The following is a 288,358-nucleotide window of genomic DNA, read 5'->3' on the forward strand; positions in this document are numbered from 1 at the left end:
CCCACAGGAGATTAGCTGAGCTCACAGCTAGGAAGGGACTTTGGACAAAAGAATTTAAGGTATTGCTTCAACAGGAAGAGATGTGGCTAATATCAGCAAGCCAGGTACATCTGCTTTCTGCTTTAAGATTCAAACATGACTCAGATGAAAAGGCGGGAAGGCTGAGTTCCTAGAATTATAGACAATTAGAGCCAGCAGGTATCTTGGAAACCATTCTAGTCCAACCCCCTCATATTATTTGAGTACACTGAAGCGCAGATAAATGATTTCCCCCAAGTTCTCACTGAACAGAGCCTGGATTCCAGGTTCCTTTTTCATAGTGTACTGTAAAGCTTATTTGCTCTTGTTATGTTTGGAGACAAGAAGCCACTGGCCTGTGTCCCAGCAAGAGAATGATCAGGACATTTGTGTGAAGCTTTTTGAGTTTCTAAAATCTGATACCCTTTTTTTCAGTTCAATTATTGCTTGAACTGAACTATAGGGCTACAATAATCTCCTAGTGTTTGTCTAGTGCTTACTATCTTTGCTACTATGCTAGGTGCTGTGAGGGGTTTAGAAAAGATTAAGATCCATCCCCTGCTGTCAAAGATCTGAGTGTGGGAGACAGGACTAACAATAAGAGAACAATGGAAGGCAGTATGTGATTCAGAATAAAATGAGTAGTGCGGGCAAAAACTACTGTAGAGGTTCAGAGGAGGGAGAGAGCTCTTGGAGCTAGGGGTGGGGGTGGGGAGGAGTGCAGTCTCACTTGGACTCTGAAGGATAGGTAGGAATGTTTATGCAGATGTAAGGGATGGCACTGAATTTCAATGTGTATACACATGAGTGTGTACATGCATGCACAGATGCAGAACTGGATAAAAATAATGGGTAGCATTTACTGAGCTCTTTCTATGCACCAGATACTACATAATGTTGCACATAATTCAGCTCACTTAGTTGTGCATAATCCTAAGAATTGGATAATAGATCATTAATAACTCTTCCATTAAAAGATGGAAATTTAGGCATAGAGAGGTTGAGTAAATTACTCAATGTGGCACAACAAGTAAAAGGCATAAACGGAATTAGAAACCAGGTCCTAAAAACACTTGGCTATTCTACCTATGAAAAAGGGGAATTTGCGGCTCAGGTGAGGAAATGGGCCTGGCTACAGTCATTAAAGATGATCATTTTGCAAGCACAAGGGATCTCTAGGCCAAATTCCCAACTGAAGTTCAGCATGGACATTGGAGGGATTCATAAAGCCATTTATTGAGATGTTATAACCTCTGTTACCTTAAAATAAAAGGCCAAAGTAAGAAGCAACAAACATTAGAGATTCAAGAGAATAGCTATTTGAGATGCACCGACTCAGGCAGAAATCCAAATAGTGTTCCAATTAGGAGGCGAAGGCGAGGGGCATAGTGGTGCTAATTCTAAAGAACTTATTTAATTTTCGGTCCCATAGTTATAATGTCTGCTTTCTTGTTATCTTTGCAAACAGTTGTTTGGACTAAAATGCTGCTTTAGGCCCAGTCCAAAGGCTATTTTGCCAGTTTTAACATTCTAAAGGTTTGAGGAGTTAAGATGTGCAAGGCAGTTCCTTAGGGATAGACGCTCTGACTCCATTTTGAAATGGCTCCATTTATATTCTTTTAACACCTCATTCTTACTTCTTTGAAGATAGGAATTTCAGGTCTTCAAATGTTGCATGTCATTGCCAGGAGTGCCACAGCTTTATCCTTGATGTTCCTGATTATATTGCATAGGATTTAACAAAACACCTAAGGAGAATGAATGAGTGAGCCTCTGAATCAATTCTTGTTTGTGGTCATTCTTTATTAATTAGCACTCGACGAGCATCAGGCCTATGGTAGATGCTGTACAATAGCTTGAAATTAGACAAGGCTACTTGGCTCTGAGGCTATAATTTGTCAGGAAAATCAGACTTGGAAAAGATGGGAGGACAATGGCCTGATAATATAGTAGATTGTATTTTATATTTTGAGTCTGGGTTGCAGCTAACACCCGAAAGTGTTTCTTAGGCAAGGCACCTGCGTTTTTCTGGATATTCTCCTAACTTGTCGTGAGTATTCAATAAATATTAAAGCCAACATGAGGTAGATTTTAAGAAGGTCCTTTTCCTGTTTCCTCATCCCCCCAAAAGTGAACCACATTCCATGGGTAGAAAGCAGCAGGGAAGAGGGGCCCCTGTTTCAATCGGCTGCCCTTATCCAATTCTTGGGCCCTTCCACACCCACATTGTCCTGGCTGGCTTTTCAGTGGCTGGACTCTTGGCCAAGCATAGGTTGGGAAGCAGCTCTTCCCTTACAGGGAGGATGGAGGGAAAGAGGTCAGGGGAAGCTTCTTTTCCTGCAGCTCGACCCCAATTGAAGGCATGGTAGGAGAAAGGGGAGGATGGTCTGGAGAGGGAGTGGCAGGGGTGGGCTGTGGGGCCTGGGTAAGGAAAAAAATATCAGACCAGAGGAGGGGGGGAAGAGCAGGGCAAAGGACTAGAAGCTTCTGTCCTAGGCACTGAAGTGAGCAGTGGGGCTGTGGCTAAAAAGGTGAGAGAAGCTGCCGGTCTGGGTCTTCTACAAGTCTACTGTTCCAGGGCAGAAAGGAGGAGACACGAGAAGGCCAGACCTAGCCAACACCCCAAAGCGGTGCAAAACTTGCCCAGATGCTCAGCAGTAGACTTCAGCCCCCAAGAACTTAGCGAGGGCTGGCCAAATGTCCACTAGGTGCCCAGTGTACAAAGAAGTGCCCTGGAGAAACGAGTCGCAGGAGATGGAGTCCGTGGAAGGCTTCACTGAGGAGGCAGCTTCAGTACACCGTAGGGTAGGTAGGTGGTTGTGCCCCCATGCAGGCTTCAGGAGTTCAGAATACTAGGCAGGCCCGGGAGGAGGGGAAGGAGGCGGAGATTGAGCCCGGAGGAAGAAGAGGGGAGGGAGAGCCGAAAAGAGGCAGGGTGGAGGTGTTACAGGGGGCGCCGGCGGAGGGGGGAGTGTGGAGGCCTGAAAAGGGAAGGAGACGAGGCAGGGTAGTCGTGGTCTGCAGGCTAGGGAGGTCGCGAGGCTGAGCCGGACGGAAGGCGGCGGCGGCGAGGGGGAGGAGAGAGGGAGGGGAAGAAGGAGGAAGCGAGCGCGGCGGCTGCAGGGGGAGGAAGACCGGGAGGAGGAGCTGTGCGCGGTGGCGGAGGCTGCGGCCGCCGGGGGAGCCGATCGCCCGGGCGCTGCGAGCGCGGGAGCCGAGCGGACGCCTGAGTCGGGGCCGCGGGCCGCGCTGCGGGTGAGTGGAGCCCTGAGGGGCGCGGCGGCCCGTCCCCAGGGCCAGGCGGGAGGCGCGGGAAGAAGCGGTGCCGGGGCGGAGGGAGGGAGCCGGCTGCAACCCAACCCAGCCCAGCCCCTGGCTTGTCCGGCCTCCCACCCTCTCTCCCTCCTTCCTTCCCTCCCTCTCTCCCTGCCGGCTTCCTCCCACCGCTGCCCGCTCGAGGGGGGCCGGTCCCGGCCGGGCCGCGGGTTGGGGGAGGTGCTGCCTGGAGCCGGGGGTGGAGCTGGGGGCTCGGGGATGTTCCCGGGGACCGGCGGCTGGACCCGGACAGCCCTAAATTGGCCGGAGGGACCCTTCGGCGGCGAAGTTCCTAGCTGGGGGCAGAGACGGCCCTCGCGGTTGCAGGAGTAAGCGATCCCCTGTAGCGAGTGCGTGCGACGAGGCGTCCGGCGTCCCTGCCATCCCCGTCGCCCTCCCTGCCTGCCCAGCCGCACTAGCTCCTCTCCTGGCCTCCGCATGTCCCCTCGCTATCACCCCCATTGCGCCCCGTTTCGCTACTGCGGCAGTGCTGGGTCCCCTGGCCCTGCACCTGACCCTCCTGGCCTCTGGCTTCCCCTGACCCCTGCTTGCTTCGCCACTTCCCCGGTTCCCCTTTTCTTTCCTCACTAGTTACCCCTCCCCGGTTCATAATTCCCGATGCAATTGCCTCTTTGAGACCTTTTTTTTTTTTTCCTCTCCTTCCTTTTAGATTGGCCAACGGCTCGTTTCAACCCTGCCTCGTTGGTGGCCACTGGAGAAGCGCGGGGGGCTCCCCAGACAGCCGTGGGGACAAGTTAGAGCCAGCACTTTACCCCGGGCTTCGCGTGTAGCTTCCCCACCCCTGCTCTCGGTGTCCTGGTGTCTGGAGTGGGGGAGCCCCCTGTACATGCTCCACCACTCGGGCAACCCTCTGGGCTTGTGTTCCATCTCGCTCTTGCTTCCTGCGCGGTGGTTGAGGGGAACCACTTTGCATCATGTCCCGGTATAGCTACCAAAGTCTGCTGGACTGGCTCTATGGGGGCGTGGACCCCAGCTTTGCAGGCAATGGGGGCCCCGACTGTGCTGCCTTCCTCTCTTGGCAGCAACGGCTGCTGGAAAGTGTGGTGGTCCTGACCCTGGCCCTGTTGGAGATCCTGGTGGCCCTGCGGCACATCCTGAGGCAGACGAAGGAGGACGGTAGGGGTGGCCATGGCTGCCAGCCAGAGCAGGTGACCCAGCGGCCAGAGGAAGGCAAGGAGAGCCTGAGCAAGAATCTGCTCTTAGTAGCCCTGTGCCTGACCTTCGGGGTGGAGGTGGGCTTTAAGTTCGCCACCAAGACCGTCATCTACCTGCTCAACCCCTGTCACCTGGTCACCATGATGCATGTGAGTCTGTTGACATTTTCCTGGGCCACCTCAGTGATAAGAGTCGTTTGTGTGCTCAGGACATTTGGCAGAGTAGAGCACCTCATCTCTGCGGGAAGTGGGACCCTTAAAAATGATTTTCCAGTTAGTAGCTCTTTCTGTGCAAATCTCAGATTTGGCTTGCTTTCACTTTTGCACAGTGCATCTGCCTCACAGTGGAGGGGAGGAACACAGTGCCTGAGCCTAGGAGAGACTGGCGCTCAGGCTGGCAACCCTTCCCCTCTCAGCCCTGCTCTAGCCTTTCACCAGCAGGAAGTCCAACCCCATCCAGGTGCCCTATCTGAATCACATATGGGGACTGTAGTTTAGCCCCCATGCCCTCCGCCACGGTTCATTTCCCGGAGGCCTGGTGACATTCTTTCCTGGAGGTGGTCACAGAAGATTCCTTGTCTCCACCGTGGTACTTTGGGGAAGTACTTTCACGGGTTTCTCTTAATTATTCTTTGATTTGGGAGTTTATGCTATTACGGTGAGGTCTGCCTTTGAATTCTGAGGGTTGGAGCAGCACCAAGCTCCTACTAAGTGCACTGGTTAACTTTGGGCTGGTGCTATCTGTCCTTGGTGAGAGGGTATTTTTATGCAAATCTCTCTAACTTATACTCTTATTCGATCTTCTGTGGTCATTGTCCAGAGGCGCCCAGAAAGCTGATTTCTTTACTTCCATTAGTGGTGCTAAGAAAAAAAAAATGAATTGAAAAGGAAAGTTGCTAGATACATGAAAAATAATCTGGGTGAGGACTAGGAGTGTGACTGTCTTTCTGTGTACTCAGCCTGTGTGGACAGATGGTCTAAAACTACCAAATCATGGAGGTGGAGGAGGAAGAGGAGACAAAGAGAAAAACCTTTTAAAATTTTCAGGTTGTGGACAACCTGGTGTGTTTTACTCAGGGACACTTTTGAAACCTGTCATTAGATTAGCATTTTTATTGCTTTTGTATTTGTAGGTTATTCTCAGGAGACTTGTGGCAGCCTTGTGTGGGACAGGAGGTTAAGATTATTATCTACATTTTACAGGCCTGGTTGGGGCCCAGGGATGGGGAGGTCACTTGCCTGCAGCCAAAAGGCGAATTATCATCTGGGTTGGAAAGCTAACCCATCTTCTTTGGGGTTGCAAGCTGTCAGTGGAATGGCAGGGCAGTCTCTGTGGGGAGGGTGCTGATCAGCATGGTGCTTCCTACTTGTGGCTCCAATGCTTGCTAGCTCTGTGTTCTAGGAACTCCTTTGATTGCAGGTTTTTGGCCTCATTTTCCCAGTCCATAAAATGTGAATAGCCTCAAGCCCTTCCCATTTTGCAGATGTAGCAAGGAGATGTGGGTAGCTTTGGAATAGAGGCTGTTATTGATTGGGTGGCTGGCTCTCAGCTTGGAGCAGGGCTGGAGGGGGCAGCATTTTTTTTAAAGGAAGGGCTTCTTGGGAAGTGATGCCATTCACAGGAAGCCCAGGGCTCTCCCATCTAGACTTTCAGTGTAAATTTGAGCCAGTCCTCTTTCTTTTTTATGAATAGGCTTTTTGTAATGAGAGGAAACACCACATCTCATCCACTGCTGTGTGAGGCTCTGGGGACAGGAGTGCTTTTTTTGGATGGCAGGTGGTAAGGGTCAGAGGGTGCCTTTTCCACAAAGGGGTCTTGAGACCTCTGACAATCATTTATCTAGAAGGTCGACAAAGGTCTAAATTCAGCCTTACTGGGGCTGCTGCTGGTGTGATTATGTCAAACCTGGCAGCACCATGGTTTTTTAGCGGAAAGGTTTTTAGAGGCTTTTAGAAGAATCTGGAGACTTAGTTCTGGCATTAATTAGTTGTGTGACTTTGGGGAAAGTATTCTTTCTGGGCCTCAGTTTGCTCATCTGCAAAATGAGGCAGAGTTGAACTCCTAGCTCTTGATGGTCTTACGTTCTGTGATTATTTTCTCCATGAGCAGTGGCTGGGATGCAACAGAGAGCTATTCTAGAAATGCTTTTGGCCTCCTAAGTCAGAAGAAGGAAACTAGTTTCTTCTCTGCCAAGGTCAGGTGGCTTCGTTCATTTTTTCATCCTTGTTCATCTTTTACTCCGTTTCCCCAGTAAAGTCAACCTGACCAGGTCACCCTTGGGCACATGTGTAGATGATGATGACACTTAGGACTCGCTGCTGCAGAGAGGGGGATGTTTTGGGCACTATGGACTGATTCCTTTCACCTGTGCATTTTCCATTGTCCTGTGCTTAGCTCAAACTCTGAACAGAGTCATGCTGAGGAATTCTGGAGCCCACCCAGTATTAGACTCCCTTACACTTAACTCCTAAGTCACATTGCTCTGTATCATTTAAATAGTAACTTCTGGTCTACAGGGGGACCTAGCCTGTGATGAGTCCAATATTTCCAGACCCTACCTATGGCTCCTCTAGGGATGCAGTAATGTATGGATTTTAAAAAGGTGTGAGTCTTTAAAAAAATTACAACAGATGGTTGGAGACAGTTTTCTGACTTGGTTGCAGCAATGACTAATGATAGTAAGTATGGTTAATAATACCTTAACATTTATCTAGTACTATGCTGTTTATTATAAGATACTTTCACATACATTATGTTATTTAGGGTTATGAAAAATTAGCTTGGGGCTGGAGAAGCCGATGTTAAAATGTTTCCTGTGACTGTGTATATTCCAAAGGGGAGAGGTCGAGTACAAAGGAGTGCCTCAGCAAGTGAATTAGCTGAATTAGGCTGCATTATGGCAGTAAATTGTATGGAGTTCAGAGGTCCTAATAAGGGAAGGGAGACTTTTGCTGAAATGAAAGGGATAGCTTAGAAACATTTCTGATGTATGTCTCGCAACAGGATGACTTAATTTTGGCTTTATAGAAAGGCCTTGTTCCTCAGAGTCAATGTACATTTGTCTGTAACAAGGACAGTATTGCTTAGGCCAGAAAATAGAAGAGTTGGAGGGGGAAATTGGTTAGTCTTCTCATCTTCCCATTTTCAGTCCTTAAAATATTTATTCCCAGGATCTTCCTTGTTAACACAGACCCTCATCACAGCCATGCTGCCAGCTTTAGAAGCATAAGGAAGGGCAGCTCTTGTGTCTGAGTTCTGTTCTTGATTAATATTCCTGCTTTCAGGTTTCTTTTTGGTCTTATTTCTCAAAGGCCTTGGGACTGTGGACTGATAGAGGTTTTTTTTTTTATGATTGAAGCAGCACCATCTCACACCTAATTTCAAGCCGGAGGTGCTGAGAAGGAGGTGTTGAGGGTTCTCGGGATCAGTAAACAGCAAGATTAGCATACCATCATTAAACTCCTTGCAGAATATCAATGGTGTTTACCATTTATATCAATAAGTATTTCTTCAAGCATGGCTAGTCTCCTCATGCATATTATTTTGGCAGGTGTGGGTGACAGGAAATGAATTTACTGATTGATTATGCTGTTTACCCGAAATCGCCCAGCCAAGTTAGTAGCAGGCGTGGCTTAAGAACTTCACTGCCACAGTGGGAATTGGGGCTTAAGCAGGAAGAGATTCTCATAGCTATTGAGGTCCTAAAATCTATATTTCTCAGCAAAAGAGTTAAATTGACAGATAATTTGACTGATTTTATCTGTAAAACTGGTGGTCTTAAAATAGAGGCCCTTTACCTCCCTTGTATACAGTTAATATACTGTCTCTGTCTTAGAAAATTAACAAAAAGATCCCATTTTAAATATCTTGTCAAATTGTCTAGTTCTTGAAGTTTTTGTATGTGTCTGTGTCAGCAACTCCTCATTGGGTACTGAACTCAGTGAGGCATAATATATACCATTTAACTCTTCATGTCATATGCACATAAGGCCGGCTGGAATTAGGCTGACATTTGGCAAATAATAATTGATGTTATCCCGAGAGCCCCAAGCCACTGGTGTTTAGTCAGTAATACTGAGTGAGTCCCATTGTTTTTTTAGGGTTGCCATTTGCTATTTGATTTTCTGCCTTCTTTACAATATATCAGAAGTCTGATTTTTTCACCAGATATGGTTTACCTGCTTTGGGTCACTGTTTGATTTTCTTATTTCCTCCCTCCTTGCTGAAAGTGTAGAATGGCACATATTCAAAACAGTCCTGAACTTTTTTTGACACCTTTTGAAACTAACTGAACATATACCAACCAGTATGTTCCATTCGCTCTGTGATGGATTTGTTGTAGAAAAAGCCTGATGAGTTTAAGAAGTAGGCTTTTTGTGTCTCTCCACCCTCCTTGACTTCAGACCAGCCATACCTCCTCATCCCCATCTGTTGTCTGGAACACTAGTAATGACTCCTGCTTGGAATTGATGTCAGTGGTAATGGGTACAATAAGAGATCCAGCCATCTGCTAACAGCTTATCAGATGGACTGTGTTCCTGTGTCATCAGTCTAGGGAGACACAAGGGGACGATGTTTATATGGGCCTCAGCAGTGATTCATGACATTCCTTTTTTGTTTGTTTTATTTTTCCTCTCAAGGAAATTTGCAGAGGATTTTCCCATCTTTCATCGTTAGTCTTTTTGGGGCATCCATTGTAAAGAGAAGTGGCATGGATTGGTAGATTAAACAACCCACAGACAGCCTTGGGATTTAATATTTATGGTGCTAGTTTAACTCATGGCTTGCTAGGGAACAGGGCAAATTATTTAACTTTTTCCTATCTCCATCTTCTCAATGAAACAGGACACATGGAAACAAAACATTTTAATCCTCTGAATAAATATATGGTCACTTAAACACACTTAAACACTAGTGAAGCTGGACAAAGCTGATCATACCTGGCAGATGACCAATATATTTTTACCTCAGACTCAGAAACTGACAAACCTTAACTCCTTTTCACCTTTCTTGATAGCCATTACAATCCATTCTTCTAATCATTTCTGTTGCTTTTCTCTGGATCCTCGCCCATGCCTGTATAGCCTTCTAATGCACAGCCTATGAAATTAGATGCTATGACTATTACCAGAGGGCCTGTCCATACCCAGCAGATAGGAAAGATGTATGTGCCAGTTTTTTCTCGCCGTGCACCTATGAGTACGACCCAGGATGGGGCTTGCTTTTAAGTAACAGTATGTTGCTAACTCCTACTCACTGGAGGATTCAGAGGGTCTCTAGATTTTTGTCCCTTTGCCATCAGTGTGCCACCTTCACCATTGTCTTTGTGGGATTTGTCATGTGTCCTTCCCCTCTGTAGGTACTCCTCTGAAGATTCTTCTCTGAAACTTTCCAGGTGACCTTGTCCCAACTCCAGTTATTCCGGTCATTCTAGTGACACCTTTTGTCCTCCTTTCCCAATCCTCCGAACATTCCTCAGACTATTTGGCTCTTTAAAGTATACCTTTGTATCCATGTAGGTAATTCGTAAGAGTTTGGCTGGGTTGCTTACTTTTGCGTTTGTTTAGTCTCCCCCATTAGCAGGAGTACTTTTTTTATGGCAAGGAGTAGTTCTTTTTTCTTTGTAATTCTCAGCGGAGCTTAATACAATGGCGTACATGCACATTAATTGTTTAATATGTGCCTGGATAATGCTGATGGACTCACTGACAGCTGACTTTTTACCCCTTTTTTCTTTTCCCTTTGGTAGCCCTGTCTATGTTCCCTTGAGGTCTCGTGAACACAGTTCCTATGTCTCTTGTGCCCATTAGGAGAATCCTCTGTCTGTTTTTTGAAATAATCAGAGGAGAGAGACAGTTTTAGCTCCAGCTCACACATCTTTTTTGTTGAATTTCCACCACAAAGAGCTGGTTATTAGAACTGCAGCCTGTTCTCTGCCCAAAGTACCTGCTCCCTTTCATCCCAGGGAGGAAATTATGTTCTTGGATCTTGGTCTTAATCTCCTGGTAGACATCTGGACAGGCCTACTTTTTTTCCTTTTTAAATAGCATATAAACAATTTCTTACAGTGTTATTAGCTAGTGACTCACTTTCCATTTTTCTCCCTGTAAGTATTTTTCAATGGGTAGCTCGTTGCCATCATGCCTCATTGAAATACCCTCTATAAGGAAAGCCAAGTTTTTCAACTTCTCCTGGTCTTTCTTATCTTTTTTATTTTTATTTTTTTCAGCTTTACTGAAGTATGATTGACAAAGGAAATTGTGAGATATAAAGGGTACACATGATGGTTTGATATATGTACACATTGTGTGACAGGATCCCCCACATCATGTTAGTTAACACATCTGTGGTCTTTCATATCTTTTGTTAAATTGAGGATATCTTGTCTCAGGTACTCCTCTTCTGCCAATAACTGGCTGAGTGGACATAAAGAGAGTATGGGTGCAGAGTAGTAGTCCCCAAACTTTTTTTGTGAAAGATTCCCTTGGAAGCTTGTTATAATGCAGATAACCTCGCTCTCTACACAAGGTCTGAGTAGGTATAGGGCAAGGATGGGGATTTGCATTTATTATAAGCTCCCAAGTAATTCTGATGCCAGTGAGCCTTGGATCCTACTTTGAGAGGCATTATCTATTGGCTAAAGTTTTAGGGGGGAGGTTGTTTCAAATGTTCATCCTGTCTGGCATGAATACCCCGTGGGCAGGGAATTTAGTCTTCTGGTAGCACCTCAGTGTTTATGTAGCTGTAAAATAATGTGGCTGGAATTAGAGGTTGAAGGCCCCACGTTATTGTGAATTGGCTTTAAAGATCTGGTGACTTGTTTGGTGACTGGGAGTTGTGTAAATGTTGTGTTCAAGCTTGGCTTTATTTTTTTAATCACCTTCCAAGTCCTTCTACATCCCACTCCCTTCCTTCTAGCCTCTAAGATCTTCAGGAACTAATAAAAGGAAATATTGACACATAGTTATTGAATGCTAACTTAACTCTGTTTGCAGGACCTTGCTTTAAATGCTCTCGGGAATTTATTCATTCTTAAATCCACTCAGCAGGCGGTTATCCAATGCTATTATGTGTCAAACACTGTGACAGGCACTGGAAAGTCAAAGATAAATAAGAAACATTTTTTGCCTTCAGTTGCTCACAGTTTAGATGAGAGAGGCAAGAAAAGAGGTTAACTAAATTGCAACATGACAAGTATAGTAACATTTGAAACAAGCATAGAGGACAGAGGGTTTTTTATTTCCAGTGCAATTAAGAAAAGCTTCCTAGAGGAGGTGACATTTCAGCTGGGTCATGAAGGAGATACCTTAGTTCCCTGAGAGCAGGGACCCTTGCTTGTCTTGTTTTCTATTCTAGTGCCTCAAAAAGAGCCTGGCTTATAGTAGATGTTCAATGAACATGTGTGAATGAATGAGTAGGAGTTCATTATATGTTACAGGAAGGAAGGAAAGTTAAGGCATAGGAAATGATATGTGCAAAATCACAGAGTTACTTCCTCTTTCACAGGAAAGCATCTCAACTGTAACTTGGAGCATTTGCATAATATTATCAGGGGCAGATTTCATCTTGTTGCTTTTCCTTGGCAAGCCAAGTAAAACTGTAGGAATACCCTGTCATTTCTGGGCTATTGTTAAGAAAACTGCAGTTGCCCACAAATCCTTGATATGGGGCTTGTGAGATGCTGTTCTCTGTGTTGTCCCAAGGAGGGCCCACATTGTCAAGGACAGACGCAAAGAACATTGATGAGAGTGATCAGACATTAAATATCGAAAATGAGATAGCAGACTTCCTACCTGCAACCAGAAGATGATTTTTAGTGGTTCATAGGATGGTTGCTACCCCACTAAGGTCCACAGCAGAACTGATGAAATGTGATGCTATCCTATCTTTTTCCTTTTCTTCCCTGCTTCCAAGTGTCTCCTCTCACCAACCCCACCCACGCTTGCCTCCTTCTTGAGTACTCCAGGTTCTATAATTTAAAATGCCTATTGCATCAGAGGAGGTGATATCCACGAGGGAACAAGGAATAAATCAGTTCCATGCAAGAGGTTCATACTGAAGTGTGTTTGGCTCATAGACTCAACTGGGCGTGAGGGAAGAGGATGGGTTGTAAAAAAGGACTTTGTCCCTAACTTGGTCTCCATTTGATGGGGTTTCCCAGTGTTTTTAAGCAGTGACCTTTCACATATTCCTTGCCCAGTTTTTGGCCTCTTCCCCACCCTGCCCCACCCAGAGAACTGGGGTTATCAGTGTCTTGCTACCCTACTTGCTAACCACCCAGGATAAGTCTGCCTCTAAGGTGCTTAGGTGCAGCGGTTAAATCCAAAGGCTTGGAGAAGACTCCTCCTCTTCTAGGCACCAGCAATCCTCTTTGTTTACTCAGATCTCTCCTTGCTAAACAGGGCATGGCTTACACATCTGGCAGTTCGTGGTGTGTCAGGGGACTTTGCCTTGTTGCCAGCCTGAGATCCTGAAGGGGAGAGTTTTGAAAATCTCTAGGTTGGCTGTGGTTCCTTTCCAGTAGCTGTTGGAGGAAATGAGAGAGGGAAGAATATTGGAATGAGTCTTGTCTTGGGCCGGGTGATTCTGAGGGAAGGGAATGGATGGCAGTAGCCAGGAGGTTAAGAGTGGGCTGGCCTGTTTGGCAGAAACAGTTCAAGCTATGCCCTGGGGGTAGGTGTTTCGGTGGGTAGAAGAGGGAGAATCAAGATTATCTGGAGGAGAAAAGAAGCATGAGCCCATTCTAATTCCGTCCCGATGCCTTCAGTTTCACTGTTTCCATCATACGTTAGCGGTGGCATAAACTCAGAGTGTATTTTGCTTGTAAATTGAATCACCTTTGCCAGTCGACCAGCTGTGTTTGCAGAAAGACTCTGGCTGACTGTGCTCTGGCTGTTGCTAGCAAATAGACATTTCATTCAGGTGCTGATTAAATAAGGCACAGAGCTGGATTGCACATTAAGGCCCTTAACTATGGCTCTGGGAGCCCTGGGTAAACACTTATTAGATGTTCTAGGCAGAGCATTAGAAGAGGCTGCTGGGTATGAGGGGCTTTCTTCAGAAATCAGGTTGAGGGAAAATGGAAGTGATGAGAGACTTTTAGAGTCTTGATCCTCTTTCTAGATTAATCAGATCTAAGTTCCTGGCATGTACACAGAAGGGCTAGACAGGCTTCTTCATTGGCGTTCATTTGCCAAATTCTCGCTGTGACCCTTTAGAGTTGGATTAGGACACAGCAGGAAGCCTAAATGGGGCAGTAGAAATGCCTCTTTTCCTAATGCAAGTTCAGCTTAGTGAATTGAGCTTTTGGACTATATTTCCTGAGTTCGTATTTGAGCTTCATCAATGTGTGACCTTAGGCATGTTACTTAACAGCCTTGAACTTCAGGTTCACTCATCTTTAAAATGGGAATAATAATAGTACCTACCTAATAGGGCTGTTGTGAGGATTAAATGAAATAATTTAAATAAAGCATGTAACAGAAGGTCTGGCTCACTGTGAGCATGCAACAAGCATTAGCAGTTTTCCATAGTAGTAGTATTGCTGCTATGTATTTCAAGGTGGCAGTGGCACACTGGCTAAGAGCACAGACCTGAGGGTGGTAAAGGCCTGGGTTCAAATCCTGCCACTAGCTGTGTAACCCTCCCTGCACAACTTACTTAACCTTTCTGAGCCTAGGTTTCCACATTTGTGAAATGGAATAATAATCATATGTACCCTGCAGGGCTGTTGTGAGGGTTAGATAATACTAATAAAGCACCAAAGATAGTATGTGGCACGTACTCAACATGTAATAAGTTTTAGCTCTGATAATGATGATGAGCATCATCATTATGATGGTAGTGGCTGCTGTTTCAAGTTTGGGTTTCTGATGTTGGGATAAGATAACAGAGATTAGATATAGGAAGGCAGCTTTAAGAAGTTCACCCAAGAAGAGCTCCCCTGGCATCTTTGTTTCATGCAGCAGGCAAAAAATATTGGTTTCATGAAGCTGGTACTCACATAAATCTCTGTGGGGAAGAAGTGCTTGGCTGTTTGAGGTCTAAGGAAAGTTTTGTGGTTAATTGGAAAGTTACCTTAAATTACCTATCCTTTCTGAAGAATTTGGAGGATGGCTCTCATTGGTGGGAAGCTTGGCTTTCCAGAGACCTCTGGGCTTAATTATTGCTGCTCTTCATCAATGGGCTGGCTCGATGGTACAAGCTGTCTTGAGATGGTAGCCTAGGAAACCAGTGAATACATGACAGAAGTATGAAAGGAGTGGTTTGGGGTGGGCGGGCAAATGAAAAATTTTCACTTTTTCATTATTTTTCTTTTGATTTAAGGGAGTGCATAATTCTCAAGTGCCTCCTGTTTACCAGGGTTAGGTAATTATTGGAAGAGGGAGAGCTGTTCCCAGAGCTCCTAGGAGAAAGGCGGGTTTAAAGAACACTAGTATCTTCACTGAAGGAGAAGCACAGTTTGGTGGAAAATGTGCTGCTTCGGGGAGTAGATTTTCATTGTTCCTTGCCTTATACATCTACAAATGGACAGAAAAAAGAAACTACGACAATTCTTCCTATATCTTTAGGATGTGGTAAACCTCTCTCATTTTCAAGACCAGCTATTCGTTTTCAGAACTGACTTTGCTCTGGGGCCTAAGCCACCAGTCAGTAGAGGAAGGCCCCTTTATGTACAGCCTTATAGGGCTGATGCCTTGGTCACGTGACTTTACTACCTCACCCCACCAACGCCACTGGAAGGCTTCCATGCATATTCTCAAGCACTGTGGGTAAATAGACAGTTTCTCAGTCATAGAGTTGAGAGAAATGAGAAGGCTAAGGTCATGTTTTCTATAATTATCCTGGTTCCCCAGGAGAGCTGGCTTAGAGGGCATTTCTACAACAAATAGTAACCCAAAGAAACAACGTTTAGAAATTATCTGTGGAAGGTCATTTGTTCCAAGACCTAGGGGAGGTTGTAACCAAGGGTCCTCTTCATATCACCACTGTTGCTTGTCAGTTGGTTTGCATTTGTTAAGAGTTTCCTTTTTTAAGTCCCAGGCACTTGAGCATGTACAGGCCTGTCGCTGTACTTTGTTCTTTGCACCCTACAGGAATGTGGCTGAGGGTCATGTGCATATGTACCTTATTATCTTCAGCAGTTTTATATCCAGCCCCTCAAACTCCTGCCACTGCAGGCTGCTGCTTCACGTAGGCCTTTCTCCCTGTTTCCCAGGGCTCCCAATCCCAAAAGGAATATTAGGGCACCCTGAGGAAAGGGAATGCATTTACCTTTAGATTTCCATTCGGCTGCACGGCAGCTCACTGGACTATATCCAGTTCAGCTCTCCTCAGAATAGCCGTGCAAGCTAGCACCAAGCCAAGGTCAAGTTTGTCTGTGGGGTTTCTGGCCAGTGAGTGAAGAGAATGGATTGACCCCTAGTCCTGTGGCTGTCCTCCCTGGGCAGGTTTCTCGGGGGCATGGCGGGGGGACTGCTGTCTTGGGCACAGGAAATCAGGGGTGACCTTTAGGCTAAGGCTGCATTAGATTTGTGGTGAAAAATGCGAAGCCTGCTGAGACACAGGGGCTCCTCACTAGCTATGTGATATTTGACCACACCTCCCAGCTAGTACTGTGTTTGCTCAGATGGACACATGTGGAAACCAGGCTAGGATCATCTTCCTAAATTTCTTACTCCCTGCTTGGGTCTGTCCTGAAAAACAATTTGCAAAGTACACCATGGTCCACACCTATTGTTTTTTTTATCACCCTTTTTCCATGGTCAATTGCAGCAAACTGAGGATTAATTTTGGCTCCTCACACTTATTTGGTCATTACTTTACCTTGGGTTTGAGTTCTCACTTTCCAGTCATAACTGTCCATTGACGTTAAGGACAATTGGTGCCACTGTGCATTTAGGGTCCCCCTCAGATCTTTTTAACACTGTTAAACCAGAACAGGTTCAGATGGACAGAGAAGAGTGAAATTTAGGAGGAAAAGTTCACTATACTTTTTGTTTATATCTGTACACTCTCTGAAAAGTTAGGAGTAGGAGTGATAAAAATACTTGTAATATTTTTGAGCATATATTATGCTACAGGCACTGCACTTTGTATACTGCCTGTATATTACCTCATTTGCAGCCTTCCATGAAGGACATTTTTGTTTTATATAATTCTTTCCCTTGGTTCTAGCCTACTCTAGCTTTGGTTAACTATAGATATCGGATAAAGTATTCTAGCAATACTGTCTTAGATTGTTGAAATAGCAGAGTGATGCCAGGTCAGAGCTGAAAGAAACCTCAGAGACTATCTAGTTTGACTTCTCCCTCATCTTTTCAGATGAACAAACTGAGACCCAGAGAGGTGAAAAGACTTGCCCAAAGTCACACAGCTAAATCAAACCAGAGCTGGGTCTCCTGACTACCTGTTCACTGTCTTTCTATAATACCACACATGGCCTCTTTCTACCCCATTTCTAACCATTCCAGCATAAAAATGAATGGACTTTCATTCTTGCCCACTGGTAAAGAAACAGAAATCTTGTGTTTTTTGAACATCATTGTCTGTTGTAATCTTGGGAAGTGCTCTTATGACTGCAGGCTACTTCTCTACCTGATTGTTATAGCAACTGCTTTCTCAATGTGTTTTTCTGCCCTTTCTTCCTCTTTTCCACAGAGGAGCCTAGCCCTAATACCCCGGTTGCTGGCTGTTTGCCTTGGGCAGGTAGTCCAGAGAGATGTGTGCTCAATGACCCTATGTGTAGAACCCAGTGTGTTCTGCCATGAGATAACAGTTGTTTGGAAATGGGACCATTTAATTTGGGATGTAACTGAAGTCATCACTTCCTTCCTCCAAGTAGAGGTCTGTATCTGATCCTAGTGAAAAGTATTGTATGAGGCTTCTGGGCAAGGGACCGATATCAGAACCCAGAAACTTTATCTAGCAGAAGTGACAAAGGCCAAAGGGAAAAAAATCAAAATAATCTGCCATCCCAGTGAGGGAGAGGTCAGTTCATCTTGGTAAACAATGAAGAGTAATGGAAAGAGCACTGGATTAAGTGTCAGCTAGACCTGAGCCTTGGTTATAGGATTCATCACTGACTGGTTGGGAGAACCTAGTAGTTTTAGCTAGTCAGGAGCCTCAATTTTTTAATACGACAAGACATATAATGTAGTAGCTAGGAATGCAGGCTCTGTAGCCAGACTGACCAGGTTCAAATCCCAGCTCTGTTGCTTTCTAGCTATATGGCCTTGGGCAAGTTAATTGATGTCTCTAGGCCTGTTTTCTTCTCTATAAATTGGGGCCAATAGTATCTGCTTTGTGGAGTTCTTGTGAGAATTAAATGCATGGCTACAAGTAAAGTATTTAGAACAGTGTCTGGTGCATAGCAAGTGCTTAGTAAATATGAGTGATGGCTGTTATCATCTGCAAGATAGGGGTGACCTTTGTCCTTCCTGACTTATAGGGTAAGCGTGAGCATCAAGAGAAATAAGGCATGTGGAGAGCGAGTGCTATCTAAATGGGAAGAGTCATCTTTTGAGAGCATGAACATTCAAATGTTTATTACCCCATTGTTTCAGGGATCAGATATTCATGGATATTTCTTTAGATGTACAGCAAAAGGGAAGAATGGCAGGTTTATGTTATATAAGTGCTGAGGCCATCAAGCAATGCATATCACGCTTTTCCCCTTCAAGTGTACTCAAGGGTGCTTGAAAGCCATGTATCTCAAGTAAAGTGATTGGAGGATTTGAAATGAAAAAAAATGATACTCTTCTCTCAGTGCTGCTGTCTTAGTTAATGACACTGCAGTCCATCTAGCGACTCAGGTTAAATCCTTTGAAACCTTCACACATTTCTGTTCCATCCTTTTCCTCCCGTCATCACAGTCTGAGTCATCTTTATTCTGTGATTCATTATGTTTTCCATCTGTTTCTTCCTTTTCTTCTTTGATTCTTGTCCCCTAATTCATTGGTTGTTTATCGTCGTTGTTGTCGTCATCGGTGTTGTTGTTGTTGTTGTTGTCATCATCATCATCATCATCTGGCTTATTACAGCAGCTTCCCTTCACGCTCTCTCCACCCTTTATACAGCTGTCAGAATGATACAAATAAAACATATGTTGGGTTATGCTATTCCTTTGCTCAAACACCTGTGATAGTTACCTATTGCCTTAAAACTTATGCATATACAGCAGGTCCTTGCATAATATCATTTTGTTCAGTGCCGTTTGTTTTAACAGTAATGAGATGTCATAGGAACTTAACTCTTGTTTATATCAATTAGGCTAGGGTAACATTGGTTTCCTTATATGTTGTTTAGCTGCAGTTCCAAGAATCTATCCATAACATTGAGGACTTGCTGTACCTCATGCTGTCCTGGGACAACTTTGCTAATCAGTCATAGGCATGCTTTCCCAATGAGTCTCCATGTAGGTTCAGATATTTCTTAGCATAGCATTTTAGGCAGCTACTATCAATCACTTAGAGTTGGTGCATAGGTTAGGTCTGGCAAGTAGATAAACCCTTTAGAGAAAGTCTGAACTCCTTATAGTAGAATTCAGGATCTTCTATGATTTTGGCCTTAACCTTTCTTTCCAGCCTTGTCCTCTAGTACATAATTCCATATATGTGCCATGCACTTCTATGCTTCTCTGAGTTTATATTTTCGTTCATGCTGTTCCCTCATCTAGAAATGTCCTTACGTTTCTCTTCCTGTTTAAATGCTAGTCATCATTCAAGGCTTAGCCCGGACTCCCTCTCTTGTGAAGCTTTCTTCAAGTCTCCATGCCAAATTTAGGCACTATTATCTATTTTAGCATTTTATTCTGCCTTGTGTTGCATAATTGTTTATGTACCTTTCCCACTGCTTATATCGCGTGTTCCTTGAATGCAAGATCTGTGCTTTTATTAATTTTCTACAGTATCTAAGGCATACTAGAATCCTAATTTAAACATTTTTGAGTCTAGTCCAGTCCCTTTATTTTTTCAGATGAAGAAACTGAGGCTTAGAGGAAAAGGTCATGAGTTCATTTTGGGATTTGTTGAGTTTCAGATGTTTGAGACATTAGGCTGGAATGTCCAGCAGGCAGTTGAGATGTGGTTAGGGCTAGAAATGTTGATTCAGGAGGCATTTGTTTAGAAAAGATAGAGGATAAAATGAGAACATCATGCAGTCTAGGAAGGAGAACGGAAAAAAAAGTATTCTGTGGAATGTCTACTTTGTGGGGGCAGAAAAAAAAAGACTGAGTGATGCAGTCATTAAGGAAGTGGAAGGAGACCCGAGCAAAGAAGGAGTTTTGGGAAACGGGCTGGTCCTCTGTGTCATGTGATGCAGAGAGGTTGAGACCAAGGAAGACTACAGGAAAGGCAATTGGAATTGGCGAGTGCAGGCTGAGTCTGTGGCCAGCCACCTATCCACTTCTAAATAGTTACCCTGGAAATATTTGTGTGTGAAGAATTTAGTGCAAGGAAGTTTATGACATCAGTGTTGGTAAATAGAATGCTGGGAAACAGCCAACCAGTAGCAGAATGATAAATCTGGCCAGCAGAATATTGTGCAGCTTTTACAAAGGGGTCTAATCTCTGTATTCACTTTGTAAGATATTCATAATATATTGTCAAAATTAAAAAAAAAACCAATATGTATGATAGAAATCTATTTTAAGAAAAACTCTTTTATATGAGCCTGTTTATGAGCACATTATAAAAATCTAGAAGAATATACAGTAGACCCTTGCACAACACAGTGCGAACTGTGCATGTCTACTCATATGCAGATTTTTTTCCAGTAAATAAACAGTCAGTCCTCCATATCTTGGGGTTTTGCATCCATGGATTTAAACAACCATAGATCAAAAATACTGTTTTTGATCTGCAGCTGAGAATCAGTGAATATGAAGTGCCAACGGCGTACATTGTTCTATGCCATTTTATAAAATATTTAAAAAAATTTTTCAATTACAATTGACGTACATGCCATTTTATATAAGGGACTTAAACATCCACAGATTTTGGTATCTGCGTGGTGGTCCGAGAACCGATCCCCCTGTGGATACTGAGGGATGACTGAGTTTTGGGGGAATCAAAAGATATATGTTGATTTTCAACTGCGGGGGGTTGGTTCAAGGGTCAACTATATACCATATAGTGCTTACTCCTGAGTGTTTAGGGGAAGGGGACACTCTCAGTTTTTACTTAACACATTTCAGTATCATTTGAATTTGGTGTAGTACACATTTCTTCAGTAATTAAGAAAAAAGATTTTTAACAAAAGACAAAAGATGATTGGGAACCTGGGAGAAGTCTCCATAGAAGAGATTCAGGTGGATGAAGGACGCCAAATCATGGAAGAAGATTTGGCAACTGAGAAAACATGTGTTTGGTGGGCTGTGCTTACAGGAGCCCTGCTGCCTGTGTGGCTGTTCGAGGTAAGACAAGGCATGGGGAGAGGACTGCTGGAATGAGGCAGCCACTCCTGGCCAGGAGGTTCAGCTGAAAGTGGAGGGGATAAGTAGAAGAGGAGTGAATTGGCAAGAGGCAGAGTGCATGCAGGGGGGAGGACTGGCAGGATGCTGAACTACAGAAGGAGTGGAGAGCACTCACAGCTGTAAGGGAACATCAGTGTGAGACACAGAGTAGGGAAGTTAAGAAGGGAGAGATTACATATCAATTTAAGAGTAGAGAAGCTTCCTAAAATAGTTGAGATCTCAGGCCATTTGCGTCCAACAAATGGAATGGTTGGGGCATAGGCTGGACATCCTAATTGACTTCTCTAACTGAAGGTTAAGAAAGCCCCTTTTTGTTTGAATTTTAGTTGCCAAAAATATTTTGGCAGTGGTTGACTTACCTTAATGGCTCAGAGAATAGTCTGATGAGTTAGTTACCAAAAGGGAATTTGTGTGGCATTTGAAAGCCTCTGAGTTGTCTGCTGTACCTGTCACCAAGTTTGGGACTAGAAGTGGAGATGGAGAAGGTAGAGGCCAGGAGTCCTCAACACTGGCTGCACTTTAGAGTCACTAAAGAATCATTTTAAATACACCAATACTTGTTCTCTTCACCCTATTTTTATACAGTTGTTTGGGCTGGGGCCTGGACATCAGTATTTAAAAAAAAACTCTAAGTGATTCAAATGTGCAATGAGGATTAGGAAACACTAGTGTAGAAGACTGGATTAAATGTGTTCAGAGCCTAAATGAGTCCTTGCAAGCATGTGTGTGTGTGTGTGTGTGTGCGCGCGTGCGTTCACATATTCTCTCCTCTGTATTCCCAAAGCCTTTGGGTAGGTGATTACTAATAAGGTGTTCATCCCATTGCATGCTAGTTAGTCGCTAGTCTATTGGGAGAGATCTGAGATCTAAGATGTAAGATTCATGAATTCCTCAATAATAGTAACTTAGTGGGCTTCACACCAAAGCTAGGTTCCCACTCATCCTGACTCATACAGCTTATAGGACGGATGCCAGCAGTAGGCCTAGAGCGTTCCTTTTCTACTATAGAGCAAAACCTCTGGCACCTAGGTGTTTAATTATTGTCACTTGAAGTGACAAGGAGTTTTGTTTTTTTGTGCAATGCCTCTTTTTATTAAAAGCTCAGGATGTTAAATCTGACATATTTGAAAAGTCGTATAGGAGAGAGGTTTGAGGAGAACTGCCTAGCATGCAAAATGCTTATGATAAGGCATGCCCTGTGTGGTGAATCTATACCACTTAACATCTGCTATGCAATTACTCCAGGTCTAGCATCATACTAGGTAGGGATTGTGAGATATGTGAGAAATATCAGGTATGGTTTCTGCTCCCCAGGGAGCTTATTATCAAGGCTCATTTATAGTCTAATTGCTGCATTTTTAGGTATGCAGAACTTATGACAGAAAAATGCTAGAGATCAGAGGCCCTTTTGAGTTCCTGTAGTCCAAGCCCTTCATTCATTTTGCAGCTAAGGAAAGAAGCCGAGAATAGGAAGCTACTTGCCCAAGGTTACACACTGGGAATGACAGAGCCAGAATGGGCTGCCAGGTTGCCTCTATTTGAGGTCCGGTTACACTGTTCTGTCAGTCAGTTGAAGGACAAAGAAACCTAATGGCTTATATTAAAACTTTAACGAGAATTCCATTTTGTGCTTTATGCTTCCAGACTTCCTTCTGGTGAGGGAGTGGGGTTTGAATTTTAGTCTTTCTTAAAACATTGTCTGGAGAAAGCCAAGATTGGTTACCACTGGAATTATAGTTCAGACTCAAGAGGCCTGAAGATTACTAATTTCCCTTTGACTGAAATAGCCATTGATTCTAGCCCCCTGCTCTGTGTCTAATTATGTCACTTTTCTACTCTTTCTAAGGGAGTTTCCCAAGCTTAGAGTGTTTATGACTTTTCTGGCTCAGTTGCTCACTCATTCATTCATTTAAATTTATTTATTTTTTATGGTGACATTGGTTAACAAAATCCAATAAGTTTCAGCTATACACTTTAACAGTAAGGCATATACATGTTTACACTCTGTGTTCACCTCCCATAGTTAGATTTCTTTCTGTCACCACGTATTTGACCCCCGTTACCTCTCTACATTCCCCCTCCCTCCTCTCCCCTACCCTCTGGTAACCACTCATCTGTAGTCCATGTCCATGAGTCTCTGTTTGTTTGTCCAGTTCATTTGTTGCTTCTAGGTTTATATTGTTTATATCCTACATATGTGGAATATAAACTCAGTTGCTCCTTTAAAAAAACAAAAACAACAAAAAAAACTTTTGAGAAACTTACCTTGAAGGTAGGAGGTACCTGGTCTTATGAATGGGCCTGAGAATTAGTGCAGTGGGGCAGGTTCCTAGAGGTGCCAGCATTAGGCTGTTTTTTTTAGCCCGGTTCCCTGTCAGTCCCCAAGTCAGAAATTTAGCTTCAACTCTGGGTCTTTCTCTGAAGAGTCAGGTATAATTCAAGGTAGAGATACTAGATTACTTTTCCCAGAGTTTTCTTCCTACACAGACAGGTTTAGGGATCTGACAGCTCTGCCTTTTGGTTTGACAGGTTATATTAATAGTCACAGCTAATATTTAGAACACTTACCATATATCAGGAACTCTGTGGGATCAATGCTATTATTGGCAGTTCCATTTCATAGATGAGGATAATAAGATTCAGAAAGGTAACATGCCCAAGGTCACACAGCTGGAAAGTGACCAAGCTGGTATGGACCTCTAGGTCTCACTGATTCCAAAGCTAGTGTTGTTAACTACTAGGCTAATAGAGCTTAGAGGCCTACATGCAGTTCTTTTCCACAGTGGGGAGGACTGTGTTAGGACACCTGTCAGTCAGCAGCACCGCAGAGTCAGGTCAGTTCACTTTCATTCTCTGGGGTTCACCTTCTGCATCTGTAAATGAGAGGGTTGGGCCAGACGATATTAGAATCCCTTCCACCTCTGACATTCAGTGACTTTGGAAAAGTCAAAGAATTGGAGGAGAGACAAAATAGAAATACAAAAGTAGGGAGAATAATAGTGCTCCAGAAGCTTCCTGGATTGGTCAGTTAACCTGCTTAGGCAGCTACACATTGGTTCTCTTTTCTCTTGGGAATTTTTATATATATAGAATTTCTTTTTAGTTACCTCCTTGCCCACATCAGAAATACTAGCTTTCTTAAAATGGCTATTATTTATTTTCAGGCCTTATTGTCTCTGAAATTATTTCTAAAGACCAAATAAATTTAAATAAATTATTTCTAAAGGCCAAAGTTAACAGGGCATTTAGATATGCTCATATTTATTCCCTATGTTGGAATCACTAGAATTGGTGTTCTATTTTGCAAGAGGGCTTTGGGAGATAGCGATTTCTAGAAGAGAAACAATCCAAACAGCAAACTGTACATGGAACTTTTATTTCCCTTCAGAATTTAAGAGCAGGTAGATACATAACTCAGTTTAGTATAGTTTACCTTTCATTTATCTGTTTTGTCATAAAAAATCATCTGTATTCAAGAACACTTAAAGTTAATAATCTATAAAACCTGTGCGATGCTGCAGTTAGAATGGTGGTTTTGATGTTAAACATATTTTTATGTTATTGTTGGGGTTTGTGGGTGTATATTCTTGAACCTGGAGGCCCTTATTTTGGATTGCATGTGTATCAGCTTGTATCAGGCAGGGCTCTGAGGGCTGCCCACAAAGGCAGACTCTTGTCTCTTCTTCCCATTTAGATTAGTTACTTACCTTTAGTAGGAACAAAATCATTGACCTGGGGACAGGAAGGGGAAACCCCGATAGGTGGGCTATGATGGCAGTAATGCTTGGCACATAGTAAGTGCTACACAAATATTAGCCTTTTGCTTACCAGTCTCAGGTTAAAGCCCTTGGGATACTCATCACTTATGGGCCGTTAAGTCAGTTTTCCCAGCAGTGTTGCCATACTGCAAGAGTTAAAAACCTGGTGGCATCAAAACTCAAGAACATCCTGTTCTTTAGCTACCAATCCTGTACCACAAGCTAATTTTACCTTATTCTCATCTGGGCCTGGGTAAGCTCATGTGATTGTATATTGTGACCATGAATATGCTGCCTTTCAGAAAAAGTGAATGAAATGAGGCCACACAGTGGCAGTAGTCTTGTGGGATTTTTTGAAGTATTGCTCAGTCATTCCACAAAATGACACCAGCATTTTATTTGATTACATTGCAAACACTAACTTGGATACCTGCTGGTTTGCTGATTTTCAGTCTTCTCTTCCCATGATTATTTACGTTCCCATTCTCATTTTGACCTCTGGTCTCAGAAGGAGAATTGAAATCGATAGCTTTGTATGTGTAGTGCCCACTTTCCTCCTTCATTTCAGGAACTAGCCCCCTTTGTTTATTTCTCTTCTAGCTTGGTGTAGGGCTTTGGAGTCAGACAGATCTGGGTTTGAAGCTAGTTTCTGTCACTCAAGAGCTGTGTGCCTTTAAGCAGGTTACTTAATCATTGTCACCTTATTTCTCATTTGTAAAATTGGGCTAAGAATTCCATCTACCTCATCAGGTTATGGAGAGAATTAAATAAGTCAATATCTGTGAAGCGGTGAGAAAAGTGTACAGTACGTAGTAGGTGTTAAAAAATATATTAGTTACTATCTTCCCCCTTCCCCCAGGAAATGGAGTCAGTTACAAAAGCCTTTTCTTCTAACACTTTATGGAAGCTCTCCTGGCATTAGTCTACACTAAGGGGCTGAAATTTGCCGTTTGATGGTGACCAGTAGATGTCAGGAACTCTGAATTTTATCCTAACAGGAAGCTTGAATTGTTAACTTGCTGCTAGTTAAAAAGTTGATAAGATTGGGGTGAAAATCTCCAGAGAAAGGGTGTGTGCTTCTGGTAATTGGTCTGTAGACAGCAGGGTTTGTGATAACGAGCTATATGTTGGGTATAGGAGTTCTGTGCCCAGCCTTAGGGAAAACATGGGCGAGTATCATTGGCTCCTGTGACATGAAGCTCCCTGACTTTTTACCCTTGAGATAGCTTGGTGTTTAATAGTTAAAATCTTGGAGCTCTTGGTAATAGGCCTCTTAACTACTTCTTCACAATAATGACAGCTTGCACTTATTTAGCTCTTACTTTGTACCAGGCCCTGGTCCAAGTGTTTTACATTTACTAACTCATTTCATCCTCACAAGAATTCTAAAAGGCAGGGAACAGAACAACTAAATAGTTCTCCCAAAGTCACCTGGCTAGTGATGGAGTTAGGCTTAGAAACTAGACAGTCTAACACCAGAGCCCAGGTATTTAACCAGCTATCCTATACAATCTCTAGTTGTTGTTGTTTTTTTTTGTTTGTTTTTTTTAACTTACATGTTGTAATATTTAGTTGCTGGTGTCTAGAAGTGCAGTTGACTTTCGTTCATTAGTTTTGTATCCAGCAACCTTGCTAAATGCTTTGAAATTGATTATAATTAATTTATCCGAGGATTCTTTTGGGTTCTCTATGTCAGTAATGATAATCTGCAAATAATGAGACCTTCATCTCTTCCTTTGCAGCCATTGCAATTGTTTAATATCTTTTCCTTGACTTATTGTTCTGGTTAAAGTCTCTAATACGATATTTCATAGAAGTGGCAATAGCAGGTATCCTTATCTTGTTCCCTGTCGTAAAAGGCAAGATTTTAGTGTTTCACCTTTAAGTATCATGTTTGCTCTAGATTTTTTGGATGATATCCTTTATCAGACTATGAAGGTTCTATTCTGAGTTTGCTAAATTGTTTTTTTTTAAATCATGAATGTATGTTGCATTTTATCAAAGGCTTTTCCTTTGTCTATTGAGATGACCACATTGCTTTTTTTCTTTAATCTTTCAATGTGACAAATTATTTTGATTGACTTTTAATAGTAAACCTACCTTGCATTCCTGGAATCAATTGCTTAGGTCATGATCCATTATCTTTCTTATTCCTGGGTTGCTAGTATTTGATGTGCTGTTTTTATAGCTATGTTCATGAATGAATCTGGCTCTAGTTTTCCTTTTTCATATTCTCTCTGTCAGGATTTTATGTTAACTTTATGCTAGCTTCATTAAAATGGTTGGTTGGATAGGGTTTCCTCTTTTTCTAAACTACAATAGTTTGCATGATATTTGAGTTGTTTCTTTTTTATGTTTTCATATATTTTATTTTTAAAGCACTTATAGTGTTGCAAGTTAGCAGTAAAATATTGTCCTCAGTATTATTTCTTGAATGTTTGCTAGAACCTGCTGGTAAAACTGTCTGGGCTTTGGTATTTTTGTGGGAAGATTTTGGACTACTGATTCAATTTCTTTAATGATGATAGGAATTTTCAAGTATTCTGTTTATTTTTTAATCAATGTTGGTAGTTTATGTTTTTCCAGAAATGTGACTATTTTGTCTAAGTTTTCAAATTTAGTGGTTTAGAATTGGTAATGGCCTCCTAAGAGCAAAACTGCTTAAAACACTCTAAAACTACAAAAATGCTAATCTGAAAACAGTGAACACCACATGCTCACTGCAGCATTATTTATGATAACCAAGATATGGAAACAACCTAAGTGTCCATCCATGGATGAATTTAAAAGAATTCTTGCCATTTGAGACAACACGGATGAACCCCAAGGGCATTATGCTAAGTGAAATAAATAAGAGAAAGACAAATACTGTATGATCTCTCCTGTATGTGGAAACAACAACAACAAAAAAACACCTAAACAAACACCTACGCTCATAGATATTGAGAACAATTGGTGGTTGTCAGAGGTGGAGATTCAGGAAGGTGAAATGGGTGAACTGTTTTTGCTTTTGTTTATTTTTAGTTAAAAAAAAGACTTTTTAAATACAAAAAAGAGGCTGCAGATATTAAAAAGATTTTTCATCCATAATATTACTTTTTTTTAAACAGTCAGTCTCATCAGAAGTTTATGTTTTATTTATCTTTATAGCAAATTTGGGTTTTGTTAATCTTCTCCAAAGTATGTTAGTTTTCTAATTTCTGCTTATTTAAAACATTGTTTTATCCGTCATATTCTGAGTTTTCTTGTTCTTTTTCTAACTTAATTTGGATGCTTAGCTTATTTATTTTCAGACTTTCTTATTTGACTATAAGCATTAAAAGCTAATAATTTGTGCTTCCTATTCCTTTAGCTAGATCTCACAAATTTCTGTATGTAGTATTTTGTTATGTTGTTCAATTCCAAGTATTTTATAATTTCCATTTTGATTTCTTAAACCATGGGCTGTTTAGAATGATTTTTAAAAATTCTAAATATTTCTTTAGTTATCCTTTTGTTATCAGTTTCTAACTTAATGACATTGTGACCAAAGAATGTGGTCTGCACGGTCTGTTTCTTTGAAATTTGTTGAGACTTGCATTGTGGCCCAGCATGACTCCAATGTCTTCTGGATCAACCTTTTTAATTTTGCTGTTCTTTGAAAGCCTTACCCAATTTTTGTCTGCTTACTCTTATCAATTATTGGGAGAGTTGTTAAAATTTACAATCACAAAGGTGGATTTATCTTTTTTTAGTGCCGTCAACTTTTTACTTTATATATTTTGAAGCTATGTTATTAGGTGTAGTAAGTTACTTTTTACATTTCTTTGTTACATCCATTGATCAAATGTTCAATATAGGGGCTCCCATTGCAACTTAGCCTGTAATTAGATTAATAATGGTGACTTGGTGAAAACAAAAGCATCCCTCTAGGTGGCCTGGGTAAATTGGATTTTGAGCTCCGGGGAAGAAACTCATTTAAAATCAGAATTGCACCTTCCAGTTATAGAATTAAATTCTTAAAGCAATTTCACTTTGCCAAACAAAATTATCACCCTCATATCCTCAAATGCCAGAGGCTTTTGCCATTATTAAAGGAGTTTTGAAAGCTGTATTCCCTTTGGGTTGGGTGAACGTGGGGAAGAAGAGCTTTGTTTCTCATGGGCCTAACTTATAGACATTGCTATTGGTTGGTCAGACAGGATTCAGACCCTTAGGCATTCTTTCTGTTGCCTAGCATTTTCTGTGGAACCTGGCCCAAATCCTGTTAGCTCACTGCCTTTTAGATTCAATGGCTATAATTATGTGGATAGTCCTTATTCCCCTTTCACTTGACAGGTATGAGGTGTGCAGAAATTAAGATAATAGTTGCATAGGGGTTCTAAATAATTCATCAGCTCCTCTGCTCACTCTGCAGAAAGAAAATAAAGTCTGTAGGAGACAAGTGTTCATAATCACCAAGCAACAGAAACGATGGCGGTGACTACACCATTTATTAGATTTTCGAATAGAATCAGATTACATGAAGCTGGAAGTCATACAGAGAGACATATTACATTTGGTCACATTTGGGTGGGAATGAAACTTTTCAGCTCCGGAGCTTGAGCCTGCACAGTACTGTGAAATCTCATTTTCAGGCTCTATCAGGGCAGCCCCAGATTCTGATTGTATTTCCTAAATAAATGCTCTGAGCTGGTCCTCTTCACTAGCACCTCCATCCCTCCCAGAGAGTTTCAAAGAAGGGGTCCAGGTGAGTCATTTAGGCCTCCCTAATTCTGGCTGTCCTTTCCTTTAAAAACAGCGATACTCTTCTTTCTCCCTCTTCATTTTTTAAAATTAACTTTTTTTGGATTGTACAAACAACATATGACCATAATTTTAAAAAGTGTAAAATTACAGGAATGTATAAAGAAAAAGTGAAAGTTTCTGGGCATCCATTTCTCCACTCCCATTCTCTTTTTAAAAACCTGGGCTAATGTTAAAGAAGATTTCCTTCCCACCCTCTGATTCTGCCTTCAAATTTACTTTTCTCACAAAGCGTAGTACATAAGAAATTCCAACCTAATTGGGGGTAGGGTAGAGGCTCTAGAGTTTACAGAATATGGCTACATGAAATCAAGGTCAGGACTTGAACTCAATTTGGAGATACCAGTTATTCTTATTTTAAAATGGATAAATCTTATGCAGAGAATAAGATTTTAGATCCCCACAGCCTAATCCAGAGCTGTGTTTCTGTGTGTTGGGGGGATGGGTAGATAAGAGGCACAGCCCAAATTAGATCATTTTTGTGAAACTGCTTTTGTTGTGGTGCGATCAAATTTAAGACCCACGGAGCCAATTGAGATTAACTATGAGCCTTTATTAGCCGGCCGGCGACTGACTCTCCCCATTAGAGAATCAGCACCGAGCTTTCAGAGGAGGTAGCTTATAAAGCCTGCGATTACATTAAACAAGCAAGCAGGTTTACAGTAGCAGAAGTTAACATTAGCATATCTTTGCACAGAATATCTCCTAGAACTACACCCTGTTTAACATTAAACAATAGAAGCAGAAGTTGGCCATCTGAAAATTTTCCACCCTTAACACTTTGTAAACTGTAGTATACCCTACAAATACTACATTAGCATTGATGTTGGTGCTGACTCTGAAGTGTGGTCTCCTGTGTTTGTCTAAACAGTATCAGCTAATGGGCCTTTGCAGAAGGAACTGGAAAAGTGGTATCTCATGTCATTTATTACTTCTATTAACAATTCCAAAAGTTTATTTAATTGCTCTTATTAGTTTAATGCAGACCTCAACAAAAGGGTGGAAAAGCAGAACTCAGCCTTAGAGAAGAGTGAACAAGTGTAACTTATTACTGACATACATAGTTAAATAACCCACCTGATGTAGGCAGTTGACGAAGCTTATAAACATCACCTAGTACTGCCTTAAATACAGTGAAGTGGGTGACAGTTTTCTATATATTGTAAAGCTTGGTAATAATGAAAGGATTGTTGTCATCATGACTAGAGAGATTGGCTGTCACTCAACGGCTTAGTTGTGATATGCTTCCAGGCAGTTCCAAAGGAGTCCTATAAGCTCCTTTCCTGCACAGGTGCTAGAAAGTGCCACAGAAATACTGTCTCCTGATAACTGTAAAAGCTAGGTAGCTAAATGTGACAAGACATTTGTCAAAAAGATGGAAGATAATGACCAATTTTTGGTAGACAGATAGTTGCCTGCTGAAACAAAGCCTGTATTGAACTATCTTGGAGTGGGAAGAAGCATTGCTATGACAACAAATTACTTATATTTGATTTAGAAGAAGGAGAACAGCACAACTTAATGGTTCAGAAACCTCGTGAGAACAGTTGTTGGCACTGGGTATATGTTAAAATATAAAATGTTAAGTATGATCTGTTAAATAATTCAGTACCTCTGCATTCTGTGTCTTCTCTCTCTTGAACCAATATAATACAATATAAATACATGCAAATTGTTCCATTTTATATGGTGCCCCAAATGAAATTCATGGCTTTAATTTGCTGAGATCCCAAAAATGTCATGTGTTTAAAAGAAGAAAAAAAGAGAGACCTGTTTACTGTGTGTTTATTCTGTCCAGACCTGAATTTATGGTAGTTTTGAGTTTCTCATTCTGTGCATGATTAATCTTCTTTGTGATGGGTGGAGTTTTATTTGAAAGGAAACAACACTTCAGACCATTTCCATCTTTTCACTATGTTCATGCCTGAGAAAATGAGTAAACAGTAGTTTGTACAAACTGGTTATTTGCAGTGCATCTGGGAAAGCAGGCCTGAAGCAGGTGGTGAAGGCATAGTGAACCTGGAGAAAGCCTGCGAATAGAGAGGCTTTCTCTTAGAGAGACGGCTGTTTTCCTTTCTAAAGATAGAATGAAACAAACCTGGAGATAGGTTTTAGGGTCTTCTTGACCAGGTTCTAAGGGTGGGTAGATACATCTAGGGCTCCTTGAGTGCTCTTGAGATAGAAGCTTCAAATATTTTCCATTCTCTCCTTTTGTGCCTTTCCCTTTCCCTACTTCCTCTTTATCCAATGTAGAACAGGAAAGTGTCAGACAGGGAAAAGGTTGGAAAACAGAGGACTGACTTCAAGAACACAGGAATACTATTCTAAAATTTAAACTGCACTCCAGGCAGAAATTACCAATTTGCATATGGTCTCTCCATTTCTTTGCAAGGCAAACTTTGGTTGGTCCTTACTATAGGGAGGAAGTTATTTCTTGGGGTTTATTCAGAGGAGGAAGCTTGAAAACAATAACAAGCCAAATCTTAAGCTAACCTTCCCTTTTTAATGAGGAGTGGCCAAGAATTACAGCTGTTGATGAATCACAGATTTTGCCTGGCATATAGTTTAAATTCCATCTTTTTAAATGATCCAGTGTTCTGTGTTCTACTAGTGGGCATTATGCCAGATCATGTCCCACCCTCTTCTGAAACTTTCAGTGATCCCTGTTACTTACAAAATAACATCCGAAGTTGTTAACCTGTTCTTTGTGGCCTTTTAAAATATGGAAATAGACCTTGTAGAAAAAGATTGCAGAATAAACATATTCTCATTATAGCAAATTTGGTAAATACAATGGTTGCCAAACTTTTTCTGTAAAAGGCCAGATTAAATATTTTTGATTTTGCAGGCCATATTGTCTCTGTCACTACTCAACTCTGCTATTATAGCACCAGCCATGGACAATGACAATGCAGAAATGAATGTGTGTGTTGTATGTGTCCTATAGAACTTTATATACAAATCACATAATGGGCCAGATTTGGTTTATGGGCTATAGTTTGCTGAGTCCTGGTATAGAGAATAAAATGTACCCATAATTTTGCTACCAAAATGTTAACATTTTTACTTATTTTCCTCCTTCTATTCACATTGTTTTACATGGTTATGACTATATATTGTATACTGTCAACTTTCTACCCTGATTTTTTCACTTAACGTTCTTATAAACATTTTTCATGTCATTTAATACTTATCAGAAGCGTAATTCCTAATGGCTCTGTAACACCCCATCCTTTGACAGATCATTTACCTAGTAATTTCCTGTTTTCTTGGTTATAAATAACATTACAAAAAAACTTGTTTTGTGCATAAATCTTTGTATTTCAAATTATTCTGTAGGCCATTTACCTTGAAATGGAATTATCGTGTCAGGGGGTATGAATATTTTGAAGGAGCTTATTATTGCCTTTCCAGGAAGGTGATACCATTTACATGCTTACCAGAAGTTCCACCTGTCCTTACTAACAGATATTCTCATTAAAGAAAAATCTTTTTAAAAATAACATCTAATTTAATATGTAATTCTATGATTATTAGAGGGGTTGAAAACAGTTCAAATGGCTGTTGATTAGTTTTCCTATTTCTTCTTTAGCTCACTCTTCTCTAAAAGCACCCTGAGCCCAAATTCACTTTCCCTTTTTCTCATGCAGTTGTCCCCTTTCATCCTTTGAATTCCTTGCGTTAAAATTCTCTCACTCGCTAGGGCCTGGTCCAGATCTCATTTAACTTCCCTGTTTATCTAGTCTTCCCTTGTTCCTCCCACTCATCTGACCTCTCTGCCCTATAGTATCCCTCTTCTGGCCTTTATTTATTTATACCTTTTTTTTGTAGTTTTGTGTTTTGGGGGCTTTCTCCCAAGGTCAGTGACACTTGAGTCTTGTTAATCTGTACTGGCTGCCAAAACCTATAGAGATCTTAGTATCTAGTGGTCTGACTAGTCTACTAGTGCTCTGTTGAAAAGTTCCTGAAGTTTGCTCCATGTGACTTAAAATAATGGGTCATTGTAGTTACCTGTGATTTTTACAGAACTGGTTGGGATCACTGATAAGAATGCTTTGATGGCTACTTAACATGGGCAGTATCCCTATGTCCTCTGCACTCCTTTTTATGAAATCTGGAGCCTCAAGTTTTCCAAGTGATGATAAACAATAATTTTCACACACATTAGGCTACTCCTCACTTGCATTTATAGTACGGCCTGGCCCTGTCCAGCAGAAGTTTCTGTGGTGATGAAAATATTGTATATCTGCTCTCTCCAAGATAGTAACCACTAGCCACTTGTGGCTACTGTGTATTTGATAAGTGTTTATTGCAACTGAAGAACTGATTTTTTTCATTTTACTTAATTTTAAATACTTTAAATAGCTACATGTAGGAGTGGGTACCATATTGGACAGTGCAGGACCATATAAAATATTTAAAGGCACAGTCCCTTTTTTATGGCCCAGAGAAGCTCAGTATTTATAGTAATCTATGGTAACATTGACACTGTGGCTCCCTGGAATTTTGGAGAGGCAGTCCAGATTCTGGTAGAACCATGGAGAGAGAGGAAGCTGTGAGTTTTGTTCAAAATGGAAACTGCCTTCATTGGGAGGTCTGTGTTGGGAGAAAAGGGAGTAGTGCTGGATTGGTAGGGTGGAGGTGTTATGTCCCGACTGGTATCTCCACGAACCACCAAGAAGCCGACAGGGATGCAAAAGCAAGAGGGAGTTTATTTCAGACTCGAGTCCGGACCGCAGTCCACACACCGACGCAGCAGTGAGTAGGAGGCGGTCCTGAACATGGGGCTTCAGGGGTATTTGAAGGGAAAAATCGTAAGCATGGGGAACGATGTCTTGGCGTTACAGGATTGGTACAACGAGCTTGTCGCTTAGCAGGATTGGCTGGGTGATGGTGCCAAGGAACAAGGCGGGGAATTTGGAGAGTTACTTTCCATAGTTGCTCTGATTGGCTGAGTCTAGGGTGGGGTGATCGTCTCGCTATCTGTGGCTTTTCTGGAAACTGGCCTGTGCTTAAGATGGAGTCTTATACCTAAGATGGAGTCACTTTGGTTGTTCAGAGGCAGATCGTGACAAGCTGGAAGACCAAGAGGAAACATTTAGACTTGATACAGTTGGTAATAGGTAACCGTTAAAAATTCACGAGAAAAAAATGTGATGGATGAGAGCTTTGTGGCAAGGTCGCCTCTGCCAGGGGCAGGCAAGCTGCTAGGCAAGAATGTGTGTTATTGGCTCCTCCTTTATTGAATAGGGTTGGGCAGTAGTGGTTTACCAAATCCATCAAAATCTAGCCACATCAGAAAATACAAATGATTTATTTTTACATTGGCTTCCAGTTATTGTGTGCCTTCCTGTGGTTCAGATACACGCCAGCATGGAGCCCTTAGTTGAGAGGTGGGAGACAATGACTGCCAGTGTGAGGGGAGGCAGGCTGGTTCCTGTTGCTTAGCCACAGACAGAATTGCCCTCTGTGGCCCTCGTGCCTTGAAAGTTCATCTTGGATGGCTTTCTGATTCCTCCGAAACTACCTGGGAGCCCACCCACTCTGTTCTCACTTGCCTGCTTCCTTTAAGAGCCAGTCGAGAATTTCTAATTGTTTTATTAGAATACTTTGATCTCATTAACTCCCCTCCCATTTTCAATTAAGTTGAACATTTGTATTCTTTCTATCTACTCCTTACTGCCCCACCCTGCTCCTTATTACATAAGTTATATTTCTATAAGGCTCTTGTGACCTTAGCACATGGGCTTAATAATTAACTGTCATTGTTCTAAATATTTGCCTCTGGGCTCTTTTTGAGGAAAAAGAATAACACTATCAAAGGGACTCCCTCCTTTTCTTCACACTCCCAACTCTCTCCCTTTCTTCACACTCCCCAACATGCCCAGCTACCTGAACTCCCAACCCCTAGGCTCGAGGAGACAGCCTAGCTCAGACAACCTCCCTTTGAAGGAGACACATTCTAGTTAAGTTATACCTAGAAGTCTTCAGAAACAATTGACTCAGGCAGAGCCTTCGGAGAGAGCCGACAGTTAAATCTATTCTACATGTGTCAGTAGGACTTGAAATTGAGAACAGAATGTTCTTTCCACTTCACTCACAATTGACAGGGGCCAGTTTTTGAGAGAAAAGGTGGTCTTGTGTGGTCCTCACCTCACCTCTTACTCTTGAGATACAGCTAAAATAACTGTGAGTAGCGCTTTCTCTCTCTCTCTCTCTCTCTCTCTCTCTCTCTCTCTCTCTCTCTCTTTCTCTCGGCATAGTGAAGCAGCGGGGTTCCTCACTGTTGCCTGATTAAAGGAAAAAGTCATTGGGGGAAGGAAGAAATTTTAAAAAAACTACCTTGAGCTGTACACTTAGGATTTTTGCAAAAATCAATGATCTTTTATGGTTTTTATCCTTACAGAGTTGGTATAGTTTAAGAGTTAAGAGCATGGATTCTTGCAATACATATTTACTGCGCATGTACTATCTGCCAATAATTTTGCTTGCTACATACCAGACTCAGACACTAGTGGTTTAAAATTTTGGTTCTGCCTGTTGTTAGCTATTTGAGCTTGGGTGAGTTTTTTTGAACTTCAGTTGACCTGTCTGTAAAATGGAATAGTAATTCATAGTTGTGAAGATTACAGTGTCTGTACAGTAAGGACCTAGTAAGGACTCAATAAAAGATAGCCGTTGTTATTAAAGCAGTCCATTTATGTTTGTAATAACCTCAAGATTGAGCCTGTTGATCCAATGTCCTTTTTTACTCATCCCTTAGTATGCTTGCTTTTGCCTTCCTTGAAGCTACATATCCTCAGAATAAGAGACATTGGGTGTGACAGATTTAATAAGATTTAATAATTTGATGGAAAGAGGGTTCCTAGGTACTGGGCAACGGAGGAAAGCTCTAGAGCTGCCTTTGCTAAGGTAATTGTCGCGTGTTTGAGATGTTCCTGTTCTGTCTAAAAAGGGGGAGGATTGATGACAGTGCCGCCCCCTAGCTTTTTCAAGAATAATTTCCTGGGAAAATGGCACCTCTGCTTTCTGTAGTTGAGTGGATGAGTGAGTGGGTGGGTGGGTGGAGGATATTACTTTTGAGTCAGGAAAACCTTGTGTTCCATACTTGGGGGTCATGGTCTCTTTACCTTGTTTTGGATGCTCTATGGCCTGACTTTAAGAAAAGCTTTTTGGTTGGTCTCTTAATATTAAGAAATAACATTGGAAATAAGTTATTATATCACTTTCCATAGAAAACTAACTAGCTTTTGCTTAGTAGAGTTGTGTTCTAGGGATTCAGTGCATCTGAATTTTGACTTTCTGTACCACCCGGGTCAGAATTTCTGAGAATGATACATGTGGTGTTTGGATTGAGGGGTTAGGGGTGGCTCAGAGAGTGAGAGTTCTATAGCAGTGACATTGAAATCCCTGTAAGCAAGGCTGAGGGGGTTTCCATGTCTATTGCCCTAACAGGGGACCCTAGTAAACAAAAAGGGCTGGGTTAATGCAACCAGCTTGGAGAGATTATTCATAGATATCAAAATTCAATGTTAAGAGAACTTCCCTATAAGAGCCAGCAATGTTCTCTCCTTCAAATTTACTCATCTCTGTTGTTTTATCTTTTATAAGAATGAGAAGAAATATACTCTTTCAAAAGTTGCTTGTGATACAAACCTAGATGTTAAATCCTACTTTAAGTGCAGAGGGGCAGCTTCCCTCTTTATTCTAAGGAATTCCATGGAGAGCCTCTTGAAAAAAATCCTTTGGTGATGTGAATTATAGCCTTCAAATTTCTTGTTTGTTAAATCTTGCTTTTAATATATTGGATTTGCTTCAAGTAGTTTACCCATTTTTCAGGTTACATCCTCATTTTAGTGAAACAACTGGGTATGTTCCTTTTATAAAACACTCAGGGAAATGGAACTAGTTTCATGGTCTTCCTTGATATAGATCCCTAGGGACCTCAGGGCTGTAGCAGCAACTCTGTTCAGTTAGTATTCAGGCTCCCAAAAGCTTTTCCCTACATTATTTTAAGGAGTTGTATACAATCACTTTTCATGGTGAGAGAATACAGGGTAATATAACTTTAAAAAACTGAATAAGGAGAGAGAAAAAAATGGAGATGACAGAGGCTCTGTTCATCCCTCTGGCGACCAAATCAATGTTGCGACAGAAACAAGAAGTAAACAGCAAGGAAAATTGCCTTGGATCTAGATGAACAAGCCCTACAACTAGGGAGAGAAATAAGAAATCACCTTGCAACAGGAGGAGGTAGGACGGGGCGGGGACACAGGGCTGCCTGGTGGAGCAGCTAAGTGGGACAGAGGCCATGGCAGCAGTAGCCGCAGATGACTCTTAAAGGGGATGTGTCTGCAAGCAGACTTTGGCAGTGGCAGACATGCTCGTTCTGAGCACCGGCGCCAGGTCGGCTGCACAAGGGGCACCAGGGACTTAAAGGGATACACTGAGTTGTCAGAGTGAGGGCTAGAGGCGAGACTCGCTCTGTACAGAAGTGCCGGAGGTATCCATTGTTCTTCTATTGAACCCTCCCAGTGTGCAGACTCAGCGCTGCCATAGCTGAGATGTCATCAAAGTGGATGATAGAGATTGCTTTGCCCAGAGGATTCCCTAGCTCCGCCTCCCCCAACTTGGGCCCCACTCAAGCCACATCTAGGTGTGTCCTCTGTGCTCAGATGCTCGTTGCTGAGCAGCACCTAGACTCACACTGGAGGCAGCTGGCCTCAGTTTTTGGTGTGGCCTTTTGAGGCAACTATAAGCACAGTATTTGTGGATTGCTTGCTGAATCTGAACAGGTGGCTCCGGGGAGGCACAGTCTGGGGATAAATTTGGCCTGCAGTTGAACCCCTCTCAGGACTGTGCTGCTGGACACCTGCTAACCAAAGCACCATAAGACTGGGCAACTAGGAGCCTTGCTTAGTATATAGAAACAGACATAGAAAGGCAGCTTAAATGGAAATACAAAGAAGCAGAAACTATGTGAGAGAACAGAACAGAGACCCATTAAACCCAGAAATAATGGAGTCAAGCAATCTAATAGATGCAGAGTTCAAAACACTGGTTGTAAAGATGCTCAATGAACTCAGGAGAAGTGTAGATGAATTCAGAGAGAACTTCAACAGAGATAAAAAAAAAAGCATAAAAATGGAAATAGAAATTGTAAAAGAGAACCTGTCAAAAATGAAGAACAAATCTGAGATGAAAAGTATATTAAATGGAATAAACAGAGTGAATAAAGAAGAGGATCAAATGACCTATATAGAGGATGGGGAAGCCAAGGACACAATAAGGATGGCAAGAAGAAAGAAGCCAAGAATATAATAATAATTTAAGGAGCCTATGGAACACTATTAAATGTAAAGATATACATGTCTAGGGGTACCGGAAGGAAAACAAGACATTGAAGAGCTATTTGAAGAAATAATGGTGGAAAACTTCCCTCACCTGGTGAAGGAAATAGACATAAAACCTCAGGAGGCTCAGAGAGTCCCAAAAACCAAGAACTCAAAGAGGCCCACATCAAGACACATTATACTTAAAACACCAAAGGTTAAATACAAGGAAAGAATCTTAAAGCAGCAAGAGAAAAGCAGTTAGTTACCTACAAGGGAGCACCCATAAGACTGGCAGCTAAGTTTTCAAAAGAAACCACGCAGATCAGAAAGGTTTGGCACAAAATATTCGACGTGGTGAAAACCCAGGAGCTACAGCCAACAATATTTTATCCAGCAAAGCTATCATTTAGAGTTGAAGGACAGATAAAGAGCTTCTCAGGCAAGAATAGGCTAAAGGAATTTATCAACACCATAACAGTATTACAGGAAATGTTGGAGGGACTTCTTTAAGAAGAAGAACCATGTGTCAAAAACATGAATAAAGAATGGTAGTAACTACATTCCTATCAACAAGCATCACAAATGGAAAAGAATTAAGTGCTCCAACCAAAAGATTCAGTGGCTGAATGGATGAGAAAATAGACCCCTACTTATGCTGCCTACAGGAGACTCACTTCAGATTAAAAGACACACACAAAAGGAAGGGGATGGAAAAAGATATTGTCTTCATGGATGTAGAGAGCATTATACTGAACGAAGTAAGTCAGATAGAGAAAGACAAATATCATATGATTTCACTACATGCAAAATCTAAAGAACAAAATAAACGAAAACAACAAAAACAGAAACAAAGTCATATGTACAGAGAATATTTTGAGGGCTCCTAGATGGAAGCAGTGTTTGGGGAACAGTGAAAAAGGGCAAAGGGATTAAGAAGTACAAATGGATAGTTACAAAATAGTCATAGAGATATGAATTGTAGCATAAGTAAAATAGTCAATGTAATAAATATCTAAGGGGAAGAAGTGTACTACATTTAGTGGGATGATCACTTTGCGACTTATGTGGATCTCTGATTACTATGCTATAGAACTAAAACAGGTATATTACTGTATGCCAACTATAAATGAGAAAGACCTCATTGTCTTGTACAATATAAATACAAGCAACTAATTGTTATATTTCAATAAAACCAAAGAAAATTAAAAAAACAAAAACCGAATGAACTCTTCACTTCCTTCTGCTGGCCTTTGCCATCTCCCGTTTCGCTGAACCTCCTTTCCCCTATGCTCACCCACGCTCTGAGGTTACCTACTGCTTGGGCTCAAGTCCGGAGGCTTAGTGACAAATAACAACTTGGCCTCTGAGGCTAGAGGACACACCTGAAACTTGATATTTGGGTCCTAACGTTTAGCTCAATTTAAAGAGATACCACTGTTAAATGTTAATTATTTTTTTCCTGGATCCGTATTGTGAAGTTTGATGCTGACCCTTTGGATGAAATCCCTTGGTGAACAACATATTAAATGGGAAATATTTCTGTGAAACGAAATCCATTTAATAGTATTACAGTAGTCTTCCCTTATCTGCGGTTTTTCTTTCCATGGTTTCAGTTAGGTGTGGTTAACCTTGGTTTAAACATATTAAATGGAAAATTCTAGAAATAAATGATACGTTTTAAATTGCACACCGTTCTGAGTAGTGTGATGAAATCTCATGCCATCCCACTCTGTCCTGCTCAGGACTTGAATCATCCCTTTATCCAGCATATCTACACTGTATACACTACCTACCCATTAGTTACTTAGTACCTGTCTCGGTTATCAGATCGACTGTTGTGGTACCACAGTGCTTGTGTTTAGGTAACTCTTATAGTAGCCTAACACTACGTCGCAATGACTGTCATTCATCTCATTTCATCTCATCACATAGGAATATCTCACATTATAACAAGAAGAAGAGTGAGTACAGTACAATATATTCCAAGAGAGAGAGACCGTATTCACATAACGTTTATTACAGTTTATTGTTATAATTGTTATTATTATTGTTGTTAAATCTCTTACTGTGCCTACTTTATAAGTTAAACTTTATCATAGGTATGTCTGTATAGGAAAAAAAACTTAGTATATAAAGGGTTTGGTACTATCTGAGGTTTCAGACATTCACTGGGGGTTCTTGAAATGCATCCCTCATAAAAAAGGGAGGGACTACTGTACCTTGTATATAAGTCTTATATATGAGTAACAAACAAACAACTCCCATCTCCTCATCCCTGCTAGCTATACAGCCAGAATGGGAAAGTAGATCTTTTTTTTTTTTTTGGTTTCTTTGGTTTTGATTTTACTTAAAGTGTATTCTCAGATCAGACACACTTTTGTTTGTACAGAAGTCCCAAAAATATTTGTTGCAAATTGATCTAATAAGGCAATTTGGTTGTCCACAGTTATTAGATTCCACTTTGGTGGGTGTCATTGATCTTCAGTAGTTAGAGGTAGGTGAGGGCTCTAGGTTTCCTCCTCACAACCTGTATATTGCAGTGAAAACAGTTCAGATTAAGTTCTACCACACATTTAGTAATAATCAGGCACAAAATACAGCCTGATCTGTACACCCAGAGACAATCCATCTCTTATTCTTTCCATCCACTATCTTGTGTGAAAGGTTCACTGGAGGTAGATATGACAACATTCTAGTGGTATGATTCAGCTTACTTTCCAATCAAAGGGCACATCCGAATCTTCCATTAAGAGTCTGAACATAAGGTTTGTTTGATTCATGAGCCTAAGGTATCATTCCAAAAGGGTGAAGGACTTTGGGCCAACCAGTCTTATTCATGCAAGGATGGGAGTGCCTGAATAATATTGCTAACTGATTCATGTATCTTTAGGAGACATGAGTTTTGGCAAGTATATACACCATAATCAAAATAGTGCTTCAGTCACCCCACCCCCACAAAATAATTGTCCCACAACTTGCTTGTGGGCTTTTAAAAAGAGACCCAGACAGCTTTATTGAGATATAATTCATACCATACAATTCACTCATTTAATGTATGTAATTCATTGGTTTTTGGTATGTCACATTATTAATTTTTAAAATTGTCAAATATATATATAACAAAATTTGCCATTTTAACCATTTTTAAGTGTATGATTCAGTGGCACTAATTATATTCACAGTGTTCTGCAACCGTCACCACTACCTACTTCCAAAACTTTTTTATTACCCCAAACAAATTCCGTATCCATTAAGCATTAAGCAATAACTATTTCCCCCTCTCCTTGGCCCTGGTTACTGCTGTTCTACTTTCTGTTTCTATGAATCTGCATCTCTAAGTACCTCATATAAGTGGAACCATAACAATATTTGTCCTTTCGTGTCTGGCTTATTTCACTTAGCACAATGTTTTCAAGGTTCGTCCATGTAGTAGCATGTATCAGTACTTTATTTTTTTTTTATGACAGTATACCACATTTCATTTATCCAGTCATCTGTCAATGGACAGCTGGATTGTATCCCTTTGTCTGTTGTGAATAATACTGTGAAGAACATTGGCTTACAAGTAAAATATCTCTTTGAATCCCTGTTTTCAGTTCTTTGGGGGTATATACTTAGGAGTAGAATTGCCATGTCATATGATAGTTATATGTTTAAATATTGGAGAAACCAAACTTTTTTGACAGCAGCTGAGCCATTTTATATTCCCATCAGTAATGTAAGAGGGTTACAATTTCTCCACATCTTCTCCAGTACTTATTTTCCATTTTTGAAATTGTAGCCATCCTAGTAGGTGTGAAATGGTATTTCATGGTTTTGTTTTGCATTTCCCTGATGGCTAATAATGTTGAGCACCTTTTTATGTCTTCATTGGCCATTTTCATATCTCTTTAGAGAAATGTCTGTCCATGTTCTTTGCTCATTTTTGAAACACTAGATTGTTTTTTTGTTGTTGTTGTTGTTATTGAGTTCTTGATTGCGGGCTTTGATTAGAGATTTCGGTTGCTAATTAATCATCCCTGGTGTGTATATTCTCAATTAGGGTCCTTTAGACGTTGATAGTGGTACGCTGGTGAATGTTTAAAGCACTGATTTATAACATTTGTCATTTCCCATGGCACATTTCAATCTGTCAGTCTATCCTCACTAAAGTAACAAAAGAGTTGGGGAGGGATGAGCACAATCAACTCTTGCTAGCCAGTGCTTTAGGCTTCTTCCAGTACATACTGGATGTTAACTAACTGCCCTACAGTGGAGAATAAAACTAATGCACACACATGTATCAAAGTGTCTCTGATGAAAGTAAATTGGAGACATTATAACTAAAAGTAAATGAAAATGATTTTTAATTGCAGCACTTTGGCTTCCCCATTGAAAATAAGAATAGGTACCCTTCGTTGAATACATCATCTGCTAGACATGTTCCATGTATTTCATACGTATTAGTAAATAGAGGAGGAAGCAAACAAGTTAGTGGTAGTCTGAGACTTGAACCCAGACTCCAGAGCCCCTACGTTTGACCTCTACCACATTGCCTTCTGTCCTATTCATGGGATTTACTTCCTGAGTGCCAACTACAGAGTTAATGACTTTCTTCTAACCCCAGAGACCCTTCTTTGTTAATTTCTTCCCTCCTGCCTCTCTAAAACCTATACAAATTGGAAGTGAAAACCAAAGCTGTGATGGTACCACCTATTGATGAACTATAGGAGGTTAAAAATATAATTTTCTTGATTGCAAAGACAACATATTTTTTGGAAGAAAAATTTAAGCAAATCAGAAGTGGCAAAAATAGAAAGTGAAAATTCCCCATAATTCCACCTACCAGAGATAATCATTATTAACAGCATTTATTCTTTCAGATCTTTTTCTTTACATAATTTTTACAAAAATGGGATGAGTCCTTATAGCCTGAATTTTTTTTTGTTTGACAGTATAGTTGGATGCCAGTGCATATAGCACTACTTCATTCCTTTTAACAGCTACATAATATCCTTTCTGTGCAGGAATATTTCGAAGGGCTGTTTTGAAGAAGGGATGATAGGTGGCACCTGGGACAAAACGGGTGATAACCAACTGTTGGGTACCAAAACAGAGCACCATTCTGTCTTCTCCCATCTCCAGAGCTACCATATCTTCCTTACCTGGAATGATAAAATAAAAATCAATTAATGTTAAGAGTTACATGAAAAGCTTAAACTAAGCTACTTAGGGATAATTGTGAGATAATATCAAAATATTTTACATTTCTTTAGGGCTTTGCAGTTCTGGTCTTTGAAACCTGTTTGGACTCTCTTCAACTCCAGTAGGCCCTGCTCTGAGTTAGAGAAACATCCTTTTCAAGGCAGTAAAATCTTTTAATTTCTCTTCATCTGTTACTCACTTTGTGAGATGGCCACCACCAAGTTCTCAATGGTTGTCAGTGTTTTTTCTTTGTCTTCTCCTCTGTCCAGGCACTTGTCACTAGCAAACTTCCTATCGATTTTGTCAGGGGTAGCGTTTATTGTTGTTGCAACTGGGAATTGATAGGGAAAAATAGATTGTCTAGGGGAAGGTTTAGTTAGAAGAAGTACAGGTGTCTAATAGTCATTATGAAGAGGCTGTCAAAGTAGCATTCTTTACTCTCCTGCATGTATCACTCCACAGAATAAAATAATCCAAGAATGATAAGCTCTTAATTGCCATCTGTAGGTTTATGATGCTGCTTGTCTTATTTTAGTTAACATTGAACACTGACCTCATATGACACTTGGAGAAATTTTGAAGATAAGATGATCATATGTAAAGCAAACTGCCCACTCAGAGATGAGGTAAAGGCCAGTGCTGTCAGTTTATCAAGATTTGTCTATCTCCTGCTCTCCTCTCCTTTCTTGTTCATATCAGGGAGTTGGCACTATGTAATATAACATACTCGCATTCTTTTACCAGGTTAAAGAAGTTATTTTAGTAGGGGTGGAGGGCTCAGAGGTTTGTGTTGGGGTCAGATGCTATCTTTTTTCTTAATTAAGAAAATAAGAATACGGGTGTTTGAAGCTCATGAGTGGACATGTCATTATCTTTCAAATTACAAGCTAAGCATCAGGCCTATACATATATTCTGGTCCACATGTCCTTCAAAGGCAAGCCACTCCCTACCAGCTATGCTAGGAGGTAACAACAGCCATGAACTATGCCAGAGACCTTGCCTTCATGGCTTGGGTTGATTGGATGAAAGTGGCCACCTGTCCGCAAAACATAACCTCTGTTACCTGGCCAACACCGTGGGCGTAACAGGATGACCTGTGTCATTTGTATTCCTCTCCTAGGAAATTAGAATTGAGAAGATGAGAGATTAAATAAGGCTGTTAGTGACAGGGACAAAAGCCAAAAGATGATGTGGAGAGGAACATTCATGTCAGGCCATGTCTAAACTGCTGTTAGGAGACAGAAACCTTGAATCAAACAGAGGAAGCTAGTAAGAGAGGAACAGATGTGCCCTGAAAGAGAGATGAGCTATTCCTCTTACCTACCTTGAACTCAAAATGACCTTCCAATTCTCCCGAGGGCGAGCTTTATCCTGCACTAATATGCTCATGATATACCTGTTTTCTTACCACAGACCTCCTTTTTCTTGAGCCAGCTTGAGTAGGACTCTGTTTTCTTGCAATAAAAATTGTCATACTAACACTTGTCTTTTTTTTTGACAATAGCCAAAAAATATTTAAAAAACCCTGTTGGTGAGGATGTAAAGAAATTGGAACCCTGATGTACTTGATGGGAATGCAAAAGGGTATAGCTGCTGTGGAAAACAATTTGGAGACTCCTCAAAAAGTTAAAAACAGAACTACCATATTATCCAGCAATTCCACTTCTGGGTATTTATCCAAAAGAATTGAAATCAAGGTCTCAATGAGACATTGGCACTCCAGTATTCATTGCAGCACTTAACCATAGCCAAGATGTAGAAACAACCTAAGTGTTCATCGATGGATAAATGGATAAAGAAAATGTATATACATACGAGAGAATATTATTCAGCTTTAAAAAAAGGAAATCCTGCCATATGCTATGACATAGTTGAACCTTGACATATTATGCTAAGTGAAATAAGCCAGTTACAGAGGACAAATACTGCATGATTCTGCTGATAAGAGGTATTTATATAGTCAAACTCAGAGTGTAGAATGGCAGTTACTAGGGGCTGGGAGAGATGAGTTATCAGAGATTGGCAAACTGCTAATCAATGGGCATAAAAGTTTCACTTGTACAAGATAAACAAGTTCTAGAGATCTGCTGTACAGTATTGTGCTATAGTTTAACAGTACTGTATTGTATACTTAATCTTTTGCTAAGAGGGTAGATCTCATATTAAATTTTCTTATGACAATAAAATAAATTCTCAGACAAGATCTAGCCCCTACCTTTATAATTTTAGACTTTGGGGCTAACAAAAATTGGTTAACATATAGGGTTAACATTAAGTGCTGAAATAGGAACAGTGGAAAAACACAGCTACCTGATTATTTCTCTCAAGCTCAGTGCTGACGTTATGGACTTTAAATCTGTGTTCCTGGCAAACAGTGAGAATGAAAAGAGGCAGGGATCCTGACTGTTCATTTATCACCTCACATCTCTCAACCAACAGGGGGCTGTCTTTATCCTATTTAACCTCTCAGTAGAATATTTGCCTTTCATTTATTCCCCTTTCCAGTCAACTCTTGATTATTCACGCATAGAAGAAAGCATTAATGTGAATAATAGAAGACTACCCCACCTTGGCCTCTCTTCCCTGCCACAGCAGCACTGAGTTCCAGAAATGGAAACCAACTAGCAGGAAAGGTAAGGCGGCTGAAAAAAGTTGGGGCAGGGCTGAGCAAATTACAATGTTTCTTCTCCCACCTTTACACCTTCTTTCTAAATGGACCCACTTGAATTCCTTTTCTGGTGTCAGTAGGAAATTGCTGGAAAGGCAATGTCATCTGTCTGATTAAAGTAAAAATGTGGAATTTTTAAAAACTAAAATGTAGTTGGGGCAAGTTAACTAGGATGCTGTGTTTTTCTCTTTCATCTGTTTTACTGTCTGTCAGTGTCACATATCAGAGCCACCCAGCTTTCTGATTGGCAATTATTATTCTCAGGTCAGGATTTGGGACTCGGCTAGCTAAAATATGTACAGTGGTATTTCTCAAAGTTTGATTCTGTTTTTTTAAAGGCTAAAACAAAGGCTGTTTTATGTGGGTAACAGCTGTTTGACAGATTCTCTTTGGCTATTCCGCCATCTTGACTGGAACCTCCTTCAAGTTTGGTTCTTGAGCCACTCACATCAGAGTCGTCTTGGTTACTTATTTAAAATGCTGTTTCCCGGGCCCTAGCTCAGACCTAGGGAGTCTGATTATGGGGGAGTGGAATTGACCTGGGAATGTGCATTTTAATCCACCCCTCCCCGGGTAATATTTATACACACTCAACTTTGAGAATGACTGCTCCATAATGGGTACCTGATGGGATTCGAAGGGTGGTTCTGGGAAATTACCAACACTTCTTTTTCCCTCACTATTAGTAGACCAAGTGAGTGGGTGGGGAAGTTGGGGCTTTCCAGGTGTCAGATGGTGTTTTTCTTAGTGCAAATAGATAGGAATTCTCTATTGAAAGGAAAGTGAAGAAAAATGGAGATCCTACCATGCAAAATTGTATGGCACTTAACATTTAAATATTTGTTGAATTACTGAAATATTTGTAATTGAGAGTCGTTTGGGCAGGGACAGAGAAAGGTTGTGTGTTTGTTAGTTACAGACTTGGTTTGCATCCATGTTCTTTCTAAAGAGACCACCCTCTTCATTTCTGCATTGTTTTTATTTAGAGTGAAAATATTCAGTCATCTCCAATGTATTTGGAGTTTTATAATAATTTAAGTATGTAAATAGGCACTACATGATGCTGCTCAATGGTGGTATGTAAATATAACCCTACTAATCAAAATGAGAATATTGTGTTTAAGACAGTGGTTATAGTGTTCAGGCTATTTTTCAAACACTGGCTCTATGGAATAAAGCAAGGTCCTGTTGTATTTCATTGCTTGCCAGGAATTCCCCAACAACTGTTGAATGGGTTTTGTTCCAAATGTTTCTTTGGAAGTCTGTTTAGAATTCAAATTGAATTTTCCCATGGACACAATATTCTTGGGGATCAGGTTCCCAGACCAGCTGGCAAAAGTCTATTGAATCTGAAGTGGAATGAAACTAAAGTCTCTTAGCCCCTGACAGCATTCCTGATAGTGTATTTATGGGGGAGGGAGGGTTTCAGACCTGTGATCCTCGGCACACATCCCAGTTTTACTCCCTGAGTAGAATTATAGAGATTTATTGTTGGAGGAAACAATTCAAACTCTTTCATGTGACTTCCTAGGCCTTGCTTAGTGATCTTGCTTCTGTACAGCTCTTCAGCATAATTTTTTATCATGTTTCACTGGGAATTCCACATTATCCAGGCGAAAGGAGCTACTTTGAGTTTCCTAAACATGTCTTTATAACATCTGGGCCATTGAAGCCTTTACCCATGTTCTTCCCTTGTGAGGAACCTCTTGCCCCCTGGCTGCTGTCCACTTGCTGGCTCTGTTATAGGCTCTCAAAACTCTGATCATAGTTTTTATTATAGTGAGATTTGCATGTTTTATATAATTTTCCTTCCTGTCAGACTGAGTGCTCCACAAAAGCAAAGGCCATGTTTGTGTTACTCGCTGTGATATCCCCAGCAATTTGCATAGTATCTGGTGTGTAGTGGGTTCTTAATAACTGTATGGAAAGTGAATGAATGATTTAGTCCAGGGGTTTTCAACCTTGTTGTAGCTGCTATGCACACAACGGATGATCTTCGCATATTCAATAGACTAAGCTCAGGGTTGTATCAATAAAAAGATAATTTTGCTCTCTGACTCAAGAAAGCACAAAGGAATGCAAGTGAGGAAGTGGATTGTCAGTGAGATAATGTACAAATGAATATATATGCAGATAATTTGTAACTTCAGTACTTTGTTATTCATTATAAATCACTTGCCTCACCTCTCACTGATGAGGCATACCTCTGGGGTGCTAAACCATGCTGAAAAGCACCAATCTGGTTCAACCCTTTTTTACAGATGTGGACTCCAAGATTAGAGAGGGCAAGTTTTAAAAATTTTTTTTCATTTGTATTTTATTTATTTATTTATTTATTTTGCCTAAGTCCATATTTTAGTTATCAGATGTTCTGGGATTAGAACCTAGGCTTCTGACTCTCAGGCCATGTGTTTTATTCCAGAGATTTACATTAAATAAATAAAGTCTGCATGCATTGAAACAGCTTATCGTTCTGTGGATATTTGAAGAAGTCTCAAATCACTTGACGTGGGTCATTGCTGGTGATGAATTGGGGAAAACAGAAGGGCAAAGTTATGTTTAAAGTACATATTATAATTTAGGTTTGGTTCATTAACGCTGGGCCTGCAGGAGAGCTAAGGGAGTATAGCTTACCCAAGGCACTGTTTACAGAATTGAGATTTAACATAGCTTTTCATTTTTCTAAGATTCCACATCTGTAGAGAGTGTAGAACATGATTGAATGTTCAGTAGGTATTTCTTAATTATGTGATTTGCTGAAGTTACTCTGCTGGTGTGATTTTTTTTTATGCCATCAAACATTTAATTGGTAAGCATGTAGTTTGATAAGTGATGTTGTTATTGTTATTAGTTTTATGTAGTTCCTACAGAGCTGGGAGGAGCCTTTAGGCCATTTGGTTTGGGGCCCTGCCTTAGCTATTACCTTGCATATTCTTAAACACCTGTTTCTTAATGTCATTTGCACTTCTTGTTTTGGCTCCTGTGGGTTTTTTTTCTGCTCAGAATAGAGTCAACCATAAGACTGAATTAAAGAACACAGCATAATGAGTCACCTAATAAAGTTCAAAGGCATCTAGGTGAAAGGACGATTTGTAGGCCCCTGGAGAGGAAGGGGAAGCAGTGCTTTTGCAGGTGTAAGCCTGTGAACCAAAGTTGGATTCTTGTGGAAAATACGTGGCTGGCTGGAGAGGAAAGCGTAGCTCATTATTTCACCTGTCTTCCAGTAGAACACACTCCAGGAGTCCCATATCAGGCTGTTTTTTTTCTCCCTGTGGTGAAGGAAAAAGCAGGTGGCTAATTAAAAATATAAGCCCCAAAGCCAAACTCAAAGGCTTAGGAGAGCCAAGCATCCTTCTACCAGGCTACTCAAAATCCTTAGAGACTGGGGGGCCAAGGAAATCACCATTCATTGAGTTCCTTTAAGAAAAGATAATGTATGGCTTTGTATTCCCTCAAACTGCCAGTAGTTGGCTCCAACACAGTTTTACTTGTATGCCCCTTCTTTAATGTCACTCTGAATAAACTCTCAGCTGTCTGTTTGGATCTAGGGAAATAGAATGAGCCTAGAGGGCTATTCTTAAAGTCATGTATTTCCTTCCCACTCCCCCTTGTAACTACAAAACCACCAAATTGTGGGCCATTTGCATCTGCCTTAATTTCTCCTCATAAGGTATAGCAAAAGTATTTTACTTCTAGGTACAATGCAAAGCTTTCTGGAGTGAACCGAATGTGTAAAATGTAATTTGAAGCACTTTTCAGAAAAGAGCCCTTTTTGGTACAAAAAGGCCCATTTTTCTCTTTTCTTTCCTCTTTTTTTTCCATTAATGCCTCATCACCTTTTGTCCAATTTTAGCTCATCACAGGCTGAATTTTCCTTTTGATGTCTGCTTTCCAGAATAGCCCCTGCCTGAGAAAAAGGACAAAAGGCCATGTCCATGACCTTCAATTTTCAGTGTCCTCAGCCCTTTCATCCACCTCAGTGCTTCCCTGGTTGGGAACAGAATTTTAACTCCAGGGTCAGAGCACATATGGAAGAAGAGTACTTTTTAAAATCCAAGTATATCCAGATATAATGTTTCATTGTCATTCTTCTTTCTTATACAGTCAGGTAGAGGTGGGAAGCGAGAGGGCTTGGGGGGAAAATTGGTTTGTAACCTCTGCAACAGCAGGCATTCCCATTTTTTTTACCCCAGATGTTAAATTAGGAAAAAACGTGTTTTTAAGGATTTAATTTGCTAATTCAAGGTTGCTTTCCATCTTTAGGACATCTGTGTCAAGGTGCCCAGTTTGGAAGGTGGAGCTAGGAGTGTCATGTGCTGACATCCAGGTGCTCTTTCAAATACCATGCCTTCCTTCTCTTATTTTATGTCCATTTTTTCATGTCTGCTTTCAGACCTCTACTTTTTCTCTTCTGTTTCCATTGGTTTCACATTGCAGAGTCTTATCTCTCTATGCTCCCAGCTTGTTGTCTTGGTTACAGACTTCTTTGGCCTGCCTTATTTTGAAGGAAATATACTGATTAAAGAAGAGTCCCTAAAAATAGGGACTGAGGACTCTTTCTTTAAGGATACTGGGGGTATTCAGCGGTAGGTAGAAGTGTGGTTTTCGAACCTGACTGTACACTGAAATTGCCTGGGACACTCTGAAATATTGCCCAAGCCCCAGGCCCAACAAGTTGAAACAGGATCTTGAGGAATGGGCCCCAGGTATTAGGATTTTGTTTTGAATAAACTGCCTAGGTTGTTCTAATGTGCATTCAGCATTTAAAACCATTAACTTTTAGCAGCAAACAGCTGGATTCTGGGCTGATTGAGACAGGTGAAATAAATGTGATCAACTTTTCTGTACCTTAGTTTTTCCTGCCTGGAAGATGGGCCCAGTAAAGCTTGAGGAGTTAAAGAGGCCCACTGTCACCGCTCTGTCATTACTGTCACATACAAAAGACAGACACCTTCTCTTCAAAAATATCCAGTTATCTAGCTGGGTTGATGTCTGGGCTGTAATAGTGGCTTGAAGCAGTCTGAGGGATTAAAATAAATCCAGTTACTTGAAGAAAGAGCTTATCTGTAGGGAGGAACAGCAGTTTCGCTTTCCCTAGTACAGTCTGGACAGAGCTTTTTGGATTTTTGAACTAAGCTTCTAGTTGATTCCATTCTTATGCTCCAAGTGGTTAGTAGAGTTAGGGAACATATTTTAATTCTTTGTGAAATTCCCCTTTTATCATGCTTTTTTTTCTATCGTAAAAGCAACACACACTTATGACTCAAACTTGAAACATTATAGGTATATGACACATAATAAACAAAAGTCCCCTAGAAGTCTGTCTCCCAGAGATAACCACTGTAAACATGTTTTTCCTTCAGATTTTATGATTGATTGGTTGTTGTTTTAAAACTCAAACAATTTGAAAGGAATAGAATAGCATGTATGATTCCCTTCAACCCCTGACTCCTACTACACCATTTCTTCTCTTCAGAAACAAACCACCATTATCAGTTTCTTGGAAATCTTGAGAGACATTCTATGCATAAACTAGGCTTGACTATTTTAAAGTGCTTTTGATTGGGTAACCAAATCTGTCATATACCATAAAGACATATGTTTCTTTCATTAATTCATTAAATAAGTATCTGATGAGCATCTTGTATATTCTAGGCATTTTTGTTAGCTTCTGGGTCTTCAATAAGGGACTAGCATTAAGCCACTTCCCTCCAAGAGCTTACAGTCTAGTAAGGAAGATTGACGTTTAACAAAACACAGCTACTAGGAAATGAGAAATGTTAAGTGTTGTGAAGGGAAAAAACAGAGTTTATATACATCACTTCCAAAATAGCGATTGATAGAGTCCCCTTCCTCAGTTTTCAAATACGGAGGTGAGGATGGGTGATTAGAAGCAAAAATGTAATCTTCAACCTTAATTCTTTCCAGCAGTTTTCTCCTTTTCCACCAGAATTTTCATCTGACAAAATGGCCTGCTGAGAGTTAGAAACTCCCTTATTTAAAAATAACTCCTATCCCACGTACCACCCCCAATCCTTGACTATAGTCACATAGCTTCTCAGTGGCAGAGCTCTGCAGCAAACATTTGCTGGCCCACATGGCTATGACCTGACATAGTTGGTCCCCTCTCTGCAGAGAACTGGATACCATTTCTCCTATTGGTTGGCCTAGGTTCTGTTCTTTCAAAGCTGGCTGGATGAGTTTTAAGACAACCAGGTCATGCTATTCTAAATATTTTTCTAAATATTTTTTCTGGGGCTGAGGTCAAGGCAGCAGCTTGATCGTCTCATAAATGGGTCAGAGGAAGAAGGCTCATGTGGCTCCCTGAAAGATTAAGCCTCTCTGTACCCACTGCCCACTTCCTTTCCCTTCTAGCTTGTGTCCTGGGCTGGGCTCTGGTCAGGGAACAGAGAGAGTCATACTTGCACATGTTTCCTGGGAAACTCATGTTTCTGACACTGTTTTAGGCACTGTAGGGAGTAGAGGAAGAGGAGACTCCTCAAAAGGTAAATTTTCATATGAGGGTGAAGGCAAAAGGTTGTATTGGCTACAAACAAGATCTTTTGGATCAGTTCTGTGTTCAAGGACTGGCTTTCACTTAATTTAGAGCTTGTATGACCTTAGGCAAGTTATTCTATCTTTTCTGAGTTCGGTTTCCTCATATGCAAATGGGGGAGGGTATGGTGGAGAAATAGTACTTACCTCATAGGATTGCAGTAGAGAAATATATGAAGTAATACATGAAAGATGCTGAATATAGTGCCAGGTGCATAGTAAAGCACTCAATAAAGAATAGTTGCTGTCATTAGTATTATTATTACTACTACTGTTGTTGTTATTATTAACAACAGTAGGAGACTAATGGAACAATAAGGGTATATAATACCACTAAGTACTAATGGAGTTCAGAAAAGGACTGATCAGTTTGGGTGGGTTATCCAGAAAATTTCTGGAGGAGGCAGAAGAAGTGTAATGGAATATGCCAGAGAAAATATGAAAGTGGAAGGCTGAATTGAAATGTAGTGGAGACAAAAGAAGGAACAAATTTAATGCCCGGTGTACTCGGGCTCTACTACCAGCTCACCTGTCTTCGCAGTCCTTTATGACTCTGCATTTTGGAGAGTCCCACATTAATGCTTGCAGTTTAGAGGTGGTAGTCAGGGTGGGGGCTTGTTGGATGGCTGCTCTAACTGAGATTTTGAGGGTATCTGCCTTGGTGGTGTTGACATGGGTCTTAATTCTGCAACTTGGCCTATGGGTTCCAAGCCTAATTTTTATCATCTTACCCAAGGGTGTTAATTTCACACTCCCCAATCTACAAAAGACTTCTCGATGAACTACAAGGCAGTTCAATCATGGATCAATGATGAGAGAGAGACCTACGTAGAGACATAATCCTTGTTTCTTATCAGACAGGTCATTCCTTTCCTGATAGCAAGGTTCCTGAAGCCAAATTAAATGGGCTTTTTTTTGGTAACCTAAAATTAGATCCTAATGGAGTTGGAGGGTCTCATGGGAAATACCATGCAGATGTAGCACACCTTTGCATAGACCAGAATGTATGTCCTTTTTCCACTGTTAGAAAAATATCAGTGACAGTTTTTCTCTTGGATGTTCCTGATTTCTAATTCCATGCAAACACTGTGTGAGTGCTATGAGCATGTTATTCTCCTGAGATTTTTTTTCTTGATATGATTTGGAAAATATCCACTTCTCAACAGCAATATAGTTATAGTGATTCTTTCACTGAGTGCTCTCTTTGGCTTTGTTTCGAAATTCTACTGATGTTTACAAGCAGGGCTGCCATGAGCGGCTATGTACTGCACAACCCTAGGAATGTGTGCCATTCACATAGACTAAAATTGAATGGCGCCACTAGGGTTGTGCAGTGTACAACCTACACGACTATACTTGGCAGCCCTGGCATATTGTAATGTCAATGCTTTGTTTATCAAGGACAGGGTTTTGGGAAAGGTAGAGAGTAGCAGTTTAGAACCATTCTCAGGGACTGAGTAAGGGGGCTGAAGCAGTAAGCCGTTGCTGTGACTAGAAAAGAAAGAGAAGTGCAGTTGTGACTTTGGGAAGATTATCCTTTTGCAGTGGCAACCATTGTATGGGAGCACTACTTGCCTTTATTTCAGTAAATAATTTTTTGAGGGCATATGTTTTGATGGTTGAAAAACAGGGAAGGGTATGCATAGGAGGGAGCTTTTGAACTGGGCCTTGTGAAAACAGCAGGATATAAAAATATAAAGATGAGTTGTGTGGAGAGAGGTCCAGGGGAATGGAATAGCAAAAGGGGGAAAGAAAAAGAAGGGAAACTTCATGGGGTATATGAGTAATGGTGAATAATTCATTTTGGTTTGATAGAAAGGCAGGTGAAAAAGAGTAGTGAGCAATAATGCCAGCTGGTGGGGGTCAGTGATGATGGGCAGGAGTAGTAGGTCAGACACTTCATGGGAGAGGGAGCTGGGGGCACATAGATCCAAATTAAGGAATTTGAAATTCATTCAACAAACAATAAGGAGACATTTGAAGTTTTTAAAAAAGTTTATTGAGATATGATTTGCTTACTGTACAATTCACTTTTTTAAAGTATTCAGTATTTTTTTAGTATATTCACAGCTATGTGCAGCCATCAATCACCACAGTCAATTTAGAACATTTTGTCACCTCAAACAGAAGCTGCATACCATTTAGCTATTACTCCCCTACCTTTTATTCCCCTGCCTTCCTAGCTCTAAGCAGTAACTAATCTGCTTTCGGCCTCTAGATGTGCCTATTCTGGACATTTCATAAAGATGAAGTCATGTGGTCTATTTTGACTGGCTTCTTTCACTAAGTATAAAGTTTTTAAGGTTCATCCATGTTGTATCATGTACCAGTACTTCATCCCTTTTTATGGCCAAATAATATTCCATTATATGGATATAACACATCTTGTTTAACCATTTGTCTATTAATGAGTATTTGGGTTGTTTTCACCTTCTGCCTATTATACATCCATATATAAGTTTTTATGTGGACATTTCTCTTGGATATATAGACACACACACATACACACACATTTATATATACACACACACTATACACAAACATACACATACACACAAATACATATGTATGTGTACACACATGGAATTGCTAGGTCATATGATAAGTCTATGTAAACCTTTTCAGGAACTGTCATACTGTTTTCCAATGTTTTAGCATCATTTTACATTCCTACCAGCAGTCTGTGAGGTTTCTAATTTCTTGTGATTGTCTTTTTTATTTTCACCTCTCTTGTGGGTATAAAGTGGTACCTCTGTGGATTTGATTTTCATTTCCCTAATGACTAATGATATTGAGCATCTTTTCATGTGCATATGGGCCATTTATATGTCTTCTTTGGAGAAATTTCTATTCATATCCTTAGCCCACTTTTTAATTGGATTATTTGTCCTTTTATTGTTGAGTTTTAGGTACTATTTATGTATTAAACCCTTATCAGAGATAGGATGGGCAAATTTTTCTCTGATTCTTTGGGTGTTTACTTTCTTGATAGTATCCTTTGAAGCACAAAAGATTTTAATTTTCATAAAGTTCAATATACCTATTTTTTGTTGTGCTTTTGGTGTCACATCTAAAAATCCATTGTTATATCTGGGGTTAGGAAGATTTACCATTCTGTTTTCTTTTAAGAGTTTTATAGTTTTTGCTTTTACATTTAGATCTTTGATTTATTTTGAGTTAATTGTTGTATATAGTTGTGAGGTAGAGGTCCAACCATCGTTCTTATGCATATGGAAATCTAGTTGTCCCAGCACCTTTTGTTGAAGAGACTATTTCCCCCATCGAATGTTCTTGACACCCTTATTGAAAATCAGTTGCGACGGTTTGTTTTGGACTTTCAGACCGATTCCATTAGCCTATAAGTCTATTCTCATGCCAGTACCATATTGTCTTTATTGCTGTCACTTTGTAGTAAATTTTGAAATCAGGTAGTGTGGATTCTCCTATTTGTTCTTCTTTTCAAAATTGTTTTTGCTGTTTGGGGTGTCTTGCAGTTCCATATGAATTTTATAATTAGCTTGTCAGCTGAGCTTGTGATAGGGATTGTGTTGAATCTGTCATCTGAAAGGAGGAGTGTAACATGATCCGGACTCTCTTTTAAGAACAGGAACCTGACAATACTGAACTAGAGTGAAGAAGGGGAGACACTGGAGACATGGAGATCAGATAGAAAACTATTACAGTAGTTTAAGAAAATGATGGGGACTGAACTAGGAAAAGATAACGAGGATGGATTTGAGATATATTGGAAAAGGTTAAGATGACAGGGTTTAGGGGCTGACTGCACATGGGGGCTGAGAAAGAGGAGTCATCAAAAATAGCTCTGAGGTTTGAAGATAGGCTAATGATTGAATAACAATACTTTTTCAACTTATGGAAGAGTTGTAAAGATATTACAAAGAATTTCTGTATACCCTTCACTCAGCTTCCTCTAATATTAATATCTTGCATAACCATGGCAAAATTATTAAAACAGTAATTAGAATTGGTGCTATCAACAAATCTAAAGACTTTTTTTCTGATTTCACCAGTTTTCCCACAAGTGTCTTTTTTTTTCTGTTCCAGGATCCAATCCAGGATCCCACATTGCATTTACTTGTCATGTCTTCTTAGTCTCTTCCATTCATGACAATTCCTCAGTCTCTGTCTTTCATTACTTTGACAGTTTTGAAGAATTTTGGTTAGGGTTTTTGTAAATGTTTCTAATTTGGGCTTATCTGATGGTTTTTCATTAGATTTGGGGAATTTGGGCAAAAATACCACAAAAGTGATGTTATACTCTTGTTGGTGCAGCATATTGGGGGGTACATGACGATATGCTCTATTCCCAGTGATGCTAACCTTGGTCACTTGGTAAAGGTGATGTCTGCCAGATTTCTCCACTATAAAGTTGCTGTTTTCCCATTGTAATTACCAAGTATCTTGCATGCAAAAATTATAATACTTTCATTGCTAAGCAGAGCATCTATCAGTGGTTCTTATTTGCAACAGTTATTGCTATAGTGTTTGCCTAATGTTGATTTTCTGTTTCCCTTATTCATTCTACTTTCATCAGTTGAAATTCTATTGTTGGAAGAGCTGTCCCTTCTCATTTTCTGAGAGAACAGTTAGAGAAGAGGTTAGGGTGATAAGATGGCAAGTTCAGATTTAGGCATGTTTGGTCTGAGGTACCTGTGTGACAGCCAGATGTTAATATCCAGAAAGGATTTGGTATCTACATAAGAACAACAGTTGCAGTTAAGATATTGGAGGCAAGCATTATGATTTATGATTTTTTTCCATTTTAGAATGTATAAACCGAGGTTCAGGGTGAAAACCTGAGGCATAGTGGGCAATGTAAGGTAAACATGTGACATGCCGAGAGAAGTTTTAAAAGCAAGCCTTTATAGGGAGAGTGCTCCCGGGCAAGGTTCTCTGGTCCAGAGAGGAGAGGGGCCAGAGAAGTCACACCCTGGGATTGGAGGGCGTAGTTTTTATAGGGTTATGTGGAGGTGGGGAATAGAATGGGGAATGTCAGTTGAGCATCCGGATTAGGGTGGTGGCAGATTAGGGTTAGGGCGGTGGAGCCAAGGCTTTAGAGTGGGCCCTTGTCTGGATTCTGATGTCAAGCTGCGAAGCCTCCAGGCAGGCCTCCACAACCTAACAGTCAATACAACTGGTAAGGCAGCAGTGGGTTGGAGGGTACATTGTTGAAAGCCATGATTACTCTACAGATACCTTTGAAATTTCTTCAATGACTCACCAATGACAATTTAAGGTTTGTCAGATCAAGAAAATTGATAATCAAATCCTAGCTCTGAATTTACTGTAGCACTGTGTGCAACATTAGAGGGCCATGTAATATCCCAAATTAAATAAAAGCTGAGTACCTAATGCATTCTATAGGCCATTAGAAAAAGGAGAGAAGTGTTATTTGGAGTTATTTATGAAGGTTTGGTGGAGGAAGTAGAGCTTGCCATTGTTATGCCCCGACTCGTATCTCCACGAACCACCAAGAAGCCGACAGGGATGCAAGAGCAAGAGGGAGTTTATTTCAGACTCGAGTCCGGACCACAGTCTGCACACTGACGCAGCAGTGAGTAGGAGGCGGTCCTGAACATGGAGCTTCAGGGGTATTTGAAGGGAAAAATCTTAAGCATGGGGAGCGATGTCTTGGCGTTACAGGATTGGTACAACGAGCTTGTCGCTTAGCAGGATTGGCTGGGTGATGGTGCCAAGGAACAAGGCGGGGAATTTGGAGAGTTACTTTCCATAGTTGCTCTGATTGGCTGAGTCTAGGGTGGGGTGATCGTCTCGCTATCTGTGGCTTTTCTGGAAACTGGCCTGTGCTTAAGATGGAATCTTATACCTAAGATGGAGTCACTTTGGTTGTTCACCATGACCTTGGATGGAATTATCAGTGAGTGTACCTAAGAAAGGGCAGAGAAAGGATACCTAAGAGGGATGATGCTTTCAACAGCTCATGCTTATTCCTTCAATGTGCCAGGCACTGAACTAAGTGCTTCAGGCATTTAATCCTCACATCTACCCTATGAGATAGTACTATTTATTGTAGTCTCTATTCGACAGATGAGGAAACTGAGCCCAGGATAGTTAAGTATTCCCTCCATATACGCAGCTGGACAAGGGGAAGCCAAATAATATATCAGAACATTATTATGCAAGCATGGAATTAAAACAAGTGTACTTGATGAACTGGAAGTTTAATACGAGCTGTTGCTGATGTAGCTCACAGTGTTGTAGCCACCAGCCCCCAAAAGACACACGGACCATCAAAACTCAAGTGAGTTATAGAAAACACTCTTTATTCAGCCAGCTGGGTCTGCCAGGGGTCTGCAGACCCCAAATTAAACAGCTCTGAAATGTAGAGGTATGGGGTTTTTAAGCCAAAAATCCTATTCTTCATTCTGTCTGAACACAAAGGTCTATTTTTCTTCTATTCACTACCTGTCGACCCACAGGTTGGGTGTGCAAGCGAGGGTACATAAGCAGAAAGCTTATTGTTAGAATGTTATATTCCTATGGGTGACAGCCTATGTTCCCATGGGCATAGCCAAGCAGTAATTTTCCTGCAAGTAATAAATTTCTAGCAGTCATTTTTCAGCCATTACAACAGTACGGATGGATTTTCTGTTGATATCAGCATAATTAAAGCTACTATGTGTATTGAGTGCTAGTTATGTTCTAGGCATTGTGCTAAGTGCTTTGCATGCTTTATCTTATTTGATCCTCTCCAAAACCTTATCAGACATAGATACTATTTTTATCTCTATTTTAGGGTTGAAAATTACTCAAATCTCTTGCCCAAGGTTACAGTGCAGGCAAATAGCAGAGGCAACATGTGAAACCAAGTCTGTCTTGACTCTAAAGCCTATGATCTTAACCACTTAGCAATGCTAATTATCCTGTTTCCATCCTCTTGATAGGGATGAATGTGCCAATGAGAACAGAAAACTTAATGTTTATGAGCTAAGGTCCCCTGACTTGTCTAGGTAAGAATGTCAAAACCTAAAGAGAATTTTTATAAAACTTCATTTGAGCCAAACAGAAGGTAAACCTGGAATCAAGATTTCAGCAAACTGAGATAAATGCTTCTAAGAAATGACAGTTTGCATTTTCTTTTATCTTTTTGGAATTAAGGAGAGAATGTAAAGAAGATTACATGTAGGTGGGAGTAAGCAAGGCAGGGGTATGATTACAGAATAGTTAACTGAGATTATGTGCTCTCTTGAGGGTGGTCATGCTTTAGAATGAGGGGTCTGAAAAGAGGTGTTTCAAAGGTATGCTAACCTAGATGCTCAGAAAAAAAAATGGACAGGAATTGCTTAAGGCAAAGATAAACCTTTTACTAAAGAAGTAGTATGCCTGGGGCATGGCTTCCCACCATGACCTGCCCAGTTAGTAATTTATGATCAGATCACCCTGTGTGGTTATTTTCTATAGAATCCCTTTTTCCTCCACAGGCCCCTGGATAGTGCTTGGGTGTGGACACTGCTGCCAAATATGCTTTGTGACTCTCCATATTGTATACCTCAATGGTTTGACCAACTCCTTTCTTTAGGTATAAGTCAAGGAAGTTACAATCTGGTCTTTTAAGTCTGGGAACCATTGTGGCTTTAAGATGACCTTACAACCTTTTTAATCCCTTGTATGTTGATTTTAAAGCTCAGCTCTTAGTAGGTACTCTTATTTTCCCTTTTGTCTAAATTCTTGAGGAAAGGCTCTCTTTGTAAACTCCTTATGCTGACAAAAATGGTAATTTCTCAGCAAGAGATAAGCAGAATGGTAGGACAAAGGAGGGGCATTTAATCAAAGACTCCCTGGAGAAAATAACCCTAATTTTAGTATTTGAAGGATAAATAGGAGATAGAAAAGGTGAGAAGGCCATTCTGAAAGAGTAAGTAGGATTAATAATGGTACAAGTTCTTGATATTGGAGATTGAAATTTTAAAAATAAAATTATAAAAGTATTAGGTACACAATAGATGACTCTTTTTATAATCTTAAGGTTGTAAAAGACGTTCAAAGGATGATATCAAAAACAAGCCATATAGGAAATGACAGGCATCTGATTTCATAAAGATAATAAAGCTTCTATACATCAAAAATACCATAAGGAGAGCTATGACAATAACAACCTGGGGAAAATATTTGCAATAAATGTCAATTAGTCTGTATAAAATGTCATTAAAACATATATACCTCTTACAATTCAATAAGAAAAAGAACATACCCCTTGAAAAATAGGCAAAGACCACAGGTGGTCACATCCCAAAAGAAAAAATACAGCTGGCCAAAAAACATTTTGGAAAATAATTATACAAATTAAAAAGCAACTAGTGTGTGTGTGCGTGCGTGTGCATGTGCATATGTGTGTGTGTGTGTGTGTGTGTGTGTGTGTGTGTCTGTGGTAGGGGAGGGAAAGTAATTTTATCCTTACTCTTCTAGGTTTTAAGCTGAGACCCCCTTGTACTAAAGGACAGATTAAAAGGAGAAAAACAAACAGACATTCGATAATATGTATACCTCCTATATACATAGGAGTGACCCAGGGAAACTGAGTAACTTCCAATAATGGCCCAAGACCAGATTGTAACCACCTTAAATACCATCTCCAGGGAAAGACAAAAGGTGTTTGGTGCATGTGTGGTGGGAGGTGTGCAGAGGTTCAATTAGGGAGGGTTACCAGGAAAAGCAAGGTGAACAAGGGTAAGGCTGTTAATTTGAGCATTTTCCTTCTCTATCAATGATTTTTAGAGATTTAGTCATTCTCCTCTTCCTAGTACAGTGAGAGAAATACCCCCACAAATGGAAATTTACCTTATAAACATAAATGTCTTTTTTTCAAAGGGTAAATTTGAAAACTTCTACTCAGTTTTCAGAGCTTTCCCCTTGTCTGCTGTTTCTTGAAATTAATTAGCTTAAGATAATCAATATTCCGAAGAGACATATTTTGGGGTAGCAAATTCCACTCCTCTTCAGGTGTTGCAGGTTACACAGACAGAGATGGGACATGGAGGCAATAAGCAGGAAGTGGTATTTATTGGTGCCAGCACCCGCTCAGCAGATTCACATCCAAAGGCTGAGCTTCAATGGCAGTGGGCTTTCCATTTCATACACATCTTATACTTCCTTGTGTTCTTTCTATATAAGGAAAGTATATTTTAATTGGTTGGGGACTTTAAGGGGTGTGAACGACCAGGGTCGGTGGTCTGTGCCATATCAGTTGTGACATTGAAAAGTCCCTTACCTATTATGGGAAGGAAAGTGAACAACCTTCAACTGTTATAGGAAACAGCTCCGCCTCCCGCTACCATACAAGGGGCTTGAATTTTTTCCTGTAGATACTGGTAAGCCTTTAAGGATTTCAAATGGCAGATTAGAGCTGCATCTTAGATAGATCCCTTTTGTAGCAATGTGCCTGGAGGCTAGAGATCAGTGAAGATATTATTGCAGTGGTTCCAGGAAGAATATGAGGGCCAGAGAGTATGAACATAGTGAATACACAGAGGCTAGAACAGACTTTGAGAAACCTAAGGGATAGGTCTTTCCTATGGTGATGTAACCCAAAATTAATTTTAGAGTATAATAAGGTATAAAAAGTATTTATTTGAGCAAAAAGAGCTGAAACCTTGGAGACAGAGATTCAGGTAGCAACTTAAATTGTGTACCTTTGGGACAAAGGGGAGGCCACCTTTTATAGTGCAAGATCCTGCCCAGGTTCCCAGTTAGGTCTGTTTTATGTAAATGAAGTATCCGAATTTTGCAGTTCTGATAGCTTAAGCGTAAACAAGCAGGCAAAGTGTAGGTAGCCCAGAGTTTAGTTTGAGGTTCTTCCTTGTACACAGAGTACATGAGGAGCCTGTCAGCAAATGGCCACTAGGCTTTTATTATTTGTAAAATTTGGGCCCTTTGTTTACCATGGGGAGTCTATCAGTAGAGAAATCCATTCTTGGAATTCACATCAAATGAATCTTTCTTCTTGGGGTCCACACTGAGAAATGATTATAAACACTAATCCTTAGGAATCCCCAAATAGCTCTGTGCCTTCATAGGAGATCATAGGAGATGGAGCCAGGAGAACTGGAGCCAGAAGGGTGGACCTGGGAAGATGTGTGTCAGGACAAAAACCATTTGCCTGTCCTTTTCTCACTCTGTTTCCCTTTCATTTAGTTTTCCCATCCCCCTTCACTGCATAACCTGACTGGTCCTGCCCGGAGCCCGCCCGCCGGCAGAGATCAAACAGCACCTAAAAGAGGGGAGGTGAAACCTAAGAAAAAAGAAGAAGATAGGAAAGCGTTTAGGGAGGGCATACAGTTACTACTGCAGCCCTGAGTTTATTTAGCACAGCCTTTATATAAGTTTTCGGATACAGTAGCAGAGCAGGATAGCAAAGCACAGAGTACAACTAGCAAAGTACAGAGTACAATGGCAAAGCACAAAGTACATTGCAATAGGAATCCTGACATTTACATAAGTTCCTATATATCCTTCCCTCAGGGTACGAACATCCTTTTCTGGGCCGTAAAACATTCCACTATCTTAAAAAGATTTCTTTAGGAGGCAAACCTCCCCTCCAGGATCAATCAGTAACGTTTAACTCCACACCCTGCTTCCTAGAACCATTGTTTAAGCAGTCTCTGCAGCTGCTCCATGGCTATCAGCTACGTGACTTCTTCAGTGCCTCAAAATGGTTCCCACATGGTCCCTCATTTAGAATGGTCTGTGGTAACTGGCCCTCCTTTCCAATTACATTTCCTATAGTACCGACACTTCCTTCTCTGAACAAAAATGATCTTCATAGGCCTTATGAAATTGTGGTTTATTGAATCTCATGTTGGGAAGGGGGGAGTAGCAGTTAATGGATGGCTAGACTATGATGCCAGTGAACTTGGGGTCGATATGACTGTGGCACAGGAACAGTAACAGGGAGGAGATACAACGCGTGGCTTGGCTGAGAGGCTGCATAGGGAAGGTGGGAAACTGGAACCACAGTGGTTCAGAGGTAGAGGATTAACTGGTATAGCTGCTGGTGCCTGGATTGGGTGTGTTAAACAAAATTTTCTTGTCTGAAAGCTTTAATGAAACAAAGGGTTTATTGAGTCATATGCTAGCCAGAAAAAGGACCAGGCCCTGGACCATACAGTCTAAACTACCAGCAATGGGGCTAAATGGAAAAGATGAACATTCCAACATGTCTGCTTTCCTTTTTTCAGAGCTAAAAGGGGCTCTTTTATGCAGTGGGTTTGGGGAAGAAAGACATATAAGTTGTTTTGAAAGAATTTACATTGGCTATAAAGTTGGGTGGAGAAGGTGAACTGAGGGCAGTTTTAGGATAGATGGATGGTCTCTGTAAGGAAGAATATTTACTACTTCTTGATTCGTCGTGGCAATAATCTAGAAAGTTCTTGCATACACCATATTCAGTGGCGTCTGGTGTCATCTGGTGGTCAAGTATTTTCTTTTTAGATGGTCACCTGGAAGTTGATTCAAAGTTTAAGCCTGCATTGAGGAATATGAGCAGTCTTTTCTTAGTTTCAGCTCACAGCTGTTAACTGATTAACTACCTTTGTCTCTTTCTCCCATCTACCAGCCCGTTTTAATTTAATTTAGGACATCTCAGAATTCTTCTCTTACTAAGTGCTTAGGAAAGAGCTGAATGTAAATGTTTCTGGGCAGGAGAACCTTGGAGCTTTCTTGGGGAAGCTCAGAGAATATGATTTTGAATGGAATCTTTGTTTTTTTCCTGGAAAAACCAGCCAAGAAAGACCTCAGTTTTGTAAGGACGCAAGAATTGCAAGCACCCAACAGACCTCGGGATGAGGAAGGTGTGAGCTAAGAGGAGCCTGTTTTTAGGTAATGCTAAACTCTGAAACTCATTTGTAAATGTAATTTGCTGCCAGTTAGGTTTGTATTTTGAGATGTCTCACCTTGTAGAGAGTAGATCTTGTGGACTGTGTGGTGGCATAGGTGTGGGGTCTTTGGAGTGACTGTGCTGTGGGGTCAAAGGGTAGGGCTAAAGTCTAAAGAAGAGTAGCGCCCATGAGGCCTGGAATGGATTGGTTATGAGTTGGAAAGTATGTTGATCTTGAAGTTAGGGGACGTGTATTCTTGTCATAAAGCTTGTCAGAACCTGTTCCTCTGGATTTCTTAATATGTAAGATGAGATTTAATAACAATGCCCTGGTTACCTCCCAGGTGCTGAGAAAATAAAAGTGGTTTGTCACATTCCTCTCTATATTACTTGCCCATGTGCTTTTGTTCAGGTGCTGAGCTGGGCAGATTTCGATGTGAATATAAAGACTCAGGTGGATGCTGGTATATGCTCAGATGTATTTTTATTTTCCTACCACCCTTGTTTGCACTTCCAAGTGTCTTTCCACTTGTTTTGCAGATGAAGGGAAATTTAGCTTTCTGACTGCTAGTCTAAAACACATACTACCAAAGTTTTGAGGTGGTTGGCAAACAACCAAGAAAGAAGGCAGGGATATTAATGCCAAGGCTGGGGACCTTTGGACCTTTGAATTAAAATGTTATTTTTACATGGCTTCTTTGGTTAATCATAACTATGTATGTAGCTCCCACATGACAGAGCAGAGAGGTTCAGTGTTATAAAACTTATTGTTTTTTCCCCATCTTTACTGAAATATAATAGACAATTAGTTGCTTGTATTTACACTGTACAATTCAATGAGTTTTTCCACAATGAGGTACCATCTCACACCGGTTAGAACAGCTATTATCAACGGGACAAGTAATAACAAATGTTGGAGAGGATGCTGAGAAAAAGGAACCCTCATACACTGATGGTGAGACTACAAGTTGGTACAGCCGCTATTGAAAACAGTATGGATGTTCCTCAGAAAACTAAGAATTGATCTACCATGTGATCCAGCAGTCCTTCTACTGGGTATTTACACCAAAGATTTGAAAACCCATATCCAAAAGATATTTGCACACCGATGTTCATAGCAGTATTATTCACAGTGGCCAGGACATGGAAGCAACTGAAGTGTCCTGCGATAGATGATTGGCTAAAGCAGCTGTGGTACATGTATACGATGGAATATTACTTAACCATAAGAATAGATGGAATACTGCTGTTTGCAACAATATGGATGGACCTTGAAATAATCATACTAAGTGAAATAAGCCAGACAGAAAACGTTGAAACCCACATGATATCACTTATATGTGGGATATAAACCTAAAAGCAACAAATCAACAGGACAAACAAACAGAGACTCATGGACATGGACAATAGACTAGTGGTTAACAGAGAGGAGGGTGGAGGGGGAAGGGGGCGATAGACAGGGTAAAGGTGATCAAATATGTGATTACAAAAAGAAATCTAACTATGGGAGGTGAACACACAGCATAAGTATATATACGCCTTACTGTTAAAGTGTAGAGCTGAAACTTACTGGATTTTGTTAACCAATGTCACCATAAAAAATTAATTAATTTAAAAAATTCAATGAGTTTTTTTTTCAATTGGAGTCGGCATACAGTAATATACCAGTTTCAGTTGTATACCATAATGATCAGAGATCCACATAACTTGCAGAGTGATCACCGCACTAAATCTAGTACCCTTCTTCCCCCTTACATATTTATTACAACATTATTAACCATCTTCCCCATGGTACACTCTGCTTGTCCATGTCTATTCTATTCATATCTACCCATTTGTACCTCTTAATCCCTTTGCCTTTTTTTGTCCCCCCAACTTTCCTCTCATCTACTATCCCTTTAAATATTCTCTGTATCTAAGAGTTTATTTCTGCTGCTGCTGTTGTTGTTGTTTATATTCTTCTTTAGATTCCACATGTACGTGAAATCATGAAATATTTGCCTTTATCTATTTGACCCATTTCATTCAGCGCAATACCTCTAGGTCCATCAAGGGAATATCTTTTTCCATCCACTTCCTTTTAGTCTGTGTCTTTTAATCTGAAGTGAGTATCTTGTAGGCAGTATAGGGGTCTTGTTTCCTTATCCATTCAGCCACTCTATCTTATGGTTGGAACACTTAATTCTTTCCAATTTGAGGTACTTGTTGATCGAAATTCATGTTTATTCATCTTTATTCATGTTTTTGATACATGTTCATTCTTCTTAAAGAAGCCCCTCCAACATTTCCTGTAATACTGGCTTGGCATTGACAAATTCCTTTAGCTTAATTTTGTCTGGTAAGCTCTTTATCTATCCTTCAACCTTAAATGATAGCTTTGCTGGATAAAGTATTCTTGGTTGTAGCTCCTAGATTTTAACCACGTCGAATATTTTGTGCCAAGCTCTTCTGTCCTGCATAGTTTCTTTTGAGAAATCAGCTTCCAGTCTTATGGGTGCTCCCTTGTAGGTTATTGACTGCTTTTCTCTTGCTGCTTTTAAGATTCTCTCCTTATATTTAACCTTTGGCATTTTAATTATGATATGTCTTGGTGTGGGCCTCTTTGGATTCCTGGTTTTTGGGACTCTGAGCTTCCTGGGGTTTTATGTCTATTTCCCTCACCAGGTGAGGGAAGTTTTCCACCATTATTTCTTCAAATAGCTCTTCAACATCTTGTTTTTCATACACCTATGACACAGATATTTTCACATGTAATAATGTCCCATAGGCTCCTTAAATTATTATTATATTCTTGGTTTCTTTTTTCTTGCCATTCTGATTGAGTGTCCTTGACTGTCCCATCTTCTATAGAGGTCATTTGTTCCTCTTCTTTATTCACTTTGTTTATTCCATTTAATGTACTTCTCATCTCAGACGTGTTCTTCATTTTTTACTGGTTCCCTTTCCCTTTCCATTTTTATGTTTATTTCTTTGTTAAAGTTCTCACTGAATTCATCTGCACTTCCCCTATGTTCATTGAGCATCTGTATAACCAGTGTTTTGAACTCTGCATCTGTTAGATTGCTTGACTCCATTATTTCTGGATCTCTGTTCTGTTCTCTCCTATAGTTTTTGCTTCTTTGTCTTTCCATTTTGGCTGCCTTTCTATGTCCATTTATATGTACTAAGCAAAGCTCTTAAGTCTCCCGGTCTTATTAGTGTGACTTTCTGTAATAGGTGTCCAGCAGCACTGTTCTGAGAGGGGTTCAGCTGCAGGCCAAATTCAGCCCCAGACTGTGCCCCTCTGGGACCACCTGTTAGGATTCAGCAAGCAATCCACAGATGCTGTGCTCGTAATTACCTCAAGAAACCACACCAGAAACCAAGAGTAGGTGCCACCAGTGTGAGTCAGCGCTGCTCAGCAAGGAGCACCAATTCACTGAGGACACATCTGGGTGTGGCTTGGGTGGGGCTGCAAATTGATGAGGCAGAGTTTCAGGGAATCCTTTGGGTGGAGTGACCTCGTTATCGAGTTTGATGACTATCTCAGCTATGGTGGTGCTGAGTCAGCGCACTGGGATGAGGGAGGGCTCAACAGAGGAACAATGGATCCCGCAGGCACTTCTGTATAGAATAAGTCTTGCCTCTGCCCTCATTATGACAACTCACTGTTCTCCTGTAAGTCCCTGCTGCCCCCTGCTCAGCTGACCCATTGCTGGTGCTCAGAGAAAGCAGTTCCACCACTGCAAAAGTCTGTTCGGGTTGCAGCCCCTTTAAGAGGTGTCTGCAGCTGCTGCTGCCATGACCTTTCTCCCACTCAGCCACTCAGGACTGGGCAGCCTTATGTCCTTGCCCCGTCCTACATTCTGCCGTTGCAGGGTGATTTCTTAGTTCTCTCCCTATTTGTAAGGCATCTTCATCTAGACCACAGGCAATTTTCCTTGCTGTTTGCTCCTTGTTTCTGTTACAACTTTTATTTGGTTACCAGAGGGATGAATAGAGCCTCTATCATCTATGCCACCCCCCCCCAGAATATTATAAACCTTTGTAGTTGCTAAAGGAGGACATTTGTTAAACAAAAGCCTTCCAGGCCAAAAGTTTTTCTGAAAGAAAAGGTTTATTGAGCCATAAGCTAGCCAAAGAAAGGACCAAGTCCTGGGGCATGCAGTCTAAATAATCAGCATCAGGGATAGGTGGAAAAGACAAAAATGTCTGTCATCCTTGAGTTCACAGGTTCCTTTATACCTCAAATTTGTGAAAGAAAGATCTAAGTTGTTTTGAAAGAATTTACATTGGCTATAGATCAAGGATCAGGTCGAGTGTGGCTAGTTCTGGGATAGGTGTGTTAATTGCTAGGAAGAAGTGTGTGCTCTTTTCGATTGGTTGTGGGCAACAGTCCAGAAAGTTCATGTGTAAGGAAGATGTGGTGACCTGTGGTGGACAGCTATTTATATAGCTGTTCTCTCTAGATAATTGTAGAAAGTAGTTACCTAGAAGTTAATTCAAATTTTCAACCTACATTTAGGAATGAAAGCGGTCTTTTTCAGGTTTTGTAAACAGATTAACCTCTTTTGTTTCTTCCTTCCACCCTGCAGCCTACTGTAATTTAATTTAGGACATCTCAAAATTTTTCCTTGTCATGATTAGTTAACTGAAAATGGAATATGATGAATTTGGGGTTCTTTTCCAAATTTGCTGATTTGCTATGTCTCTCTATATACATGACTTAAAGATCGTTCTATCCTGGTTTGGGGAATAGATTGGCAAGGTGAGAAAGGCCAAATCACTGGTTGAAATGACAAGACCGCATGAAACTATCTGTTGGAAAACTCAGAGTTCAAAGTAGGTTGGCTGCCTCAAAAGAAGTTAGAGCCATGATTGAATTGAAGATAATATGACATCCTACTGGGTTGGAACTGGAGGCTCTCTTCCTTTAGTAGGTTTCTGGGCTTCCATCATAGGGCTGTAATAGATCAGAGCCAGCCAAATGGAGCAGTTATGGGGAAATCTGCCCACAAGAATCTGTTCATCTCCTCTTGACTGTGGGTATAAAAAAGAATTATCTGTAGGACCCGGTGGTGTACTTTTCTTCTCTGCTTAGCATGTTGGAAATATCTTAGGTATTCCAGAAGCTCAGAAAGGCTGCTGGGATGGCTCTTAGGAGACTACAAAAGTACTGAGGACCTTTCCAAGGTGGCTGGAGGCCCCTTTCTATTCTCCATATACTATAGCTTCTGAGTGTAGCCTGTGATGGGCCAGATGTCAGGTGGTAACTATGTGCAGCCTCTAACTTGATCCCTTGCTTCAGGTGAGTAACTCTACTGTTGAGTCACTGGTAAGGAATACCAGCTTTGTTTCCTTCTTTCTTGGACTGTTCTTCAAGGGTCGAGTGGGGAGTGGGGATAAGTTCATACTTGGATGATTGGAATTCCAAATGAACAATCCTTACCACAAACCATTAGGTTCATATGTATTTCAGAAATTTTTTTTTTGGATTTTAGGAAGGCGATACAGTGCATGTGGACTGTTTTACATGTACTGCCAGAGGGTTTTGGGGCAGTACATGTAAAATGATACATTATTTTATAATCGAAATAAATTATTTTTATGGAAAATGTATGAATTTTTACCATAAGTGTAATAGACAGAGTGTGTTACTTGCCTCAGCTCAGTTCAAATCATGTTTTGTTACCAAATCAGCTTTGAAAAAACATAGACTTTCAGTGCTTTTTAGATTTGGTGATTGCTGGTAAAGGATTGTGGACCTGTAATTGTCATTGGTTTTGCACTTTTAATCGAATTGATCCACAGGAGGAAAGGCGCATTCTCTCCATAGCTATTTCCTTGTAATGGTTCTCTGATGAGGTATTGTGTAGATGATGGGCTCCTGTCTATGTTCCTTTCAAGATCCTTCCTCTTTTCCATTCACCTTTCTCTTCTTCTTGGCAGGGATTCAAGTGGATATATTTTCTTATAGTGTTTTCCTGATAGTATCCTATCCTTCTAAATGTAGACTTTGAGAGAATCGAAGAACCAAATGCTAAAGAATATACACATGACATAGCCAAATGCATCTATAAAGTGTATAATATATACTAATAAATGCTCACAAGATAGAGACACATATTGATGATTTTATAAACCACATCATTAAATCACTGTAGGTGAAAGACCTCCACTAACATGAGTTTCATTTTTTTTATCAGTCCTTAGTTTTGCTGAGTGTCTCTGACTCTAAGCAAAGGTGAAACATTCAGCAGGAGTGGTCGAACACCCCAGATATTTGTTAAATGTGCAGATGAAGAAATCAACATCCTTAATGGAGGAGCCCAGGAATTTGTGTGTTTACTAAGTGATGAATAGGGGTTTCTTTATCCCTCTGGAAAACCAGTACTAGGGTGAAAGTCAAATTGCCACTGTTTTGAAGGCTATAACCCAGGCCTAGGTCAAATGAAGTAGCATGGAACTGATTTATCTCTTAGGACCAGGTTATTTTTGTTTGGTTTGACCTGAGAGGAGAATAGAAGAGTAAAACTACATAGTCATGCTTAGCAATGAACCAATCCAGTGTGGAGGAGGAAAAATTATTTTCCCTCTACCCTCCTAGGTTCTTGGCTGAGATATCCCTGTTATAAAAGACACATTAACAGGAGAAAAACAAAAGGAAGTTTAATAACATGTACACCTCTAGTTACTCCAAGAAAACTGAGTAACTCCCTGAAACTGTCCAGGCCATCACCTTAAACTCCATCTGGAGTTAAAGATAAGAGAAGATGTGGGTGTGGAGGAGGGAGTTATGGGAGGTGACCAGAAAAAGCACAGTAAACAAGAGTAAGTTTGTTATGCAGATTTAAGTCCTTATGTTCTCCTTGGAAGAGAGTTTGTAGAGACTTAGTTATCCTCTACCTGGTACACAGGGGGAGACACCCTTACAAATAGAAATTTCCCTTGCTATTGGAAATGTCTCTTATAAAAGGATTAACTGTCTACTCAGTTTTCAGAGCTTTTCCTGTGTCTGCTGTTTCTTAAAAATAATCAGCTTGATATAATCCTTATGCCAAAGAGATTTTGGGGGAGGCAAATTCTGTTTCCCTTCAAAATCAAAGGGAAGTATCAATCCCGAGGGTGGCAATATTGATAGGGCTGCCAGATAAAATACAGAATGTCCAATTAAATGTGAATTTCAAACATTGACTAATGTTTTAATATAAGTAGATCCTAAATATCGCCTGGAACATACTTATACTAAAACATCATTCAGTGTTTATCCGTAATTCACATTTAACTGGGCATTCTGTATTTGTATTTGCTAAATCTGATAGAGCTGGGTATTGATTAACCCACCTTCCCCATGGAAAGCAAACCAGATGGCATTTATGTACTTGTTCTATGCTCAGAATCTATTTGTAGTTGTCTTGGTTTGACAGTTTCTCAGACTGGCTAATTGTGTTATATGGAAGTTGAAGTGTTAAAAAATTGAGTCTTGTTCTAGAGGTTAAGAAGAAGCATTCCAGAGGCTGAAAGGGCCTAAGAAGAGATTTCTTTATTTCCTACTCCCCCAAAAAACTCTTGATCCCTCACTTTCCATCTATGTCTCTCTCCTCTCTATCACACACACACACACACACACACACACACACACACACACTCTCAGACATACACACACATAGATGCATGTGCAAGCACAAACAAGTTGGGAAAAACACCTCCTTGCCTTTATAATTTTTTATATTACATTTTCTGTGTTAAAGTTTGGTTGTTGTTGTTGTTGTTATTATTATTATTATTATTATTATTATCATCATCATCATTAAAGTAACATTGTCTCACTGCATTCAGAATTTCTATTGATAACCAAACTTAATTCTTTTTCCATTGCAGATCTTTCTCCTGGCCTGCCCTCCCTGTCCAGGAGCTATTGTCGTCTTCAAGTAAGGGAAAATTGTTTTTCATTGTTGCCATTGCTATTCAGACTGTTTTGCCTGTTTGATAACCTAGGATGGTGAATGTATTACTGTGAACACCTTGGGCCTGCACTGCTTTGTCTCTGGGCATCTCAAGGGAAAAAATGTCTATGAGAGACCAGTTAAACAGGGAAATGATCTATGTGGAAATTTGGCTTTTGTCAAGCTCTGATGAATCCTTTTTAGCTATTCCTTGTGGTGGTGGTCTATGGCCAAGGCATGCTCCTTAGAAGGTTGCTGCCTTCCAGAAGTTCCTTTTGAGAGTATGGTGGGGCTCAGATGCCATCCCCGATATGAAGAATCTTTGCACTGTAGTCCTGTTGCTCCACCAAAGATATGGCTCTTCCTTACAAAAACCTTTGTTCTTGTGATTTTATGTTTTTTCCCCTTAAAATTAAAGTGAGAAAACTATCACCTTTATTTTAAGTCCTGGCTTTCTTAAAAATAACAAGCAGCAAACCCATGAACGTATATTTCAGGTGAATTATGTTTATCTGAAGGTAAGTTTGCTTGAATGAAATTCTCAAGAGCCCTGGAACCCTCATTTTAGCTGTGAGTTGTGACCATCTCATTTATCAAGCCTTTTATTAGAGTTGCTAATGAGAAGCTAAATCGATCAAATTAATTTAATCTCTTTCCTCCTTCCCTGGACCCCATTTTGGAGCTGTTCCTCAGCAGTGAAATGGCCACAGGCCAGAAGGAAGGGACAGGAAGTGAAGAGCCCAGCAGATCTTTGGGTAATTGAGAGCAGCGTAAATGGCTTTCTTGATTTACTTAAGTCATTAAAATGTTAGGTAGGGGGAAATATACCCTACTTGCTGCTTCAAATAGCTTCTTGGAATAGCCACTTAGTCTCTTGCCTTAGATGAGTAACTTTCTGCTGGATGAAAGGTAATGGATCCTGATTTTATATCTTTTGTACTTGGACCGCTCCTAAGCAGAAGGGGTATTTAACCCCATTCCCCTCCCTTGATTTCCCCAAATGAGGCAGTTTTTCAGTATAATATTTTTAAAGTAATATTTATTAGTTTTATTTCATTATTATGAAAGTAACAATTCTCATTATAAAAAAATACAGAGACATATAAAGAAGAAAATAACACCATTGATTTTACCATCAAGAGATAATTTTTATTATTTCCTTATTTTCTTTAATAAGCAGAGATCATATTTAGTTTTTTTACTATATCTTTTCTACAGTAGATCTTAGCCAAAAGGTCAAGAATTGATTATTGTATCTTTTCTAAACTTAATTCATGTTATATGTACATTTTTACACATAAGAATACATAAATATGATTGCTGGATTTTTTATAGTGTCCTCCAACCTCTATTTTTTCATGCCAGCCCTGTATATTACTAAACCAGTATGTATCCTTCCATATTTTCCTCCATTCTCATAGATGTATACACACATACACGCACGCGTGCACACACACACAGGTTTTAGAATGTTTTGTTGTTCATTATTTTACAAAAATAGAAATTTATATATACTTTAATTTACCTCGCTTTTTTTACTCAATAGTATCTCATGGAAATCCTTCAAAGTCTACTGGTATAGCTCTTATTCTTTTAAAACAGGGCTACAAAATAGTTCATAGATGCATGAAAATTTACTTAGCCTTTCTCCTATTAATGAATATTTACATTTGTTCTTTCCAGATTTCTGCCTCTATAATCAGTGCTGAAATAAACATCATTGTGCATATTCCCTATGTACTGGTGCTTTCTATGTATACACACAAATGCACATGAATATTTGCATATCAGTGCATATATATTTGTTAACAGATATTTCCATATTGATTTACAAAAAACAGGCTGTTATAATTTACTTTTACCTTTTCTATGAAATATATGAGATTATTCTTTTCATATCCCTATTAGCATAAGGTGTTACAGTTCTTTTACAATTTTGACAGCTTAATGGATAAATTTCCTTAACTACTAATGAATTTCAGTATTATCACATTTTTTTGTCCAATTAAATTTGCTCTGAATTGTTCATAGTATCTGTCCATTTCCTATGGGTTGTTTATATTTTTCTTATTTTAAGACCTATTTGTATATTTTATATATTGATGCTTTGTCTAACATCGTTATAGAGAATCTTTCCCAAATTTGTATGTATTGAATTTGCTGATGGTATGTTTTCCAATTAATTTTTATTTACTTTTTAAATATCCAAATATGACTCTTTTATTATATAGCTTTCTTGTTTCCAGTCTTAGTTAAGACTATTTTCTTAAAGATGAATAAACAGTTAGAGTAGCATAATGTATTGAATAATCCCTACTTTTCCCTTTGAACTGAACTACAACCTTTATCATCTCATAAACTTTTTATATACTAGTATCCATTTACGAATTCTCTATTCTGTTTCATCCATTTGTCTATTTGTGTACCCAGATCATATTGGTTTGATTACATTAGCTTTAAAAATATTTCTGTTGTCTACTTTTTGGCATTATTTTCTTACATGTAAATTTTAAGATCACTTTTATCCGATCCTCCCCCTCACTAGGATTCTAATTAGAACTGCATTAAATTTATATTTCAGTTTTGTGAGAAATTATTTTTTAAGTTATATAGCTCTTTTATCTGAGAAATGGAAATTTCCATGTCTGTTTAGATCTTGTTGTATATCTTTCAATTAGATTTATTATTTTAAATATATGCTCAATATCTTTCTTGATATATTTATTATGCTTCCCACCTAAGCATGTTCTTCAGTGAGGCATGCTTAGTCACTGCAGGAAAGGGGCATGGTGTGCCCAGCTGGCTACATGCCCCATGCTGAACAGGGGCTGGCAATTCTCTTTGGGATGGGGAAGGAGCAGGATTCTCTATAGGGTTCCCATGGTGCTACTGACAAGAGGGAATAACCATTCCTTAGTGTTCTGGCTGGGTCCCAGAGTGCTTCATTTATATGCCCCTCAATTGACATGTGCAACTTGCTAAGTCTACTGCTAGAAAGGCTGTCTCAGTGGAAAGCATGCATCCAGAAAGTGGAGCTAAGTTTGGCCGGGGCTTCTACCTGGCCCACCACCACAGCAGCCTTGAGCATGCTGCTCTTTTGATCTTAATAACTTCAGCTCTTAGAATTTGAGCCTGGATCTATGGCCATGCTACCCTGAACAAGCCTGACCTCGTCTGATCTTGGAAGCGTAGCAAGGTTGGGCTTGGTTAGTACTTGGATGGGAGACCACCTAGGAAGACCAAGTGCTGTAGGCGTAAAAAGAAAAAAAAGAGATTTTGAACCTGGATGCCTTTGTCCTCTGAAGGCCCCTTACCCTTCCTGTTCTTGGCTCCTTGTCTCTGTGGATGCTCATTATAGCAGCACCAGAATTGCTTTTTTTGTTGTGTCTGTACATGTAGTCCTGTTCTGTGTTTCTTTGAATCTGAGCCATTTTCTTTTTACTCATTTGACTGTTTCAAGTGGTTCTTTCCTAAAGTGCTGTCTATCAGCACCTTCAATATCCAAGCCACAGAATTCTTTCCCTCACTTAGGTTTGGGTAAAACCAATGCATCCTTAGAGACAATTCTGTACTTACTAATTCTGCTGTTAGCTTTGAAAAAAGTTCCCTGTCTCAGTTACCTTTAGGAAACGTACACAGTCCCATCATGTAAACCAACCTGCCTCATAGGTGCTTAATAAATAAGATAGGTTTCCCTTTTTTGAACCTAAAGGCGAGGAAAAAGGGAGGTGTTGCAGTGTAGCCAGATACTCCTCAGTTCCCACTGCATTTCACTGGTGGCTTCTCTTTTCTTTTCTCCTTGCCTTTTCCCTCGGTTTTTATTTACCCCTCAAATTTCGTTATAGAAAATTTCAAACATATATTTATCATGCTTATTACTCATTATATAATTTAATCCATGAATTATCACTTCGTGTTCTCCGCTCAGTTTTTATGAATGAATGTTTCTCTTGTTGATCTTCATGAGTTGTCTATGTATAGAGTATGAATCCTTTATCACCTTTACAGTAAAATTTTTTTCCCAAAATGCCTTCTGATTTGTTGGCAGTGCTTTTAAAGTACATTTTATGTTTTATCGGTCAAATTGGTTAGTTTCCAAACTTCCTTTAGGCCATGGTACTTTCTTCCAGTGCTTTTATGCGTGAAGGCTTCCTATTCTAAGATCAGATAGACGATCTACTTGTTTAATCATTTAAAAAATATTTAGCTGTCAGTTCATCTAAAATTCATTTTGTGAATAACGTGAGGTAGGGATATAACCTGTCTTCCTCCAAAATTGTCATTTATGTTAGCACCGTTCATTGAATACCTTTTCCTATGATTATTGCTGTTACATTTTTATCATACATAAATTCTTATGTATGCTAACGTCTATTTGGGGGGCTTGTTGTACTTTTCCATTAATGTCTCTGTTGGGTTCTCCACCAGTTTCATGCTCTTGTATTTGCAACAACAAATGCCAGATTTCTCTTTGCCATTCTCCCTAGTCTTTTACTTTATTCACACTTTTTTCTTAGCTAGTCTGAAACATTTTTCCTTTCAAATGAACTTATAATGTTTGCCAGATTCTCCCAACTCTCCAAATTCTATTAGTTTTGATCAGAATTATTTAAACCTAAAATTTCATTAACGTCATTACAATATTGAGTCTCTCTATCCAGGAAAAGACATAGTACATTTCTTAATTTATTTAAGTTTTCTTGTATGTTCTCTAGGGGTGTGTGTGTGTGTGTGTGTGTGTGTCCCACATATTTCTCATCAAAGTCATTCCAGGACACTTTATAGTTTATGATACAATTTTATTTATTATGTTTTCAAAGTAATTATTACCAGTAAATACAATAGATTTTGATTTTATATGTTTTATTTCATATCTGGCCTCCGAGCTTGACACTTTAATAGTTTTTCAGTTGCTTCACTTGGATTATATTGGAAATTATTGGAGAGGCTTTTGAAGGAGACGAGATGAAATTTCATCTGTGCTGCAGACAGTAGTGGGTACGTTGTTGGATGGAGAGGGGACTGTAGGCTTGTGTGAGCCAAGGTAGCTGTGGGAAGCATGATGGTGAATGAAAAGAATTAGGACAGCCTGATGTGTGATCTTGGCATTGTAAGACTGGTACCCTGTAAGCCTTTGGGCCACATGATATTATGAGAGTTCAGTAGCCCTGTAGTATATATATAGTATCATTTATTGGAGGGGATAAACATGAAACAACAATGTATGTGATTTGTGGGTATATACAAATGTAATAAATGTCTAAAAACAAAAAGGAAGGAATCCTACTACTTCAGAATAAAGGTTCCCTCAGGTTAGTGAGTTGAGGAGACAAACGATATTCAGGAAGAGTACACAGGGCTTCAACTGAATCAGTAACGTTCATATTTATTAAAGCAGGATGATGGGCATAGAGGTTCTTAATCTTTTTATATTTTTTGTATGTTGGAAAATTTTAATGTAAAAACACTAGGCTGAAAAAAAAGCATTGTTTAAAAGGCTTAGAATCTTGGATCACTTATTTTGTACACGTAGAAACGGAGGCTGAGGTTATTCAGGTCTTTGCTTCTCATATTTCTGCATTGTATTTAATTATACAGTAAAGTTGACTTTTTGGTATACAGTTTCATGAGATTTGAGATTTATTTTCATTTTTTGTTAGAGTAAAATATACTTAACATTATAACATCTTAACCATTTTTAGCTGTATAGTTTTAAGTGTACTTTCACACTGTTGTGCAACCATCACCACCATCCATCTCCAGAACTCTTTTAATCTTGTAAAAACTGAAACTCTGTATCTATTAAACACTAAATCCCATTCCCCCCTCACTCCAGCCCCTGGCAACCACTTTTCAACTTTCTATCTCTACTATTTTAACTACTCTACGTAGGGACCTTATATAAGTGTAATCATATAGTATTTGTCTTTTGTGACTGGCTTATTTCATTTAACATAATGTCCTCAAGTTTCATTCACGTTGTAGTATGTGTCAGATTTCTTTTTTAAGGCAGAATAATCTTCCATTGTGTGTGTATATGTGTATATATACCACATTTTGCTTATTTATTTATTCATCAGTGGACACTCAGGTTGCTTCCATACATTAGCTATTGTGAATAATGCTATGAACATAGGTGTACAAGTATCCCTTAGAGACTCGGCTTTCAATTCTTTTGGGTGTACACCCAGAAGTGGAATCGTTGGACTATATGGTAATTCCATTTTTAATTTTTTGAAGAACTGCCATTCTGTTTTACATAGCAGCTGTACCACTTGTTCCAATTTCTCTATATCTTCGCCAACATTTATTTTCTGTTTTTTTTTTGTTAGTAGCCATTTTGATGATGTGAAACAGTATCTTGTGATTTTGATTTGCATTTCATTTTCTAATTTTCCTTGTCATTTCTTCTTTGATCCACTGGTTGTTTAAGAGTGTTATTTAATTTTCAGAAATTTGTGAATTTTATCATTTTACTTCTTATTGACTTCTAACTTCATACTATTGTGGTTAAATGAGATACTTTGTATGATATCTATCTTTTAAAATCCATCAAGACTTAATTTGTGGCCTAACATAGGGTATAGCCTAGAAAATGTCCCATTTGCACTTGAGAAGAATGTGAATTTCATTGCCGTTGGGTAGAGTTTTCTGTTTATGTCTGTTATATAAGTGGTTTATTTTGTCAGTTACGTATTCTACTTCCTTGCTTTTCTTCTGCCTGGCTGTTCTGTTATTGAGTGTGGAGTATTGATGTCTCCAGCTATTATTGTAGAACTATTTCTCCCAATTCTGTCAGTTTTTGTTTCATATATTTTGATGGTCTGTTATTAAATATGTGTTTAAATTGTTATATTTTCTTGCTGTATTAAACCTTTGCTTAGTATGTAATGTCCTTTGTCTCTAGTATTTTGATTTAAAAATATCCCTAATTTTATTGTGCCTTGCAGATAATTGAATTTTTACATAGAAGGTTTGTGGCAACTCTGTGTCGAACAAGTTTGTCAGTGTCATTTTTCCAATAGCATTTTCTTGCTTCATGTCTCTATGTCACGTTTTGGTAATCCTTGCAATATCTCAAATGTTTTCTTTATTGTTATATTTGTTATGTTGATCTGTTATCAGTGATCTTTGATATCACTATTATAATTGTTATGGGGCTCCATGAACTGCACCCCTATGAAACAGATAACGTAAGCAATAAATGTTCTGTGTTTTCTGACTGCTCCATAGACTGGCCATTTCTCCATCTTTCTTCCTTTCCTCAGGCCTCCCTATTCCCTGAGACCCAACAATTTTGAAATTAGGCCAATTAATAATCCTACAATGGACATTAAGTGTTCAAGTGAAAAGAAGAGTCTCATGTCTCTCACTTTAAATCAAAAGCTATAAATGATTAAGCTTAGTGAGAAAGGCATGTCAGAAGCCAAGATAGGCTGAAAGCTAGGCTTCTTGTGCCAGATGGGAAAGTTGTGAATGTAAAGGAAAAGTTGTAGAAGGAAATTAAAAGTGATATTCCAGTGAATACATAAATGGTAAGAAAGCGAAATAGCCTGATTGTTAATATGGAGAAAGCTGATCTCTATGGAAGATCAAACCAACTGCAACCTTCTCTTAAACCAAAGCCTAATCCAAAGCAAAACTGTAACTCTTCAGTTTTCTGAAGGCTAAGAGAGAGGTAAGGAAGATACAGAAGAAGAGTTTGAAGCTAGCAGAGTTTGGTTCATAAGGTTTAAATAATGAAACCATCTTTATAATATAAAAGTACAAAGTGAAGCAGTAAGTGCTGCTGTAGAAAGAAGCTGCAGCAAGTTATCCAGAAGATCTAGCTAAGATAATTAATGAAAGTGGCTACAGATTTTCAATGTAGATGAAACATCCTTAGATTGGAAAAAGATTTCGTCTAGGACTTTTATAGCTAGAGAGACATCAGTGCCTAGTTTTAAAGCTGAATCTCTTGTTAGGGACTAGTGCAGCTGATAACTTTAAGTTGAAGTAAATGTTTATTTACCATTCCCAAAATCCTATGGCCGCTAATAATGATGCTAAATTTACTCTGCCTATGCTCTACTAATGGAATAATGAAGGCTGGTCGAAAGCTTATCTGTTTACAACATAGTCAACTGAATATTTTAAGCCTACTGTTGAGGCCTGTTGCTTGGAAGATAAGATTCCTTTCAAAGTATTGCTGCTCACTGGCAATGCACTTGGTCACCCAAGAGCACTAATAAAAATGTAAAATGAGATTAATGCTATTTTTATGCCTGCAAACAAAATATCCATTCTGCAGCCTATGGATCAAGGAGTAATTTGACTTGCAAGTCTTACTTTTTTAAGAAATACATTTTTAAGGCTATAATGGCCACAGATAATGATTCCTCTGATGGATCTGGGCAAAGTCAATTGAAAACCTTCCGGAACGGATTCACAATTCTAAAAGCCATTAAGAACATTCATGATTCATGAAAAGAGGTCAAAATATCAGCATAAATAACAGCTTGGAAGAAGGTGATTCCAACCCGCATGGGTGACTTTGAGGGGTTCAAGACTTCAGTGGAGAAAGTAACTGCAGATGTGGCGTAAATAATAAGAGAACTAGAATTCGAAGTGATTGAATTACTGCAGTCATTTTCTTGATTTTCTCCATGTCTTCCTTTAGTTCTTTTCTGCATCTCTCAGTCAGTTATTTTAAAATCTTTGTCTAGTAGGTCTGCCATCTGGTCATTCTTTAGGACAGTTTCTGTTGGTTTATTTTAGTTTTTCTTTTTCAATGAGCCATAATTTCCTAGTTTTTCATATGCCTAGTGATATTTTTGATGAGAACTAGAACCTAATCATGTGCTAATTCTCAAAGTCAGATTTTCTCCATTCCCCAAGGTTTGTTGGTTTTTATTTTTGTTTTTGTTTTGATTGTCGTAGGCTGTTTTCAAGCCAAAGATCAGCCTAAGGTATAAATTTAAGGTCTTCTCAGGTCTTTCCTGACCCCTGACCTTCCTTTAGCTTGGACAGTGATATCCTATGTCCCCTGTATATGCAGGTGATTTTGAATGTCATAGTCTTTAATTTCTGGCTTCTTAAAGGGGAAAAAGAGGAAAACGAAGAGGGGGATGTGCTGATTCTTTAAATCCCCTGGAAGTCCCATCATCTGGAGGGGGAGAGGCTTTTAACAGTGGGGTGTGGGTACAACAATGACTGCCTTCTTCTGTGCCTGTAGCTTCTGTGATGAGAAGGAGCAGTCCGAGCACAGATTCCCAATTTTTAGAGGACAGGGTTCTATTGTCCAGTCTCGCCTCCACAAACTGTATACAAACTGCTCCAGGATCAAGATAAATATCCAGGAGCAAGATTATTGGGTTATATGATAAGAGTAGTTATATTTTTTGAAAACTCGTAACAAATTTTAGAAGAAACTGCTATATTGTTTTCCAAATTGTTATTATATTTCTGCCAACAATGTATTATGAGAGTTCCAGTTTCTACACAGTTTCTGCAACATTTGCTATTGTTAGTAATTTTTATTTTATTGATTCTAATAGACGAGGAGTTACATCTTATTGTGGTTTTAATTTGCATTTCCCTAAGAGTATGGAACATCTGCCCATGTGCTTATTTGCCATCTTATATCTTTTTTTTGTGTGTGAGGAGTCTGTTGGGTTGTTTTCTTTTGAGTGTATGAATTAAATATTTTGGATAAAATTCATTTTTTTTGGATACACGATTTGCAAATATTTTACCCTATTCTGTAACTTGTCTTTTCATTTTCTTCAAATATCTTTCATATAACAAAATTTTAAAATTCTGATTAAGTTCAATTTGTCATTTAAAAAATGTACAGTAAGTCCTCACTTATTATCAATAGTCTCTGCAACATTAAGTGAAATAACATATAATGAAATCAGTTTTACCATAGGCTAAATAAGTAATTTACTCTATTTACCATAGAGTAAATAAGAGTTAAGTTTCTACAACATCTCAGCAATATTACAACGAAATGACATTATTCAAGGACCTGCTGTATTGTTTTTGGTGTCATGTTTAAGAAATATTTGCCTAACTAAAGGTCATGCAGACTCGCTCCCATGTTTTCTTTTCCGAAAGCTTTATAATTTAAATATTCTATTTAGATTTATGACAGCTTTTATGTAAGTCATGAAGTTTAGGTTAAGTGCATTATACTATATATAATGTCCAATTTCTCTAATACCATTCATTGAAAGGGCTGTACCTTTTCCACTGAATTGCTTTTGCACTACCGTGAAAAGTCAAATGACTTATATCAGTGTTGGTTATTTTTGGACTATTCTTTTTCATTGATTGATATGCCTTTTCTTGGCCAGTATTACATTGTTTTAATTACTATAGCTTTATATAGTGAGTTTTATAATTAAGTAGGACAATTTTTTCATTTCCCTTTTTTTAAAAAAAATTATTTTAGCTCTCCTCTTTTCCTTGCCCTTCCATATACATTTTAGAGTCATTTGACCTTTATCTACAAAATATCCTGCTGGAATTTTTATCATAACTGCATTGAATCTATGCATCATTTTGGTGAGAGTTGACATCTCCTATGTTGAGACTTTCAGTCAGTCCTTGAATGTTATGGTATGTCTTTCTATTTATTTAGGTCTTCTATGATTTATTTTCTCAAACTTTTGCATTTCTCAGCATACAGATTCTGTACATATTTTGTAAGATTTATGTTTGTGTGTGTGTGTGTGTGTGTGTGTGTGTCTGTATTTCACTTGAGAGCATGTATTGTAAATATTATTTATTAAAATTTGGTTTCTGATTTTACACTAATATTACGTACAACTGTTATGTTTGTGTGTTGATCTTGCAATCCTGCAACCTTGCTAAAATCATGTGTTAGTTCTAGGATCTGATTCATAGATTCCTTGGGATTCTCTTCACATATAACCATGTTTTTTTATAAGTACGGACAGTTTTATTTCTCTCTTTCCAAACTTTATTTTTTTTGTTGCCTTATTGCACTGGCTAAGACTACCCGTATCATGTTGAATAGGAGTGCTGAGCGCAGGCACACTTGTTTTGTTCCTGATGTTAGTAGTGGGGGCATTAAGTCTTTTATCATTAAGTATGATGTTGGGCATGTAGTATTTATTAGATGCCTTTTATCAGATTGAGGAAATTCCCTACTATTTTCAGTTTATTGGTATTTTTTTTATCATGAATAGATGTTGAATTTTGACATGTACTTTTTGACATGTATCATGACTAGATGTTGAATATGATCATGTACTTTTAAATTATTTTTTAGACATTTATGTAATTTATGAAGTTATCTGTCCAATTACTCTAGCACTCATCTGGTACTACACATAGCTATTACAGTAATATTGACTGTATTCCCTATGCTGTACTCTACATCCCTGTGACTGTTCTGTAACTACTAATTTATAGTTCTTTATCCCCTCACCTTTTCAGCCAACACCACAGCCCTCCTCCCCTCTGGCAATCAACAGTTTGTTATTTGTATTTGTGAGTCTGTTTTTGTTCAGTTTGTTCTTTTTGTTTCTTAGATTCTGCATATAAGTGAAATCATATGGTATTTATCTTTCTCTGTCTGACTTATTTCACTCAGCATAATAACCTCTAGATCCATCCATGTCATTGCAAATGATAGGATTTCATTTTTTAATGGCTGTGTAATATTCTATTTTACATATGACCCATAACTTCTTTGTCCAATCATCCATTGATGGGAATTTAGGTAGCTTTCATATCTTGGCTATTGTAAATTGTGCTGCCATGAATATTGGGGTGCATAGATCTTTGCGAATGATTGTTATGGATTTCTTTGGATTAATAAACACAAGTGAAATTGCTGGGTCAAAAGGTATATACATTTTTAATTTTTTGAGAAACCTCCAGACTGTTTTTCATAGTAGCTGTACTAATTTGCAATCCTACCAACAATTTATGAGAGTTCCCTTTTCTCCGCATCCTCGCTAACATTTGTTTTTTGATTTATCAATGATGTGAATCAGACTGGTGTGAGGTAATACCGTATTATGGTTTTGATTTGCATTTATTTTGATTACTGACTTTGAGCATCTTTTCGTAAATCTATCTGTATGTTCTCTTTGGAGAAATACCTATTTAGGTCTTCCCATTTTTTAATTGGATTGTTTTTGTTGTTGCTGTTGAGTTTTATGAGTTATTTATACATTTTAAATATTTACCCTTTGTCAGATGTATCATAGGTGAATATCTTTTCCCATTTAGTCAGTTGTCTTTTGTTGATGGTTTCCTTTGCTGTGCAAAAAGTTTTTTAGTTTGATGTAGTCCCGTTTGTTTATTTTTTCTTTTTTTCCCTTGTTTGAGGAGATATACCAGAAGAAAAATTAGTAATACAGTATTGGAGTTTACTGCTTATGTTTTCTTCTAGAATTTTTATGGTTTGAGGCCTTAAATTTAACCCTTTAATCCATTTTGAGACTATTCTTGTATACAGTGTAAGAAGGTGGTCCAGTTTCATTATTTTCGCATGTATCTGTCCAGTTTTCTCAACACCACTTGTTGAGGAGACTGTTTTTACCCCATTACATAGACTTGCATCTTTTGTCATAGATTAATTGACCATATAGGCATAAGTTGATTTCTAGGCTTTCTATTCTGTTCCATCGGTCTATGTGTCTGTTTTTATGCCAGTACCATATTGTTTTGATTACTATAGCCTTGTAGTATAGTTTGACAACAGGTAGCATGATACCTCCAACTTTGTTCTTTCTCAAGATTGCTTTGGCTATTCATGGCGTTTTATGATTCCATGCAAGTTTTGGTATTATTTGTTCCAATTCTATGAAAAATGCCATCGATATTTCGATAGGAATTGCATTGAATCTATAGATTACTTTGGGTAGTATGGCCATTTTAACGATGCCGATTCTTCATACACTGAGCACAGTGTATGTTTCCATTTATTTGTATCCTCTTCAATTTCTTTTTTCAATGGCTTATAATTTTCTGAGAACATATTTTTTCCCTTGATTAATTTGATTCCTAGGTGTTTTATTATATTTGATGCAACTGTAAATGTGATTGTTGTCTTAACTTCTCTTTCTGATAGCTCATCATTGGTATATAAAAATGCAACCAACTTTTGAAAATTAATCTTGTATCCTTCTACTTTACAGAATTCATTAATCAGTTCTAACAATTTTTGGTGGAATCATTAGGATTCTCTCTATATAGAATCCTGTCATCTGCAAACAATGACAGCTTTACTTTTTCCTTTCCAATTTGGTTGCCTTTTATTTCTCTTTCTGGTCTGATTGCTGTAGCTAGAGCTTCCAATACTATGTTGAATAGAAGTGGTGAGGAGCATCCTTGTCTCGTTCCTGATCTTAAGGAAAAAGGCTTTTAGTTTTTTCCATTGAGTATGACGTTAGCTGCAGGTTTGTCATACATAGCCTTTATTATGTTGAGATATGTTCCCTCTATTCCCACTTTGCTGAGAGTTTTTATCATAAACAGATGCTGGATTTTGTCAAATCTTTTTTCTGCATCTATCGATATGATCATATGATTTTTACCTTTCAGTTTGTTAATGTGGTGTATCACATTAATTGATTTGTAGATATTGTACCAACCTTGCATCCCAGGAATAAATCCAACTTGATCATGGTGTATGATGTGATATTTTTAATGTATTGCTGAATTCAGTTTGATAATATTTTGTTAAGGATTTTTACATCAATGTTTATTAGGGATATATATATATATATATATATATATATATATATATATATATTTTTTTTTTTTTTACATTCTTTGGTTTTGGTATTGTGGTAACAGTCAAAAAGAGTTAGGGAGGCTTCTCTCTTAGAAATTTTTGGAATAGTATGAGAAGAATGCGTGTTAATTCTTCTTTGAATGTTTGGTTACGTTTACCTATCAAGCCATCTGGTCCAGGACTTTTGTTTTTTGAAAGTTTTTTGATTACTGATTCAACTTCCTTGGTGGTAATCAGTCGGTTCAGATTTTATGTTTCTTCTTGACTCAGTTTTGGGAGATTGTATGTTTCTAGGAATGTGTCCATTTCTTCCAGATTGTCCAATTTATTGGCATATCATTGCCCACAGTATTTTTTTAAGATCCTTTTTATTTTTGTGGAGTCTGTAGTTACTTCTCTTTCATTTCTGATTTTATTTATTTGAGTTCTCTTTTTTCTTGAATCTTGTTAAAGGTTTATCAAATTTATTTATCCTTTTAAAGAAATAGCTCTTAGTTTCACTGATCTTTTGTATTGTTTTTTAGACTATTTCTTTCATTTCTGCTCTGATCTTTATTATTTCCTTCCTTCTGCTCTTGTACTTTATATTCTTTACACAGTTAATTTGGTGGATTTTATTAATTGAATTTAAAATATTGAGTCAACCTTTTATTACCAGGACAAACCCCACTTGATCATGGAGTAGTTATTATTTTTATATTGCTGCATTAGATTTGCTAACATTTTATTGAGCATTTTTGTGTCTGTATTAATGAGGAATATTAACTTAGTCTTAGTTTTATTTCTCTTCATCCTTCTTCTTCTTCACCACCTCCTCCTGCTTTTTGGTACATTCTTTGTATGGTTTTTGTATCTGGGTAATAATAGACTCATAAAATATGTTGAGGAACGTTTCCTTCTCTTTTTTTGACAACATTTTATAAATACTTGGTAGAGTTGGTCAATGTAACCATCTGGGTCGGGGAATTTCTTATTCAGAAGATTTTAAGTGCCAATTCTATTTCTATAACAGGACTGTTCAGCTTATCTATTTCATCTCGCATGAGTTTTGGTAATTCGTGGTTTTAGAGAAATTCATTCATTTTATCTAACTCATCAAATTTATGTGCATAGAAATTTTCATAGTATCCCCATTATTATCTCTTTAGTTCCAGGGAGTCTGTAGTGATATTCCTTCTTTCCTTCCTAATATTGGTAATTTTTTTCTTCTCTCTTTTTATCCATGTTATTCTCTGCCTAGACTTTTGTCAATTGTATTGATTTTTTCCCAAAGACAAGCTTTTGGTTTTATTGATATTCTCTATTGTTTTTGTTTTTAATTTTATTGATTTCTGCCCATTATTATTTTATTCCTTCTGTTTGGTTTGGGTTTATTTTGGTCTTCCTGTTAAGGTGGAAGCATGTATTACTGATTTGATACCATCCTTTTTTTTTACTAATATAAGAATTTCATGTTGTAAGCATCTCACACATTTTGATACATTGTATTTTAATTTTTGTTCAGTTCAAAATATTATATAATTTTCTTGTAGAATTCTTCTCTATGAATTTGCCTTTCAAGACACTCATCAAACTTGTCATCTGTTCCATATCTTTTGGTTCTTGGCAGAAATCGAGTGCTAAATTGAAATATAAGTCATCTTATGAAGTTTTTAATAGCTTCATTTATTTATATGTATAATAATGTGATATTTATTAACATTGCTTTATTAAGGATAATAATAGCTATCATGTATTGAGTATTTACTATGTCCTAGGCACTATGTTGATCACTTTATGTGGTCATATCTCATTAAATTTTCTCAACAGCTATTTCAGCTAGGTACTGTTATTTGACGCATTTTAAGATCGAGGAAACTGATACACATATATATATATATATATTTTAAGTGACTTGTCCAGAGTCACAGCCAATAAGTTGTAGAGCCGAGATTTGAATGTAGATTTGATTCCAAACTATAAGTCCTTAACCATTATATTATACTACATTTCCTCTAGTTATTTAATTTCTTACCTTCTCGGTAAAATTGTTAGCTTCTTGAAGGCACATACTATGTCTTATTTATACTGATCTCCTTTTTTTCTATGGCACCAGGAAAAATGTTAGATACACAGTAATGGATTGATTAATGTTTGTGGAACTAAATTTAATAAAATTAGCTAACCTGGAGGAGAATCAAACCCATGACACTTGCCATATTGCCCCAAGTTGTTACCAACTAAGATAATTTAGCATAATAGCCTGTCCAAAAACAAACACTGACAAAATATTTGTGACAATGGTAATGGCCAAGCCTTTCAGCCAACAAGAAGATTTATAAGTAAGACTAACTGAACAGGAGTCCGTCTGTTAAAAGGACAGACCGACTTTCTCTGGGTCTCTTTCTCATATTTTGAAATGTTTAAGCAGTTCAACTTTTTCACACAATTTCTTTTTTTCCCCTTCCTTCTTCTCTTTTTAACCTTGAGGCTTCTAGGCAAGCTTTTCATTTATTTAAGAAACATGTATTTGTGTCTTACTATGTCCCATGTACATTTCTAAGCACTTTATATATATTGACTCCTTAAAACAACATTATAAGTTGGTACTATTATTGTCCCCATTGTACAGATGAAGGAACTCTCTCAGGACTTTCTAGTGACCCATTAACCATTTTCTGTACCCAATAGAAATCTGGGTGGCAGGCTGGAGGTGAGTATAAAGCGCAATCAAAAGCCTTTGCCTCTAATATGGTCAGTTGCTTACCTGTTGTGCTGTGCCCTGTGTCTTTAGAGGGCAGTGCAGCTGTGTAATTGGGATAGTTTTGCCACATAACACACAAGGGGTTCTATTGCCTTTAGGCATGACCCTACCTGCCCATCCAACATCTCAGAATCTTTTCCTATCTGGCCTGCAGTTTGACAGACACGTGCATGCGTGCGTAAACACACACACACACACACACACACATACACACACATGGAACATGTGAAATGTTCACATTATGTATTTAAAGCAAGACACAGAGGCAAAAACATAGGCTTGAAACTTGGCGAGACCTGGGTTTGACTTCTCCCTCTGCCACTTACTATCTGTGTGATCTTGGATAAGTCACTTAATCACTCAGTGTGTTGGTTTTCTCAGCTATGAAATTGAAGATGATGATAATAATTATAATAAAATTGTGATGATTAAATGAGACGATGCATTTGAATACTTAGCCCAGTGATTGGCATGTAGAAATGCTCAGTACATGTTAGGTATTTTTTGTAATTATTGATATGCAAGACCTTTTAATATCTTATGGATATTTTCACCCTTTGGCATATATGTAGCTTATGAAACCGAATTTTGAGGACCCAGAACAAAGCTTGCCTTTATCTAAGAAATTTATCAATCATTTCGAATTTTGATGTTTTTCTTTTTATTTATTTATTTGGCCTTCCATGGGACCTTGGGATCAATTCCATCATCCTCAATATTTAACTTTTGGTGCCCTAATTTCTAATTGGCCTTGTGTAGTGCCAGCATTCTTTTAAGGCAAATGGCACAATCTCTTATGCTGAGCGCATTATGCAGAATGTTTATGTTGTAGCTCTCACATAGGAGGGCCTAGGGGCAGAGTTAGGCCAGACTCTACTTCACTTGGAATGGCTGTCAGTCGCTCCTGCTCTAGGCACTGAGGGATCAGCTAGAGTTTTCAGCAGTTTCTCAGAGCACGAGTGTCTCTTCGAATGACCCTATTGTAAAAGCATGGTACCCTGGCCAGTCTAGGGAAGTAGGAGTATTATTGCATTGGTGTACCTTCTCCATTTTATGGATCAAGGCAATCCTGTTAAACTGTAGGACTGTGATGGCTTGCTGTGACCTAATGACATTCTCTCCTTGGTCATCTCCTGAAAGCAGATTAAGCCTGAGGCAGGGTATGAAGGAGTCAGTAGAGAGATCCTAAAGCTAAAATGAAAGAAAAAGGGCATCTATGATTCTCCACCTGAGGTCATATTTGCAAGGGAGGGTGAGAGGAAGGCTCTGATATAAAGCAGTGAGAGGGATATAAGAGTTTGGGGTCTGAAGTTGGATAAACCTGCATTTGAATCTTGGTTCTACTATCTTAAGTGTGGCCTTGAACAGGTCACTTTGGTTCTTTGAACCTGGTTTCCTCATCAACAAAATAGTAAACATAAATGTGCCTAGCTCATAAGATTGTTGTAAAATTTAAGCGGGGGAGTTTATGTGAAGCAATTAATTAGATACTTGCCTAGAATATATTAAATTCACAGGATCAACGTCATCATGGCATTGGTAACAAGAGCAGCAGTAAGAAACACACTGGGAAAAAATGAAAAACAGCCTTGGGGCTTCTGTGATGTTCCCTTGGGTCTTGTAAGTCCTTTTAGTCTTGTGTACATGTCTGTGAACTCCAAGAGAAGAGCTAAAGTCCTAGGGGTTCTCAAGGTGTGGACTGCTTTCTTTTGGGGGCCATAGGAGAAATCTTGGCACCATGGGGACGCTATGTCTGAGACTTGAGGTGTAGGAGACATGTTGACTTAGCGGTGTTCGTATTTGACTCAGCAGTAGTTGTACATGACCCATCAAATCAACTTTTTTCAGGAGAGAGGAGAGACTATCTTTCTTTGCTTCTCTCTTAGTAAAGGACCATTTTCCTTTAATGATAAAGAAAGCTGCTTAAATCCATCTTCAGAGCCCTTACACTTAGAGTTTGTTTCTGACCTGGTTATCCTTATAAAGGAGTTCTAGTGTGCAAGTTTTAACAAGTCTAATATTGGGAAACAGTATCACTAAGCGATGATGTAATGGCTATCTTCTCTTCTTCTTCTTTCTTCCTCCTCCTCCCCTTACTTTTCCTCCTTTTTTTTTTGTTTTTGCTCTTTAGTCATAGAGCCCAATTTGTAAAATAGATCAAAAAAAGGCTGGAAGGTTGCCACTTCTGCCCTCCCACCTTCCACAGCAGCCCCTGAAGACGTATCTCAGAAAATGAAGAAGGTTTGCAAAAACACTGCAGTTGGCTTCCTGGATTGTACTAGTCTATTTATGCCCAGGTAGCTGTTTGGGGGAAATGACTGGATATGGCTGTGTAAATAAGCAGCCATGTTATAAGAGATAGGTCTCTACTATAATAACAGAGCACTTAGGCACTGCAGTTCACCTTTTTTAATGCCCCTTGAGCTGAAGAGTTGAAGCCATTGTTTGGGACTGAGTGGATGATTAGGGAGCTCAGAGCTCATTATGTAATGAAGTGTTGTAACCAAAGTGTGTTCTAGATGTGTTTGGGGGACTTTAGGCAGAGGTGGTGCTTTTCAGAATGTTTCAGTTGATACAAAATATGCAGCTTTTTATTATGTGTGTGTGCCAACTACAGTGCTGTTTTACACAGAGAGCTACTTGTTTACGTGCTCTCCCATATGGCATGGAATAACGTGACGCATTTTTGTCTGCCTTTCCATCAGAGTCTGAGTGTCACTTAGACTTTATCTTTTTTCCTTTCCAGGCTACAGATGCACATGTTGAATGGAGCTCTTCTGGCCTTGCTGTTTCCTGTGGTAAATACCCGGTTGGTAAGTAGCCTCTTCTAGAAACGTACCAGCAACATATAGAACATATTTGCTTACTAGTTTATTATCTTGTGCTTGTCCTCATCCTTAGCTTATGTGCCTGTGTGAGTGTTAAAATATCTATATAGTTTAGTCTTGAGCAACACAGGCTTGAACTGTGAAGGTCCAGTTATATGCATTTTTTTCAATAAATATATATTGTACTGTAAATGTATTTTCTCTTATGATTTTCCTAATAATATCTTTTCTCTAAGGATACAACATAAAATACATGTAACATATAAAAGATGTATCAATTAATGGTTTATGTTATCAGTAAGGCTGTTAGTAGTTAAGTTTTGGGTGAGTGAAAAGTTACATGTGGATTTTTGACTGCATGGAGATCGGCATCGCTAATCCCCACGTTTTTCAAGGGTCAAGTATATTTATTGTTGAGGTTTGTTGCAGCCCTGTTTGGCAGTAATGGAGTGTGAAGGGGCTGGGAGTATTTTGTGGAACTCTGAGGGTGCAATAACAGTTTAGGCCAGAACCAGGACAGACCAAAAAAGCCTACAGAAGCCCTAGGATAGGTTTGGTGGAGAGAAGGGCGTCACATTGGACCACCATAATCTTCTCGGGAACCTCAAAGCTTGTCTGCTTTGCCATGGACCCCCTTGGACAAGAATTCGAATCAGTTGTCATTCATCTAAATCCACAGGGCAGTCTGGACCACACACCGCCCCCCTGTGGCTAGCAGGTAGAATCCTACTGTGACAGGAGACTGACTGATAAACCAACATAGAGAGAAGCAGGAGCTACAGGGTTGGATGGCAGGGCCCTGTCCTCAGATTCCTACATGTGGGACTACAGAAGGATTAGCAGGGCATGTTAGAAAGAAAAGCTTGAGGAAAGAAGTTACCGGTGAAATCCTTTCTTCTGCTTTCTATTTTCATAATTTAAATTCGCCTCATGCATTAAGATCGTACTTTAAATCTCAAAATGATAATAATCCTTCTTTGGATAACATTTTATAGTTTATAAGGTTTTTTCAAATAATAGTTATGTGAGGTAAATAGGATATGTATTATGGCTTCTTGTTAACAGAAGAAGAAACATGTTCAGGGAGTCACACAAATTCTAAGTGGCAGAGCTAGGAGCAGAGCCCATGCCTTCAGATACTACACCTACAGCTACATTTTACTCTTCCTGAGGATTTAGTCACTTCCCATAAATAGTCGTGTATATCCTTACAATTATCATACTTTTCTAGGAGCACATTATACATAATAGAATTAAAAAAAAAATTCATCTAAAGCAGTGATTTTGACCCATCTGTATGCTCTAGGCTCACCTAGGGGTACTTTAAAAAATAAGTTGATGAACAAAACAAAACAAAACAAAACACTGATGCCCTGGTACCACCCTTGGACAGTCTGAGTTCTTGACCTGTGATGCACCTAGGGCATAGTATTTTTAAAAGTTTCTTCTAACATGGAGCTGCAGTTGAGAAACACTGATTATATGCAATGGTCCTGAAATTTAATGTTCACAGCAGCACCTGAGGGAATGGCTCAAAATGAGGCTTGCCAGACCCCATCCCCAGAAGGTTTGATTAAGAGAATCTGGAGTGATACCAGGGTCCTCAGACAAGTCTTAGAGATTTAGTGTCTTAGTTGCTCAAAATTCAAAGTTACTCCAAGTATGCAGCTCAAAGTATGGTCAGAGAATCAGCATTAAGCAGGTGGTGCTTGTTAGAAATGTAGAATTTCAGGCCTCACCTCAGACCTACTGCATCAGAATCTGAATTTTAATAGGATCCTCATGTGTCTTATATGGCCAGCTCCTTTCTTCCTAAGAGCACAAAGCACTTTATAGATAGACCATTCAACCTCCTAAAGAGAGGAACACCAGGGTGAAGGTAGGCAGGCAGTAGAGCAGGTCCTTGAATACTGTTTTTTTTAAATAATGAGATGCTGTTGGAATTTAACTCTTGTTTATATCAATTAGCTTATGGTAAAATTGGTTTCTTTATATATCATTCCACTTACAGTTACAGAACCTATCGATGATGTTAAGTGAGGACTTACCTGTATCAACTCAGTCATAATAGGCCCTGGCACATTAAGTTCTGTGTCCTTCTGTTAGCAGGCACAGGCTGCTGATGTAGGTATCTTTGGCCTCCCTTCTACATTTCTCCATACTATATGATTTGCTTGACTTCACATGGTGAACTGTAGCATCAGAAGTCATCCCTTAGTCTAGAACTATAGGAGATAATACCAAATAATGATGTAAACCAAACCAAACAAACTAAGGAAATAAATTTCTTACTGTCTCAGGGATCTAGAACAGTGCTGAAGCCAAAGTTACTCCCTGCCTGTGGAGGTAACCTGCTAAGGCAGAGGTCCCCAACCCCTGGTCCATGGACCGGTACCGATCTGTGGCCTGTTAGGAACCAGACCGCACCGCAAGAAGTGAGCAGTGGGCTAGTGAATAAAGCTTCACCTGTATTTGCAGCTGCTCCCCAGCACTAGCATCACCGCCTCAGCTCCACCTCAGACCATCAGGCATTAGATTCTCATAGGAGCACAGGTCTTTGGTGCCAAAAAGGTTGGGGACCACTGTGCTAAGACACAGAAGTGGATCCAGTGCTATCTTATTCAATCTCTCTAGTCACTTTGTTAGTTTTTTTTCGGGAGATTGAGAGGTCGGGCAGAGAGAGATCTTTTCCTTCTCCATTTTTTAGCAACCCTTTTAGTTTCCAGGAAGGAGTGGCATACCATAAAATTTCCCCCTGGGCTCATAGGGTTAGCCTATTTTGATTTTGAATGCTTCCAGCTCACAACTTTGGCCAAACAGTCTCTGCCATCATTGAGGTGGCTGTGGTTCCTCCAAACAAGTCACCTTCATCTCTCTTCTTCATGGTACCTTTCCCCCGAAAAAGCCAAATAGTCCTTGCAGAACCGCTGAGCACAAAAAGATATGATGATTCCCATTGTGTAAGTGTGAAATCAAAGGTCCCCAAAAGCCCATTTCACATACCTGAAGTTAGAAAGCTGGTGGTGAAGTTTTCATTAAATCAAAGCATAACTTGACTGGGCCTGCTGATGTTTCTTAGCCCTTTTAACATCAGCACCGGTGGCAATAGCAGCTAGTGCTTACTATGTGCTTGGTACTGTGCTGGGTGTTTTCCGTGGACCAATTTATTTAATCCTCGCAATATGCTTATGATGCAAGGTAGTGTTATTATCCCCAAGATCAAGGTGCCAGCAGGATTGGATCCTCTGTAGCCTCTGTCCTTAGTTTGCAGATTGCCACCCTCTTACTGCCTCTTCATATGGTCTTTTCTCTGTGTACACATATCTCTGGTGTCTATGTGTGTTCAAATTTACTCTTCTTATAAGTACATCTGTCAGATTGGATTAGGGCCCACCCCTATGGCCTCATTTGAACTTAATTACCTCTTTAAAGACCCTATCTCTAAATAGTCACATTCTAGGTATCAGGGATTATGGCTTCAACATATTAAATTGGGGGCTGGGGAGTGGGAAGACACAAGTCAGCCCTTAGCAGCTTTACTACTATATACAGAGGACAATGTTTCTCTCTCCTCCTTCTTTCTTTTTCTTCCCTCCCTCCCTCGCTCCACTCCCTTCCATCCCCTTTTCCCTCTCCTTTTCTTCTATGTCATGGCAGATTTGCTGTTATATTTATTATAACACCTAATACTTTCCAAATAAATGTCAAGCTATAGCCAACCAGCTTATCAAGAATATTTGAGTAACGTTCCTTAACTTTGAAATTTCTCTGATGAGCTTTCTCTTAACTAGTGATTCCAGTCACTCTGATGAATAACCTTGGTGCTCTTTTTCTAAAATGAAGCTGAGAAACCTTACAGTGGTGGGCATGTGTCATGCCAGTTGGCTTTGGTCTAGTTATTTTGAATGGGTGGGACCCCTCCTGGGCTACATCTGGCCTTAAGGACTTTTATTTTGCAAGTCCTTAGTTGAGCTCAGATTGACTTAAAATAAGACATAGGAGGCTAGGCAACTCTTTCTTAAACCTGACGATCCAATTAGGCAGGAAGCCAGCTTTTGATTTTTCTTTTGCCCTTCCTTCTTGGCCCTTTATATTTTAAAACCTTTTTTTTTTGCTCATTAGCAATAATGAGGAAGCAAGGAAAATAAAATGAACTAATTAGTGTGTGCGCCAGTAACCCAGACGAACATACACTCACATATATAAAGAAAGAGAGAGGGTTGTAGGAAGTTGCCATAGTCAGCTAAAGGATTGGGGGTCATCAGTGAATTTCCATGTGCTGTACTCTGTCCTGTGACTCATTGGCACCAGGGTTTGCAAACCAGCTAGAGAATGCCCAGGTCTCAGTTCCTCCTGATTCACCATCTTTGAAGCTGACACCTTAGAAGAAGGAACGTGTATTCCAGTGGCCTATGTCACAAGTAAGTGCTCTTTGCAGCAAGAATTCTGGAGAAGGTCTCTTTCTGGCTTCAGATGAAGTATCGCAGGGCAATTTTTCTTTTGCTTCTTAAAGGGAAAGAGGAGAGATCTTTTATGGAACTATTGATTATTAGATTAGTAGAGCGCTGAAAGCTTGTCTGGTCTAATTTTAACTTCCAGAGGGGGAATTTAGGAAGATATAATGACTTGCTTAAGATGCCAATGTGGGTGCCTCTAGAACTCAGACCTTCTGACTCAGACTTCAGAGCTCTTTCTGTGTTGTCTGACTGAAATTCGGGGTGAGTTTGAATGCTAATGAGTCAAGGCGCTGGAGATGCTTCTTAGCCTCCCTCCATCTAAGAGTTAGGTCATAGGCTTTTTTGAGAAGCTGAAGAGAATCATAGCGACTATTCCTAAGTAAATACAGAAACATAATTTTGCATACAATTTTACTAGGGACACACAGACTACCACCTCCCGCCCCTCACCCTACAAGCCCATCCATGGATCTCATGTTAAGATTACCCCCTCCCAAGCTGACAGTAGTCCAGGGCTTGGAAATATATGTGCTGCCTAGTTTCTAAGCTCCTTGTCATGTCTGTTGCTTTTTGGATTGATGGTGATGCCAGGTTCCTTATCTATGCCTGTGACTTTGTAAAGAATATCATCTATTCCGGGCTAAACTACCTTCTGGAAAGTGAAAGCCAAGAGGTAGAAGCTAAGTACGATGCCTGTGGAACCTGATTACATGTTAGCTTTTCAATTACTATCTTATTTGGCCCTCAGAATGAGGCACTATGCCCAAGCTGCATCCCCTAGTCTTGTGCCTTTTGCCTTCTAAGGCCCATGAGAGTTTCTTCTGAATGTAGTGTTCTGAGCAAGGGAGATTGAAAACAGAAAAGAAACTTAAAGACACTATATCAGCTCACTTTCCAGACCGAAGACTAGCCTCGCCTGTAGTTGTGTTCGTAGCCATTTGTCTTCTAGAATAATAATAAGAAGAATGATAATGATTTTTATTTCATCAAGCTCCTTTCTTCTAAAAGGCCCAAAGCCTCAAGTATGTTGTTATCTCATCAAAATGTCCTATGTTTGTGTATCCATGTTGATCTCTTATGTAAGTTCTTTTTTCCTTCCTTTACCACCCCTCCTCTTTTGCCCAGTACTTTTTCTCTGTTAGGTGGCTCTTTTGAATGTTTTGAACTCTCTCGGATTGAGTGGAAGAAATTAGTAATGATTTTCTTCATTATTGGGGTAGCTATCTACCACTTGCAATCACCTCAATGTTTTTGGCTACAGCTTAGCTGCTGGCACACCTGGTACCCATGAGTACTGCTTGGGAAACTTTGCTGTCACCAATGCAAATATGCTTGAGAATCTCATTCTTTTCTAATAAGCACATTGAAATGTGCTAATTGGTCTCGAAAAGTTATTTCTGTGACTGGCATATTGAGCTGTTTAAAGAAGTTATAGTTTGGATTTGGGCCCTGAACTAGGGACACACTGCCCTTTTGCTTTCCTGAGAGTACTTAAAACATAAAGAGCTTGGTTTCAAAGTAATCCTTAGCAAAAACAAACAAACAAACAAAAAAACAGTCCTTAGCTTTCTGAATAATTGATTTGGGGAAAATTGTGCTTTAACCTATAAAGGCCAGTGCATTTCTAATCAGTTGAATGCAGTGTGTGAGGATATGGAGGGTTGAGAAGTATCTGGGGTTCCTGGTCAAAACCAAATTCTAAGAACTACCTTAGAATATGTCTAGTTACTACCTATATTTTAAGATTGATCTTTGAGGTTCTTCTGTTCTCCTTGAATCCAGCCTGATCACACTAGTCACTATACAGATTTTTATTGAGCCCTTTTCTCTGTCAAGTATTATACTATATGCTGCAGGGGGTGCAGAAATAGCCAGGGTACATTCCTCACCTTCAGGGAACTTGCAGTTAGAAATAGAAGGCATGAGTGCCTAAAAAGGTATGGCAATACTAGAGCCAGAATCATGAAAAAGGAAAATCACAAGGCAATTCAGGCTAATTGCTAAATTGCAGTTGTTCCAGAGTTCTAAGAAATAGGAAGATAATTACTATTAGCATTTATAGAGTACTCACTATGTGTCAGGTAATGTACATATGTTATCATTTATTTCTCACCAGGACCCTATTTTACATATGAGGAAACAAGTTCAAAGAGGTTAAAGGACTTGTTAGAGTTACATGGTTTGTAGGTGCTCAGGCTAAACCTGTGTTGTGCCCTTTGCACTCTAATGTGCTACCTCCTAGAGTGATTATTAAGAGGTCCAGAAAGGCTTCACAGAGAAATAAGCCTGAACTGAGCCTTGAAAGATGATTAGAATGTGCATGCAAACTGCAGAGGAAGGAGACGCTTCAAGTTAAGGGAAGACCATGTCCAGAGGCATGGAAGTAGGACATAGTAAACTAACTCATCATTGAAATTCTGAAGAGTAAGATGGAGAATCATGAATTCCAGAGGGAGGGAGGGAAGGAGGGAGGGAGAGAAAGAGATGCAGAGGAGGGAACTTGGGTTAGTTAACTTCTATGGGTCTCAGTTCTCTCATCTATAAAATTGAGGTGAAATTGTGCCTATCTCCTTAAGGCAGTTCTGAGGATTAACTTAGTTAATATTTGTAAAGCACATAGCACAGCACCTGGCAAATAGGAAGCTCTCTGTCAATGTTAGATATTCATTATTAGTCTTTGATCCCCACAAAGCCCTGTAAAGTAGGTATTAGCATTTCCATTTTACAGAATGAGGCTTAGAAAGTTTAAGTAACTTGCCCAGGGACACACAGGAATCACCAGAGCTGGTCTGAGAACTTTGGTCATCCTGATACCAAAGCTCATGGTTTTCCTTCTTCCTCTTTCTTGTTTAGATTGATTTTCAAGTAGTAAGCCAAATCAACCTTTTGTGATAAATTTTATATAATATTCATTAGAGATTAAGGGGAGCGATCATACTTTTAGGATTTTTTAAAACAAAAATCATGCATGCTCATTGGAAAACCATTCAATCAGAGGCAGAGGAGTATAAAGAGAAGCTATTTATTTTGCCCCATCAACTTTTAATCTTATCCCTCCTACGAGTAAGTTATGTTAAAGATTTGTATGTCTTTCTATATTTTTATTTTGCTCATAAGTGTAGATAAAGAGTTTCATTTCTACGGTTGTTGGTTTGTTTTAGTTGAGGTTTCCTAAACAATTGGCATTACACTATAAACAGTACTCCAGTATATTTTCCTTTAACATAACAGGAGATAATCAGTAATCTTTTCAGATATTGACATAACTCATTCTTTTCTAATAGCTGCTTAGCACTCCATAGTTTGATCAGACTATATATTCATCTTGTCCCCAGATTCCCAGCACTGCATCATAACTATTGTCTGTGGGCAAGGATGTGTCTTTTGTGGTATCTGTCCCCTGCAGGGCCTCACACCTAGGACATGGTAGCATATACAGGTAGAATAAATGAATGCGTCAACCAACTTGAACCTCTGTATCGCTCAGATAAATTCCAAGTAGCCCTCTCACATACCTGAGATCTTGGGTGTGAAGACAGAGGGATGATAGATGATATTTTTCCCAGACAAATTATTTTTTAAATCACTTAAAATAATGTTTCCCTTATCACAGCAAAAGACATACTCACTGTTGAAAATTTGTGAAATACAGAAAAGTATACATAAAAAAGTAAGCCACCAATATGAGAGTGGTTATTTCTCAATACATTAAAAAACAACAACAACAACAAAAAGCACGAGGCTTTTGTGCCTGTCATTAAAAATGTGTAAATGTTTTCTTTACAAAAGTAACATATTTAAAATGGAAAGAATAGAAAACAGAAAAACACAAGAATAAAATAGAAGTCACTGAGCAGTAATAGCTGTTAGCATTGTTTGCTGTGCATTCTCAGTCTTTTTGTTTCTGCATAGATGTTAAGAGTTAGTATAGTGTAGTGATCAAAAGTAGGAACTCTGGATCCAACCTGTCTGTGGCTCCTCTACCTTTAGCCCTGTGACCTTGAGTAAATTACTTAACTTCTGTGACCTCATTTTCTTATCTGTAAAACAGCGCTCAGATGAATGGAAATAATGTGTGAAAGGCACTGAGCCCAGTGTCTGGCACATATAGTAAGTACTTAATAAGTGTCAGATGCCATCGATGTTATTACTGTTCCTAATATTATCTTAGAAATTGAGGGGGTTCCTATTGGCGTGTGCTTTTGATGTTAGTCTTTGGAACTTTGGCCCCACCTGGCTCCCTGAGCTGCTAGGTGATAATGAAGTGAAGGGGGCTTTGTTTCTGAATAAGCCTTGCTGAGGGAGATTAAAATTCCCTGGCAGGCTTTCTTTTCCACATTGACTAATAGAACCTTTGTTTTTTGTATGTTTCCAAGACAGCCTGCTTGATTAGGGAACTGGCCAACCTTCTTTTCTCCCTCCTGACAGGTGAATTAGGCCCACTTCTGGTTTTTCTTCCTATTTGAATAAAATGTCCTGGCCTTTGGGTTTGTCTTGAGGCAAAAACCCCTGAATCCATGGGGGAATGGAAGTAGTGAATGAAAGTGTCAGGGCAGCAGCCTTTTTGCCTCCAGAGCTTGCTTGGTTTTTGTCTTAGTTCTGTTTTCCTAAAGTGATAAGAAGGAACTGGCCGTTGTAACCTACACTTTTGCCCCAAACTTGAGCCACTACTCCAAACAGTACTTCTTTATGCAATAAAAAAAGCCTTATCTAGTGGGTGATTTTACTCTCTTCGGTCTGTGGACAGGTCCTTCTCAACCCTGGCTGCATGACTAGAATCACCAGAATCGATTTCAAAACATACTCATTTTAAGAAAGCAATTCATGGAATTCCTGTGCGCAGCCAGGGTGGCTCTGCTGTGCACTCTTTTCCAGTACCTCCCTGCCACTGACTTGGAGCTTTGAACAGTTAACCTTACCTCATCAAACAGTAGTTTCCCCATTCATCCACTGGGATAAGTTATATCTGCTCTCTCTAGCTCACAGGTCATAAACAAAATATAACAGATAACAAAAGATAATAAGAGATAGCAAAGAGCTTTGAAAAATATTTAAAAAGCACTACACGAAAGAGTACTTCCCTTGTTCTGCTTTCAGTCATTATTTTAAGGGGGGGGAGGTAATTCAGATATTACTTATGTATCATAACTTTATCCTTTTAAAGTGTACAATTCCATGTTTTTTTTAGTACATTCAGAGCTGTACAACCATCACCACTATTTAATTTTAGAGTATTTTCATTATCCCCCAAAGAAGTGTTGTTTCCATTAGCAATGTCTCCCTATTTTCGTCTCCAGCCCTGGCAACCACTAATCTACTTTCTGTCACTATGTAGTTGACTATTCTGGACATTTCAGATAAATGGAATCATATAATATGTGGTCTTTTCTAACAGACTTTTTCTCTTAGCATGAAGTGTTTAAGTTCATCCATGTTGTTGCACTTGTCAGTACTTCACTCCTTTTAATGGCCGAATGATATATATTTTTTGTATTTGTTAACCTAAAAATAAAAAGCCAAAATGAGGAGCAGCAAGCATTTATTTGAAATTTAAAGAATATTTATTTAGGAAGCAATGATTCAGACAGAGCCTGAATAGTATTCAGATTAGGAGGTGAAGGCAATGGGTGTTTGTGAGAAAGGGAAGGAGAAGTATTACAGGAATAGAAGAAAGGAATTTCTATAGGTGCAGATAAACTAACATAGTTTATCTAATTCTAAAGAATGTCTTTAATTTTCATTCCTATAGTCACAGATGTCTGTTATCTTTGCAAACAGCTGTTTGGAATACAGTGATGCTTTAGGCACAGTCCAAAGGCTATTTTGTACTGGTTTAACGTTTCAAAGGTTTGAGGAATAAGATGTGCTATGCAGTTCCTCTGGGATGGAAGCTCTGACTCTGAAATGGTTCCGTTTATATTATTTTTCAGAGGTATACCACATTTTGTGTATCCACTTATCCACTGATAGACATTTGAGTTGTTTCCACCTTTTGGCGATTGCGGATATTGTTGCTATGAATATTCCTATAAATCTGTTTGACTGTCTGCTTTTGGGTAGATATCTAGAAGTGGCATTGCTGGGTCATATGATGACTCCATGTTTAACCTTTTGAGGAACTGCTAGACTGCTTTACAAAGTGACTCTACCATTTTATATTTCCACCAGCAGTGTATAAGAATTCCAGTTTTTCTGCATCCTTACCAACATTTTTTATTACCTGACTATTTATTATAACCATCATAGTAGGTGTGTATAGTACTAACTCATTGTGGTTTTGATTGTATTTCGTGATGACAAATGACGTTGGATATTGTTCTATGTATTTATTAGCCATTCGCATGTCTTCTTTGAGGAAACATCTTTTTAAATCTTTTCCTATTTTTATTGGGTTGATTTTAATTGTTCAGTTGTGAGAATTCTTATTTGTTTTTGACACTAGACACTTACCAGATATATGATTTTAAATATTTTCTCCAATTCTGGGGGTTTTCTTTGCATTTGAAGCACAAAGTCTTTAAATATTGATAAATTCTAATCTCTAATTTTTGCTGGCTGCTTGTGCTTTTGGTGTCATATGTAAGAAACTATTGCCTAATCCAAGATCATGACATTTTATGATTATGTTTTCTCCTAAAAGTTTCATAATGTTGGCACTTGCATTTAACTTTATGATTTATTTCAAGTAAATTTTTATACAAAGTGTGAGGAAGGGGTCCAAATTCATTCTTTTGCACATGGATAGTTGTCCCAGTACCATTTGTTGAAAAGACTCTTTCCTGTTGAAATGTCTTGGCACCTTTGTCAAAATCAGTCAAAATAAATGTAAGGGTTTATTTCTAGATTACTAATTCTATTCCATTGATGTATATGTTTATCCTTATGCCAGGGCCACGTCGTCTTGATTATTATAGCTCTATGGAAAGTTTTGAAACTGAGAAGTTGAGTCCTCTAAATTGGTTCTTCTTTTTCAAGATTGTTTTGACAATTCTGGGACTCTTGTCTTTCCATATGAATTCCAGGATACTTTTGTCAATTTCTGCAAAGCAGCCAGCTGGGATTTTGATACAGCTGCATTGACTATAAATCAATTTAAGCAATATTGTCACCTTTGCAATATTAAGTCTTCCTATCCATAAACACAGTATCTCTATTTATTTAGATCTTTAATTTTTTCAACGATGTTTTATTGTTTTGGAGTATAGATATTGCACTTTTGTTAAATTTATTCCTGTGTATTTTATTCTTTTTGATGGTATTGCAAATGGAACCGTTTTCTTAATTTCATTTTCATATTGCTCATGCTACACTGTAGAAATGCAGTTAATTTTTCTGTATTGATTTTATACCCTGCAACCTTTCAAAACTCATGTATTACTGCTAGTTGTCTTTCTTTCCTTTTTTTTTGATGTGGACTTTTTTTCAGATTTCCTAGAGATAAGATCATGTCTTCTACAAATAAAGATAGTTTTACTTCTTTTCAATCTGTATGTGTCATACTTTTTTCTTGCCCAATTGCCATGGCTAGAACCTCTAGTAGAGTGTTGAATAGAAGTGATAAAAGTGGACAACTTTGTCTTATTCCTCATATTAAGGGGAATCATGCAGTCTTTCATCTTCAAGTATGATTTCAGCTGTGCCATTTTCACAGATGCCCTTATCAGGTTGAGGAAGGAGGGTTCTTTAGTAACCTTTAATAAATGTTGTTAGGGAACTTAGGATAGCAGGAGGTTGTTTGATGTGGAAGTACTTAGTCATTCTGAGTTTGGAATTACTTAGGATGAGGAAATTTCACTTCTTTCCAAGGGAGGCATGTGATGTTTCAGAGATGCTAAGTCATCTGCATTCAAATTAAAATATGGAATCATAAGTATATTAAGAAGAGCAGTAAAAGCTAATAGAGTTTCTGTTCAAATACAGTGATACTGCTTTGCCATGAGAGAACTAGAGGGAAATATAATACTTCAGGGCTGGCATACAGTAGGAACTCAATTAATATTTATTGGATAGCTGGTATGCTTAGTTCAGGTGTATTAATTAGTCAGTTTGGACTGCCACAACAAAACCATAGACTGAATGCTTAAACAACATAAGTTTATTTCTTACAATTCTGAGGCTCGAAATCCAAGATCAAGGTGTCAGCGTGGTTGTGTTCTGATGAGGGCCTTCTTCCCAGCTTATAAATGGCTGCCTTCTTATTGTGTCCTCATATGGCAGGGAGAATGCCCTCCAACTTTCTGGTGTTTCTTCTTATAAGAGTTTTAATTTCATTGTATAAGCTCCACCCTTATGACCTCATCTAAACCTAATTATCTCCCAAAGCCTCCACCTCCAAATACCTTCATAATAGGGGTTAGGGCTTCAACATATGAATTTGTCAGGGACACAAACATGCAGTCCATAACAGTAGGTTAGAATACTATACACACCAGGTGTGGCATAGGCAAATGTGAAATATTAGTATTCATAACAGGGAATGGTGGGACACAGTCAGACACTCATAATAACAGCTACCATGTATTGAGGACTTACATATGTGCCCAGAAATGTGCTAGATTCATTACTTCCCTCTTCTCGGTTAATTCTCACAGCAGCCTTGAAATGTATGTGATCTCATTTATATAGAGAAGTGAACTGAGACATAATAAAGTCATTAAGCAGTCCACCCAAAGGCACTCAACTAGTGAATGACAATGTTGCAAAATAGGACCCAGGATTCTGTTTTCAAAGCCTGTTCTCTTTCCACTACACCATGCCATCTTCCTCACTGCACCTTGAGTCCTTGTAACTCAAAAAGTGGTCCACAGGCAAGCCAAATTGGCTTCCCCTGGGTACTTGTTAGAAATTCAGAATCTTAGGCCCCATCTCAGACCTATAGAATGAGAGAATCTGCATTTTAACAAAATCTTCTAGGGATTGGTGTGCACATGAAACTCTGAGAAGGCCTGGGAAGAAAATCAAGAGAAAGCAAATTGACCAATATATAGTGTACAAAGGAGCAAAGGCAACTCAATACTGCTCAGCTCTTATTCTGCTTCTGTTCTTTCTTTAAGGAGACTTATCATTGAACAGGTGTGGGTGGCACATACCTGACAGAGATGGAGCTCTTCCTAGTGAAACATTCAACTATTGTAAATGAGGCTTAAACTATAGGGCTTGACAAAAGTTAAGATCATTTTTTACTTTACTATACATGAGTTATACCTTAATAAAAAAGAATTAAAAAAAGTTAGGACATGAAATCAACTGCAAGTGAATTTTTAAATTCATAGAGAATAATAGGTAAAGTACTCCAAACCAAGGTTGAAGAGCTATTTTGAGTTTTGAACAGAAGCAAAGATAAAATTCCGAGAGTTCTAGATTCTTGATACTTCCATTCAGAACAGCCTCTAGCCAAATTAAGGAACACTATATGAAGCAGAAAGGAGAAATAGGCAAAGACCTCAGGATGCTCTCCTCTTACCTCAACAGCTGTCCTCCCAGTCTCCCCTATGTCCCACACACCTAGGACCTTATGTAAAGTAATTTGGACTTTAAGAGAAACTGAGAGGTTAGAAAGTCAAAGAAGAGGGTGATCATTTCTAAGTTCCTGTACTACATGGGTTCCAATTTGAGGAAACTTTAGCGGTAGGAGCTGACCCAGGAAAGAAGTTTTGGGCAGAGAAAATCTTGCTTACGTCAGGAAGTTCTCTAAGGTAGTAGATAGTATGTGTATAATTTTATGTATCTTTAATTTTATTTATGAAAAGTTGAAAAATACATTAAAGTAGAAAAAAATTACCCGAATGCATCCATTACCCAGTTCAGCAATTATGAACTCATAGCCAATGTTTTTTATTTTTTAGTTTTTTAATCAGTGCACCTCCACTTCAAACTGCCCTGTCACTCAGTCACAAACACTTAACCCCTGGATGATTTTGTAGGAAGTCTCATTTAATTTTAACTGTAAATATTTTCTTATACATCTCTAAAATATGAGGACTCCACACACACACACACACACACACACATATACACACACACATTTGCAATATCATTATAGTATCTACACTAATTATCAGTCCTTCTTTAACATTATTAAATACCCAGTCAGCAGAGTACAGGTTTCTAATCCAGCCAGATTGCTGTTCCAGTCCTGCTTCTACACTATCATAGCCCTTCTCTGAGCCTGCTCCAGATTGTAAAATGAGGATGACCATAATAATTTCTAAATCTTCAATAAAATAATACATGAAAAGTGCTTACCACAATGCCTAGTACTTCTGTAAGTGCTCAATAAAAATTAGCTAAGATGATTATTAATACTATAAAACATTTGAGTTGCTATTAAGGTACCTTTAAGAATGTTTTTGACTTAGAATCAAGAGGCAGATTCGGAGCCCAGGAAAAACATTTTGGGGGGGGGGGAAGAAACAAAACAACTTTCAAAGTGGCCTAAAAAGTCCCAAGAGAACACCGATATGAATTGCAACTAGAAATGATAGGGTTCTATACTTTTCCTCCACTGTATATAGTTTATTCCCCCCTGAGATTACTGTTACTTGTGGAGAAGCTTGTGCATGTTGAATAGTTCCCTTCCTTCACTGGAAGAGAGAGGGGGTGGGATGTGAGGTGCTAGCGCTGGAAGAGACTCGGGGCAGGGAGGAGCATTGCAAGTTAAAGGGGGGCAGGGGCTTCAGAATCCTTGTTCAAGAAATGAAGCGTCAAGTTCGCTGGGTAGTCATGGGCTTAAAGTTCACCTTGTGGGGACTGGCCTGCACAACCCTACACTGTGCATGGTCTCGTAGCATGAGGCAGGCTCATCTTCTTTTGTTGCCCCAAGTATCATTCTCTTTCCCCTGGGGTGTCCTTGCTCTCTGCTTCCTGTTCCAGGCATCAGCTGAAAGCTTTTTAATAAAAATGGAACTGAAAGAAAGAATGATAAGGTGTCTGATTTTAACCTGACATGAGAGAACACCAGATGTTTCATTCTGTCTGAAGGTTCGAGGGAGGAAAAGTAATTAGCAGCTGCTACTGATTTAGCAACAGACACCTGCTAAATGAAAATCTGTAAAACTCGCCAGGCTTGGCACCGAAAGTGCATATGCTGTTCTCAGGCATTTCTGGGAATTGTAAATTATGTTGGCCCAAAATAGGCTGTGGGTGGGTGGGTGGATGGCTGTGGGCTGCAGAAGGGGTGGGGGACTCTAAAGAAGCTGAACATGTCCATATAGATCAGCAGTATGTTTTTTTCTAAGATGACAGCAGCTTAGAAATGGCTGTTTGGTAGGTGAATAGTAAGAAAGAGAAGATAATTAATCTTCCAGAAGCTGCCTTCTTATTCCCTGCTTCTGGCTTGACTCACAGGCTGCCTGCTGAGGGCCATCACATGGGGTAGAAGTAGGGCTGACAGGATGGTAGGGCGAATCCTGCTTCCTATACTCCCCCTGCTTATCCAAGAGAGCATACGTCTCCTCCACCAAGCGCAGTGAGTGTCAAAGCAGGAAGTACCCTCAACTCTGTGCTCAAGGCAGCTGTAACAGTTACAGACTGTTGCCTCAAGGAGTCATCTCAACATCTTCTGCTGAGCTTGTTCTTTGTTTTGCCTGGGAAGGAGGCTTATGCTTATCTATAGCTTTTACCTTTCCAGAATTCTTTTCCAAGTAGACATTAACTACTGCTCTCCACCCCCATTTTCCTAAAGCACACTGAAACACAAACAATAGAAACAGGAATTCATAAAGAGGGGTTTAGGGAGGGAGGGAGGGAAGGAGAGAGAGAGAGGGAGAGAGAGAGAGAGAGAGAGAGAGAGAGAGAGAGAGAGTGTGTGTTGGAGGGTGCAAGGTTCTGTATGAAATGGGTATTCCAGTTATGACTGATTAATAAGAAAGCCAATCTGTAGGTGATCTAAATGGTGTTGAAAGAATTGGGCCACTTCTGTTTGTGCCTCATACCACATTCACTGTACGTAACTGTTGTTGCTTAGTCTCCAAACTAGGCCAGAGGTCAGCAGCAGCTTGTGCCAAAGGAATAGGCCCTGTTCTGTTTCCAGTCTTGAGTAAAGGGATGGTGGCTTACCCTGTGGGGCAGGGGCCAGGAGGTGCTGTTGGCAGATGCATGGACAGCTGTCCTGAGAAAATACTGCCTAGAATTTTATTCTGGCAAGATGTTTCAGTGTGGGTAAAGACTAAACTCCAAGTTCCAAAGGTGGAACTAAGAGATGATTCTAGCTCAGAGCGGAAGAAGGAATAGTAGAGGATCTCCAGTTTTCAGCTAGAATTGGGGGAGTTCCACCTTCAGAGTATAGACAGCATTCCTATCAGTCAGTACCAATAGGTGGAATAACCATAGCACAAATAGTGATAACAAGTTGCCTAGAAAGAGACCCAGGGACCGTGTCTATGATGGAGTGTACTAGATGCACTCATGGCTGTTATTAAAGAAGCCAGGCATACCTGGGCTGAGTCCCCACCAACCTACTAAAAGTATGTTGCTCAAAACCCATTACACTCTTAATAATAATTCAGACTAGCTCGTGTGCCAAAGTTCCAGTGACCTCTCAGCAACAGAATTAATAATTTTCCTTCATAACCTAAGGCCTATAGGCCTCAACTAATTGGAAGAATAATTTTGGTCCCTGGTGACCAAAGATAGCATGTCTCATCCCAAGGTGATATTTGGTTGATGAGCCCAGGCCTAACCATCAGGGTTTTGTTTTTCCAGGGATCCTGTTAATAGAGGGGGTTGGGTAGGGCTTGAGCCTCCACTCATCTCAAACTCCAGTGCACATGGAAGAGCCTGCTTCTCAGCACACATGTGACTGCTGGGTGTAACATGGACTGCCACCTTTGATATAGGTTGGAAACTCCAGGCTGGAGCATTTTATCCTTCTTTCTCTTCCTTCTAGCCTTTTTTTTGGGATTTATTAGATATTTTTTTTCTCATTCTTTTTTCCCTTTACTGGTTTAGAAGTTATACACACTCACTATTTCAGTGACTATTTTTCAATGGTTATCTGACCAGTGTTAACATGCATACTTGTCAAAGTCTAGAGTTAATATTTTTACTTTCTCAAATGATATAAAAACCTTATATTATTTTTTGGTAATAGCTTTATTGAGATATAATTTACATAACAAAATTCACTCATTTAAAGTATATAATTTAATATTTTTAATATATTCACAGAGTTATGCAACCATCACTACAATTTTACAACATTTTCATCAAGCTCAAAAGTAACCTTTACAGCCCCTCAACAACCCTAAGCAACAACTTATCTAATGTTTATCTCTATAAATTTGCCTGTTTTGATCATTTTGTATCATTGGAATGTATAACGTGTCCTTTCATGTCTGGCTTCTTTCACTTATCGTAATGTTTTGAAGTTTCATCCATGTTGTGGGATCTATTCGTACTTCATTCCTTTTTATTGGCTAATAATACTTAATTATATGGATATACCATATTTATTTATCCATTCATCAGTTGATGGACATTTGGATTGTTTCCACTTTTTGGCTATTAATGAATAATGCTGCTATGAACTTTCATGTACAGCTCTTTGGGTTGACAATTGAAAAAATCTCTTGGTATATATGAATGTATATACTGTGAGATAGGGTTACAATTTCATTCTTCCATATGTGGACCTTATAACATTTTAATTATTCAGCACCCTCAACTTATATGCTTGTGTATTATCATGTATTTTAGTTCTCTATTGTTTTAGCCTTTCTTTTAAAAATTATACAAGATATTATTGCCTCATACAATCAATGTTTTTCTTTTTCAGATTTACCTACATAATTGCCACTTTCTTTGCTTGCTATTTTTCATTGCATCTCACACCTTCCATTTGACATCACTTTGTCTTTGCTGGAAGTCTATCTTTTAGATTTCCCTTTAGAGATAATCTGATTATGGCAAACTCTCTCTCTTTTTTGTATAAAATGTTTCATTCTTGAGAGAGATTTTTACTGGATTTGTAATTATTTTTCTCCCAACACAATTAAGATGTAATTTTACTATATTCTGTCTTCTATTGTTGCTTTGAAAAGTCAGCAGTCTTAACTTTTGCTCCCTGAAAAGTAATCTCTCTATTCTTTTCTCATTGCTTTTAAGATCTTTTGTTTGACAAATGCCATATTATTTCACTTACATGTAGAATCTAAAAATCAAAACAAACAAATAAGACACAAACTCATACAAATGATAACATTTTGATGGTTGCCAGATGGGAAGGAAGTTGGGGATGGGCAAAAAAGGGAAAGGGATTAAGATATACAAATTGTTAGTTACAACATAGTCATGGGGGTCTAAAGTATAGCATAAGGAATATCTTCAGTAATATTGTAATAACTATGTATGGTGTCAATGGATACTAGATTTATTAGGGTGATCACTTTGAAAGTTATATAAATGTCTAACCACTATGTTATATACTTGAAACAAATATAACATTGTATGCCAACTGTAACTAAAGAATAAAATTATGAAAAATAAATGAAACAACAACAACAACAACAACAACAAAAGTCTTCTCTTTGTCTTTGGTATTCTGGAGTTTTAGTAGGATATGTTTCAGTGTTGATTTGTTTTTGCTCATCTATTTGAGTCTTTGAGCTTTTTGAGTCTGTGGGTATATGTCTCATCAGGTTTATAAACATTCTCAGCTATTATACTTTCAACTATTACCTCCGTCCCATTTCCTTTTCTTCTGGGCCTACATTTAGAGTCCTGTTAATCCATTTTACTCTGTCTGCCACATCTTTTAGTCTTTATTTTATATTTTTCACTTCTTTGTCTTACTATGCTGCATTTTGTATAATTTCTTCAGCTCTCTATTTCAGTTAATTACTCTTTAGTTGTGCCTTTTCAGTAACTAAACCTATCAATTAAAACTATAAATAGAGTTTGAAATTTCAATTTTTAAAAATTTTTACAAACATATTAAACATAGTCTATAATTATTATATTTGAGGGCCTTAAAGATATGTTTTCATTGGTTCTTGACTTATTAATGTGTTTAGGTTTTATTTTAAATATTACTGTTGTTGCTGTTGTTGTTCTTTTACTGTATATTATTTATTTTTCTTGAGATTTTATTTGTGGGAATTTTTTGAATCCTGAATTCCATGTACTTGAGAGCTATAGGACATTTTCCTGGGAACCGCCTGTCATTTCTATGAAAAAATATTCTGATTCCACACTTATCATTTAGATTTTTGGAGCTTGGCCTACTGTAGTGTTCCTCCAAGTATATGTTAAGCATTTTTGCATCTAGACTTCATTAGGGAGCTTTATTAAAACACAGAATGTTGGGCTCCATCCTAATGTGCCCAAATAAGATTTTTAAAACAAATCTGTGATGAAAATAAAGATTTTTCATATTCTTTCTGTGTCAGATTATCCAGGAGCAGCTGCAAGTCTGAGTTCACCTTTCGCACTGATAGAAAACTTACAGGCAGACTTGGAACATTGGAAGAGATTTAGAATGGGAGAGTTAAGCAGAGAAGAAAATAAAAGAAGCAGAAAAAAAGTGAGCAGAGTCTACTCATGCCGGCAGGTTGTCCAGTACCATCACCATTTCTGGTGGCCTCAGGCAGACACGTGATACTTACCTTCCCTTGATTTAAGGATTCATAAACCTGGCTCCAGTGTATAGCAAAGGGAATGGTCCTTGTTCAGGGGACATTTTAGAGGCAGCAGGGTAGTAAGACATGCCTTACAAATGGCTGCCTGGCCCACTGGTTGCCTCCAAGCAAGGGCCCCCAAGGAGTAGAAGATTAACTAGACTCCCTGTTTAGTTGGTGGGTATAGTGGGATGGGTGATGAGTGCCCTTGAGCTATTTTGACTGAGCTGAGAGCCAAATTTCTGAAGCTTTTGTCCCTTTCTTTACTCTTGTGCTAGTGTGGGGTTGGACTTATTTCAAGCCATCTGATGCTCATGTCCTTTGAAGGCACTGAAATATAGACAAATATGGTACCATAGGCTGGGCTGATGAGGGACTAGGAATTTAGTACCTTTCATCTCATATCTTCTACTCTACATGGTTTACATTTTCTATGTGGAATCTGTAACCCAAAGGAGGGGAGAATGATGTCATGGTCATGTCTATGGTACAAAAAGCCCTCATGGAGCCCATGTTCCATCACCTAACCAGGAAAATCAACCCTGAGTAAGTCATTCTGAGGGCATAGTTTGGCCTCTGCACACAAGCTGATTGTATTTTGACTTGCACTGCCCTGGTTCCTCTGTAGGCCTTATGAGCAATATCTGTCATTAGCCTTTCCCCTGAGTTCTGTGGAGAGAGCCACACGAATATTTAGTTTTCCCTTTTAAGACCTAAAGTACCTTCTTATGTCCTCAAGTCTCCTTTCCTTTTTCCACATAAAATTTGACCTTTTGTCCCAGTCTAAAGAAGGGGTAAATCTAGATTTAGTGACTTTGGATACCCTTGGGTCCACTTTGATGGTAGCTAGGTAGGTTAGGCCTTCAGGTTTCCTAGTAGACCCTATTTCTTTTCCATTAAGGAAACAGCCTGGAGTATCAAACATACAACAGTAGTTAAGATCACGTATTCTGGAATTAGGTTTCCTGGGTTCACATCTTGACTCAGCCATTTAATACACCTGGAGAGCTCAGACATGTTATTTAAATGAACCCTCACTCTTTTTGAACAGACCTTGGGAGCACAAAATTGGGGTAACCATATTTAAAATACTTGATTCATATCAAACTCTTCCATTGGTCTGTTCATGGCCTGAATTAATTTTCTTCACTTGTCATTTATTTCTTTATGGATAACATAATAAACTATGATGAACCTAACCCAAGAACTAGCCACATCAATAATGATTTATGTCTGCATAAGTGCTTCCCATCCTGCTTCCTATCTCTCTACCCTCCTCGATGGACCTACTGGCCTGAATTTTCATTATTATCCTTTTGTACTTTTTGAAAATAGACTTTATCTCTCTCATATGTATGTGTAATCCTAAATAAGATATTATTTAATTTTAGTTGTTTTTTGGTCTTTATAAAAAGAGTATTATGCTATATGTAGTCTTCTTGGATTTGCTTGTTTTATTCAGTGTTATATTATTAATATTCATTGCTATTATTGAGTATAACTGTAGTTACATTTTCACTGAGGTATAATATTCTATCATATAAATATATTGCAATGTCCATTCTCCTTGAAGTGAGCATTTAATCTTTTCCAGTATTTCACTATTACACAAACCTCTGTGCTTTAGTTTTTGCATCTTAAAATTAAAGAATAACAATAGAGGCTACCTCATAAATGTGTTATAAGGATGAAAGGAGTTAATTGTTGTAAAGTTTCATACAGGGCCTGGCTCAATAGTATATGGTTGGGCCGTGTATTAATTTGTTTGGGTTGTCATAACAAATACCATAGACTGGGTGGCTTAAACAATAGGAACATTTCTTCACAGTTTTGGAGGCTAGAAGTCTAAGATCAAAATGTCACTAGTGTTGGTTTCTTCCAAGGGCCTCTCTCTTTGACATGTAAGTGGCCGTCTTTTCTGGCATCTTCATGTGGTCTTTCCTCTCTGTCTCTCTGTATGCTCATCTTCTCTTCTTGAAGGACAGCAGTCATATTAAATTAGGGCTTACCCATAGGACCTCATTTTATCTTAATTTCTCTTTTAAAGGCCTTATCTCTAAATACAGTCACATTCTGAAGTTCTGGCTTCAAAATCTGAATTTTGGGGGACTGTAATTCAGCCCATAAGAATCAGTAATTATAAAACCGTTATGATCATCATTATCTTCTTTACCTCCTTACAGCTCAGGAAAATGCATCAGACTTAGTTATGACATATCTGGTGAGAACACTCAAATGTTATTTCTTACTATTATTATTAGGTGGTCAGAACACCAGTGCTTGCTTTCTTGCCTTCTCAGAAATGACTTTTGTTGTTGTTGTTGTCGTTGTTATTTATGCCTATAGCAGCTGGTATTCCTAGGTAGTCTCCCATCCAAGTACTAACTAGTCCCGATCCTGCTTAGCTTCTGAGATCAGACATCGGGCTTGTTCAAGGTGGCATTGCAGTAGACCATAGACCATGGCTTCACTGGGGCTCAAACCCAGGACCTTTTGCGTGTAGAGAAGACATGCTAACAGCTACACTATGGAACTATGTCCGAGAAATGACTTTTGATACCAGCAACAATGCTAAAGAATGGCACTTTGTGGTTTCACAGAATGACAGGCAACTCCTAAGTCTGTTAGAGGCAGGAGAAGAGGAGCTAGGAAGTTTTATTTTCATCTTGGTTAAAGAAAACAGCTAAATGAAGCAGCATATCCACAGGCTGGCCGACGCAAAATTACTACTCAGTAAAGTTCTATGGGCTTGCCTGGCCAAGGCAGGCAGGTCTGGGCTGCTATATCTTTTACACTAGGAAATACACTTGCACAAGTAGATGTACCATCAGGTACGGCCACCTGAGAACCACAACTCTTTCCTCTGGCTCGGTCAAGGGCTCTAAGTACCAAGAAGGAAGTCAGGAACTACCCTGATAGGGTTTGGACTCCAAAAATAAGGACCTGTCTCCCCCAACCTGTTACTCACCACTCCCTCTCTCCACATCAGACCATGAGAATCTGTCCTAACTGGGGATGGAGGTGGGATCACAAGCGGAAGGTACAATGAGAAGAAAGGATTTGAGGGAGTTTATAGACTCTCCCTTTTATATGTTATTTTCTTTATATGCTCCAATACTCTGAGAGAGAGGGGGTTCTTAAAAAGTAGAAAATTCACACTAATCCTTAGTAACTAAATACAGTCTCTTGTTTAAGGATTCCTGCAATATAGAGATATGAAGAATATAACATGAAAATTCTCCCCTCTCACTCCTCAGAGGTAACTGTTGCTAACAGTTTGGTACATTTTTCTTTTGACCATTTTCTTCAACTTTTAAAAACTTTTAGCTACATGGTTAATAAATAAATATATTTATTTGTTGTAAAAATCCAACTATATAAGTATATAGAATTCAAAGTCAAGATTTCTCCTTCCCTATTCCAACTTCTCCTTCCCAGTCCTGCTCCCCTCGCCAGTTTGGTAAATATGATCCCAGTCCTTTGTTATGCATTTATAAACATCTAAAAATACAAATACTAATTTACCCTTTTTCCTACAAAAAGGATCATGCTTTGTAGACTATAAATTTGCTCAGTTTTACCTACCAAATGGTTGTATCTCCTTTCTTATAAATGGTTGCATAGTTAGACTTCCAGAGTATTTTTTGATGACTCTCCTGCTAATGGACATTTAGTTTGCTTTTATATTATTACATATGTTTTGTTATTACAAATAATATTACAGTGAACATCTTTATACATACAGGTTTGAACATATATACAAGTATCTCTGTTAGTATAAACTCCCATAAGTGACATTAGTGAATCAAAGTAAATGGGTATTTAAAATTTTTGAAGAATATTGACAAATTGTTGTTCAAAATGAGTGCACCTTGTTTTTTTATTTCAGTTTATTAGTTCAGATTTATTTCATTTAAATTAAAAAATACCTTTTATTATAAAAGTTTTCAAACATATTGAAGAGTCGAATAATAGTATAGTGAACGATGATGACTATATACCCTCCAGCTAGAGTCAACAATAATCTTTTTCCATCTTCACTTTCTAAGTACATTTCTATTTCTATGTAAGTTTGCTAAATAATATCAAAAAAGTTACAGACATCTTTACACTTCAGTTCTAAGTGCTTCAGCTGGAAGCTCCTAAGAATAAGAACATTGTTTTGTACAACCAAAATACCATTATCACACTCAAGAAAATTATCAGGTCTATGGCCATGCTACCCTGAACAAGCCCAATCTCATCTGATCTTGGAAGCTAAGCAGGGTTGAGCCTGCTTAGTACTTGGATGGGACACCACCTAGGAAGACCAGATGCTGTAGGCATAAAAAATAAAAAAAAAAAATAAGGGATTGAAAGCTGACAAGTCCCTTGCAATCTGTGAGGTCAACCAAGGATGGCCTTGTCTAAAACATAAATAAATAAATAAATAAATAAATAAATAAATAAATAAATAAATAAATAAATGAGGTCAACCAAGGATGGCCTTGTCTAAAACATAAATAAATAAATAAATAAATAAATAAATAAATAAATAAAAAGAAAGAAAGAAAATTATTAAAAATTCTATAATACTGTCACTTTAATAATCAATTTATATTCAAATTTTCCCAATTGTTCAAAAAATGTAGTTTTACTTAAAAAAATCAGGGAGGATGTCCCCGGATCTCTTACCTTGGAATGACAATAAGCTGAATATCTAAATCTCAACAAATAATACCCAACTTGCATACAAGCACAATTGAATGAGTTATCTGTGCATAAGAGCTTCCAGAGATCAGAACAGCAGGAATTGGGGTTGGGGTAGATTGGTAGGAACAAAGAACCTGTCTGTCACAGCCAGAGTTCTTGCAAGAGGAGGTGGAGGAGAGAAATTGTGGTTGGTTCCCTGAACAGCCCTGCCTGAGGTATCTGTGTATTCCAGGCAGCAGAACACCAGGATCGGGGTAGAAAGCAGAGTGAGAACTACGTGCAGGGGGCAACAGCAGTTGAGTTGCCATTGCAGAGCAGGAAGCGGAGAAACAGAGACTAGCAGCAACCCCCACCCACCAACCCAGAGCACGCCCTCCCTCCATCCCATATCATCCAAGACCAAACACTGCAATATTAACGAAACTGTTGCTAATATTGAGAGGGACTAAGACCGGAGGTAGCAATTGTGATTTAATATTTATAAAAAAAAAAAAGACATTATCAAGACTCAAAGCAGGGATCCAAGAGGCTTGGACACTACCTACTAGAAATTAAAAGAAAAACACCTTTTAAGCAATAGGCCAGAGAGAGACCTGTAATAAATCTTTCTGGAGAAAAAAAAAAGAAAAAAGGAGAATATACTTCCACTAATGTCCAGGCAGAGAAATAGTCTATCAAACAACATGAAAAACCAGGGTGACAAGGCAGCTCAGAAAGAAAGAGAAACATCTCCAGAAAAAAAGATTAAAGGTATAGAAATATGTGACTTAAATGACAGAAATTTGGGTCGGTACTTCTGAAAAAGTATAATGAGATCCAAAATAATTCACATCAATGATTTCAGGAATTGAAAAAAACAACTAGACGAGTAGAATGAGTTCTTTAGCAAAGGGATTAAAACCCTCGAAAAGAACCAAATAGAACTTTTGGAGATGAAGAAGACACTGAAAGAGATGAAAAATGAAATAACAAGCTAGTGAAATAGAGTCGACCAAATGAAGGAAAGGATCAGTGATATCAAAGACAGTAATTTAGAAATAAATCAGAAGGAAGAAGAGAGAAACTGAAGAATGAAAAAAGAGAGAGAGAGAAATACAAGAGCTACCTGATACCATCAGTAAAGAAACATGAGACTAATGGGTATTTCAAAAGGAGAGAAAAAGGATCAGGTATCAGAGAGCATTTTCAAACAAATAGTTGACAAGAATTTTCCAAAACTAAGGAATGAGCTGGAGCTTGTAATTCAAGAAGTCAACAAAATCCCAATTATCTCATCCCAAAAAGGCCTTCTCCAAGACACATTGTATTAAAATTATCAAAAATCAATGACAAAGACAATGCTCGGTAGCCAAGGAAAAGAAGATGGTAACCTATAAAGGAAAACCCATTAGATTATTGTCGAACTTCTCAGCACAAACCTTACAAGCCAGAAAGAAGTGGAATCAAATATTCAAACTATCAAATGAAAGGAACTACCAGCCAAGAATAATGTATCCAGTAAATCGCTCCTTCAGATATGAAGAAGAAATAAAGACCTTTCCAGACATACAAAAATTGAGGGAATTCTCCACTCCGAGGCTTGCATTACAGGAGATAGTGAAATGGGTCAGGCTGCCTGAAATAAAATAACAAAAAAAGTACAAAAATATGAGTAAGGTGACTAGCAGGCAGACAGAAGCAGAGCATTACAACCCTTATGAAGAACATTATAAGCTTAAACATTAAGAAGAGAATTGCTGTGTCAAGATAGTAATGAATGTTCAGCATACATAGGGACAAACCGAGATAGCAATGACTGAAAAAAGGATTCAAAGATCCAAATTTGCAAAGAGGAATGGAGATAAGGCACATGCAGAAGAAAATGGACAACCGTATATGTATAACTATCCTCTACATATTTGTAATGGTGACTACACACCAAAGATTGAGAACTGAAGTACATAACATAAAACAAGAAGTACCAGAGGGAAAATCCACAAAAACCAACCAAAATTAAATATATATGTGTATGTATATGTATGTATGTGTGTGTATATATATATATATATATATATATATATATATATATATATATATATATATATATATATATAAATAAATGCAATGACAGGAAACAATAGAAACACTGAGCTACCAGAAAACAAAAGATAAAATAGCTATAGGAAAACCTCATATTTCAATTGATCACCCTAAAGTAAATGGACTGAACTCACTAATAAAAACATATTGAAAAGATTATACACTATGATCTAGTGGGCTTCATTCCGGGGGCACAGGGATTGTTTAACATATGCATATCAATTAATGTGATGTACCACATAAAATAAAGAATAAGAATCATATGATCATATCAATATAGATGCAGATAAAGTCTGACAACAGACAGCACCCATTTATGATCAAAACACTTAATAAAATAGGTGTAGAAGGAAAGTACCTCAACATAATAAAGGCCATATATGACAAACCCTCAGTGGACATTATACTTAATGGTGAAAAACTAAAAACCTTTCCTCTAAGATCAGGAACAAGATAAGGTTGTCCGCTGTCACCACTGTTACTCAGTATAACATTGCAGTCCTAACGAGTGTAATCCGAAAAGAGAAAGAAATAAAAGGCATTCAAATAGGAAATGAAGAAGTCAAGCTGTCACTATTTGTGGATGACATGATTCTTCATACAGAAAACCCTACAGACTCCACAATAAGAGTACTAGAAACAATATGTAAATACAGTAAAGTTTCTGGATACAAAATCAATGTTCAAAAATCCTCTAATAATGAGTTGTCAGAAAAAGAAAAGGACAAAAATTCATGTTTCAATTGGAACAAAAATAATAAAATACCTAGGAATAAGCCTAATAAATATCTGAAGGAACTATATAACAGAAACTATAAGACCATGTTAAAAGAAATCGAAGAAGATACAACCGAAAACAATAACTTGCATAGAAGAAAACATAGGAATTACACTCACAGACTTTGGACTTAAAGAGGATTTTATAAATTTGACCTCAAAGGCAAGGAAAGTAAAAGCAAAAATAAATGAATGGGACTCCATCAAACTAAAAAGCTTCTGCACAGCAGAGCACATCAAAAAGGCAGAGACAAATATCCAAATGGGAAAATGTATTTACAAGGAACACCTCTGATAAGGGCCTAATATCCAAAATATACAAAGAAATCATCCAACTATAATCATCATCATCATCATCATCATCATCATCATCATCATCATCATCATCCGATGAAAAAATAGGCAGAAGACCTGAGCAGACACTTCTCCCAAGAAGACATACAAATGGCCAACAAACATACGAAGAGATGTTCAACATTGCTAGCTATTAGGGAAATGCAAATCAAAAACAAAATGAGATACCATCTCACACCTGATAGAATAGCTATAATCAACAGCATGAGTAATAACACATGTTGGAGAGGATGCGGAGAAAATGAACCCTCGTATGCTGCTGGTGGGACTGCAAATTGGTACAGCCACTATGGAAAACAGTACGAAATTCTTCAAAAACCTGAGGATTGATCGACCATATGATTCATCAATCCCTCTACTCAGTATTTACCCCAAAGACTTGAAAACCCATATCCCAAAAGACATGTGCACACCCATGCCCATAGCAGCATTATTCATGGCGGCCAGAACACGGAAGCAGCCAAAGTTTCCTACAATAGATGATTGGAAAAAGAAGCTGTGGTACATATATACAATGGAATATTACTCAGCCATAAGAGATGAAATACTCCCATTTGCGAAAACATGGACGGACCTTGAGATAATCATACTAAGCGAAATAAGCTAGACAGAAAAAGTTGAAAACCACATGATATCATTTATATGTGGGATACAAACCTGAAAGCAAAAACTGAACAGGACAAACGAAGAGAGACTCATGGTCATGGACTATAGACTAGTGGTTACCAGAGGAGAGGGGAGAGGGAAGAGTGGGGAGGTGTATGGGGTAAGAGGGGTCAAATATGTGGTGACAGGAAGAAATCTAACTATGGGATGTGAACACAATGTAAATATATATATATATATATATATATATATATATATATATATATATATATATATATATATATATGTCATATATATGCCTTACTGTTAAAATGTACAGCTGAAACCGGATTTCGTTAACCAGTGTCACCATTAAAAATTTAATTAATTTAAAAAAAAAGTCCTGAAAAATAAATTTAAAAATTAAATATTCTTAATAAAAAATTGAGGAAGTTTAAAAAAAACAAAAAAGAGTATTGTGGAACAGTGGTCTGCAAAGTGGGGTGCATAAGATGTTCTTATTGGGGTGATTAAAGACAATATTAGCATTTTAATGCATTTTAGAATTTTACCCTTTTACTTTTCCATGTTTGTGTTTTATCACACATACACATATGTTACATGTGTATCACTTGCCTTTTAACTCTTCTCATCCTCTCCAGACTCAGATACCTACTGACTTAAGAGCGTCCTGCTGGGCTATCATGCTGGCCTCACAAACTCAGCATTATTCCAGCTTCTTTTCTTTTTCTTTTTCATTTTAATTTTCTTTTCTCTTTCTTTTCTTTTTCTCTTCTCATCTCATCTCTTCTCTTTCTTTTTTCTCTTCTTTTCTTTTCTTCAGCTTTTTTTTTTATCCCACCTCCTTTAATGTGCTAACTTGAATGTATGCCCCAATTTAGGGAGAAGCACCAGCATCCTTCCAGCCACCTAGGCCATCAGTCTGGGGGTTATATTTGACTTCTTTACAATGCTTACTCCTGTGTACCCTCAATCCAATCAATTACTTTTTCCTGATGATTCACCTTCTTTACCTTCTCTCACATCTGCCCATCCTCTCATGTCTTGATGCCTCTGCTTTAAGCTTGATTTAGAGATTTTTATTGCCAGTCCCTAACTAGTCTCACTGACTTTATTAGCATCCCCTGAACCCAACCACCAGCAGTAGCTCTCCACAACAGTACATCATTACAGGACTCTCCCTGACTGTTAAAGAAAAATCAAACCTAATCTAATGTTTGATCTACAGGTCCTCCCACGATCTTTTGTTGCACTGACATTACCCCTTTATCTGTTAGCCTCCTCAACTAGACTATGAATTCTTATAGGGCAGGGATTGTGTCTTCATTATTGCAGTATGACCAGAGCCAGGAACATTACTGGACACCAAGTAGTGTCTCAATAAGTGTTTCCCCACCCCACCCTCCAACTTTATTGAAACATAATAGACAGTTGTTCATATTTACATTGTACAATTCAATGAGTATTTTTTCAATTATAGTCGACATACAATAGTATATTACTTTTAGTTATACAGCACAGTGATCAGAGATCCACATAACTTGCAAAGTGATCACCCCACTAAATCTAACACCCCTCTTCCCCCTTACATATTTATTACAACAATATTAACCCTCTTCCCTATGCTACGCTCTACATGTCCATGTCTATTCTGCAACTATCCATTTGTACCTCTTAATCCCTTTGCCTTTTTTTGCTGTCCCCCTCAACCTCCCTCCCATCTAGTAGCCCTCAAAATATTCTCTGTATGAATTTATTTCTGCTTTTTTATTGTTATTTATTTTGTTCTTTAGATTCCACATGTACTTGAAATCATGTGATATTTGTCTTTAACCACCCATTTCATTCAATGCAATACCCTTTTGGTCCATCAAGGCGATATCTTTTTCCATCCACTTCCTTTTAGACTGTGTGTGTCTTTTGATCTGAAGTGAATCTCTTGTAGGCAGCATATGAAGGGATCTTGTTTTCTTATCCATTCAGCCACTTTATCTCTTGGTTGGAACACTTCTTTTCCATTTGAGGTACTTGTTGATAGGAATATAGTTATTACTGTTCTTTATTCCTGTTTTTGATACATGTTTTTTTCTTCTTAAAGAAGTTCCACCAACATTTCCTGTAATACTGGCTTGGTGTTGATAAATTCCTTTAACTTATTATTGCCTGGTAAGCTCTTAATCTGTCCTTCAACTCTAAATGATGGTTTTGTTGGGTAAAGTGTTCTTGGTTGTAGGTCCTGGGTTTTCATTATATCAAATATTTTCTACCAAACCCTTCTGTCCTGCATAGTTTCTTTTGAGAAATCAGCTGCCAGTCTTATGGGAGCTCCCTTGGAGGTAATTAACTAGCTTTCTCTTCCTGCTTTTAAGATCCTCTCTTTGTATTTAACCTTTCGCATTTTAATTATGATGTATCTTGGTGTGGGCCTCTTTGGGTCCCTGGTTTTTTGGACTCTCCGAACTTCCTGGAGTTTTATGTCTATTTCCTTCACCAAGTGAGAGAATTTTTTCAACATTTTTTCTTCAAATAGCTCTTCAACATTTTATTTTCCTTCAGGTACCCCTATGACATGTATAGTTTTACATTTAATAGTGTCCTATAAGCTCCTTAAATTATTATTATATTCTTGGCTTCTTTTTTCTTGCCATTCTAATTGAATGTCTTTGGCTTCCTTGTCCTCCATATTGGCCATTCGATTCTTTTCATTCACTCTGTTTATTCCATTTAATATACTTTTCATCTCAGATAATGTGTTCTTCATTTCTGACTGGTTCCATTTCCATTCTTATGTTTTTCTCTCTGTTAAAGTTCTCACTGAATTCATCTGCACTTCCCCTAAGTTCATTAAACATCTTTATAACCAGTGTTTTGAACTCTGCATCTGTTAGATTACTTGACTCCATTATTCCTGGATCTCTGTTCTGTTTCTCATATAGTTTCTGCATCTTTGACTTCCCATTTTAGCTGCCTTTCTGTGTCTGTTTCTATGTACTAAACAAAGCTCCTAAGTCTCCTGGTCTTATTAGTGTGGCTTTGTGTATTAGGTGTCCAGTGGCACAGTCCTGAGAGGGATTCAGCTGCAGGCTAAGTTTAGTCCCAGCCTGTGCCCCTCTGGGGGCCACCCGTTAAGATTCAGCAAGCAATCTACAGCCATGCCACCCCAAACAAGCCTGATCCCATCTGATCTTGGAAGCTAAGCAGGGTCGGGCCTGGTTAGTACTTGGATGGGACACCACCTAGGAAGACCAGGTGCTGTAGGCATAAAAAATAAAAAATATAAGGGATTGTAAGCTGACAAGGTTCTCGCAATCTGTGAGGTCAGCCAAGGGTCGCCTCACCTAATAAAAAAAAGATTCAGTAACAGTCCACAGATATTCTTGCTCATAGTTGCCTCAAAAAACCACACCAGAAACCGAGGTCAGCTTCCACCAGTGTGAGTCTAGGCATGGCTCAGCAAACAGCACCAACTTGCAGAAGACACACTTGAATGTGGCTTGAGTAGGGCCGTGAGTTGGAGGAGGTGGAGTTTCAGGAAATCTTCTGAGCAGAGCGACCTCTGTCATCTAGTTTGATGACATCTCAGGTATGGCAACACTGAGTCTGCACACTAGGAGTAGGAGGGCTCAACAGAGGAACAGTGGATACTGCCAGCACTTCTGTCGGGGAGAGATCCTCGCCTCCTGCTCTCACTTCGACAACTAATTGTCCCCTTGTAACTCCCTGGTGCCCCCTGAGGAGCCAGCCTGGCACTGGTGCTCAGAGAGAGCAGGTCCATCATTGCAAAACTCCGCTCGCGGACATGGCCCCTTTAAGAGGTGTCTGCAGCTGCCACTACTGCAGCCTCTATATCTCTCACCTGTTTGGGACCCAACAGCCTTGCATTCTTGCCCTGTCCTATCTCCTCCCATTGCAAACGATTTCTTATTTCTCTTCCTATTTATAGGGCTTGTTCATCTAGATCCCAGGCAACTTTCCTGCTGTTTTTCTCCCAACTTTCCATGTTTTTCTCCCAACTTTGATTTGGTTGAAAGAGGGATGAGCAAAGCCTCTATCATCTACATCATTTTTTTTCTTCCTTAATAAGTGTTTTTTTATTGATTGGATGAGAATAAGAATAGGATTGTCATTGGTGAGAAGAGATCAGTCTTGCCATTCCTTTGAAAATAAAGAGGTCTTCACAGGTGGGCCAATAGAATGGATTGAGTTAGGAAGCTAATATTATCCTGGTAGTCATCTAATTAATATACAGATATGTGACTTAGGGCTATAGGGCAGGCTCAGGTGCCACGATCTCTTGCTGGAGGTTCTTGCTAAGGCAGAGTGATGAGGTGAAAAGAGCTTTATAGCCATTGAGATTTGGCATAAGTCTTGCTGGCAGCAATTGAAATCCTGCTTCATGACTTAGTGGCTGGATTTATGGTTAAAGAGGTGGATGATAGTAACAGCTAATGTTTCTTGAGTACATATCATGTGCCAGCACTGGGCCAAGAATTCTACATGCAATATTTTACCTAATTTTACCACAGTTTGATGAGTTAGGTACTATTATCATTCACATTTTACAAATGAGCCAACTGAAGCTCAGCAAGATTGCTTTGCCCAAAGGTGCATAGCAACTAAATGATAGAGCTAGAAATTCATTCTTAGCAGTTGACTCTAACTAGAGATATTCATTTGGGAGTCATCAGTATATAGATGGTATTTATAGCCAGGAACCTGGATAAGATTATCTAGTGAGTGAGAGTAGTTAGAAAACAGAGCCAAAATTGGCTTGGGTCCATCCAATATTTAAAGGTGATGGACATGAGGAAGATCTAGCAAAGGAGGTTGAGGATGGAAGTCTTTAAAGAAGGGAAGAAAAGACAATAACACCTTAAACATGTCCAGTGTAGAAAGTGTTCTAAGGATGAGGCAATGATCAACTGCATCAAATGCTGCTGATAGGTCAAGTGAGATGAAGCCTGAAATTGACCAGGGCCACCATATATAGTTAACTACACAAGGGGGTGATTGTGCCACAAATCACCCTTACACCCTGGCATGAGGATGAAGAACGGACAGCTATTTGAGATTCATGCAAAGATGCCACAGAGGCTAGCCTCCATCCTCATTGCCCATTGGAATTAAAAATGTGGAAGTCATTGGTAAACTCAATAAAGGCAATTTAGGGGGCATGGTGGGTGTGAAAATTTAATTACAGTGAATGGAAGCATAATTCAGAGAAAAGGCAGTGATGGCAATGAGAAACAAATGTTTTGAAGAGTTTTGCTATAAAGGGAAGCGGAAATATGAGGGTGGTGGCCAGAGGGGAATGTGGGATCAAGAACGTTTGTTTCTTTAGATGAAAGATGTTATAACTTGTTTGTTTTCTGATGGGAACGATCCAGTGGAAAAAGTGGACAATTGCAGGTGTGATGTTGAATTGGCAAGAAAAGATAGGATCTAGTGCACAAAAGGAGGTCTAGCTTTAGTTAGCAGCATGGGTGGTTCCTACATAGCAGCAGAAGAAAAGGCAGTGGTGGGAGTGGTTCAGGGAGGAGGGCCATGCGGAGGTGGAAGTTTGTGCATGTTCTTTTCCAATTGCTCCTTTTTTACCCAGTTAAATAGGAAGCTGTATCACCATCTGGTGGGGAGGATGGGGAAGAGTTTGAGGAAGGTGGACATTGTGAAATAGTTGTTTAGGAGAGAGAGAGTAAATGGACTTGGAAATGCAGTTGGATCATAGGTTAAATTAAGGGCCCACTCAAATTTTGCAGTCATAAATTTAGAGGGTTAATAGCACACCTTTGTATTTTATTCCCACCATGCTTACTTACGTAATATAGGAATGTGAAGGCAAGAGTTGGATTTAACCAGAATTGTGGTTTTGTGAGGTAAGTAGGAAAAAAAGATAGAGTGTTTGGGGAATTGAGGGCGTTTGGAAGGGAGTGATGGGTAAGCATAGAAGTGAGGACATGAGGTCAGTAAGTGACAGTTAAAAGGTGATAGGATCCAATAAATTCGAAAGATTGTTAGAGTTGGATATGAGGAGGTGCGAGTTGGATAGATAGGAGGTAGTGGTTGGAGAGTGGGGTATGGTATTTTTAATGTCAGGTTTGACCATGGGAATAACAGGCTGAGGTAAGATGGAGACGAGATCTTGAGGGAAATAGAGGTCAAGGCATTGAGAGACCAGAGTATTGCTAAATATTGGAAACACAGGAATTTTGACAAAGGCATGTCAGAAAGGACAGGGAGGCCAGAAGTAAAATCTTCAAGGACTGAAGGGGAATATACATGGAGAGCTTTCATAGATGACTGTAATAAGAGTAGTAGATGGTAGAGTACAATGACATGAGATTCACATCAGGGGAGTGGTTAGGAAGGAGGCAGAGAGAATGGTCTGGAAGAGACAGCAATTTAGAAGTTGCCTTGAGGAACAGACAGGACCCCTACTGGCCTGGAGGTAAAAGGCAACATAGGAGGAAAATCACCCAACACTTGAGAGGGCTGTAGGAATAGCAGTGTCCTCAGGGGGGAGCCAGGTTTCCATTATAGCATGAAGGTGAAGGAACAGCTAGCTCAGAGAAGAGTGTGAGGATATAGGGGATTTTGCTAATGATATCATTGGGTTCCAGATGATAGAGTGGAAGGGTTTTGAGAATTGGGGAGCAGTGGGAGATAGGGTGAGATTAGGGGATGTACAGAGCCATGTGAGAATTAGAGTTCAAGCGTTGGGCAGCTTCCAGGGAGTCTTAGGCTTCTTAGGGTGACTGAGGTAACTGGGGATGTAGGACAGGCTGGGATTGGTGGTCCATTGCACAGTGTGGTGGTACGGCTGTCAAGTCTGTGGGCTAGAGGATCTTGCCATGAACAGAGTCCATGCACCCAGTATTTCAGGCAGTCTGACTCCAGAGGCCCGGAGAACTTTACCACTCTGCTCTTTAGAGTCTAAAATAAAAGTTGACTTGGGAGTAAGAAGGAAGATAATGACTTGTGCAGCTTAAAACTTCATTATTACTTTCGACTTTCAATCACAGTGTTGTAGGACTTTTTGTTTAAAGCTTTGGGAATCTTCCAGCTGAAAAGGAACCAGAATATATACATTGGAGTGGAGTTTCAGATGAGTTCTGTAGGGTAGAAATGAATTAGCCAAATGAAACTTCTTCTGGGGGGAGTATGACATTTTACAGGTAGTGTTTGCAAAATAGGGAAAAGGGAATCAGAAGGTTCCATGAGAGAGTTCTTGGCATGTGGTGCAGGTTCAGTGCTGAGTAAAGAAAACTGCCGTTTTTCTTCTCCATTGTTGAATGTCCTTTACTCATATCCCTGTTCCGCTGCTGCTTCTTCGGATGCTATTTAACATCTCTATGCCTCAGTTTCCTTATCTGTTAAATGGGGATGAACATACTTCCTACTTCACAGGAAATCTGTAGTAATTAAATGAGATAGATAACACAGATGAAATTATTGAACACAGCACATGGTGCATAAGTACCTAATAAATGTTTTATTAAATTACCAGTGGTAGGTTCTTGCTCCCATCTAGCTCTCTTCGTCTTTCATCTTCTTCCTTTCTTCTCCCTATTTTCCTACACTTCTTCCTTTGCCTATATCCTCTTGCTTTTCCTTGGCCCTGGCTGCCAGTGGTATTCACACTCACTTTAACACTCTCTATGTCTTTCCAAGGGAGGAACTTGTGGCATAGGGAGTGAGCAGCCCTCAGAGTAAGGACACTGCTGATTGGGCAGTCTCCTGGCCACCCCAAATGAGATCTGTGTCTGAGATGTCTATACAGCTGCATTGGGCTCATGACAGGAACCTCGGAAGCGAGGAGTCCTATATTAGAGGCTAAGCTAGACCACTGTGTGATATGGGGTCTGGGGCCACATTGGGTTGGAGCAGGCTGTGAAGGTGAGGGTCATGTCAATAGGGAGGAGCTGGGTCTCGTCTATGTGGAGAGACAGTGAGAACAAGTACTAACTTTGCTGCTGCTAATGTACTACCATTACTATCTCTGTTAATGATAACAACTCTCTACTGCCTATCTCCTCAGTGTCAGGCTTTTTCTTTTCTTTTTTCTTGGGGGGGGGGGTTGGTGGGTGGGTGGAGATAGTAGCAGGGAATAGCGGAGTACACTGGCTAAATCTACAAACTCTAGAGCCAGACTGCCTGAGTTTGAATCCTGATTGTCACCAAATGAATGTTGCGCCCTCAACTAAATTATTTAATCTCTCTGAGTCTCAGTTTCTCACCTTTAAAGTGGATGTAATTGGAACAGTACAGTAAGTCCTCATTAATATCATTGATAGGTTCTGTGACTTTAAACAAAACCATGTATAATGAAACCAATCTTACCATAGGCTAATTGATATAAACAAGAGTTAAGTTCCTAAAGCATCTCATCAACTTTATGTTATTTGAGGACTTGCTGTACAATTGTTACAGGATTAGGTGAATTAGTAGTTAATGAAGTGCTTATAGTAATTCCTGGCACATAATAAGTACTATATAAATGTTTGTTATGTTTAAAAAATGAGAAATCTTACAACAATCTTGTGACAGCAGTTATTTTCATTTTACTGGGTGGGAAGGTTAAGTGACTTTTCCAAGGTCACAGGGCTAGTAAGTGGCAGAATTAAATCTAGAACACATATTTGACAGATTCCAAAGGTCTTGCTTGCAGCTGTGGTGCAAATTTGCCTCCCTGGATATGTGGGTGGGGACTTTGCTTTCTAGGAGGAGTGTCTGGAATGGAGAAGCAGGTGGACAATGTGAGTCCAAGGGAGTTAACAGAATCTAAGAAGTTAGCAGAGGTACTGCTTGAACACCTGTCTAGGACCAGGGGCTGAGGTCCCTTGAACTGGTTCTCTGTTCCCTTCTGAGGCAAGAGCAGTCTGGGGTTCCCAGGTCCGTCTCAGGGAGAGCTTAAGTCCCTTAGGTACCTGAAGATTCAAATTACAGCCAGAATGCCGAACCTTCCTGGGTCCTTTTCCTCCCTGCCTGTTTTCTGGGTAACTGCAGTCAAGTCAGTTAACTGTTTCATACCTCATTTTCCTCATCTGTCATGGGGTTTTTGAGAGGATTGAGTCAGTCATGGATGATAAGAAAACATTAGAAAAAGCAGGAAATAGTACCCAAATTTAAGATAGTAAGGCGATCCCAGACCACATTACTGTGAGGGTTCAGTGTGGGCCTCTCAGGCTTCCATAGCTCCATCACTCATTGCTGGTGATGCCCATTGGTAAACCCCATGACCTTTTTGAGCTATTCAAGGATGGTCTACAGAAACGCTTGGAACCTCATCACTTTTTCTGGAATTTTACATTTCTCTCTCTAAGCATAAAATTACATTTGAGCATCATCTGGATCCATGGGAAATATTCCTTCTGTATGGGCTTTTATTTTCAAGAACCAGAGCCAGTGTCTGTTCAGGGCCCACAGTCATCTCAGCTCCCATTTTGGGAGCTCTGCCATCTTTGGTTTCAGCTCTTGACACAAGGCAAGAATGTGCTCCTGGGCCTCAGGAGCCCATAACTGCTTCCTCTCATTAATGTAGCCTTGCTTCTGTGCATGTTCTGTAGGGAAAATGGAGGCAGCTGACTCTTCCTCTGGGTGTCCTTGTCTCTCTGGGCTTCCCCTTGGATGTGTGTGTGTGCATGCATGCATGCATATGTTTCTATGTTGAAAGCTATGTAAGCCTGGAGGCCAGGCATCTTGCCACCTTCTTCCCTGGAATTGAGTTGCCAACTTAGCCATTTTCATTCTTCCTCCACTTTCAAGCTCTATAGCACGGTCTCCATGCCAGTTTGAAACTGCATTCTGCTTTAGTAATCCAGAGCTTCTATTTTGAGGGAGAGATGGGAAACAGGAGTGAATTAGTGGGCATGTTGGATGGAAGGAGGGGGGGGGGGGGTACTTTTATTGGCAAGCTATGCCAAAATATATTGGCTCAGTTATTTGGTCTTCACCCAAAAGCAGAGCTAACTCTGGGCTGACCCCCAATATCCAATGGGGAAACTTTATTCTTGGGTCTAGACTACATTAGATGTACCAATCGCTTTTTATTTTTCATCTGGAAAATGGGAATAGTAAATCCTACCACATATGCACTTGTCAAATGGTAAACTTTTAAATAGTTCACTACCTACTCACCAAGAACATGAAGTGATGAAGATTGTGCTTCTTCCAGCATATTCTGCAGAATACTGAGTATTATTTTTATTTATTTATTTAAAAATTTATTTTTTAATTCTTTAATGTCACCACATATTTGACCCTTTATACCCAATCTACCTCCCTCTCTTCCCTGCCCACCTTCACTCAGGTAACCACTGGTCTATTGTCCATGAGTCTCTGTTAGGTTGTCCTGTTCATTTGTTGCTTTTAGGTCTATAGCCCACATATTAGTGATATCATGTGGTTTTCAACTTTTTCTGTCTTATTTCTCTTAGCATGATTATCTCGAGGTCCATCCATGTTGTCACAAATGAAAGTATTTCATTTCTTTTTATGGCTGAGTAATATTCCATTGTATATATATGTACCACAGCTTCTTTATCCAATCATTTTAAGACACTTCATTTGCTTCTATGTGATAACTACCATAAATAATGCTGCTTTGGACATGGGTGTGCAAATGTCTTTTGGGATATGGGTTTTCAAATCTTTGGGGTAAATACCGAGTAGAGGGATTGCTGGATCATATGGTAGATCAATCCTTCGTTTTTTGAGAAACCTCCATACTGTTTTCCATAGTGGCTGTACTAATTTGCATTCCCACCAGCTGTGTGTGAGGGTTCATTTTTCTCTGCATCCTCTCCAACCTTTGTTATTACTTATCCTGTTGATAACAGCTAGTCTAACAGTGAGAAGGTATCTCATTGTAGTTTTGAATGAAATTTCCCTAATAGCTAGCGATGTTGAGCATCCTTTCATATGTTTGTTCGCCATTTGTATGTCTTCTTGGGAGAGGTGCCTCTTCAGATCCTCAGCCCATTTTTTTTATTGGATCATTTGTTGTTGTTGTTGTTGTTGAGTTTTGTGAGTTCTTTACATATTTGTGATATTAGGCCCTTATATGAGACCTTCCTTGCAAATATATTTTCTGATTCAGATGGTTGTCTCTTTACCTTGTTGACATTATCTTTTGCTGTGCAGAAGCTTTTTAGTTTGATGCAGCCCTATTCATTTATTTTTACTTTTAATTCCCTTGCTTTTGAGGTCCAATTCATAAAATCCTCTTTAAGTCCATGGTCCTTCTGTTTAGTTCCCATGTTTTCTTCTATGTAATTTATTGTTTCAGGTCATATATTCAGATCCTTAGTCCATTTTGAGTTAATTTTGGTGTATGGTAATAGACAACAGTCCAGTTTTATTCTTTTGCAGGTGCCTTTGCAGTTTTCCCAGCACCATTTATTGAAAAGGCTTTTCTTTCTCCACTATATGTTTTTGGCTTTTTGGTCGAAAACTATTTGCCCATATAAACATGGGTTTATTTCTAGAGTCTTGATTCTGTTTCACTGGTCTGTGTGTCTGTTTTTCTGCTAATACCATGCTGTTTTGATTATTGTTGCATTGTAGTATAATTTGAAGTCAGTCAGAGTGATGCCTTCAGCCTTGTTCTTTTTATTCAGGATGACTTAGGCCATTTGGGGACTTTTATACTTCCATACAAATCTGATGAATTTTTGTTCTATTTCTTTAAAAAATGCCAATGGGATTTTGATGGGGATTGCATTAAATCTGTATAATGCTTTAGGTAATAAGGTCATTTTACCTATGTTGATTCTTCCAATCCAAGAACACAGAATAACTTTTCATTTCACTATATCTTCTTCGATTTCTTTTCATCGGTTCTTATAGTTTTCATTATATAGGTCCTTCACAGGTTTCATTAGATTTATTCCTAGGTATTTTATTATTTTTGCTGCAATTACAAAAGGAATTATTTTTTTTTCCATTTTTCTGGCAATTCATTATTAGAGTATAGGAACACTATGGATTTTTGAACATTGGTTTTTGTATCCAGAAACTTTATTGTATTTGCTTATTGTTCCTAGCAATGTTCTTGTAGAGTCTTCAGGGTTTTCTATATAGAGAATCATATCATCTGCAAATAGTGACAATTTGGCTTCTTCGTTTCCTATTTGGATGCCTTTTATATCTTTCTCTTGTCTGACTGCACTCGCCAGGACGTCCAATGTTATATTGAATAACAGTGGCTATATGGGACAGCCTAGCCTTCCTCCTGATATTAGAAGAAAAGGTTTTTAGTTTTTCACTACTAAGTATAATGTTGGCTGAGGGTTTGTCATAGATGACCTTTATTATGTTAAGATATTTTCGTTCTAAACCAATTTTATTAAGTGTTTCGATCATAAATGGATGCTGTATCTTGTCGAATGCTTTTTCTGCATCTTTGATATGATCATGATTCTTATTTTTTAATCTGTTTATGTGATATATTACATTAATAGATTTGCATATGTCGACCTATCCCTATGCCTCTGGGATGAAGCCCACTTATCATGGTGTATAATCTTTTTAATATGTTGCTGTATTCAGTTCGCTAGTATCTTATTTAGGATTTTTGCATCTGTGTTCATGACAGATATTGCTCTGTAGTTTTCTTTTTTAGTGTTATCTTTACCAAGTTTTGGTATCAAGTAATATTGGGCTCATACAATGAGTTGGGAAGGATTGCCTCCTCTTTGCTTTTTTTTTTTTGGAAGAGTTTGAGGAGAACAAGTATTAAATCTACTTTGAATGTTTGGTAGAATTCACTGGTGAAGCCATCTGGTCCTGGACTTTTCCTTTTTGGTAGGTTTTTGATGATTGTTTCAATTTCCATACTGCTGATTGGTCTATTTAGATTTCCAGTTCTTCTCGATTCAGTTTAGGAAGGTTGTATCTTTCTAAGTATTTGTCCATTCCTTTTAAGTTATTAATTTGGTGTTGCATACTTTTTCATACTTTTTCTAGTATGATCCTTTGTCTTTCTGCAGTGTCTGTCATAATTTCTCTTCTTTCATCCCTGATTTTGTTTATTTTTGTCCTTTCTCTTTTTTCTTTAGTGAGTCTAGTCAGGGTGTTGTCAATTTTATTAACTTTCTCAAAGGACCAGCTCTTTGTTGTGTTTGTTTTTTTCTATTGTGTTTTTTTTTTGTTTGTTTCCAATTTCATTTACCTCTGCTCTAATTTTGATTATTTATTTCCTTCTTCAGACTTTAGGCTTCATTTGTTCTTCCTTTTCTAGTTTTTTTTAATATGAAGTATTAGGTTGTTAATTTGGGCTTGTTCTTGTTTTTGGAGATAGGCTTGTAATGATATGAACTTTCCTCTTATGACTGCTTTATTCATGTCAAAAATTTTGATATGTTCTACTATAATTATCATTTGTTTCAATGTATCTCTTGTTATCTCTTTTTATTTCTTCTATGACCCAGTTATACTTTAGTAGTATGTTGTTTAATCTCCTTGTACTTATGGTTCTTCCCACTTGCATTTTACAGTTGATTTCCAGCTTCAAAGCATTATGATCAGAAAATATGGTTGGTATTATTTCAACCCTCTTATGTTTGTTGAGGCTATCTGTGTGTCTCAGTATGTGGTTATCCTTGAGAATGTTCCATGTGCACTAGAGAAAAATGTATAAGCAGCTCTTTTGGAATTAAGGCCTCTGTAAATGTTGATTATATCCAGTTGGTCTAATGTGTCATTTAAGGATGTTATTTCCTAATTGATTTTCTGTTTGGATGATCTGTCCATATCTGACAGTGGAGTATTTAGGTCCCCTACTATGATAGTGTTTTGGTCTGTTTCTCCCTTCATTTCTCTTAGGATTGCTTTATACATTTTAGGGCTCCCTAAAGCATAGGAAATTAGAAGCATAGATATTAATAAGTGTTATATCTTCTTGGTGCATGATTTCTTTTATCATTATGAAGTGCCTTTCTTTACCTTTTTTATTTTGAAGTCTGTTTCATCCTATATTGGTACTACTACTCCCACTTTACCCTGAATGCTATTTCCTTGAAATACCATTTTCCATTCTTTTACTTTGAGTCTATATTTGCCTTTGGAGCTGAGATGTGTCTCCTGAAGAAAGCATATGGTTGGGTTTTGTGTTTTGATCCAATTTGCAACTCTGTGCCTTTTAATTGGTGAGTTCAGTCCATTTAGGGTGATTATTGAAATATGTGATTTTCCTATAACCATTTTATCTTTTGTGTTCTGGTAGCTTTTTTTTTATATTTTGGTTGAGTTTTGTGGATTTTCCCTCTGGTCCTTCTTATTTTATGTTATATACTTCAGTTCTGAATCTTGGGCATGTGATTACCATTATGAATATGTAGATGATAGTTATATGTATACACACACATCCATTTTATTCTTCGCTTGCCTTATCTCCATTCGCCTTTGTGAATTTGGATCTTTGAATCCTTCCCTTTTCCGTCATTGTTGTCTCAATTTGTCCCTGTGTATGCTGAACATTCATTACTATCTTGCTCTAGCAAATCTATTCTTATTGCTTAAACGTATAATGCCTTGTTCTTAGTAAGGGTTGCACTCCTCTGCTTCTATCTGCCTGCTAGTTAGTTGCCTTACTCCTAGTTATGTATTTTTTTTTTCATTTTATTTTAGGTGAGCTGACCCCTTTCGCTATATCCTATAGTGCAGGCTTCGTAGTGAATTCCCTTAATTTTTGTATGTCTGGACAGGTCTTTATTTCTCCTTCATATCTAAAGGAGGCCTTTGCTGGATTCATTATTCTTGGCTAGTAGTTCCTTTCATTTAATCGTTTGAATATTTGATTCCACTCTTTTCTGGCGTGTAAGGTTTGTGCTTAGAAGTCCGAGGATAATCTAATGGGTTTTCTTTTATTGGTTACCATCTTTTCCTTGGCTGCCCTGAGAATTCTTTCTTTGTCATTGATTTGTGATACTTTTAAGACTATGTATGTTGGTGAAGTCCTTTCGGGTTGAGATAATTGGGTGTTCTTTTGACGTGATGAATTCAAAGCTATAGCTCATTCCTTAGATTCAGAAAATTCTCATCAACTGTCTGAAATTCTTTCTACCCCCTGCTCCTTTTCCTCCCCTTCGAGAATGCCCATTATTCTTATGTTTCCTCTCCTGATGGTATCAGCTAGTTCTTGTATTTCTCTTTCATTCTTCTTCTATCTTTGATTTCTCTCTTCTTCCTTCTGATTTATTTCTAGGTTTCTATCTTCGGTATCACCGACACTTTCCTCCACTTGGTCGACTGTATTTCCCAGTCTTGCTGTTTCATCTTTCATCTCTTTCAGTGTGTTCTTCATCTCCCGAAGTTCTACTTGGTTCTTTTTCAGGGTTTCAGTCTCCTTGCTGGAGAACTCATTCTGCTCATCTAGTTGTTTTTTCGATTCCTGAAATTGTTGATATGAATTGTTTTGGGTCTCATTGATTTTTTTCTGAGTAGCATCCTGAATTCTCTGTCATTAAGGTCGCATATTTCTGTATCTTCAAGCTTATTTGCTTGACATTTTTCTCTTTCTTTCTGAGCTGTCTTGTCACCTTGATTTTTATAGTGTTAATGGAGCATTTCTCCACCTGGGCATTAATGAAATGGTATTCTGCTTTTTTTTTCCAGAAAGATTTATTATATAAAGGTCTCTCTTTGACCTGTTACTAAGATAGCATTTTACTTTTGGTTTCCAGTAGGTGGTGTCTAAGCCTCTTGAATTCCTTCTTTATATACAGTCTTAATAATGGCTCTTTTTTATAGTAGATATTAAATCACTCTTGCTATCATCAGTCTCAGTCTTTGTCAGTGTTAGTGAAAGTTTTGGTAACTTTTGCTTAGATTCCCCTGGGGCTCCGTGGTGTTCAGTCTCGGAAGATATGGGGGGAGGGCCCCTCTGTGTTGGGGGATGGGGGCTGCAGCTAACCTCACGTTTTGCTACTGCAGCTCGTAATAATCAACTGTTGTTTCTCTGCCATCCTGACTTCTCTGCTTTCTGCCCTGATGACTGGGCCCTGCCACCGGCTGGGTGAAGCTCACAACTCTCCCAGGCAGGGCTTTTCTGGGAGTTCTCCACACCTTTTCCCCTCCCCCTCCTCTTACAGGAAGCTCCAGCTGCGAGAGGCAGCTTCTTTGTTTCTCCGGTTCAGTGCCCGGTTCAGCGCCCGACACCCGGGTTTCTGACCTGTGGTAGCTCTTATGCATAGATCTCATGCTCAGACATGCTGGTGTGCAGTTTGTGTTTTTTGTTGAGTTTTACATGTTCATCTTATTGTTGTTTCAATGGGAGAGATCTGGGGACGTCTCTCATTCTGCCATGTTTCTGAAGTCACCTGTACATAAACCCTGAGTGTTATTTTTACAATGGCACTGGGTGACAAAGTCTGGGAAATACTGTATAAGCAATGTTAAGCAAGGTTTGTAGTTGTAGAGACCACCCAGGTCCTTCATATACCACTAATATACAAGGTAAATCTCCAAGGGAATATATTATATGCAACATTTCTTACATTCTTAACCAACTTTCTTAGTGGAACATTTTTCAAGTACCATCTCTGCAAAATACACTTTGGAAGATGCTAGTCTTTGTGACAAGTACATTTTGGTCTTTTTTGTGTGATTGCGAAAGGAGATGAACTGGTGAAATGCATGGGGATCATTTGCTAAGATGTCGGTCCTAAAGAGCAAGGCATTCAAGTTCAGAATCTGTTGAAATGAGCGCTTCTTGTTCTGAAACACCTCTCCCTCCTGTTCTTACAGCTCCCATTTGAATTGGAGATTTACTACATTCAACATGTTATGCTGTACGTGGTGCCCATCTACCTGCTTTGGAAAGGAGGTAAGGCCAGCGAACAACACCCCTGTGCCACCACTACACCTAGGTATTCCCTTCTGTTTGGGGGAGTCACAACCTCTTGGGTGCCTACCAGGATCTTGAGCTGCTGTCTGAATGTGTTTCTGCAGCATGCTTTATGCCAGACACCAGGCAGTAGGAAATGAGCATAGACAGGGCCTGCTAAGAATCTGGTGGCTTTTTTCAGAACCATCCTTTGTGGGCGAGGTTGGTGCCGCTGACTGTTTATCCCAGGGCGTAGGTCTTTACCATTCTTTCTCTAGTAGATTGGTTTTGGATGGAACTGCCTACACTCTGTCTCTCACTTCTGCTTGTGCCTTCACCTTGCCTCAGTGCACAGTATAGGGTAGAAGGTGAGAAGGAAGCACTAAGCCCTCTCAAGAGAGGGATCTTAGCTCTTGCTCATTATAACCATCCTCTGAGAAACAAAGAAGATACTGAAAGGGGTAAGAAGTCCAGGGACTGTGGGATTATGGGATTGAGGGAAGAAGCAGGTGAAAGAGCATTAACCTCTGTATAAAATAAACCACTGGAAAACTTCATTTGGTCATGAGGGAGAGACCAGTAACCTGACAGAAGCGGCCTATAGAGGAGGTTGATTTGTGACTTCATAACGTCCTTTAAATTATCCCCTCCTCTATTGTGTAGTATAGGGGTATGCAATCTCTGGGCCACAGACTGGTACCAGCTTGTGGCCTGTAAGAAACCAGGCCACACAGCAGGAGCTGAGCAGTGGGCGAGCAAGCGAAGCTTCACCTGTATTTGCAGCTGCTCCCCAGCACTAGCATCACCGCCTCAGCTCCACCTCAGATCATCAGGCATTAGATTCTCATAGGAGCACCGGTCCCTGGTGCCAAAAAAGTTGGGGACTGCTGGTGTAGTAGACAAAAGGGAAGGAAATTTCCTATCTCTGCTAGACAAAGTGTGCGAGCAGCTCCTTCTCAGTGTTTTTACCTTCCTGAAGGGCCTATACCTGGAATATGTCCTATTCTAATCTTAGCCATCAGCCTCTTTATTTTGGTAGCTGAGACTTCTGGGAGACCAACCCTCCTTTCCTCACCCCAGGCAGAAAGTGTTTCATTTCTATCACATTAAAAATAACATGAGACCACATGGACTCTTGAGCCCACTGGAAGATAGTTTGGAAGGGTGCTTCCTCTAACTCAGGAATTCTGGCAAACCTTAAGAACTTCTGGTATGAGATATTCTCAAAGATCAGTCAACTTAGAGACATGTTGGAGGATGGGCACTATTGCTGCCTATGACGTCTACTACCAGTGCAGAGATTTGACCCCTTTCCCTGATTTCTATCAATTAGGACTCTTAGGACTTGTCTAAATATTCTCTGAGACTGTTTTTACCATGTGCCGACATTTGGGGTCGCACACAGTCAGAGAATTTATTTTAATTTGCTTTAAATGCACTATTTTCCTCCGTGAGCTTTAAGGGAAGGCTGAAGTTCCAGTAGCCAGGATATCTGTGCCATTTCTCTTATCTGTCTCCCGTGGCACAGCAAATATCTTCCTAATAATATTTACATCTCAGAGATAGACTCATTCCGAAGGGAACCAGATAGGCAGCTGTCCCAGGTCTTCAGACTGCCACTACTCATTGTTGTTGGTTGCTGAGGTGTGCAATGCAAGTTCTGGCCAAATGTGCATGGTTATTAGTTAAACCTGTTTGTACTCTGAGGTTTCCAAAACAATCTGTCAGGTAGCTGAGCTAGACTAGGCTGACATGGAAAATAGCAAGTAGCTATCCGCTGCCCTACTCCTCCACACAGCAAACAAACTACAATCTAGAAGTGGTTGATTCCACTGTGGCTTTCTATTGGATCTATTGCTGCACTGTTAGGTGGGGAACTGAACTGAGGAAGTAGTGATTCCAAGTCTTAATTCTAATTTATTTCCTACTGTTAATGATTCTTTCCCCTCTCTTCTGGTGCCTGACCCTGAGAAGAGGCTGCAGTAGTAGCAACAGTAATACCACAGTAAATATCAATCTCTACTTTTTTATTGAGTGTTTCCTATGTATGAGATACTGTGCTAGACATGTTTTATGTATTTTCTCATCACAACTGACCTGATGAAAAATTCTTCTATGGAGGAGAAAATCCGGGCTTAGAAATGTTAGGTACCTCACCCACAGCCCAGATTCAAAGACTGGCCTAGATTCGCTCCCCAAACCAGTGCTTTTTTCCACATACCATGTTGTCCTAAAACACATTTGTCTTCTAACCACATCAGGCTGAAAGTCTCATCTGCACCTGCCCCATCCACCCATTCGCTTAACAAGTATTTATCGAGCACCTACTATGTGCTCCACATTGACACTAAGGAATCAGAAATAAACCAGACAGGTACAATCTTTTCACAGGGAATCCCCATCTATGAAAGAAGATTCTCGATTCCAATACAGCATAGTAAGTACAACAGAGGGTACTGTGGAGTTGTAATATGATTGCCCGGACCTAGATCATCTCTTTTCCACCATTTCTGGACTTTTGTGTGGACTCTCTTTCCTTTCTGGCTCTTTGCTGCCCTCCGTTGTTCACTTGTGGGAATTATAAACATTTAGAGAATAATTTGGATTTCTTCTGGCTGGTTTCATTTTCAGTCTAAGCCTTGGACCTAGGCCTTGCAGAGGCAGAATGGATCTGGAGTAAGCAGTGGGAAGTTTATTCCCTATAAATCAAAAAAATTGAGGGTTTGGGACTTCTCTTCCCAAGAAGTCTCTGGTAGTTTTACAGAAATAACTAGCTCAGGGATTTTTACCAAAGACAAGACAGCACTCCCATAGATAATCTCCTGTGCTCAGGAACTCAATTTTCCTAAAAAGCACACCCCTCATTCTTCCTGTGTTTGGAGGTGGCTGGGTGGTATTTAGTGAGAACCGCATTCCTCGCTTGTTTCTGCAGTCCTTTGTCACTACCATCTTTGTCCACACTTCTCTTTCTTTCTACAGCCTGGCTTTCTTTTTCTTTTTCTTTTTCTTTTTATTGTGACATTGGTTAACGAAATCCAGTAATTTCAAGACATACAATTCAAAAGTAAGTCATATATATACATTGTATTGTGCGTTCACTGCCCATACTTAGATTTATTTCTGTCACCACATATTTGATCTCTTTTACCTCACCTACCTCCCCTCTCCCCCTCTGGTATTCACTAGCCTATTGTCCATGTCCATGAGTCTCTGTTCATTTATCCTGTTCCTTAGTTGCTTTCAGGTTTATATCCCACATATAAATGATATCATGTGGTTTTCAACATTTTCTGTCTGGCTTATTTCGCTTAGCATGATTATCTCAAGGTCCGTCCATGTTTTCGCAAATGGGAGTATTTCATCTCTTATGGCTGAGTAATATTCCATTGTATATATGTACCACAGCTTCTTTTTCCAATCATCTATTGTAGGAAACTTTGGCTGCTTCCATGTTCTGGCCGCCATGAATAATGCTGCTATGGGCATGGGTGTGCACATGTCTTTTGGGATATGGGTTTTCAAGTCTTTGGGGTAAATACTGAGTAGAGGGATTGATGAATCATATGGTCGATCAATCCTCAGGTTTTTGAGGAAGTTCCGTACTGTTTTCTATAGTGGCTGTACCAATTTGCAGTCCCACCAGCAGCATACGAGGGTTCATTTTCTCCGCATCCTCTCCAACATGTGTTATTACTCATGCTGTTGATTATAGCTATTCTATCAGGTGTGAGATGGTATCTCATTTTGTTTTTGATTTGCATTTCCCTAATAGCTAGCAATGTTGAACATCTCTTCGTATGTTTGTTGGCCATTTGTATGTCTTCTTGGGAGAAGTGTCTGTTCAGGTCCTCTGCCCATTTTTTGATTGTTTTGTTCTTTTGTCATTATTGAGTCGTGTGAATTCTTTGCATATTTGGGATATTAGGCCCTTACTGGAGGCATTCCTTGCAAATATATTTTCCCATTCGGATGGTTGTCTCTTTACCTTGTTGACAGTTTCTTTTGCTGAGCAGAAGCTTTTTAGTCTGATGTAGTCTCATTCATTTATTTTTGCTTTTACTTCCCTTGCCTTTGAGGTCAAATTCATAAAATCCTCTTTAACTCCAAGGTCCATGAATTTAGTTCCCATGTTTTCTTCTATGCATTTTATTGTTTCAGGTCTTATATTCAGGTCCTTAATCCATTTTGAGTTAATTTTGGTGTGTGGTGAGAGACAACAGTCTAGTCTCATTCTTTTGAAGGTGGTTTTGCAGTTTTCCCAGCACCATTTATTGAAAAGGCTTTTCTTTCTCCACTATATGTTTTTGGCTTTTTTGTCGAAAACTATTTGCTCATATAAATATGAGTTTATTTCTGGACTCTTGATTCCATTCTACTGGTCTATGTGTCTGTTTTTCTGCTAATACCATGCCGTTTTGATTATTGTTGTGTTGTAGTATAATTTGAACTGGGCAGAATGATGCCTCTAGCCTCGTTCTTTTTTCTTAGGATGGCTTTGGCAATTTGGGATCTTTTTTGCTTACATACAAATCTGATGATTTTTTATTCTACTTCTTTAAAAAATGCCAATGGGATTTTGATGGGGATTGCATTAAATCTGTATAATGCTTTAGGTAATAAGGTCATTTTAACTATGTTGATTCTTCCAATCCAAGAACATGGAATAACTTTTCATTTCATTATATCTTCTTCAAGTTCTTTTAATACGATTTTATAGTTTTCATTATCTAGGTCCTTCACAGGTTTCATTAGATTTATTCCTAGGTGTTTTATTTTTTTGCTGCAATTACAAAAGGAATATTTTTTTCCATTTCCTTCTCTGACAATTCATTATTTGCTTATTGTATTTGCTTATTTGCTTATTGTTTCTGGTAGTGTTCTTGTGGAGTCCTCAGGGTTTTCTGTATAGAGAATCATGTCATCTGCATATAGTGACAGTTTGACTTCTTTGTTTCCAATTAATATGCCGTTTATGTCTTTCTCTTGTTTGACTGCACTCGCTAGGACATCCAATGTTATATTGAATAACAGTGGGTATATGGGACAGCCTTGCCTTGTTCCTGATCTTAGAGGAAACGTTTTTTAGTTTTTCACTATTAAGTATATTGGCTGAGGGTTTGTCATAAATGACCTTTATTATGTTAAGATATTTTCATTCTAAACCGATTTTGTTAAGCATTTCGATCATAAATGGATGCTGTATCTTGTCGAAGACCTTTTCTGCATTTATTGAGATAATTGTATGATTCTTATTTTTTAACTCGTTTATCTGGTGTATCACATTAATCAATTTGTATACATTAAACTATCTCTGTGCTGCTAGGATGAAGCCCACTTGATTGTGGCGTATAATCTTTTTAATACGTTCTTGTATTCCCTTCACTAGTATCTTATTTAGGATTTTTGCATCTGTGTTCATGACAGATATTGCTCTGTAGTTTTCTTTTTTAGTGTTATCTTTACCAAGTTTTGGTATCAAGTAATATTGGGCTCATACAATGAGTTGGGAAGGATTGCCTCCTCTTTGCTTTTATTTTTGGAAGAGTTTGAGGAGAACAAGTATTAAATCTACTTTGAATGTTTGGTAGAATTCACTGGTGAAGCCATCTGGTCCTGGACTTTTCCTTTTTGGTAGGTTTTTGATGATTGCTTCAATTTCCATACTGCTGATTGGTCTATTTAGATTTTCCAGTTCTTCTCGATTCAGTTTAGGAAGGTTGTATCTTTCTAAGTATTTGTTCATTCCTTTTAAGTTATTAAATTTGGTGTTGCATACTTTTTCATAGTATTCTAGTATGATCCTTTGTCTTTCTGCAGTGTCTGTCATAATTTCTCTTCTTTCATCCCTGATTTTGTTTTTTTTTTGTCCTTTCTCTTTTTTCTTTAGTGAGTCTAGTCAGGGTGTTGTCAATTTTATTAACTTTCTCCAAGGACCAGCTCTTTGTTGTGTTTGTTTTTTCTATTGTGTTTTTTTTTTTTTTGGTTTGTTTCCAATTTCATTTACCTCTGCTCTAATTTAATTATTTCTTTTCTTCTAACCTTGGACTTCATTTGTTCTTTTCTAGTATTTTTTTAAGATGAAGTGTTAGGTGTTAATTTGGGCTTGTTCTTGTTTGTGGAGATAAGCCTGTGATGACATGAACTTTCCTCTTATGACTGCTTTCGATGTGTCCCACAAGTTTTGATGTGTCGGATGATCATTATCATTTGTTTCAATGTATCTCTTGTTCTCCCTTTTTATTTCTTCTCTGACCCAGTTATTCTTCCATAGCATGTTGTTTAATCTCCATGTATTTGTGGTTCTTCCTGCTATCTTTTTACAGTTGATTTCCAGCTTCAAAGCATTATGATCAGAGAATATGGTTGATATGATTTCAGGCCTCATATTTGTTGAGGCTTTCTCTGTGTCCTAGTATGTGGTTCATCCTTGAGAATGTTCCTTGTGCACTGAGAGAACGTATAAGCAGCTGTTTGGGGATGAAAAGCTTTGTAAAGGTCAGTTATGTTCAGTTGATCTAATGTGTCATTCAAGGATATTATTTCCTTATGGATTTTCTGTTTGGATGATCTGTCCATATCCAACAGTGGAGTATTTAGGTCCCTACTATGATAGTTTTTTGGTCTGTTTCTTCCTTTATTTCTGTTAGTAATGACTTTATATATTTCAGGCTCCATGATTGGGAGCATAGGTATTAGTAAGTGTTATGTCTAATTAATATGATTCCGTTTATCATTTTGAAGTGTCCCTCAGTAACTTTCTTTACCTTTTCTATTTTGAAGTCTGTTTTGTCCGATATTAGTACTACTACTCCCACTATTCTGTGAATGCCATCAGCTTGAAATATCATTTTCCACCCTTTCACTTTGAGTCTATATTTGTCTTTGGAGCTGAGATGTGTCTTTTGAAGGCAGCATATGTTTGGCTTTTGTTTTTCAATCCATTTTGAAGCTCTGTGCCTTTTTATTGGTGAATTCAATCCATTTACATTTAGGGTGAATATTGAAATATGAGGTCTTCTTATAGCCATTTTATATTTTGCTTTCTGGTAGCTCAGTGTTTCCATTGCTTTCTTTTCCTTGTGTTTTATGTTCTTTATTTTGGTTGGCTTTTGTGGGATTTCCCTCTGGTCCTTGTTTTATGTTATATACAATGGTCCTGAATCTTTGGTGTGTGGTTACCATTATGAATATGTAAAGGATAGTGTTTTATATATATATATATGTGTGTGTGTGTGTGTGTGTGTGTGTGTGTGTGTGTGTGTGTGTATGTATGTATATTTATACACACACAGAGTCATCCATTCTCTTCTTCTTGTGCCTTTTCTCCATTCCCCTTTGCAAATTTGAATCTTTGAATCCTTCCCCTTTTAAGTCATTGTTATCTCAAATTGTCCCTGTGTATGCTGAACTTTCATTACTATCTTGCTGTAGCAAATCTCTTCTTATTGTTTAAGCTTATAATGCACTGATCTTAGTAAGGGTTGTACTCTGCTTCTATCTGCCTGCTAGTTGCCTTACTCCTAGTTATGTATTTTTTTGTCATTTTTTTAGGTGAGCTGACCTTTTTTGCTATTTCCTATAGTGCAGGCCTCGTAGTGGAGAATTTCCTCAATTTTTGAATGTCTGGAAAAGTCTTAATTTCTCCTTCATATCTAAAGTAGAGTTTAGCCGGATACATTATTCTAGGCTAGTAGTTCCTTTCACTTAATAGTTTAAATATTTGATTCCATTCCTTTCTGGCTTGTAAGGTTTGTGCTTAGAAGTCCGAGGATAATCTTATGCATTTACCTTTATCAGTTACAGCTTTTTTCTCCCTGGCTGCCTTGTGAATTCTTTCTTTGTCATTGATTTTTGATACTTTTAATACTATGTGTGTTGGTGAAGACCTTTCGGGTTGAGATAATTAGGTGTTCTTTTGACGTGATGAATTCAAAGCTATAGCTCATTCCTTAGATTCAGAAAATTCTCGTCAACTGTCTGAAATGCTTTCTACTTCCTGCTCCTTTTCCTCCCCTTCGAGAATGCCCATTATTCTTATGTTTCCTCTCCTGATGGTATCAGCTAGTTCTTGTATTTCTCTTTCATTCTTCTTCAATCTTTGATTTCTCTCTTCTTCCTTCTGATTTATTTCTAGGTTTCTGTCTTCGGTATCACCGACACTTTCCTCCACTTGGTCGACTGTATTTCCCAATTTTGCCGTTTCATCTTTCATCTCTTTCATCTCCCGAAATTCTACTTTTTCAGGGTTTCAGTCTCCTTGCTGGAGAACTCATTCTGCTCATCTAGTTGTTTTTTTGATTCCTGAAATTGTTGATATGAATTGTTTTGGGTCTCATTGATTTTTTTCTGAGTAGCATCATGAATTCTCTGTCATTTAGGTTGCATATTTCTGTATCTTCAAGCTTATTTGCTTGACATTCTTCTCTTTCTGAGCTGTCTTGTCACCTTGATTTTTTTATGGTGTTAATGGAGTATTTCTCCACCTGGGCATTAATGAAATGGTATTCTGCTTTTTTTTTCCCAGAAAGATTTACTATATAAAGGTCTCTCTTTGACCTGTTACTAAGATAGCATTTTTCTTTTGGTTTCCAATATGTAGTGTCTAAGCCTTTGGATCCCTGCTTTACATAAATTCTTAATAATGCCTTTTCTTTCTTATAAATATTAAATAACGCTCGCTACCCTTGCTTAGTCTCTGTCCCTGTCAATGTTAGCACCAGTTTGGGTAGCTTTTGCTTAAATTCCCCTTGAGCTCCGTGGTGTTCGGTCTGGAAGATATTTGGGGAAGGGCCCCCTCTGTTGAGGGATGCGGGCTGTGGTTCAGCCTTGTGTTTTGCAAGCGCAGCTGGTAATAATTAGCTGTTTCTTCTCTGCCTTCCCTACTTCTCTGCTTTCTGACTTGATGATTGGGCCCTGTCCTGGCTGCGTGGAGCTTACAGCTCTCTCAGGCATGGTTGTTCAATGCACCTGCCACACCTACTCCCTTCTCCTCCTGCAGAGTGCTCTGGCTGAGAGAGGCAGCTTCTTTGTTTCTCCAAGTCCACCGCCCCACACCCAGATTCTGACCTGTGGTAGCTCTTATATGCAGATCCCACACTTAGACGTGCTGGTATGCAGTTTGGGTGTTTTTTGTTGAATTTTAGATTTTTTGCTTATTGTTATTTCAAGGGGAGAGATCTGAGGAAATCTCTCACTCTGCCATGTTTCTGCCATCACTCCTTGTGGCTTTTTATTTCTGTTGGTTTCCCTCTCAACTCTCCTTTTGACTCTCTGGAACAATATTTTACATAAACTTTCTAGCCCCACCACTGGATCTTCATAGAATACATAGTCCTGTCTCTTGCCTGAATGTCTCTCTAATGGAGGCTGCTTGGCCTCTCATGCTGCCTGGCTACCTACTGTTTCTTCTTGACCATCATTCAATCTCTGCCTTATGTGAAATGCTTTTACTTTACCATTCTCTTGACCTCTTTTTCAGCACCACCGCCTAACATTTTGGTCACATTTCTAGATGACTTTGGTCCATGAGCTCCCAAATTTTCCAATATAACTCTAGCTAGCATCCTGAGAGATATCAAGCCTCATTCCACACCCAGCTTCTTGAGGTTTGGGTTTCTTAGTTCAGTGCCTTTTACATCCCCTTCCCTTTAGCCGCCTGCACCTTGACTTCTCCCTTCCCCTAAAACTCCTTTATTTGAAATCATAAGGCTCTGTGTCCCTTTCTTTGACCCAGATCTCCTCTCCTTTCAGCTTCCTTCTTTTCCCAATCACCTTATACCACTATGAACAATTACTGGAATTTTTCTTTCACCAACTCCTAGAAGTGTCAAACTCCCTTGTCCCTTTCCCTGGGATCAATGTCCAATCCCAGTGCTCAGTTTTGGGATACTGGAGAAAATCTCTCAAGTCATTCAGATTTGGGCCACTAAAATTTGATGGCCTCTTTTACAGTCGTTCTGTCAACACTATTGTTCAGTTATTTTCTGCCTTTCATCATCTCCTCCCTGCATTGCCCTTGGAAGTCATGGGTTAAATCCATACCACCCTCTTGAAACTTCCTGTCCACTTTATTCAAACTTCCTGTCCTTGCCACACCTAATAGGTATCCTCTAACAAATGACTGAAAAAATAGGGATTGGGGTGGGAATTTTCTCAAACACTTCTCTCTACTCTACAAGCTTCTTTACTCATACCCATCCTTACTTTCCCCCCTTCCATACTGGGAGAAGTGGTGTTCCTCCTGAATGAGGCCAGTCACACTCCAGTGTGTTTACTTCCCATCCATGACACCACCTCTGGAATTTCATTCCATCAACTAGTCACTTGTTTACCTAGAATTTCAACACTTTCTTCATTACGGGCATTTTAGCCAATAAGGATTCTGAAGCCTTTCCAATTCTCAAAAAACTGTCTTTAAATCCACACACCTCTGTCTTTCATCTTCCCTTCACAGCTCAGCATCTTTAAAAAATAGTCCAAACAGTAGTTTCTAAACTTCACTTCTTTGGGCATGACAATTTTTGCCTTATCCAGGTAACTACTTGATTATTATGTATATAATATAGGTCTTTAAGTCTATTGATTTTTCTCTAAAATATATTTGTTTATAAGAAGAACTTTATGTTACCCATGAAATCTTACATTCACTGCACTTCTTATCTATTTTAATATACTTTAAATATATAATAATTAAAAACAATGTTTATCTGTTTGCCATCTGAAATCAACTCACGAAAAGGACAGTTATCTACATTGATGAACCTAATTTCTCAATCACCTTTTATTCCTCAGAATATTGCCATCTGACACCTACTACCACCACCACCCGCCCACCTCTTCACAGAAACAGCTCTTCTAAAGATTGCCCAGAATGTCTACATGACCAAATCTAATGACTTTCTTTCAGGCTTTATCTTGCCAGAACTCTCTGCTATGCTGAGCATTGTTGAGCCCCTCCCCCCCTTTTTTTGAAATGTTCTATGCATAGAGCTTCCAAAATCTTCCCCTCTCTTGGCTTGTCTCCCTCACTCACCATGCCTTCCTAAGTCTTCTTCAGGAGTTCATTTTTCTCTATCTTCTGAAATGTTGATTTCCTCAAAGTTCTGTTCTAGGCTCACCTCTCGCTTACCACTGCCAGCATGGTTTCATGAGCTTACACAGTTTAACCCATCAGTCTGTAGAGTGATAGCTACCACATCCCTATCTGTAGGCCAGACTTAAGAGATTCAGTTTCGTATTGTTCACTCAATATCGCCACCTGAACATCCCATGCATACCTCACAATCAGCCTGTCCATGCTGCACCCATATTTTCTAGTAGTCCTGCTTCACTTCCTGTGGTTTTTGGCAGATGGCATTCCCAGCTAGAACCTTAGAATCATCCCTACCTCCATATCTATCTCATCAATTCATCTAACACAAATGTTTTGTCCATTTGTGCTACTATAACAAAATATCGCAAACTGGTGGTTTATAACAACAGAAATTTATTACTCACAGTTCTGGAGGCTGGGAAGTACAGATGAGGGTGTCAGAATAGTCACCTTCTGGTGGGGGCCCTCTACCTGGTTCATAATCAGCCCCTTCTCACTGTTTTCTCACATGGCTGAAAAGGAGAGGGAGTCCTCTGGAGGCTCTTTTATAAGGCACTAATTCCATTCATGAGGGCTCCACCCTCATGACCTAAGCACCTCCCAAAGGCCCCACCTCCTAATACCATCATCTTTGGAGGTTAGCATTGTACCATACAAATTATGTGATACACAAACATTCAGACCATAGCAACATGTTTTTACACATGTTTTCTTTCTGCCATGCTCTACACTGGCCACTGGGGTGCCTGATGAGCAAAAATCAGATACCACCTCCTCCCTTATAGAATTTATATTGTAGTTGGAGGGAAACAGGTATGAATCAAATAATCACACAAATTAATGTATACAGTTAAAAGAGAGCTTAGGAAATCACAAGTTGACCTTTGGAGATTTGGGGAAGAGTTCCCTGAGGAGTGACATTTCAACTGAGAGATGAAGGATGAGTAGGAGTTTACTAGAGAAGTATAGGATTAGGGGAGGTGAACCCTTATATCTGAACAAAATGACATGTGTGACAACGCTGAGGCAGGAAGGGTAGCCAGAGGGAGGGCAGGTGACACTGGCCCTGAGGGACAGGCAGGGGTCAGATATGGAGGGTTTCATAGGCCATGTCAGGGGTTTATTCTAAGAGCTGTGGAAAGCCAGTGAAAGTTTTAAGAAGGGGCATAACATCAGCTTGTTTGGTGTATGGATTCTTTTCTAATGTAATTCATTGAAATACCGATGCTCCTTGATTTACAATGGGGTTATGTTCAGATAAACCAATTTGCAAGTTGAAAATACCATAAGTTGAAAATGCATTTACTACACCTAACCTACTGAACATTATGGTTCAATCTAGCCTACCTTAAACATGCTCAGAACACTTACATTAGTCTACAGTTGGGCAAAATCGTCTAACACAATGAATACACTATAGAGTATCAGTTGTTCACCCTCGTGATCATATGGCTGACTGGGAGCTGTGGCTCGCTGCTGCTGCTAGCATATTGCTAGCTCAGGAGGATATCCAAATTCAAAAGTAAAGTATGGCTTTTACTGAATATGTATTGCTTTTACACTATTGTAAAGTCGAAAAATCATATCAACCACCATTGTAAATAGGGGACCATCTATAGTTCAAAATCTAAGATGCAAAAGGCCATTTTGTGAAAAAATCACCTTTCCCTCTCTTCCCCACATTTACATACACCCTCTAGAACTCCACAGGTAACCACTATTTTTTGTTGTTGCTGTTGTTGTTTTCATATCCTCTCAGAGTTTCTTTTTGAATATATAAGTAAAATTTCAAATTATTTTATTTTCTTCCTTCTTAAGATATATATCCCCAAATAGCATACTACTACACAACTGTATTATTGCCATTGCTACTGTTTTGCTTAGCAGTATTTTTGAGAGAGCTTTCTACGTAAGCCCATAGGAAGCTTCTGCATTCTTTTTCACAGCAGCATGTGTTCCATTGTGTGGGTGATGAAATATAGTATGATGAAAATGGTAGCACTATGATGTAGCACACATTGTTTCAAGCTTTTCATACACATTGACTCATTTAATACCACCACAATCCTCTTAGGTAGGCGTTACTATTATCTCTCTTTTACAGATGAGGAAACTGACACTCAGATACTAATTTGAAGACCCAAGATTTGAACCCACTGATATGACTCTGTGGTTTTTGCTGTTATACATAACACAAGGGTACAACACTATACCATAATTTATTCATTTCATCTCCTATTGATAAACGTTTAGGTTGTTTCAAATATTTTGCTAATATAAATAACACTGCAGTGAGTGACCTTGCACCAATACCATTTTGCATGTGTGCAAGTTGTATCTATAGGATAAATCTCCATAAGTGGAATTGCTGAATCAAAGAGGTTGTAATTTTGATGGATATTTTCCAATCCATAAAGTTATAACAATTTAAATGCTCAGTACCAATGTGTAAGAGTGCATGTTTCCATGCAGCCTCACCAGATAGTATATTTCCAACCTTTCCAATTTTTGCCCATCTGATGGGAAGAAATAATGGTATATCAGTTCAGTTTTAATTTGAATCTTGAGCATCACAGCTGCCTTACATAGGTGTTTATTTGTGTTTCGCCACTAGATGGCAGTATTCTCATTTTCATCTTTTACAGAGATGCAGCTATCCAATTAAGATCATTTTAAAATTGTAATGTAAACTAATAATAATAATTAATGAAATATATAGTGTTCATTATCATTAATATGCTATGGGAGTAAAGGCGAAGGCAATGTCTGTAAGTTCCCAGGATTTTGGCCTGGGTGGCTTGGGGTGCTGGTGCTAGTGTAAGGTGTCACACAGAAGGAAGGAAAATGTTTGGGGGAACAAAATGATTTTAGTTGATTCTGAGGCACTTCTAGGCTATCCACATTGAGATGTCCAAGAAACAACTCAAAATATTCTGGAGCTGTTCAGGGGAGCCTAAGTTTGAGGCGAACTTTGGTATCCTTGCTATAAAGGTGGTGGATATAAACATGGGAGTGGATAAGATGGTCCAGACGAATTATGTAGGTGAGGAATAAACAGAACTTCGGAAAAGGCCTTGAGGATTATCAACCTGTAAAGAGTGTAAGGAGATCGCAGAAATGGCCAGGGGAATAAAAAGCGTGGCTGGTTGTCTTAGAAGCTAAGGCAGTAGAAATATTCACCAAAGTAGTAGTGAAGAATACCATGTTGTTTTAGAGAGTTCCAGGAAAGTTAGGCCATTGGAGAAGTGGGGATGGGAAGGAATAAGAAGTTAAGGGTGTTAAAGAAGGAGGGGTTAAGGGTGATGCAGAGCCAATGGTGAGCTTTCTCTCTCCCTTTCCCCTCCTCCCGTGACCCATCATCCCCTTTCCAATACTCCCTTTTCCTCTCTGCTCAAAGCTGGGCATGTTCAAGTGCTAAAATGAAGGTCAGTAGTGAGAGGGAACATTTGAAGGTACTAGGGAGAAAGGGGAGTGGATGAATTACAAGATGATGACAGCTGCTGAGAACGGAAGTGGTTTGTGGTAGATCGAGAAGAGTAATAATGAGGAGTAAATGCTGCAGGAATGAGAGAAGGAGATAATTCTAGACTATTTCGGGTACTGTTCAATAGAATTCTCTGATGACAGAGGTTTATTCATCTGCTTTGTTCATATGGGAGCCACTAGCTACATGTGGCTTCTGAGCAGACAAACTGTGGCTAAGTACAACTGAGGAACTGGGACTGAGGAATTTCTCATTTAAGTTCAATGAAACTGAACTGAAATTGAAATAGCTGTATATCTTTAGTAGCTACTACAATTGACTCTTGAACAACATGGGTATGTGCGGGTCCATTTATGGGGATTTTTTTTCAATAAATAAACAGTTGGTCCTCCATATACATGGGTTTCACATCCATAGATTCAACCAACCATGGATGAACAAAGTATTTTCAATCCATATTTGGGAATTCATAGATGCGGAGGGCTGACCGTATGCATTGTTCTACACCATTTTACATAAGGAACTTGAGCATCTACATATTCTGTTTTCTACATTGGTCCTGGAATAAATTCCTTACAGATACCAAGGGATGACTGGGAGTCTAAAGTTACACTCGAATTTTCTACTGTGCAGGGGGTTGGTGTTCCTAAACCCTGTGTTGCCCAACGATCGGCTGTATACTGGATGGTGTAGCTCTAGAAATTTGGTGAATAGCACTGAAAGGGTTTACCTGAAATAAATATCTGTGCATTTTGCCGGTACTGGTCTGTACAGTCACCCATTTTCTCAAGGAAGGGTCAGCGGCCGGAGTAAATGAGCAGAATATCTGGTTTGAGGGATTCATTTGAGGTTGGGGCTTCGTAAATAGGGTGTGGAAGATCCAGAAAGCGAGGGATGTTAAGGATTCGGGACAGAGTTTTGGTAATCCTGCCATTCACTTTCCTCCTTTTAGATTTCTGCCCAAGGGCAGGTCACCCAGGAACAATAGCAGAATGGGAAACAGAATGCTACTTTATTCCGAGCTGAGCAGGCACCCAGTGCTTCCAAATGCAGGCAGGGCTCTTCTGGTAGGCTGGACTAGAGTCTGCCACTTTGGTCTGACACCTAAGTGAACTTCCTGCTCTGTACCCTGAGAATCTAAGTTGGCCAGATCTGTAGAGTGGGCCTGAACTTATTTCCCACCCAGTCAAAGGAACTGAGAAGTTAGAGTAGAGAGGAAGGTGAACAGGCCTGGCCGCCCAGAGACAGATTCTTCTGAGATGTGTATGATGAAATTAAACTACCTGGTTTCAAATTCTGATTCTGTCATTGACTAGCTGTGTGATCTTGGCCAAGTTCCTTAACTTCTTTGTGCTTCAATTTCCTCATCTGTAAGATAAGAATAATAGTACTTCCTCCAAGGGTTGAATGAGAATTAAATGTATTCATGTATGCAAAGTGCTTATAATAGTGTCTGTCACTTAGTTCACACTATATAAATTTGCTTGCCAATGTACCATGACTCTACCTACTGATGCAATAAAATGTGGTCTGAGCAGCTTCTTAGGTTCTCACTTTTCGCAGCCCACCCCTTGGGGATAAACTAGTGAGGGGGGAAGTAGAAGTGTGGGGTGGGAGGGATGAAGAGTGCCCACTGCCCACCAGCAGGTTGAGAGTGCTAGTGCAAGAGTTCAAGTGGTTAGTCATGGGGTCCAAGCTTGTATGGAAGGAAGTGAAGCTAGGAGAGAGCTAAAGATCTAGAAGGAAATCCATGGGAGGAGGTAAGGAGCATCAAGAGGTCAGAGGTCACAGGGAAGTCTATGGGCATGTGCACTGTAGGAATGAGGATTTTAAAGCTAAAACTCTGGGCGTCTGTGGTCAGGTGATCCTAACTGGTGAAGGGCGGTTGTGAGTGCTGACTGAAGCCAGCTATGGGTAGGGAGGTGGAATAGCGGTTGCAGATCTGTAGAGATGAGGAGGTTCAAGAGGCCATGAGTTGAGGGTATTGGAAGTGGTGCCCGCATGTATGTTGAAGTCACCCAGAATGCTGGCAGGAGAAGGCCTAATGTGAAAAGGAAGACTGGAAGCCAAATGATACTGATCTGGGATGAAACTGATGGTGAGCTGAAAGACAACAGGTGGCAGTGATGAGGAAGAGAAACCTAAGCTTGAAAGAAGAAGAGGAAAGCAAACATTTAGAAGTAATAACAAATGGCTGGATGAATCTTCAGCTCTCCTTCCCTCCAAAAAAAGCTTGCCATGAGAATAGAAGGAAGAGAAAGAACAGCCTCTTCTCAGAGCAGCCAGAGGGAGAAGCAATGTTCTCAGGGGAGAGCCAGGTCTCCTTAAGGTTAGGTAGTGGAAGGGCCGCGCTCTGCACAGGTGGAAGATATAGAAGGATTTGTTGATGGTTCAACCAGGTTTGGAGGGAAGTCAGCCGTGGGCTGGGTATAGGAGAGTGCCTGCACAGCTTTAGGACCTGTAGGGCTGGTAACACAACCCTTTATGCCTGTAGGGGGTTTTGTTGATTTTTGCTTTGTTCTTTTTTATTTAGGCAGGGCTTCTTTTTTTAAAACTTAAAAAAAAATAGGCAGAGTTCTTAACCTGGAGTCTACAAATAGGAATTAAGGGTCCATTAACTTGGATAAGGAAATGTAAAATCACGTCTTTCTTTTTACCAGCCTCTAGCAGAGACGTAGCACATGAATGTAGGCAATGAGCACACACCTGCGTCTTTGTTGTCAGTAGCAATCACAGATGGCTTCCTATCATGTTACAGTAGTTGCAGACAGCTCAGAATGCTGTTTAGCTCATCACTGCTTTGAAATAATGGTAGTGATTAGACTTGCTGCTAGAGCTTATTATTAAATGCATTAATAAAGAACCACAGAAGGGCCGTATTTCAAATCTGTTTACGTATTTTGATAACTTTTAATATCATTGGCTTATTTTATAACCCTTGCCTTTTATTTCATGCATTTAAAAATATTGTTCAGAGAAGGGATTTGTCAGTGTTCCCACACTGCCAGAGGGGTCCCTCTCTGATGGGAGGAAGGGTGAGAAGCCCTACCTCCGGGATACCTTGGAACTCCTTCCTTTCTGTTTCACTAGAGGGAGCTCCGGTTTCAGAATTGGGAAGCAGTGGCCTTTCAGGCTGGACACTGGGTAAGAAGGTTGTTTTGAAGTACAGGCAAATCAGATGATCTTTGGGGACATTTCTGGAAACCGAGGTGTAAGAACCCCAATATTGTTTCATCCTGGTAAGCCACTTCTCTCTCGAGTGGGCTTTAAGCTTGTCTCCTAGAGTGTAAGGGTTGGGATATAGCTCCTGTGCTAGCTTCTAGGACAGTTAAAGCCAGGGCACTTTGGCCAATGAAGGTTTGAAAACTGGCTTCCAGGTCATACTAACTCCAGTTCCATGTTGTGCTGCCAGCTCTCTCCCCACCCCCATTAAGCCATTGTCCCTCCTGCCTGGCTAGTGTCAAGATGCTGGAAATGTTCCTTTTCACTGGCTTCCCAGTTTCATTTTGCTGGTCAGGTGAGCAGCAAGGGAAAGGATAAGGGACTCAGGTAGAGTCCGAAGGCTCCCAAGGGGTTAGTGGGTGAGCGGAGAACTGGGGAATTTGAAGAATTTGCCAAGGTCTGAGCCTTGTGCAAGAAGGCGGTTAGGTGAGTTTCTGAAAACCTCCCTGCTGAGGAAGAAGTAACTTGGGGCTCAGGAACATGTTGTGGGAGCAGAATATTAAGTATTTCTTGCCTTAATTTTATCAGTTTCCAGGAAATGCACGCTGCTCCTTATAGTCGACCCTTTACTGGTAGCTTTCTCCGGACCTCTTGGTACCTCGTCCAACTCCAGGATTTCCCTCTAACTCAGTGCTTCTTCTGTGTGATTGGAGAACCTAGCATCAGAATCACCTGAGGTGCTTGTTACTAACATGAAAATTCTGGGGCCCACACAGATCTCCTGGATTCAAGTCTCTGGGGACAGGGCCCAGTAATATACATTTCTCACATGATCTCAAGGACAGGGGTTCTCAAAATGTATTCCTGGACCAGCAGCAGTAGCAGCTCAACCAGAGAGCCTATTATAAATATAAATTCTCAGATTTCTGATTCTAGGCCCTGCCCCAGGCCTAAGGAATCAGAAACTCTGAGGTGGGGCCCAGCAAGCTGCCTTTTAACAAGCCCTCCCGGGGATTCCGATGCCAGCTCAAGTTTGGGAGCCATTCCCTTAGAGGATTCTGATACAGACTGAAGGTTAAGCCTCATTGTCTCAAATGATCCAGAGACAGGCTCCCTCTCTGAAAGCTCACCAGAGACCTAGCTAATACTAACTGCAGAACTGTGTGAGGCACAATGATATGTTATGTTCACATAGCACTCTTCTCTAGATTATCTCCATGGTCCTTTAGCTTTTCTATTCCTACAGTGCTCCTGCAAGGTAGGTAGGGAGTAGCCTGGGACTCCCCTGTGAGAGGAACACTGATGCTTAGATTTTGATCCATACAGATGGTAAGACAGCAACTTGATTAGAGTAGAAGTTAGGGCCCTGGTTTCTGGACTCTACTGCTCATTCTGCTAGGCCAGGTCCGCCTGATGAGTCCTTCAATGGCTCAGAGTCCTCACTTTGTGTGCTATTGGCAAAAGGCTGGCTCTCTGATCCTCATGGATGAAGGTGGGTCTTTAAGTTGCCTTAGCCACAGGCTGGGTGGTTCTGTCAGCCTCTGCTACGCAGTTGTAGGGTGAAGCCTTGCCTGAGTGAGTCCTCTAGCCCCTCAAGATAGGAGATCAGCAAGCTGGACCTTCCATGCGGACACCAACTCTGGATAGCTTCCATTCCTTGTACATTAAACGGACGGTTCATTTAGTCACATGCGTGTATGACCTGTATGACGAGAAACCTGACTTGGGCTTTCACTCAATGACTGGGCAAAATGGAAATTCATATATTCATAATCATTTTGGGGTTGTGCCACCTAGAGATATATATATACTGGGCAGCTAAGACTTGTGTAAACTCTAGAAATGGAGGTGTCTCATTTAGAGAGTTCCAAAGATGGGATGGCACTGTTGTTGTTGGAAACTAAAAACTTGTCATTCTCTTCCCTGTCCCCAAACCTGCACCTTCTCCATTGTTCCCCATCCCACTGAGTGGTAGCGCCACCTATTCATTACCCAGGCCAGAAATCGAAGGATAATCATTGGCCCTTCACTCTTCTCCTTTGCCACCCCTGCCACATCCAGTCAGTGACCAAATCCTATCAATTTGACCTCCTGATCATTTCTCACATTTATTTCCACTATTCTTATTTATGTTCAGATCAGATCATCCCTGATCTGGTCTATTGCAATAGCCTCAACACTCGTCTCCTTGCCTCTGGTCTCTCCCTATTTCAGTCAGCAGCCAGACTGTGAGCTCTGTCCCTTGCTATAAAAAGTATGGTCTGAGGACCACAGACACCCAGGAGCTAGTTAGAAATGCAGATTGTCAGGCCCCACCCCGGACCTACTGCATCAGAACCCACCTTTTAATAAGATCTCAAGGTGATTTGTAAAGTCCAAAATATCTAGTGTAAATTCCTTATGAACTGGCCTTCATCTCCTGTTTACCCCTCTTTCCCACATGGTAGTTCAATGATACTGAACTAAATAAAGTTTTTGAACATATTGGGCTGCTTGCTTCATTCTTTCAGCAGATATTCATTGAACCCCTTTGTGTCAGGCACTGTTCTAGTTGCCGAGGCAAAGCAGTGAACAAGACAGACGCATCCTTGCTTTCGTTGAGCTTACATTCTTGTGGGAGGGGACAGTAAAGAAGTAAGTAAAATAAATATATAGTAGGTCAGATGATGTTAAATGAAATAGAGGAAGAACGAAAGCAGAGTAAGAGGCATCGAGGTGCCGAATGAGTGAAGAGGGCTGCAATTTTAAATAAGGCGGTTTCATCTAAAATTGAGGAAGGGTTTGCAGGCAAAGGAGTGAATCATTGGATATCTGGGGGAAGGATATGCCAAGCAGAGGAAATACCAAACATAAGGGCCTTGTGATGGGAGTGTTTCTAGAATATTCCAGCAACAGTGAGTAGGTCAGAGTATCTAGAACCATGTGAAGGAAGGGAAAAGTAGTAGGAGATGAGGTCAGAAAGTGATACAGATAAGGGAACAGATTATATATAGGGTCTCATAGTAAGGACTAGGTATTTTGTCCTTAGGGAGATGGGTGGCCATTGGAAGGTATTGGGCAGCGGACTGACATGATCCGAATTAATTTTTCAAGGGATCACCCAGTTTCTTGCTGAACTTAGACTTGTAGGGGGGCAAGGATAGAAATTAGGGTAAGCTGTAAGTAATATTTGTAATAATCCAGGGAGTAGATGATAGAAGATTGGGTAAGGGAATAACAGTAGAGGCAGAGAAAAGTCATTGGATTCTGGATACATATTGAAGGTACAGCCAACAGGATATGCTGATGGGTCAGATGTGGCATGTGAGAGAAAGAGAGGAGTCAAGGATGACTCAGAGACTTTCGAGTAATTTAGATGGATGGCCATTTATTGAGAAAAGGAAGGCTGGGAGAAGGGGAGGAACAAGTAAAGGAGACTAAGAAGAAGCAGGCTATGAAGCAGAAGAACTAAGAGAGAGTAGTATCTCTGAAGCCAAGTGAGGAATGTTTCAAGAATGAAAGGATTAGATGAGGCCTAAGAATCAGCCATTGGATTTAACAATGAAAAGGTTATCTGTGACCTGGATGGGAACCTGATTAGAGCAGGTTAAGAGAAGTGGGAAGAGAGGAATTACAGACAAGGAGTATAGACAGGTGCAGTCCAAAAAAATATGTGAGCCATATATGTAATTTTAAATGTTCTAGTAGTCACACTAAAAAAAAAGGTAAAAGAAATGGGTAAAATGATTTTAAAATGTATCTTACGTCTTATTTAATCTAATATGTCCAAAATATTATTATTCCAATATAACTAATATAAAATCATTAGCAGGATATTTTGCATTCTTTGAAATCCAGTGTGTATTTTACAGTAACAGTACCTCTCAATTCAAACTAACCACATCTCAAGTGCTCAATAGCTACATGTGACCAGTAGCTACCATATTGGACAATACAGGTATAGACAATCCTCTCAAGGGGTTTTCTATAAAAGGGTAGCAGAGGAATGAGGCGGTTGCAGGTAGAATGAGATCAAGTATTTATTTGTCTTAGAGTGGGAGCTCTGACAGTATATTTAGTTTATATAGTAATGGGAATAATCTAGTAGAGAAGAAAATATTGTTGATGTAAGAGAAAGAGGAAAATCGCTGGAGTGATATTGAGTAGGTGAGAGGGGATAAGATGTGGATGCAAATGGGAGGGCTGTTCATTCATAACAGCAGTGGGAAGGCAGAGCACATTGGGCCCTGATGCAGATAGGTGGTCTGATAGGATCATGAGAACTTGTGGAACATTTTGTCTGATTCCTTTTTTCTCAAGAAATAGGAAGCAAGGTCATCATCTGAGATTGAAGTTGGGGTAAAAGTATTGAAGATCTTAAAAGAGAGGAGAAAATATTAAATTGTAGTGTGAGAGAATAAATGGGCTGAGAAAGTATAGTATGATTGCCTGGCAAAATGAAGGATGCCCTTGAAGTTTGTGATCATGAATTTGAAGTGAGAACAGTCAGCATTGTTGTTTTTCTTCAGCCACATTCATCTGTGTAGGTGCAAGCAAGGAGGAAAAGATTGGGACTTAACCAAGGCTGGATTTTTTTCAAGATGGGTGCAACAGTGAGAGGCTCAATGGAGTCAAAGGTGTATGCCAGGGAAAATAAGAATGATGGGCCATGGAACTTAAGGAGGAAAGAAGGAACCATGAGGGACAGCAAAAACATGGCAGAACCAATGGACCACAGATTATGCTGGAGTCAAAGAAGTGTACTGATGAGGTCAGAGGGAGTAAGCTGGAAAAAGGGAATGGTTGATTTATGGAGGAGCTGCAGATATTTGTAACTATAAGGTCTCGAGAATGACCATGAGGATGAATGGCTGAGTTGTGACAGAGGACATAATCACTGAGGAGAAGAGGTCAAAGAACAGAGAGGCCAGGATATTGGAAAGTTCATCTAGGCATATGTTGAAATTATCAAGAATTGTGACAGGAACGGTTTTGGAGAGAGTGCTACCAAGTCAGGTACTAATATCCTCAAGAAATATTGAGGACCATGATCCATATGTTTGTAGACAACTGTAAAAGGGAAGGCTAGTGGGTGGTAAAGTATAATGGTCATGAGATTTCAGGGAGAAAGGAGCACCAGTGGTCTGGAAACAGCAATGCAAAGAAAGAAGACACCTACCATACCTGCATGGGCCGAAGGAGAAAAAACAGTGACTATTTTGGAGGGCTAGAGATGAAGCAGGCTCCTCTTGGGGAGAGGTAGGTTGGGTAAGAACAAAAGGATGAAGGGGACATTCAAAGAAGCAATTTAAATATTGGGAATTTGGCCAAAGATTCCTCTATAAGTTTGCATACCCTGTTCTCTTTTCCCGGAATTCCCTTCCTTACTTTGTGCGCCTAGAAAACTTTTCTTCATCTTTTGTTAGCCAGCTCCTGTATCACTACTTTCCTGATATTGTTATAGCAAAGATTACCAGTGGCCTGAATTTTGCCAAAACCAGTGGAAATTATTTGTCTTTCATTTACTGTACCTCATAGAGAAGCGCGTCCCCAGTGTAATTTTATGTGATGATGTGAATGTTCTATCTCTGAACTGTCCTTTATGGTACCCACTAGCCATATGTGGTTTATTGAGCACTTGAAATGTGGTGAGACTGAGGAGTCAAACTTGTCATTTTAATTGTGATTAGTTTCCATGTAAATTTTCACATGTGGCTAGTGGCAACCTTTAATCTTATCTTCCTTTTGGCAACTATTTCTGTTTCCCAGGCTCTGTCCTTGGTTCCTTAATTTCATTCTGTGGAGTCTTTCTCCTTGATCTTATCTATACTCCAAGCTCTGTTTCTAGGCCACCTACCTCTCCTAAATGCTAGACCTGGACATCCACAACCTATTGGAGATGTCTGCTTGGATATCATGATTGACATTCAGTGTTGGCACGCTCCAGCCTGAACTTGTCTCCCTCCTCAGTCGACTCCTTTCAGTTACTGAAGTCCTAGAACTGGGACTCACCTTAAATGTCTCCTTCATGTCAAATTGCCAAGTCATCTATATCTCTGCAGCAGAATCTAAGTGATCTTCAATCTTGTCCTTCTCCAGTCCATCGTCCACATTACTGCCACAGTAGTCTAGCTAGTCAAAACATAACTTGACCTTGTTTAAAGCCTCTGAATGGCTTCTCATTGTGTATAGGATAAAGGCCAAGTTCCCTGGGATGGCAGTCAAAGCACTTCGTGACCTGACCCCACGCTCTTACATCTTCAGCTTCATCTCCTGACACATGTCCCTCCTACTTTATGCTCCAGGAATACAGAACTGTTTGTGATCACATGCAAATGGCATGCTGTTTCATGCCTCTGCACTTTTTCTCAGGCTGTATCCACTGCCCAGAGTGTCCTTTCCTTCCTTCAAGCTCTTACCCAAAGTCCTCGTTTTTGAAAACCCACCTCAACTGTTATCTTCTCCAGCTACCTTTCCTTGGTGTCCCCATTACTTACTGTGCTTACCTTATTGCACCGTCTCATTCATTGTTCAGTTGTAAGCTGCAGGGTCATTCTCAAAGGCAGGAGCTATCTTTGCTTCCTTATCCCCACTGCCTAGCATGCAGTACGATGCCCAGAGTGCACTCAGTCAATATTGAATGGATGGGTAACATGTAGAAGTAAATGAATTGAAGGTAGCAGGAAAAAGATTGGAGAAAGGGATGCCACCATGCCTGGTTTCATTTCCTTGGTGTAAGGCCTTCCTGGATGGAATTATGAGAGAAAGGGCCCTTGGGAGGCCACTCTGGGGATAGGTCTTTGCTGCTGATGGTGCAATTGACTTCCTTCCCAGCACTCATAAAGCCTCTTTCTGGCATAAATTGATTTCAGAAAAAGCTATTATCTAGCCTCTCCCTACCCCACCTCCCCACACACCTTTAAAGCTGAAATGCTTCTATCCTCCTGAGATAGAAGATGCTAGCAGAAAATGTCACATTTTTTTTCCTTAAGCAGAAAAAAGTTTTACATGTTTAATTTTTCTGAACGTGCTTAAGTTTCTGTTTTCCTTTAGAGGAAAACTGGTTTTTCACTGGTATTATCCCAAGGGCCACATGCAGGTATATAGAAAAAAAGAATGATGTGTGTTTGCATACAATTTGCATATATCTATATAGACTGGGTCATGTATTCTCAGGGTCCTTTCTTTTTTTTCCTTTAGTTTTCAAAGAAATCGAATAATTGATTATCTTTGCAATGAAAAGAACCAAAAGTAAAAAGACAGTGGAGACCACAACGTCCCCTTCCTAGAGAAGATCACTTCTTAAAAGATTCCGTTTTCTAGTCTTTTATAAGATGCCTGTGGTTGACATGGTAAAAAGGGCAGCTGCCATCTGTGTGCCAAGCTAGCTGCTGTATTTACTTTTCCATCTCTTATTTCATTCAGCAGCCCCGAGAAATAGATGCTACCTCCAGTCTACATATGGGAAAACGAGCTTAGAGGGGCAACACATGGTCACCCGTATAGTCAGTGGCAGAGGCAGTATTTAAACTCATGGCTGTCTGACCCAAAGCCTTTGTTTTGAACCACTAAGCTGTATTTTCCATCAACGTCATACTGTTTGGTATTCTTTTACACTTGCTTGCCTTTACTAGCCAGGGACTTAGTTTGTCTGGTTATCATTTGAATTGCAGTGGACCGTTGCACAACATTGAGGTTCCAGAGTTTACTTAACTTATCTCCACATTTGGTTTGTTTCCATTTCTCAATATTTTCAGCAGTACAGGTATAAATATCTTTGTGCAAATAGGGGTGGATTGTTGGTTTTTTAGATATTCGATGGTAGTCCTCAGTGTAGGATTGTTGAGCCAAAGGGTTATGGTTTTATGATTCTTCAGAAAGTCTGTGCCCTTCATTTACCCATGCAGCAATAACTTATTGAGTCCCTACTGTGTACCGGGTACTAGAAGTGAAGAGGTAATTCAGGAGCAATGCCTCCCTCAGGGAACTAAGAGGCTGGAGTAGGATGTATGATGCAACACAGATGGAATGGGACAAAACTGGGGGTTTGGGCAAGTTGGTAGTGAGAGCACTGAGAAACATGACCCCTGGAAGTATCTGAGTATTCTTTTTCCTCCATATCACAGGGCAGGGCAGAGAGGAGCACAATGAGAGCAGGGCTGCCCAGTGGTTGAGGCCTTGTCCCAGCTTTCCCCAGGTCTGTGACTAAGCCGCCTCCTAGCTGAGGATACTGCCCCCTCTATCCCTTTCCTGCGGCCACCACATGGCCCATGGGGCCTGTCACTACTCTCCAGCTGTACTAGGGGGAGCCAAGCAGAAGAGTGGCATGAAATGCAACTTCAGCGCCTGTTGGTCCTCAAGGTCAGCTCTTCTTCCCCTTTACATCCCCAGCAGCCAGGGTGATAGCACCGTGCCCAATTCTCACTCCTTCAGCAGACAGGAATGTGCACAAAGTGTAAGTGTATAGCTCAGTGAACACAGAAATGAGTCCCACACAGTTATCGACCCATAGGTACTCTGATCTAGACAGGTAGACAGACAAGGAAAGAGACAGTACAACTTGGTGTAATGGTGATCTAGGCAAGTGGCAAAAGGTGCGTTGAACAATGAGTCCCCTGGCAGTGTTTGAGAGCCTGGTGCTCTGCTGTTGTATCTTTGGCTGTGGCACAGCTCATCTCCCAGCCTTAGTTTCTCCATATATAAAGTGGAGGGATGAATCTGATGCCCTCAAAGGGCCTTCTGACCCAGATATGCTGTGAGCCTGCCTCTTGTTCGGGGAGCAGGGCTGAGTGCTCCCCCAGAAGACCCACTTGGCTTCGATCACCCCACCTCACTCTTCTTTTCCCCTCCACCCCATGGTGTTTCTTGGTGTTCTGCCTCCAGCCTTCTTCCTCTTTTGCTCTACATAGGCTCTTATAACTTTGGTTACTGTTATGTGCTGATGACTCCTATATATGGATGTTCATTTCCATCCTCTTCACTGAGTTTGTGATTCATATACAAGCATACCTCACTTTATTTTGCTTCTCAGATATTGAGTTTTCAACAACATTGAGGCAAGACCCTCCACCAGCAAAATGATAATTCATTCAAGGCTCAGATGATGGTTAGCATTTTTTAGCAGTAAAATGTTTTTACATTAAGGTATGCATGTTGTCTTTTTAGATATAATGCACACTTAATAGACCACAGTATAATGTAAATGTAATTTTCTTATGCAACTTTCATACTGCGGTGGTCTGGAACCAAACCTGCAATATCTCTAAGGTGTGCCTGTCATAATAAAAATAATCAGCATTTGTTAACTTCCAGATATGGCACTATAATAATTACTTAAATTATCTCATCTATCCAACAACCTTTGTGAAGTAGACAGCAGCATCTCACTTTATAGATCAGTGAACCTCAGCTCAAGAGTTACTGAGGCTTACTCAAGGCCCTGGAGTTAATAAGTGACAAGAGCCCGTATTTGAAAAATCTGTCTGCCGGGCTCTAGTGCCCACACTCTTCCCCATCACACCATAGTTTGCAGAATGCATCCAGCCACATAAGAGACATTTCCACTTGGCTATTCCACAGACACTTCAATTTCAACATCTAAAATTGGCCTCATCATTTGTTAATTGGCATTATCACCCCAATGATGCCCAAGCTAGAACCCTGAGAGTCTTCCTCGCCCTTCCCCCTAATATCCAATCTTCTACCATGTCCTGGTGATTTTTCCTCCACTTTTTCCAGCTCCACTGCTATTATCTTCAAAGGGTTTCCACAGCAGTCTCCTTGTCTCAGCTCCCACTGCTCCAGTCCATCCCCCATACACTGGTGGGCCAGTATGATCTTTCTCAAGCACACATCTGATCACATCACTTTTCTTCTTCAAGGCTTCTACTGCTTTCTGTGGCTCTGCAGCAGAGCTCAAAGCTGGCCACCCGTGGGCTGAAATCCATCCAAGAAGACATGTTTTGTTTGGTCTGTTGAGCATTCTTAAAACATTTTGAATTATTTGCCAACATTTAAAAATCAGGAAATTCCACATAAAAGTTCATATTTCTGGCCTCTCTTACAAAAGTGAAAAAAACTAGCAACTCTGGGCCCACATCCTTACAGGGCAATGATTGGATGAAACTGAGTGGTGGTTGCCTTCCTTAGAAAGGGCATGGACTTTCCAGTTGGCCAATCTCCAGCATCCCTAATGTGTCTTTGTCCCTGGTCACTTCTTGCTCTGTTACCTGCCTGAAACTTGAGACATTTGGATTCATGGCCCTGCAGCACAGGATGGAAGCCAAAGCCCTCAGCCTGGCTCCTGAGGTGCTACGTGCCCTAGCTACGAGTGGACCAACTCTGCCAACCTCTTCAGTCTCATTTCTGCTAATTACCTCACCATACCCTCCTTTGTGGCCCCAAATCTTACCATCATTTTCTGAATTGCCTTGCTCCCATTCACGTCTGCCTGAGTTCAGGCTGGTGCTCTGGCATGCCTAGGCCCTTTCTTAAGTCTTATTTGTCCTTCAGGAGTCCTTGTCCCCACTATGAAGAAGCAGTCCTGTTTCTACATCTTCTCCCCAAAGCTGAGTTCTGTTCTCCCATCGTAAGTGGCACAGACCTTGGTCATCACACCCATCATACTGGTTTCTAATTGTTAACTGGTTCGTGTTTCTCACATGCCAGACTGTGAGTCCGAGACTGCAGGGTGCCTGTCATCATTATATTCTTATCTTCCAATCTTGGCACAGGGCTGAGAATATAATAGGTGCCTAATAACTGCTGAATGAATGGATGAATCAGTGAAAAACTGACTTGGGAAAATACTCCAGGATGTAATGTTGCCACGTACTTGCTTTGGGTGAAGGATTCCAGGTTCCTTTCATTCTGGAGCACCTCCCTCCAAGTCTCCATTCAGAGCGATACCCACAACATCCTATAAGCCATATTCCTGTTCTGCAAGCTCTGGAATACATCTAAGCCTACTAGGATGGTGGTTCTTATTGACGATAGAGGGAAAATATAATTCTTGCTATTCCAGGGGGGAGGGAGTTGTCTAACAGTTGGGGAATGGCACAGTCATTTGATGTGGCACATTCTTTAGTCATTTGAATAATAATAGTTTTGTAATGATATCTAGCATGCACTGCACACTTACATTATACCAGATCCTGTTCTAAGAGCTCTCAGTATATTATATCCTTTACCCCTCACAACAACTTTAAGAAGTAGGTAGGACTACTATAATGGAGATAACTCCTTTCTAAAAACAAGTCAACTGAGATTCAGGGACTGTAAACAACATTTCCAGGGTCACACAGCCAGTAAATGGTAGAATGCAGATTTGAAACCAAATCTGGCATCAAAGTTAACATTCTCAGCCACCATGCCATACTTCCTCAATGACATTTCTCTTCTGAAACATGAGGGGATGGTTAAAAAAATGAGGAAATGAAGTATATATAATTGTATATACAGTAAAACCCCAATTAGTAATTTAAAAAGGAAGAAAAGGGACTCCTAAGGCATAGAGACAGGAACCAAGGAGACACACCCATGAGTTAGCAGTGGTTACATTTGGGCGATAGGGTACCAGGGATGTTTTTCTTCTTTTCCTCCATTTTGGTTCTACTTGTTAACATTTCATAAATTTCTTCTAACGAGCATGTATTACTTTTTTAAAAATATAAATTTTAATGATGTATCTTATTTAACTATATTAAATATTTCAACATGTAATTGTATAAAAATTTAAGATATATTTTACATTCTTCTTTCATATGCAAAATCAGTTTCTATTTTGCAGTTAGAGCATATTTAAATTTTAGTCACATCTTATTTTATTACTATTATAATAAAGAAAATTCCTCTCTTCAGAATTCGTAATGGCCCCAGCATTACGTGGCAGAACCGGGATTGGGAAGGGGTTGATTGGAGTACCCAGCTAATTAGTAGGGCTGTATCTTAGGTAGCTGTCGCTGAGTAGCAACAGGGGGTAATCAGCAGGCAGCAGCTGTGGCCTCAGCACCTGCATCCTCATGGGGCAAAGGACGAGAAGTGGGTCACCAACTCTGCCATCTCACCGTCTCCTCTTTTCCTCCAGGTGCTTACACCCCAGAGCCTCTCAGCAGTTTCCAGTGGGCCCTTCTCTCAACTGGCCTCATGTTTTTTTATCACTTCAGCATCTTGCAGATCCTGGGCCTGGTAAGTCTAGTTCTCTCCCCTTCTCTCCCCTCTGTTTGGAGTTCTCCATTAATCTTTGATAATCCTGGTTAGTGCTGGTGTATCATTTTGTTTTGAAAATATAAGATGCCGAAGGCCAAGATGTCAGATTGTTGTGTCTGGGTTGCTGATTTATGATCTACAGCCTTGGCCTTGCTAAAGAGTTTTCTGAATCCTTCAGTAATGACTATTTCTTTCATCCATGAGGAGGCAAGGATGCCTTTCACTCATGGCCACATGGATTAGGAACAGTGAGCTACAACTGGAAAGTGGTCTGCTGTGGACCCTATGAGGAGGCAGGACCCTAACCCATACTCTGGGTCTAGGAAGGCTTCTGACCTTAGGTCCATTCTGGGCCTACTCCCAGGCCCTGAGCTGTGTGGCCAGTGGAAGTGCCGTGTTGAAGGCAGTGGCATTTTGGGGTGTTCAGACCTGCCTGGAGTGAGGTTAATGGCTGGACTCAGTAGTAGAGTTATTCAGAGGCCAAGATTGCTGAGTATACATGGGTGTCTGTTGGTGGTGAAATGAATAGGAAGAGCTCAGGGCTGTGACTGGGGGGTCAGGGCACCCAAGTTCAAGTTTTGGTTCTGCTATTGCTGTGAGTGAGTCACCACATGCTCGAGGGCAGAGAGCTCTCCACCTCTCTGTGACGTGGTACAAAACCCCTAACCTCCCCAACAGGTGGTGAGGACTTGTCTTTAACATGAATGGGCTTGAAGGGCATTGGAAGACAGGTGCTGTAGCCGTCTTTAGGGCAGGAGTGGCATGTCTGGTTTTGTGTGCTAGGAGTATTAATGGAGCATTAGCCATGTGGAGCCTGTGAGACCTTGTAGGCCTAGGGCATGTAACCAATGTCATCAGTGTCTTTGTGGAAGCAGTCACCTTCTCTTCCCCACCCTGGTGTATTGTTCTTCTCTGGTTTACCTTGGGTGGGTGGTGTGGTTCGAGCTCTTTGCTGAAAGTGTGCATGCTGCCTTCACAGCAGAGATGAAACAAGATGACCTTCACACCCTTATTTTTACTGCTCTCTACTGGGTCTCTTTGATTCCGGAGGAGTCAGTGTCTTCATGTCACCATACATACCATGCTCAGTCCCACCTCCGGGCCTGGCTCAGGTCACACCTCCTACAAGGAAGGCTTTGCTTAGTCCATTCCTTGCTGTGACCCTCATTCATTCTTCATGAGTCAGTTCAGGTGCCACTTTCCTCATGAAATCTTTCCTGAAAACTCAGCCCCCATTCTGTATACTCCACAAATCTCCTGGTGGGGAAGACCCTGTGAGCACTGTCTGGTCTGAGGTCAGATGTGGGAAAACTGATCATCTCGACTTGATTGGTTGCCAGTTCTGTGGAGGCAGGGACCATGATGCTGACTGCTCTTTTCTCCCATAACACCTCTCTGAGGACTAGGTACATAGTAGATGCTTAGGAATAGAATCAGACTCTGGGCCCAACCCAGAAGACAAGACAGAACAAAACCAAAAAGCTTTTCCACTGGACAACCTCCCCCATCACCTCCAGAGGGTTCTAGCCTCGATCCACTCATAAAACCTAGGGGAGAGAAATCTCATTATGAACAGGTAGGGATTTGCCAATCCCTACTTGTCTAGTCCCCCATTAGGTAGAGATGGCTGAACTGGCAGAAGCCAGAGAAAGCCTAAGGATGGTGAACGCTCACTCTACCTCCCTTGTCCCTGCAGGTCACCGAAGTGAATTTGAACAACATGCTGTGTCCGGCCATCTCAGACCCATTCTACGGCCCCTGGTATCGCATCTGGGCCTCGGGACACCAGACTCTCATGACCATGACCCACGGGAAGCTGGTCATCCTGTTCTCATACATGGTTGGGCCCTTGTGTAAATATCTGCTGGATTTGCTCCGGCTTCCAGCCAAGAAAATAGACTGAAGGTGCTTTTTTTTTCCTTATTTTTCCCTGAGGAAACAAGTCTTGGCTTGACCTGGAGAACACCCAGTTCCTAATGAAATCATGGGAGAGGGCAGTAGGGTGTTTGGTGTGTTTCTTTTTTCTTCCTCTCTGTCCCTTTCTTCCACAACTCTTCCTTCCCCAGCTCTTCCTCTTAGGGTGTCTCCTGGAACCTGGGGTATAGTGCTGAGGGCTGGATATGTCCTCCTTCACTTTACTCTTTCTCCCTGCTCCCAGTGGCCTTACATGGGAAGATGGTAGTCAGTGGTTTTCACTCTGCTGGTTGGTACTTTAACAACAGCTGGTTGAGGAGAAAAGGAACAACAAGCAGTAGTTCTTTTGGCATCGAAGTGCTAAGATTGATTGTGTTTCATTTCTCCACTGCCAGGGACCTCCAGGCTTATGCTGGGGTCCCCTTTTGTCTCTAACATAGCCCCCACCGTAAGGGGACTGAGGCCTTGTTTCTATACCAGCAGCAAGTGAAGAGCCAAGGGATTTCCCAGATGATGGCCAAAATAGAACCGACCAGATTCTTCACACTGGTGTCCCATGACTCAGAGCAAACAGCCACTCCCTCCAGGAGGCTTCCTGTGGTGGGAGGTGGGGCACTAACGAACCCGAGATCTAGACTCCATTGAGGGGGGATGGATAGGTGCTGCAATAGCAAATCCAAAGTGAACAAGGTTAAAATGTCCACAACTATTACTAGGCAGGACCCTAGGTATTTCTGCCTGTGAGAGCTGCAGTTCAACCTATATCCTAGTTGGAAGTAAGCGCAGAAGTTAATCAGCAGTAGTAACCTGAGGGGAAAAAAGTGTTTTGAATCGTATGTTCCATTTTAGTTTATTGTTAATAGTAAATTCCATTTTAATCTTGAGTGCCCCGAAATGTTCTTTCTCTTTTAAAGGCAGCTTTAGGAAAGGATGAGCTAGAGTTGAGTTTTTGTTTCATTTTGCTTTTTGCTTTCTGTTTGTTTTTTGGCTGGTTGAGTTAGGAGAATCCTTGCATCAGGACCTGTCTATGGAGGAGCTCTTGTCAATGCATTTTGTGATTTTAACAGGATATGTAGCATCCTGGGTTTGGGAAGATACACATCCTGCTGGTGTTCCCTAGGGCCAGATGTCATCACTATAGCCAGACTCAGTGCTGAATTGTTTAGTGTTGGGGACATCACATGCTCCCCGTACTGCCCATCCCCAAAACCCATGTCTAGGTTGAAAAAGAGGTACCATGGGTGGAGGTTCAGGTGCTCCTGAAGGAAGACCTTTTGTTGAAAGAGTTGAACTCAGTCATACATGGATCTCAAGAAGGGAGATCGGGCTTTTGCTGATTCCTTGTTAGCTCATAGTAAGCACAGATTTGGTTAAAAACAGATTCGCTTAAGAACAGAAAAGATGACTCAGTGACTTCCGCTGGTGGGTCTCCCCTTCCCTCTCCCACTTTAGGCAACCCAGTTGCCCCGATCCAATTCTAGTACTTCAGGTATTACCATATTAGATGTATATTGACCTTCAGTGACTCAGCAGTCATGATTTTAGCAAATGGACCTACAGGAAGCAACAGAATGCAGGAGGGTCTCTCTGAGTAGGCTGAGGCCCAGGGAACCAACCTTGGAATTGTCCCTTTGCAGAGGCCTGCTGACATCGAGGAGATCAATCACCAGGATATAGGGATGCATTTTGAATCCTCATGAGCTCCTTATGACATAAAACTTTCATTTTCTTTTGCCATCTTTGAGGGTTTGGCCAAGTTTTTCTTGGTGCTTCTCACCCTAAGGTTGTCCTCCAGAAGAGGCACCTCCTGAGTGGCTGGATTTGCTCTGCTTGCCATCAAACTGCTGCACGTAGGATGGGCTGATGAGGACATGTGTAAGGCCTTGGTGCCCATTGGCCTCTTCACACAAGGAAGGGTTGGAAAGAGGTCATCAGTGAAGTCCCTGGGGGCCTGTCCTATCCCCTACCACAACACAGAGTCCTTGTAGACAGATGATCTGTGCCTCAGCTGGGGGCCAGCAGCCTGGGTGGGGAAGATGCTCAGCTTTAGAATGTCACAATGGCATAGCGACTCTACAGGTGCTCTCTTTCCCTGTCTGTGTGGCATGGCACCAGTTGCCGGTTGGATTGAGCCTTCCGTACATTGGCATGCCTCTGAAAGCTTGTGTTTGCCCTGGCTACAGCTCAGTGCCCCATTCTGGCTGCCATTTTCTGCTGCTTGGAAGGAAGAAGAAAAGAAAAACCATGTACGTAGCCAGGCCAGGCCAGAGACAGATATATCTGTCAGAGGGAGGGGTAAGTGAAGGGGACATACAGGGGTTCTTGGGTCCAGGTTGTCTCAGAAACATATAAGTGCAAAGAACAGAGAGTAAGCTTAATCCAGAGGCTCCATAGGGGTCATGGCCTATATTTGGGTGTTGTTAGGGAGCGGTGTGCATGTGAATTGGTCTGTACCTCACTCTTACCTTGGGACAAGCCCATGCAGAAAGGTAGCCTGGCTAGCACCACGGCAGTCTTCCTTGGAGGGTGACACCCAAACCAGCAGGCCCAGGCTTCCCAGCTCCTCCTGAGGGCTTTCCTTGTCCAGTTTTCTATATGCCATTCGCCAGAGTGTGGGTGCTTAGTGTGTGTCTGAGAGTGTAGAAGTGGACAGTTTATTTGGAAATAGCCTCAGGAAGGGAAAGGAGTGCTCCCTTAAGCTTCCAGGTAGCCTTGGTCAAAAATCTGGGCCAACAAGAACAGTCTGTTCAGCTACCCAACTTGTGGCACCAGCTCAGAATAGCAGAAAGAAGGTCATGCCTGCTTGCAGTCTCAGTATTTGCTTTTGTACACCAAAGATGATCTGGCCCATTTTCTTCCCAGAGACCCAGTGTTGTGTACCTCTGTCAGCTTGTGAGGAAGGTACAAACTCTGTATCCTCAAGTCAATATTCTCTCTTTCTCCTTAGACTTCTAAGCGTTCACAGAAGCTGCTTACAAGGTGGTCAGGATGTGTGTGTGCGCGCGCATGTGTGTGTGTGTGTGTGGCGGTGGGGGGGTGGTCAGTGCACTTTACCATCCAGTACCTCAAGTCTAGCTATCAGATCATCCCTTTTGCTATAGCCTCAGCCAGGGCTTTACTATTTGTGCTTATTAGTAATTTAGTGTGCTGGGGAGCAGACACAGCTCCCCACAGATAACAAGTTGTCAGCAGGTCTCCGTACACTGGTGTTGGGGCTAGGCAGCACCTTGGGAGTGAGCTGGGTGGCTCAGAGGGTGGCAGCAGGACCTTCCTCCCGCTACCTCAGCCAAACAGATTCCCTGGATCTATAGATGTTGATCCAGAGTCATCTGTCCTCTTTGGAAGACTGAAGGGGAGGTGTGGGAAGAAAAAAGAAGGAATGACACTGCAGGACAAGATGCAGGTGCAGTGTTGGTTTTGATAAATCCACACCAGGCATGAGGGGGAAGTTCCCACAGTCCCTCGAGTGCTCTTTGACAAGGCCCCAGACTGAGAAGGGGCCTCCCTGTTGCATGCCTGGCTCTGCCCTGCCCTCTGGGAGGTGGGTAGAATTTATGATAGGGAGTGAGCCTTCCTCTTTGGTATATAGATTGAGCCAATTTGTGCTCAGGAAAACATAGTAGCTTGTTGTTGCTCTTATCTGTGACATTTTTGGATAGTGGTTTGCTACTCAGCGGCATGAAACAATAGTCATTTCGGGCAAAGCTGTTGGTTTGGAAACTTTCTTTTGGTGTCAGTTTTGTATTATATTTTAAAGAATTCTTCATTTATGTTGATGTTATTGCAGTAGAGAGAATCAGATAGTCTGATATGTAATTATTTCTGCCAGGAAATTGGGCAAATGCCTCCGTCCCTCTTACCACCCCTCCCCATCTTTCCTCATTCCCAAGGCGGGATTGCTATGCACTGGGCAGACCCATCCCTTTCACCCTTCCCCTTCAGTGGTTCCCTTTAGGACCGGTCTTTGTAATCCCCCTAAACAGCAACAGGGTGAATATTTTTGCTAAGCTGGTTCTTGGGTGCTCTGCGCCCCACCGGGTCTGCTCACCTCTTGGAGCATTTTGTAATGTGTTTTTCCTGTTTTCTAAAACCTTGTGTTTGTACCAGAATGGTTTATCAGTCATCTCTGGAAATAAATGGTCATCAATTGGTATACTTAGCGTTCTGAGTTTTAGTCTTAGGTGTTTCTGTTTTTGAAGATCCCTGGATGAAAAGGAGCCCTCACCATGGGTCTTACTATTACAATGTTTTCTTCATTTGCTGTTATTAAAAGATTTATGAGAACCCAGGAGTCCTGGCCCTTGCTTCCCAGAACTCTCTATTTGAAAAATAGACAAAAGGCACCATTGGTCTCCCATGCCCTGGAGGGCCCACCAAAGGGTAGCTGGCGCTCTCAGCACAGCTTCGCCATGTGGCTAGAAGTGTGTCTTAGATTCCCATGTGCTGCCCGCTTCCTCCAGGGATGCCCGGGATCCAGCGGGCCTTTTGCTCTTAGCAGGGATTGTTTGCTGGGGACATGTGCTGGGCTTGCTGGGCCCACGGTACACGAGGCCAGGCTGGATGAGTGAGCTAGAGAAGGCAACTTTGAAACCAAATGTGTTCAGGGCCACTCATCCCAAGCTCCCTAAAGAGTGGCTCTGTGCCAGAACTGTTCAACACGCCTGTGTCCAGCACAGGTCAGATTGTCCTATGGGGAAGAGTGAACAAGATAACCATGTACTTTGGGCATAGTCAGGCCTGTTTTTCCAAGGCTACCCACTGAGCAGCCCATGGTGACTGTGATTAGCCCAGCCTGTGTTTATAGCAGACAGAGGCCCTCCTTGGTGTTTTGCTGGTACTGCTGCTTCTAGAGGGACACAGCTAGCCAAAGTGGCCCCTAGTGCTGGCTCTCACTGGCCAGTAGTTGGGCACCCAGGCTCTCAATGACACAGAGCTCTGTGATTCTGGGCCACACATCCACCAGCTATGGCAAGTCATTTGTTCTCCTGCCATCCCAGGTTCTCCATTTGCAAAGCAATAGCTACAGCTGTGTACCAGGTACAGTGCTAAATCCCTCCACACACACTGCCTCCTGTGATCCCCACGAAAGCTGACTGGTAATGCTGTCACCACCTGATAGGCAGAAACTGAGAAAATTGAGGTTCAGAGCTAATAAATGGAGGAGCTGGGATGCAAAGTCAGTTGGTTGGACTACAAAGCCCTTGTGGTTTACACTCACCTCTAGACTCCATGGCCTGTCTGGGCTTCTGGGGTTACTGGGCAGACCTTGCCCAGGAGAGAAACAGGAAGAGAGCTAAGCAGTGAGGTGGAAGGCAAGAGAGAGGAAAGTGGGACCCATGACTGCATGACACAGACAAGTCAAGGTCATATTTTTTTTGTTTTTTTGTTTTTTTCTGCCGCCTACAGGCCTGACACTACCAAGCCTCAGAGCAGAACTGAAAGGCATAGGAATTGGGCGGCAGGGACACAGGGCCACATTAGAACTGGCCCAGAAGGAAGGATGGAAAGAGGCTGCTGGAAAGAGGGGAGGAAAATTGGGCCCATAACTTTTCAGACAGAGCTAAACACCAGTGACCTAGGCCATGGTCTCCTCTCCCCTGGGCTAGTGCTTCTCCCTTTGCCTCTGCTCCAGTTGGTCCCCATACGGCAGACAATGATCTTTCAGATGCAGTTCTGACAACATCATCTCCCTGATCCCTATAAACATCTAGGCTTTATCTCCTCACCCCCAGACCCCCAAGAACCACACAGCAGGAGAGACCCTTTACTCCAGGTGTATCTCACTCCATTTTTTCATGTCATGCCATTTTCCTCTTCTTTGCCCTTCTCTTTGTGCTCCCCACTCTCCTTTCCAGTCCTAAGGCCTCAGCTCAAGTGTCAGTTCCTGTGCAGTTTTCCCTGAACCCCAGTTGACATTAGGTCCCTTTCCACTTGGCTCTCACAGCTCCTGGTGCTCACTCTTAGGCAGCCATTTGCCCCCTATCATGTAATTCCTTAAGGTTTTTTCTCCCTCTGTAGACAAAAATGAGCTCCTTGAGGGCAGGGTGGGGTCTGATCTATCCTCCAGGTGCAAGACCTGCTCCATAGAAGGTGCTCAGTGAACAATATCTTATCTTGGAGTGCTACAAAATGGTGGGTTGCACCATTGTTACCTGAGAGAAAATCGTTGGCCACATAGCTACTGAGTTTTCCCATGTGGGCAGTGTGCCTCTGTTTGCCCAGGCATCTCAAGCTTTAGCTACTGGGCCTCCTTGTTGAGGGGCCTATCCTGCTTCTCTGCAGGGTTCTCTGCAGCTGGGATCCTAGATGAGGAGGTGGTGCTGGGAGGGAAGAGAACTGAGACGGTATCCTTTTCCCCCTGACTCTTCTCTAGACCTCTGGGCAGGGGGTAAGCAAGGCATACAACTGCTTTTCCATATCTTTGGCTAATCTCTACCAGGTTCATCTCCACCAGTGTCACCCCTCCGTTCTTCAGAGCACACAGAGTTGGTGTTTTCATGGCAAAAGCCCCACCTGCCCATGAATGTGTCACATACCCCTTGGAGAGGGGTAGGGAGCAGCGTGGGATGGTTATGACCTGATCCTCCAGTGAGTTTTTCCCTTGTCCTGGTTTGTCAAGTCCAGTGGAGGAACAGAGATACACAGATGTCAGTCTGACAAATGCAATGGCTTTTTCAAAGGATACGTGGTTTGCTAACATTGGCAGAAGGCAAGGCTGGCCTAGTTCAAAGTCAAGAACTCTGTTACTGCCTGTAGCCACCCCTCTTCCAGTCAGCATTTCCCCAGCTGAGGGCAGGTTTCAAATCTGGGATGTCTGAGCTGCTTGGCAAAGGACTTTAAGTATCTCCCAGGGAGGCAGTAGAGAAGGCAGCTCCTGTTGCTAATGGACGACCCAAAGGGCTTTGCCCTCCACAGTGGAATTCCTAACTTCTGCGCAGCTTCTTCTGCATCTCAGCCAGCCAGTAGCATCAGCATCTCAAAATAACAAAGCAGGTCTTAGCAAGGAGGGTGGATGCTTCCTTGACATATCTCTGATAAGTGACAAGGCCCATAGCATAGCCGCATAGATGTTCTTTCCAATTATCCACTCCTAGCTGCATCTCTGCTCCAACCACCAGTTTTTGTCTCTTCTGCCTCTCCCGGCTCCATCCAAGGGACCTGCAGAAGTGATGCCTGCTTTTGCTGTCCCTTCAACTGTGCCTTCCCTCTTTCCTGATTCCCAGGAGTCCAAATCCCTTTGCTATTATCTTTTTAGAAAAACTCTGGGCTCTCAAGTATTCTGGTTCCTGAGAATGGAGGGGCCTTCTTGTGGGCTCCAGGATATACCCTCAGATTTCTGAATGTTGGAGCTGACAAGATACCACTAATACAGAGGGTCATAAATTTCCCTGCATATTAGAATCACCTAGGGAGCTTTAAAAATAGTTTCAATGTCCAGGCCTCACCCCAGCTTATAATTCAAAGACAACTTTTGTTTTGTTTTTAGTTTAAGTTTTTAGGTTGTGAGTCATCTTTCTGAATGACCACCTACACTAGTACCTTTTTGAAATGAAAATTTTAAGATATAATGAAAGGTATAAAGAGAAACACCTAAATCCAGCTTAAGAGAAAGGATATTATCAATATAGTTGAAGCACCCTTACGCCACAGGTTTGGAAATTGTTCCTCATAGCTTCAAGGGGCCACCTGAGAGGAAGAATGGGTTGGGACAATGTGGCTGCGGTTCTAGCCTTTCCCCTTTCTTCACCCAGAACAAAATCAATTTTATTCTGTTTCGTACATTGAGAGGCTGTGAATAATTTCATTGGAAAAAGGTTTAAAAGCCACTTATATATACCCTTACCAGTTCTGTCTCTCTACCTTCTCCTAGATAGTGCTCATTAAGCATGGTGCCAGGACTCAGCAGATGGGGCCTGTAGTCTGAGTTTTCCATTCTCCTCTTAAATGCTGGGTGTCCTTGGCCAAGTCATACCGCTCTGAACTCCAAAGCAGCTGTGAGACATCCAGTGAGATAAATGGGTGTGAGTGGGCTTTCACCTATAAAGTCCTGTCCAGTGCAAGGGGCTCCTATTTCCTGACAGTGTGGTTATTGTGCTTGTTCTCAGAGCCTAGAGGTTAGTTGAAGTTTTGACACACTCACCCACTGTGCCTTAATGTGCCCTGTGTGGTTGGGGTGTGGAGACTAGGTGATACTTCACTTTTAAAGTATTCTGTGTTTCATAAAACCTTTTTTTGTTTTACATTTTAACGTTTCTAAATGCGGGATGCATTGAACAAGCAGTGGTATGGCATAGTTTAATCAGCAACTTTTCTTCTTCCACAGTACATAAAGTAGTGGACATTTTATAATCTGAAGCCTCTTAGAGTTGTGGAAATGTCATAATTGTTACTTTTGTTTCCTCTTCCTTTTCCCCACGAGAGTCACCTACCTGGTAGACAAACCCTATTTGAAAAAAACTTACAAACAAACTTGTGGCAGATAGCCTCATTTTAACACTCCATCCTTTTTCTTTCCTGACAGCATCTACCCAGGCCAGGCAAGCTTTCTGCTTCCTGAGCAGAGGGGTGCCCACTTTGTTGAGTTCTCGCTTGGGGAAGATGGTTAGTGGGACATGAGAGGGAGGAGGCAGAGTGCACCTGCATAAGGAAGCCCACCATGCCAACTACAATTGAGGGAAGGCGAGTAAGAGAGTTGGGGAGGAAGCCCGGCAAGCCATCTCTAACAGCTCTGGTTTCTTTATATCGCAGTCACAGCCTGGCCAGACAGCTCAGCCTGCTTCCCTAGGGAACTCCCAGGGCTAGTCATTGCCAGAGGTGAGATGGGAAAGGAGTGGGGGAAAGGAGCCCAGCCTGACCTGAACTCCCTGGGTTGACATGAGTGGCTGTCTGGCCCACACAGAGGAAGACGATAATTTCCCCACCTCTTCTGACAAGGTGGAATAAGGGTCAGGTAGTAGGCTTTTTAAGGAAAGCAACATCTTGGCCTAAGGGTAGCCTAAGCCGTGGACAGTGACTGCATTTGGAAATTACCAGCAACTTTCCCTCAGTCCTGGCTGCCACTCGAATTAAGCTTGGCCCTTGTAGCCTTTACTCCAAGCTCTTCCAGAAGGTGAAGGAGTGTCTGCAGTGAGATCCAGAGAGATACTTGGGCACAGGAAGCAGTTTGTGGACATTCTCCCCGCGCCGCCCCCAAGAGCTTAGCAAGACATGATCAGCCCGGATTACAGCTGCCCTCATGTAACTGGGTTAAAGTGTTGGCCTACTTAGGCTCCTCCTGCAGTGGCCTCCTTCAAAGCTGATGAGGCCGATTAGGGGGCTATTTCTGAGCCCAAGTCGTGTACCCAGAAGCCTAGTGGCAGTCTTCCTGTGACAAGATATACAGTAACTCAGTCTGGACAGCTAAGGGTAGTCTGCTGCCCTGAGAGCAGTGCTGTCAGACTTCATGTGTCCTTAGGAAAGAGTCAAATAACATATTTAAGTCTCTGGATTTGGAACTTTAAAAATTAAACCAACCAATGAGTTTTCAGAGAAAGACCTTGTCCTATGTCTTTCCCATCTCTAGCCCTACAGAGAGATGGTGGATGGTCAAAATGAAGTCTTCAATGACAGTCACTAGCCTTCACTGAGTAGATTCTGTGCATTTGAGGGAGACTTATTTAACCTCTCTGAGTCTCAGTTTTCTCATCTATAAAATGACAACAATAATAGTACCTACTTCATAGAGCTAGTGTGAGGATTGAAAAGACACTTAGCACAGTGCTTGACACATTTTAAGCACTGTTGACATAAAAGTTAGATGCCACTACTACTACCATTATTACCACCACTGCCACCACCGTTGTCACCATCATTTTCATCCTATCAAGACAGTAGAGTAAATGATAAAAGGCTCAGTCTCTGGTACTTGACAAACTTGGTTTGAATCCTGCCTGGCTCTACCACTTTGTACCTAGGTGGCCTTCGATAACTGACAACCCCTTTGAACTTGATTCTTATTCTGTAAAATGGGAAATTCATAAAGCTGTTGAAAAGTGTATAATATGGTCCTTAGCTCACATATGCATATGCATTCAATAAATGTTGTCTATTATAATTATTAAACAAGGTTGATCAAGATCAGTGGTTTCCAAGGCTGGGGGTAGGGAGGGATGAAAAGTCGAAGCGCAGATGATTTTTACGGCAGTGAAACTACTCTGTATTATGTTATAATGATGAATACATTTTATTATACATTTGTCAAAATCCTTAGACTGTACAATATCAAGAGTGAACTCTAATGTAAACCATGGACTTTGAGTAATAATGATGTATCAATGTAGGCCAATCAATTGCAACAAATGTACCACTCTGGTGTGGGATGTTGATAGTAGGGAAGGCTGTGTGGGGAGAGGCAGGGTAGGAGTTAGGACAGGGAGTATATGTAAACTCTCTGTACTTTCTGCTCAACTTTGCTGTGAAGTTTAAAGTGCTCTAAAATTACAGTCCATTTAAAAGGAAAATAAAGAAAAGCAAAAGGTGATCAAACTATGTTATAAATTTAGGATGTGAATTATAATCCCCGTGGTAACCACTAAGAAAATAAATAAAAGCTACAGAAAAGAAAATGAAGAGGGAATCAAATGGTGCATTAGAAAAAAAAATCCACCTAACACAAAAGAAGGCAGTTTTGGGGGAACCGAGGAACAAAAAGGATATGACATATAGAAAACAAATAGCACAATGGCAGAAAATATCATTCATTATCAGTAATCACTTGAAATGCAAAAGGGTTAAACTCACCAAATAAATGACAGATATTCTCAAAATAGGTTTTAAAAAAACATGATTTAACTATATGCTGCTTATAGAGATTCAGTTTTAATACAAAGATATAAATAAGTTGAAAGTGAAAGGATGGGGAGAGATATTCAATACAAATAGTAACCAAAAGAGAGCTGGATGTCTAAATAATACCAGGTAAAATATATTTTAATTGAAAAAAATTATTACAGGATACAAAGAAAGGCATGTTTATTGATAAAAGGATCAATTTATCAAGAAGATATAACAATTATAAACATATACATACCAAACAACACAGCTCCAAAAGATATGAAAAAACATTTACAGAATTGAAAGGAGAAATAGTTCTACTAGAACAGGTCAAGACTTCTATATCCTACTTGAAATAATGGGTAGACCATTTAGACAATAGACCAATAAAGAATAGAAGACTTGAATAACATTACAAACTAGACCTACAAGATATATACAAGAATACACAACAAATGCAGAGCACACATTCTTCTCAAGTGTACATGGAACATCCTCCAGGATAGACCATACTTTAGGCCATAAAACAATTCTCAATAAGTTTTAAAAGATTTCAATCATATAAAGAATCTTCTCTGACCAAATAAAATGAAGCTAGAAATGAGAAGTAGAAGGATAGCTAAGAAAAAACTTTTTTTATTAATATGTGGAAACTAAACAACATACTCTTAAACAACCAATGGGTTAAAGAAGAAGGCACTAGGGAATTTAGAAAATGCTTTGAGATGAATTAAAATGAAAATATAATGTACCAAAACTTATGATACATGAAGTGTTCAAAGTTAAGTTTATAGCCGTAAACACCTACATTGAAAAGGAAGCTTTGAACTCAACACCTTACCTTTATACCTTGAACTAGAAATCGAAGAGCAAACTAAATGTAAAGCCAATAGAAGGAAGGAAACAAAAATTAGAGCAGAGATAAATGAAATAGAAAATAGAGGAAAAAATTAGACCAATGAAATGAATAGTTGGCTCTTTAAAAAGATCAGCAAAATTGAAAGAGCTTTAGACATATTAAGAAAAAAAAGACAAATAATTAATTGGAAATGAAAGCACAGATTTAACTTCCAATCTTACACAAATTAAAAAGATTGTAAGAGAATGGTATAAGCAGATGTATACTAACAAATTAGTCTTGATGAAATGGACAAGTTCCTAGAAACAACAATTACAAAAACTGACTCTAGAAAATAAAAAAAATCTGAACAGGCCTATAACAAGTAAAGTGATTGAATGAGTAATCAAAAACCTCTCAACTAGGAAAAAAACCCCAGGCTTCATTGGTGAATTCTACCAAACATGTAATGATTTAACACTAGTCCTATTCAAACTCTTCCAAAAAAATAGAAGAGGAAGGAACATTTCCCAACACATTCTATAAAGCCAGCATTACTCTGATACCAAAGCCAGATAAAGATACCGTAGGAAAAAAACACTGACCAGTATCCTTTATGAATATAGACAGAAAAATCCTCAGTGAAATACCAGGAAACTGAATTCAAATGCACCTTAAAAGTATTGTATACTATGACCAAGTGGGATTTATCCCAGAAATGTAAGGGTGGTTCAATATAAGAAAATCAACCAATGCAATATACCACAGGGGGAAATGATCCTTTCCACAGACACAGGAAAAAAAAACATTTGACAAAAGTCAACACCCTTTCATAATAAAAACACTTAGCAGGCAAAGAATAGAAAGCAATTTCTTAAAATAATAAAGGACATATATGTAAAACCCACAGCTAATATCATACTCAATGGTTAAAGAATGGAAGTTTCCCCGCTGAGATCAGAAACAAGACAAGGATGTCTGCTATCACCTCTGTTATTCAACATTGGAAGTCCTAGCCAGAGCAATTAGGTAAGAGAAAGAAATAAAAGGCATCCAAATTGGAAGAGGTAAAACTATATCTGCAGATGTGATTCTCAATATATATAATCTCAGAGAATGCACACACACACAAAATTACTAGAGCTAATAGAGAGGGGGGGGGAGAGAGATGATAGATGATAGATAGATAGATAGACACTAGGTACATAGATAGACACATCGATAATAGATGATAGATGACAGATATAGATGATAGATGGATAGATAGATGGATGCAGGGTATAAGATCAACACATAAAACTCAGTTGTATTTCTGTATGTCAGTAATAAACAATCTGTAAAGGAGGTTGAGAAAAACAATTCCATTTAGAATAGCATCCTAAACAAACAAACAAATAAATAAATAAAAGACCTAGGAATAAATTTAGCCTAGGAGGTAAAAGGCTTAAGACTTAAGTGGAAAGGCATCTTGTGGTCATGGATTGGAAGACTTAATATTTTAAAAATGGCAATATAGTCATGTGCCACATAACGATGTTTTGGTCAATGACAGACCACATATACGATGGTGGTATACCATATAACTTCAATGTATTGTAGGCTATACCATCTAGATTTATGTGAGTGCAGTCTATGATGTTTACACAATGACAATATTGCCTAATGATGCCTTTTTCAGAATGTATCCCCACCGTTAAGCAGTGCATGACTGTAGTCCTTAAAGTGATCTACAGATTCAATGCAGTCCCTATCAAAATTCTAATGTTTTTTTTTGCAGAAATGGAACATTCATTCTTCAAATTTAAAAGGAATCTCAAGTGTACTTCAGTAGCCCAAACGATAGTGAAAAAGCAAAGCAAAGCAGTAGGTCTCACACTTCTCAATTTCAAAACTTACTACAGAGCTAGAGTAATCAAAACAGTGTGGTACTGGCATAAGAATAGACATATAGACCAATGAAATAGAATTGAGAGTTCAGAAATAAACCCAAACTTTTATGGTCAATTGGTTTTCAACAAGAATACCAAGACCATTTAGTTGGGGGAAAGAATAGTCGTTTCAACAAATGATATTGGGACAACTGAATAACCACATTAAAAAAAAAGTTGGACTCATACCACATACAAAAAATAACTCAAAATAAATCAACAATCTAAATAGAAGGTCTAAAACTATTAGAAGAAATAGTTTCATGATCTAGGACTTGCCAATGGATTCTTAGATTTGACACCAAAAACATGAGCCACAAAAGAAAAATAGATAAATTGGACTTCATAAAAGATAAAAACTTTTATTTATCAAAGGACATTATCGAGGATAGGAAAAAAGACAAACTACAGAATGGGAGAAAATATTTTCAAATCATGTACCTGTAAGGGTTTAATACCTTAAATATATATTTTTAAAAAGCTCTTAAAACTCAATAACCCAATGCAAAACAACCCAAATAAAACTGGGCAAAGGACTTGAAAAGACATTTCTCTAAATGACCAATAAACACATAAGGTTTTCAACATCACTGGTCATTAAGGAAATGCAATTCAAAGCCCCAGTGAAATTCTATTTCATGCCCAGTAGGGTGGCTATAATAAAAAATACAGATAATAAGAAGCATTGGTGAGGATGTAGAGAAACTGGAAATTTCATACATTACTGGTGGGACTGTAAAATGGCACAGCCACTGTAGAAATAGTTTGATTGTTCCTTAAAAAGTTAAACATAGAATTAACCATATAACCCAGCAAGTCCATGCCTAAGTATATACCCAAGAGAAATGAAAACGTATACCCACACAGAAACTTAGGCACAAATGTTTATAGCAGTATTGATCATAACAGCCAAATGGTTGAAACAGCCAAATGTCCTTTGTTGGATGAATGATTAAACAAATTGTTGTATACACATACAATGAAATCTTATTCAGCCATAAAAAAGAACAAAGTACTAAAATGTGTAACAACTTGATGAACCTTGAAAACATTACATTGAATAAATTTTTAAAAAGCCAGCAACAAAATATAACACATCATATGACTCCATTTGTATGATCTACCCAAATTAAGCAAATTCAGAGAAACAGGAAGATTAGAGGTTACTCAGGGGATGGGGCCAGGGCAGAATGGGGAGTGACTTCTTAAGGAGGATGGGGTATTATTTTGGAGTGGTGAAAAAGTTTGAAAACTAGAGAGAGCCGGTGGTTGTGCGACATTGTGAATACACCAAATACCACTAAATCGTACACTTTAAAGTGGCTAATTGTATGTTATGTATGAATTTTACCACAATAAAAGAAGTTGAAAAAAGTGGGTGAAAAGAAAGGAGTTTCTTTTTAATTTTCAAGTGCCTTGTGCACCCTGCTTGCAGTACTCACTGTGTAAGCCTTTCCCTAATGCTAAGGGCACTGCTTGTCCTTTCCCAGCCTAGGGCTATTAGCAATTTCTATATGAGCTTCTTCAAGTCCACAGATTGTTCTGGAGTGGTACAAATCCAAATGAGAGAGATAAGGGGCAGGTTAGGACCATCTACCCCACAGGAACATTCCCATCCTGATTGAACAACCAGATTAGCAGCGTGTTCCCCTTTTAAATTCCATCATTCATTAATATGCTAGGCAAGATAAACAAGAACCAAGTCACCAAGGGGCATGGCTTCATATACAGAGGTCACTATGGCCACTCACCACTGTCCCTGAGCACAGTTCTGGGAAAGGGCCCATTTCTAAGGCCTATCCCAATGGGGTGGCAACGTCTCCATGCAGAGTTCCTGGAATTTCATTTGAATATCTGAAGTCGAGAAGCTTTAGGGACATGTTTGCATTGCTTACACTAGTACTGTCCTTCAAAAAAGATGGAGGTTTCACACTCTTTCCAGTCCAAGACACCCTTTCTACTGTGTTCAGGATTTGTGGGAGTAGGGAATATGATTGCCCATTCAGCTGTCTAGATTGGGAGATTGCCCCTATCTCCTATGCTGATACACACACATCCACTTATATATTTTGTCACACTCAGTAACCTTGGATGAATCCGGAATACCATTTAGATGGAAATGCTAGTTTGATGAAAAGCGACTGTATAAACTAGTTTCAAAACTGCCTGGTGTTCAGGCAATGGCTATAACTCTCAGCAACTTCCTGTCCATTAAAATGTGATTTAAACATTCTATTGTGTACCAGTTGTGTTTCCTGTTTTACAATAACTAGACTTAATGCTGCCTTCCTGCCCTTTCTACGTAACAGGTGATTCAGAAAGTTACTCTGACTTCTCTACTTCTCTACTACTCTCTCTCTCCTCCTGCCCCATGAATAGTTTTTTCCCCTATGGAGTAATTTTTCAACCAGTAGGAATGATATAAACTTTTCTCTCCTCCTCAGGTCTCAAGGCAGCCTCTTAGAGCAAAGGGCATAGTCTATTTGTGCTGTTCTCTCTCTCCTGGCCATGAGAAGGGCCTGATGCCTTTCAGAAGGCAGTCTTTACAGCAAGAAACACAACTTGCAGCACCAAATGCTGTTCTGCATGTACATAAATCTGTTTCTTATACAATCACAGTATTTCTCTCCCAACCACCTTGCACATTCCTACTCTATAGAGACTAAGCCACATTGTTGGAACAGAAGTAATCTCCTCCACTTCACAAATCATGGTCATGCCCAATGTGAGGTGATTTCTGCTGTTGACATGTCGGAAGGACAAAGAAATGCCATTTCTCAACGGGGGCAGCCGCAACTCTGCTCTAATGCCACTCTGAAGTGGAAGCCATTTAGGAGACCCCTGGAAAGCCAGCCCAACGTTGTCTGGGCCCCAGTCTGAATGACTTATCCCAACTAAACCAAACTTGCATGCCTCTCACATCTCTTAGCTCAGAGTAGACTGAATTTGTTTTGTGAAATTATATTCATTCTGAAACCAAGCACAGTGCCATGCCTCTAGGGGGACAGACACTCAGTAAATATTGATGGATCACATCGAGCCTGACATTTGGGAGGAAAAGGCCAAAATGGAAAAGGAGATGAAATGACAGCTTGCCACAATAACTGGACATGTTGGGGCTCTAGCAGTAGTTTTCAGATTGTCCTGTGGGATCTGACATTCTGTTGGAACTGATCCAAGTTTCCATAAACAATTGATTTAAAAAAAATGTGTGTGTAAATGTTTAAAATTTACCCCCTCCCCCCCAAAAAAAACACCTAACAAACACCTTAGATATTACATTCACAATGGCAACTGAAGACCACCAGTGGGTTAGCAGGAGCCATCAGGTTGACTCATTTCTGTTCAGGCTTCAGGAGTGATGTTTCTCCTGCCTAAACTTCTTGTATGTAGGCCTTCTCAGACCTGGCTCAGGAAGTTGTGACTGTTACCAATATTTTACGATTTAGGCCTATAAGCACCCACATTCATAAAACTATACGAGTAAGATATCACCTCTTCTTTGTGTAAATCGGGCCCTTCTTGCTGTTGTATAGCCAAACAGAATACAGAAATAAATGGAGATTATAGCTGCAGTTGTCGTCTATTACCCTAATTACAATTTTCATAGTCATAAAAACCCCTCATCATTCTCCTTAACTTTATAAGTAACTGGTATAACTCTTGCAGTTTATAACAATGATACTACTTTTAATCTCGTATTTGTGACATATTGAGAGGCCAGCTAAGGTTTTGATTAAAAGGTAAAAAGGTTCTTCTACCAATGGAGGGAGACTAAAGGATGAACAAATTACCAGTCCCTTGTGACTTGGCTATGTCCTTTTAGAATGGGAGTGTGAGCTCAAGGACACTAGGGCAGACGGTGAGCACAGAGGCACATAATGCAGCCATTGCCCAGCCTTGTGCTCCACACTTAGCACATCCTACATGTAACCTCTGTTGAATTAATATCATCTGTCATGATGGAAATCATCAAGTGCAGGGCAGTGTTTGTTTATATAAAGTGCATGCCTTCCACTAGCTCTCTGGGTCAGTCCATATAAACAATTTGAGATACATAGTCGATATATTCTGAACGTAATATACTGAGTCATTTTTAAACCCAGTTGTAAGTGAGTTCTTGGGATGAGGAGACCGACTGGCTTCAGAACAATGCTTAGGACCTAAGGCAGTTTCCTCCGATTCTTAAAAGATTTCTTTCAATAGGCTTGGGGTTTGGAACAGGAGATTATACCATGGGCTACAGGATCAAGGAAGGCTTTTAACTGTAATAGCCAAAGCAGTATGCCCAAGGCCTGCCTCAGTTGTATCCTCCCCTCAACTATTCCTCCTGCAGGTGAAAAGCCTGGGCAAACAGACGGGAAGCCATCAGAGCTTACCCCAAATCCACCCTTGTATCAGCTCATGCAGTCAGAGCTGCACAAAGTTAGAGAAGCCATTCTCTGAATGGGCATTCACTAAGTCTCCTGACTGGAAGCTCTGAATCTAGGTGTGATCTCACAGCAGACTTTCCCCAGCTCACACTGATAGTACCCCTTGGCTGTGAAAGTATTTTCCATCAACAGAGAGGAACTGCCTCATCCCACACAGCTAAGGCAGTGAGCGATTTAGAAGGTGCCCAGTGGGGCATGAAATCTAAAGAGGAAATGCCAAAACTCTGGGAAGAATTTAGGTAGGTAGGGTGTGATTACCGAAGTTGAAATCTGTCCAGATCATTGAGTTAACCACTAATGCTATAGAAATGAATGTTGTGGGCTCATTAAATTACTTCATTCTACCTGAACCTATTAATATTCTCTAAGTCATTTTTTAAAAATCCAATGTACCAGTAAACATGAATAATGAAACTGGGTAAACCTTGAGCAGATGGCTGCCTTAGTGGAGCAGTATTCAAACCACAACCCCTACTCTAGGATCTGAGATGGCTGGTTTTGGTCACTGTGATCACCATAAGCACGTGTCATCAAGTTCCCATGGGTAATGGGGCTTTGAGGCAATGTAACAGAAAATTGTCCTGAATATATTCACTAGCCATTAATTCTGGAATATGCATGATGAAACTGAGACAGCCAATGATTTAGAAAAAAAAAAACGAGGTATTTTAAGTGTCCTTGGCAGCCTTTGCATAGAGAAAGCGCGAAGGCAACTGATAGAGGTGGCACAGGAAGAGATTCCTTTGTTGATGCTGACTTTTCTCTGGCCCTTGAAAGTCAGTAGCACTAGATGCCCTGCCCTACACTCCGACATCTTCCTCAGGCTCAAGTTGGGAATAGATTTCGTCTCATCCCACTCTGAAATGAAAAAGTAATGGGCAATGAGTTTAAGTGCGTGGTATACCTAGTGTGTGTATGAGTATGTACAGGCTCCGAGAGGCCATGTCTTGCATTTTCAGATTCTGTCCTTGAGGGCAAAAGAAAGACATCCCACCTCATCAGATGGTTTCACTGCAGGACACTGCTACTACCCTGAACCAGCTCGCAAAGGGGAAACACCCAATAATTTGGAGCAGGCTTAAGCATAAGCATAGCTAAGCTGCTCCCAGAATTCAAGTCTGTTGCTTGGCTCAGATTGGTGACCAGGGCAGACTGTCCAATACAGGCTACACTATATCACCAAGCCAGGGTTCAGGGCTAGGCAAAAGGATGATGTAGGCAAATCATACGGTAGGGAGCAGCTGCAGGCCAGTGAGATTTTCCAAGTGCTATTTTGGAAAGAAATCAACTCCAGTTCCTATATTATTTCAAGTCTTCAACTTTGAGTGTTTTAGTAAGAAGTACCCACAAGACCAACATCCCACGATGAGGCAGGTTAAAGAAGGAAACAAGAAATGGCAAATCAGTTTTAACATTTTATTGGGTAAATGATTTTAAAGGTAATAACAATAGTGTCAAAACTACTACAATATCTTTCCACAGCCATACCTTACAGACCCACATAAATCTTCTCATTTTTCTTTTTGCATTTTTAATATTTATTTTAAAGCCATACATGTCATATAAAATGCCCATTTCCAGGAGTTTCCTCAAACTATTAAGCAATTAAATGTGGAAGGAAGGAGGATCTAGTTATACCTGAAGGGATTTCAGGTAATCTGTGATGTCTTACTGTAATCAAAAAACAGGTTCCTAAGAAAGAAGGGGGAAAAAAGCTACTCCAGGTAGCTTTTGCTCATTACAAGTCTCACCATGGCATCACCAAAAATTCATTATGCTGGTGACCGATTTAAAGTGATTTCGGGGAACATATAAAACACTAAAATAACTTAGAAACTAGATCCAAATATTTCAAAAGTAATCAACTTTGATGTACAAAAACAGTCAGAGGTGGTTACAAAAGTGTTTTCTCAGTGCGTCTATGTACCAGCGCAGTTACTGGGTCCAGAGCAAAATAAAAGGTTTATTTTCTTCGGAAACAGTAATAAAAAACAAGGAAAACATATCTTTGTATATAAAGGATCAATGCTGGTCTTAAGAATAATGTAATCAGAAATCCTTAAATCGAGAGGCACGCAACGGGTTTCTGCTTTTAAAAAATAAAAGGAAAGTCACCAGTTTATTTAAATGGAGGAGTTGCTCACACCCCTCAAATAAACTTAATTCAATTTAACGTCACTAGCAAAAATCACTTAGAAACTGTACAAAAATAAAAAAGTTAACATATTTAATCCTGCAGGATTTTTGTAAGGACTGGAAAGCAGGCTTTTGGAGCAGCATTTGGACATGGCTGGGGGCTTCTTTGGTTTTGATCTAACACACGTAAGAGATGGAACCTATTCCAGATGACAGTTTCAAATTTCCTGCACATTTGAACACATGAAAAGAGGCCAGTATACAAACATCCGGTGTGCTGGGCATTGGGACTGTATGCACTGGACTGAAAATCTTATAATGGCTTCACGTGGGGTGGGGAAAAAGAGCAAATCTTGCACTTCCTGCATCAATGACACCGACCTCTCATGGTAGGGGAGACTGGAAAGAGTAGTAGCACATTCTCGTGCAGTCAGAAGGCCACTTGATGAAGGGGGTGGGGGGCAAATGCTTTTTTTAGAATCTAGTACCTGGCTGACTTTAAGAACAAGAAAACTCTTCCAGAAATGGAAGCCTTTTGCTACATACCAAAGTAAAATATGTACTATTTTCCAAGAGGAAAATTACCCAGTTGCATTTGAAAAAGGAAAACACAAATGGAACTAATTAACATTTAAAAGGGGGGCTATGTAAACTTTGTGCTACTCAAATGAAGTTCAAGTATTACTTCTGAGCTATTTAAAGATCATCGAACTTATACAATATTCTGGTGATAAGTGCAATTCACATTTGTGTTTCGGAACAAATAAACCACAACTGGCTAGAACACAACCTGTGCAATTAAAATCTTTGTCGGAGTTAAAAACACATGCTACATATTTCGACATGTTTAAAGTTAATTCAAACCACATATTTAACAACTTTGTAATACACGACAAAGGTGAAAGGGTCTAGCATTTGTTTGTTTGAAGCACACCATTACAGTTTGTATAACACCCTTTACACTACAAAGTCTTTTAGTCAACAGCTACTTAGAGACAAAAATGGACTGTGCATTAATCTGAATATAAAAGGAGACAAAACTATCCTTTTCCCCCAAGCCATGGTGGGAAATATTGCTGACCTCGTCCTCTGAAGCCTGCAGGATGGTTATTTATTTTTTCAGTATAACATTATCATACTGGTAAGAAAACCTATATAACATCTGCATATATCAAGAAATTTAAAAAATCTGATATGATTTTAGAGTCCGCATGACCAGTCACGTGACCTGCTCAAGCTTGATTAGCACCATTAAATACATAAACACACATATGTATGTATGTATGTGTAAGTATATGTATGCACACACACATATGTATGTAATAGATCTTTAAAAAACTTGTAACCATGAGCTCGCCCAGGATGAGGAGCCTGTTGAACTGATGAGATGATGGATAAGATGGATCGACATTGGTCTACTTTGTCTCTCTTCAGTTTGATTTATTTACTTTTTTTTTTTTTGCAGCAGACATTTCATTCAGCTTGTGCTCAGTTTCCCTATAAGGGCAAGAAAAAGTTTCCTTCAGGTAGCCACTTGTTTTTATACTGAAAGACTATCTGCTCCAAAATGTTCCCAAGTAGAAATGAAAGGACTCAAAATCCCTTTCTAAAACCCAACAGCTAGCATTCTCTGACTAATCTCCAGGTTCAATGGAACTGGCTACAGAGATTGCATTTCAGGCTAACAATTGGCTTCTTAGTTAAGGCATCACAACTGAAAACGGTTATTTCAACAGATGCTGTGGATGAAGGAATATCAATGAACTTCTGAGAATTCTCATTAAAAAATTAAAGCAGTTTGATTTGCCACAATGGCAAGCAGAAGGAATTCAGCCAATCATCTCACAAACTAGAAAAGGGTTTTCAGATTCTGAACTGTCTGTCACTTGTCACAGCAACTATATGTATAAGCTATGCCATTTTGATATTCAGTAACATCTCATACTTTTAGACTATATATTCTGCACAATACTTATATTCATCACTTGATATATTGGTTTCCTTTTTGAAAAAATTACACACACACACACACACACACACACACACACACACACACAAACTTACTTCCATAAGATGAAGAGTAATCTTTCTCCATAATCCTGTCATTTTTCCAGGGGATATACATACGTACCTCCTGGTGACGTGAGGAAGTTCTCTTTATGCACCCTGGGAAGACTAGCACTGCAAATGAGCTCAGCTCTAACAACTATATCATATCCAAATGCCAACTCCATTTTTACAGGTATAACATAACATCAACATTGTAAATGTGTTTCTATCAAAAGTATGTAGTGCAGAAAGAGATTCAAGCTATATTATAGTACTTCTAAAACTCTAGTATTGTCCCGATGACAGACATCTGAAATCATGGCACATATGAACTTTTGTTTCACTAGATTACCTTTATCATTTCTTTAAATGGTAGCTAAAATTGCCTCTGGCCAATCATGACTTATTGAAACCTAAAGCTAACAAATTTAAATTAATACATAATAAACAAATGTCTCTTTTTGGTTATTTGCTCAAAATAATTTTTTTCAGCTTAAAAAAATACTTAAGTGTAAGGAATTTGTCTAATCTGTTGCTTCACATATAGAACAATAAAATTTTACAAGAATATTTCTCTAAATTGCCTTTTTTCTAACCCCTCTTAATTCCACTTAATTATATTCATCTCAAAGGCACTAAATTCTGTATCTGTTCTCTTCCTGATACTCGCTGCTTTTCAAAATGGTTTCTATAGCATATTTGCAAGGTAGCTTGTACTTTCTTAAAACAGTGTTTTAGTTTGTAAGTTGGTTCTATAAAGTGATGAGGCAGTCTCTCTTGTGATAATCAGCACAATAGGCACAAATGATTTCTCACTCTCTGTGACAAGCCCTATCACGGACCTTCAAATGATCTATAGTAAAACTAAAGTTTGTATATTCTGACCATGGGTAAAACATACTTAAGGAGAAAAGATCCACATACTAAGCTCACATAGCAAAATGAATTTCAGACGAATTCAAGAATAATACACAAATACCTGAATTTCATATGAATCACTCCCAAACTCAGCTATGAAAAATTATCCTTCTGAGGAAAACTAAAGAAAAACCTAAATAAAATACTTAAAAACTGCACAATTTCTTCCATCCACAGTCAAAAGAAGGAAGGAAGAGAGAAAGAAAGAACAAATGAACAGAAGAAAAAGAGGAATGTAAGACAAGATGGACAGAAAAATAGAAACCTGATTGAGACAGCAAAGCGAAATTCTATATAATATTGTAAAGAAAGAAAATCCCCAAAGTTATATATGCTGAAAAATACATATATATATATACACACACACACACGTGTGTGTGTGTGTGTGTATAAATTCTCAATGATCTGAAATAATAAAACAGGATCTTCTTAACAAATTCCATTTTCCTACCCGTTACCATAATGATCTTACTTGACGATGTCGAAGATTCACCATGGCAACGGAAACTATCATCATAAGATGGTACAGTAAAAGAGATAGCTAGAATAAGGAGGGGTAGGGTCTCCTGGGAAGAGGTCTGCAGAGAGGCCCAGTGACTGGTTGTGCGGCTCAGTGTCAGGAATAATGGTTGTATGGTGGAAGGGGATGCCCAATGCCATTTTGGAAATGATGATGCTGGCGATGAGCAAGGTATTCAGCATAGCTCAGGGTCATCTTTTCACTACGGTACCTGAAAGAAAATCAAGGAAGAGACAAAATTAACATCAAGAAATAGCTGACATGCCAGCATCAGAGCTAGGAAGGATCTTTGAGATAATTTTATAGATCGGGAAACAAAGGTCCAGAGAGGAGCAGTGACTTGCCCAACATTACGCACTACTAATAAGTAGCAAGGATACAGGAATCCAGAGTCTGAGTCCAGCACTCTTTCCACTCTACTACTCCCTGCTTAAATTGTTCTAGAAATTTTATTGCCCTCTCAACCCCAGTTTGCTAACAGGAAGGAACAGAGCAAAGCCAACGTATTGCCATTATGTAAACATCTCATTTGCTTGACTACTTTTTCTTCTGTGATCTTCTATCGCTCCCTCTTTTACTATTCCTTTCCCTCTGTCTACATATCTACTTAGGTCTCATCATTAAGTAAAAACAGTTATAACAAAAAGCTTTTCTTAATCCTGGTATTCCAAACCTCTTTTTCCCCATCTCTAGCTTTTTCATTGCCATGCTTCTCAAGAGTAATATATTTTCTCATCTCACACTACTCCTTAGCCCAGTGCATCTTGGCTTCTACTGTCAGTCTTCCACAGACACTGTTCTTTCAGAAGCCTACCCCTCGTTCCGCTTGACATCTCCATTGTGGGACTGCCCTTTTTGAAGCTCTCTTGTGCCATGGGCCACACAACTCCAACGCCCTTGAATCTCTCCCTGCCTCTCACACTACTCCTTATCTCTCTGACTACTCGTTCTACTCCTGCCTTGTAGAATTTTCTTACATTTTTACTTTCAGTTCTTTTGACCTTATGCTCTGTCCCCACGTGGTGAACCCTATCCTCATAGCTTCAACTCTGTCCTTTTTACAGATGATTCCAAATCACGATCTCTGTCCATGAGCACCACACATGTACATTTTCAGTGATTACTAGACATTTCTATATAGACATCCCAGGAAGCACTTCAAATCCAGAATTGATGACTTTAAGAAACATAAGTTTCCTTCTGTGATCCCTCCCTTGGTTAAAGAGATCGCCTTGGTCCCTTTTATCTAGATTAAAGCCGGGACTTGTTCTTCCCTTCTTCTGAATGATGACCATCTTTTCATTTCTTCCGCAATATTTTCTTATCTGTTTCCTCCTTTCATCCCATCCCACTGCCACAGCTCTTGTTAAGGCTCCCATTTTACCCACTTTGGACTGCTGCCAGATATTCTTATATAACAGCAGTGTCTTCTAATGTTCCTGTTTCCAATTCCAATCTTACACCTCCCTAAAACCATCTCTTTAAAACCCTTCAATGGCTATCAATGGCTATTAGGCTATAGAATCAGACCTAAACTTCTTAGTCCAGAACTTGAGACCCTCATACCTGATCCAATGTACCACTGAATATTCTTCAGAACTTGCTCAGTACTTTGATACCTGCACGTACTGACATGCAAAGTTCTCTTTCAGTTAATCCTTTTCTTCCCCCATTCTCCACCTGTCAAATATTCTGCCCATTTTTCAAGCCCACTCTGAAATCTACCTCCTCTTTGAAATTTTCTATTATTTTCACCCCTTCCTGGAACTCCTCTTCCCCTTTTTTATGATCTCACATCATCTACCACATTCTGGTTTACATCAATAATCATTTTTGTATATGCCATTCTATTCTCCTAGACTGTGAACTCAGGGAAAGCGGAGATGGAGGCATTTTCAAATATGTAACTCCTCAAACCTGGGAGGAGTCCATTTTTAGATTATAGGCATTTATTGTGGTTTTATGGAATTAAAATAAATGGAAACTACAACCCATTTCCCTAAATGTTTGATATTTTCCTTTTTAAATAAGGATCCCTCTGATCCCATGCAGAAATTTATTTAGCATTTGTGAGTCTAGCTCAATTGTATTTTCCAGCAAGCTTTCATGGGAGACTTCTATCACTGTCAAAATCCTAATGTTAAATTCAAATTTGAGAACTGCTAAGCAATGTCAAAGATTAGCCGATAGTTAATTCAGGTAACTTCCTTCAATAATGCAGTCTAAGGGCCCCAAGGGTTTGCTCATATAAAACCAGAGTAATCACACACAGCTAAAGATGGGAAGGATGGGCTCATATATCATACAGGCTTTACTGTCAAGCAGGGATCCATTGTGTCCACCCACAGTACGGCCCTGCTATTCATTTCCACTCTGTTTCAGAAGAGAAGCAGGTATAGTTAGAGAGACCAAAGAAATCAAAGGATTATAGGCATATGTATCAAAATGTACTGGTTTGCCTCACACTAGAAAATGCCTTCTGTACCTGGTCAGTTTTATGGTTTTCCTGAATTCACTGGTAATTGGAGCTTTGTATCCTCCTTTCCTCAGTAAAGAGTCTATGGTCTGAATATGGTCCCATCCTGTGGAAAGTAGACAAGATAAAACACAGTCAAACACAGGTTAAATATAAAATTACTCTGTAGAGTGGTCAGTTATCACTGTTACCAAATGCCATCAACTCCTTTGGTCCTAAAAATCACAGAGAAGAGCTAAGATTTCATCCTGTACAGAAGCAGATTCACCACCACACACCTTCAATTGTAGCTATCCATGATGGCTAACAACAGTGGTTTCTTTATCTCAACCATATTCGAAGGCAAGAAGCTGAAGAGGCTGGCAGTAACTGCTTAGTCATGACTTAGTAACAAACCACATTGTACTCTCCTCTAACAGTAACACCTTTAAAAGGGAGAGAAGAGCCTAAATGTTATCATGCCAACTCAGTAGGATTTAGGACTCTTATACTAACTTATGGTAATTGCTGTTCCTACTGGCATCTTCTGTAGTCAATCAAGTGTATTTATGTGCATATTCAAGGGTGTTTTTATCGGTTCTGACATGGGATGGTATGCTAATATCTGAGGCCCTCTATCTCTTAGGTGTGCTCTACAAAGTCAATGGAATCACAGGATCAAGTCATTTTCTAAAGTAACCCAAACAAATATTCAGCTAGCTGCCTTAAAGACTAACTCTCTGTCTTGGAGGTTTAATGATATTAAATTTTCTGTTACATATCTTATATATTTATGAGCTAAACATGGGAAAACCAAATTACAAGCACTTTCTGATGAGAAGTGCTCCATAAAGTAAAAAAGAAATATTAATTTGAACTAACATGAAACCAGAATTTAGTAGTGACTAGAAAGGACAAGATACTACAGAGTAAAAAGTTATTTTGTGTTACAGAGGTAGTTAATAAAGGTTTGTGCTTTATCTGTAAAATGGAAAAATGTTTGTTGATTGGGAAGTGCAGACCAAACATATAATATACTACTTCATGTATTCTCAATGCTTCTAACCTTAATGGGAAACCTACAATCATAATAGTAGGAGAATGAGTAAGAGCAACCGCCTACGAATGAAATATTTGATATTGACAATGAACTGTGTGGTTGGACTGTCAAACAAAAAGCTTGTTTATATCGCACAAGGCTGTAGCCTAATGGGATGAAGGAAAATGGCTCTTCACATTCATAGCAAACTATTGACTAAAATAAAATCCGACTTTTATAAATATTTGCTTTTTTGAAAGTATACTTTTTAATGTTCTTGCTGTCAAACTCTAGTGCAGAGATTCAACTTCTGTGTAATTCACCGACTTTGTACAGACAATGCAGTGGCAGTGATGGAAGAGTCATTTCTTATCATTTGACACTGATCAATTATCAGACCTAACTGCAAGGTCAGATATTGTATTTCAATTATATATATATATATATATTTTAATTCTTCACCAGATCATATGAAATAAAATACAATGACCTTGCTCCTTTGCAACCTCCGGTAGGTAGGTGGCGGTGCGTTTTGATCCTTTTTCATTGATGAATTCTATTCTAATGCCATGTACACCCACCTGAAAGAAATTGGCAGTTTTATTAGTACAGTCTTCTTCATAGAAACAGAAATAAAAAGTTATAATTTAACTTTCAAGAGAATCCAGTTCTTCCCTTCCCCTTGGTTTTGGAAGGGCATATAAGTTTTCTCTTTCCAAAGCACTGACTTTGGGTTTGAAGGCCATTATGACAGCCATGGAAACTGAAAACATTGATTTGCCATCTCAGGCCAACATGTGCTAGGTTACGCTTTTCTGTTTGGGACTGAAACAACCACTCTGGGCTGTGTGTAGAATAAGACAGTCAATGGCAAGTATCCTGCCACCATTCTGAAATTGTGGCTCATGACAATATAGAACTAGACCAAGGGAACTTACTTTAAAGAACCAGCAAACAACTATCCTGTTTTCAGGTACAATCACCAATTCAAATTAAGTTCCACTCCATTCCCAAACTGTTTAGTCTCTTTATAACCTTGAATTATATGTAGATAAGCAAACACAGATAAAACTGAAAACAACAACAGCAACGACAGCAACCAGGTCTTACATCACCACTCATTACAGAGACTATTTCTAAAAAAATGTATAATGGCGTAAAGTGGGCCAGGGACAAACCCTTACTGTCTATCTGCATCACTGCCCTCATATACTACTACTATTAAACTTAAGAATAATAAAGATATCAAATCACTTTTAGGCATTTTTGTAGTGTCTTATATACTAACCCAGAGACCACTATGACTTTTTTTTTTTATGTGGAACAGACAAACTTTTGGTGATGCCCTACAAAAGATAATCTTCTAAGTAAGTGTGGGTGATTTCTTGCTGTTCTAAGAAATGTACTTTGTCTCTTCTTAGCATCCAATCAAAAGATATCTGTCGTTTCCCCTAATATCATAACACAGAATAGTGTATAGAGCCAAAAATCATAAAAAGTGCCTAACTTCTTTGTAAACATAGATAATAAAAATGAAATTTCAAAAGCATAACAACTGCATCCTGTTCTCCCATATCTGTGGTTTCTTTGGATCAGTGGTTTTCAAGTGGAATGCATGGTTATCCAAGGTACTAGAGGGAAGATGTAAGGCCAGCTAAATCTTTTTACCCAGGAGAGAGGCTTCTTTTCAGAGCAGATGAGTGAAATCATAGACCTTTACTCTTTCTGTCTGCATGGATGTGAAGGTGTAGAAGAGGAAAAGGAGTCCATAAAAACTTCTTTTGGTTCTTCCACCCTTAGGCTGAAATTTTCCAATTTTCCAGGAAATAAAAAGTCCTCTGGAAAAACCGTTTTGTTCTTTCCCCAGGTCTTCATCTGTCCATCCGACCACTAGTCTGTCGGATCTTCTGAGTAGTTTATGTTTTTTTATTAAAGCCTATCTCTGTGGCTATTTCTTTATCTGTTTAACATCAGTATTCTTATGACTCTCCTTTTGCTGAAAATGCAATCAGGGCAGTTGTTTAAAAACTAACATAATCAGGCCTCCCATGCCCTGTGGGAAATGACTGTGGACAGCTGAGAAGAAATATGAGTGCTTAGCTATCAGCCATTTCCAGGATAAAGGACATCTACTAATCTCCCCAGTGCCTGAGACAGTACTGAGACAATGATAAATTTGTTAAGAGTTTCTGTATACTGACTTTCTGATGAGAGACTTTGAGATTTTTTCCTTTAACGATATCACATCCTTCATAATTTGTTTTAAAAATATTACAGCATAATTAATTTATGTCCCCATCTTTCACTGAAGTGAATTTTGCATCTCCAACTCAATTTATTAAGATCTGTCATGTTTAAACTGCAAAAAAAAATAAAAGAATTGCGGCGCTTATTAAGGTTTCTAATCAAAACTGTAAGAGGAAGACTGTTTCCCTATCTGCAGGATGAGAGTGATAGAATAAGTCAGTGGTGTTTAACTGGCATGGAGTGGGGATGAGGGCTATGAAGTTTATCAGAATTTCAGGAGGTTTCATGCTTCAGCAAGTACAGTTTGAAAAAAGAACTCCCCAGGTGATTTTTTTTTCTAGGTTAACTAGATAACTTCTAATTATCAGTTGAGTTCTGACAAACTGTAGCTATGTATTGGGGAAAAAGTGATTTAGGCAAATTAGAAGTGATTTAGAAACATAAATCTTTTCTTCATAGGAGTACATTCTGTGCTCTTCAATAAAAATTTCACAGATTTTAAAGCCTAGTAATTTAACAATTAAAAGAGGTTAAGACCAACTGTATGGTACGTGAATAATACCTCAATAAGGCCAAACTGGAAGGACATGTTGACCCAAATAAAAATTATTCACAAATAAACTGATTTACTCTTATATTTTGAGAAGGCCCCACCATCAAATTCGATATGAAAAAATACATCTAAGTTTTCCAATTTTGAATCAGTACCACATTTACAATTTTAAATTCTGTCTTCCTGTGATTTTGAATAACTGAAAGCCCCTGTAAATTGAACTGTAAGTATGGTAAATTGAACTGTAAGTATGGTGATTTTAAAGTGAGTCCTTTGTGAGAAATAATTTATTTTATAGGTCAAAAATACATTCCACTATGATATAAAGCCCAAACTGGAGTGACTCATTTTTTCAACCTAGTGGAATCAGGAGAATGGTAATAATGTTCTAAACAGAATCCAAGCATAATAGCATTTTGTCACCTGTTGAGTAACAGCATTTTCCTTACTCCCAGAGCCTTAGATGCCACCAAACAGTCATACTGCATAATCAGTACAGGAGAGTGGAAAATAGTCTGCTGTGGGGAATGACCGAATCTGGCCAACCTGTGGAAATTACCAGCTTTATAAATTAAGTCATCTCCATGAAAATGAGCACCAAACTAATTCTGTATTTCTTGAGGGAGGCATCTGTCACAACTGCAACTCCAGCATATAATCCTCGTGTATAATTGAATTCTCCTTTAGACAGATTAGAGGATCCTGCAGCCCGGCAGCATCCCAAGAGACAAAGACTGTAGTTGCAATTATCAGCTAGATAAGAGATCACCTACCTAGAGAACTGAGATTCCCTGAAGCCGCTTTGCTTTAAAACTCTGTTGCAGTAACTTTCCATTCCTAAGGATGGATAAGAAGGTAGCATATGGCAAAACTATGCCAACAAACATAACTCTAACTACCATTGTTCAAAGCACAGCCAGGTGGGCAAAAACTAGAGACTTGAAAATCTAGCCTTATGGGAGTCTGCAGGTCGTTTTCAAAATTATTAGAAGGTCTGAGAAAAAAATGCTTTCAAGGTCCATCAGCTGTGATAATATCCTTTTAATCAAGACTGTACTTTTGCTAAGCAAAGCTATAAATCAACTCGAATGGTAGTAAATTAAATGTAGGACTTATAGATAAGAGGATATGGAATGAAACAGTGCTGTTTCTGTGTGTGCTAAGGGAACATTAAGACCAGCTGAACAGATTCCTATTTTATGCTAAAGTGAAAGCCATATTTATTCTGAACCATTCCATAGCACGTCATTTTTATTAATGCTATTACACAACCTTTTGTTTGTACCATTGTCCCGAATGATTAAATGTCAAGACTAATGTTAGGACCCTAAAGTATATCTTGATTATTCTGGGCTTGATTATTCAGTTTGGGGATTATACATCCCCAACTCCACCTGGCCTCAGCCCCATCCTCTTTCCTCTCTTGTCCATTTCTCTATCTGATCGGTCCTGTATCAGAGAGCATGTGGGCAGAGAGAGAAGAGATACATGCAAATTAATCAATTTTTCTACATAATAAAAGGTTTGGAAGAAGAGATTATAAATAATGGCTAAAATGAAGCTTCTAGACTGTCTGCAGATTTCATTTATCCTCGTTATCTGGTCGCTTGTTAGAAATGTGGCTTCATTTAAAACTATTATACTCTAATGCAGTGACTCTTGACATAGAAGCATTAAAAAAAAAAACCTGCCCTCTTCCCATCTTATTATAATACATGGGTCCATATTATTCTCCTCACAATTGGACAGTCAATGTTTAATTTACCTTAGTCTGTCTATAAGGCAAGTGTTATTCCTATAATTCACTAGCAACACTATGAAAGGGTCTCATTTTTACTTAGGCACCCAATCAGCAAGCCAACAATAAGGATATGCTGAAATATGAAAAAGTCATCCGGCTAAAAGCACCGATGAGTATAAAATGCACTCTGGCTAAGTCGAGTAGGATCCACACAAGCCTTGGACCACTTGGGTCCACAATTACCTCCGCAGTCCTGACCCTCAAAGCTAAATCTGCCCGATTACATCCTGGCCAAAAAAATCAATTTACTTCCTCAGGTTTGTCCTGTCTTCACAAATTCCACAGTAAGCTCCACTCTTGCCCATTTTCAGAACCAAATGTTGGGTTTCCCTGTAACAGTATGTCCAGTGTTGTTCAGTGAGTTCACCTTGGATCAAATAAAAAATATCAGGAGGTCAAAGAATCGAAAGTTGCTTGAGATGTCTCTGTTGATGATATCAATTGGCAAAATATGCTTTGCCATTAGCAAAGCATCCAGTCACTGGTCATTCACATAAGGCTGACCTTCTAGGCTCAATATGCCAGTTCCACTGAATTGAATGAATGGACTCTGTTCCTAATGAGAGGAGCTCAGGATGTTTGACAAACTCCCTAACCTTTAGAAGCTGGCATCATAGAAGACACACATGCTCTCTCAAAACAGCCTGTGGTACCATGAACAGAAACAGACACTGTACTGGACAAACCATGGGTCTGACCTGGAGTCTGGCATTTCTTCTATTCTTAGGAGGAAAAAGCCATTTGTGGTTTTTCTCCTAAAAGTACAAAAAACATAATGCAACACATTCCATTCTTTCACTCATAACCCCATAGTTCCTTCTGCCCCACCCCCAGCTCGGCCTTCTAAAGACAGCGACTCTTCCTTTTCCCAATGAAAGCAAATTAAAAATAATGGAAGAAAATACTCCAAATTTGGCTTACTCCAGGTTTATGCTCCTGAATAATTCTTATTTGAGCAAGAAAAAACAAGATTTTAATCATAAAAGCTGATGACAATTTATGTACAGATCCTAATGAATCACTTCCCCCATTCCAGATACTACAAAAAAATAATGTAGACTACATACTGGCCAGATATACCCATCAAATCCTCAAAGTTGATTTTGCATCACTTCACATTACCAAATAATAAATTTTAGAAAATGTTGCTGCGATTTTTTTTCTCAGTAATTTTTACTTTTGTGAACCTTAACAATTGTAAAAATGGATTATTTCTTCTGTTTATAAAAATAGTACATGCATATTATCCCTCCCCCAAAAAAAATCCCTTCAGAAGAATATAAAGGAGAAAATAAGGATGATCTGGAATCCTAATACCACCTAGAGATGACTCTTGCTTTAGTGACTTAAAAAAAATCTCCTGAACCAGCTAAAATGCCATTGTGGAATGAATATATATATATATATATATATATATATACACACACACACACACACACACACACACACACACACACACACATATATATATAAAAGGCTGGTTTTATCCATTATCTGACCAATTCCTGTAGCTGTCCTGTTTTCGAATCTCCTTTAAGTGAGATACCTTTAGAAGCAAAAGAAATACTAGAAAAATGAATTAAAAAGGGTAATTGATTGCAAAGCCATCACTTGGGCACAAGTAACATTTTAATATGTTCTATTATAAAAACTATTTCATCTACCTCAGCAGAGATTTATTTTTTCTGTTGTTAATTTTGTGAAAATAACAGCAAAGCTCTTCTTTACCAAAATACATATATGTTGCTCTTCTCTAAAATCCCTGCAAATTAGTCACCTGTAGCTTGGAAATTAGTTCAGTCTCCATGGACCAATCCTTGGCTTTTGCAGAGCTTACCAAAGAACCAATTAGTGCCAATTTTGATTCACGTAGGAGACTTAGACATCTTATCTGTCAGGAACACAAGCCTTCCAATTTATTTCACAAAGGCCACTGAACAACGATCTGATAACATTTATTTTGCTAATAGCAGACACACAGCTCTAAAATACCTGAACTTGCTAATAATCACCCCCATGAACTTTTAAAGAATTAGTTAAGATTTTAAATAAAGCATGGCTAATGAAGAGGTGCTTTGAAAAGCTATGAAGCTAAACATGTTTCTATCATTTGCAATGAAAGAAATTGTTCCTACTCTAAGGCTTTGCAGAGAACAAGTGACAGCTCAGAGTACAATTAAGGAAAAAAAAAACAATTCTCTGTAATGATTCATTAAAATGAGCATTCCTTAAAAATTGAACATTCTGAGGATTTCCAAGGAAATTTAGGCAACACAGGTGACCTTTACATAAAAAGCCTGTTTTTCATAAAAAGTTAGAAAAATGCATTCCTACAATTAAAAAAAAAAAACAGAAATAAGGAAGGGATGAATTTATAGACAAGGAAACTAAAGTTATAAAGTTTTCTTAGAATCTAGAGATGTGAATTAGTTTGCTATTCAAAGCCGGGGCTGGGGGGGGGGTGGGTAGTGGCACCTCTTGGCAAGCATACCTAATATAAAAAAAATATTGTTTGCCTGATAAGAAACTAAGAAAAATCTTATGCATGAATACCTATCTGACTCAAAATGGGTTTATTCAGTCTATAAAAGATTTATTCCTAAAAAGTTACATGTGGGTTGAATTTATATGAATTAATCTTAGTCATGAAGAAGACAATAAAATAACCCTATAGTGAGTCCTTCTGCAAAGAAATACATCTATTTGTAAAGTGAATAATCACTCCCTAAGATATTTACTAATTTAGATTTACACATATAATGTTGCCTTAAAACAGGGGATGATAGAGTAATAAAATAGAGGCATTTATGTTTTAGCATACTTTTCTTCCTAAAGAGAATGCTTTAGTGAAAAAGAAATGTAGAATGTACAACTTCAAAACCTAGCCCCTTTTTTGAAAACTTTTGTTGCCTACATTTAAGTTGGCAATAGCCAATTTAAAAGTAAGGACTCCTTATGACTTCTAAATGGTTAGTGGTGATTCATTCTCTGAAAGTAAAATGAAACAGAAGCCATTTAAAAACAGAGTCACCGCATCACATTGTCAGTATCCACAGACTTTAGGTATTATTTAGTCCAACTTTTCCAGCTTCCTGGCGAGGAAACAGAGATCCAGAAAGGTCACTGAGCTGGGTAGTGGCAGTGAGGAAGACAACCCAATTCTCCTTATTACCAAAATGCAGGACTCTTTTTTATTAAGTGTTGGGGACAGACACACGCACCACACACACACACTGTACAAAAAGGAATAGACTATAATGGAACTACAAAGGAAAGGGCTGGAAGAGTTTGTGGATTTGGGGGAAGCAGGAAAATGTTCCTCCACCAAACAACACACTGGGAGAAAGCAAGAAGCAACTGAAGGAGGCATAAGAATGGACAACACAGCCCATTTCACTAAGAGTACCTATAGCTAATGGAAATTTGTGTGCATTAAATCACCTTCTAGAAGTTACTTTGCCTTATTTGGCTTGCTTCCTCACTAGGCTTCTGATGCATTGACTTGTTGATGCACAGCAAATTCTAGATGGCAAGGAAGCATGATGCATTCCTTTCCCAATGTTCTATAGCACTTGAAACACATTTTGAGTAGAGAGTCAGGACAAAGACTAAATTATCATAAGGATAGTGAAATATAAAAATCTCAAGGTTCCTATGAAAATACCGAAAAGCATTATCTTAGATATGTGAAGCATATGCATATATATATGTATATATACACATATATACATACACACACATACATACATATATGAGAGAGAGAGAGAGAGAGAGAGAGAGAGAGAGAGAGAGAGAGAGAGAGAGAGAGAGAAGAGAATCTTAAGTTAGAAGAAGCAAAACATGGTGTATACTGTAGTTGGGGAAAAATAAGCAAGGGGGGTAGACAAAACATATAGACCTAGAAGTCAATTCACTTGGTGATTTAGTGAGTCATACTAACCATCTGTGTATGAATGAGAACTTTGTTTCCAGTGGCACATTGAGAGGAGCTAGAAAATATAAGGGAGGAGAGGATAAAAAGAACATGAACTTCTAAGATATATGAGAGATGATAGTAGCCAATTTCCTCATCTCATCTGTTTACTCTCATGAAGGTTGTTACAGAAGCGTGCTATTATTAAATGCAACCCAATATGTCAGAAATGGAGCTGTGATCACTCAAGAGGTGTGTTTTGAGATTGCTTTAAAAGCGAAGTACAGCTCTCTGGGTACCAGGAACCCAACAAGCTCATGTACAATGACAGATGCTTTGGTCCTTTAGGGACAGAGTGAGACCAAGAGCTTGGAGTCTACCTCTAAAGTTCAGGGACAGATTTTTGATATCACACAAGAACCATGTTGGCCAGTGCCATCAAGCATGGGTTGATTCCAAGTTAGTGTTGGGTGCTAAATAGGAAGAGTCTGTCTTAGGACCACAATGTTTTTTGCCCAAGTGATAGAGGTATATACAGGTGATCAGTATATACTGCTGAGGTATCAGTGATCCAGGGAGTTAGATATATCAAAAAGTGCCTTGTGGCTTGTAAAAATGTCATTAATTTATTGAAATGTATATATTGGTCTACTTCAGAATACAGAAAATTCTTCCTCATGCCTTCAAAACGATCTTGTTTCTAAACATCGAAATAAAAGATGCCTGACTACAGTTTAGAAAATATTTTGTCTTCTGTCAGCAAATTGCTACATGAACTCCCACAAGGTCACTGGCAGGATACTTACAAGTTCTTACACAAACAAAAAGCTTATTCATTTATACCATCCTGAAAATGACCAGCTACAAGATGACATACCTAGAGTCATCCCTCAAGTCAGTCTCCAGCTACTGTAATGCCATTGGCTTTATATCCTTTCAGATATTTAAAATGAGGAGACATGGCTCCCAAATAGTGTACAAGGTCTAGGCTATATATCATTTTAGAGGACTCCAACATGCTACATGAGCTTTTCTTTCTTTCTACAGCACCATGTCTGTCAATCATCCTGTCATTCAGAATTAAGAGAATGCTGTCGACTGAGGAACACAGAACAGGGATAAGTAGTTTTTGTGTTCAAACACAAGGCAGATCACTTCATATTTCTCCCTAGGGGAGCACTTCTCATATAACAACCATTTTAGTCTTGTAGGTAGATATTTCATTGTATCGGTTAATGATTTTTTCCCCCAAATCATTCACTTCTCATCCTTCTCATACCTATCAGGGTAATTAAGTAGATTATGATTCAGGCAATAATCAGTCATTCTCTGAAGGCTGTTCCAATTTGTCTTTATAGCCTTTCATGATGGTTTTGTTGTTTTTAACTACCCAGGCTCCTTCGGAAGCTACCTATACTCATTTTAAATATTACAATTACCATTTTAGGGAAATAAAACATATGGAAGCATTACTAATCATTCTCTCAATTCAATACTTGAAATTATTTACATCCACTTGTGAAACCATTTATCAGAAAGTCCCCATATTATCAAATATAAGCATTCTAGCCTCTAAAACAAAATCTGATGTAAATCTTGCTTTCCTACTAAGTTCCAATATAAAATTAGAGATATGTTACCAAAAGAGAATTCCCAAATAGGCTGAGTTAAAAAGCTTAAGCGAAGAAGAGAGTAAGACAGGAGCAGGCCCTGTGGCAGTTCACTTGTTTGTTGATCATTTGAAAATTAGGTAGCTATTACCACCAGTCGCATCTCTCATCCTCATGAACACAGAGATGTCTGAGATGTCTGTCCTGTTACTGAAGTTACCTACTTCTATGCTTTGGTACTTTTAGACATTGCCCTCTCTCTGCTTTGATTTGGGTATTTTCGTCCTTTAATTAGGAATTCTACTATAGTAACACACTTCACCAGTGGGGGTCAACTCTCGAACTGCACTTTCACCAGAAAAAAACCCATGTCAGAGTTTCTTTCTTATATAAAACACAACTGTTACCAACCTTTGACTTAAAAATTACATATTAGAATTCTGTAATCATCTCCTGTTTTCCCCGTTGGCCTAAACATATTACAGCACTTTGTATTTCAGGTTAAAATTAGATACTTATGATGAATAGACTATTTCATTCTTGGAAGAAAAGTTGTAGCTATTTGACAGTGTGAAGTTTCTCAAAGTGAAATGTATATTTTCATAATATAGACAGACTTCTCATAAAGGAAATTTGTGATATAAGTAACATATACAAAGATAAACCATAAATAAAGACTTCCCCATAATCCTCTTTTTAATAGTGATTGGACATTCAATATAATCTCAGTTATATAAATAAATATGCAGATTTATTAATACAAAGACACAGGAAAATAACTGAAAGAAATAATCTAAAATGTTAACAGTGGTTAACTCCGAATGGTGTAATTATGAATGGTTTGAATTTCTTTATATTTTTTGAATTTTAAAAGTTTCCTTCAATAAATTAGAATTACAATATAATTTTGAAAAATAGGTTTAAATATCTATGCATATGTCTTTTTATTGTGCTAAAATACACAAAACATAAAAACTGCCATTTTAATCATTTTAAAGTACACAAATCATTGGCATTGAGTATATTCACAATAGTGTATAATTATCACTACTGTACAGTTCTAGAACTTTTTTATCACCCCAAATGGAAACCCTGTGCCCATTAAGCAGTCACTTCCTATTCAACCCCTCCCCGCAACTCCTAACAACCACTAATATACCATTGATCTCTATGGATTTTCCCATTCTGGATATTTCATATGAATAGAATCATACAGTATGTGGCCTTTTGTGGCTGGCTCCTTTCATTCACTTAGCACAGTTTTCAAGGTTCATTCATGTTGTAGCATGTATCAGTACTTTCTTTTTTGAGGTAAATAATATTCAATTGTATGGATATACCATATTTTATTTATCCCTTCATCTATTGATAGGAGACATGTGAGTTGTTTCCACCCGTTGGCTATTGGGAATACTGCTGCTATAAACATTTGTGTACAAGTTTTTGTTTCACCATCTGTTTTCATTTCTTTTGAGTATATACCTAGGAGTGAAACTGTTTTTAAATGCCTTTAATTCTCCTTTAGCATTCTGTGTTTAAGGTAGCAATGCTCTTTCAGAATTATTAATGATAACCTTTACAACATTATTCCCACAATAATACCATTTAGTTTTCAATCACTGACCATGGTGCATTTTTTAAGTCCAAATCACAATCTTTTACTTACTTAAGAAGGAATTTTTTACCCTTACTCTTTGCGAACAAATTTTCGTATGCTAAAATACTTCAAACTATGAGAAATGAAAAAGAGTCTTTTCCTCTTAGCACAGCAATGCAAGCGATATCTAAATGACTTTCAAATGTTTATATATTAAAAGCACAAAAATATACGTGTGTATTTTTTGTTGGTATTTTCACAGGAAACCTTCACTAAATAGGCACCAATATTTAAGCCTTAAGGAATGTATTTAATATAAGATACCAAGTAGAAGCAGTAGAGAATATTCTAGAAATTCAAACTGGCAGATGGTATCGAGTGAGGATAAATATGCCTTGAAAGAATACACAGTACCAATTCCTAAGTGTCTGACCTCCCACCCTCCCTACAGAAAGCTGATACATCCCATGAACATAAAAGCCCAAGAATATCGACATTACTTTTGGCTATAGGCAGTACATGAACTGGGCTAAAGATGATGGTGGACTCTGTTTACCCATACGTGTATAACAACTGTTGGATTCTCTCATTTTGTCTCCCCACCACAAATGCATGCATACACATTTATGCAATATACATTCATGCACATGCACATGCACACATACGCATGTCCATGCATGTATGTACACACACCTGAACTATACTTCCAACTTGGGGGCTGCAATTAAGGGTAGAAGTGTTTTTGTAGCTCGGTCTTCCCCTAGACATCAGGTGTCCCCCAATATCACTCCCACCCTCACCACTATACACAGACCTTGCAATTCAGAAAGCAGAAATAAAATTCTAGCTAGAGAAGGAGTAGCCTTAAAGCAGTAAAGGAAGCACCCAAACTGCAATATTTCTTAATAAGGGGTATGATTCGGGATCATTTAAAAATGAAGTATTGCGGAATATTTTTACATTATTGGTAGACTTCTCTTTAGGAAAAATTCAAATAGGAACAATAAATTTATAGCAATCAATCAATTAGGAAGTTTAATTCTATAAAAAGCTTTACATATTCCAACTTTGCTAGGATCAACCCTATCAATTAACTTTATTTTTCCTTTACTTTTCAATTAACTTTATTTTTCCTTTACAAAGTAAAAAAAAAATAAATCTTAAGATGCTTTCATATTTTGATAATGCTCCAAAACACCCTACCACAAAACCCAAAAGGAACTCTTTCATCCTACTCTCTGTAGAATTTTTTAAATAGCTCTGGCATAAAAGCAATAATTTATATCACTGAGGTTTTTTCAAATGAAGATTAAGATCTTTATGGATGACTTGTTCTGTATGTGGAAAAACTGAATGGCGGCAGAGTAAGTCATCCAAAGTCTCACAAGGAATCGAGGCAAAGCTAATAATAAAACTCAAATCCAATTAACTATCAAGACTGTGATCTGTCCACAAAGAAAAATATCTCATTTACCATGGGGACAGGCATTCTAAAAAGGCTGTAGAATTAAAACATGTCATAATGATACAATCATGTCATTTATGAGTGTTTATGTGCAAGAGAATGCTATGTATATCACTGAATTCTCAATGTTTTATTCTTATAGATTGTTTTATTCATATTTACATTTCTTCATGCTTTGTGTATAGTTATTTTCTCTGCTATTAAACTATAAGGTGCTTTATTTGGGGACCAAATCTTAGTACTTTCATATATGTTGCACAGTACCTTAAGTACAGTAGGCATTCAATAATGTGAGCATGTTGGTGTGCAGTATTTCATAGACGTACACTTAACTACCTCCTCCTAACCACCAAAGCAAATTATGTTGAGAACCTTTAAACTTCCTTAATCCATTTCCCATTTACCACAAGAATACTCGCCAGCAGTGCTTGCAGCTGTAGTGTTTACCCTGAGATAACTCTCAGATTATAATCCTAACCTTATCCCCAAAGTTTGCCATGAAATATTTTGCTTTTATTATTATTTTTGCATCACTCTAGTATATTGATTGTCTTTGGAAACAAATGACATCATTCTATTCCTAGCATTCTGTTTTTAGTGGTTTTTCCATTTATAAAATATAGTAATTCTCAATTGCTGAAAACGTCAAACCCTAGAAAACGTAGCATTCCTACGTGTAATGTTAACATAGTTCTTGAACAGTTGTTAACCAAAGATTCATTTGATGAATCCAATTTATGTATACATTTCTGTTACATTAGGATTAGAGACAAGTTCTGTTTAGAAATCACTCCAAGAACAATTTTTATATTTTATTTTCACATTGAAAACCAGTTAGATTTGCTTCAGCCTCAAAGAGCGTAGCATGTTTATATAAAATTAACACTAGCAGTAAACTGCACTTTTTTTTCCTAAAGGGAAATGGGTTAAAAACCCAGCCCCACATTTTGGACAATACAAATATGGTCAATATAGACTACGCCAATAATATCAATGCAGAGATACCCAAGATATAACCTTAATATTATTTGTTAATGTGTTTAAGCATATAAGTTAAGGTGGCCAAAAATGAATGAATAAGATTTAACTCTAACCAACACCCAGTCATTATCCACAAGCTGATCTTCCCAACTGGTGTATTATCCTAACTCTTTTGCTTCTTGATTCTTAGACATATCCTTTGACCAACTAACTGCTCGATGGCAGTAACATAAGAAGAGTGCACCAGGATGCAAGAGGAGAAACAAATTCCAATTAGTCCTTCTTACTACTTATAAACAACTTTTACAAGGTCCTCTGGTGAAATAATAGGATAAAAATGAAGAGAAAATTCAGTTGGGGGATTAGAATAACACACGGCACTTTGTCTCTGAAAAAACTCCTTTGCTAATGTCTCATTGATCAGCTCTGAAGTTTATTTATCCTTGTTATTCTCTACCTTCATTACAACAGAGAATGGGCTGAAAGAGTTATTTTCTGGGCCTAATTTTAAATAATTACTCCGGAATTACCTTCATTTTTCTTTAAAAATTGTCTAGAGTCTTACCTCCCAGTCCAAATAATCACAGACATCTTCAAAGTTAGTGAGCAGAGAAACTGAGCAGAAGAGCCGTGGCAGCTCATCCCTTGTCATTGGGGGAAAACGGCTATCTTTAAGGGCACTGTTGAAAACAAAGCAAATATTAAAGCAACTGCTAGATATGAAAGTTCCTAATTTCAAATGCAGACAATCATTTAAAAAGGTAAAAGATAGAAACAAAATCGGCAAGGTACCAAAGGCATCAATAATCTTCAAATGTATTTGAAGGACCCAAAGATTTTAGAAGTGGTCATTTTTTTATCATTCAGTAGATTGTGTTTACTAGCAAATCCTGTAACCAATTCAATTGTAAAGAGTGAATGATCAATTACATTTCCTGTACAATCATTTCCTCGTGTAGTTTCCTGTTACCTGTAGATTCTGAGAATGTTTTATTTTACTTTTGAGAAGAATAAAAACCAGACTAGTGGAAACTTGTGGGAAGACTTCTGGAGCTACTGCTGGTGGAAAAAAAAACATATGCATTTCATGTTGTAAAAAAAAAAAAAAAGTTCATACTAGGTTGGCCAGTTACCACAGAACAGCACTCAAAGAGTTAAAAAAAAATCAAAATTTCATGTTCTTCAAGCAAAAGAAATCAAAGAAAATGATAATAATCATGCAAATTACAAACTAAAACTACTCATGAGGATTTCAGGTCCCCTCTAAAGGATAATTCAAGATATGGTTCGAAAGTGTGAAACTACAGGAAATAGGCTAATCTAGGAAATAAAAGTATGATTAGGAGACTATTAATCACATCAATGGATTTCTGAGTACATCAACTCTGATTGGATCCTATAATCAAAGGTAGTATACCACAGTGCCAAATTCTAGAAAAACTCCACTGTAAAGGACAAAAATGTTGGAAGATCATAATTCTTCCTGCAAAAGTAGAATAGACATACAGAAAATATAGAGACACACACACAAGCACTGTGTGTTCCTTGTACTTTTAAAAGAAACCACTTCCTAGTCAAAAACAAAAACAAAACATATCTCTGATTGTACACTATAGTAATGGCACTGCTGGCATTTGCGCCATTCATCCTCAAATGTCTTATATAGCAGCTAGGCTTATAAATGTTTTTTTAAAAAGATATATTTTCACAGATTAATCCTCAGAGGGTGCAAATTTAGAGCCTGCAAACTGGGTCATAACAAAGTCCTATGACCTTTGAAAATAATTTGATTCCTTTTGCAGTGACTTCCTCATTACTGGATTTTCCTTTTTTCGTTTTTCCATCCCTTCCTTTGCATTCTGAACTTTACCCACTGTATTGGACAAATATATATCAATGTTTGTATTTTCGATGCTATTTTGGTACCCATTCTATTATGCTATACAAAGGAAAATGCTCATAGAAAGATATAGAGGTGTTTTATATACAGTATAAATGTTTCTTTCCTATTCAATAAACCAAGATTAACCAAGTACCAGGAAATCTGTGATAATTCATACTATGAGTTCAGTATTTCACTATTTTATAATTTAACAACACAAATTTCCTATGGTCTGGTTTATTTTCCTACTGGCAAATGAAGTGTTAAAAAGTGTTTTCAAGATCACATTCGAAGCCAAGATAAAGATAGTGTGTGTGTGTGTGTGTGTGTGTGTGTGTGTGTGTGTGTGTGTGTGTGTGTGTGTGTAAACTCTCTCTTTCCCCCACTGACACATACACACATACTGGAGAAAAGTTCTAAAACACAGACCAGACGATCCCATGCATAAAAACCAAAGGGCAATCACACTTTCAGTTTTCCTGTTAAGAAGGAAAAAAAAAAACTTTTACATTAGAATAATATAAAATATAATTTTTAGGGCTAAGATTTTTTTTATTGTGGCAAAATACACAAGCATTAAATTTACCATTTTAAGTGTACAGTTCTGTGGGATTAAGTACATTCGCACTGTGCAATAATCACCACCATCTATGTCCAGAACTTTTCATCTTGCCAACTGAAACACGATATCCATTAAATACTAACTCCCCATCCCACCCTCTTCCCAGTTCCTGGCAAAATGTAATTTAAATATATTTTTATAATTTCAAGTAATTACAGTAATATAATCACTAACGTTTTTGATATAATAGCTTTATTGAGACATATAATTCACATAACCATAAAATTCACCCTTTTTATGTATATAATTCAATTCACAGAGTTGTACAACCATCACCATTATCCAATTTTAAAACATTTTCTTCACACCAAAAAGAATCCCATACCCATTAACAGTTACTCCACATTCTTCCCTCCGCACAGCTCCTGGAAACCAGCAATCTACTTTCTGTCTCTATGGATTTGCCTATTCTGGATGCTTCATATAAGTAGAATCATAATATGTGGCCTTTTGTGCTTGAATTCTTTTACAAAACATGTTTTTAGAATTTCGTCCATGTTGTAGCATACATCAGTACTTCATCCTTTTGTCTAATAACATTCGATTATACAGATACATCACATTTTGTTATTCATTTATCTGCTGATGGACATCTGACTTGTTTCCAATTTTTCGCTATTATGAATAATGCTGCTTTGAATACTAATGTATGAGTTTTTGTGTGGACATATGTTTTCATTTCTCTTAGGTAGATACTTAGGAGTAGAATTGCTGGGTCATATGGTAATTCTATGTTTAACTTTTTGAGATGCTAACAAACTTTCCCATAGTGGCTGTACCATTCTATGTTCCTACCAACAATGTATTGAAGGATTTTTTCCCACATCTTCACCAGCATTTGTTATTCTCTACCTTTTTAATTATAGTGCTAGACCTCCTTTAATGAAGTTTTTTTTCTAAATCTAGAACTAGCTTTTACACAATATACATGCTAAAGCCATAAGATAATTTCTTAACACTTTGAAGCAAGTTATCATTTTGCTTATTTTACTTCCTAGCAAACCAATGAAAGGTAAATTGCAGATATCATTGTAATTCAAACTATTTCAAATCAATGAAAATTTCAAGTACCTAAAATGTAACTGAAGATCAGGCTAGCAAGCTTTCCTGTGATATGAAACCTTGTTGCTCAATCATTCTGGACTTAAAAAAAATGTTTAGAACAGGAGTTAAGTGGGAGAATGCAACATGGTTCATAAGAGAAATTGACAGTCATGCCTCACTATACCAAGACTCAAATGTATTCATTTCAAAACTCTGGAAGAGTAAAGGTACATTAGTCATGATGGAAACAGTCTGATTTTACAGAAATACTCATTCAAACAAGACTTTTAATTCTTGTATTTTTTTTTATCAACTCTAAGTAACCTTTCATTGAATTCATGAGCATAGAAAAATGCTGAAAGGTAGGAAGCCCTCAACATCTCCAAATGCAAATTCCAGGGAAGAGAACTAGCAATGAAAGCCTAGCAAGGATTTAATGGATTATAAAAACGAAGAAAAATGCAGCTGGAGACTGGAGCATCAGAGCTGCTAGACTGGTCTGGGTAGCTAATAAACAAGAGGATTCAGCTTCCCTCAGCACCATTCTCTTTAGTATACAGAACATGCAGTGTAGATGCTGAGCCTTTAGAGAAGATATACAGATCGGAGTTGGGCAATGACTTACTCGAGGTGACCCAGCTAGTTAGTGACACAGGTGAGGATACAACCCAGATTCTTGACTCAAGTCCCAAATTCTTTCTAGTTATCTACATTTTTTGTTGCCACCTTTGTATAGATTATTATTTTTTTTAATTTTAAAATTAAATGCTTGCCTTACTTGGCAATTCTGAACTCATACCTGAAGTGCCTCTGCCTAAATAAGATAAATAATACTTTAATAGCATTCATTAGTAGCCAAAGGGTAAATACAGCTAGACTTTCCGTCTACTGGAAATCGGCAGGAGCAAAAAGGATTTTTGAAATATTAATATTGTCCATGGAAAGCATTTTATACCAAAGTAGTGTCTGCCAATTTAAATTCTAGGCAGCCTAAGGTACTGACAAACAATGACATCCTGTAGTAAATTTGTATTAAATTCTCTTTGGTATAATAGGAAGCCATTTTCTAATGTTTTGTTATTGCTAGGGGGAAAAAAAACTTATGTATAAAACCAGCCAGCTGCTCCATCCCCCATATGATGGATGGGTAAGGTTTAAATAATAGTTTAATTCACATACGAAATTCAAATATATTCAATTCAAATTGGCACTTCCCAAGAATATATTTCTCCTGATTGAAAAGCAGCATTAACATCTGTCAAAGTTAATATCTAATGTTAAATAGCACTTTAATGAAAATGAACATTTTTTAAAAAGGAATTAAGAGGTTAGCTGATTAAAGAATCAAGGGGTTTGTGACGGTGCCTGGAAATTATAAGGAAACAAAAAGGCTGAAAAGAGACAAAACCTTAGATATTACAAGGCTCATCATAAACAATATAGCTAGCTAGCTAGCCATTCACTCATTCATTCATTTATTCACTTTCTAAAACACTGATGACCTTACCCTGTAGAAAGTTACCAAACTGAGAAGGGCTTCATATTACAAGCAATTTATTTTCAGGACAAGGAAGTAATTAAAATAGAATTTAAAAATCCCAGTTTGGATAGGTGAAAAAAAGCAAATCGATCAGACATTAGTCTAAAACCAACCAGTTTGTTTATGAGGGGTTTCAATCATCTAGAAATTCTGCCATTCCTCATCAGAGCTTCTAGAACAGAATGCACATGGGGCATGTCTGAACTTCAGAAACTTAGAATAACAGAATTATCCATAACCTTTCATATTAAGTAGCAATTTTAGCTTTCTTGTATTAAAGAAAAAAATAGACATAAAACAATGCAAAAAAGTAAGTGACAATTCATCAAAGCTAAGGGTGGAGAGGAGCAACAAGGACACAATTATAGTTAAGGAAGGAGGAAGGGAACCTCATTTTGGTGAGGGCTATGACCCCAAATAAAGGAAATTTTCAATCTTAAGACATATGTAAAGTGTTACTTAATTGGGAGATTTTTTTTCCTTTAGAGTAATAAATAAAAGTACTTGCTGCTCAGTGAACATCAAGTTATTAATTTTGATATATTTTATTGTGATATGACAGTTGATTAACAGGGAATGGAGGAAAGAACTAAGGGAAGAATAAGTAGAAAGGAAAAAAGAAAAAAATTATACAAAGAAATAAAGATGGAGAGGAAGAGAAAAGAAGCAGGAACAAGAAGTAGGAGGCAAAGAAAATAACTAGAGACATATACAAAGGGACAAAGAGAGACAGCAAAGGAGGAGGAGTGGAAGGGTCAGAGGGAAGGGAGATAGAGTGCTATAAGGCCTGTAAGTTTCCACATGTATTATTTGACTCCTATCCTATAGGATTCACTTAGGCTTTAGAGTGTTATTACCTACTGATTAAAGATCTTGAATTGCTCTGATCTTGAATTCTTGAAAGCCTCTACTCTGAGTTAGCCACAGATGCCCACCAGGAGAGACAGCTACTCTCTACTGGGTTGCATGCTGTGATGACCAGAGCAATATTGTCAAGAATCTGCCTCCTAGCCACAGTTCCTTACCTCTAAATTAGGAGACTAGGCTGTGATTCTGACTCAGTGAAGCAGAAATAAAAGTATAAAATACAAGATACATGAAGAAACAGATGGCTAAATGTTTAGTGGAGATGACAGGTATTCCTCATTTCCCTCCATCATAATGTCCACATAATGCTCTCCCTGCAGAGTCTCTGGATTTACTCTATCCTGTTTTGATGAATTACTAGAAATATTTTTCTGTTTTAATTATTTTTCTGATGGTAAAACTTTTAAAATATACTCTACCAGGTTAAAATAAACTTGTTTATCTTTATGACTTAGGTTCATCTTTAAGACTCAATATGACTTTGGGTCATTCATGACTACACAGTGTTAGAAAAGTGCTCTCAATGGTCTTAGCAAGAAAACAATATGTGGGTCTTGAAAACAGATTACGGTATGACCAACAACAGTTTCCATCTCAGGAGCTATTTGAAAGCATGGGATGTCTCTACTTTCAAGACAATGTAACACAAAAGTAACCTGACAGACTGTCAAGGGTTTCATCCTTGTGTTCTCTGAATTAGGATACCATAAAACCAAACTAACTCCCCCAAATTGAATTGAATGTAAATTGTATTGCCTTTCTCTACAACCTTGACCAAGCATTATTTCCCCAACGCCATCAAAGCATGTCTCCAAGGTATAACAACAGTTCCCTGTGACAACTATAGCTCCTAAAAATACAATACTGAAGTCATCATTGATACATGAACACCATTTCACAGTCCTGTAGAACGTAACACAGTAGAATGGTCAAGAGCTTAGCTTCTGGAGTCAGACATAACTGCATTTGGATCCTGGCTCCACTGCGTACTAGCTCTGTGACATCTTAACCTGCGGCAGCCTCCATTTCCTCATCAATAAAATGGGAATAATAGTATCTAATTCAAAGAGCTCCTGTGACAAATAAATAAGTAGTGGCTGTCAAAGAACTTTGATTGATCATCAGCATATCTGTGAAGTTTATGCACACAGAGCTACCCCCATATCATGGCTCTGGTGAAAGGAAGGGAACCCCAGGACTAAGACTGACCCTTCAACTTTGATATGGGAGGATCTAAACAAGTAATCTCTAGGAATTCAATGTGGCCATCCCTGGGAATAATGGCTATATTTCCAGGCTGTTTTTCTTTTGTTGTTGTTGTCATTGCTGTTGTTGTTGTTGTTAGTTTCTTTGTTTTGAGGAGCCTTCATTTCATTTTCTTTAATTTTCAAAATATTAAGCACCTGCTATATGCCTTTTATTATGTGAAGAGTCACAGAGGCTATAGAATAGTAGATTACAAAATAATATATGGATGTGTGTAAAAGACAGTAAAATCACATGTGATAGAAAAGCTGAGAGGAATGGCCAGACAAGGTTAACTTCTCTCCTGGAAGGGTCTGTTTTATACTTTCTGCCATTGGTTGACAAATTACCAAGTGACCCAGAATCACACGTAAATTTACAGAAATAAAATGTATAAACATTTTTTTCCCCTAGTAACAAATGTACTACACCAAGTAAGGTGCTTCTTCATCAAGAAGTTCCATAATCTTGCAGGTAAGCATTCTTGGCAGCAAAACAAATAAAAAATAAAAAAGTCTGAGCACATATCCCCAGTATATATATATTTATTTGTATAAACATGTAGTACTATCACTAGCTAATATATCCAAAGCACAAAATATACTTAGAGTGAGCTTTGTTGGCAAAGACAGCAGGTATAAATACATATTTCAAATAATGTCTTGATAGTTTATTTTGTGGCTGACATCATGTCAGGTCTGATTAGATTATCTTGCTTTTTGCTTTATGGCTTGGCCAACCATGTTATGAAGTAACCTGTAGAAGTGTCATGTAGTTCCACCATTTTCTCATCCTTCCCTTGTGTTTGTATTATTACTATTACCATGCATCTATTGTTTCTTTGCAGGAATCTTCTTAAGCCAGTTACTGCATGGGTAATTTTATCTAATTTTAGCTAATCTACGCATAATGATTAAATCGCTTAAGAAGATTCCTGCAAAGAAACCACAGGCTGAAAAATACTACTAAGAACCATAAATCTACTTAACCAGGCACACATATAAACTGAAATAGGTTGCAATATGCTGAAAGTGAATAAAAGAAGAAGGGTGCCACTATCAACACACATCAAATCAAGGATGTCATGCTATCCTCAGGTATGTGACAGTGACCTTCCAGCATAAACCACATGACAGCACAGGGGTTAATCCATATATTAAATATTAGTGGAGTTTAAGTACTATTTTCTTATATTTTGGAGTAAAAGATCATAAATAGAATTTCTAATCTTTTCTTCTCACCCCACAATGGATCATCCAGGGGTACCTCTCTTTAGAGACTGCCAATCTAAAGCTCTTAAATTCCAGGAGACTGATTCTAATATACTGAGACAGGATACCATGAGCAAAAACAGCTTTAAATATGAAAGAGCCAATATCTTTTGAGCACCTATTGTGAGCCAGATGTGATACACGTATTCTCTTGTTGAGTCTTCAAAATAACTCCATTTTGTAGATGAGAAGACTGAGGTTCAGTGAGTTCAGTGAGATTAAGCAACTTGTCATAGGTCATAAAAACAGGTAAGAGAGGTGACATTTGAACTCAGGGATGTCTGTCTCTAGAGGCCATTCTCTTTTCACAGCATCACTTCTAAAACATTGTTAGCAAATCAACATAATGTATACACATTTAATCATTTTTAAGGAATTTCCCCCCAATTAATGCTTCTTCTTCTGAGGTTTAACTGAATGCTTTAGGCATAAGTGTGAGCAGGTTCTGAAACTAAGATAAACAGTACTCTTTTAGTGAAAGTATTAGCTTGTTTTTGCTCTCTTCTCCATTTTGCGTTTTGTGATTCAGAGTTGCTGCCATTGAAAAACATCTGTTTTATCTAAATTTAATAAGCCCTATTAGTGGGATACTAAGCCTTCCCTGGTTCTGAAGCCTTTCCACAATTTGAAATTTAATCTGCTGGAAGTCATAATAGCGTTACCAAAGTACTAGGTTTTGGACATATCTAGGCTGGTAGGCCTGTTTCTGATTTTTAACTTTGCTTTTCCAATCTGAAGGAATAAGTTCTCTCGTAATCACCACAAGCGTCATGCATTTTATTTTTTCTTCCCTCTTTCCATGGCAATCAAATCTATAAATTGAACTCTAAAGTGCAGAACATATGTTGTCGCTCTAACTTATGTGCCATGTTAGGGTGATTCAATCTTACCCACTGGTTTACTGTCCTTTCTAAAACTACTGCCAGTCCTAAGTGGTACAGGTCTGCTGAGAGCTAGCATGCTGGCTCTTATTATGTGGCCTGTGATTTTCTCAGCTATCATTGATGGGGAACTAAAGGTAACAAAGGAAAGAGTTAAGTCAGTCTTAAAGATTGGTGCAAAGTAAACTTATCTACTCAGTATGCTAAGGGAGAGAGAGGCATCCAGCCCTCTCCACTGCCTCACTGAGATGTTTTTCATCTTTATTTTCCTTCATTTCTCTTCCTCTCCCGCCTTCTGATGTTTTCCTCTTTTCTTTCCTCTTTCTATTCTATTAAGGTAAGGAAGCAAGAATAGTAAAATGTCACAAGGAGATGAAAGAAAAGAAGGGGAGGTGAGAGGAGAGATGAGTAGTATACTGAGACAAAGGCCTACAGCTACTGCTTCCACTGGACAAGTGTGCAAGGCAGTTACGTGTTGCCATCCTCCACCATTGGGTCAGGATGACCCATTCCCTTTTGGTATTGGATTCAATGTTTTATTTCAGCCCTAGTGAGCAGACTGTGCACAGAGAAAGGTACACGGTCCACTGCCTGTTTCTTTCTAGGGTTTTTAGGTACCCTTGAAAAGCAGAAGGCCAGTTTGGGAAAAAGAAAAGTCACATGCTTCACCCCTAGCAGCCTAGCTGCTTAACTAGGAAATGGTTATTGAGTCAGTTTCTTGGTTTCTATACTTTCCCTTCTCATATTTCCCTACAATGAAGCATAACTACATGTCTGAGTTCATGGTCTCTGTAACTTGTCTTACATTTATTCCAACAGAATTATTTTAATTTTTATTACTATGTGATTTCTTTTGGGGGGAAGTTTCCTTCAAATCACTACATGGTTTCCAAAGGGTGTTCACATCTTTTATCCCAGGTGACCCTCAAAACATCCCCATAAAGTAGACAAAGCTAATGCTATATTATATTAGAAACCATAATAGATGTCCTCCAAGAATAAGGCCCCTATTGTCATAGAGTCACCAAGTGTAACAGCTACAAGTACTTAGAGATCATCGAGTCTACACCCTTCATTTGCTATTTGGGAGAACTAGAGCAGAAAGTGATGTGCCCAAAGTCGCACAGCTATTGAGTAGCAGAGTTGGGACTATATGCTGCATCTCCTGACTTCCCACTCATCTTTCCATTATTCTTTCATATATTTGTTGACTGGCTGTCCTAATCTGATAACACTCCAGAATGGATGTTTGAGGAGCAAAGAAGATAATGATGCCAAAAGCAATAGAGAATAGCTAGAATAATAAAGCAGTTAGCTTCCCACTATAACTCAACACTGTCAGGTACCTGGCACTTGACAGCATGCTGAAGTCACACGGAATCTAGAAAATGAGCAGATAAGGGTGGGAAGCGCCAACACTGTGAGGGTGGCAAAAGTAATCTTCACTAAGGCCCTCCTTTCCATTTCTAACCCACTCCCCCTTCATCTCACTTTATTCTTACACACTCCTAGTAGGTGTCACTCTCTCCTCATTGTACTTTTCCTTTGCTCTTTTTACCTTGCATTCTATCCATTCTGTCCCATTATTTCTCACTACCTGCAGAGATCTGTAGGATTATTCAACATAAAAGTTATACATTTTTAAAATAGAGTACTTAGTTCCCTTTTATAAAGCTGTGACAATTAGAGAATCTGTCCCTTTTGTAAATGTCAGTATATCTTCTGGTTGTGTGTACATAAATATGTCAAACTATAAGCTGGTTAGGGCAAGATAACCTTAATGCCCATTTTCAAGTACAAAGCACAATGTCATACGGAGATTCAGCATGAAGAGAACTATGTGGTTCTTGATGTACTGCTAAAACTCTTCAACTGGAATCCAACCTACCTTCCAACCTCTTGGAACAAGTTTTACTTTATTCTTTCAACAAATGTTAAAGTGAGCCTGATCAAATGGAAAAGGATATTTTAACTCCTCATCTCTTGTTTGGTTTATATCGTGATAAACCTAACTTTCAAAAGCAAAGAAAAATTTTACTTGTAAAGTTTTCCATTCCATTACCATTAAAAATTACTTAATTCTCCCAGTGAAAAGGTCCTCCTTTGATTTTGTTTCCATCAGACAAGCACATGGGGTAATAAAATATGTTGGAAAAGCTTTGCAATATGCTGCTGAAATAATGACAATTGCTGAATCCGTACTACAGTACATATTAGGAAAACCACAATACATACTAAAAGGAAACAGCATCATTTTGGGATGGAAAAAATGCAATGGATAAAAGCCATGCAATTTAAATTACAGTCATGTGACAATAGTTCTGTCCCACATAGCAGCAATACTGGCTATGTATAAGAGGCAGTCCTAATGACTACTGATGGAAAAGAATGTCTATGAATGTGAATTAACTTAGCAAATATTTATTGAGCGCCTGCTATGTGCCAAGTATACGTATACATACAGAGAACATAGTATGTTCAATTGTGGAATAAATTGCTTCATATTAGTTTTACTACACTACCGTAACATAACTGGCATTTATATGAGCAACTAAGAGCACCTAATGATAAGTACAAATCCCATAAACCAAGTCACATTTTAGAGATATAAAAGAAGAAAAAAAAAGGAGGAAAGCACCTAAATTCACAAGGCCTTATAACTTTTAGCTTTATGGATACTAGTCTATTTGTAGAAAATCTACCAAGCTAAGTAAAACCTTATAAAAACATAAATTAAAAACTACTGTTTGGAGTATTTATGCCCATGCACAGGTTATATATTTATAACTTCGACCATAAGTTCCATGAATATGATGATGTGCTTTTTGCTCCTCACTGCATACCCAGTGTCTAGCATTCAGCAGCTGGTGAGTACAGTTTTAATGAGTTAAAGAATATAAGAAGACAGTCTCATATAGTCTCGTATTTATTAAACATTTACCAGCAATATAATAAACATTAAATGGTCCTGTTTATACTTTATTAAATATCCAATGTTCCCTGTATTTCAAATATCTTTTTATTCATCAACTTAAAAACTGTCCACCAAAGTGTGTTTCCCCTGTTTAATATTGATTAAATGCTGTTCATTTAGGAGGTGTAACTGGTCTTTTGGTCTAGTTAGATTACTGTGCATTCACAGTACAGCAGTTTGTCAACATTTTTCTAGCTAAAATTCATAGACTGCTATAAATAAATAATAATCAATCCCCATGATAGAGTTACTGAGTTGCTTTGATCTCACAGGCTTCCATCTCCCCAGGAAAACACAGATGCTTTGCATTCTGAAGGAGCTCAATGGCTTTTTACATTTGTGGGGTGATTATTATTACTATTTTGTTGTAGTTTAAAACACATCAAGATCTATATTACTAGTCCATTTTTGTGCCTTTCACACCTTATAAAGGAACATCTTATGACCTGGATGAATCACAAGCCAGCAAGCGCAGGCATAGAAAAAAGCAGCACAAGATAACAGTCTCTCTAAATGCACATAGGTCTAAAGGAAATCCGAAATCAGTTTAGAAATAAAAAAATCCTTTTAAAAATTCCATTGCCCACTCTTCCAGTTCTCTGTGGGATCTCAGCTGAGTAAGCATCCCAGGGGGAAGAGGAACTTGGTGAAAATCAACCCTCTGAAGCAATGAGAATGATCTAGTGGGAGAAGGATTCTAGAAAAGACTAGTGGACCTTTGGTGCACTTTTGGTGGGGCTGTCAGAATGTCTGTCATCTAAGAGGTTCTTGCAACTTAACAGGTTGATAGGGGTTAAAGTATTAGTATGTATCAGCACATATTCTCTCAATTACATTAGACTTTAAAATTCTGAAGTCTGGTTTGCCTTTTACAAGAAATAACATTGGTTTAGAATGCTGCTCCAAACCTGCTTCACAAATCTGAGAGACCAGGTTATAGCACTTCATTTTCCTTTGCTTCCGCCATGTCCTCTCCTTCCCCCATGTAACTAAAAGCCATGTCTTGGACTTTGGCAAACAACATTAAGGAAACTGAGAGAATATTTTCTGTAGACTTAACTGTCCTGGAAATAATTATCAGTGATGGAAAACAAACTCTTCGTAACAGAATAAAACATCATTAATTTGAGCTCCACTAACTCAAAATGTGTGCTAATTTAAACAGACGTAAGCTAACTGGGAAAGAAGGGTCTATTACACTAAGCAAATCGACTTTGTAATTAAGGTTGTAAGATTAAGTACAGGACTTGCTGAAAGAGAAACTATTTTCAGGACTTCAGAATTAACCATCTATGTGCACTATAACATAATTACAAATCTTTGTGTATATGACAAAGCAGGGCTCTGGAAGACTTCTACTTGACAACACTCTGTTAGCCCATTTTAAGTTATCTGTGTCACTAAACAAGCAAAAGTATTTTTAAAATAAATATTTTGTCCATTCTTTATTGATCATAATGGACTTCCTGCAATTATTTAGAATTCTGGAGCTTTTACTTCCACTTTGGTATTGTTAGCTACTCACCTATAGTTGTGTTTATACTCAAGACTTCGAAGTATGAGTCTAATGGTGGGTCACTAATAACGGAATCAGAAATAAGGCCCAAGCCTCCTGACTTCAAGCACTTACTGTCTGAAGAAGTTACAAACTTTTCATACCTTGGGTTACATCTAGTTATAAAATAAGGGGAGGAGGGGGAAAAAGTATATATCCCTGAAGTAATAGACCTATACACCAGAACAAACAAAATAAAAGGCAAAGCAATGATGTCCTTGGGAAACTTATATGTTAAGTACTAAATATTCAATTATCAAATGAAAGTAGCATCACTGTCCAAAGGAAGCTTTTCCGGAGGTGGTTACTCCTCACATCTCCATACTGGCTTTCACTTCACTGACTACAAGGCAGTCTTCCAGCTCCTCACATCCATTCCTTCTGCAAGCATGGCTCTGCCTTAGCGGCTTAGTTACCTTGTCATACAGACAGGTCTGACCACTCTAATTATACTGTAAGCTCCTGGATTCATAGAGGTTTCCCTTGAGCACAAGATACACAGAACAAGCACATCATGGATGAGTACTCTACTAATTTTGCTTGGTTTGGGTTGATAAGACTCATGCTTTTCATATACAGAATTATAAATCAGAGCAATAAGATTTAAAAAATGGCTCCAAGATTTCCAGTTTCTATAGAAACCTTGAAAATACCAGAACCAGCAAATGTGTTTGCTTAACAATTTTTGTCACTAAAATGGATAGGCATCCTGCAAAAATACTGAATAAAATCATCATAGGTCAATGTTCCAACAAAAGCGAAATGCTTGCCAGTACATTTTGTAGAGGAAAAAAAAAACCCTTCAGAAAATGGTTTTAGGCAAGAAAGTCTGTACTCTCTTCTAAAGCGTAAATGTCTATCTACTAGGTTGATCATCTGTGTCATCTCTGTCCCATCAGTGTTAATCAAGAACAAGAGGTCCCACAGTCCAAAAATCACCAACGCCTGAATACCATAAGCTCATGACTTTTTTTTTAAATGAGAATTTTACATTTCAAATTATGCTTGGCTTGGGCAATTATTTAAGGTAGTCGGCAAACACAGGACACAAACCAACTGCTGGGCAGAGTGAGGCAGCTCAGAGTTGTTTTGATTTGAGAGGATTTTTCCATGGGACATCATAAAAGGCAGAATCCATACCTGGATGAAATTAAGTGTTGACTATTAGTTTTCTAAACAGATATTAAGAAATAAATGTAGTCATACAAATTGGACTTGTCTAAAGTGTTTTCACTAAATGCTAGATTATTACAATATATTAGTATTAAACGTTTGCAATCTTTTATTTGAAAATGATTCTTCTGATGATATGTACAACAGCAACCACCCTATTGTTTTCACTAAATTTCAGGGCTTTTCTTCCTTTCAGAAAATATGACATCTGTACCTACAGAACCACTTAAATCTTCTTGTTGTACTAAACTGTTCATTTTCACTGCACTATATGAACACTGCTCAAAATGTAATGACCCCAGCTGATACCTGGAAATGATTTTTTCTTTGTTAATGGAAATTACTGCATTAAGGCCTGGATTCTCTCACCCCAGAAAAGTGACCTCACAGGCAGCTTTGAGAGTCTAAGCTAGTCAAGGAAGCCAGTGTCATGGGGCACTCCTACACACATTTCAGAGGACCCTTTGGCTAGAATTACACCCGTCTAAGGGTTTCAGAGTTAGGATATTACTCAGCTACAATATAAAAACAACTCTTGTAAATTGGAATCATATTCACAAAACATCTGGGAAGTTCCCCAAAGGAGAAAAAATTACCCAAAAGTATTGCTAAATAGATGGAAGAGAAGATGTTGACTTTTATCATAATACAAAATTCAGTCATTTTCCATTGTCCTAGATAAATCAACGAATATGCTGTTTACCTTTAAAGAAGCCTGGAATCTATCTTAATTCAGTCTCAAAACCCAGACATTCTTAGGTAATAAGTACAGATATTTAAATTCCATAACAACTGCCCAGTGTTTATAAACATTTATTTCTTTATAGACGTCTCATCCACAAAATGTATATTTGGTTAGAAAGAGGAATTTTGAGGGTTCGGCTGCACTTTAACAAATGTTACAACATCAGTGTTTCTTCAAGTAAGTGGCAGCCTATAAAAATTATCTTTTATTTTCTAAGCTTTGCTTTGTGGCATGGGCTAAAAGAAAATAATGATATCAAAGGTCTTGTTCCTTGATTTTCTTTTTATATAACATATTAAATCATACTAATATAACGATATATTAGATAGTATACTCCACTCACTATGATGTCCTCAAACAATTCTTAATTTAAAAAGATCTCCAAAATTCAAATTCAGAAAAAAAGATACCCTCATATTAAAAGATACCCTTATACTTTGATATTAAAAAATGACTCTTACAAGCAGTGTGTCAAAAGTATACCTCTTCCTGTGTTGCTTATCACTTTTAATTGTGTCATCTCCCCATCATGTAAGAAGGAACCTTTGGAGCCATCTTCAACTCTTCCCTTTTCCTTACTCCCCACAGAGTCTCATCTTGCTCTATTACTATCACGTCTCTGTTATATATCTCTTTACTCTTCTTGCTACTAATCTAATCCAGGCCTGTAGCATCTCTAATTTAGAATATTTAAAATTAGCCTAAGTGGTCTGTCTCTCATCTCTATCCTTTCTATTCCATCCTATATACAAGCAGCCAGAGTAATCCCTGATGACCTTTTTATTTTGCTTAAAATCTTTCAATAGCAATTCGATGCCTTAAAAAATTCCCACCCAGTCTATCTGTCCTCACTAGAGCTCAAGTCACACACAGGGTTACTTACAGCTCTCTCCTAAACAACAGACACTATTTGGTTTCCTTGCATTTGGCTCAGGAAGTTTTTTGGACACATAATGCATACCTTCCCCACATCCTCGCTCTTGAATGTTGAAACCAAGTTTTAAATGTCCACAGAGATTCAGCTGAAACGTCAGTTCTTCTGTAAAATCTTTCCCAGTCTATCCAACCACAGCTAATTTATCTTACTTCCAGTAGTATTTACACATCTAATATAGAACTTATTACATTCTTCCTCATACTTCTTTTGTGTACATGTTGATCTCTTTTACAAGGCTACAAGCTTGGTGAAGGTAGATATCATATATTGTCCATCTTTGTAGTTCCATAGTACCTAGAACAATACCTTTCTCAGAGTTAAGGGTTCAATAAATGTGGAACTTAACTGAATAAACCTTTCAGCCTGTTATAATTAAGAAGCAAGACTGTCAGGGTTTATAATAAATTCTATCTTTAACGATAGCTGTGTGTTTATAATTGCTGCTTATTTAAAGAAAATACTGAATGCACCTTTCAATCAAGCTTTGAAACTATAGTGATTATTGTAAGTTTGAATTACCTTATTAAGAAAATTAATAATAAAAGAGCAAGAACTTTGAAATCTGTAGTAAAATAATGCCAATAAAGACAGACCGTTTATAGTAGATTCAGCTGTACAAGTTCAACCAATAAATCACAAAGGTAGTCTTTTTTTTTTTTTACTCAGAATATAAAAAGGGCAATATTAAGCATATTAGCAAAAACTAGCTAGGAGATACTGAGTAGAACCATGTTTCTCAATGAGTAATTGCTCCATGCTGCAGCTGGATTTGGATCTTCTCCCACAAAAGGGCTGAGTAGATTTGAGCCCACTTAATTTCCAAGTCTGACAAAATCACAACTTGGAAGTGATCTGACTACTGGCAATTGTTAAGCACAGTAAATCCCTTCTCCTGTAACCCCCTCGAATGTACTGCATTTACAACTTTTTTACACCACATGTTTTGTCGAAATTAACAAATTCCTATCAAATGCATGTCAAAGGGACTTCTTTTCTTTCCACTGCAACTGAACGTTATTATATTGAGCATTCTACTTAATCCCCACCCAGTTTTTCAGTATGCAGACAATTATTGCATAGTAATTCTTGCAGAGGGAATGACGAGGAAAATCAGGCTCAGAACAGAGTGGGATCCATTCTGGAGCGAACATTCCTACCATTGATAATCACAGACAGGAACCCTTAGAGGCCACATCTCTCAAAAGGCCTTTTTTGAACCTGTCAAATATAATGATCAACATGTTTTCACAATCCCTAGCCCAAATCTTCCTTGGGAAAGGGGGGTATTCTTTTGTGTGTTCAAGTTTTATTTCTATGTCAACACGGCCTCTCTACATGGTTTCATCTATTAACAGAATCACGTATAATTAACTAGACATTAATAAATGGTATAATATGAAGACATGACCTGGGATTGCTAACCTGAAACTCTGACCCCCACCCAAGGTGTTTGGCCATCACAGAAAGATCATTTCTGTGATCAAACCATCACCCACTCACCGTTTTTAAGACTAGGAACCACAAAACTTCCGAGAAATGGCCATCTCTCTCTTATAAGAATTAAAAAAAAAATACATGGATACTAGTGCCACTGTGAATAAGATGTCTTTCATGAAACAATTCTAATAAGCAGCCTTGTGGCACAAAATGCCTGTAAGCCATAACTGTGCTACAGGCAATATATAGGACATAATATCTTCCTCATTTCTTTTCTGTAGGCTATTCTGTTTCTCATTCATTTCACTTGGAATTAATAAATATTGGTTTTTCCATGGGTGCATATTTTAAACTTTTAATTGTTTCATTTTCACAAGAATAAAACTTAACAGCTGTAACTAGAATATCTAAATATTTTGCCTACCTAAACCTCCCATAAGAATTAAGTGTTCCCATCCTTTATTAAATGACAACTGATGCAGTTATGAAGCAAATAATGAGTAAAAAGTTCCTCAATCTAAAATTATAAATAGGAAACAAAATACAGATATATCTTACTTTAGATTATGTCTAGGTTCCTAAAAATGAATGTAGATTGCTTTTGAAAATGATTTTTTATTTTCCTATGATTTACACTTTCAGAGATGCTTTAATCTTCATTGCTCACTTCCCTTGCACAGGCTGTGGCTTCTAATAAATTCTTTAATTGCCTTATCTACCTAGTAAACAAATACTTCAACATATTAAGGGAATTTGCTAATTCATACATTTGTTTTGATCTATGCCTAATCCACCACAGCTACTTAAGGGATGCAAAGATGAGAAAAATTTAGCCCAGGCCCTCAAGGGACTACCAATCTAAGTAGAAAAGACAGCCTTGTAAGAAATGGAGTACACTGCAAGGCAAGATAAAGCAAGTGCTGTCAAAGGTACAAACAGTGTGTAATGAACACAAAAAAGCAGCAGTAGTAATTCCGGGGGAATGGGGAAATTCCTGAGTGAATCGTTTGGGAAACAAGAAAAAATCTGTAATGTGAAACTATAGAACCACTGGTATTTACTGATTTGCTTTGAAACTTTTCTTTCTGGAAGGTTTCCATAGTCTTGAACTTAAAATGGGATATACCTCAGGCAAGAGACAAAATAACAACAATCAACTCCGACATTCTACTATTTAGCAGAATTTCTGCTTTACCAGAAATTCTCTTCCTACTTCTCTGGCCTATGACATAAGCTTACAAATGACATTAAGCACACTGTTTAGCCTCACTAACATCTCAAAGACTAAAAATGTTACTAATTTCTGGTCTAGCATCCATCCAGCCATGTGCTGGTTTCTCTTCCACTGCATCATTAATAGGCCATGTTGCCATGATGAATTTGGTATGTTGGACTTGAATATGTGAAATGAGAACTTCTTGTGCCGGTTTTGAAATCATTTTAAGAAACATGTGACATGGACAATGTACCAACCAACCAACACTGCTATTAATTTTATAATAATTCACAGGCAGCATATGAATAAAATATTTGAAAGGTACTTTCCTATCAAATTTTAAATGCTATCTTGGAAACAGACTTCCAATGATGTATTCTTTGTTTCTGACAAGGAAACATTATAAAATGAATCAATAGCAAAAACAGAATATTCACAATGCCCTTGGTTCTAAAGTTTTCCTTACTCTTTATATTTTAAAAATCCCCCTTGTTTTTCAAATACTTAGATCCTCAAATCCCAGATGCAGTGAGAGAAACAATCTGGACAATTTTATTATTATTATTATTATTATTTTTTAAACCCCTTGTTTGTAAGAAAACTAAGTATGATAAAATGGGCGTTGTCCATGTTCAAATACATAGAATTTCTTCCTGAAATTCCTTTTTAAAATTTCAGTTAGTAAAATGTCAGTCATTGATATATTTGTCTTCTATTTAAACCGATATTTCTTGTTTTATAAGTTGCCCCAAGGAACTTCAAATCATAAAAATGTAAACTAAGGCAATAAGTTTGGCCTAAATTACCTAGAAATTCAGAATTTGTTTCTTTAATTATAATTTCTAAGGATCGGACTAACTTTTTACTCCCGAAGTGATATCTTCCTTTTGACCAGTTGTAAAAAAGAACAGAGCTTTTATTTACAGTCCCATTATGGTGAAGTCTTCCCAAAGTCACCCAAAAGTCCTACAATAGTCCCCCTTATCTGTGGGGGATATGTTCCAAGGTGCCTAGCTGATACCTGAAACCACGAATAGTACCAAATCTTATATATACTATGTTTTTTTTTTCCCCGTATGTAGCTTTTCACTTAAAGGAAGCTCTTTACAGCACCTCTTTGGCATATTTGAACTTCCAGCATCACTATTCTTGTGCTTTGGAGCCATTATTAAGTAAAATAAGGGTTACCTGAACACAAGCACTGCCATACTGCAACAGTCAATCTAATTATCTTGATGTCTACTAAATGGAGTAATGGGTAGGGAGCATGTACAGTGTGAGTATACTGGACAAGGCATGATTCACATCCCAGGCAGGACATAGTGGGACTACACAAGATTTCATCACGCTACTCAGAACAACACACAATTTAAAACTCATGAATTGTTTATTTCTGGAATTTTCCATTTAATATTTTCAGGCTGTGGTTGACCTCAAGTAGAAGAAAACCACAGAAAGCGAAAGCACAGTTGAGGGGGAGCAGGTTGGAGGCCACTACAGTACATTTCAGAAGGTTATGCCTAGCTAGAAACCTGAAGGCTGAACTAGCATTTCATATAAACTTGCTGGTATTAAATGCAAATGTTGAACTGAAACAAACAAACAGAAAAAATCAAAGTTTGGAGAGTGAGTGTCCCTGAGAAAATGATTGATTCTAATGGGACCATAGCAGTTCAGAACATCAAACTAGACTGAGAAAATAGTTGTGAAGAAAAAGGGTGCATGAGGGAGACAGTGTGTTACAGGATTCTAAAAGCAAAGAGAATCCAGGAGAAGTTGAGTAAGACTGAACTTAATGGGGTGGGGGAGGTGAGGGAGATTTTGGAATACTGAGTACCCAAATGAAAAGTTATTCAATGGCTAGCTGGTTGTTTTCCTGTGAACTACAACTAGAGTATACCAATTCAGTCAGCAAGATATTTAGCTATAAGAAGCTTTCAAGGGAGAAGAGGGAATGATGCTACTGGAGGAGAGCAGTACAATGGTCGGGAACACAGACTTTGCCATCAGACAGAATCAGGTTCAAATTCAGTTGCTGTCACGCATTAGTTGTTATTCAGCAAGGTACTTAACTTCTCTAAGCTCTGGGTTTCTCTAATTGTAACATAAGTGAAATACCTTCAACTTCACATAGTTGTTGAAAAGATTAAATGAGGTAACATAAAATACTTGGACAGGTCCAGCACACGCACACAAAAAAGAGAAGTTATTATTGTGATTAGGAAATATAACTAGTAGTTTGTTGGAGATATGTTTGAGGAAGAGGGCAATCTAAGATAAGAATAAACTATATATGGTTTGAATTTTGCTTTGGGATTTTTCTAGTACCGATATTCTGTTATTCTTGTAGTTTGGTATTCTTTATTTTATACAAATATGCCCAAAACTTGACATGACACAAATAATTTGAGAGACTTTATATTGAAAAATTATTACAGGGTGACTTGAAACTGTGTGCTTCTTAACATAATAAATTTACATGCCTTCATGGATCCCTTCTATTGCGGACATTGTAGTGACATTCTTAGGCAATGGCAGAAGACCTGTGTTCTAATTCCAATTCTAACTCTGTATAATAAATTTTTGAGGGGCACTGAAAGATCTAGTACTGATTATAGCTCAGAATCAATCTATGGATTCTCTGGCCCAGCCAATTCCAGAATAATAATGTAGGCAGTGAGAGACGTGACAGCAGCTTCAAAGGTTTCCACAAGGGGCCAGTTAAAATTGTTATGGAGGGGTGGATGGGAGTAGGTTGTAAAGCTGTGTATCTTATGAATGCTAAACTTCTAAAGACTCAGAAATTACTCAGAGTGTAAGTAAAACCACTGCTGGCTACCAGGGCTTTCTATAAAGAATAAAGTGCTAAATGTTAGCAATCTTTTACTTCTGGCACTTTAAGTAAAGCTATGTGGTAACTGGAGTTGTGGTAGTGGGTTTCAAAGTGTTTGAAAATGAAATGGCTACTTAACTGGTAGTCAGCGGAGATGTTCAGATAGACGTTAAATGACTTTCTTGGGAAATTTTAAAAGAAATTAAAGTATCTGATAGATATTGGATGGATTTCTAAGGATCTCTTCCAGCTCTAAGGTTCCATGGCAGACATCATTTCACATTGTGCTTCTTTAATCACATATAGCCTTGATAACAAGAGATCAACGTCATGTTAATTTGCTTTATAAAGTGTTCTGGGTAAGGATTTCTGTCCACTGGCTCAGTCTAACTCCAACTGGCTTTAAACTATCTCTCTCACAACCAATCGGCATTGGCAACTTCTACAAGGCTCAAGTACATGAGCAGCAAGAAAAGGTGACAAACCTACGCTAACAGAAGCAGACAGAAAGAGAAGAGAGGAGAAATGATTGTCAGGATCAAGTAAAGTTGCCACAAAGTGGTAAGACTGCTTTCTGTTTATTGCCTTTGATGTGGCTTGGTAAACTACCACTGAGGGCAATTTCAAAAGGGAGAGACAAACATGTACAGTGAATCACTACAATCCATTGTGTTAGGTGTTATAATAGAGGCCTAAACGAAGTGCTCTGAGAACACAGAGACTGACCAATTTTGTTGGGGAACGTCAAGGAAATGTCATAGAGGAAGTAATGAGCAAGCTGAGTCTTGAAGGACGAGTAGGAGTTGACTGGGTGGAAATAGAGAGAGGCATTGTTGGCAGGGAAAAAAAAATGTTCAAAGCCAGAGAGACATGAAAAACTATATTTGGGAAGTAGCAAATAACTGTGTGTGGCTGGAGTGTGAGGGTAGGGCCTCACATTCTGTGCTTCTTAAGAAGGATGGAAGCAGGAGTTGGGGTAGGGGCAGAGAGGCAGGGGCAAACAGAGCATGATGGCATTGTAGGATATTAACTTTACTCTGGGTGAAATAGAGGTTTTGGAATGACTTTGCTTTTGACTTTAGGCAAGATGCGTAGACATGAACGGGGCTTGTCTCAGGTATGAGGATTAACAATAAATGAGGGGAGCTTATGCCAATGGGAATGCCCATCCTGGATAATGGGGTTAAGTATGCTCTGAGCAATAATAAAAGCTACAAAGAGGAAGGTACAACAGCATGGGGGGCACATATGCTTAGACAGTAGACACACACCTTAGTGAGCTGATACATGCGGCACAGGTGCATCTCAATACACCATTGATGACGACTTCAAAAAAGTGTACTTTGAAAAAGAGCAATGACATTTTATAGCACATATTTAGAAACTTATGAACTTAACAGTCATCTTTTCACCACTGAAATACTTAAGAGTTGCTTCAGTTGAACTCCACTATTACCTGAGATGACTCCCATTCTTAGCCATTACTCTTTATTAGAGGTAGAAACTCAGGAAAAGGGAATAAACACTTTCTCCTCTGAGGCAAGGGATCTACTAGACATCTCCCTTTTGTTCATAGCATCTTCAGGCCTGTTGAAATGCAACCTGTGTTCTCAGTTCTACTGCCACGCCAAAGAGCTTCCTTCCCCCCACAGTGGCTCTTTTCAGAGGGCTTTTGAAAAGAAATTAACATTTTAAAATATTCTCATTTTTCTTTTGGATTCAAAGCAATTATTATTAGAATTATTAACTATTCATGTAATAGCTAAGTTTTGGGTACTCCAAATGTAGAATGTTTCATATGCTGAATCGATGCTGAAGCTTTGGGTATAGTACTGAATCATCCACACGCTCTTGTCTGAGCCCCCTTATAACCAACTGCTTAGGGTCTAGGATACAGTCTTGTGATATGGAGCAAAACAAACCAAACTAGCCCAAATGGGGATTGAACCTATGACCTCATTAGCAGCATAAGTCTAACTAGCAGCGTATGATTATTTACTACTCTTCATATACAGCACAGTTCCATGCATTTCTAGGCAAGCAAATCAATCCCCTTTAGCAAAGGAGCAACAGAAGGTCATTTAAGAAGAATGGCTTAGGTTTAAAGCAGCCAGAAGAATGTAAAATAGATTCACCATCCTCCCATCCTCAGTGAAGTAACAACAGTTGGAACCTTTTGAATCAACTTTGTGAAACACATAAAGCAATCCTCAAAGTAGCCGGAAGTTGGGTTCTGGGCAACCCCTTTAATTAATGCTTCTGAAGAATTTACTTTATGGCTTTTTCTAATCTCTTCTTTCACCACTAAAAAGTACACAAAGGTTGGCATTTCAATGTATAAATTTTAAAAATTAGGGTTAAAAATGTTATTAGACAGTAACATGATAATTTAATTGGAATGATGAAGCCAAGTTTTGACATGTTTATTCACAGGATAATTTTGTGAGCTGAAGTAAAATTGTAAAAATTTTCTGAATATGAGACTAACTGCAAATCTATATTCTATGAATCTAATGTATTTCCATCACTTTTAAGTTTTAAACTATTGAAAATGCACAATTGATATTAACAATAATTACAGCTTTATTCTCAATAGAATGTATTAGGTACCGTTTTCATCTTTAAAAAATCCTTAGGCACTATATAAAATTTTTAAAAAGTTACCATTGTCTATGTCTTTTTTTGTTTTAATTTTTATCAATAAATTTTATTGTGAGCCTATTTTTAGTGCATCAGGGATATCACAACATTCAAGGCCCACATTAAGTCTCCGGATGACAGAGCCTTTGCTCGTTCTCTGCAGATAATAATGTCCATGTCTATTTTAATTGTTATATTGTATGAGTCTTTTAATTTCTTTTGTTAAGAAACAGCTCAGATAATGTAGCTCTTTAGGATAAGGCTTTTATATTAAATGTTTGCTCTTTATTTAAAAAGAGAGAGAATTTTTAAAAATCTATAGGTTTGTAAGGTAAATATATTTATAATGGAAGATAAAGGGCTACCAAGTGTTTAACCTTTAAAGAACACTGAATTGTTATAAACAATGAAAAGGAAATTTTTCCAAGGACTACTATTTTGAATATTCAAATTTGATGTAGTTTAAAGTTTGAGAGAAGGGCAAAGATCACCTAGAAGGGTGACCATTCATTTGCTTCTTAAAGAAATCTTTTAAAAAGTATTTTCTCAGGCTCACAGACTAATAACTAAAAATGTAATATTAAATTGATACATGAAAATCTCAACATTAAATTACTCAAATTAGTAGCAACACTGTTCCCTGGAAGTGGTAATAGCATATTATTTGTATGGTATTCTAGACAGGAATAACCACTTTGAGTATATATTGATGTAAGCATCTTATTCTTCCAGAACACTAAAACACAAATCTGTTCTACTCACTCAGGTTCTAATGACTCAAATACTTTAGACATTTAGACATACTTTTTTTGTTAATTTTGTAAAAGCTCAGACAAAAGTAAATATATTGTTACATAGCTACAATATGATTTTAGACCACATATAATAATGATTTTACACAATATTTGTATTTTAATTTATCTTTACTACCGCAGTCTTTCATCTGAAAAAAATGAAGACTATCTCGAGCAATTCACAGGGAAGGATGTAGATATCAATTTACTGCACTGAAACAAAATATGAATTCATTTTAATAGGACAAGAGGAAAAGCAAAATCTAAACTATTAACTTTTAATTTTCAGCATTTGTCAAGCATCAGGGCTATAATCCAACTAGTTCTAGCTACTCTTTGGTGAAGTGTGTGTGTGTGTGTGTGTGTGTGTGTGTGTGTATACATAATCTTTTAAAGTGTACTCTATTTCTGAGGTTTTCATTTTTTCCATAGCAAGTTCATTTTCCCCTTCAAAATATGTGTTAGCAATCTCTCCAAATACTCAATATCTCGGATGTGGTCACTTCGATGATAACAATTATACACATTCCTGTAACTGACATTTTTTTTTGTCCATGTAGGATAAAAACAAACTAAAAAAGTGGTATTAAGTGTTTTATTTTTACTCAAGTAAACTAGGGATGAACCAAATGGAATAATTTCATAAACTGCTTTAAATACAGTTCTGTTTTTGTTACAGGTGTAGAGTATTTTGTTCATCCAGTATCATCACCTCCTCCACTTCTTTGGCAAAAACCACTTTCTATCGAGGACCATAATTGTTTATCTATTTTATTTATTTATTTACTATTATTACTTATAATTTCTTATTGCCTTTACTATATTCTAAATTCCTAAGACAAAATTTAGATGAGATTTGCAGTATGAACTGTTTAAACATGATTAAAGGGGGGAATTACAACCTCCTAGGAGCAAAGGGGTAAAGTTTAGACAGATGTAAGAATAGAGTCAATTTCTTGTAGTTTACCCTCTCCTCATGAATCAAGAACCAAGAACTCTGACACTGCAAAAGCTCATTTTCAGCTTCTCTCACACCTTCACCTTTTTACAGATATTTTTTTTTCTGCTTTTCTACCAGAAGGCATTGTGCCTGTGGCTTTAATCAAAGCAGGACGGGGATTCCGATTGGAGACTCTGAAGATATGAAAGATGTGACAAGGAATTGGATAGAATCTGATATACTTGCTACACTTAATTCCTGTGGCAGTAGGTGCTATATAAATTCAGTGAATTATCTATAACCCAGGAGCTATTACCTGTACTGGCAATGGTTCTTGCTCTTTAGTTTCTCCTTCCACGTTCTGCTGGACATTTTTTGGTCATGTCTCTGCACATTAGTACAACCACAGGATCATGAAGGGTGTATTAAACTAGTAGCTAAAATGAAGAGTCCAGATTTCCACAAATTATACTGAACTTTCCTACCCTATGGATAATTTTGAGTAAAGGGTATGTAACAATCTATGTTCCATGCTATATCTTAAATTAAAGGCCTATAAAATCTGACAGTTTACACACTGAAACTACCAAATTAGGTGTAAACTGTAGGACTCAGGCCATCCTTCCTTTTGTAAAAATGTAACAAAATATAGACTGTAAATTAAACTAATTAATTTTGCATAGCACTTTTCATACATCTAATTTATTTCCCCAAAAAGCCACAGACAGTTGCCAAAAATAGTCTGGCCTTAACATCTCCAGAATGAACTTCCATGACAATAGTGTACACTCACAAGTGACTCATGTGCAGCTTTTCTTTTCATAAGAAAAATCAATCTGGGTGGTGCTGTTAGAACTAATATTAAATGGGGGAAGAGGGTTTCACAATGAGTCAAGTTTACATAAAATGATCAAGAGTAAGAATGATCACAAAATAGTCCACCATGGGGGGGGGACATAAATTATGCTGCTTAAAAATGATTTTAAACTCATACTGCTCTGTAAAAATGACATATTACAACACTGAAATATAAAAGCAAACCTAGTTTACAACAAATCCATAGTCATCCAGAAGTACCCAATCTAGCCAAGACCTTTGAAAGTAATAAAGTAGATCTGTTAGCTATTTCTAATATATCAAAAAGCCTAATAGTAAGTTCACACTTGTGACATGTAAACAATTGATTTTTCCCTCCTTCCCTTCTTCCTCCCTAATAACCCTCCTGCTCCACCACACACACGCACAGCTCCTCCCTCACACAAAACTGCAAAATAAAACATTTCACCTTTTATGTGGTCGCCCTGTTCTCTAGAAAGGAATAAACTTCCATCACTAATTTCTCAGAATTAAGCAGTGCAACAAAGTAGCACAGTTCAAAATCAAGCTCCAGATACTGCCCATACCTGCATAATTATTTGGTTGGAAAGAGGTCTAAGTATAACAAAATAAATAGAAGAAACGACAGTTTTTAAAGCGTGATGACAAACATTCCTCTTATGAAATAAGAATACATTAATCACTTATATTTTCCAGAAAAAAAAATACTACCAACTTGAATTTTCATAAAGAAATAGACCTATGGTTTGCTAGAAATTAGCCAAAACTTTTAAGGAATCTTCTTTGAGATGTTTGTGTTCATCTATATTAGTTGTAATTATCTTATCTATAAAAGTATATAAGCTAAGTACTAAAAGGGAAGAAATAAATTTATCTCTGCTTTCTGGCATGTAAAAGCCATAAGTGCAACAGTTTGATAAGTATTATAAATTATTACTTTTCAAATGGGACAAAGAATATTTCTACTTTGAAGATCTGACCACTAATAAATACAGTTATTAGTGGCCTCTAATTTGTTGCCATGGATAAATTTCTATCAATAATTCTGAGCTCTGCATCCTGCTTCTTATTTGCTATAATCTTTCCTGCTTTTACCCAGAGTCTCTGAGACAAGGAAACAGCAAAGTCCATTCAATAATTTCATCTTATAATTCTCACAAAGTTTTCCTGCTACCTACATAGAAATTATGCATTTTCACATTTGGGAGGAAATCCTCAGTCTATTTATAATGTTTTATTTCATTCTAAAATCAAAATTTCAACTAGTAGAACATACAAATTGATTATGACAGGTATTTGAATTTTTAAACAATATGTTTATAAATAAAAACTTAATCCAGGATAGGCATTTCATTTAAAAAGTACCTGGTCATTTTTTTTTTTTAGATTTAGGTCTTAGACATTAAGAGACCACAAACAAACTAGATCATTGTCTTCTATGAAATGATTAGCATTCAGAAGAAAAAGGTACTCAAACAGATATATGTATACCTATGCTCGTAGAAGCATTATTTGCAATAGTCAAAAGGTAGAAGCCACTCAGGTGTCGACAAATGGATGAATGGATGAACAAACTGCAGTAGATACATATTATTCAGCTTTAAAAGGGAAGGAAATTCTGACACATGCTACATGGATGAACTTTGAAGATATTATACTAAATGAAATAAGCTAGTCCTAAAAAGACAAATACTGTATATTTCTACTTATATGAGGCACCTAGAAGAGTCATATTCATAGAGACAGAAAGTAGAATGATGGTTGCCATGACGGGGGGAGAAGGAAATGAGGAGTTAGTGTTTAGTGCACAGTTTCAGTTTGGAAAGATGAAGAAGTTCTACAGATGAATGGTGGTGATGATTGCACATCAAATGTGAAAAACAGATATTCCTCTTTTTTAAAGACACCTATACCTGATGAGTCTTTAATTTCATTGTTTATTTTTTGTTTTGCATTCTTCTTCCTTTTTATCCTCAATCTCCTAAGTTCATTTAATTCCATTTATAAATTTTGTGATTTATGAATTTTTAAGAATGGAAGACCAAATTCCAAGAATGACCAGTTATGTCAAGAAAAACTGTCCTCTTCTTGAAGTCTAGTCCATTATTTACGTATGGCCAAAGAATACAATTTCATATCATACAATAGTATATTTCTGTAATAAGCATTATTCTTTTCTACAATATTAATCCAAGTCAATTTTCTTCTGACTAGTCTATGCAACCCTGAGATATATACTTTTTATGACCCCATCCACGGATTTTCTGGAACTTAAAATAAAATTCCAGAATTTCAGTCTTAACTCCTAACTAGAATTGTTTTTTTACCAAATGTAAAGCCTGAGGCGAATGTTTTATTCAGTCATTCATTTTCATGTGATTTCTTTTTACAAAATTAAATTCATTGGGGTGACACTGGTTAATAAAAATTATGTAGCTTTCAAGAGTAAAATTCTATAATACACCATCTGTATATTGCATAGTGTGTTCACCACCCACAGTCAAATCTGTAAAGAATTATTGATCCATGATTTATATAAGTTATATTAATCTGCTTTCAAGTTCATTATTTTCATGATGAAACCACAAAAGATAAACTTTCAGAAATTGTTATTTTGTTTTATCTTAAAAGTAGCAGTTAAGGGCCTGGACTTAGCAGTCAGAAGCCTGGTTTGAATCCTGGTTCTAATACTTACTATATGTGTGAGCGGGTAAATTACTTAAATTCTGTAAATCTGCTTCTTCATTTTAAAAATGTGGATATTAATACGTAAGATCTGTTGTGAGGACCATGCATATAAAGCTTCTCTGCAGTGTCTGACATGTAGTAAGGTTCTTAATAAATGGTAAACAGTAAGTAGTAGTAGTAACAAAAAGAGCAGTAGCAACATGTAGAAGTGATAAGTGCCCTGCTGGACTGAAAGACATTATATTGCAACTTTAAAAAATAACTCCACGATTTTGATTCTAAAATGAATCCAGAAAAAAGAGCAACTGTATATTGTTAAGACTTGGATTTTTTGTTCATCTCTTCTAAGTAACTTCATCCAGGTTATCATGTTAAGCAAAAGAAATTAAACAAAACAAAAATGAGAAGACTCAGTACATATAAGTGTGTGTATGTGTATCACTCTACAGTGACATATACGATTTCAGAAAGCTGTATAAAAAACATGAGAAAAAAGTTGAGAAGTAAACAGGAAGAGCCATAGACTATAATGAGAGTAACCATGTATACAAATGTAGGTAAATTTTCAAGCTCGACTATTTGAATAACTCATGTCAGAAGTATATACTGTAATCCTTCTGGTAATTACCTTAGGAGACAGATCCACAAGTCCAAAAAAGTTGGATATTTTCATCCCTTCTTATCAATGTAGGCAAAACACTCATATTTTCTTTAAACTTAACCAAATTGCTACGACAGTTACTACTACTAAAGCTCTAAAGTATATAATATTTGATACTGGCATTCCTGCCACAATTTCATTAGAAAATACAAAGGGTTTCTATACTATCAACTCAGACTTCCCAACTATAAAGAAAAATGGAAATTTTATATCAGATTTATGTTTCTGAAAATATATTCTTTGGAACACTAAAGGCATAAGACACTGGGGTAGGACAAAAGGGTTCTGTACTCAAAGAATTTGAAGTCTGGGAAATGCTGCACTCTCTCTCTCTCTCTCTTAGAGGTATACAACACTGTTAACATAAAAGGTTCTGAGAAGTCCTGCAGTGTGCAGAGCTGTTTAAATTTGTTTAGTCAGTGCTTCCAAAATTTATTTGGCCATAGAACCTTTTTTTTCAGGCAATACCAAGAAACCAGTGTTCCTCATAACAATTTATATTAGCGAATGTGTAATAAATTGCCTTGATTAGCTATTAAAAGTATAATTTCATATGTACCTGTCCCAAAGAGGTAGTCACTAGAAGAATTTGCTAAAGTCCCAAAATGTGTCCATGGTATTTCATGTCAGGACAAACAAAACAAAACAAAACTAACATGCCTGGACTAGCATTTACACTATCTTTAGCAAGTTGTAGTTATTCCCAGAATGTGTGTTTCAATTCCTTTACTATCTGTTTGTTATTTAATCAAGTCCAAACAACGAGTTTCTAATTCCTGTGAAAATCTAAGAATGAATGTGGCTCTTCAAGCCTTTGCTTTTCTCTCTGGACTTCATTATAAGCTAAGAAAACCCGGTAGCTGTGGAGCTATACCTTCAAATAAAAAAATACTAAACTCAGTTACCAGCATTTTATTAACTGGTGCTATGAACTGCACTGATGCAATTCTATAGTAAAATAATGAACATTCTACTAACATTAATCCTGAAGCAAAGCAGTGATTACTTCATTTCACTAATATCCCTGTTAAATATACAGAACAAAATATGTACTATAATTACGACTTTATCTACTGGAGGTTAAGCAAGTTGCCCCAAGTACCAGGAGTCAGCAGATACCAATTTGTTGGACAGACACTGTGCACAGTACAACTATAGAAACTATATCAGATAATCAGCCTGAAACATGAACAAAAACAGGAAATTCCTTTACTAATAGCTTATTATTTAAGGAATTTTCTTCTTTTGAAATAACTTTGAAACACAATTCACTAGAAATCTAAATTTGAACCAAAAAAAAAATCAGATGGCATGCTAGATAGCTTTTTGAGTTCAGAAATTAAGAACAAAGTCCTAAAAACTATAATGAGGCATTCATTATTTTGTCCTTGTGTTAGTTGAAAAAAAAATATGTAAGCTACAACTAACTCTGGGTAAAGTGTAAATGTGAATGATTATGTTGCCAGGCTGTGGCATCACTTTCTTCCTAGGTTCTCCCTTCGATTTCAAAAGTACATAAAAGTGAAACAAAATGTGTAAGATGAAATGGACATCAACAATTTTTAGAAAGCCTAACAGAGAGGACACAATATTATTATGGAAATAATATATTTTGGTAACCCATGGACATGTGGTCATTGATTTTCAAGTTATACAAAATAAGCTGGCCATTGAAAGAAAAGAAAAACATTTTAAAACACCTGTGGCAGACATACATATAATCACAGTATTTTATATTATGATTATATATATATATATATCAATAACATTTTATCAGAGATAAGGCAAATAGTCAAATAATCTGATATGAAAGGAATCAAGAATATTAATAATTCGGAAAAGGAGTTAGATAATAAGGTTCAAGTTTCATAAGTTTTTTTTTAATGTAGAAGCAGAGGCAACAAAAATTGGTCTTCACCTGGTAAGTGTGTACTCCCTGAGTCCTGAATGCAAATTCATGGCAGAAAAAGTACCTATGCATCCACGCAGTCTTTTGTCTCGACCAATCTTCCATGTTACAAACAGTGGGCTGCAATGAAAGATAAAAACAGGATAAATCAATCAATTCAACTCAAGCAAGTATGTACTGAAAATTTACTATATCCAAGGTTTGGTGCCTGAGATATACAGACCAAATGACAGGCCTTCAAGGGGCTGGGTCTGGTCTAAAGGGACTGCAGTTAGCAATAATTATAGCTACATTGTATTGAGCATATCCTATACGTTAGGCAGCATAATAAATGTTTTAAACAAATTATCTATGTTAATCCTTATCAACAAATTCTAGGAGGCTGGCGTTATTACTAACATTCCTATTTTTTATAGATGAGCCAGTCCCACAATTAATACATAATGAAGTAGGAACTCAAACCTGGGCAACCTTGACTACACAGCTTTAAGCATCATGGCTGACTGCCTGCTTCCTCATTTAAACCTCAAGTTACTAATTGATTCATAAGTCTAATTCAGAAAACCAAGGGGGAAAATCACTAGTTTCAATAAATACTAAATATATTGGTGCACAGTACCATGAAAGGTGTTACTGGAAATATAAAGTTGCCTGAAAAACAGGCGTTGCTCTCTAGGAGCTGGTACAGAAGGCAGGCATGCTCGCAACCAACTACAATAAGAAAAAAGGAAATAAGTGCTATAAACTTTTCCCAAAATTCCATAATTAAGCTACTGGAATAGAAGAAAATTTTATCAAGTTTGATCATCTTCAACTTGGCCTAGAAAACTGATTACCATTCCGAAAGGTGAAGGACAACATCAAACATTAACAAAGTAATACTCTGAAACCAGAAAATTCATTTTAACTTTTAGATAAAATTATTTCTAATAAATATAATCTCTCAAGTATCAACTATCAAAGTATCAATTATAATACAATGACATCAAGAAAATAATGTAGTTTTAAATGAAGTTTAATACAGTTGATGCTTGCACTCTGAAGCAAACCACCAACAGCCTCAATTATTAGCTATGACTAAAAGCAATTATTTTCATTAGAAGCAACTTTATATGTCGGTTTTTATGAAATAAATTAATTTACACATTTTAGGACATTTTTCAAAAGATAAACACCCTACAGTTGGGGATGGCTCATGTTAATATGAGTATTCATTCAGAGTATTACTGGTATAATATAAAACATTTCAGCTTTTAAAAATTTAAAACTTAGGGGGACATACTGTATGTCATATATTTCTTATAATATGCTATTGAGTTGGAGAATACATTCATTCTTTAAAATACCCACTAGTTAGTCATCAGGGGTTGGGTGAAAAGATATCCTGTTCAAGCACTTCAATCGCCCACCTTAAACATTTAAATTGTGCTGAGTTCTGACAGGTAGCCATAGTGGCAGACAGGTTTCCAAATAAATAACTTATACAAACCAGGGAGCAGTACTAAGAATTCCCTTCTTCCTGGAGCCAAATGCCCAAAAGCATTGAAAAAGATGACTAAAGTATAAGGCCAACCTGTTGTCAATGTTAGTATTCCAGTGCTGAATGATCTACATGAAAGGTACGAAAGCAAAAAGCAAAATGTAAATCCCAGGTTTTCCGTTTTCTACATCATGTGTACTAAATATCTTAGAACTTGAAACAAGATTCGAATGCTCCAGTTGGAAATTTTCTCTAACTGTTCTGGGCTAATAGGAGATCAGAAAGACAAGAATTAGATGGAATTACGTTCTCACTTTTTCTATTACCCATACAAATACTAATATCCTAAAATTCACACATCTGTAAAGATGAATTTCACCTCTTCATTTTTCATTTTCTAATTTTGTGGAGTCAATGTAAGCAACCATTATATGAACAGTAGGATATAAATCCTTTCCCATAACAACGTCTATATAAAATATCTCTAAGACATGTCCTTTGGCAGACTCAGAACAAAGTGAATCACACTGTAACATATATAACATGTCTTTAAAATACCATGATGGCTTCTCGAGAACACAGAACTAAGTGGTATATTCTCTTTCTCAGTGACTTGAATGAGAAATCTAAAAGTGTGGGTATATTCATTTCCTATCAAAAACACAAGAAATTAAAGTCATTTAAAAATACCTTCAATTCTCTATATGTATATACACGCGTGTATACATCACCCTTGCTAAAATCCTCTCTATTAAAGCAAAGATTCAAAATTTGTAGGGTAAATGAAAAAGAACACAAACACCATATTATGAAATACACTGGAGGACATTCATACACATCGTGGGGGAAATTATATACAATTTCTTATAACGCTATGCTAACACTGATAATATATTAATGGAGACGGGTGCTAGAGGATAAGCTGCATTTTGCCAGGCAGCCTGGGAGTGAAGGCATTTCATAATAAGTAAGAGCATGGAGATATAAAAGTGCACAGCACTGTGGTCTCTTCTAGATTGAACAGTCTATGAATTTTAGGCAGTGTTGAATGAGTAAGTGTTCTCAAGAGCCATCATAAAAGATAAGGCAGTTACAGAATTTTCTGCATTATCTTTGTTCTCTACCAACATCCACTTTGGGGGTTGCTATTGTGGGGAAGTATCTGTATCAAAGATGGAAGAAATTACTGTCTTTAGGATAGATGCCTAACGATGGAAGAAATCAGACTTTCAGTAGACAGAATAAAACTACTCCTTCAAAATCTGGGACTCTAATTTCTCATTTGCAAATGCTCATCCAAAGTCTTTTATAAAGAATGCATACATGGAATTAAAAAAAAAACCCAAAAATACCTATAAGCAACATTTAATGGGGAAAAGAACTTGTAAAGTTAAGAATTTTAAAGTATACAGAAACAGAATAACATAACTGACCACAAGAGATTGTATCGTGTGTGATACTACTTTGTATGGGTCAATGACTATGGGGACATTCAATACATATTATCTAAAAATAGCAACAAAGGTTTTTTTTCCCTAACACACAGAAGGAAGAAATAGGCAATTTCATTCTTAAATGTATTATTTAAACATGTATGAGTTCCCAAAAGGACTTAAGACATCAACATAACCACAGGCAGAACAAAGTAGAAAAGGATTTGAGCCTGTTGAGGAAGAGTTGCTCAATGGCAAGGATATAAGAAAAACAGTTCATAGTAAGACTGAGATTGAATATTTTTGGAAAATACTTTTACCATATGGTTTAAGGCCACCTACATACATTGAAAAAATTACAAACTAGAAAGGAGCTCGAAATGAAATGAAATATTAATGGAAATGTTTATCTGAGAGTGAACAGACATAGCTTTTTAAGTAATTTTCCTACTTCAGAACATTTGTACCACTATTTTCTGAGAAACCTTTGGAGAAAAGTAAACTCTCTCCATTTTTTCCAAGTCTATAGACAGGAACAGGACGTAACCACCTATTCTAAGTGAATCCTCCCTGCCAGCCTGCAGCCAGTAATATCAGGTCAATAGTAGTAGTTCTCAGGGAAATAAAGTTGCATGGAATCAGCAACAGAACAGAAAAGCAATGTAAATCTGAGCAAGATAGTCCCTAGTCCAAGTTGCATGCCACTTCCTCTGTTCCCCTTTCAGACTATATCCCATTGATGCATACCAGAACAGGTTAGAAATATGTGTGTGGGAGAGGGGTACAACTATGAAACAGGTGTATTTACTTAATGATATTTAACATAAACCCTATCTCCCCTGCCATACCGAGGCAAAAACAGAGGTTAAAACAAAAGATGGCCTTAGACATTTGCAAGCCACCACTCCAGCAATTTGCTCAGTAGATCCTTCAGAATGAGGTTTGCAGACGGTAACATTAACTATATGCTATCAATCCCCACCAATATAATTACTACAACAGGGGTATTCAACAAGGTTATTAATATTGTAGGTAGATACCAATAAAGAGAGAAGCTCTCTAGTTTGGTTCTTTTCTTCTGCCTTCAAATAATAATTGCTTCTCAACTATGCTCAGGTTCTTCTGCTACTTGTCTCAAAAATAATCCAACTAAATTACTCATAACATCCAACTCAATACCATAATTTCCCAGGATCTAGGAGCTCAGAGAAAAACAGAAATTGTGCGGTCTTCTTTTCACCATCAATAAAAACCTTTCACTTCCTATTCCAACACAAAGAAGTTATACATCTAATTTACAAATCATATAAAATATAGACTCAATTTATAAAAATGTACTCAATATGTACATTAAATTCTGTATTATTCTTCTTGAGGAACCGTAACAAATTACTACAGACTATGTGGCTTAAACAACAGAAATTTATTTTCTCACAGTTTTCAGGCTGCAAAGTCCAAGATCAAGGTTCCAGCAGGCTTGTTTCTAGTGAGAGCTGTCTTCCTGGCTTGCAGATGGCTGCTTTGTCCTCACATGGCCTTTCCTCTGAGCATTCAGAAAGAGAGCAAGTGAGCATGCCCATGAGCTCTCTAGTGTCTCTTCTTATAGGACACTATCAGATCAGGGCCCACCCTTATGACTTTATTTAACCTTAAATACCTCATTGTGGGCCCTATCTTCAAATACAGTCACATTGGGGGTTACTGTTTCAACACAGGAATTTTGTGGGGTCACAATTCAGTCCATAGCAAATCACTAACAAAAACGTTAGCACACAGTTTAATAATGTATCTGTTATTAGTTGAAAGAACTTTAAAGAGATTACCTACTTCCTCTTCATTTTACAGGTGAAAAACAAAAGCAATCCAGGTAGACTAAGTGCAGAGTCACCAACTGGCTAGTGTTAGAATCTGTTAGGTTCTCCAGATTTTCTTACTACTGATTTAATTGTTTTCTCCAGTACAGAGGGAAAAAAAAAGCTTTATAGCCAAACCATATGTTTCTAAAATACCAGAGAATAGGAAAATCTCATAATACTACACAGTACTACACAGGTAAGCATAATCTCTTCCTCCTCTGAGAGAGATTTGCTGAGAAGATACCAGGACAAACCGGAAATGCTGGATCAGCCAGAATCACTAGACCCAATCTATAAGCTTCTACATTATTCTCATTAGAAGCTCATAGCAAAACCTACCATTTTATCTACATGATGGCCTTCCAACAAACTCCCTTTCTGACTCTCCCTCAGCCTTCTTCATTTTTCTCCTATTGTCTAGGCAGCCGTCATCAAACTCAGGTGTTTTAGCTAATATCTACAAATTTCTGCTAAATCCATTTACCATCTGATTGTTTAAGTAATTCATATTACTTATTGAGGCTTTTTAATGAATGAATGAATGAATGAATGAGGCTTAACTCTTCCAGATAACTTGAAATTGAAATTGATAAGAAACCCTGAAAGGAAAAATAGGAAGGAGTAAATGGGATGGCAGGAAGGTAAGGTTCTGATGCATTTTACACTTTCAAACTCACACCTATCCTTTACTGTGGATAAGGAAAATACACTAAATCGCCATTAAAGCCTTATACCACACTCTTCCCTCCAACCTTTGTATATGGCCTGTATCCCATGGGGCTCAGAAAAGTAAGAGACACTGCTTAAACAGACTGCATGGGTTAGTACAGAAGACCACAAATATCTGAGTGGGAATCAGGAATTACTAGTCTTTCAGTATTTTCTCTACCTGGTGTTCCCAGAAATTCTACCATAGCAACATTATATTATTTCCACCATTTTTATAATGCTAATTTAACTGGCGAATGCCAGAGTAAGAGAGGCAGTCCAAAGTTGTACATATGATTAGAAAAGATGAAAGTGTTTCTGTCTTGTAAATCAAGGGTAATCACCGCCAACATGCAACTAGCCAAGTCACAAGAATACTTTAAGGGATTAGCTTGATTCTGCCAATTTTTGAAGTGAAAGAACCATTTCTTCCTATTAGCAAGACCAAATCAACAGTTTCAGTAAACTTTAAAAATTCAGTTTCAGACTTGATACACTGAGATAGTCTCTCTTATTATCTTTTTATAGACCCAAATTAGATGAGAAAGACTACCTGCATTGGAAACAAATAATGTATTTGCACATATTTTCTCTTAGTTTACACTGCAGTGGGTATTAAACTTTATATATGGTAGTACTGCAAGGATGAAATAGCTGGTTTTTTTTTCTGATAACAGGAACAAACCACAAATCTTTATTATCTGGAAATCTAACTGATAAAATAAATGTTAAATGACAAGTTGCTATAGATTTCCAAACTGAAATAATTTATATTTGGAGTTCTTATTCTGAAACCATTTGTTCAAAAAACTTTAAGGTTTGAGATTCAGCCTTTACTATGAAAAGAATTAATTATTTTAATGTAAGAGACCTGGCAAAAACAGATGATCTTCTGCTAACGTATTAAGATTTCTAAACTCAATATAAGCAAAACTAAGAGACTAGGATAACTAGATCCAGAAGTTTTATAATGACTGTTGATTGATATAGTCAACTCATTTTTTATCATTAAAAATTCTTATGGAAGAGCATTTTGGGACTTTCATTTGACAATTTGGACACCAGATGGTCAGGGAAATTCATAACACTTCAAACAAAACAATGAAGACAACTAAGGGTTTTTCTGTTTTGGTTTGGCTTGGTCTTTATTCCTATATCTTACCTCCCAAGCTAATGACCTATCTTCTACCATCTTGTGTTACCCTGAGAACCCACTCAATGGCCAGAAAGAGTAGATAGGAAACAAATATGCTGATTGATTTAAACACTAACATAAAAACATAGAAAGTTATCCAGCTTCTTCATTCTAGATTTTTATCTTGTTTCCCATTCCAAGGAGATCCAATGAAATCTGCCAGCTTAATAAATAAGACCTGTAATACAAATTATTTTATGTTTTTCATGTTTTCTGTGTTTAGAAAAATAACTCTTTTAAGGTCCTGTATTAGATTACATGCTCCTTTGAGAGAAAGTTGATGGATAGACTCACCTTTGTAGCAGGAATATGGCAAGCCCTTCTTATTTTAAGGGGAAGAAGAAAGGCAAACTCTAGGGACAAAGTACTCAACTAAGACTATATTTTGTACCAGAGCTGTTTATGCTGCCTTTGCGTCCCTCCACTCTTTCACCTTGCAGAAAACAGTTCAACCTCTCAGGAACATCCAAGAGGCTGGGGTTTTGTTTGTGTTTGTTTGTTTGAAAATGGAATTGACATCCTCACCTCCAAAGAGCTTCTTTTTAAAAACCAACTTTAGAAAATCAAAAATATAAATACTAAAATGGCAATAACTACATACTTATCAATAATTACTTTAAATGAAAATGGATTAAATGCTTCAATCCAAAGACATAGGGTGGATGAATGGATAAGAAAATAAGACCCATACGTATGCTGCCTACAAGAGATCCACTTTAGATTGAAAGATACACACAGACTGAAAGTAAAGGCATGGAAAAAGATATCTTATGAAAATGGAAACAAACAAAAAGCTAGGGTAGCAATACTCATACCAGACAAAATACACTTAAAAACAAAGGCTATAACAAGAGACAAAGAAGGACATTTCATATACAATAGCCAAGATATGGAGGCAACCTAAGTGTCCACTGATAGACAACTGGATAAAAAGATGTGGCACATATACACAATGAAATATTGCTTGGCCATAAAAAAAGAATTAAATCTTGTCCTTTGCAACAACATGGATGGACCTAGAGGGTATTATGCTAAGAGAAATAAGTCAGAGAAAGACAAATATCATATAATTTCACTTATATGTGGAATCTAAAAACAAAAACAAAATAAGCAAACAAAACAGAAACAAACTCATAGAGAACAAACTGATGGCTGCCAGATGGGAGAGGGGGGTTATAAGGGACTGAGTGAAAAAAGGTGAAGGGATTAAGAAATACAAATAGACAGTAACAAAAGAGTCACAGGAATGTAAAGTACAGCATAGGGAATATAGTCAATAATATCGTAATACCTATATATGGTGCTAGGTGGGTATTAGACTTATTGGGGAGACCACTTTGTAAGAGATATAAATGTCTTAACTATTATGCTGTACACCTGAAACTAATACAATATTGAACGTCACTGTAATAGGAAAAAATTTTAATTAGAAAATCAACTTTATTAAAGTATAATTTATATATAATAAAAGTACCCATTTTAAGTGTAAAATTACATTTTGATGAATGTATACAACCATGTAACCTAAACCACAAAGTATAGGCCATTTCCATCACTCCATAGAGTTCCCTCGAGCCTCTTTGCAATCGATATCCTCTCCATACTCTTAGAACCTGGTGAACACTAACCTATTCTGTTACTATCATTTTGTGCTTTCTAGAATTTTATGTAAATGGAATCATCCAATATGCAGTCTTTTTTGTCTAACTTCTTTCATTTAGAATAATACTTTAGATATTCATCTATGTTGTTTGGTCCTTTTTTATTGTTGAGTAGTATTACACTGACTAGATATACCATAATTTATTTATCTACGCATCCACTGATAAATATTTGGGTTGCTTCCAGTTTGGAGCTATTATAAATAAAGCTGCTATGATAATATTTGCATTCAAGTTTTTGTGTCAATGTAAGTTTTCATTCCTCCTAGGTAACTACCTACAAAGAGAATTGCTGAGCCATGAGTAGATATATATTTAACTTTACAAGAAACTGCCAAACTATTTTCCAGTTGGCTGTACCAATTAAATTTCTACAAGAATTGTGTACAAGCTGTCCACATCCTTATCAACACCTGGTATAGTCTGTTTTTTAAATTCAAGTTAATGTGTAGGGATAGATAACTCATTGTGGTTTTAATTTGCAGCTCTCTGATAACTAAGGATGTTGAGCACTCAAGTGGTTAATATTCATTTACAATATATCTTCTTTTGAGAAGTGCTTGTTCAACTCGTTAATTCATTTTTAAATTTGATTGTCTTTTTATTGAGTTGTATATATTTTTTAAAAATATATTCTGAATACCGATCTTTATTACATACATGTATTGTAAATATTTTCCTAGTCTGTGGTATGCATTTTCATTTTCTTAATAGTATCTTTTGAAGAGCATGTGTTTTAAATTTTGATGAAGTTGAATTTTATCAATTTTTCTTTTCTGGCTCATGTGTTTGTGTCCAATAGAAGAAATCTTTATCCAAAGGTCATGATCTTCACTTATTCTAGAAGATTTAAAAATTTTGCTTTTACATTTAGGTTTACCATACATTACGAGTTGCTTTTTGTGTACTGTGAGGTAAAGGTGAAGGTTCATCTTACATCTGTCAGTTTTTGGTATCACGGTGATGCCAGCCAGGCTCACAGAATGAGTTGGGAAGAATTTTATCCTCTCTTTTCTACAAGTTTGGTTTATATGTTCCTTATCTACTTTATAGAATTCACCTTTGAAATCATTGGAGCTTAGATGTTAATTATGATTTTAAATCACAAATTTAATTTCTTTAGTAGACATAAGATTAGATTTTCTACTTCTTTATGAATCAGTTTTGGTAATTTGTGTCTTTCAAGGAATTCTTCCATTGCCTCTAAGTTGTAGAATTTGTTGGCATAAAGTTATTCACAATAGTCCCTTATTATCCTTTTCATATCTATAGGATATGTAGTAATATCCTTCTTTAATTCCTGATAGCGGTAACTTGTGTTAATTTGTATTTTTATCTCCTTTTTATCTTTATCAGTCTGGCTATAGGTTTATCAATTTTTATTGATCTTTTCAAAGAGCTGGCTTTTGATTTGATTTTTCTCTATTATTTTCTAATTTACTGATTTTTATACTTCTAATATTTTATTCTTCTTAGAGTTTAATTTGTTCTTCATTTTCTTGCTTCATAAGGTGGAATGTCATTTTAGATCTTCCTTATTTTAAAGCTACACATTCCCTTCTAAGCACTGCATCCCACAAATTTCAGTGCTGTGTTTTCATTATCATTCAGTTAAAATTATTTTCTAATTTCCCTTACAATTTCTTCTTTGACTCATGATTTAGAGGTATACTGTATAATTTCCTAATATTGGAGAATTTCCCAGATATATTTTTATTTCTAATTAAATTCCATTTTGGTCAGAGAATATACTTCGTATTATTTCAAGTCTTCTGAATGTACTGGGACTTGTTTTAAGGCCCAGAATATGGTCTTAGTGAATATACCCTGTGAATTTGAAAAGAAAACGTATTCTGGTAGTGTTAGGTCCAGTGCTTTACAAATGTCAATTAGGTATAGTTGATTGGCAGTGTTGGTCAGGTTTTCTACCTCTTCACTGATTTTTTTGTCTACTTGTTTTACCAATTACTGAGTTCAGAGTGTTGAAATATCCAACCCAAATTTTGGTTTTGTCTGATAATCCTTTCAGTTATACTTTTTTTCATGTATTTTGAGGCTCTATTAGGAGCATACATTTAGGATTGTTGTCTTCTTGATGAACTACTTTATCATTATGAAATTTCCCCCTTATCTCCAGTAATACTGCTTGTCCTGAAGTCTAATGTCTCACTAACATAATCACTCCAGCTTTCTTATGATTAGTGTTTGCATGATATGCCTTTCTCCATCTTATTATTTTTAACCTATCTGTGTCTTTATTCTTAAAGTTAGGTCTTGCATTTTTATGCAGCCTTTTAATTGGAGTATTAAGACATATTTAATGTCATTTTGATATATCTATATTTGTCTATCAAGTTTACACTTGATATGTTTTGTCTATATTTCTAACCTGTTATTTGTTCTTTTTTAATGATTTCTTTTGGATTAAACAAGTGTATTTAATATTTATTTTTACTGCCATTATGAGCTTATTAGTCATGCCCTTTTTGTTGTTTGTTCCAGGTTATATATATGATGAATCTTTAACTTACTGCAAACTACCTTCAAGTAATATTACATCACTATACATATAACATAAGGACCTTCACAGCACACTTCCATTTTACTCCTCCCACCCCTTGAGGCTATGGTCATACCTTATATAAATTCCATGATAATTAATTTTGCTTTAAACAATCACTAAATTTTTAAGAAAAAAAATTTATTTATTATTATTTATGCCTGCAGCACCTGGTCTTCCGAGGTGGTCTCCTATCCGAGTATTAACCAGGCTCGCCTCTGCTTAGCTTCTGAGATCAGACATTGGGATTTTTCAAGGTGGCATGGCCATAGACCATGCACAGTGGCTCCACTGGGGTACAAACTCAGGACCTTCTGCATGTAAAGCAGACATGCTAACTGCTATACTATGGAACCATGTCCTAAATAAATTTTAAAATGAGAAAAAGCTATATTTATTCCATACTTATCACACTTATCTGGCACTTATTACTTTGTACAGATCCAGTTTCCATCTGGTATCATTTTCCTTCAGCCCAAAGAACTTCCTTTAATATTCTTGTAGTTCAGGTCAGCTGGTGACAATTGTTTTTGTTCGTTTGGAAAAAAAATGCATTTCACCTTCATTTATTTTTTTAATTTTATTTTTAGTTTCAAGCATATAGTACATTGGTTAGAAATTTATATAGTTTATAAAACGATCCCCCTATTGCTCTTTCTCTCCTCTGGCTCTCTATCTAGCCATTACTTTAATGCTAACTGCAATCCCTATGACATGCTCCATTTATTTTTTCTTTAATCTTTTAAAGGTATTTTCATTGAAGATAGCATTTGATGTTGACAATATTTTTTTTTCTTTTGGCACTTTAAAGATATCATTCCATCGTCTTCTCACTTGCATTGTTGCACTGTTTTTAATGAGACATATGACTTGTTATCTTTGTTCTTCCATGTGAATGCATCTTTTTTCCCCTCTAGCTTCTTTTTTAATGCTCCCTCTACTACTGGTTTTCAGCAACATGATTATAATAGTCATAGTGTGGTTTTCATTGTGGTTATTCCACTTAGGGTTCATGGAGCTTCTATGGGTTTACAGATTTCATCATAATTGGAAACTTTTAGCCATTATTTCTTCAACTATTTTTTTCTGCCCATTCCTCTCTCTCCTTTCCTTCTGGGACTCCAATTACATGTATGTCTGCCTGATATTGTCCCACAGTTCACCGAAGCTTTTTTTCCCATTCTCAGTTTCAGATTGGATAATTTCTATCATTATGTCTTCAAATTCATTGATCTTTTCTTCTTCAGTCCAATCTGCTATTAAAATAATCCAGTGAAGTTCTCATTTCAAATATTATACTTTTGAGCTCTGGAAGTTCTAATTGGTTTTTAATATATCTTCAATTTCTTTCCTCATTATATTCATTTTTTTCTTTTTTTCATAGCTGTTTTAACATCTTTGTCTGATAATTCTATAATCTTTATTTCTGGTTCCATTTCTATTGACTAACTTCTTCTAGGTTATGGATCACAATTTAGAGCCTCTTGGAATTTCTAGTAATTTTTGGATTTAAGATAATACAATCATTATATTATTGAGCATTTTTATTTTACTGTCTTCCTTCTCAGTATGTTGAAGTTTATTTTGTCATGAATCTAAACTATTTGTGAATAATTACTTTTCAGGGCTTGTTTTTAAGTTTTGTTCATTTGGGTTCCAGGTGCCCTTTACTCTAGGGCTACATTAGCCCTTATTCAGGTGTGACCCTTCTGGGTCTCTGCTGAAGGCCCTAGATATTTAACACATGCACAAATTCATATTCAGCTGAAAATAAAGGGGACATTTATGCAGATTTCTGGAGCTATTTCTCTGAGTAGGGCCCATAGTACTTGCTCTAAAAATTCCTGCTGCCTAGGCTTCTCTGAGCGCCTATCTCTGTCTCACCAGTTCAACAAGACTGCAGGCTCTGCTTAGGTTCCCTCTCACAATGCTATGGTCCAGAAACTGCCTGCAAGCAAAAAGCCAGGGTGACTGTAGGGCTCCCTTCATTTGTTCTTTTTTTCTCAGGGATCACAGTCCTGTGCTATCTGTTGCCCAATGTCTGAAGACAGTTGTTTCATATATTCTGTCCAGTTTCTAGTTGTTTACAGAGTATATGAGGCAGAAGGAAACAAGTGTTATTCCAATTATTCTCACATGGACAAAGTGGAAGTATCTAAGCCTTTCAACACTGAGTTACTTTAAGGATCAAACTCTGGAGGTTTCATATATTCAAAGTGGAAAAACCTACCACAAATAGAAGACTACAACAAGCAGGAAAATGGCTCTGAAAGCAGAAAGCAAAATGGATAGATCTCTTCAGATTTGACAGGTAGTGAACTCTCAGAATATGAAGTGACTCAACCAATTTCAGGGGCAACATACTGGTCAGAAACAAAAGGTTAGAGGTGTCAGTCTTAAAATATATATAAAATCAAGAACTCTAAAATCCAAAGTAATGAAATGAAAAAAATCAAAGCACTCATGTAGAAACTGAACTTGACAAAAGTGTCAGTTACCAGTCACACTGATATTTCTTTCTATAAGTCTATGCCAAAAATAGCTCACTTCTCTTATTCTTCCTCCATACAAGTTTTTTTAAATGCAATCTGAACAACCTTATTTACAACAGCTAAAGAAATCCTGAATTTATTAATAATCATGAATGATGTCTGAGTATGTGTGTTTTGTTACTGCTGTTTTTAAGGGGCTATTTTTTCAGCTATGATGATTTAAACACTCTTATGGCACAGCAATTTACCTCACTACTGTACTAGGTAACACTCAGTTTATCATAGTCTTAATAGCCAGATCTTGTAATAACAGTGCCATGTCTATAGAAAGGCAGTCATCTAACGACTGGAACTCTACACTAACTAAACCAGATACGCGACTCTTTTATGACAGAATTGAAAAAAAAAAAACTACCGTGATATGTTCCATTAGATTATCATATTAAAAATTATTTTAAAAATTTCCCAGTAACGCATTAGGCAACACCATGATAGTTTAATGATCAGAAAGTAAATTGAGTCAGCTTTTAATATGGGAGGCAAAGAAAATGAGGGTAGCAGTAAGCAAGTCAGTGCAGAGCCTATGAGAAAAAAAAAGCAAAATACATGAATGACATTATCTGAGGAAGTAAGGTAGTAAAATGAGTAGGATAACTGCTTGCCTTCTTGCTTTACACATCTCTTTAGGTAATCCTATATAATTGCCTACTTCAAAGTCTATAACTTTGTAAACAAATGAAGTAGAAGCTAAACAAAAAGACTAAACTCCTTGGGAAGAAAATAAAGAATACAGCAGCCCTACCAACAAGCATCAGTCCAACAACTTCCTCTGTGTATTTAAATGCTCTGGCTTAAACAGCCTCCAGCTGAACTGCCAAGTACATGGCAGACTACAAGTTAGCCAAAGGTGGCGTGTAGGGTTTGGAAATAACAGGGACCTACTCAGCTTCATCACATCAATAATAAAGGAAGCAAGATTTGCCATCTGAGCTATTGAATATGCTTATCCCTGAAAGCTAATTTCCCCCCTAGAGTTCACCTAGTCCTCTTCTTTAAAATCTGCAAGAACACCTGAAACCTTTGCTGTCTAGATAAATCTCACAGATAAAAAATATTTTAAACTAGACCTGTCCCTCCACTTCAGATATGAAATGCACATATGGAACTTCATACTCAGTCCAGGGCTTCTATATGGTTATAAAACCAAGGACCATGGGAAATGTAATTTCCCACCAGGCCTACCTTTCCCACTCCTTCTTGGCATTAAACACTAACCAAATTTCCATTCAAAGATGTACATCTTGGGACTCTACAGGCTTCAACTAAATATTGCTAGACTGAGGAAAAAATCTTTTTATTTGAAAAGAGTCTTTCAGTGACCAAGCTTCATGCTTTCAAACTGGCCCAGGGTCTTTCCTCATTCTGCAAATGTAAACATACCAAAAAAGTACCTCTTCTGACACAGAGCAATGGCAAAATTATTGTAATTAGTAATAAAGAACAGTTAATCAATTAAATCCAAATTGTTTTCTACAGGAACACATTTCTTGTTTTGTAATGTAAGACAGGAAAATTGCCAAATGATTGTTTTACTTATAATTAACTAGTTCTCATATGGATTACAAATTACATAATATATGTAAGTGCCTAGCCCAATGTATGATTCACTAAATGGTAGCTCTCTTTTCACTTCAAATCTGTCTTGGAAGATCAGTTTGAATTAGAGAAATCTGGGTATAAGGCAAAAGATTTATATGTTCTGCTACGGCCAAGCCACCCTGAACATGCCCGATGTTGGCTGATCTTGAAAGCTAAGCAGGGTCGGGCCTGGTTAGTACTTGGATGGGAGACCACCTAGGAATATCAGGTGCTGTAGGCATAAAAATATATAAATAAATAATTTTTTAAAGATATTAAAAAAAAGATTTATACGATCTGAAGAAAAACCAGAACATAGGGTATAGAATTTAAATGAACTAAATGTCGTTTTATTACTTTGGAATACATTCAAAACTCACCTGCTCATCTCTCTCCTTCTCTACTCAAATGGTACTTTAATAAATAAGGTAAATAACACATGAGAATAACTGGTAATGAATATATTAACTATATAAATGGAAGTTCTTTTATGCCTAGAACAAAGCCAACCTTCATCCATCTGGCCCACATGAATGATCAATTCCAAAAATGGGAAAACAAAATATGATTGAAAAACAAACCAATAAGGTTTCTACTGCTGAAAATATGGGAATTCTTTCAAATAATTTCAAAGCACAAAAGCAAAACTAACTCTAATTACATAAGACAAAAATCGTGATTTAAAAATTACAACTGTATAAAAGACACATAAAAAAGGAGCATTTTGCAAATGATGACAACATGTATATGTTTGTGTATAGTATGTGCATGTGTATACACTACTGAAAACAGCTAACTTTTACTGAGTATATTTATTATATGCCAGACCTTTTCCAACTGGTTACATGTAATAATTCTTTTAAATCCCTACTACAACCCTATGAGGTAGATACTATTATTATTTCCCATTTTACAGATAGGGAAACTGAGAAACAGTAATTAACTCCTCAATGGTCACATAGCTACTAAGTGGTGGGCAGGCAGGATTTGGAAGCCAGGCATTGTGGTTCCAGGGCCAACTCTCTTTACCACATACTCTGTGTATTATTTAATATACGCCACCTGAAAAATAAGATTCTAATGTGGAACTGAATTATTGGCTTTAAAGAACACCTGGAAAATGGAGCTAGCATAAAATGGTTGACACTGTGTATATCATAAAAATTAAAATAAACAGAAGATTCAAAAATAAAACTTCACTATAAAGAATTGCTCTAAAGATAAAAATCTGGAAAAAATTATGTCATAATAATAATAATGGGCTGAGTATTAATAACAAGCATCCCATTGAAAGAAAGGATTAAAAAACCCTTACATAACATTTTTCAATTCACTATAAATGTAATACAGGACCACTTTAAGACAATTTTTGGAAAAATACAGAAAAGTAGAAAGAAGAAAATAAATATTACACATAATCCCACAACCCAAAAGAAAATGAAAATTTATGTTTCTTGACAGTCTTTTTTCTATGGAAATACTTTCACATGGTTAAGATCATACTGTACAGTTTTGGATAGTTTATTTTTCAACTGAAGCACATAAGCATTTTCCTACATGGTTAAAATTCTTCAAAAATATTTTAATGGCTCCATGATATTTCATCATATGGGTGAACTATAATTTGGGGAAATCATTTCCTTCTCTTTTAAACTGTGGGGAACATCTCTACACATTAAAGTTTATCTGGATCTCAGATTTATTTTCTGAAGATAGATTTTTAGAAACATAATTATCAGATCAAAGTATATGAACATTTTTTAAAGGTCCTGATGCATTTAACCAAATGGCTTTCCAGAGAGACAGTGCCATTAAAATAAAATAAAACAAAAAAGAGTGACTTTATTGTGTTAAAACTTTAAGAATATTTATTTACAACTAGCATTTATGAATCATTTTAATTGGTGGCAGCTGCTTTAAATGTTCTCATTGTTAAACCAGTAAAACACCACAATGGAAACAGACTGTCTTAATTTAAGGTCAAATGGCAGTTATAGTTTAAAAATTAAACTCAAGAATACTTGCCTCGTGGTAAGAATGGCTTCTTTCCAACTTGCAGAATCCCTCTTCCTCAAAACTTAAAATGCTCATGCCAAATAAACTTATTCTAAGGTCTTACACCATAAAACTAGAAGCATCTGAGGCTGCTTTTTTGTATTGTGTTTTGTTAAACATAGAAAATTGATACTTTAAAATCCATCTATTTTCACTGTTCTTCAGGTAACACACTATAAAGCAAATACATTACATTTAAAGAATAAAGGATAAACATAACTTTAAAGTAGTTGTAAAATTGTTTTTCTAAAGGTGTTTTATTCCTAATAGCCTTCTCTCCAGTCTGTGTTTAAGTGTTTGGCCATGTCCTTACAATCCAACTCTATCAGGGTTGTTCGCAACCATACAAGAAAGAGAGGCCTTAGTCCAGAGAATGGAAAGAAAGGTAGAAGCTAAGGGCTGTCAGAGATAATATTTCTCTCTTGAAGCCTTCTTCCCAAATAACTTTCAAAGACTCTACCAGGTGTCACTGTTAGCTATTGCAATTTAATAATCTCATGGCTTGAGCAAAAAATTTAAAGTGCTTTATTTTTCTTCATAACACATATCACTATTTGTTTATTGTCTACCCGCCAAATTGTAAGTTCCAAGAAATCTGTCTGTGGCATGGCTGCGTCCCTAGTCCCTGGAACATAGAAAGGGATACATATGCTTATTGAATGAATTAAATAATTTAATCTAAAAGATCTAACAAGAATTGCACTGAAAGAGAATTTTGTTATGGGTCTAGGCCCAAGAAATACCAGTTTTAAATGTGTAGTGAATGTCTAACTTTGGCACACAGAATTTATATCAAAGGCATAAACAGCTTTCTCAGGCCCTTAAGTAGAGTTTGAAACTCTCACACTTTAAAGATACTCTTAGAGACATAAGTATCTCAGAGATAAAATCAGGGGGAAAACTGAGAGACATTTTGTTCTTACAATTCTAGTGATTGGGTAAATCATGTATCTGAATCTCAAAGTTCAAATCAATGCAGTATAGTAGGATAAAAATGCTAGAATATGGCAGGAAGGGGACAGAAATAGGGATGGGGTAGCCAAAGACACAGGCCCAAGGCTCAAGTCTACCATCCATTAGTCAAAAGACCACAAAGGAGTCATCCAATTCCCTTCATGTTCAGACATGGATATGCAAGTGCACTGTCTGCTTGATGGGCTGCTATAAATATCCAAGGACACTAGGCATTTAAAAGGTCCTGGAAACTGCTGATTATTATAATGTCTTTCCAATAAAGGTATACTTATTTATGTTATCATCGTTTTTGGCCAACGAGCCCCTTGATAACTGTTAACTTCCTTCCTTGGATACCTGGGAGAAGTAGGGATACTCTGAATATTATAATTTGTTAAAATAAGTATTATAATTTCACAGGTGGTTCTTGAATGGATTACATATCTAGGGAAATGTAAGATTCTGGTGTGATGGATGCACCCTGAGAGGTTACGCTTTACTCAATCAAGTTGTTCAGGGCTTTAAAGAGGAACATTAAAGAGGAAAGTAAGTTGATATTCAATGAGAGCATACTATGAGTCAAATATGATTAGCTTTCCCATGCATCTTACTCTTCCCAGAAACCCTATTAAAAAGGTTTATACGAATGAGAAAACTGAGGCTTAGCAGTTGGTTTACTTAAGCCTAAGACACTACCAGTATGGGGCAGACCTGACATCGACAACTAGGGCCAACTCCAGAGCCGTAGAAAAGGTTTATCATCTCTAGATACAAGTGAGCTTATACACTATTTCCTTTTTTTGTTATTTCAGTCATTTTTTTGAATTGATATATGGATTAACAAAAAATGCTGGTGCACTCTAGACCATCAGTAACCAGATTAACAGTAAGAAAATTCTGAATCCACAGGGAAAAGGTGATTTTCAATCTGGATAAAGAAGTTAAATCTGGTCCCTAAGTCCGGGTAGGTAGAAGAGACATCAAAGCCCATTAAACATGCAGTGGATAACTATTTCAAAAATTTCTTAAGTAAACTCAGGATATCATTGGCAACCGAAAAGGTCATTTTCCAGTACTTCCCATCTGATAAACATCCTCTAGTTTGGGGACTTATAGAGAGGTAACTAAAGAAATGTTAACCCCCCAAAAAAGTATACCTACACCAAAAGAAATGCTCTTCCTGAAAATACCCAAAGAAATATGTGGTAGGAGTCCCTTTAACCTCTATAGGTACAGAACACCAGAGGAAACATTTAGTCGAAGCAGAGTAAACCTGTACATCAAAGAAATGGTTCCAGCGGCAAGTTTCCATGCACTCTAGACCATCAGTAACCAGATTAAATCATGGCAGGGCAGATCTAAAGGAGAAAAAAATGTAAGTCATCAGTCAAACTTCAGAGCTCAAAATCTGATGGCAAGCGATAAGGATAGCTGGGAGCAAAGTCACCATCACTTGTTTAGAATTTTTTCTAGGTTTGGTCAAACACAACTAGAAGTGAGGTTTGATTTTGTGTTGCTCTGATAGGCTTTTGGAAAGCAGAAAGTGTCATCTGAGATCACAAGAAGAATCTGGTGATCTTCTTTAAAGAAACCGCATATCAGGGTAGCTAGGGAGTCATGTGGATTCCTTTACTGCTACCCTTTTGAGGCAAATTTGCCGACTGGCAAGAAAAAATAATCTTAAAATGTCACTGATAGTTACAAGATGAAGGCAGTGGCCATGAATGGCAGGCTCGCAGACCCAATCTTTGGTATATATTCTTACTAAGCCATCAGATACCAAGGAATGTGACATAGGTGGGGCCCAAAGACAAAATTAGCTTACCCTTCAAATATGAGGTGGGAGGAGGTTGAGATGCAAAGGAGAGAAACAGTCATAAAGGAAGTATGATCAAGCTTGGCCAGGGCCACAAAAAGTGCCAAGGAATGAATTGCCCAGAGGCCAGTCTCAAATTCATGGAGTTCTCCCAAGGCAATCAGCACCAGTGATGGCAACAGAAGTTGGAGCTAAGAAAAGCCAAAGTTCAAAATCTTAATAAGTTCTTCAGATCCTTTAAGTCTCAGACTAAAGATCAGCTTTTCAAAGAAACTTTCTCTCAACCTATCTATCATAAAGGATACCAACTCTGTTATTCTCTATATTGATCTCTGTTTACTTATCTCCAATAAAATTTGTTCAGTCCTGTTTCCCCCACTAGACTATAAGCTTTGTGTAAACAGACTTTGTCTGCTCTTTACACTATTATATCCCCCCATGCTTAGCTAGTACCTAGAACACATTTAAGCACTAAATAATAACTTGTTGAATAAAAAAAATGATTAGTTTATAACAATGATTCTCAGATTCCTTGGACCAGCAACATTGGGGTCATCTAGGAACTTGTTAGAAATTCAAATTCTCAGGCTCTACACCAGACCTACTGAATCAGAAACTTAAGGAGTGGGGCCGGCAATCCATGCTTTAACAAGCACTACAGGTGAATTTCATGCATGCTGAAATTTTAGAACCACTGGTATTTAACAAGGATGTATAAATATTCACCTATCCAGAGTACAGAAAAGTATATTTCCTGGTGGTAGGAAGTATATAGGTTAAGGTTCTTCTCTAACATGGGGTTGGAATGTTTGGTCAGGTCATCCACAATTCTGAGTCTGGTAGGCACACAACTAATATCTTATCTGGAATGTAGCAAACATTTCCAAATGGAGGCTATTAAGCAGGGATCTTGAACAACTTACCTTCTCCAAACATGTTTCCCTCTCTGTGAGAAGGAAATAATACCAACATCACAGATTGTAAGGATTAAAAGAGATTTTGAAAAAATATTTTTTCACCCAATAAATGCTAGTGGTGGTGCTTCTTCTTATTGAATTTATTTTTGCTGACCTGTGAAAATGAGTAACTCACAGTAACAGTATTCAACCCCCAAGAATGTCCTGGGAAGAAAATATGCTATTTTCCAAAGAGTATCACCCAAATGCTAGATACAAGTAGCTTTGTGAGAGTGTAAGGATACACCATTTGCTATACTGCAGAGAAAAGAGGTATCAGAGAGGTAAGTTAACTCATGAAGGGTTAAAAGAAGAAGAAACAAGACAGGAACAGAATCAGAGATTGCTAGTCTTGGGTTAGAAGTGCTGGCAGTGAGAATGGACGGGTTCAAAGAGCAAGCCTATGCTGTGATGGATTCTCCTTAACTGGTAAGAAGAAAGTCCCTTATATGTCTAATGTTTATATTTTTCCAAACCAAAACTCGGCACAGTGTGATGAATGAGTATATTTATGAACACAATGAGACAAACTGAAGTCAGGGCTGTCCTGGGAAATCCTGAGTATATGGTTACTGTCTGGAAATGGTCTATTTTTAAAAGAACCCAACACCAGCATGGCTAAAGAACTGCACAGTTTCGCAATACCCGTATACAGTCTCTGGTTATGACTCACCACATATGATGATGGCTGTATGGACACATGACTCCTAAAAACGTAGAGCATGTATGAAAAGTTACTTAGGGTCATTTTCTTCCCATTCCAACAGATGCTTCTGGTTTTACAAATTTATTGGCCAAAATCTAGAGGCCTTAGTAAAAGATCATCGGGCTTATCCTGAGTGTCCTAGATTAACTACTACTGCATTTTAATAGCAGCTCAAGGGTTCTTTTGAACTATTTCATTGCCTTTAATAGTAAGGAGGGATACAAGGTGCTTCAATACTAAATCACGTTCATGTCAATAGTTTCTTGAGATCCAATGGACAGCTAAGCAAAATTTTATAACAACTGGTTATAAAGATGAGGCTGGTTAGAAGAGTTTAATGGCCTTTCTGCCAATGATTCTGTCAGGTATGAGACATGTTGCTCTCAAGTCACAGCTAAATGAGTTTGAACAATTTACCTTCTTGATAAGGGTAGCAGGTTTAACGAAGATAAAAGAATTACATCTACTAGAATTCAAAAGTGGGATGTCAAAAGAGGTGGATGAAGGATAAAGCAGCTCTTACTGTTGTCAATTTTCCTTCCAGGGATACGTTTCCTAAACAGAAACCAAAATACAGAGACACACTAACTCCTGCAGTCATCTAATGTATCTGAGACTGAGGAAGTGTTGTTGAATCAGAGGATTTTCCACTTCAGGGAAATGGCTACACATCCATACCTAGTTGAGTAAGAACTTTCAAATTGTTCTGGTTTCCTCTCCAACCCTGGAAAAGAGAGGCCATCTTGTTGTTGTAGCTGGAGAGAACACATTCAACCATTGGGCCTATCAGAGTGACAGCAATTGGCATAAACTGATCTAATTTGAATCTGGAGCAGTTCACACCTTAGGTAACCAAAGGTTCCTTGGCTTCCTGGGTGTCCTCATTCTGGGATGAAACTAGTGTACACACGTACTGCTGCTCAAAATTCCTCACCTCAACCATGTCTTACATCTCAATCTTCCAAGTTACTAGTCTACATGGCACTGTGCAGTATGGGTTAGAGCTGGAAGACTTAGCTCTTGGAAGACTCACTCTGTTATCTAGAGGCAAGTCAGAACTAGGTATTCAGGGCATACAGTTGTCTGGATTAAAAGAGACTAAAAAGAAAGCTAAGAGGTTTTCCTTCCCTCATTCTTTCTCAATAGGAAGAATGGTTTAGAGACTGTACAGGGCCGTCCCAAAAGGGTAAACAAGATGAGAAGCCAAACTGCAGTGGACAGCATCAATTTAGTACAACAAACCATTATGAAGCACATTTTCTACTATGTGCTATACACTGGGGATTAGAAATAAAAAAGACCATCTCTACTCCCTCAGAGCTTCTAGCTTAGTAAGTGAAGAAGAGAAACACATAAATAGAATTTAATATAACACAGCAAATGATAAGAAAATAGCTATGAATGAGGGGTGATGGGGCAGAGAGGAAGGCTACTTAATATGGGAGTTAAGGGAAACAAGAAAGGAGAGGACCGTAACTGTGGAAAAGCACTTTAACTCAAGATCTGTGGCTTGGAGCCACACATAGTATAAGTTGAAGATAGAATAAAAGAAAAGGGGAAAGGCTAGAAAGCACCTGGTCAAAAAGCCAAAGGGGCACCATTGCTTTTGGGCTTTTTTTTGGTGGCAACGGCTTTGACAGGTTGGAGAGTTCTCTCTCAGCACAATGCCCACTCACCCACCTACCAACATACAAACCTTTACAGAGGTTTGATTTGGTAAAGAAACAGGGATGCATGCCACATAAATTCTCAGCAAACATTATTGCTCTTAATTTCCCCCAAAAAGTTCTATTAAATACATAGATGGCACTCAGGTGGTAGCTGACAGTGATCTTCAATACTAGCTGAATGAAAACCTATCCAGCCAAATTCAGGAGGAAATTAAATCATAAAACAGCTAAAGAAAAGGATCCTGCATGTTACAGCATTCTTATAATTGTACTGAAAGATATACTGTAATTTACTTAGTATAGCCAAGAATTTATAGAACCATGATTCAGAGTCACACACAATCTGATTTTAGCACTAAAGCTGAAAAATAAAACCTACTGGAATCAATCTAACTTGCTTTAATTCCTAGAATACAGGTAAAAACCCATTATAGTTAACATCGGGATAACAGCCTCTATATAACAACGCTGTTATCTCATAATGAACCTGCAGTAGTTTGTTAATTTGGTTACAAAAGTTATTTACAGCAAATAATCATGGCAAACAAATGTTTTCTTCAATTCTTTCAATAACAGTCACTCCCTATAATGAAAAAAATGTTTATGTGCTGTTGGCAAAGCAACTCTCACTTGATAACTTACAGTGAACCTTAGATCTGAAGAGTTTTCTCCCTAGTTTTATTGAACACAACTTCCCCATCCCTCACCTCCTTAAAAAAGCATGCATGAGCAAACATTAACTATCTAATACGGATGTCAAGTCCATTCATTGACTATGCCATGAGCTTAGTCTTCAGAATCAAATTGTTTTGCAGTAAAAAATGATACTTTTCCATTTTTCTGTGTTTATAGCAGTATTGAAATGTAACACGTATGGTTCCACTGATGTAAGTTTTAAAGAAATGTTTAATGTAATTAACATTTCTACTGCTTAATAGTAATGAAAGGCCACTGGTAAAAATGGATAATTTTCATCCTAAATCAATGGCATATAAAGTTAAGACCTGATGAAATTAGGTATTTTTAAAGCATGAGATTTATGCAACTTCTCATAATTGTACTTACTGAACATAAACGTACACTACATATAAAATATTTTAGGTTCTTTGTGAATAGAGTTTTAAAATGCTTTCTTTTATCTGTAACAGTATTTCTTTTGAACACATTTAGTTTGAACACATTAAGATGCCCTTATGAAGGATTATTCTTATACCCATTTTAATATTCAGTAGAATCAAAACCCAATAACCTGCTTACAATTTCACAAGCATTTCTGTCAATGCTATAATGCTTAATGTTTTGGAAATTGCAGTATCCCATTATTAGTTGGTTGAATTCATGATGCACTTTGTCCCTCCTATGTATGTGATATGTGTGGGTATTTTAATTCAAAATAATGTTGGTTTAAAATTTTCATGACACCTTTTGAAGTACTGAGAGGTAGATTTAAAAATTCACTGCTCTTAATTTCCTTGCTTTGAGAAAAAAATTTAAAAATTAACTCAACACTTTTATATGAAACAATATTCTATCTAGGTAGGTAATAGTGGAGTGAGAAGAAGGTAAATAGCATTTGGGGTCTCTGCTATCAAAGGAGCTTATCATCCAACGTGGGATACAGACATGTACACAAATAATAGAAAAAGTTTGGTGATTGAGGTATTGGGAAGGGGTGATGAAGGTTACAGATGGGTCAGGGTTGGGAGGATGTGAAAAGTCTGAAAGCAGACAGCTTCAACATTTCAAATTCCAACACTGATATCGTGCTGTAGCTTTTAAATTACACTCCATATCCTATACATGTATCCCCACCTACATGCAAAAAAAAATATATATATATATGTATATGTATATGTATATGTATATGTATATATATGCGGAAGTGCTAAATGCAGTTATTCAATTTACATTCTGCTTCCCAAGCCATGTACCTGTGCTGCAGCATACTGCCAGAGAGGGCACTTTTTTCCTAATTCCCACAAAGGCTATGTACGTGCTAGCAGTGGCCCTGGGATATTTATTGTCTCCTATATTTCCCTATATCAGCAATGCTACTATCTAAACAATGCATCGATAAAGGACTAGTTAAATAAACTATGGTACATCCATACAATGGAATATCTAGCAGGCATTAAAAAGAAACAGGAATTATAGTCTCATTATATTGTGGCAATCAGTTTCTTGGTTTTTATAATACACTAAAGTTATATAAATTGTATAAGAAATCACCAGTGAGGGAAGCTGGGTGATATGGAATCTCTCTATACTATTTTTGTAACATCTTGTGAGTCTATAATTATTTCAAAATAAAAAGTTAAAAAATAGAAGAACTAGACATTTCTAGGTATGCCAGTGTAGAAGTATCTCAAAGACTGATTCTTAGCTACAAAAAGATATAAAAAACATGCATAGTATGCTACTCTTTGTGCAAAAAATGGTGTGTGTGTGTGTGTGTGTGTGTGTGTGTATAAATGCCAGTATATGCATAGATTATCTCTCTGTAAAGATATACAAGAAACTGGTGGCAGCAATGGTTCCCTTTGGAGAAGGGAGCTGGGTAGCTGGGAGACAGGGAGATCTACATCTTATTGTCCTCCTTTGAAATTCAAATTTCATACCATATGCACATACTACCTCTTCAAAAACACTTCATTCCAGGGGAAAAGTTTTCCTGGAAGGTTTTTAAGTATCCCTTCCATCTGGTATATTCCACTTCACCCAGTTTAGAAGGCCCAGGGATTATGGGATGGAATTTAGGGATAGGTTCATCCATCAATCCAGCATTCGGGGTTCTCCTGTGTAGCTAGCTGTAAGCTAGCTACCCAAGGCCAAGGGACTATACCATTAGCTGTGCTTGGCACAGTGTCTGGCATATTTAGGGACATAATTTTTCTCAAATTCATTTGAATTATTATCCTGCCCCTTCCTTTAAGCTACTCTTAAAAATCCAGACCTAGAAGGATTCTTTGCCATTGATTTGCCCCTGGAACAATGTTTTAAAAATTAACTTCTCATTAGCATAAGTTGTTCCCATATCAACAAATGTCTATCCTAAGCCACTAATGCTCAAAATGATACAGGTTTATTCTAGTGAAGGCAGGTTCATGGAAATACAGGTGATTTATAAATTTCTTTATTTCAATATCTGTATGTCTGTGAACCAGATGACATCTTAGCTAAAATCTCCCATCCATGCTTATCACCACCTAACTTCTATAGGTTTTATATATCTCTCTATGAGGCACTTACTTATTTGTGTTAGTTATTTTAGTGCATAACAGCTCTCTTACTAAAGTGTAAACTTCTTAAGGGCAGGAAAGCCTGGTCCACCTCATTATTCCTACACTAATATCTAGGTGAATCATCCTTGAAGACAGTTCATTTAATTAACATTTCATAAAATTAAAAACTAACTTTTAACATGCCATTTAATTTATAACTGAACTGATTAGCTTAAAATAGTACAGTGGGTTTGTTGTGAGGGCAAATAAGGCTTTTACAAGTATATTCCAAAAAGAAAGTATGCTATTATAATTAACAACCCTCATCCCTTGCTCTGACTTAATAGAAGTGAAAACCAGCATGTTCTCTATATATTAGAAGTGCATCCTTTCTTCCTCAACCATGTACAGCTTGCCTTTAAGCTGAAACGGTACTATAAAATTGCTGAATTACTCCCTCTTTAAACTTGGTAAACAAATGCTAAATAAGGAGATGAAGATCCCTAGGGGGAGAGAGAAGATGGCAGTCCCTTCTGAGAGCATTAGTTCAATAGCTTCCTAGTACAAGGAATCCTGTTTCATCTGCTGGACATCCCTAATCGTGACAGCCAATTCCGAAAAGCAATGCATTCCTTGTTTCATGCTACTTGCAACTGGCTCAAGATCCATTCAAAACTGCTTGGAGCTTTGAATCATTTTGTCTGCCACATTACTTCTTCCTCAAAGAAACCTGAAAGCAAGTCAAAATTAGAGCTGATTTTCTCCCCATAGGAACAAATCACCAATATTATAAGTTACCATGGAATTTATTATCTAGAACTTCATTAGTCTATTCTGTACTTTATTAGGTAAGGTTATATAAGTTCAAAAGGTTAAGTCACACTAAAACTCTATTATAATTCTCCTTCGTTATTTTTAAACTATTTTAATATACAACCCTTCACACTTTAAGCCTTGATGAGGACAGGAACCACAATCTTATCTATGAATCTCCCACAGTGCCTTAGACATAGTAAATTTGTTAATTTTTTTCAATTAAATTCTTAATAACTATTTATTTGAATTAACTTTGTCAAAGATGTATTTAATGTACATGTCGACAGATAACTCACTTCAACAATTCAGATTTCTATAAAAATGATTCAACTTTTATTGTTGTGCCAAACATTTCAAAATCAGATATTTTTCTGCAATCTCTTAAAAGACTCCACTTGAGCTAAAAACAACTTTATATACAATAGGTATACATATTTTGTGACAGAGACTGCTCATCAGACTGAAGGTCTCTTGGAATTAGTTTTGGAAGAGAGGCAAGCAAGCTCAGAGAGATTTTAACTGTCTTCAGTTCCTTGAGGGGTGTTAAATTCTTAAACATATTCATTTTAATAACGAAAACTAAGTATGTGCCATTAAGCTCTTTTAGGAGAGAGGGATACGTTATAAAAAAAACTTGAGTACTGCTACTCGCACAATGTTACAAAATATACTAAGAAGAAGCAGGCAAAGCTTAAAGTCTCTTTAGTATATTTTTCTCATCTTAATAACTAGAATAAGAATAAACTCCTAATTCACGAGAATGTTCTGAGAATTGATGATTATGAATGCATTTTAGTATTTCATTAAGGTTTATCTAGAAAGAGCCCAAGATATTCTATGTATACAATATACTTATACCTGTTTACAACATATGAAACTGTCAGATAAAATTTAAATCTGAAAATACATAGTCATATTCCCAGAATATAACCTGCAAAGGAACTGAGATTTCTAAAGCTAACAATAAATTCTTTACCATAGTTTGAATCATTTCCTTAATGGTGGATCTGGGAATCATAATTAGTACCTTAACCTAAAAATATTAGTTCAAATTAATACCAATTTCAGTTATTGAGATTTTTAACTCCAGATTTTCATTTTTTTGAAAAAATATATTTTCTTTATTGTTAGTCTTCATTTGGTGAGGCATTCACATACTTTCCTTTGATTCTTTAGCCACGATTTACTGTATATTATTTATAATAGCTCAAAGTTTTATCTGGGTTTCCTCAGAGAAAGTTTCTATTGACTGCTTATTTTCCTGTATATGTGCCATACTTACCTGTTCCTTTGACTGTATTTTATTTTTGTTGTTGAAAACTTAGACATTTTAAATAGAATAATGTAGCAGATTTGGAAATCGGATCCCTCCCCAAGGTTTGTGGTTGTTTGTTTGTTTAGTGACTTTCTTTGACCAATTCTGTAAAGTCTATATTCCTTCTTATGTGTGGCTACTCGAAGTCTTCTCAGTTGTCTTAGCGGTTAGCTAATGATTAGACAGAAATTTTCTAAAATGTCTTTAACCAATAGATCTCTTGCCCTTTGCCTAGGGACCCTGTGTGTTAGGGCATGCCTTCACTGTTAACGCAGTTTACTACTCTGCCTTAGCCTTCATTTCCTGCTTCCACAGGTTCTCAGGGTCAGCCAGAGGTGAGTGAGTAGGGCCTCCTCAAGTCTTTCCCGGGCATGTACACAGCTCTACCCATGTGTATGGCCTCCTAGATACCTAGAAATATCTTGGAGCTTTTTAAAGCCTCCTACCTCATCCCCATATCCTTCTTTTAAGTTTTTTGGCCAGCATCTTCTTTGTTTCTCCTAGTATCACTACCTCAGGCAGATGCAATGTTAAACAACTGAACGAATGCCCTGAGGATAAGGCTTTTCCACTGAGCAAGGATGAGTCAGGTCAAATAAAGACAAGTCTTGTGAATGGGGCCTTTTCAGAGAGCTGCCAGACAGGCCAAATAGTGAGAATTCTCTGGGGACAAAGATATTTGGGAGCCTGACCCCTCCAGTGGCTGCTGATGTTCATAGCTACTGTGGTTGCAAGGCTGCTGCTTTCCTTGTGGAACGAGGGAAAGGCAGATAGGATTGTGGCAAGTTAAAACAGAAAAAGCTCCCTAGTCTTACCAAAAATCAGCTGTTTTTAATGAATAAGGGCTCTCCAGGTTTGTTGAAGGCCTTTGGTTAATTTCCAGAATTCTGAAAAAGTTAGTTTTGAAAATACTGTCACTGTTTATGTTGCTTTTAAAAGGATTAGATTTTCTGAGGTCCTTACTCCAATATTCTGGAAATCCCCACTTTCAGTTTAAAAATCATTCTGGAACTGGTATCTTCTAAAAAGACTGTAAAGTACAAACAAACAGGACCAACACAGACTGATGGACAATAGTGGTTACCAGAGGGTGGGGGGAGGGGAATGGGAGGATAGATGGGGTAAAAGGGATCATATATATGTGACAGAAAGAAATCTAACTATGGGAGGTGAACACACAGTGCAATATATATATACATATGCCTTACTGTTAAATTGTACACCTAAAACTCACTGGATTTCATTAACCAATATCACCATAAAAAATAAAGACCAAAAAATAAGTAAATACATACATACATACATACATACATACATACATACATACATACATAAAAAGACTGTAAAGTTCAGCTCTTAAAATTGCTCAGTAAAATATGTGGGATTCCTGGTGATATCTACACATAAACTGCTAGGTTGAAATGTTCATGAAATTAGAAAAAAGAAAATACGATAAGCCTACATTTTCATTCTATTGTACCTTTGGTGACTAGAAGGAAGTGTGTTTTCTGATAATAGATGCAATTAAAACACTTATTATCAACATGTGGCTGCATTTCAAGCATTTTTAAAATACTGCTCCTTTTTAAAGATTCACATATCCTAATTTTAAATAAAGCGATATGAGAGAATATGACTTATCATGGTGGGACTGAAGGCATAGCATCTTGTTTGGCACCCAGTATCATAACAGATGAAAGGTTACTAAGAAAATATTTCAAAGTATTTCATAGATGAAATGAAGAAGATGGTCATTAAAGCTCAAAGTCCTGACTTTAATAAAGAATCATAAACATCAAAAAAAACCATTTTAATAGAATATTTACTATATTCCATTATAGTATACTATAATATTCTATGTTCTAATAGAATATAATAGTATACTATTATAGCATACTATAATATTCTATATTCTAATAGAATATTACTATATCCTATTATATACACTATAATTGATTATTCATTATAATGCTGACAAGCCAAATTACAAGTTATGAAAAAGTCTGACATCCTAATACTAAATTAGGAGATGTCAAACATATTACAAGTGGTCATTCATTTGGAGAATTCTGGGGGTTCTGAATGAGTTTAGTTGCAAGTATAATATGAAAACAACCTGCTTATACCTTTGTGTGTGTGAGGGAGAGAGGGGGACAGGTGGAGGTAGGAAGATAAAAATGAACACAAAATGCTTTCCATATAACCGCCCTGCCCCTCTTAAAGTAGCACCTAGAATTCCCTGTGTTTGGAGGTCATGCTGCAGGGCATAAAATCATGTTGCAGAAAGGAAAATGTTGAGAATCACTGACTCAATATTTGAAACACTATAAGAGTGCTTACAAAATCATTTGAGATCTTTTCTGAGAAAACCTATTAAATTGAGCAGATCCTTAATACAGAGGAAATCGATTATAGAAATCAACAACAGTAGTCTGAGTGATATTTATACCATTATTCATTCAGAGTTTCACTGTTCTATACCATACGTATTTTTAAAAACCAACATGAGCATACAAAATTATGTAATATGGTAAACTATCACTATTATGTATCTTTAAAATTCATGAACTTAAAATCTGCAATTTCAGGAATTTATGAGCAACCATTAAAGCCCTTGATTAAATAATTTTTTTGTTGAGACATTAATTTGAAGAATTTGAATCTTATGTAAAGGCTAATATGTGTGAATGAGTTGCTAATTTAATAAGTCTATCCTATTATCAACTATGCTTGGATGTTTTCTTCACACTGTAAACCACACAAGAACTCAGGAAGTGATAAAATTGTTTTTTTAAAAAAAATAGCCTCTGCAAATAAAGCAAATTTTTACTGCTCATGATTAATATAAGGAAATGGTTTAAGAGTCATAAAGTAGTGTTGGTTCTTAGCCAGAAGATATTAATTTTGGATAAGTTAGAGACTAATGTATTGAATTCAGCTTTGATTCAGATCTATGACATAAACAAGTCTGCCATAAAACATTTTATGAGGGAAATTACATGTTTAAATATTGTTCGTGCTTTCAGGATAATTTATAATCCCTTGGGTCAGGCTTCTTCAAATCTGTTTTTCTTCATTTAAATTATATTAATGTGAGAACAGACACATCAAGAATTTCCATAAAAACAAATAAAAGTATTCCTTTTGTTCACCAAATAGGAGATATTCAGTGTATCTGCTGAACCCCTAAAATCAATTAGGCAAGAGATTAAAAGCTCTTAAATGTAGAAATATCAGGAAAGAAGCACCTATCCAAACATATAAGAACTTATTATTAAAAAAAAAAACAGTAGAAAAAGAGTAGTTCCAAATATTAACAAATGGCCTTCCAAGCACTCTAATCTACTACAAGAATGAAATCCTAAATAAGCAGGTGAGTAAAGCTTATGCCATAACTTCCTGAGAATCATAAACACATGTTCTTACCCTTCTGCATACAGTGACATACAGTCAGGTCAGTCCCCAAATAACAAACAATATCAAATAAATCCACAAAGACCTTAGGGTGTCGGTTATAGAGAAAAAGATACCTATTTCCAAGTAAGGTGCAGGAAGGAACAGAATGAAATATTTCACTCACTCTCTTGCTTTAAAATCTCCCTTGAAAACTTCTAGGAATCTTTGAGATCTAGTACTGCTCTGAATTCAAAATCAGTCCAGTTAAACAGTGTTTGCACACTCCTTTAGATGTTCAAATCTGTTGTCTGAAAAAACCTGGAAGTCATAAATTTACAACCTCTCTGTCATCCCTCTGCCACCTCTCCAAACTGGAGAACTAGCAGGACCAGTAAATAACTTCCTAGACAATGCAAAGTGGCTAAACACCGCTAAAACTTAACTAGTAAAAATTCTATAATGCAGTTGTTACCACACCTTCGGATATTCAAAAGGAGTGCTCTCAAAAATTACAAATCTCCAGAGAGAAATTATGTTGAAGGGAAACAGAAGCATCCTCCAAGATTTACACTTCAGTTTTGAGGTGGGAAGACTGGGAGTCAAAAGTATTCAAATAAATATAACAATTCTGAGAACAGGAAAGCAGCAATAGCCCTGCTGGGCTGGTGAAAATTAAGTTAGTAAAGGGTTAATGGTTATTATGGGATAGTGAATAATTATAACTTCATGAACATGAAAGAGAGCTTCAAGACTGGAATGCTCCTCTTCTGTAAAATCTGACCTGACTTTCTCTAGGCTTAACTGAAATAAAGAGCAAAGGTTCTAAGAACAGCCCAATGGAGAGAAGAACCGGGACCCTTTGGACCCACACCCATTTTTTTTTCACTTTAAAATGGGATTTGCTTGTTCTTTTGCCACAGCCAAAATGGAAAACCAGTGACTTTTTTTCTTTGATTGTGCTCAACACTAGAGAGTCCACTGTCTATTTTAACATGCCTATTGTTTGAAGCTTGTGAAAAATGAAATTGGCCTTTAAACAGTTAAAATACATATAAACAAAATTACTTCTCCTTCCCCTGATGAGGGCATTCACCTTTGTTAAGAAAGATTTTAAGCATATTAAGAGTGATCAGAGACATTTGTGTGTTCTGTCCTAAGAACCTTGGGATTCCATTTGACCTCCTACCCTTTTATGGGGCAGGGGTATATGATCGTCTTCATTGGTCAAAATCCATTTCTTCTTCAAAAACTTTGAGAATATTCCATTACCACCATTTTCTTTTAACATCTGGGTTTTTTTCTTCATATCACTGTTGTAATATATAATTCAAATGACAGATTATTCATAATTCAAGTCTGTACATGAGGGAGAGCTCATTTACTTATAAACATAAACTGACTACATGGAGAACATTGCTGCTGAACACTGTGCTAATGTTGTTTTTCACTTCCTGAGTACACTGGCACAACTTTCATGCTTATGTGGCTCAAACCTATCAGAGGTCAGCCTCACAGTTGGGAAATAATTTCCTTATGTTCTGAAACATATTCTGGAGAATAAAAGAAGAGAGTTACTAAACTATTAAAATGTACAGTGACCACCGAAGAATAATTTTTAGGTTATAAAGTCTTAGTATATTTAAAGACAAATCCATGAAAGACTAAGAATTTTCCTCTGTATTCTTCACAGGGTAATTGTTGTTTAACATACAATAAAAATATGCTGTTCTATGGTAATTTGGAAAATTATTTTAGAATTTTGTTTCTGAATAATACCATAAGACCTTTAAAGATTTTGCTCATATAGTCTGTACCTTATAGTTGTAGCATTCTTGAACAGGGCATGTTAAGAAACAGAACACACCCATTAGACTAATCTATGTTTAATTTAAGAAATGACATCACTCAATAATTAGTACACAATCCTCCTATAATTATTGTAATTCCCAGTACCTACCTTCTGTGGGTTACATCTGCAATATCCAAGTAAACTTTTTTCAATAATTTAGGGAGAAAAAAAGTGGTTAAAGACATTTAATTCTGTAATAATTAGGGTAGTCTTATTTTTTAATTACATAATCTTTGTAGCTACTCAATTTTCCCAACTTTGTTTTGTACGCTGAAGTTTAGAAGAAAAAAAAAGGGCACTGAGCATAAAGGCACTCAGGCAAATGGTGATGTAACCAATGTTAATCTAACTGACTTATGCTGAATGTCTATTGATGAATGAAAGCACTTTGTCTACACAGCAGACTCCTGCTTGTGTTATTTCCCAGTCTCTTGTCCAGGCTTCATGACATTCATGACATTAAAGGAGCTGCTGAGGCATAATTAACTGGACAAAAGAGAAACTTTACCAAGAAAGAGGCAATTCACAGGCCATTAATAGTTTAAAATTGTCAACTGGCAGACCTTCATTTCCCAATGCCTGAATTACAGCAACAGTCTCCTGACAGGTCTCCTTTCTTGCTAGGATCCCCTCCCCCCATTCAATCTACCTTTGATTGGTATCCACTGACTACTGTATAATGCTCTTTCTGACCTCTGTGTCTTTAAGTTGTTTTCTTGTCTAGAATGCTTTATTCATCTATGAAAGGTCTACTCAGCCCGAATCCTATTGTGTCCATGAAGCCCTCCTGCATAACTCCAGCCCACATTAGTCTATCCAAACTCCTTCAGACCTTATTTTCTCTATCACTCATTTGGCCATATGTGACCTCATTCTTTGTTTCATGAATCTTGTCTCCTCAATATGACCGCAAGCTTTTAAAGGACAGGCAGCATGGCTTAAGCCTATTTTATAGACCTCTCATCCACACCCAATAAGGAGCTTAGTACAATCTTCCACCCACAGCAGGTATAGTACTTGTTAAACTGAAATATTAGAATTTACCATAATATGAAGAGCAGCACTACCTTAGAATAAGAGCTAGGTTCTGATATAAAACATACTGTCTTAAAACTGTGCTGGTAAATAAATCTTGAAGCTTGAACAAATATTCACCTTTAAATGTCTATAAGCAAAGGGATAATCATAGCAGAAATTCTACTTTCCTCTTTAGAACTGCAAAGCCATCTCTAAATGGAAGAAGCTAGAAACTGCTCCAAAATCCAAATTAATACATTACAATTCAGTGATAATATTAAAAAATGCCTGCGCCTCTGATAATGATAAGGAACCTCATACTGGCTGTGTAGACAACAGGACAAATAAACAACTGTTAAGACCCAAGACTTGATCTGATCATTTCACAAATGTCACCACATTTAGATATGAGCTTTCCATTAGAAACGTGAGTACACCATAAGAAACAATTTCAAGAAGTACTTAACTAAAGTGGTGTTTATATAAACAAATGAAATTAAAGGCCTTACTTATAATATCCATTAGGCAAGGTGTCTTGCAATTTTCCATCTCTCTAGAAAACACATTTCCTCAGAAATATCAGGTTTAATTGTCAGAATTACTGTTCTTTAATGCCCTAGTCCTTCTAACTTTAAAAGTGGGTGAACAAAGGTAAAGTTCCTACCTGTCAAATACGTTTCCTTACATTAGTAAATTCATTAGAAGGCTCCAAAGGACAGAGGATGAGAATAACAACTTAAAAGGAAAGCTAGACAATCAAGTTCTTTTCAAATACAGGTAGTTGGTATTAAGTATACTAATAAAGTAAATGATAACTACCAGGTCAAATACTGAGATGCTATGAGTTTGAAACATTTTTAATGATTATTTTTGACTCTAACACTTTTAATCTAGTTTATACGTAATGTTCAATAAGTTTGGAAAAAGAAATATCTCAAAGCCTAAATAAATAAACTTCAAAGTTCTCTTGTAAATAGGCTTTGTGCTTCTCTAATAAATCTGTAAGATTAATTTTTAAGAGTCCCAAAATTCCTATGAAAAAAAGTTACTTTAGGTAGAGTCACTATCATGTACCTTTAAAAATATAAGCTAAACATGGTGCTCATAATTAACTGTAATGTACTGTACTGTACACTTAAAAAAGTGTTAGGAGGACAGATCTCATGTTGTTTTTTTCACAATAAACAAATTTGCTAAAAGCAGCATACATCTATATGATTAAAGAGAAAATGATTAACGAAAAATGGCTGATACTTCAGTTATCTGTGAGAATGTAATTTGCAGATTGACCATAGTAGGTCCTGTTAAGAAACACTGGTAACAGAGTACAGAGATGAGAATGCTCAATACAATGCATTTCCATGACTGGATTCTGCTATTGGAAATGAGAGTTGGGTCTATCCTTTAATATTACCTGTTCCATAATCTTTGTTATGAAGAATAACTGTTAGCAAGCTATATAAAGTTCATAGACCTAAGTAGAGGCTATTAATACCTAAATACACAAGCTAAAAATAAGATACATCTGAATACCTAAAGATTTATATCTAATGACCCGAGAGAGTGGCTACATTTATACATTTGGGGTACAATTAAGCTACTTGTCCCAAAGTTCCCGAAATCACTTAGAGATCTCATTCTGAGGACATTATATGAATAAGTTTCAACATAGTCTCTTGGAAGTACTCAGGGGACCCACATGCAAGTCCTCTTATATTACCAAACTTCATTCTGTGCACTTGTTTCTGATTGTTTTTTTTTACAAGAGTGTCATAGCCATTGGTTCAAAAGGAGGGACATCTAGGTATGTATAATGTAAAATATGCTTCTTGGAGCAATCCTACTCCAAACCATGCACTCAGTCTCCATTTTCTTTCCTGAACCCAGGCCTCACCTCACTTAACTGTAATCTCATTTTTCTCCCTTCCTGATTCCCACATGTCTCTATTCCTGCCTCCAGCCTTGTGTGACTCTCTCCACAGTCAATGTTTTCAGTATGGAAGATTAGATTACTGGAAAACAACTTGCCAAACAGAGCAATGGTTAAAGGAGTTTGTGGAGTAAAGTACTTCACAAACTACCTATCACTTCATTAGTGCCAGAGAAACAGAAGCAGCAGCATTCCCATTTGTTCTTGCGAGGGTATTTGAACTGACAAGAGTGTGAGGTAGATGGATCCAGGAACTGAACAAAAAATTTCAGCCACTGATTGCTGGGCACCTATTCCGAACATCAAAGAGCTTTTCCGTAAAATCAAGTACCTGGCCAAGCTAAAGGCAAGATTTCTGTTGTTGTTTTGTTTTTTTGTTTGTTTGTTTGTTTATAATATGAAATAAGAAAAATGAGCATTTGTTTTAATTATGGAGAACTTTGTGAAATGCATTGAGAGCAATATTCTAACAAGGAAAATAGGCCAGAAGACTTCATGAGATTCTTCTCTAGTAAATAAATCGCCAGCACCATCTTCTGCTTATCATGTTAAAAAGAAAAAAAAAAGGATGTAAAAATGCACCTATCATCTAAATACTTAACTGACCATTGTTCAAAATCAGGATACAAAGCATATTTGTCTTAGTACAATGTGGTGTGTACTGAAGTCCAAGTTTTACCAGCTACATAACATTTGTACCCCAAACCACCTATACTCAACCACGTGGTTGTTAGGCTACATAAGCAATAACACTGATGTGACAAGCACATGTGCATTTCTTTGAGGCAGATGCTGTGCTATGGAAACTCTAGGCTGATAGCACCAAAACCAGATTTTTACAGAGTCCATTCTACGATAATGACTGAAAGATTCACTAATGTCTGAATCAAAGCAGAGCATCTAGTGTTACCACATTGCAGCAATCCAGGATCTCCATATAAGACGTTACTAGAATTGTGTGTCACATATGCTTACAGAAAGTATATGGAATGGTAAGGCAAGCTACATAGGCTATTAAATCAGTCTCACTACTTTCCATAACTAGAGAGCTGGTCAGCATCTTCTGGCAGGATATTGCATAATACAGTCAACTGTACTCTCCCAGCACTGCATGTGGCTTTGATCACAGTGTGGATTATCTGTAAAATGAAACAGATAGGGGAAAGGCAAGAATCATCAAGACTATCACAGACCTTATTTAAAAATCTAATATTAGTAGGCCTGGACTCAACAGAACTTTTCACATTTGACTATCCACTGAAGATCACAAAGATTGTAAAGCAATATGGCTGACCCTGTCTATTGATAAAATCCATCCTTCATTGTTGAGCAAAGCTGAAAAACAGATCCAGCTTGACTCTTCACTTTCAAAGCCTGAGGACAGGGGACCTAGAATCTAGTACCAGACAGTACTTCTGATCCTTAATAACTTTCCTTTAATTCAAGGTCTGAAGCTACAAGTTCCTGAGATGGTCCTAGAGACTCTATCATGCTGAAGGCTGTGCTATGATATTAACATCAGAAAATATAAAAATTGCTGGCTGCTTTAAAAACTGATAAGCCTTAAGACTGAGAAAATGTATAAACCTACATTAGGGAAACCTAACGTTCTGTCAGATACCTTTACTAGCAACACAAAGCTGAAAACTATCATTAATCTCTACCCATCTGAGCAGTTCGGTCAATATTGGGGAGGGTGGTAGGAGACTGGGGAGATCCCAAGAGATCAACTAAATCATCACAATAGCTCTGTCACTGCTCTGTGGCTCTAATTTAAAAAAGAAATGACGTTTGATAACTGCCGACACTTGAAATACACACATTAAAAAATCTGATTTCACCCAATGAACTATGTGTTTCTTCTCACTCCCTCTACCCCATCCTCCATGTTTTTTGTGACACCACCATCTTTCTGATGCCTTGGCTTATAAACTGTGAATTATGTTCAAAGCCTGCCTTTCTCCCTTTTACATCGCCAGCAATGGGAATTTGGTAGATTTTATTTTTTTCTGCAAAATCTCTTTACTCACATGCAATCACCTAATTTTAGGTCCATAATCAAAAGCTACCTCAGGTATCTTTATACTTGATTCAAATTCTATAAATTAACATGTTTTCCCCTTTCTCTCAAATTAGATACAGTTAGGAATAGGTGAAGAGGGGGAGGGGGAGGTTCTTACACTTGTGATCAAGTTTCATAGCCACTCCAACAGAGCTGTTGAACAAACTTTTTTCTGAGCACAAGAATAGCTAGGCATGGAGCCAAGGAAAGAAAAGTCAATGATGGAAGCCAAAAAACAGGTGAGCCGCAATCTTTCCACTCCTACACAAAACCTGGCCCTAGAGTGCGAGTCCCTACATATGCTAGTAACTTCTTCCACTTCTTGACTTTGCAACGGCCTTATATTCACAAACTCTGCCCTTGGGGTGGCTTACCCTCTTCTCCAATGCCAGTTTTCCTACTACTGCCCTCATAACCTAAGCCTAGCTGGTCTCCTCTGCCTTGAGAATTTTCTCCTTGCAATTCATCTTACTTTCTAGAGGACTCTTCTGCAAATACTGTTCTCTTCAGATCCAGTATCTCTTATCCAGCATTCCGAAAGGGTTCCCAAGACAAATGGCTATTTTAATTTCCCTGAAGTTGTATGATCTTAGAGACCAGAGCAAGGGGAGTGGTATGGAGAATGCTGAGAGTGCAAATTGCTGACTAAAGACAGCTGCTGGGAATCCCCAAGTACTGTGGCAAGGGGTGTGGTGGTGACAGCAACTGGTTTGAGAACAACCAAGTAAGACTTCAAGATCTACTGGTATGCAGACTCTTCACCAATAATAATCTCTGTACCTTTCCCATTTAAAATTTTGGCTTAAAACTTACCCTCTCCCAAAAAACCTTCTTCCTGACCACTCCTTTATTCCATGTCATCATCATGCTTCTGTACAATATTTTTTATGTATCTAACTCATCTGCAATCCTATATATATGGTTTTGTAAGCATTTTAAGTACCTCTGATATTTGTATCACATCTTGAGCAAGACTGTAAGCTCTATGAGGATTGAACTAGCTCTTCTATTTCTCTGGTTTCCAATCATGGAACTCAACCTAATGTATACGCTTAAAAAAATTTTTTTCCCCAGTGACATATAATTTCCACTCAGCTATTCAACACTAACATTTTTTTAAGGTTGAGCCAAGTTTGAAAGTATGATACATTAAGAGCTGTAGAAAACACACCCACACTTGATAGAAAAGATGCCACTTAGAGTTGGGCCCAACATAAAATAAGCTCCACCCAACCAACTATATATTACACCAACTTCCTTCGGGCTCTTTTTACTACATAAGCTGTGGCTCCTTTTTCCTCTTAGCAACACTGTAACTACAGAAGCTCAACTCTAAATAAGTTTACTGTTGGGAATTCACTCTTCCCACCTACACAACCACTGGCTTCCCACACTGTCTCCAGTGTCTTATGAGCAACTGCCCAATTACTGTGTGGAAAGACAGTTTACACATTAAAGTTCCATTCTTGGCAGCCCCTGGCTTTTACCGCTGGTCCTCACTTACTTAGCTTAATTGATTCAGAACAGCATAAAAAAGAGACATTATTACACAGTTTGAAAAAAAAAAAAGACTAACAAAATTTAAATGTAAAAGCCCTGGTCATTGAGCTGCTTCAAAACAGGCAAGCATGTGTGACATTGAGAGAACAGAAAAATGCCTATTGAAATAGGGAACTCTGACTAATTTCATAGCAAAAGTTTTAGTGTTTCACATACATATTCTCAAAAATGGTCTATAAATGGGGAGCACAACTGACTTCAAAGTTATAATCCATTGCAGTAATAAGTTATAGTGTTTTAACACATACAATTTCAAAAAGTGTACTTAAAAAAAAAAGACAACGATGTGAATGTTAGCCTGTGTTTCTGAAAACAACTCATGCATGGGCTAACAGAGCATTTTTCACTTTCTCAGTAATGATCTTTCTTCCTATTGGACTGAGAGATCCGAGGAGAGATTCTTTCTTAGTTGCCACCACTAACTGGGACCTGAACACAGCACAAACACAACTCATAAGCAAAACAAAGTGAGATAGATTATCACACCTTTTGGCCATATGGGGGAGAAGGTAAAATAAACATCAAGTTTTTCTTTTTAACTAAATATACCTTGACCTACATACATACACCTTTATGCACAGATATAAAAATAATTTTGTAATTTATATTTCTATATACTTCTAGTCCAGTAATTGACAGTTTTTACAGCATAAATGACAACTGGGGGCATGCCTGCTTTCTCTTCTATCTGTAATATCGAACACCAGATTGCCTTCCATTGGAAATTAACATTGTTGAAAAATAACCATATTGATACCTTTAAAAATGCTCAAAAATTTTTCAATTTTTTTAAAAAGAAAAACTAGACATTATGACCACTAAGCAAGCATGGATAAAGAAATCTGTAGTAGCATCATCTGCAATTGGCAGATATACCTTCCAGCTATTCTGGTCAGTCTTCATCGAAAAAGACCTAATAGAAATATAATAGTTTAAAGTGCTGATTTAATATCACTTTCACCTGAGCTTCATTATCAAATTATCTTTTTTTTTAACTGACGTGTGATAGGATTGGTAGTGTTCTGGGGAAACAAAGTGCCTGACTCACCTCCCTAACACAACCCAATTCCTCCCAAGGACACTGAGAAACAGTAATTTGACTACTGAGCCAAGACAAGAAAGAGTTAACTGTTCAAACGCCTGCTCAGAGTCTCATAAAATCTGCATGTCCAGGAGTGGATTTTCTTTTTTAAAAAGTACATTTTATTCATTGCAATGGAAAAACTGCACACTGATGTTTAATAGTAAAGTATCTTTTGTGTGTTACGGTCTATACAAAATGTAACATTGCATTAACTTCAAAGGTGATAAGAAGATTAAAATTAAAAGTTCATTGGACGTGACATGCAACACAGCATCAAAGATATAAGACTGAATAATCCCAGTGCCTTAGCAGGATCCTTTTATAGTTCTTTGTTATGAGGGAAATTCTTAAAATGCAATCCAGCAAGCATAAGTGTAAGTAAAGCTTTTAAAATCTTATCACAAAATGTAATTTAGAAAGCTAATCATCAAAACATTTTTTATGAGAACTGAAGGGGGCTTTGCTTATTAAAATCAATACAACTCACTTTAAGATATTATAGTTGTGCTGTTTTTAACTCCTAAAATGTGCTCCTCACATTTAATAATTTCTGAAAAAATACCTAAAATCATATAACAGGTTTCCAAGAGTCACTCTCATACACTCCTCCCTAACCATCCCAAGAACCTTGCACTCTTTGTTATATTCACGGCGACATTAAATCTCCTTGGTGCTAAATTAGAAAGAACATGATAAAGGATAGTGACGTGGAAGCAGGAAGTTTCATCCAGGAAACCGGCAGTGAAAACTGCCATTCTCTTACAGTGGCTGAAGTACTTATTCAGGTCATTGCTACTCCAACCCAGTGCGTCTTAACATGTGGTCTTGGGAACTGTAGCAGCAGCAGCACTAGGGAACTTGTTAGAAATGCAAATTCACCGCCCCACCCCAGACCAACTGAACAGAAACTCTGGGAATGGGGCCCAGCAATTTGTGTTTTAACAAGCACTACAGGAGATTATAATGTGGTACTCCAAAGTTCAAGAACCACGCCTCCTCAAACTTTAATGTGCAGAAGAATCACCTGGGGAGCTTGTTAAATGACAGATTCTAACTTAGCAGGTCTGAGGTGGGGCCTGAGAGCCTAAATTTCGAACTAGTTCCCAGGTGATTTCTTCTACAGACCACACTGCAAGTTTCTCAAACCGGTTGTTTAACAAAATTACCCAGGGTGCTCGTAAAATACGAGTTCCCAGGCACCACCCCAGACCAAATTAATCCAAATTTCAGGAGAAAGGCCTAGTTGAATACAACTAGTATTCCACTTCAGCTGCACATTAAAATCAGCTGGAGAGCTTTTAAAAATCCTGATGCCCAGGCCCCATCCAAGTCCAATTAAATCAGAATCTCTAGGGTTGGGACGCAGGCATCCATATTTTTAAATAATTCCCCAGTGATTCGAAGTGCAGCCAAGGTTGAGAACAACTGCTCAGCAGTATAACTGGCTCAACACCTGGCATAGTGGATCCCTTTACAGTAGTAAATGGTTCCCTATAACCCAGCTACCTGGGTCCCACCTATAAATCCAAGAGCTCTGGCACTGAATAGTAAAATGCACCTAAAGTCATGTTTTTATCATGTCCTCAGCCTTATTTCTGCGGGTGAATGTGCTTGTACAGTTGAGACCAAAGATTTAGTAATACGTTACTTTTGACACAAATGTTACCTGTCTTCCATTAAATGAGTTTCCACCGTCCTCCCAAGCTCTAGCTACTGCTCTCCGCAATGAGGCAGTTGCTTCAAGAAAGCAGCAACCATAAAAATTTGCATCCATACAGCCTATTCACATATTGACATCCCCCGCCCCCAAAACCGGAAATGGATAGATCACTGGAAATTCCTAATAACCTTTTAGAGTGGAAGGGTAACTGATGAATCTAGGTCTTCTAAACCTATAAAAGGCAGATTTCACTAATTACAAACATTTTGACAGAAAGGTCCTGGGAAAGGATGAAAATGTGATTTTACACATGAGAATCTAAAACTGTCGAAAACACATCTTCTGGTGGACAGATAGGCCTTGAAACACCAATGCTCATGACATGGTAGCAATAACTCTGAGGGAGAAGAAAGCAATGTGTCTATTTATGTCTTATGTTCCCCAGCACAAAACCACACTAATAAGTACACAATGCTCTTAAATATGTAAAACTGAAAGAAAATGTGTGGTGGTTACTAAGGCATTGTCAAGTGATTAGTTAGTTCACTGCCATAACCAAACAGTGCTTTTAAGAAATTTTCCTGAATTTTCCACAGTATATTTCAAAAATGACATTAAGATAAATGAAAAGAAGATGCTGTCCTTTTTTCACTTAAGTGAACTTCACCCCTTGGTCATGTTCAGTGTCTTTTCCAAATTAGTTGCTTCATAGAATACATGTCACATTCAAGGACTACTAAATAAGTTATTCTTCCACCATCATTTCAACATAGCCCCAGTGGTCAAGAGGGTGCCTTATTTTATCTGTTTAATTCCCTGAGAAAGAAATCCAGTAGATGGGGTATTAGAAACAACACCTCAATACACGTTCAAAGGAGGCACTGTTAAATGACATTTAACAAGCATTTTCTACATGAACTGGTCAAGCTCACTTTTCTTTTAAAATTCTTGTTATAACCATTCAGTTAACCCGAACTCACTTGAAAATGTGTTAAAACAGTATCTTCTGAAAGTGTGTTCTCATATGCTTTGGAGCAATGGAACATGACTAGTAAAACAGCCTTTCCAAAACTCATATAACTAAACAGGAGTGAATTTTTGCAGTCTCATGACTTTGCAGAACCAACCTATGTATCATCCCAGGCCTGGCTTTAATACATCATAGACATCCATGAGAAGACATAAAAGTCACAAATAAGTGACCCACACTAATAAATATTTCATATTTTTACACAGTAGTCTTTTCCAGATAAATTTTACTTCTTAACCAAAACCAAATTGGCTAAGATGTGGGTTTAGGATTTAAGCTCCTAGAATTAAAACTATGAAATTTATAAAGATACTGTTTATTTGACAGTGTCAGTCTGGATGCCATTACATGCATCTCTTATGAACCAATGCCCAAAGATGAATCAAGTCTGAAAGAAAATGCACAGACCACAGAAGAACCATACAAAATTAAATACATTTAGAGTATCAAATCTAAAGAAAACAAATGATACAAAATTAAAATTTCCAGGACACTTTATTTCCACTTTACATATTAACTTAATATTTTTAACCTAGGCATAAATGTTCATACTTATCCAGTAGTAGTAGTATAATCCCCTAATCTCACAGAGTGAAAAGAAGCAGTGTATAAAGAACAATTCATGTGTTTATGATATG

General features: G+C 38.3%; 2 protein-coding genes and 4 pseudogenes across 8 annotated transcripts in view; 5 read left to right on the forward strand and 1 right to left on the reverse strand.

Annotated features, from left to right (window-relative positions):
- The first annotated feature begins 3,133 nt into the window (after nt 1-3,133).
- On the forward strand, nt 3,134-182,070 carry TMEM164 (transmembrane protein 164). Of its 7 annotated transcripts, none has more exons than XM_036227306.1 (7): nt 3,147-3,273; nt 4,004-4,658; nt 72,984-73,033; nt 92,294-92,360; nt 137,698-137,776; nt 167,579-167,679; nt 169,397-182,070. In XM_036227306.1, exons 2-7 carry the CDS (start codon nt 4,269-4,271, stop codon nt 169,601-169,603), a joined length of 894 nt encoding a protein of 297 aa, XP_036083199.1. In that variant the 5' UTR covers nt 3,147-3,273; nt 4,004-4,268; the 3' UTR covers nt 169,604-182,070. The 7 variants fall into 7 exon arrangements, with proteins under 7 accessions (XP_036083205.1, XP_036083199.1, XP_036083203.1 ...); XM_036227310.1 differs by lacking the exon at nt 4,004-4,658 and adding an exon at nt 46,552-46,679 and having other exon boundaries at nt 3,255-3,273; XM_036227308.1 differs by lacking the exon at nt 3,147-3,273 and adding an exon at nt 3,541-3,662.
- On the forward strand, nt 76,185-76,303 carry LOC118607928 (annotated as a pseudogene).
- LOC118608380 lies at nt 116,653-116,771 on the forward strand (annotated as a pseudogene).
- LOC118608216 lies at nt 124,097-124,215 on the forward strand (annotated as a pseudogene).
- Nucleotides 182,071-189,027: 6,957 nt separating the features above from the next.
- Nucleotides 189,028-288,358, reverse strand: part of AMMECR1 (AMMECR nuclear protein 1) — a 101,167-nt gene continuing 1,836 nt past the window's right edge. The window contains exons 2-6 of the mRNA XM_036227319.1: nt 243,610-243,720; nt 211,475-211,589; nt 197,233-197,323; nt 195,734-195,830; nt 189,028-193,459 (exon numbers count right to left, since the gene is read on the reverse strand). Of these exons, the coding sequence (XP_036083212.1) occupies nt 193,345-193,459; nt 195,734-195,830; nt 197,233-197,323; nt 211,475-211,589; nt 243,610-243,720 (529 nt within the window). The 3' untranslated portion in view covers nt 189,028-193,344. The remainder of the gene's footprint in view (nt 193,460-195,733; nt 195,831-197,232; nt 197,324-211,474; nt 211,590-243,609; nt 243,721-288,358) is intronic.
- LOC118607959 lies at nt 258,746-258,864 on the forward strand (annotated as a pseudogene).

This window comes from Rousettus aegyptiacus, unplaced genomic scaffold, assembly GCF_014176215.1.
Source record: "Rousettus aegyptiacus isolate mRouAeg1 unplaced genomic scaffold, mRouAeg1.p scaffold_m13_p_9, whole genome shotgun sequence".
Lineage (NCBI taxonomy): Eukaryota > Metazoa > Chordata > Mammalia > Chiroptera > Pteropodidae > Rousettus > Rousettus aegyptiacus.

Excerpts from the sequence above, each read along its gene's own strand:
- TMEM164 (XM_036227306.1), top strand. The coding sequence starts at position 4,269 with ATGTCCCGGTATAGCTACCAAAGTCTGCTGGACTGGCTCTATGGGGGC. Across the intron at positions 4,659-72,983 it reads ACCTGGTCACCATGATGCAT|ATCTTTCTCCTGGCCTGCCC; the intron begins GTGAGTCTGTTG and ends TTTCCATTGCAG. Across the intron at positions 92,361-137,697 it reads CTGTGGTAAATACCCGGTTG|CTCCCATTTGAATTGGAGAT; the intron begins GTAAGTAGCCTC and ends CTGTTCTTACAG.